General features: G+C 42.4%; 6 protein-coding genes and 1 long non-coding RNA gene across 25 annotated transcripts; 5 read left to right on the top strand and 2 right to left on the bottom strand.

The window, feature by feature from the left end:
• The first annotated feature begins 9,918 nt into the window (after window positions 1–9,918).
• On the top strand, window positions 9,919–29,786 carry NAXD (NAD(P)HX dehydratase). 4 transcript variants are annotated; one of them, XM_053384416.1, is made up of 11 exons: window positions 12,173–12,927; window positions 15,347–15,721; window positions 19,151–19,301; window positions 21,425–21,470; window positions 22,695–22,783; window positions 24,133–24,241; window positions 26,050–26,100; window positions 26,181–26,285; window positions 27,497–27,617; window positions 28,927–29,047; window positions 29,397–29,513. In XM_053384416.1, the coding sequence occupies exons 1-11, from the start codon at window positions 12,273–12,275 to the stop codon at window positions 29,407–29,409; spliced, it is 1,836 nt and encodes a 611-aa protein (XP_053240391.1). In that variant the 5' UTR covers window positions 12,173–12,272; the 3' UTR covers window positions 29,410–29,513. The 4 variants fall into 4 exon arrangements, with proteins under 4 accessions (XP_053240393.1, XP_053240392.1, XP_053240391.1 ...); XM_053384415.1 differs by having other exon boundaries at window positions 12,176–12,927; window positions 29,393–29,786; XM_053384418.1 differs by lacking the exons at window positions 12,173–12,927; window positions 15,347–15,721 and adding an exon at window positions 9,919–10,038 and having other exon boundaries at window positions 29,393–29,786.
• On the bottom strand, window positions 23,173–66,425 carry CARS2 (cysteinyl-tRNA synthetase 2, mitochondrial). 6 transcript variants are annotated; one of them, XM_053384422.1, is made up of 16 exons: window positions 65,624–66,425; window positions 64,317–64,367; window positions 63,716–63,833; window positions 60,928–60,999; window positions 60,591–60,696; window positions 59,409–59,492; window positions 58,301–58,430; window positions 56,056–56,189; window positions 51,474–51,538; window positions 48,414–48,480; window positions 47,917–48,055; window positions 44,131–44,254; window positions 40,112–40,210; window positions 38,800–39,060; window positions 35,958–36,044; window positions 23,173–23,762 (listed from the first exon to the last, which is right to left on the bottom strand). In XM_053384422.1, the coding sequence occupies exons 1-15, from the start codon at window positions 65,935–65,937 to the stop codon at window positions 36,000–36,002; spliced, it is 1,809 nt and encodes a 602-aa protein (XP_053240397.1). In that variant the 5' UTR covers window positions 65,938–66,425; the 3' UTR covers window positions 23,173–23,762; window positions 35,958–35,999. The 6 variants fall into 6 exon arrangements, 5 of the variants coding, with proteins under 5 accessions (XP_053240397.1, XP_053240398.1, XP_053240396.1 ...); XR_008329950.1 differs by lacking the exon at window positions 23,173–23,762 and adding an exon at window positions 30,317–34,929 and having other exon boundaries at window positions 35,958–36,381; window positions 65,624–66,422; XM_053384423.1 differs by lacking the exon at window positions 23,173–23,762 and adding an exon at window positions 30,317–34,929.
• A 4,466-nt stretch (window positions 66,426–70,891) lies between these two features.
• Window positions 70,892–78,696, top strand: ING1 (inhibitor of growth family member 1). Of its 7 annotated transcripts, none has more exons than XM_053384429.1 (2): window positions 70,892–71,742; window positions 76,816–78,696. In XM_053384429.1, exons 1-2 carry the CDS (start codon window positions 71,601–71,603, stop codon window positions 77,517–77,519), a joined length of 846 nt encoding a protein of 281 aa, XP_053240404.1. In that variant the 5' UTR covers window positions 70,892–71,600; the 3' UTR covers window positions 77,520–78,696. The 7 variants fall into 7 exon arrangements, with proteins under 7 accessions (XP_053240404.1, XP_053240405.1, XP_053240408.1 ...); XM_053384430.1 differs by lacking the exon at window positions 70,892–71,742 and adding an exon at window positions 73,714–73,879; XM_053384433.1 differs by lacking the exon at window positions 70,892–71,742 and adding an exon at window positions 73,958–74,074.
• Window positions 78,697–93,246: 14,550 nt separating this feature from the next.
• Window positions 93,247–118,798, bottom strand: ANKRD10 (ankyrin repeat domain 10). Its single transcript, XM_053384425.1, has 6 exons — window positions 118,448–118,798; window positions 112,917–113,069; window positions 111,692–111,783; window positions 99,316–99,551; window positions 97,964–98,059; window positions 93,247–94,905 (listed from the first exon to the last, which is right to left on the bottom strand). Exons 1-6 carry the CDS (start codon window positions 118,646–118,648, stop codon window positions 94,448–94,450), a joined length of 1,236 nt encoding a protein of 411 aa, XP_053240400.1. The 5' UTR covers window positions 118,649–118,798; the 3' UTR covers window positions 93,247–94,447.
• A 24,797-nt stretch (window positions 118,799–143,595) lies between these two features.
• On the top strand, window positions 143,596–229,037 carry ARHGEF7 (Rho guanine nucleotide exchange factor 7). Of its 3 annotated transcripts, XM_053384412.1 has the most exons (22): window positions 143,596–144,260; window positions 157,741–157,827; window positions 165,911–165,995; window positions 168,795–168,925; window positions 171,448–171,649; window positions 172,576–172,664; window positions 178,923–179,017; window positions 180,891–180,986; window positions 182,047–182,169; window positions 190,231–190,369; window positions 192,515–192,574; window positions 193,960–194,106; window positions 195,353–195,439; window positions 196,929–197,007; window positions 198,388–198,527; window positions 198,961–199,185; window positions 201,579–201,672; window positions 202,463–202,552; window positions 208,834–209,010; window positions 224,291–224,390; window positions 225,137–225,191; window positions 226,973–229,037. In XM_053384412.1, exons 1-22 carry the CDS (start codon window positions 144,096–144,098, stop codon window positions 227,093–227,095), a joined length of 2,589 nt encoding a protein of 862 aa, XP_053240387.1. In that variant the 5' UTR covers window positions 143,596–144,095; the 3' UTR covers window positions 227,096–229,037. The 3 variants fall into 3 exon arrangements, with proteins under 3 accessions (XP_053240387.1, XP_053240389.1, XP_053240388.1); XM_053384413.1 differs by lacking the exon at window positions 208,834–209,010 and having other exon boundaries at window positions 143,598–144,260; XM_053384414.1 differs by lacking the exons at window positions 208,834–209,010; window positions 224,291–224,390; window positions 225,137–225,191; window positions 226,973–229,037 and adding an exon at window positions 215,839–215,975.
• LOC128411879 (uncharacterized) lies at window positions 147,748–150,079 on the top strand. The gene is made up of 2 exons (XR_008329949.1): window positions 147,748–148,067; window positions 149,597–150,079. It is a non-coding gene; the product is annotated as an uncharacterized LOC128411879 (long non-coding RNA).
• A 452-nt stretch (window positions 229,038–229,489) lies between the features above and the next one.
• On the top strand, window positions 229,490–243,226 carry TEX29 (testis expressed 29). Of its 3 annotated transcripts, none has more exons than XM_053384408.1 (5): window positions 229,490–230,565; window positions 232,662–232,772; window positions 235,827–235,896; window positions 237,885–237,998; window positions 243,121–243,226. In XM_053384408.1, exons 1-4 carry the CDS (start codon window positions 230,379–230,381, stop codon window positions 237,979–237,981), a joined length of 465 nt encoding a protein of 154 aa, XP_053240383.1. In that variant the 5' UTR covers window positions 229,490–230,378; the 3' UTR covers window positions 237,982–237,998; window positions 243,121–243,226. The 3 variants fall into 3 exon arrangements, with proteins under 3 accessions (XP_053240383.1, XP_053240384.1, XP_053240386.1); XM_053384409.1 differs by having other exon boundaries at window positions 237,885–238,002; window positions 243,125–243,226; XM_053384411.1 differs by lacking the exon at window positions 243,121–243,226 and adding an exon at window positions 239,638–239,782 and having other exon boundaries at window positions 237,885–237,987.
• Window positions 243,227–288,358: the final 45,132 nt, after the last annotated feature.

Raw genomic sequence — 288,358 nt, 5'->3', positions numbered from 1 at the left:
TTTCCATTGTACTGATAAGGGATTGAGATGGAGGACTAGTAACTTGTCCAAAGCAAGTCTATGGATTTAAATCTGGGTTTTGAATCTAGGTGTTTTAGACTGAATAAAAGTTATCCACTAAATATTGTGGCTGGAGTGGAGTGAATGTGTTTGTGTAAATGCCGAAGCCCACCATTTAAAGGAAACTTGAGACGTTACAAAAACTGAGTGTATACAAAAAAATGGAATTTGTCCACTAATGGAAGAAAAGGACGGTGAGAATTTCCTTACACAACTCGGTGTAACTGACATCTTCAAGTCTACTTTCTTTTGAAATTGGGTAACTGCTGAGTCAAGCCCAGCATCCAACATGTTGATTACAGCTTTGTACAGCCACTTTGACCTGCAGGAGGTGAATCGTTCTGCCATTTATCCTATCCATTAATCAATTCTGGCATCCTCCAAGAAGAAGCATAATTAATCATACCTCCCTGGGCCCTCTGTTTTCACAAACAGCATTGATCTACTGCTCCTGGGTTCAATGGAGTTGGGAAAATGATACCTGTGATTCAAGATTTGTTTTCTTTCTCGACAAGACATCACATTCATGAAGTCTCTCTTTCATTATGCCTGTAATTATACTACCCATTTGTTTAAGATGATGGTTCTGTTTAATGATAATGATCCTCATAATTACCACTCCCTCTATTAGTGAAGTGGGTACTCAGTGTCAGGGAAGCCAAAGGAAAGGAGAATGGACAATGGGAGGGTGATATTGAAGCTATGCAGGAAAGCAGAAAAGGTCTGTAATGATATAATAAGTGGGAATCAAGGAAAATTAGCTAGCCTCAGTAAAAAAATAAGGGCAGGGTGAAGAGAAGCTGAGCAGAATGCAAGCAGAATTAAGTCAAAGTCAAAATTTATTTGTTATTGTAACCATCCTGGTCATGTCATCCAAAAATGAAATAAAAATATTCTATCTATGCATGCTGTGCTGAATATTCATAGATGCACTGTTAAAATACTGTGATAACCAGTTTCTATATTACAATGACAATCAGACTTTACAATCCACCGTACTGTCTTTGATGAACGTCCTTCTCAGTTTTGGGGCTGCAACCACGAATCCTGGTTCAGTGAATACGGGTGACTGTGGAACCAGAGCTACCTTGGTTCCAATGAAGCTCACTAGGTGAATTTGGGCCAGTCAATGTATTTCATTCTAACTGCCACTTCACAGGGCAAGATGACAAATAATGGAGACATTGTTGTTCCGCATAACAAGCACACGGTTGCAGAAGCTCAAGTAGCACACAGTGGCCATCTTGTGGCCACTGGAAGATGGACAGAAAGGTAGAAAGCCATGGGCAACTTCAAATAAACCAAGACGACTTCAATAACACTTAACCTAACACCGCTTGCAACAGATGGGAATTATCATTGCAACCAGTCACAGTGATTTTTTATTTACTTTCCCCAATATGATATAGCAAGACATACAATTATTGAAGTATAAAAATGGAGAAATACAAATAAGTGGGGGGAATGCAAATTGTATTGCAGGGGAAATAAATTCAGAAAGATTACACACGGACAACATTTGTGCCGAGTAGTCAAACAAGAAGGCAGTTTCATCAAATAATTATTACATCTTAAGTTTGCTTTTGTCAGCCTTCAGCACCCTGGCTGCGGGGATTGCATTCGATTTCACACTTGCAGCCTGCTATATTGTTAACATGTGTATAATTAATTCCCAAGTCTGTAAGACTATGCAATCTAATCACAGGTAGACTTGCCAGCTCTCCAGGTTTGGCCTGGAGATTTTAGATATGGCAGTGCGAAATGCAAAATCTCCTGGCCTCCAGCCACCCTTTGGTGCCATGGGCCTAGCCAGGGAGACAGGGGAAATGCAGAAGGTGAAAGACTAACTAGGTTCTGCATGATATTTGGGTCTGGCTGGCAGAGGGCAGGAGCAGCAGTGGTGACATCATCCATGTTGCCATTTGGGCTGCTTGTTGTTGTTGTTTAGTCGTTTAGTCGTGTCCGACTCTTCGTGACCCCATGGACCAGAGCACGCCAGGCACTCCTGTCTTCCACTGCCTCCCGCAATTTGGTCAAACTCATGCTGGTAGCTTCGAGAACACTGTCCAACCATCTCGTCCTCTGTCTTCCCCTTCTCCTTGTGCCCTCCATCTTTCCCGGCATCAGGGTCTTTTCCAGGGAGTCTTCACTTCTCATGAGGTGGCCTCAGCTTCACGATCTGTCCTTCCAGTGAGCATTCAGGGCTGATTTCCTTAAGAATGGAGAGGTTTGATCTTCTTGTAGTTCATGGGACTCCAACACCATAATTCAAAAGCTTCCAGTCTTCGGCAATCAGCCTTCTTTATGGTCCAGCTCTCGCTTCCATACATCACTACTGGGAAAACCATAGCTTTCACTATATGGACCTTTGTTGGCAAGGTCCTGTTTGTACCATGCAGCTTATGGAGGGTTCAGCCAGGTGATTAGCAAGTAAAAGAATAGGAGAAGAAGTTGACAGAATACGTGTTGAGGATAGATGGATGAGATACTTAAGGAGTGAATGGATGGAGTGGTTGACTGATGGGCTGCTTAAAGAGTGTGTGTGTGTGTGTGTGTGTGTGTGTTTTGAAGGGGAAAGTGTGTGAGAGTGATACACATAGCAGCAGGAGCAGTCCTGCCCCCTGCAATATGGGTATACAAATGATGAACTTTGGAATTGGGAGAGTAGTTTTTTAATGTTTGCAAACTTAAAAGAGAAAAACTGCCCGCTCATAAATGAAATTAAATAAGAACTGAGTTAGAAAGGTTATGAACTCAAGACTTTGGGTGCCCCCAGAGTTGGTTTTTTTTTATGGGAGGGATGCAATTGCACACAGGAGCTTCAAGTTTGCACACTTAAAGTGGATTGAGGCATTCTGTTGCCCTAGTACAACAAATCCACTTTAAAAAAAATACAATGAGCCTTTTGCAGTTTGGAAAGTGACAGGGAAAATGCACTGAAAAGTGTGGGATAAATGAATGATTAACCGGAATCAATCCATGTGTGAACTCCCCACAAGCAAATGAGGATGAATGCTCCTTGCCATTTAACCACCAGATAAACAAATCAGAATGCATAGTCTGACCATTGGGTAAGCTTTGTGCAAGCAGATCAGGATGAATGCTGAATAAACTGACCACCTGGAGGCACTGTTTGCTGCTACCTTTTGGTTTTTTTGGTTGACTCACTACTCCCTAGTCACAGCTGCTAACAATCCCAGCTACCTGAATTGTTTTCTATGGGGCAGCAATCACTTTGACATACAAAGTTTCATTTATGTAGTTAAACCAGTCTGTCCCTGTAAACTATTTCTTTAAGGACGATGGGCACCTACCAGCCCAAACTTTCTGATACTTGTAGAATTTAAGATACGAGGCAAAATGTGCAAGCACTTTCCCCCTTGATTGTTTTGTGAGAAACTAGCCTGGTCCCAGCTATTAGTGTTTTTAGCCAATTATGGAATCATATCCGCAGTTGATGTTTAGGAAAGCAGATCTAGCTGAATGAGACAAAAATACTCATTATCTAAAAGGACTGTAGATAAGGTACTTATTACTTATATGTCTTCAGACCATTTTCTTGGTTTTGTACCTTCGTGGCTTATTGGAGATAGTGTCACCATATCAGATTTGGTACTAATATAATGCCGAGGAGGACAGGAATTTACACGGGTGGGTATTGAAGTAATGTTGCCTTTGCTTATCAGAAGCCTCATTCCAAAACCCCTTTTTAATCATGTAAACTTTCTGAGGCTTTTTCTGGCAAACATGTCCATTCTTATATACAAGCAGAGACTCTTCTAAGAATCTGGCAAATAACACGGAATTTGCCATCTGTCGCATGGTTGCAGCCACTAGAGTTCCTAGATAGAGGTATTGTACTGCCAATAATTTTTCTAGAGATTTGCGATGTGTAAACAATACCTTAGGAAAGGAATTTTAATGGAACGAGTCAGCATCTTCCTTCTGTTGAGAAGTGGCACACACTGAGCTGGGTTCAGATCTCAACGAATAACGAGATGCAGCATTTTCCTACAAGTTGCATGCACACAGATTGCAGAAGAGCTGGTGAAGGATGGGATGGTCACAGTCAGACCTTCCATACCGAAGTACAGAGTGCCCCTGTTTGGTCATGTGAACAAGGCTCCCAGACTGAAATGACATATCCAGTAGGAATTTGGGTGTACCATATTTCTGTGCATCTCCAGCCTTTTGGATCTGCACTGTGCTGAGCACAAAATTATGCTGCCACTTTTTTCCAGCCACGATCCCTCAGACTTTAGCAATTGCATGAAACTCAGCATATGTAGGGACGCGGGTGGCGCTGTGGGTTAAACCACAGAGCCTAGGACTTGCCGATCAGAAGGTCGGCGGTTCGAATCTCCGCAACGGAGGTCTTTGCCTGCCAGTGTTCTGCTTATTACTCAGCAGTGGATAAACGCAGAATGTGGGATTTCCCAAACGCATACCTGTTTGTATGCGTACTTCAGTTAGATTCAGTGGAGCTCTCAGGAGTAGTTTTTACATTTGATGTCTCTCATATTTAAGGCCGAACCTTCTGTCATTTTGCTTGCTTCAATGTGACAACCTTGGCGCCTTATTTTTGCGGCATGTTTTTCTTTTTAGCAGATCACACAGGAATACAGATTCTATTGTCATCATTGGAATCTGAGCAGTTCAGACGACCTGTGTCGTCTTTTTTTCTTAAGCAATTTGTGTTTTAACCTACAGTGCTACTGGCTGCTGTATGCATTTATTTCTTCAGCTCCACAAGGTGGCAGCAATCATTTTTATAAAGATTAACTGCTTGGTAAACAGAAGCCGTGTGCAGTTTTGCTAAGGAAAATGCAATAATGTTACATTTGTATTGCTGTGGGAAGAGAGATGATCAGCTACTTCTGGGAATAACTCTCAATGTAGAAAACTTTGATTCATCCCTATTTACATCATCTCCCATAATTTTATTCTGCCTTGTTCCCATCCCTGCATCTTACATAATGCTATTCAACTATCCATCATTAAAATCAAATTTCAGCTGTTTTAGATAAATGCAAACTATATGTATATGTATTTTTGTGGCAGCATTTTATTTATTTCATCATAATTCTTTTTCATTATGGAAGTGTATACAGTGGTACCTTGGTACTCAAACAACTTGGAACCCAAACACTTCAAACCTGGAAGTAAGTGTTCTGGTTTGCAAACTTTTTTTCAGAAGCCAAATGGCATAAGCCTCTCTTCTGCCAATGAATTATTCTGTAAAAATGCTCCTCCACAGCTACTTCCTTTCCCCACTGCAGCTGAGCTGAGGGGGGGGGGAAGCTAGCAAAAAGCCTACAGGGTGACAAAATTACACCAATCCTGGTCCGTTTGCACTGGCTACCAGTTAGTTTCCAGGCCCAATTCAAAGTGCTCAGGACCGCAATACCTCAAGGACTGCCTCTTTCCATATGAACCTATGCAGACCCTGAGATGATTCTCTGAGGCCTTTCTTCGTATGCCTCCTCCTCAAAAGGCCTGGAGGGTGGCGACACAAAAGCAGGCCTTTTCTGCAGTGGCTCCCTATCTGTGGAATGCTCTCCCCAGGGAGGTTGGCCTGGCGCCTTCACTGTACACCATTAGAAGCCAGACAGAAACATTCCTCTTTATCCAGGCCTTTGGCTGACTAAAATCTAATGCGCTTTTAAAATGTGTCAGGGGAGTGTAATTGGGTTATTTCTGTTTTTGTTTTTATTATGTAGTTTGTGTTTTTATATTGTGATTTTATGTTGTAACCACCCTGAGACCTGCGGGTAGAGGATAGTATACTGATTTAATTAATAAGGATAGTATTTGGTCTGGGATGCATAGGACACCTTTCTCATGAAAGGTGGTTATCACCAGTGAGAGGGAATGTGGGTAAGCCCAGTTCTGGACCTTTTGTCAGATCAGGAGCAATGACATCTTCGGCTAGAGAGTGACAGGTCACTGGTGGATGCTCCAGTCCTGACAAGTGAATGAACTGCTAAGGCTTTCATGCACTTTTATTTGATGATGTTTCTATTTACACTAGCAATTCACCTCATGGCACTTCATTGCAGGTTTGTTTGCATTTCCGATTAAAAGCTTCAGGTTGCATTAACCTGCGAAGTGAGAAGCAAGCGCCACAAAGTTCAGTGGAGCTTACCCTCAGGAAGCTATGCCCTAGGACAGAAGGTGTCCTTCAAAATAGCTGAGCTTTTATGACAACAGAGGGGAGTCTTCCTTTGTTTTTCAAAAATTCTCTACACGGTTGCCTGCCCCTTGGGAAGCAAGGTCTCCTTGTGGGCAGACAATGGACTTGTAATTAGGGAATTTACCACTACACCACTAGTTAGTATAGCAGAAGCCATCCATTCTCTCTTTCTCTCTCTTATTCTGGTGGACCGCAACTGTGGGAAGGCACATTCTTCCTCCTTATGGAAGGGGCAGTTCTTCCTCCTTATAAGCTGCATCAACGTAAGACCACAGTGGTCATTGTTTCTTCCTTGGGCACCAGCAATTGTGGGCACAGTGTGTCAGGAACAATAGTATCTTGGTCCTGTCTCTTTCTCCCTTAGGTGAGCATAGAAGCACATGGAGGAGGAAACTATCTCCCTTCTTTCTGGTGGGTAGCATCAGTATGTACAGGCTGCTGTCGAAGGTACAGGATGCAGCTGCCTTGCTGAAACTATACAGATCTGGGTCTAGGTCAGTACCTGGATGAGATGCCACCAGAGAACCAAGCTGTACACTGCCTTGGGCGCCATTGTGGAAGAAATGCAGAATACAAGTCTAAGAACATGATAATGATGGGGGTGGGGGAGTGGTAACCACCAGCACCTCTCCCTGAAAGAGGTGTCAGTGTATGGGCAGATACTTATACACAGATCTGGGTCTAGATTTGATACTGGCTATGGATGCGGGTGGCGCTGTGGTCTAAACCACTGAGCCTAGGGCTTGCTGATCAGAAGGTCAGCGGTTTGAATCCCAGCGACAGGGTGAGCTCCCATTGCTCGGTCCCTGCTCCTGCCAACCTAGCAGTTTGCAAGCATGTCAAAGTGCAAGTAGATAAATAGGTACCGCTCCGGTGGGAAGGTAAACGGCGTTTCCGTGCGCTGCTCTGGTTCACCAGAAGTGGCTTAGTCATGCTGGCCACATGACCCGGAAGCTGTACGCCAGCTCCCTTGGCCAGTAAAGCAAGATGAGTGCCACAACCCCAGAGTCGTCCGCGACTGGCCCTAACGGTCAGGGGTCCCTTTACCTTTATCTTTATGGATCCCACAACTATTAGTAATCTTATCTTAGTAATATCAAGCACTACTATGCTGCTGCAATTGTGTACACATTCAGTGGAAAGTAAACCTCAATGAACACAGCAGATATTCCCTTCTCAATAAGGTTTGCACTTCACATCTACAATCTTAAACATGCTTAATTAAGGAGTAAGGTTCATTAAACTCAGTGAAACTTACTTCCAAAGAAACACTGGTAGGGTGCATTATTAAAGAGCAGTCCTAGCCACATCAATCCTGAAGCAAGCCCCAATGATTTCTGGCAGACATAGAAGCGGTTAGAGGAGTATACTAAATTTTGTACTTCTAACACCTACGCTGTTACTGCACTAGCTATGTCAGAACTCCCACAACCTAACCAGGCAAGATTCCTATTGAAACTATGCATATAGTAATTAAAAGCCTGGAGATGAAAGCCATGTATGTCACCTATTATCTTCATTAGCTCAAATCGCTGCTGCGGTTTTCTTAATCTAACATAAAATCCTTGTTTACCCATTTCATTGGCACTTTTGACATGTCGGAAGATACGCCTCCCTCTGCAGTTTCATGTGATGCATGAACAGGAGATGCTGGAAATTTGGTTGTATTAAAATTGGGAAGGGCTCCCTGCCAGCCAGTCTATTCAAGAGTGGGAGGTTTTGGAAGAACCTTGAAAGACACTGTGTAGAACAGGGGTCAGTAAACTTATTCAGCAGGGGGCCAGTCCACTGTCCCTCAGACCTTGTGGGGGGCCGGACTATATTTTGAAGGGGAAAAATGAACAAATTCCTATGCCTCACAAATAACGCAGAGATGCATTTTAAATAAAAGGACACATTCTACTTATGTAAAAACACGCTGATTCCCAGACCATCCGCGGGCTGGATTGAGAAGCGATTGGGCCGGATCCAGCCCCTGGGCCTTAGTTTGCCTACCCATGATGTAGAACCTAGAAGAAAGAGCAATGTTCACCATGCTATTACTCATCCCAGTTACTGCAATTTTATAAAATTGTGATATAATTTGCTTGCTAAAGAGAACAGTGTTAGATAATTCTGTACAGGTTATTTGGAAGGTATGCCTTCCTTTTGCATTGTTTGCTCATGCTGTAAGACAGTGTTTCCCAAACCTGTGTCTCCAGCTGTTTCTGGACTACAATTCCCATCATCCTTGTCTTGCGAGCTAAGGATGGTGGGAGTTGTAGTCCAAAAAAGACCTGCAAACCCAAGTTTGGGAAACACCGCTGTAAGAAGTGCCTGTCTTTCCTTTAGGAGAGTCATACCCGGTACACCTGTGCAGCAATGTCTCTAGAGCTGTTCCAGATGTGTTGCCTAAAGAGCAAGGCGTCACACCCTTCATCGCTGACATAGATAATCTGGGGATAAGAGGAGCATGTCCTACTTCTGTAACAGAGATAGCTCATCTAAAGTGCATGCTATTAGTTGCACGTCATATCTTCCTTTATATCCCGTATTAAATAATAGGTCTTCGTTCTTCACTTTGTTTTTCTCTTTCAGTATCAAGAGAATCCTCATGGGTTCAGAGATAGTCAGTGGTATGGAAAACAAGTCCAATGTCGAAAGGCTGAAGGAACTGGGTATTTTTAGCCTAGAGACTGAGTAGGGACGTGATTGTTGTTGTTGTTGTTTAGTCATTTAGTTTTGTCCGACTCTTCGTGACCCCATGGACCAGAGCACGCCAGGCACTCCTGTCTTCCACTGCCTCCCGCAGTTTGGTCATACTCATGCTGGTAGCTTCGAGAACACTATCCAACCATCTCGTCCTCTGTCGTCCCCTTCTTTCCCAACATCAGGGTCTTTTCCAGGGAGTCTTCTCTTCTCATGAGGTGGTCGAAGTATTGGAGCCTCAGCTTCAGGATCTGTCCTTCCAGTGAGCATCCAGGGCTGATTTCCTTAAGAATGGATAGGTTCGATCTTCTTGCAGTCCATGGGACTCTCAAGAGTCTCCTTCAGCACCATAATTCAAAAGCACCAATTCTTCAGCGATCAGCCACCTTTATGGTCCAGGGACGTGATAGCACTTATCAAATACCTGGAGGGTCTGCTGCCTGCCCCAAAGGGGCAGGATTAAATCTAGTGGGTTTATATTGCAGGAGGAGAGATTTTGGTTGAGCATTAGGTGTGTGTTTGTGAGCCTGGCTATTTATTTGCTAACGTTGCAGGCACTCGATCTGCTCCTTCTCAAATTACTTCTAGGACTGTAATTGAAAAACAGGTTCCTCTTGCGGCTGGGCTGAACTCCGCCTCGGAAATTTAAGATTACAATCCCAAACATAATTAATGGCGCAGGAAACGTCATTGAAATCAATGGGAGAGAGCAACTGCAAGAAAACACCACCCCTCAACCGGCGTGTTTGCGACTCAGTAAAAGAATATTTGAGTCTTTTTGAACAGGAGCAGCAGCAACGTAGCCACTGCTACAAGTGAGTCAGTCTCCAGGTAAAGAAAAAAGCACGCTCTATAGCAGCACTAGCCCCGCCTACTAACCTTTTGCGCGTTTGCGTGTCTACTGTCAATCAGCGGGCTGAGCCCGCTCAGATTGGCTTCCCACGAGGGGGCGTTCCCGAGGGTTTAGGAGGCGGGGCGAAAGTGGCCTAAGCGTCCCACTCGCTGCGGGTCGGACCCGGAAGCAGCTCGGATGCATCTTGTGTGCCGCTTGCGCGCGTGCTTGGCAGCAGCTGGTTCGAGCCCCGCTTGGCGGCTAGGTAAGAGGCGGGAGAGCAGAGTCCAAGCCGCTCGGGCGAGGCAGGGCCCCGCGGTGAGCTCGTGCAAATCCTTTCTCGGGGATGGTTTGGGGAAGGGACACCTGTGTGATCGCAGTACTGATCTCAGCAGCAGCGGTGCTCTGGCTGCAGTATGGAAAAGGTACCCAAAATCGCCTTTCGTGCGCCAGATTTGCTTATCTGCAGTTAGCCACAGGCCATATATGGAGAGGGGCCTTTTTGCAGGGGGGGGGGTTCAAAATCATTTTTAAATGGAATCTGTTAAGTTATTGTCTGCTTGTAGCTCGCCTCGCTTGCTTAAAAATAATTGCCACAGCTGAGGTAGTGCAAGCAGATTCGAAGATAAACGGATGAGTTTGGGTGCATGACATACTGGAATATATAAGCAAGATATGGTTTAGGGCTTGAGATTAAACGTATGGGTGTGCATATTTTTAAAACCTATTGCAGTCATCTCTCTATAGTCACCGAGAATTTAAAGAAACCCATCAGGTCAGAATGTAATGCTCACGCCCGCAGATTGAAGCCCTGGAGCACAGATTAAAAATCGACCAGTCTAGATTTTGTGAAGGGTGACTCGCCACCGAACAGTTGACAGAAAGGGCTGATTATACTAGGTGTGGACATCTCTTGACTTCTCCTCTACACGATTTATTGGTAGGTAGCTTAATCCATCAGGAGGTGATGTGAAAGCAATCATTCCGGTTACACCTGTGATGACCCATTTCACTGGTGCAAGTCATCACAAATTTCGAAGTAGTTCATAGTAGTTTGTATGGCGAAAAAATCCTCCAGGCGTGGGCTAGAATTGCTTATCTTTCTTGCTTTTTTAAAATATGGCGTTTTATCCTTTTCAACATAATAAAGAGGGCCATCATTTCTGTATTCTCGTCGTACCTTCTTGGCGCTAACCCAGTGCTTAAAAGGTTAGATAGCAGCAGCAGCAGCATTTCTTGCGACGTAACATCCAACGAAAACGCCCGTAACAAAAAATACATGCGTGTCTTTGTTGTGGTTTCACGGTGGGGAGGGGAAATGTACGAGTAGCATCTCTTGTGCCAGCTGATTCTCACGTTCGCTTTAGGAAAGGTGCTGGTGGGGAGCACGGCCGGATAAAACGGCCCGTCGCTTCGGATTCGTGGTAGTGTTCGTCGAAAACGACAGCAAGCTGTCAAGCAAAGCAAAGCAAAGCAAAGGGAAGGCGCTTTCTTTTCTTTTCTACTGCTTGGATTGGAGTCTATCCCTGTCTGCGCTTTTGGGGAGGGCGGGGGAGGCCGTCTAGCAATGTTAGTGCTGGCGTGTGCGCGCTCCTTCCAACCCGTTTCCCCGTATCTCTCCGCGGTCTTCCTGGCGCGTGAAGATAGGTCCCTCCTTCGCATTCCTGCCTGAAACCCCTTCGTCTCCACCATGCGTTTTTGTCTGAATGCAACATTCCTCATTTGGGGGGGGAGAAGGTACGCGACGCCTTTTCCTCGGGAGGAGACCGTTGCCTATTGTTCTCCCCTTCCTGCCCCACCACCACTGAAGTTGTGCGACAAACACCCTCGCTGCTTTGTGTGTGAACCTGGGCGACTGGTGCGCGCGCGCGCGCGTGTGTGTGGATGCGAGTGTGCGCGCACACGAAGGGGAGGGGGCAGCTGGAGCGCAATGCGCGCTGCTGACGCCGGGCCGGCTTGGGCCCGCCGGGGAGCGAGCGGAGGGGGGAAAGAGGCCGCGCCGGTGCTTCTCGGCAGCCGCCGCCGCCGCCGCCGCCGCTTCTTCTCCGAGCCCCGTGGCCTCAGGCCTCCGCGAGGCGATGGGCCTCCAAGCGCAGCCCCCTCCTCTGCCGCCACCGCCGCCACCGAGCTCCCGCCGCCTGAGGCGAGGGAGCGACAGCCGCAGACGAGGCTGAGGAAGGCCAGGCCCGTCAGGCCGGCGGCGGAGGCCCCGTTCGTTGCGTGTGGAAAGTTTCGGTTGGCGGACTATACGGAGAGAGCGCGGCGAGAGCGGGGCGCGTGAGGCGCCGCCGGCGAGAGAAGGGATGGGATCTCGGCCGCCGCAACCGCCGCCTCGCCGGGGCCGCTGAGAGGGGGAGCTGCGGGAGGAGGGGCTGCGGCGAGGCGGGCGGGCGGCTGAACCCCGCCGGCCGGCCTGCCTAGCTGCCTGCCATTGATCGCCCCTTCCCGTCCGAGCGCGGCCATCGCGGCCGCCCGGGTGGGCGGGCCGCCTCCGCCAGGATGATCACCAACACGCGCGGCTTCCTGTGGTCGGACCTGGAGACCCGGGCTCTGCTGGAGATCTGGGGGGAGGCGGACGTGCAGAGCGCCCTGGACGGCAACTTTCGCAACAGCCATGTGTACCGGGACGTGGCTTGCCGCCTGGCCGAGCTGGGCTTCGAGCGCACCCCGGAGCAGTGCCGCATCCGCATCAAGGGCCTCAAGCGCCAGTACTACCAGGCCCGGGAGGGGCTCAAGAAGAACGGGCACGCCAGGAAGATCTGCAAGTACTACGACGAGATGGACCGCATCCTCAGCGGGAGGGCCGGCGCGGCGGGCCTCGACGACAGGCCTCTGAGCCCCGCGGCCGGCGGGGAGCCCGGGTGCCGGCGGAGGCAGCATCTGCAGCAGCAGCACCCCGGCGCCCTGGCCGCCTCCGCCATCCTGGCCGCCTCCGCCGCGCCCCCTTCCGCCAGGCCCGGCGGCGGGGCTTTGCTTCGCGAGGTGGACGCGGAGGAGGAAGACGAGGACGAGCTGGACGAGGACGGCGGCGAGCTGCTGGAGTCGCCCCCGAGGGACAACTTCCACGAGGAGTCCGGGGAGTGCTCCTCCTACGCCGAGCACGCCATCAAAGTGGAGTGCCCGCCCTTCGCCATCCCGCTACCGCCGGCAGAAGGTGAGTGGAGAAAAAGGAAAGAAAGTCTAGGGAGGCACAAGTCTCAGTCTCTGTTATGGCACCTGCCACAAAGAAACAGCCCCGTTATGCCTGCTTTTCTGAACAATGTTGCGCGTTGGGGGGGCATCCATAGAACAATCGCACCCCCCTCACAGGCGGACAACGCACACGCCCTTTTTTTATTGCCCTGCTCCTCCCCAGTCTGTGCCGATGTCTCTCTCTAAAATATGAAGTGTTGAGGGAAAGCTGGTGTTCTCATGATGACTTCACCCTGAGAGCAGCAGCGCTGTGTATTTTGTTTGCCCTGCTCTTGTCTAAAAGGAAAGGCAATGCCCCACTCTCTACTTTCAATCACACACCCAAACAACTCTGGAGATTTCTCTGCCTAACCTTTCCTTTTGGAAAGGGTGAAAGTAGGCTTTGTGTCACCGGGGTCAAAGACCCAGTTTGGCAAAAGAAGAAGAAGAAAAGAGCCCAGATGTTTGCTTACACACACACACACACACACACACACAGAGAGAGAGAGAGAGAGAGAGAGAGAGAGAGAGAGAGAGAGGCTGGGAGGCTTAACCCAGGGCAAAAAAAAACCTGGCTAGTCCCCCACTCCACCCCCATAGCTGTGGCACTGCTGTGGCCCCTTAATGTTGTCAAATGGTCCTTCCTTTGGTATTGTCAGGTGACTTCTGATTTAAAATGAATCCCTGTTACTCCGTATTAGGAGTGGGCTATAAAATATAACCAGGGACGTGGGTGGCGCTGTGGGTAAAAGCCTCAGCACCTGGAGCTTGCCGATCAAAAGGTTGGCGGTTCAAATCCCCGCGGCGGGGTGCGCTCCCGCTGCTCGGTCCCAGCACCTGCCAACCTAGCAGTTCGAAAGCACCCCCAGGTGCAAGTAGATAAATAGGGACCGCTTACTGGCGGGAAGGTAAACGGCGTTTCCGTGTGTGGCTCTGGCTCGCCAGAGCAGCGATGTCACGCTGGCCACGTGACCCGGAAGTGTCCCCGGACAGCGCTGGCCCCCGGCCTCTTGAGTGAGATGGGCGCACAACCCTAGAGTCTGTCAAGACTGGCCCGTACGGGCAGGGGTACCTTTACCTTTACCTATAAAATATAACCAAGGAGCTTCTTTGTCCTGGATATACCACCTACATAAAAGGCATATCCAATAGCGACAAAAATACAGTGGCAGATCAAGACTTCCTTTTTGTGTATGGTGAAAGTCCAAAGTTCTGAAGACACTACACCCCCCCCCCCACGTTCCACTGTTGTGAGGGTGGGCACCTGCTGGGCCCAAAACCCACTAAAGGGTCTGCCATCTCAACAGCGCTGCAATTATCACTTTTGCATCCTCTTTTTTAGTTTAGAAGCACCAACTTGGGCCAAGCACACCAGTCCTTAGCTGGCATTGTCCATCCCCTCTTCCCTTCTGTGATTGGGGAGAATCTATGGTCATTTACATATGGTCATCTCTGTATTTAAACACAAACGGCCAGCTCATACACCTAATGCAAGAATACTGCATGCAGTGTAAATCAGATGTACAGTGCCCCAAATTTGAAATTCTTTTGCATGATGTTGATGATGATGATTTTAAAGCAGGAGGATTGTTAGGCTGGCAGACCTAAAGGTCACCATGCATCTTTATTTGACAATATATTCTATAGTATTTCTCTTGTAAATACACAACTTTTCATCTGGGTTAAAAACAAAAGCCCTCCACCCTCATATTTATTGTTCACATACACAACTCAGGCTAAATTTAAATTTCCACAAACAAATTGAAGTGATACCATGTAGGGAGGTCTGTACTTCCTTCGCATGTAGGTGTGTGTATTATTTTTAGAAAACAATTCTAAAACAGAAAAACTGGAATCTGTGCCTTTGTCTTTTTTCATGATTGAGTTTTATTTGAATTGGGCAGAGCTAATACACATGCATAAATCTGCATATATTCCACACAAAACTGGCTTCAAATTGGTGTCGTTAGGCTAATAGTCACACTTGAAACAAACTTTTTACACATAAATAACATCAAAGGGGAGAGGTTTACAGATGTGACCTTTTGCAATGCAGATCTGAAAGCAGGGCATTAAGGCTGCAGTCCTGTGCACACTTAATCTGGAAGTAAGTTCCACAGAATATAATGGGTCTCACTTCCAAGTAAACATGCATAGGCTTCTACTGTAAAAAGTTGAATTGAGCAATTATCTGCAATACACAAATACTTGTTTAAAAATTTTGGTTGTTCAAGTTCCATACATACATACATAAATGTTATAGAAACATATAAATTATGTCAATATGAAAACTACCTGATTACTGGAAATATTTTTGTAACTAAAGTGACATTCTTCACTATTTAATTTTCTCTTAAGTTTGGTCAAAACATGAAAAACTAACTTATCTGCTTTTGTTTTAGGTTTTAAACAAATTAATGCTCACACCAATGCACCACCCTTATTATCTCAGGCTAAAAGATCAAAAAAACGCCATGCAAACTTAACACTGGACAAAATGATGGAGAAGTTTCTGCAGCAAAGCATGGATACCGAAGAGAAATTTTACAAATATGAAGAGCAGAGGCTTAAAATCGAAGACAAACGGCGTGAAGCTGAGCACGCCAGAGAGCTCCAGATGTTGCAGATGTTGGGACAGATGTTAGCAGGGATTTCTTCCACAGTATCACAAAGGTCCCAGTATATACCTAGCAATCCTTCACAGAGATCAAATCACCGATCATACGGAGATAATTTTAACTTTAATTCTATGTCAACATCACTTTCGCCACCCATAGGTACTACATTCTATTGTATAAATGATTTTGGGACCCGGTAGCTAAGATTTTTGTGCACATTTGTGGTGAATTTTTCTAAAGCCAGTGAAATAGTACCAGGGGGGTTGGGGTGGCTGTTCATGGGTATATGTGAAAAATGAATCAAAACACTGGGCTTGGTTGATAAGTCTACATAGATAATGGTGTTTAAATAAATGTTATGCTCTTTTGCAGAGTTATCATGGAACAGATCATGATCACTGATGTAGTTTACATAGCCCTTTTTTAAAAATGTAGAGCAATCAGTTGTGAATTTAGTGGATTAAAAAGGGAATTTTGTTAATCTTTAAAATAAAATTCATATTGCTTGATCTTTAGTGTTTCATAGAAATTCTGGAAGTAATAGTTTTTGCACTTGAAACAACATCGGTAATTGCCAGGGATGGTTTAAAAGCATAATATATAAGTACTTATAGTAAATACTTTTAGAAGGTGGCTGGTTTTAGAGCAGTTTTTATATTTTTCGTATCCAAGTCTACTTCCATCTTACTAGGGAATAGAATTAGTCTTGGATATTCTACTTCTGGGCTGGCAATCGGCGTGAAATCGCATCCTGGTCAGCAAAATATTTTCATTAGTACTTGCACTTCATGGTCCTGAGGCTGTCTTCTGCAGTAGATTTTCCTACCACACTTGAATAGTATTAGGGTAGCCTTAGTTTTAATTTGCAAGGCAAGTGAGTTCAAATGTCAATATAGCTGTTGCCTTAAAAATGCAGCATGGGCACGTTTGACTTTGAAAGAGGCAACTTCCCAAAAATGAGATTGCCTTTCAACTTCTTTTACCCAAGTCAGAAGGGTCACTCCAAAATCCTTTGCAAGCACATTATCAGAAGCTCAACTGGAGTGCATACCACAGATCAGGAACTAGATAGACCTTTGGTCTAAATATGTTTAATATTCCCATCCAACTTCACATTGAAAGATGAGTAATAGTGCATGCTATTTTTTCTTGTCATCTTGGTATTCACAAGGAACACAGTTTGAAAACTGGCTGCAAGGAGTCTTCTAATGCTACCTGCTTGCAGACTGTTTTGGTGTTCTTCAGGACTAGAGGTAACCAAGATGCAGGAGAACTATGTATTTGTTAGATACCAACTTGTGTTTAAATGTAGGTTCTATTCACAAAATCATGCTGTTGGATTCTGGGACCTCAATCGCTAGTGGCTTAAGACCCTTTTGATGCATGGAGACTTACTTCCAAGTAGGCATACATAGCATTGTGTTCTAAGTAGATAATTTGGAGATCTTTGTCTCTACAATACTCCTACTAAATAAAATTATACTCCAATGTTTAACCCCTTTTATGAGCATAACAGGGTGTTAATAGGTAACTGATCTATTTAAAGTGATAGTGTTTGCTTATGCTTAATCATATTCTGGGTAAACTGGAGTTTCCTTTCAGGCTTTCAATACTTGACATTAATCTGCTTTCACTATCACTTTATATAATCTATTTTGTGAATTTTGGATGTTTTATCCAATTGTCTAAGAATATGCCATTTAAAAAACACAAGGAAAATGGCAAGAAAAGTTACAAATCTTTAGAAAATTGTGTGTGTGTGTGTGTGTGTGTGTATAGAGGGGGGGGAGGACACAGTACGTAAGTTGTACTGTGAAGGCAGTAGCAGCAATGCAGCTGTTTCCATTTCTTTCTCTGTGCTCATAATCTTTCGATGGCTCTCACTCTTTTGTCTACAAGTATGGATTTTTTGAATTTCATCATGATTTGTACTTTGGTCCGAATATTGTAGGATACTATTGTTTTTTTCATTCTTGGGATAGTGCAGAAATGTATAAATATATGTGGGGAGTTTCTGTCATTGATAGAAGCCCCAAAGGAAAGGAGGAGGGGTTTTAGCATTCAGCCTGGTTCTCTATTCACTGCAACTGTTTACCATGACTACAGACTTCCTTGTTTGGATGACCAGAATAAAACAGTTACACCTAGAGTGATCCAAGCTGGGGTCTCTAATGCAGTTGGAGATATGTTACAGATGTGTCAACATGTTGTGCAAATAACATCAGTGGAAGCGGAGTGCATTAATTAAAGAATTGTTTCCATTGTAAAGGATGAGATCAGAATATTGACCTGAAAGGACTTAATGTTTACTGGAAAAAAGTAAGTTTGATTGTGGAAGGGGTTGTATTGAGAATGAAGAGATTTTGCTGATTTTGCAACCACTTGGAGTTTTCTTGATTGATGCTGACTTTTTCAGATACGTTTTTCGCCCTGTGGATACTTTGAGCTCTTTGTTAGATTCATCTGACTGTGATAACTAAGCACATTATGAACGGGCAGTTTAAAAAGTAGACATCGCTTCAGCAGAAACACTAACGAAGAGCAGCAGTCTGATTGGTAGTTACTAATTATGTGATACAATTGTCAATTGGAAGCGTAATTGTCAAAGTAGGGGTTTTTTTAAGCTGCAGAAACATGGAAGGCTATTTTGTTGCTTATTTTGAACAAATTTTGGGTCTTTTAATACCCATTCATGTCTAGAAAACCAGCATTTTATTTAACTCCTAACCATTGACTCAGTATCTATTAACTATGTGATTTTTATTACAAAAACTGTGAGTGTTATCTAAGACCATTTAAATCTTTTTCTGATTTGCAATTTGAGATATAAGTGGCTTAGGCCCGAGTTCATAATTCTTGTCAGCACAAGTTCTTCTTGCTCAGTGCTGTTCTTCCGGGTGTAGGAGTTAATTACATCCTTGTATGAAAGCTGGCCTGCAACTAATAAAACTGGATGACTGGGAAATCTTGGAGATCATCACATGAAAGTTATTAGGGTTGGAGCTCAGGCACCACCACCTTCCTCTCACTTGTATTCCCACCCCTCACACGCACACACATTGTCCCTTTGACATTGCCAGTTGACCATACAAAAGAAATAAGCATCTGTATGATGGTTTGATACCATGGCTACTTTGGGTGTGCAGTGCAACACAGATGCAGAAAACCAAGTTGGCGCTAATACTGTTCTTACAGTTTTCTGATCAGATATCTGCACCAGGCATGCTGGCTTGCTCCTGCCACACGACATTACGCAAACAATGTAGCCAGTTGAATCAATTGAGCCTTTGTGTGCACAGCTCTACCTGTAAAATAGACCTGGCACTGGACCTGGAACCCAGATTTCACAGAGGTGTAGGTTGTGGTTTTGTTCATCATGTAAAGGCTAGCGGGGAGGGCTCTTTGGTACGTTCCTGCTCTCTTGTTGAGGAACACGGAAGTGTTACTAATTGAATAGGGCTGGTTAATTGAAGATGCAAGCAAGAATATTTAATACTCTAATATCTTGGAAATATTCATGTTATCAGTGAATACTATGAAAAGTTTGAATTTAAAGTAATTATTTAAATATCTTTATTTCTTTTTCAGTTATAGAAAGATCATTCTCAGTGCACAAAACACATTCTGTAAAGGAAATGGAGAATATATTTCAACTGGTGCGGAATGTTATTCCTCCTCTAACTGCCAAAAAGCATAAAGGCCAAGATGGACGAATAGGAATTATTGGAGGATGCCAAGAGTAAGTTAAAAGAAAATGCATAACATTCTTGCAAGCAAGTTTTCAAGTATTACTAGGTTGCAACACATTTTACTAGCCCACCTTGAGCATGCCTTTTTTTAAAAATTCTATTTGGCACCTTTAAAGGTAAAGGGACCATGACCATTAGGTCCAGTCACAGACAACTCTGGGGTTGTGGCGCTCATTTCACTTTATTGGCTGAGGGAGCCAGCGTACAGCTTCCGGGTCATGTGGCTAGCATGACTAAGCTGCTTCTGGCGAACCAGAGCAGCTCACGGAAACGCCGTTTACCTTCCCGCCGGAGCGGTACCTATTTATCTACTTGCACTTTGACGTGCTTTTGAACTGCTAGGTTGGCAGGAGCAGGGACCAAGCAACAGGAGCTCACCCCATCGCGGGGATTCGAACCGCCGACCTTCTGATCAGCAAGCCCTAGGCTCTGTGGTTTAACCCACAGCACCCCCGTGTCCCTTATTTGGCACCTTACCAACTTGCAAAAAATATATTTTAATCATTTTCTTACTTTTATTAGGCATGGTTTCCTGCCTGGTTGTCTAGAGGCAATTCTTACATTCCCACATTCTTTCTTGCACATTTAAATCAAACACCTGAAGATGTCTTAAAAGTCATTTTAATCCTTTTTTTTTTTTTTTTTACTTTGAGGCCAAATGTGTGCATATGTCATGTGACCATAGGTCTTAGGGAAATAAGGAAGGTGTACCATTTGACCTTGAGAGCTTAGCTCTTAACTGCATCTTCAGCCATAATTCACATTCCTTTTGAGATCCCATCATTGTACAAATGTTTGGCTTTCATGAGAAGTGTTATTTGTGCTGACTGTTAAGGAAATGAATTCGTTTGTGTGTGCGCGCATGTGTGGTACAATTCCGTGAGCGTAGAAAAAGGGCAGAATGTGTAGTTAGGTATAGAATTCAACTTTCCAGGAATCTCAGCTTCCACTAAAGAGAGTTAAGTGGCTTTCCCTTAGGCCTGGAAATAGACACTTGACATGTGTGAGCAGAATGAAAAGCCCAGAGGCCAGAAAGAACAACCAGATGAGATTCCTAATGCTAACCTAGCTGCTTCCCATTAGTCTAATCAGAATAAAATAGGGAAAATAGGAAAACAGAGAGTAGATTTTAAGAGACTGTGATTCAATTTTCAGAATTTATATAAGTAAAAAAACTAACTTTTTTCAATGCTGAATTTGGATGCAAAATAAACAAAACCCTGCATCTCCTTGATTTAAGGGTAGGGAAGTTGTAACCTCCGGCTCTTCGTCACGGCCTCTGGGTCTTCATTCCGCCTTGAAAAATAAATCCCTAATATTCTGCTATGGTGTAATACACTAGAATGTATGATGGTTGGATTTTCCCGTATCGTCAGTGCCAAAGATGCTTCCCAATTCTAATACAGCCCAGCATAACACAAGGATTTGAAATCTGGATACCTGTTTGTGTACTTTCATAGAATCACAGAATTGTAGAGTTGGAAGGAACCCTGAGAATAATCTAGTCCAACCCCCTGCAGTGCAGGATCCAGCATGAAGATGACAAATCTTCATAATGCTGAGAAGAAACTATTACTTTAACATTAGATTTTATATTTAATAATGCCTAATCTAAGAGCTTCTGCTTGGCCTAACCAAAAAAAAAAATACATGTCTGTCTTAATTTGAGCATCTGATATTCAGTGCCCAGAGTGGTTTCCTCCTGGTTACGTTCAGGTTCCACAGAAGCAGTTGTACACTGCAATGAGAGTCTGGTTATTTGTGAAAAGGCTGACTTAGAGTTGTTATCATAGAAGAAAGTCGGCTCATCACAGCTATGAAGTATGAGCCTTGGAAGCAAGCCAATGAAGAGACAAGATCTGTTACTTTGCAGCTACCACATTAACTGAACATAAACGCCCTTAGCTGTTAGTAGGCAAGAGTCTTCTCTGCTGGCGCTTGGTTGTGATAGTGTCATAACTCATATTTAAGACTTCAAAACATATGCATAATTAGCAGGTGGGGGGTAAATATGATGATTTTTAGTTAGTTGTCTTTATCCCAATTCAGCAACCAAACTTGTTAGCAAAATAAATATGCCTCCTAAAAAAATTCTTTTTTTTTTTTTTGCTAGGTATACAGGGGCACCGTATTTTGCTGCAATTTCAGCTCTCAAAGTGGTATGTACTCTCTTAACTTTTTGTTAAAGTAGGTAAGGAACATCACATGGCTAGTTCAGGGTTGATGGGAGTTGTAGTCCAGCAACACCTGGAGGTCCACATGTTCCTGACCCCGATTTGAAAGGCACTGGTAATTATCCAACAGTTAAAAAAAGGTAAAGGACCCCGGACAGTTAAGTCCAGTCGCAGACGACTCTGGGGTTGCGGCGCTCATCTCGCTTTACAGGCTGAGGGAGCCGGTGTTTGTCCGCAGACAGTTTTCCGGGTCATGTGGCCAGCATAACTAAGCTGCTTCTGGCGCAATGGAACACTGAAACCAGAGCAGCACACGGAAACGGTGTTTACCTTCCCTTCAGAGCGGTACCTATTTATCTACTTGTACTTTTTAGCGTGCTTTCAAACTGCTAGGTTGGCAGCTGGGATCGAGCAACGGGAGCTCACCCTGTCGCGGGGATTTGAACCACTGACCTTTCCTGATCGGCAAGCCCAAGAGGCTCGGTGGTTTAGACCACAGTGCCACCTGTGTCCCATTATCCAATCGTTAAGGGTACTTAAACCTGGTGAAAACAGCCTCTTATGTGTGTGGTTGAATCATAGGTTTCTGAGGGTTGTATCTCTGAACTTCAAGTGTACTTAAAATGCTTTGGAATCAGACCGACTCGAGTATGTGGATAGTAACTGATTATGCCCTTAGAAGACTGCTTTAATAAATACTAATTGTCATCTTAATAATAAAGTGTAGAAAGCCATCATACACAGCGTAGAATTTTGTCTGTAATGTATTTTGCTACTGTGATCTCAACAACGGAATTCCACTGGGGAGGAAGCTACCCATGCACATATCAACAAAATGTTTGACTGTTCAAAGTATTGGTAAAGCCAAGCTATCAATGTTTGAGAAAAGAGATATGAATGTGCTTTTCATCTAGATTTTTAATGTTGGAAACGGGCTTTGATATGTAGAGAGAGTACTTATATTGGATCCTAAACAAATTTGTTCCATTGATGTCCGTGAGACATGCTCAAGTATATGTCTTTAGGACTGGGGTAACTAGTATGAGAAATGGACCTAAAAATCACTTTGTTCTGTAAGTCACTAAGTAAGAATGTCACAGGGGAGACTCAAGATAGAAAGCATGGAACTGGCTTGTTTGGGTTTTAATGACTAGCTTTTGCATGATGTCGTATTAGTATCAATGGATAACTATATGTTAACTTTCATAGGGTGCAGACATATCCCATGTATTTTGTACCAAAGACGCAGCAACTGTAATAAAGTCTTACAGCCCAGAGCTGATAGTTCATCCTGTTCTGTAAGTATCCTTTCCGTTTTTTGTCTTTTGCTTTCCTCCTGTATTTTTCTCACTTGACTTAATGGATCATGTATTAGGGTAGCAGCTCAGAGCTAGGTTCCCAGGATCAGGTGAAGGGCGCCAATCCTTTTGTGACCCTACTGGCTTTGAACCTGGTCCTTTGTATCCTATACTCAAGCATTTCATGCTGTGATGTTCACATCCTGTCCAGAGAACGCTGTCTCTGGATCTGTCTTAATGGCTGGAATTTCAAATATTTTTTTAAAATGGTATATGGGACAATCCCGCATGTCTGCCACACTTGCCATGCTTTGACTCACAGTAGCCAGCTTCTGTTTTGCTGTAACTAAAACCAATCCAGATGCCAATACTTCTCTAAACTTCAAGACAACATTTTAATGACATTTTAATTGTATTCACATAATATGCAAATAGTGCCACCTTCTGCCTTCCAAAAGTGATGGTGCTGAAAGTCCCAATTGCAGCATTAACCTTTCTATCTACCCAGGCTGTGTCCAAACCATTAGTTTAGTCTCTTACTACAGTGTTGTTGTTTATAGAGACACAGAAGCGACTCTTCCACAGCAGCCAGTTGAATGATGCCCTTTGCTAAAACAAGCCTATGTGCATAGATAGGTATTACACCCAACTGTAAATCTTAAAAGTTTGGTTGCTACAACTGCTGTTTGAAATATACGATCAGGAATTTGAGATGGGGTGGGTGGGTGATAAAATCAAGTCATTGCCAGAAAATAAAATATGAAACAAGTCACATGGCATTTAGAGATTGGAACTTGAGGGGACAGGAAGTGTATGCTACCATGGGAATTCCTCCTTTCTTCTTCTTCTAAAACCAAAAAGGAAACATGGCAGCCAGCCATGTGGGAAGTTCATCTCCCTTTCCTGCTTTCGTTTGTCAGCTTTCCAGGCACATGGAAGTTCCTCGGGTTCCCCACATACATTCACATAATGCCATCTCCTGTAGAAAAGGAAAAATGATAATTTCTGTGAACCGCTGAGGGTTTTTGCCGAAATGATACATTACCTATATAAATGTATGGATATGGCATGCTTTTATTCCGGAGAAAAATGGTTTAGCAATCAATAATAATAATAATAATAATAATAATAATAATAATAATTATTTATGCCGCACCCATCTGGCTGGGCTTCCCCAGCCACTCTGGGCGGCTTCCAACCAAATACTTTGAGAAATTGGTTGTGGTCGTTTACAGAAGGCAGCTTGGGGAGCTGGCACCCAGTACACTTAAGCTGAAAATTGCACTTCCTTGCAAATGCAAGAAATCAGATTTTTGGAAACAGGCCAATCTGTGCTCTACTCTGTCTAGTGACAGCCCTGATGCTGTTCATGAAGTGGAAAAGTGGCTACCACGTCTACACTCGGTTGTTATCGGACCTGGATTGGGTAGAGATGATGTACTGCTTGAGAATGCCAAGGTAATACCTTGCACAGTAATGATTCTTTAATGTACCCTTTTCCATGAAACTAAATTTCTGTTTTGAATTCATCTCTGTTGGTGATATTCTTGATGTTGGAAATTGAGGGCGATTAGCAGGATTAGCAGCTAAAGTTGATGAGAGTTGCCTTTATGTGAAACTCTTACAGATAACTTAATGATCCCCAAGATTCGCAATGCTCCTGTGTTTCTTCGTGTGGGAGAGCTCCACCTCCCTTTGGAATAGACATAGAGGCACAGTTGAGCCATTGTAACAAAACAAAACACCAGTAAATGTGGTTTCAAGATGGATCATAATATCCAAGCCATCCTTTGCTTGCTGGTGTTTGATAGAGCTCAGCAACAAGGGCATCGGTTTTATTGCTTACCTAGTCCTGGCAGTGATAAAAGTGACCAACGGAAATAGGTCACGGTATTTCCCCCCACTTACACTAAAAGGTGAGCAAATGAAGAAGCATTTATCTAGAGAACTGTCTTGCTTGTACTTTTGAGTAGGACCAGTCTGCATTATAAAAAATTGAGAAATGGAAATGAAAGTGCAGAAGTCCCATAATATTGACATCATATGATTAGCACCACTTTATAGCCGCCGCCTTCTGGGTAAACTATCAGTATCTTCTGGCCATCTCACTTTTAAAATAGGAACAATTACATGTTTGTAAACCTCCCCAAATCCCTTAATGTATATATCACACACAGATGAACCACATGGCCCAGTGATGACCTCTGTTGTTCTTCTGATGCCCTGATCCCAAACTGCAGTTTCTATTAAATCTGTTTCCAGATTAGGGTGCACAATGTAAATCATGACATAACAGATTGTGCCTTAGTTATTGTGCCAGGTAGGTTGTGGGAGATGAGGGCTGGAGATGCTGTGTAGCACTAGAGACTGACCTCTCAGGTCAGTGGTCAGAAAACAAATATTCTATAAAGGCAGTGCTTCATTAATGCAGGGGTCCAATCAGGCCCACCAAGCCACTTAGCATGTGCTGCCAGCGCCTGGCATATTGGGTGGTGTCTTTTCCTTCTGCAGAGTCACTTCTCTAGTACACCACCATTGCTAAGAGGTATTAGCACTCAGGAAACAGGAAGGGGTGCTCCTTCCCGTGCCTCTTAACAGTAGTGGTGCACCAGAACGAGAGGCACCTTTCCCAGATAAGTGCTGTTCTTCCCATTGTTGTACGATGAGAAGTTCCTTCTGTCAGCCCAGCAATGCTATGGGGAATAAAGTCATTGTCTCCGTTCGTCGGTGATCTCTGAAGAACAGAGAGAATGCTATTCCTCCCACTCTTATCTGTTCTTCGGAATGAAATCTGAAAAGCAGAGAGAGATCTCCCCATCACATTGCATTTCTCAGAGAAGACGTTCCTTTCCTCACAGCTCAGCACTGTGATAAGGAGGAAAACTCTCCCTGCTATGTGAACGCTTGTGCTTGTGCAAACATGTCTTTGCATGTGCGAGCTTTGGCTGCATCTTCTGCTGGCCTGCAGCCCTCTGAGGTCTGGCCAACAGCAAATGTGGCCTATAGGTTGAAAAAGGTTGACCATCCATCCCTGCATTGGTGGTTTTAAAGATCCAGGAGTATGCGTTTTGGGTTTCAGCCACAATTAGAGTAACCCAGAAGAGAAACAATTTTGTAAGCATGGGGTTGTATTCAGCTAAGTCCTATTTGGAGTAGACAGCTGTTTTTTGACTTTTTACTTTGAAACTGTAAGAGTTAATTGAACAACGGGAAGCGGTTTCATTTTCAGTTCTTAAAAGTCTGCTCTTTTTTTAAAAAAACCACAGGGTATCATAGAAAAATCGAAGGTCAAAGGAATTCCTATCGTAATTGATGCTGTAAGTATTATGTTTTCATTAGCTTATTTGCATGATGTTGTTCTTGCCAGTAAATGTTTCTCTCTTGCTACCCGACGCAGGATGGTTTATGGCTAATTGCCCAGCAGCCATCTCTCATTCAGGGTTACCCTAGAGCGATTCTTACTCCGAATGCCATGGAGTTCAGCAGACTGTATGAAGCTATGGTGAGTTCATACTATGTTTTCAGTGATACTTAAGGAAAGCAAATTAAATCCAAGATCAAATTACATTTATAGCTCCTATGAACAGCACTGGGTTCAGTGGGGCCTCCTCCCTAATTATGATGTTCAAGGTTGCAGCCTTAACACTATTATCTATGTTTAAGTAAAACCTGCATGAGACAGCACCCGCCTGTAATAACTTGTTAGTGCAGAGGTGGGGAACCTTTTTTCTGGCAAGGGTCTTATTCCTTTGGGGGTAATCTGTGAGAGGTCACTTGCTGGGGGTCTCTGGGGCTGCTTGAGTGTTGGACAGGTACTGACCAAAGTAGACTCTTTCTATTACCTCTTTTCCACTCCCTTTCTCTCCACCCCACCCCTGCATATGCTGCTGTTGCTGCTAATTCAATTTATAAGATTATTTATAGATTAGCTTCAACCAGAGCCAGGGCCTTTTCAACACTGGCTCCAGCCTGGTGGAACGCTCTGCCTCATGAGACCAGGGCCCTGCAGGATCTGATTTCTTTCCGCAGGGCTTGTAAGACAGTTGTTCCGCCTGGCCTTTGGCTTGCAGCCAATTTGATTCCCTCCCCCTCTTTCTTTTTCCTTTCTCCTCCTGTGATGAGGCTGCATTTTAATATTTTACTGTTTCAATATTTTAATGTTGTATTTTGATCTTGTTTTTAAGTTGTATTCATTCAACTTGTTTTTATTATTGCTTGTAAGCCGCTCTGAGCCTGGCCTTGGCTGGGGAGGGCGGGGTATAAATCAAAATCATTATTATTATTAAGGCGGTGTACAGCATTGGAAACACATTACAAAACACCAATGATAAAAACATAATAAAAACATAGTGAAAAAGCATAGTGACAGACACAGCCTATAGTAGTAAAATAATCATAATAAATGACAATCCTCTATCACACACTTTCACAGGCCATAGATTATTTAATAGCCAAATCCCTGTGTAAAGTGGAATGTTTTTGCCTGGCGTCTAAAGACATGTAATGATGGTGCCAGGCGAGCCTTTCTGGAAAGAGCATTCCACAATCAGGGAGCCACCACAGATGACAGGAAATGAGACCACAGCTCTGAATTAATGGCTGGGTAGTTTTTTCTGATAAAATGTGTGCATAAAATGATGGTAACGTGCATTATTTTACATCACTGAAAGACGTATTTTGATTCTGTATGATTCCCCACCCCCTCTGTCTTAGCTTAGGGACCCTGTCGATAGCAATGATCATCATGGATGTCTGCTAAGGCTCAGCCAAGCCTTGGGGAATTTGACGATTGTTCAGAAAGGAGAACGTGATCTTATTTCAGATGGAGAAAAAGGTAAGTGAAAAATAAACACAGCAAACAGAATGATAAATAGAGTTGCTTGGTCCTATTATAGATAGATAATCCTGAAAAACAAAAACTAATGCTGACAAGCATATATTCCATATTGAACATTATAAGCAGGAGGATAATGTTTTATTAGATGGATAAAAATTGTTGACTAGTGAATTTATAGTGGAAGTGTCAGTATTAAATACGAATATTTTACTCAAATAATGGCAGCAAACATTATGATTTAAGATGTACACAGAAAATGTTAGCTACTGGGGCTGTGGGGCACATCAAATGTGTGATAAAATTACATGCTAATAAGAATGTTCATCTAACCACAAAGGAGATTCTTTTGTGTATTTATTTATTTTTCCTAAGTAATTAGTCCTGCAGAATTATACAGAAATTAGTGAGTAATTACAGAAGATAATTACATAACATGCAGCAGCAAACACACAGGGTGCTTTCATATGCAGCTGATGTAAGCTGTTGCCTACAAATCCTTATGGCAGAACAAATCAGTGGTTCCCACTGCATGTCCTTTTAAAAAGAGAGATTGTGTCGTTCCTCACTTACGCTCACAAAGCATGAGGCTTGCCCCTCTGCACAAAGTTCCTCATAGCCAATTGCAAAAAAGAGGCCAAGAACTGGCAAAATTCAGGAGTTGGGCTTTGACAACTAAATACAGTCATACCTTGGAAGTCAAACAGAATTGGTTCCGGAAATCTGTTTGACTTCCAAAATGTTCGGAAACCAAAGCATGGCTTCCGATTAGCTGCAGGAAGCTCCTGCAGCCAATCGGAAGCCATGCCAGATGTTCGGCTTCTGAAAATAGTTCGAAAACTACAACACTCACTTCTGGGTTTCGATCATTTGGCAGCCAAGGTGTTTGAGAACCAAGGTACGACTGTATACACTGTGCATTGTGCCTGTACGTTGCTTTGAGTCATTTCCATAAGTGACTAATAAATGCAAATAATAATAATCTAGAATATTCATATGTGTACACAAATACTGGGCCCTTCAGGGATATGGCAGAAATTCTGTTCTAGTCCTTGCAGCTAATAGATGGCACTGCAATCATGTAACGGATAAACCTTGCCACTTCTTAAATCAGGGGTGAGCCCTAGGAACCCTGCCCATTTGGTACTGCTCATTACATCTCCAGCCTCTCCCCTTTAAAATAAAGTTGGAAAACTGATGAATTAGTAAACAATCCTATACTGAAGAAGCTGGTGTTAAAATTTACGCCAGATCCAAACGCTGCCACTGGCTGAGCCAGCCTAAGCCTGGTATTTCCCCCCTTTTGTAGTGCTTGTATGCAGTCATGAAGGAAGCAGCAGAAGGTGTGGTGGACAAGGCGATCTCCTCTCAGGTTCTCTTGGAGTCCTAGCACACTGGGCCTTTCTTGCTGGACCAGAAAAAACAAACGGGTAAGGTGCTGGTCATACCTGAGCATTTTCAGCAGCCTAGTTCTTCACTGGAATTACACTGGTCGTGGGAGGGAAACTACTGGGGAGCAGCAAACACACAGGGTGCTTTCATATGCAGCTGATGTAATCAATTTATTTAATCAATAAAACATGCATTCGGGCAGCAGAAAAATTAATGAGAGATTCTTGTCTGTTAGGCAAGGCAGCATATTTAAATGCAAATCTCTCCCAAGAAATTGAAATATCTTTCCACGCTTAATACCTAGAGTGAATGAAGATTTCTGAAGCTCCTTGAAGAATTCAGTCCCATTCCAGTTTTAATGAAGATTATTGTTTCCTTTTTAGTCAGAACCCCTTCCTAGTGGCTGCATTTGGAGCATGTTCACTTACGAGGCAGTGCAACAACCAAGCCTTTCAGAAGTGCGGACGGTCTATGACAGCCTCTGACATGGTTTTAGAAATCGGAGCAGCCTTTAATAAACTCTTTGAAACCTAAGACCAAAGCAGCAGAGGAAGGAGTAATACACAACACGGACAGCAACGGAAATTACAGTAGGATATCCATGCGTAATGCACCCTTTTTCAAGTGCTGTTAGCGGTCTTGGTATACTAGGTAGCTTTTATTTTTTAAAATAGAAAAAAAATGTAGATATTTTTTAAAGAGTTTGGAATACATTTTTTTTGGCTGAACAAGCTGTAGTTGCAGATGTTATAATATAATAAAACTAAACTGAAAGTATTTCCTCTGTTCTATCTCACAGTTATTGAGCAATAACTAAGAGTGTGCTAGTAGCAAAAGATGCACTTAAGAGACAAATAAAAATAAGGGCATGGTCCAACCAAAGTTAAGCTGTGCATTTCTAAGGCCTGTTTAGTCCTAATGAATTCAGTGGGACTTCCTCCCTAGTAAGTGCATTTGAGATTGCAGCTGAAGTCTCCTTCGTTTCAGTGGAAGAAGTAGACATTTCTGTCTCCCACTGAAATCAATAGGATTTGAAAATACTTAACTTTGGCTGGATTGTGTTGTAATATTCTTCCACCAGCTTAACTTACTTCCTTGGTTTGCACCAACTTCATCACTGTTTTAGCTTGAGAACTACTGCAGGGTTTCAATTCTGCACAAGTCTGTGCTGCTTTTGAGACATGCCATCTTCAAGGAGGGACTGCATGAAATTCGCCTCGAGCCCTAGGTACAGGGGCACTGTTTTTCGTTCCTTGTTTTTTTGATGAGGAGGGAGGGGTGGGTATCACTAGTCTTTTTTTAATAAAAAAACAACAACCCAGCACAAAGAAGCTGTAGAACATGGCATGTGAAAAATAGAATTTATTTAGCTGAATGTATTGAAGTTTCATCTACTGAGCTGGGCTAGTTTAGATCATAAAATATTTGCAGAGAAACCAGATTAAACCTGTGATGGAACATTTTGGGGGGGGGGTCAAAAAGGGGAAGGCTTTAGGGAAACTACTAATCAAGGAGCAGCTCCTGCCATAAGACCTGCATGGGAATGGTTTTCAGTAGAAAGCACCCTTTGTGCTTTTGTTTTAACTTTTAAAAGCTGCAGTGGAACACTAACGTGTGGACACACTTAGAAGAATCACCAGCATGTAGTAATTGGACAATAAAAGGGGAAGGGCTGCCCTTTTAAAACTGCACAGCATTAATGAACTGGCAGTGCCCAGCAGACTACAGGGTAGAGACTAGGTTGTTCACAGTAGCGAGTTATCCCTACCATAATGTTGAGCTTCTTTGTAATATAGAGGGGGCACAAGTATTCCAGAGGATGTGTGTCAGCTGCTCTATGTGTATTCTGCTTAGTTATGCTGGTTTACTAGATGCAAACTCACGTTTTGGTAGGATCTATGCACGGAGCATTTCCACTCTAGAAATCCCACCCCGTAATGGTTTTAAGAAGGAAAGATTATGGCAGAATACCCTTTGTTTTTACTTGAATCGCTTGCCGCCTGATGGCATTGCATATTTACTCGGAAGTAAGCCCCACCAAATTCATTGGGACTTACTCCAAAGTAAGTATATGGAAATCTGCAGCCAGAGTTTATCTAGCTGTTTAACTAGCATTCCCATTTGTGTAGGGACAGACTGCTGTTAGGGTTTGCTACATTATATAGTAGTCAGTTGTTGCTTAGCATACACTGTCTACCTGCAACCAGGATATTGCTCTGTATAAATGCAACGTGCTTATAACTAACATTTGGATGCACTGTGACTACTACCTCAGAAAAATACATTTGTTTCCTTTTTTTGTTTTTTTAATATATATATATATTCAATTATTTAGTTCTAGCAAAGTTCAGAGCACCAATTCAAACTTTTTAAAGACTTTGTTCGGTCCCTACCGCTTCAGAACACAAGTTGGGGATAGCTTCTCACGTTTTCAAAACCAGGAAAAGTGTGTATGCTTTCCCTTTGCTTCCGATTATGTAGACCGTGGCTAGTACGATGTATTTTTTCTTTCTATTGAAATCGGCTCTAAGAAAAGGTTTAAGCAAAATGTATTATCAAGGCATGATTCACTTGTACTGGGCTGAATCCTACACTATAGAACCTAGCACTTGGAAGATCCCAATATGGCTCTGGCACCCTGTTCTCCTTGCCTTGCAATGCAAGGATGCAGGTTTCACAACGCCCATTTGCAATGCTGCTGGGTTAAAGACAAGGCAGGCGGAGGCAGACTATAAAGAAGGCAGGCAGCATTTTGTTCCAAGATTTTGGAGCCCTGGGTGGTTGCCTTGTTTGCTCAGCCCTAAGGTCACCACTCCTGGACTTTCTGGCACTAGTCATTTCCGCTTCACTGTGCCTTGGCTCATCCCCCACCCTCTCAAAAGCAAAGTAGCAAACAAGGGTCAATGAATGATTAATTAAAAACTTGGTCCGATAGTAACTGGCAGACCCAGAGTAGTTTGCTTTCATTGGGTGAAGGCAAAATGCCTGTGCTTGAGAATGTAAATAATGGTTGAATTGGTTCCTCACTGGAGTTACCTAGAAAAGCCTCCTTTGGCTTCATGAATCTGCTAGAGGTACTGATTCAGCTGCAAGGCAAACCTGCTTCTATTCAGATTTAAACATTACCCTGAGTCTTGAGGAACAGTAAAATTTCCAAATTAAATACATTAATTCAAATAGGCTCGTTTGTGTTAAATTATCCATCCTGATTTTCTTGTGCTTGCAAGATGGGGACAGGAGAGTTGAAACTAGACTGTACTACTGTACTACTTGCAAATGTCCCTGTCCTACAGGGCAGGTGTGGGGAACCTGTGGTGCTCTTGATGTTGCTGAACTGCAATTCCCATCATCCTTGGCCATGCTTGCTGGAAGCTGTAGTTCAGCCACCGTGGGCCACAGGTTTCACACCTCTGCTATAGGCAGTGGGTAGGAGTCAGCATGACCAAAGCTCTGAACCCTTTTGGGATCTTCCACATGTGCGCCCTGCACTCATGGGGCAAGTGACTCATATGCCCAATAGTTTAAATCACAGCACTGTCTTGGTGCAAGTGAGGGAGACATTAACCATTGGTGTTGTCAACTGAACTAACCTATATCCATTTTTCAGAACACACTATCAAATAGCTACCATCCTTTAGAACTGAGATACAAATGCTGAACGAAATAGGCCGCAGAATTTTCAAAGCTATTATTCGCAGGGAAGCCAAATAGGACCTAGGATTTTCAAACTGATCGGAACAGTCAATATCGAGTTGAATTGCTTGTTGTTTTTTTAAATTGTATTACAGAAGTTGCAAATAATGTTGTCCACTAGTGTATAAAGATTTTACAATTGAAGCAATCTGAAGATGTAGCAGTTGATTTCTTGATGAAATAAAAACGACAGCTTAAACAACTGCTACGTGTATTTATTCAACAGCTTTTTATAATGGAGCTGCAATGTGCCGACAAACTGGCTTCTCCATTTTGTTCAATTTGTATTCCTAACCTGGCAGATTTAAAGCAACAAGTGCCAATCTTTCCACTGACAAAGGGGACATGTGAGGGTTCTTGTTCAGTAATCTGGAATAATATTTTGTTGAACAGCTTATTATACTGCACATAGCACTGTCAGGTTGAAGGATGTAGATTTATTTCCATCTCTCCAGGAGGACAAAAATGAAGGCAACCAGCTGCAGATCCTTCTAAGTTGTAAGAGGACATTTCTCCAGTCAATGCCTTAAGCGTTCATGAAAGGTAGGGGTGATAAGGGCAAGTCCCTGTCTCCCTTACTGTATTACACATTCTTAGCTGCAGGTCCTATTTTCAGTTCCAAGGTTTTTTCTCTCTGATGCTGTTGAAATGAAATATGAATACCAGTAGCTTGCACACCTAACATTTTTTTGTGGCAGGAATCCGCCAATGCACACACCGTGAATATTATAACCTCCCAGCTCTGATAACGATCCCTTCCCTCCACAGATGAACATAAGGCAAACCTGCAACCACAGTGGTACCTCGGGTTACAGACGCTTCAGGTTACAGACTCGGCTAACCCAGAAATAGTACCTCAGGTTAAGAACTTTGCTTCAGGATGAGAACAGAAATCGTGCTCTGGCGGCACAGCGGGAGGCCCCATTACCTAAAGTGGTGCTTCAGGTTAAGAACAGTTTCAGGTTAAGAACGGACCTCTGGAACAAATTAAGTTCTTAACCTGAAGTACCACTGTATTGTTTACCAGGGATTTCTCTAACCTGATATCCTCCTCATGTTTTGGACTACAGTTATTTTCACTGGCCACAGCCAAAGGTTGGGGAGGACAAAACATCTAGAGGGGCACCATTGTTGAAAGGGTAACTTAGATCATTAGCACAAATCCTCAAAATTGTGCAGGTGCAGGACCCTGAGCCAGTCACTCTCAAGGAATGTTTGGGAAGGGGAGCTTATCTTTGTTAGACAGAACCAACACATTCCAAGCTAAAGCAGATGAAGTTTCAATTTTCTAGTCACAAGTTCCTAATCTACAAAGTGAGTGTGTCTGATCAGCCACAACAGACTGATTGGCTTGCAGGAAAAGAATAAAGCAACACAGGGATGTCTTGAACTCCCAGCTCTAAACTGGCAGCCTAAATCTTAGATCAAGTGTTTTGAAATGGCATTGGTATCAAAAAAGCAAAGGTTGCATTTCAGCTGGCACAAGAGCCTTTGTTAATAGTGCATTTTGAAATGCAAACTGCATTTCAGCTGCAGTTCGCTTAAGTCCAGCAGAGTTCAATGGAGTCTAATCTCAGGTCTGCGTGCCCAGGACTGCAATCTTAAATAATATGGTGACACTGAAGAAACATTACTATCATACTGCAGTTCTTCCAAACTCTCTGGACACAGTTTCAGTGATTTCATTTACATTTTAACTACTAGACTCTACAGAATGCTTTCTTCTTGGGGGGGGGGGATGTGTTAGGTCTTTTTCTCCACTTTTTATTAACATTTTTGCATTACTAGCTAAAATCCATACATCTCATATCATAAAATAAAAATATTTAATAGCCAAGCTTTGAATAATGCTTGTGGGGTGAGGAACAGAGAGAATTGCCTTAGATTATAATAGAGGCATGAAATAAACCAGACCCCAGTAGTTATTAATACATCATTTACATACAGGTATCAGTTTCGAAAATGCATTTCATATTGTTGGGGTTCACAACAGGCTAGTATAAAATGGCTGGTTTCCAAATTCCAAGGCCCTGCCTGGAGCTTATATTTGGAAGAAAAGTAGGAGACTTGTATAGTTTGTAAGTTACCTCAAGTAGAGAAGCAAGTTCCTTTTCTTTTATGTTCCAGCGCTGCTTTGCATTAACCCCCAGGCCCTGTTTCCCTTCTAATGTCCAAGTGTTCTTGTGCACCGATATTTAGAAACTCTTGATACACTCTTGCATGAAACCTGAAATTGCCTTCTAAAGATGGCACCAGTCCCTGCCATCTGTTTAAAGATTTACAGGTCAGCCAGCATAGTCCCTACAGTCTTGCTGAAATGCATGGAGGCCACACCTCATCTCAGTAGAGGGCATGCAAAAAAGCTTGTTTCTGAATCCACATCTCCGCTACCTTAAATGCCCTGGTCTTCATCAGTTCCTTCTCATCTGAACAACTGGTGCAACAAATAAAAGGCCATGCTGAATGTTTAAGAGAAACCCAGCAGAAAAGAGATATTTTACTGCAAGGTGTTCTGGATTAGTATTTTATATATTATTTACCAACAAAGAATGATGTGTTTCTGGCCTGAAATTAGATCCAAGTCTGTATCTGTAAATCTTCATTCGAACAAAGTCCAGCTCCAAAAAAAATCAGCGAAATGGAATTTTGTTAACCAACATTGCTAAAAAGAAGCCGTCTACTTCTGAACAATGCTTTGATGCAGTGAAAAATATCTGCCACTGATGTTTCAAGTAAAGGCTGGTTAGCAGGAGGCTGTAGATCAATAGGACACATGCTAACTCGACTGAGCTATATAAGCCAATGCTTTGACTTGGAATAAGGAACCCTTCCATGTTTCTGACCTTCTAGGTACTTCTGGAGATATGAATTCTGCAGAGATTGCTCTCTGCCTGATCCGTAATTCATAAACAGGTTTGTTTGGTGCCAGCTACTTTGAAACAAGACTGAATCTAGTCTGGAACACTGTCCACCAATGTGGAAGAAAGTGGATATATAGAAAAATTGTAGCATGGATTAGCATTTAACTGCAACATCAAACTGTAGTTCTTACAATAGAAAAGGGTTTATGTATGATTCAGCATCTTGCTAACAAAACACCCTCCGAACCCTGGAGTTTTTGATCTAAATCCTAGTGCCTTTAAGCTTTTAAGTTATTCTTGAAGGCTGTGCTGTTTTTGAGGCAAAGGCCTTCTATCTCCCTGTGCCAAGGGATACCAACTACTTATTGGTAAAATCGAATTTAAGCCAACTCACCTCTTGTGCCACTACAGCAGACAATGCTATTTTCACTTAATTCTATTTTCTAGATGTAGTTGAAGCAGTGTTTAAACTCTTGAGGTGCTGAAGTAGAGTCAAAGGATTCCATAAGTGAGAATACAGGAGAGCTGCTGTAATAAATGACAGATTTGCAATTGTTCCTCCCCTCCACACCACACCACACAAATCTTTTCAGAAAACAGGCGAAGCTTCTTGCTTTTAAATTTGAAGTAGACAGTTTTAAGAATTATTTCTGCCACCCAGTAATTCAAGGACGAGGATTCTCTCAGCCAGGGTAATTCAAAATCCATTATATCGCCATAGTATTAAGTCACTCAGTCTGTACTTCTTATTTTTATCAGCTCTTTTCCCGTTCTTTACTGGGCTCTCCAAGTTCCCATGTAGAAGTAGTACTTCTGTCCTGCATAAATACAAAAAAAGGAGTGTGTGTTAAACACTCACATTTCCTTTAACACAAACCACTTCTAGAACTCAAATATGAATTGGAAAAGCCTCTACTCAGTCCTTTTCATGCTGCGAAGTAATGCTGTATTGTTCAATAGGCCTGACTTCCAAAGTAGGCCCCACAGGACTGTAACTCTGGCTTCAAATGTGGGCATACTGGCTTGCTCTGGACCAGAGCATTCAAAACTGTGTTGCAACACATTAGTGTGTTGGCTGCAGTGTGCAGGTGTGTCGCACAAACGCTCCCCATGCTCCTCCCGGGACTGGAAAGGGGTTAGTTTAACCTCCGGCTTGTTAGTAGAACTGAATTACTGTGTCACAAAATGATGCAAAACTGAATTACTGTGTCGTGAAATGATGCACGTCTAAAAAGCGTGTCACCAACATGGTAAGTTTTGTTTTTTGTTTTTTTAAAAAAGATATTTATTATAGTTTTCAAATTTAATACAATAAAAAAGAATCAAAAAAGAAAAAATAACAAAAAATAGAAAAAATCAAAAAAGTTTAAAAACACATAAAATGCACAATACTTATTTTTCAATAACATATTTCCCTGACCTCCTCATACCTCCCCTTCTTGTATTCCAATTCAAATTTTTATATTTAAATACCTTTTTCAATTCATTATAGATCATTTCCCAGAAAGCCTTAATCTTAGGGCACGTCCACCAAAGGTGAAAGAATGTACCTTCATTTTCTTTGCATTTCCAACATTTATTATCAGGCAAATGGTAAATTTTTGCAAGCTTGACTGGGGTCATGTACCACCTCAACATGGTAAGTTTTGAAAGCTCTGCCCTAGACCAATGGGAGAGAACCTGTGGGCCTTCCAGATGTTCTAACCCCAACCACCATGGCAAATGGGTCGGGGTGATGGGAGCTGCAGTCCAGCAAACATCTGCAGAGCCACAGGTCCCCTCACCCTGCCCTAGGCTCATCGCCATCTTTTCACAGGCTCACTTCATCTGCGATAGTGGAATAGCAGTCACAATTCATGTTTCTAAGATGCTTCCCTGATGACGGCTGCAATCCTATGTACACTTTCCTGGGAGTAAGTCCCAGTGAACACAATGGGACTTACCCATGAGTAATAATATATAGGATTGTGCCATAAATCAGCAGAATGTTGACCTGCTAGCAGTTAGTAGTAGTAGTAGTACCCTGCCCATCTGACTGGGTTGCCCCAGTCACTCTGGGCAGCTTGCAACCTATATAAAAACATAACAAAACATTAAACCTTAAAAAGCTTCCCTATACAGGGCTGTTTTCAGATGTCTGTTAAAGGTTATAGAGTTACTCAGCTCCTTGACTTCTAATGGGAGGGCATTCCACAGGGAGGGTGCACCTAGCAAGAAGGCCCTCTGCCTGATTCCTTGTAGCTTCACTTCTCACAGTGAGGGAACCGCCAGAAGGCCCTCGTGCTGGATCTCAGTGTCCAGGCTGAACAATGGGGGTGGAGGCGCTCCTTCAGTTATACAGGGCCAGGTTATTTTATTGAAATGGCTTAAGCTTTTCTGAGGTGGTGGTGATAAGAGACACCTGCTGTCACAGCACCGACTAACAAGAATAAACCTAAACCAGCATTCGGTTTTTGGGTCCTCCTTTTCGGTTGTGAAACCAGGAAGACCTTCCTACAACAGTCCTCTTCCTGTTTTACGCCTGGTTTGTAGCCTCAGCACAGCATGAGGAAGTCCACACATAAGATTGGACCAAGTACACAAAGTTTTCAACGGGACTTTTGGCCCCCAGTCTGCTTTTGCTGGATTGCAACCCAGGTTGCTTTTGCCATCATCACAGCTCCCTCACAGAAGCCCAACTTCCTCATAATAAAAAGGGCTTCTCGGATCCAAATAGTATGCATAAGAACAGAGCACTTTTGCACATTTATTCGCTCTTCTAAAATCTACAAACCCCCACCCCCAAAATACCCCTTGCATGGCACACAGCTAGTACCTATGGGGCAAGTAAACTTTGTGGAGCACTTTTTCCCAAAGCCAGCACCACTCCTTTGCCTTCACAATGCAACTACAGGAGTGCTTGAATATTTTAAAATTTTCCCAAGGGCTCTTTAACACAAAAGGGGCTCTTCAACGCTCAACAGTTGTTTCCACTGAGAACTGCAAAGGCAACTACACAGGGCAGTAATAAGGGCTTGCTGGCTTCAGCCAAACGTGACGACCATTCAAGTTTAAATCTACTGTTGCTCCTACTGTATTTTAACCATTTAGGGTGCGAGGGGGAAAGCTGCCTGTTCCGGGGGGAGTGGGAAGGAGGGAGAAAAGATCACAATAAATCCCTATTCCTAAAACAACCCACAGAGGAGATATGCCACAAATGTTCAGCCAGGAGGATTTGGGCAGAGAAAGAGGCGAACCTTTATGTCGATGCCGTACATGGCTAGATCTCGACGCAGGCTGTCACACGCTTGCAAGAGGGGCGCTCGGTCCTTCAACTGTTGCTGCCTTTCGGTTTTCTTTTGCAGCCGGGCTTCTTTCGACAGAGGGGCGCCATCTGTGGACACGCCCCCCGCAGCCTCGGGTGCAGCAAGGGCAAAACTGCGCACTTTGGTTCGGAAGCTCACCAGTTCATCTATCACGCTGGAGAGCATGGCTGAATGTTCGTTTTCTGGAGCTACCTGTAAATCAAAAACCCGAATTCAATCCCAACATGCAACACACTTACACAGGAAGCCAGCTATGTGCGGCATGTCCAGAACGGCACCAGGAGTACCCAGACATGTAATTTAACTGCATACATTAAAAATAAGTTTTTAAGTAAGATGCAAAATGGGCTGTATTATGCCTGTTTTGATTGCCATTTCTAAACAAATAATATTACTCTCGATTAAGGGGTATATATATCTTGTTAAAAAGTAAAACAAAACAGTGAAGGCCCTCTTCAAATGTAGCAAAAAATACTACAAGGAAAGCACCTAGTGCAGAACTTGCATCTAAGCCAGGATGACAGGTGATTTGTACAGGTGTGTATTTCACCCTATAGACCAGGGGTTTCCCAACTTTGGTTTCCAGCTGTTCTCTGACTATAATTCCCATAATCCCTGACCACTGGTCCTGATAGGTAGTGATGATTTTATTTAAATGAATGTTTTTACTCCCCCCCCTCCAAAAAACAACAACACACATAACCAAGTAAAGCAATGTAAAACAAAGCACAATCACATTGCAGTAACTAAAACCAAATAGACACCAGGTGCTCGTCAACTACATCACAACTAAAATGAATACATTAAGAGATAGTCATCAGGACTTTCAGAAAAGGAAAATACATCCTATTTAGTGTTTCTCATTTTCAGCCTTATTGTTTTTAGTTTCTAAGCCAAAGACTAACATGGTGCTTTGGAATTGTATCAATCCAGATAGATTTCTGAGGATCAGGTAGGATGATAATTTTAATTTTGATTTTTTAAAAAAGAAGTCAAAAACAACAACAAACTTGACGCTAAATCACCTAGGGACAGCCCTGTGTTAGGGTGAGTAACATATAAAAATTTATATGCACATAAAGATGGAATCACCTGGAAACATGTTTTTTTCGAAGGACAAGGGACCAGGCACACAGTTTGTTGGAAGCCTGGTTTTGTGACCCTACAACACCTAACTGCAGCTCCTCGGAGTCCTCTTGAATTCGATGGGGCTTACTTTCAGGTAAGTGGGGTGGTTTCCTACCTGTCTTTCCTCAAGGGTGATCCCAGTTGTGTGAAGGAATTCCATGATGTAGGAGAGAATGGCTCCAAACACAACAGCACTCCTAGGCGATCCACTTTCCTGATTTCAAAACACACAAAAGAGCTGATGTAACGATAACATCTCTCCGCACACGGACAAAAGATGAAAGCGAACAATACTCTGCGGGAATCTATTTATCTGCTAGATTGCCTAAACCTCCTCCTTTCCAAGAGCGAAGACTTCTTAACCGCAGCAACTAGCCATAGAGCAGAAGAAGAATATTTTAGGAAAACAAAATGCCGCTGGTATGTAAGCACTTGTAAGGCCTAGGGGCAAAGTTCGGGACAACAAGGCATTTCCTTGAAGCCACTCTCCCTCCTGCAACTCTTGCTATAAGATTTTTTTAATGTACATTATCTAGGAAAAGCTCAGAAATAAATACCTTCCAAGGCTTCTTGGATAAACTGATAGGATAAGCTCAGGCAGTTGAGCATGAGACTCTCAATCTCAGGGTTGTGGGTTCAAGGTCCAAGTTAGGAGAAAAATTCCTGCATTGTAGCAGGTTGGACTAAATAATAATAATAATAATAATAATTTTTATTTATACCCCACCCTCCCCAGCCAAGGCCGGGCTCAGAGCGGCTTACAAGCAATAATAAAAACAAGTTGAATGATTACAACTTAAAAACAAAATTAAAATACAACATTAAAATAATGAAACATTAAAATATTAAAATGTAGCCTCATCGCAGAAGGAGAAAGGAAAAGAAAAAAGAAAGAGGGGGAGGGAATCAAATTGGCTCCAAGCCAAAGGCCAGGCAGAACAACTCTGTCTTACTGGCCCTGCGGAAAGAAATCAGATCCTGCAGGGCCCTGGTCTCATGAGGCAGAGCGTTCCACCAGGCCGGAGCCAGAGTTGAAAAGGCCCTGGCTCTGGTTGAAGCTAATCTAACTTCCTTAGGGCCTGGGACCACTAGGGTGTTGCTATTTATGGACCTTGAGGCTCTCTGTGGGGCATACTGGGACTCTGATAGCTCCTTCCAACTGTACAATTCTATGATTCCATCCAGTATTTTACATCTACATCTTTTGCCAAATTATGAGGTCATGGTTGTCACTAACAAAGAAAGCTACATTATCAGACTGTGTGCATGTGTGTATATTATAAATAGGGCTGACTGCGTTCCATTATTCTGCAATGGAGGCATGGGGAGCCCAGAGGGATAAATATGGGGGTGAGGGAAGCCAGTACATGGAAGAACCAAGGGAGAAAGCCCCTTGCAAGTGATCAGTGCAGAGATTTAGCAAGAGTGATCCCTTCTTTCTCTTGTCCGGCACACTGGCCGGCGAGAAAACAAGTGGGAAGACAGAAAAGAATTGTGCCCCCCATCACTGACCTTTTGCTCCTCTAACTGACTATCCTTAAGGGAACGTAGCTTTTGACCCGTCCCAAAAAATGTTTTCCACCACCATATTGTTGATTCTGCAGTTCTGTGCAACGGCACTAACACTGGGTTCAACATCTAGCTTTGCCAAACTCAGCTCTCCATTTAAGTGCTCCACACACATTTCTAGCTTTTACTTTTGAAAAGGCCATGCACAAAACAGTGTGAAAGCCATACCTCTTGAAACCACAGAAATTCAAGAGCATTTGAAGACTCCTATTTCGTTCAGCAGACAAACGGGGCTTTAGTCGTCCATCGTCTTGAGCAGTCAAAACACTAGTTTGCACACATTTGCACAATTTATGCAGGTTACAGAGGCCAGCTTTTCACATTGCGTAGCCTGGCTAACCATAGTGAAGGATTTTTGTATTTTCAATGCTTGTGTGGTGAGTGGGGGGGGATAAAATATCTGTAGAGAGTTTTACGATACAGCCTTGGTTACATAACAGATCTCAGGCAAGTCAAGATTTGGAGGGAAGCAACTTCGCCTTAGTGAAGATCATAATTCAAAGAAATCAATTTAACAGGGGGCAAAACATTAGGAAATAATAATAATGTCACAGATGATGGATTGCATGCAGATATTCACTGAGCTAGAATCTATACTGCCAAGATTCAATACTTTTTAAAAAAAACCAAAATACTGTGTTCTTTTGTTAACAGTTAACAGTGTGTGTGTTTGTGTGCTGTACGTAGATAAAACTTTGCTAATACAATCAGATGGCTCACTAAAGTGGCTTACAGAAAAGGCACTTTAAAAACAGTAAGCATGGAACTACAGTGGTACCTCGGGTTACATACTTAATTCGTTCTGGAGGTCCGTTCTTAACCTGAAACTGTTCTTAACCTGAAGCACCACTTTAGCTAATGGGGCCTCCTGCTGCCGCTGTGCCACCACTGCACAATTTCTGTTCTCATCCTGAAGCAAAGTTCTTAACCCGAGGTAGTATTTCTGGGTTAGCGGAGTCTGTAACCTGAAGCGGCTGTAACCCGAGGTACCACTGTAAAGAGTTCAGTGCTCCAGAAGTAGTGGCCATTTAGAACGTTACCCATTAGACTCAAAATGAGAAGGGTACCAAGCAAATAGAAAGCAGGAAGTTTCTCCCAAAACACACACACACTTCAACATTTTGCCTTGGGCAGAATATTCAACACTCCCTGAATATCTGGTGCCATTTAATAACTAACTCACCAATTCTAGACATTAATGGGCATGAAGATAGGCTTAAAAGTAGACCGACCAAAAAACATTCGCTCTTAATTTCTTCCACGATTAGGCCCCTAAGTGCTCTGCACAAGCAGGGGAGCACTTCTGCCTGTTCAAGTTTGCCTTCCCAACACAATACATAAATCCCCAATCTTCCTATGACCTCTGTGGCAATTACATGCCATTCTGGAGGAAAACTTTTTTTTTTTTTTTTTGTAAATATAATCCTAGCGCCATACTAACAGCGCCCACTGTACCTCATCATCTTGCCCCCATATATTAGCAATGTGTTGCTCTGTCTGTAAGCAAACCAACAGGGAAGAGCTGTCTATGGTGGCTTGGAGCCAGACTCCTCCTGGTTCTCCTGCAGCAAAGCCCACCACTAGTGACCAACAGGAGCAAGTCGTACCCCTGGGGGTGGGGACAACTCTGACTTCCAAGTTCAGGATCACTCTGCTCCACCTGGATGCTATGTCCTTCACGCTGCCACCAGTGCTATTTTTCTAGAAAAAGAGGTGCCGGGACTCACCGTGAATACCTGCCTTGTTCTCTTATAATGGAAATGGTGCCCACATGAGAGGTGCCAGAACTGAGTTCCGGCGAGTTCCAGGTGGAAGAAAGCCCTGGTGCCAGTCAGTTCACACCTGAAAATCTCTACCACTACAACGGTGCTGGAAGCTATTTTTCTTTTAAATTTGCAACAAGCCAACATTTGGGCAAGAAAAGGGGAAAGAACAGAATAAACTCAGGAAAACAACAGTTTCTATGAAAGATTACCTGGGTACTCCCCCGTCTCTCTCTCTCTCATATAAATACAGTCGTACCCTGGAAGTCAAAGGGAATCCATTCTGGAAGTCTATTCAACTTCCAAAACGTTCAAAAACCAAACCATGGCTTCCGATTGGCTGCAGGAAGTTCCTGCAGCCAATCGGAAGACACGGAAGCCCCATCAGACGTTTGGCTTCCAAAAATAGTTCACAAAGCAAAACAGGTTTGCAACGTTCAAGGGCCAAAACGTTCGGGAACTAAGCTGTTCGAAAACCAAGCTACAACTGTAAATACATAACTAAACGGTGTGATTAGTGAAGAAAAAAGGCTCGTGTAAAAGTTCAGCTGCCTAAGAATACCAAGTAGCAAGAAGGAAATAAAACTTTTGGTGCTCTGAAACACAGCAAAAGAGGTTTCTGATTCTAGAAATGCAGTTTGTATAAATGCCTGTCTTGGGATGTGGCTGAGAGTGGGGGAGAGAATCATTTGTCTTTATTTTTCCTTGCAAGTTTCACCTAGGAAAATGATAAAACCAACCTGTCAGTACAGAACTGTTTAGACAATGGTCGGTTTCTGATCTTCGTCTCTTAACAGGTTACCTTAGTGACGGCCTTCAGCTGCCTGTTGCCATGGTGAATGAGGTCCATAATTGCACCAATAGCCCTGGGGGTGTCAAAGTCATCGGCACACGCAGACTTCACCGCTGCTTTGGTGTTGGCTAGCCTTGGAGAAGGAAGGGAAAAAATTAAGACAACGTAAGTAGTGTTGTTTTTTAGAAAAACCCCAGACATAAACTGACCGGCTAGTTAAAATGCACTTTTGGCAGGATGTATCCCAGGTTAAGAAGTTTGACCAACAATTTCATCAGGAGGCGGCTAAGTTCCTGCTCCAACTTTTCCATGGGGAGCAAAAGTGCTTCACACAAGCTGGAACAAGTGCCATTTGGTAAATCACTATTAAAGGAGGACGGATACTTCTCTTAAAACAAAAGAGACAAATGAATGGGAGGTTACAAGACTTCCTGCTGCCTGTTACCTCTCTGCAGCCCATCTTCCAGGCACACTGTACCTGCTTTTAGGACAAATAAAGGTTCTGGAACTAGCAAAACTGACGGATATAATAAGGAGAAAATCCAAAACTATGGTTATGAAGCAATGGGAGTTCTTAAATGATTATTTACAAGACCAGGGCTCGACTACAAAAATCTGGTTGTGTTTAGAATAATCTTGTGCGTAATATAAAAAATACAAAGTGAGACATTAAGGAAATCCAAAGGGAAAATATGAAGAACAGAGGATCTGACGAACAGATTATTAAAAACACGTGAGGCAAACGGTGGAAGTCTTAAAAAAATATATACTTTATTTAAGGTAGATAAGGACAAGATGAAATTATACAATTGAATATAAATATAGATGGGAAACGGCTATGTGTCGTGAATGCTTATCTACTTTTAAAAAATTTCACCTATGATCTTTTTCTTTCACTTCTTTATTTTTTCTTTGTTCTTTTTTTCTTTTTTCTGATATCTTATCCTTCATTTCACTCCTTTATTGTGAATAGCATTTTACAAAGGTATAAATAACTGTAAATATGAACAGAGACAAAGTATTCTCTAATTTTTTTCCTTGGTTATATGTATTTTCTTTTTCTTTTGTATTTTCTTTGGTTGTAAATATGTATGTTTTCTAATTTGTACTTAATGAAAATTATTATTATTATTATTTTAAAAAAGGACAGATAAAGGTTCTGAAAACATTTCTGCAGCCATCACGCCTAGCGGAGGCCCTGAAATCTGCCATTTCTATCCCAAAGGTGTACATCAACAGGGAAGAAAAATCCAAATGGCTACAGCTGTCACCAACCAATGGCAGGGGCTTGTGGGGAATATTCTGCCACATAACTGATGCTCTATGAAAAGCCCCCTTGAACAAACTCCCTTCTGCTATTCATTGTTATGTTTTCACTGCATTCTTTGAGTGGAGAACGTTGGCATTAATATGTGGGCGTTCAGAGTTCTGAATGATCTTTGTGAATGTATAGTTTTTTACGTACACTAACATTCTAGTCATTTTAAGACAGCCATTTCTGGACTTCCGGTTTGCTGCGAGGGGAGAAGGCAGCCAGTGCCACTATCGCAGCAACCCGGCGGCTGCTTTTGGAAGTTTTGGGGTAGCTCGAAGGCAACAAGCACCCCAAAGAAAGTCCTGGGGACGGCCAGGACATTACGGGGTCCTGCAGTGACCAAAGCAAGCTCCTGATGGTCAAGCCACGGTTGCTGGGCTCTAATACACTCCAGCAGCAAACTGCCTCATTATTCCTGTCTTAGGAATTTGGCCGGCATGCATGTCTTTGGTATGGGGAAGCTAAAATCTGTAAGAGTTTTATCAACCACATTCTCAGGAAGAATTTGTAGAGAGTCTGGGAGAAATATAAAAATCTGCTAGAAAGGAAAACACACCTTTATGGTAATCACCCATCGGAGCAATTACAATTAAGAGAGTTAATATGGATAGACAATGGGAATTGCTGGACTTTGCAGAACCCAGACTGAAACCTATGGAGAAGTTAAGAAGCCATGTTACGGATTTGTTACACCACCACCAGATATATGATACGTTTAAAGTAGATTTTTTCTTAAAAAAGGGTTTTCAGACCAAAGCTCACAATTTGAAAAAGAATGGTTACAAAATAAGGATAAACATTTGTCTAAAATGTATAATTTCTTATTAGAAATGGAAAACAAATGACAAGCTAGTTACAGCATCAATGACGCACGGGGCAACAGATACAGGACACAATATAGACCTAAACCTCTGAGAGAAACTTTGGAAAAATGATCTGAAATTTCCTGCATGTTATTCTCCGAAAGAGAACTATTTAAAAATGATCCATAGATGGTACCTAACTCCCAGTAGGTTGGCTAAGAAGTATAAAGCAGAATCAGCTATGTGTTGGAAATGTAAAGAAGTAGAAGAAACCTTTTTCCATGTGTGGTGGACATGCAGAAAAGTGAAGTAATATTGGGGAAAGAATTGTAACAGGCATAGGTAAACTCGGCCCCTCCAGATGTTTTGGGACTACAACTCCCGTCATCCCTAGCTTACAGGACCTGTGGTCAGGGATGATGGGAACTGCAGTCTTAAAACATCTGGAGGGCCAAGTTTACCTATGCCTGAATTATAATGAGCTGAAAAAAATGTTTAAATTTACCTTCCCAAAAAAACCAGAGTCCTTTTTGTTGGGAATAACCCAGACACAAATTCCCAGGTCCCGGAAAAGTTTATTTATGTATGCAACAATAGCAGCCCGTGTTTTGTTGGCCCAGAAATGGAAAGTGAGTGAGGTCCCTTGTAAAAGAGGATTGGCAACTTAAGATTTTACAATATGCAGAACTTGCATATTGTAAGAGAGCAAGAAGAACGTATATTTAGAGAAGAGTGGAAAATATTTATTGAATATATGGAAAATAATTGTACACAGCTCAAAATGCTGGCGGCATTAAAATAAATGCAATGGAAGGAGAAGAAGGGAAGTCATTAGATGTTTCAAAGTTTGAATTTTTAAAAAATTTGATATGTAGAAAAATGAAAACACTCTCTCTCTCTCTCTCTATATATATATATATATATATATATAAAGACAGCCATACCTGCGGCTGTATCATTGGATCCCACCAAAACTGAGAATGAAGCTCAGTTGATACTCCTAATCTCCACAAACATGGCTACTGCAAGTGGCCAGAGTAGAAATGCAATTCCTAGCATCCAATTCATTAAAATTTGGAAGACATTAGCATTATTGAAGATAATATATGGTATTAAACTTGGGGAAGGAAGATCTATAAATCTGTTTCTTGAGGAATAGGAAAGATTTATGTGTTATTAGAAAAGAAATTACGAAGCGTCAGAAGCTGGTGTTCAGAGAATATGGCTCTTTTCACTAATACAACTGAATAGATTTTGATTCATGACCATATAATCAATCAATAGAAGAGATATGCGACAGCCTTGTGTTGTGCCTGGACTCTCTTTAAAACTATTGAAAGAAAAAAGTGAAGAGGGTATGCTAATTAATCAAAGCAAAGACAACTCAAGGAAGGCTAAACTACAAAATAGAAGGGGTCAAAATACACACACAGCCGGGAGGAAAAAACAATACTGTACTCTGGAAGCAAAAAAACCCTAACATGCCGGGAACAGGATGAGTTAAAACCTCTTTCTCTGATGTGCTTGTCATTTTTACTTGCAGGGATTATTTTCTCACTTTGTTTATAAGGAAAGCATATAAAGGCAGTTGTTGCGTGCCAGCTGAAGTAGTAACTTCTCAGGATTTTATCACATACCAGGCCAATAACACACAACACAACAGGCCTTCACACTCACCTCTCCCACAGTAGATCTTCTCTAACGGCTTCACACAAAAGTTGTCCTTTCATGTAGGCATGTGTACTGCTCACAAAAGAACAGATTGTCTGAAGAACGTTCTTTGCATCATTCATGCTGTCATCACTGTATTCAACAGCTAGGAAAATAAATTCAGCTTTATGTTGTCCCGTCAAAGCATCGGCATTATTATATAAACAGAGAACAATGGTTATGCTACTATTAAAAACTATTAATCTCACGTGGCTCAGGTGTGGGAATGGATTTAACGGCCCCCTCACTCTTCCTACCACCAGCCAACACAGGGCTACATCTGAAAACTGATTTGACGTTCAAGAGTACAGACAAAAAAAAAACCCTCACCCCCCAAAATCATAGCACTCTCTCAAAAAAAAAACCCCAACCCAAAAGATATGCCTTATAAATGTGCACACAAAGCATACACCTAATTATGACTTTACAGATAGTCCATCTCTACTCAAAGGAGTTTTCCTTACATGATCTGTATCCACTCCGTAAGCAAAACATCCTAAACTGATCAGGTGAGAACTTCTTCAGGAAATCCTAAAGACAAGTGAAAAAGAAATACAAATTAAGATCTAGCTCTTCTTATAACTAACAGTCATAAAGGACATCGCCAGTCGTGGAAAATAGTCTCCATGACAGAATCCGACATGCTGCAAAATCCCAGACTGCATGTAGTTGTCAGAGTGTTGGGCTAGGACTTAGAAGACCACAGCGTCTCAGGCTGACCTACCTTGCGGAGTTGTGAGGAAAGGTGTGATAGAAAGGAAATCATCATCATCATTCAGCCTTCAATACTCACATGAATTAAATTTTTGCGTACAGGGCTGGGATTGCACGTTTGGGACAGACCTTCCAGTTTACAACAGGAAGACCTTCGTTAACAAACACAATCCCAAGCCCTTCCACACACCTCAAAGCTCCTGACCCTCTGCTATTATATACCTCATAAAAAGGATTATATCAAGGCAGATAGCAATCCCTGCTTCAACGAGCACTGATTGTGGCACAATCTGACAAGGAATTTTGAGTTTTCATTTAAAGTGGGAAATCCCAAGCTTCTAGTTCTCACTGCTGCAGAAATGTCAGAATGCACAGAAACACAGGGCTGCAAATGGGCCCCATGTCCGGGGATGGAATTTAGGCACCTGCATGAACTACAGTCACTTCCTTCTGGCTATGTACCTCCTAGTTACTGCCTGCTAAACTTCCTCCTAGTACCCATTAGTATTTCACAAAATTAAAAATGTAACCCAAATTTTCCAAAAACACAAAGAGCAGGTTCAGAATAAAGTGAATTTTGTGTGTGTATCTAAACACATGACGTATATCTGCATCATTTTACAGTCTGAGTGAAATATCCGAGTTTGGCTTCCTAGATATAAGAAACGCAGATACTCTCTCTGCTCAATATTAGAAGCACTATTTTTATGTCCTGTCTTCTGAGCAGGACACGGAACAATATAATAAACTGTTAGCAACTTAAACTAAACTCAGGGTGAGAGTATCAGGAAGGAAGACTCAAAAGAACAAGCACAGCCTGACAGACACTATTCAACTTGAGTCCAGAAAGAGAGGGAAACGACGCCTGACTAGTCCTTTGGAATCTGTTCATTCCTAAATGTGAAGGGAGACAAAAGGAAAGCGGACAATACTGCAGATTTTCAGGGGGGATTTTTCCACACAAGAGTTTTCTCATGAATAAACAAGAGGAAGTCTGGGTCAGTGGACTGAAACGCACCTTAAGGAGTTTATTTTTTTCTTTAAGATGAGTGAAGAAAAATTACCCATCAATTACTGTGCCAACTAGCCCATCCAAAAGATTCCCCCAGTTACAATATACAACTGATTTGCGAAGGACGTGCAAAAAAATCCACAGGCAAACAAAATGTGGCCTTTGCGTTCCAAAGAATTTATCACGATGTCCTCTTCCCAACAACATGCAGGCATTTTTAAAGTTAGCATGGTGGACAAGATGCTAGCCTTGGGCCATGCTGGCTGAGGCTGAAGGAGCTGAAGTCTAACTACATCTGGAAAACTATGTATTTTCCCACCTCTGCTTTACACTTCCTACCGCTTGTTTACTCAAGACAGCAGGCCTGTTATGTTTAAGTGAAGCTTACTACCAGGTAAGCTTGCAGCCTTGGGCTGCTATCCTGAACACAGTTGGACTCACTGCATTGGATGGCGCTACACTGGACCTCAAAAATGTTGCGAGGACAAAATAAGGGAAAACGATGGCCTCCTCTGAGCAAGAGCTGGATAGAAATGTTGTTAGACTCAACTCCCACCAGGCCCAGAATCCCATGGTCCAGCAACTAGGGCCCAAGGATCCTCACCAATCCCTGTAACAAGTAACACTACATTTTAAAAAGCCTGTTAAACAGAACTTTTTGATGTGGTGTGAAGAACCATGGATACTGTAGAATAACCTCAAGGAGGTCCCCAAGGATTCCTTGGAGAATGAGTGCAATACAACTACAATAGATATACAGAGCCGTGTTCTCTTTGATACCTGTTTAATCCTCCGCCATCTCTGCTTAGACATAAATTCATGAATCAAAGGTAAAGGTAAAGGACCCCTGGACAGTTAAGTCCAGTCAAAGGCGACTATGGGGTTGTGGCACTCATCTTGCTTTTAGGCCGAGGGAGCTGGCGTTCGTCCATAGACACCTTTCCAGATCATGTGGCCAGCATGACTAAACCACTTCTGGCGCAATGGAACACCTGACGGAAACCAGAGCGCATGGAAACGCCGTTTACCTTCCCATGCTTTCGAACTGCAAGGTTGGCAGGAGCTGGGACAGAGCAACGGGAGCTCACTCCATCGCTGGGATTCGAACTGCCAACCTTCTGATCGGCAAGCTCAAGAGGCTCAGTGGTTTAGACCACAACGCCACCATTGTCCCTCTCATGAACCAATGAAGCTAAAGCAAGTGCAGAGTCAGAAGTAGAGCTGGGCGATGTCCAGAGCTGGTTTGAATTTCATATCATGATACTGTTTTCATAATTTTTGACTTGGTAATTGTGTGTGTGTGTGTGTGTGTGCGCGCGCGCGCGCTACGCAAAATTCACAATGCGGGGAAAACTGTGAAGGCAGCCAATGTCTCTACATAACTCCATCCTCATTTCAGACATCCTAATATCATAATGCTTAGCTGGTGATATATCATGATGATGAAAACCAGATATGGCCCAGCCCTAGTTAGAAGATGGGAATGCTCTTCTGTACTGAGCCTGCAATCCTAAATACACTTGCCTGGGACCAAGTCCTCTTGAACGCTATAGGACTTGTGCCCAAGTAGACATGCCCAGGGTGGCACAGGTAATCTCGAATATGAGCTGGGCCAGGCCTCAAGCATTCCTCCATCCCACCCTCTGATCTTAAGAGCTCCTTCTTCAAGTTTCTTCCTGTACAGGCCAAATCCACTGAGAGGAGCTTGATTTAAAAAAAACCCAAAAAACACATTCCCGGTGGTGGCAACTGTTCAGAGGATTCAAGTTAAATGGAAGTGTGTGCCAGTTTACAATACCTTAATGGTAATGTAGTTTTTCAGTGATTTTGACATTTTCTCACTCCCTTTAACATGCAGGTGTCCTGGAACGACAAAAGCAAGATGACTTTGCTTTATTTTCTGAGCAGAGTTTTTTTTAAAAAGACAAAAACAAGGTTAAATTATTTTTCAGAATAGCAGGAGCTAGAAAACAGTAGACCAGAGTCTATTTCACTCAGTTTGTTGTTCTATGTTAAGGTACAGAGAGGAACAAGAATTTTTAAAATATTAAAAACAGTGCTGCTATTTCTATAAAGTCATGTGCCTTGTAACTGCTTTAGGTTTAAATAGTTTGCATATTATTGTAGGGTTTTCCAGATATTGAAGCAACAGGGTGTAATATTCAACTAAGCAACCCTATTACCATTACTCAGTGCTAGGAGGAAAGGCCAATATTTTCTTTTTCGTTCCCTATTACAATAACTAAAATATTCTCAACACAACTAGCCCTTTAATTTGCAGCACCACAGATCAAAATCGCCCACCCCCAGGAAATTCTTCAACTAAAAAATTAAGGAACAATCCCAGGGCCCTATCCCAACAGAAACAAATGGGCTGAGACATATGGGCTTTGTTTCATTTGCTATACATGGAGCATTCATAAAACTGGGCCCAATTTTATGGAACCTCCTTCCAGCTGAGGTAACACAGTCCACCTACCCCTGACCCCAAAACCTATCAAAGACTTTTAATCCAGCAGGCATTGTAACTTAAGCTTGATTTAATAGTTTTAACCAATTTTCACCTGTTCGGTATTATATCTTCTGTATACCACGTAGGGACTATTGTAACCAAGTGTTATATACCGTATTTTTCGCTCCACAGGACGCACTTTTTCCCTCTTAAAATCTAAGGGGGAAAGTCTGTGCATCCTATGGAGTGAATGCAGGGGGGAGACAGGCAGGAAAAGCCCCCAAGAGCCGCACACAAGTTTCACGCGGCTCTTGCGGGCTTTTCCCCAGGAGGGAGAAGGGACTGACGCGGCCAGTCAGTCCCTTCTCCCTCCTCGTAGAAAAGCCCACAGGAGCTGCGCGCTCCTTAAAGGGTGCTCGGCTCCTGTGGGCTTTTGCAGGAGGTGGGGGAATTCCCATAGCTGCGCGCAGCCTCTCCAGCCGGGAGAGGCTGCGCAAGGCTAAAGAAGCCAAGGCAGCGAGTGCGATCCATCCTGCTCACTGCCTTGGTTTCTTTAGCCACGCTTCTTTAGCCACGCTGGAGAGGTTTAGCTCCCGGCTGGAGAAGTTGCGTGGCTATGGCAGAAGCCAAGACAGCCAGCGGGATGGATCCTGCTCGCTGTATTGGCTTCTTTGCTCTTTGGGGCTGGGGAATAATATTTTTTTTCTTGATTTCCCCCTCTAAAAACTAGGTGCGTCTTGTGATCCGGTGCGTCCTATAGAGCGAAAAATACGGTAAGCTGTTTAAACAAATCAATAATATTATATAAGCAAAGTGCCACTTTCAAGCCCAAGATGGCTTCCAAGGACCATTTTACCTCATTCTTTTCTGAGAAAAGGCAGAAACAGAAGGAAACCCTATCCATGGACAATACTTTGCAACAACCACACAGCATGACTCCACTGGGACCTGTATGTGGCAGGAAGTCGCGAATGACCACAGCACGTGTGCGGGCATCGTGTGTGACAATCTGCACACGGCTTTCACACAATTTCTACATAGAAGTGTGCTAGAAACATATACTGTGTGAAGTGATTCTTAGGTTTTGTTGTGCACCATTGTACTGTTAAATACACACACACACACACACACGAGAGAGAGAGAGGGGGGGGGAGAGAGTTGTGCATTTTCTCCACCAGCTCCTTCTACAAATATTTCAAGAGAGGCAAGCAATCTTGAATAGAGTCCCATTAATGAGCTTGCCCAAACTCTACAATCTGTTAAGGAACACTGACAAGTTATTTTCTGAAACTCAATAATAATTGCCTATGAATAATTCACATTAAGTTATGGGAAGAAGAAGAAGAAGAGGAAGAAATCAGTTAATGAATGCAACATGCTGGCTTTCACAATAGCGCCACTGAAAGGTAGAGATAAGTAAATTAATCAGATACAGGTAATCTGAACACCCAAATAGCACTCTACATCATTCGAAGCATGCACGTGTAAGAAAGTAATTTTTAAAAGCAACGTCTTAAACATAATGGAGTGAATATCTCTAGTAGAAAAATTCAGAATCTTTCAGCATTTTGATTTACAATATTAAGTAGGCTGTTGTATCCTAAATATATATGCAGTGGTACCTCTAGTTATGAACTTAATTCATTCCAGAGGTCTGTTCTTTACCTGAAACTGTTCTTAACTAGAGGCGTGCATTCGCTAATGGGGCCTCTTGCTGCCACTGCACCGCTGGCACACGATTTCTGTTCTCATCCTGGAGCCAAGTTCTCAACTCAAGGTAACTCTTCCAGGTTAGCGGAATTTGTAGCCTGACGCGTTTGTAACCTGAGGCATTTGTAACTTGAGGTACCACTGTATATATATTATAGGAACAGGGAAAACCATTAATCAGAAATAATCACTCAACTCTGCAAAAAGAGTAAAAATGGTCTGAACCAGGCTGCCTGCTTGTTGAAATTTCACCATTTGGGTATTTATTTGTTTCATACTGTTACAAGAAAAGGTAGCACTGAGATATTTAAAAGAAGCTAAATCTGCCCTCGCATCAACAGGCTTAAAATAAACCAATGCCTAAGACACATTCACAAATAAAGACACACATGAGGCAACTCTTTTTCAGAAGGGCTTGCCTTACTCTCGTCAATTCATGCGCACATTTTATGAGCACAACTATTCTCCTTACTTTTCCCACTCCATGAAGAGATGTGATGTGAAAATATCCCAGAATGCGCCTTCCTAACATTTGTGGTAGGACAAAGGCACCTTGGGCCCTGATCTGGTAACGTCCACATGAACAAGGACAGGGATATGTAATTCCCCTTACAGAAGACACCATGATCCCTCTCTCCCTTCCACTCCCCTCAGAGGGCCAAATCAAATGTCATGTGCCCCACCCGAAGGCTGCTGAAGAGGAGGAGAGCTTCACACAGGAGGGCACAACAGCCTCCATCTTGAAAACCACAAATAGAAAGAAGTCCACCTAAGAGGACTTGTCCTCTTTCTTCCCCCCACCACCCACAGCTTCCAAAAGGGCTATCCAGAGGGTTGGGGAACTTTCCTGAGCAATGTGGGGAAGAGCATAGGGGGGCAGCACTGAAAAGGTGACCCAAAATCAGGCAGAGGAACTTGTAGCTCCATTCATACAAGGTTCCTCTTCAAGATTTTGGGTAAGTTCCCACAACCACCAACAGCTCACCTCCTATCCCACACTGTTCGCTTGGGTCCCCCAACTCCAAAGAGGCATTAATGGGGCTATAGAGGGAGGTTCAAGGGTACCATTGAGAGGGTCTGTTGTTGCAGCTCCCCGATAGTGGAATCCTCTCCCCAGTGAAGTCCACATAGTGCCATCATTAACTTCTCTCTTCTTCCAGGCAGCTGGTGGCTGATGGTGATTTTGCTATTTCTTGATATTACTTTGCTGCTGAAGATCTGCTGCTGTTTTATTGGGTCTGTTCTATGGGTTATTGTATGCCTTTAATAATAATAATAATAATAATAATAATAATAATTATTATTATTATTATTATTATTATTATTATTATTATTATTATTATTTGTACCCCGCCCATCTGGCTGGGTTTCCCCAGCCACTCTGGGCGGCTTCCACAGAAACCAAAAATACACTAAAATCACACATTAAAAACTTCCCTGAACAGGGCTGCCTTAAGATGTCTTCTGAATGTCAGGTAGTTGTTTATCTCTTTGACATCTGATGGGAGGACGTTCCACAGGGCGGGCGCCACTACCGAGAAGGCCCTCTGCCTGGTTCCCTGTAGCTTTGCTTCTCACAATGAGGGAACCGCCAGAAGGCCCTCGGCGCTGGACCTCAGTGTCCGGGCAGAACGATGGGGGTGGAGACGCTCCTTCAGGTATACTGGGCCGAGGCCATTTAGGGCTTTAATATGTAACATACACAAATTGTTCTTCTGATTTGCTTTATGATCTTAAAATTTTGGAAGTTTGGACACTCCTTATGTTGCAACTAATAAATGGAATTAAAATCCTTATTCACAGATCACAGGATCCAAGTTCATATTTGTACTGAGCTCGGTCTGTGAGTCAATCCAATTGCACAGGCCACTTCTATGCTGCCACAGCTGATCCCTAGTAGGAAGATGGCTTGGAGAGGCTCCAAAATATTGCGCTGACTCATTCAGAAAAGCCCAACATAAACTTACACACATCCCATATTGCAGAGTAGTGCAATACACAAGTAACTTCTGTAGTCTCAATAAGCAAACTGTGTTTGTCAGGCACTGAGAGGTAACAGAAGAACAGATAAAGAGAATCAAAATTAAGTTACGACATGCGGTAATTATGTTCATTAAATGTTACCTTTAAAAACTTGATTTTGTCCGGATCGGCGTAACTGAATGAAATGGAATGCTAGGGACGTCAAAAGCAAAAAAGGGTTTATTTAAGCACTTACCAGAGTGTAGAAAATAATTTCCCCATTGTTCACACTGATGATAAACTTCACACTGAGCAATTTCATTTTCATGATGAGGAAATGCAAGATCGATTCCACCAGTGTGGATATCCAAATGTCCTCCAAACACTAGACTACAACAAAAGCAATCAATGAGTGGGAGTTGGGGGGGTGGGGAGGAGAAAAAAGACAGAGAAATACATTCCTGTTACAGTTCAGTAAAGGGAAGAATTGGGAGCCAGCTCTGGAATTTATTCAAACCACTGCATCAGCTTAAGTTTATCATACAAGGAATCATCTATATATAGGTTTTCTATTAGCCAAATGAAGTGTGTGTGTGTGTGTGATATTCTTTGATTTATTTTTTTCAGAAGCGCTGAAAAAAAGCACTGTATTTGTGTTCAATCCACAGGAGCAGATCAATAATGGCACTTTACCAATCTGTTCCGATCTCACTCCAAATAAGCAGAAAGATTTTTTAAAACATTACAAGGCAAAGCCAGTTTAAGTGGGGCGCCTTGCAAAGTGTGTTTTTCCAGGATTCTAAGATTGATTTCAATCGGCCGTGGTGTTTTTTGCAGAATAAGAGCAACAGAGGGACAGTCTGTGCAGTGAGTTTTTCCTCCTATGCAAGAAGTCCCATGCATCCCTGGGTATGCATCAGCAAATGTAATGTTTGAACAAGGCAACCACAGTTGCAACCAGCAGCAATTGTGCACAAGTGTTTCAATAAGGCAGAAGCAGATGCAACTGCAGCACAATAGTTCTGGATGTCGTCATTCATTATTGCCAAATTAACCAGCAAGCTGGGCTCCACTAACAAAGTGTTTGGAGTTCCATACAGTACGAGGTGCCTGTTCTCTTCTCCCTTGCACACATATAAAGGGATGGCATTAAATTGAGCCACTTACTTGAATGCTGCAGTACTTCCATTTACCTCTAGATGGAAGTGGCCTTACCCTTATTAAACACTGTAATCTCAGCCCCAAAGAGTTTAACTGAGACAGCAGAGGAACTGCAGCCTTAGTCCAGCTTTGTCAAAGACTACCTATCTCCATTGTCTCTCAAGACAGACCGAGGACAACAACACTGATCATTATTTTATATTGCTTATAGATATTTTATTGACTAAGCGGTTTACAATTTGTTCTCAGTAAAGAAAATATATTCAGCCAATTGCGTCTTAAAACTTTGCGTGTTGAGGACTACTTGTTCCGGTCCCTTGTTTTCCATGAACTACATTAGAAGCTGTTTTTGAAATGGCTTCTGAGTTGAAGTGCTTTGGGGGCCCCAATCCAGCTGAACTGAACAGACAGCATGAAGTGGAGAAGAGGGAAGCACTCCTAGGTCTACAAAGACTTGTCCTAGATCCCTAAGACATTTGCCTATCTGTCACCTAAAAATGATGTCACCTTGTGTGTTCCAAGTACAGATGCACAGACCGTAGGAGCTGCCATTTTGTTCGACATTCACCGCCATAAACTCCAGATAAGTCAAAGTAAGAAGAACCTGCTGGATCAGGCCAATGGCTCAGGATAGCTCAGTATCCTCCTCTCACAAGGGCTAACCAGATTGCTTGCAGGAAGCCTGAAGTCTGCCAGCTTCTCTCTGTTTCTACTCTGGCTTTGCAGACTGCCTAAAATAACATTGTACAGTCATACCTTGGGTTACAGATGCTTCAGGTTGCTTTTTTTGGGTTGCGGACCGTCGAAACCCAGAAGTACTGGAACGGGTTACTTCCGGGTTTCGGTGGTCATGCATGCGCAGAAGCGCTAAATCACGCTTTGCGCATAAGCGCCGAATCGCAATCCGTGCATGCGCAGATGCGGGTTGCGAACACTGCGGGTTGCGAACATGCATCCCGCACGGATCATGTTCTCAACCTGAACGTCCACTGTAAACCGCAGTTTAGGAATCACCGGCTTGGCTCCCCTGTAGGATCATTGCATCTCTCGTATTGGTGTGCTCTCCTGACTTGCCACGGTGCATCGAAGCAAGCGCAAGATGTGGGCTACAAAGGCATCAGATGTTACTGCCTTTAGTTTGCAGCCCTTCCACTCAGAAGAGCTGTCCTTAAAATGTGATTTCATTATTTGCTTTCTCCCTCAAACTCCAATTGCCATTAATTGTCACTTATTAAAAATTTAAACTGTTTTCAACAGAAGCCCTCCGTGATTCACATGTCAATCGCTTTCTAATGCATGCTCATAAAGAAACAAAGACGAAGAAGTCCAGACCGGCTGACCTTGATATCGTTGAACACTCAATATGCCAGCCAGGCCTTCCGTTCCCCCAGGGAGAAACCCAGCATGTCTCTTGAGGTTTGGCTGCCTTCCAAAGAGCGAAATCCTTCACGTTACGCTTATCACTGTCGGCTGCCAATAACAGGGGGTGACGCATTAACAAAGATGCTCGGAATGAGTTAAGTGTGTAAAAGAGATCTCTGCTATATTCCGTAAGTAATCTGGACAGCTTCATATGTCTCACTAGCGCGTCTCAAGACCTACCACTAGGCCTTAGGCCACTTTCAGTGCAATTTTAAAGGCCAAATATTTGGGGAGCGGGGTCACCTGAGGGGAGCATCACAAAATCACAGCAGGGGAATCAGAATCATAGAATTGTAGGAGTTGGAAGAGAACTCGAGGGTCGTCAAGTTCAACCCCCTGCAATGCAAGGAATCTCAACACATGGTCCTCCATCCAATCTGAAACCATACTGGACCCTGCTTAACTTTGCAAATGTGCTAGAAGTTTTATGGCTGCACCACTAAGAGGGCATCTCTGTGAGAGCTGTCAGTTTTTGTTTTCAATAAAAATGGACACACGTGGGTGCAGGGGTTGTCCAGAGCACCACAGTGATGTACTTATGGAAGCAGTTAGAAATAACCTGTATAAATTAAATTTAAAACTGGGGGGTCCCACAAAAGACCCTTTAGGAGCCAGATGCAGCCCATGTGCTACAGCTTAGTACCCCTGGCTTACACAGAACCAAGTTAAAACAGAGCTACTAGCCTTCTTTGAAGAAGAAGAAGAGTTTGGATTTGATATCCCGCCTTTCACTCCCTTTAAGGAGTCTCAAAGCAGCTAACATTCTCCTTTCCCTTCCTCCCCCACAACAAACACTCTGTGAGGTGAGTGGGGCTGAGAGACTTCAAAGAAGTGTAACTGGCCCAAGGTCACCCAGCAGCTGCATGTGGAGGAGCGGGGAAGCAAACCCGGTTCCCCAGATTACGAGACTACCGCTCTTAACCACTACACCACACTGGCTCTCAATGTATTATATACTTTTTGCATAGAATACATACAAAGCCTCCGTAATTCATGCAGAAGCCAACACAGCTTTTGTTAACTTACCTGGTTCCTCTTGGGTGTCAGGGTAAACCTGTGTTAGCTTTCCATATCTGTCTCCCCTAGAACGGACATCAAAATATACATTACCTGTCGGAAATAAACAGTTTGGTCTTATTACAAAGATGGAAGCGATTAGGCCTACTGATTTAAGGCAGGGGTAGCAAATGTAGAGGGATGCTGGTGGTGCTGTGGTCTAAACCACAGAGCCTAGGGCTTGCCGATCAGAAGGTCAGCGGTTCAAATCCCCGCGACAGGGTGGGCTCCTGTTGCTCAGTCCCTGCTCCTGCCAACCTAGCAGTTCAAAAGCACGTCAAAGTGCAAGTAGATAAATGGGTACCGCACTGGCAGGAAGGTAAATGGCGTTTCTTGTGTGCTGCTCTGGTTTGCCAGAAGCGGCTTAGTCATGCTGGCCACATGACCCAGAAGCTGTACACCGGCTCCCTCAGCCAATAAAGCGAGATGAGCACCGCAACCCCAGAGTCGGCCATGACTGGACCTAATGGTCAGAGGTCCCTTTACCTTTACCTAGCAAATGTAGTGCTCTACAGAAGTTGCTGGATCACAATTCTCATCATCCCTGAGGGTTGACTGTCCTGGCTGGAGCTGATGAGAGTTGGAGGATACCCTGTTGACTATCCTTGGATTAAGGGGAAACTCTATACCTGGGTTTCCCAAACTTGGGTTTCCAGCTGGTTTTGGACTACAATCCCCATCATCCCTGACCAATGATCCTGCTAGCTAGGGATGATGGGAGTTGTAGTCCAAAAGCAGCCGGAAACCCAAGTTCGGGAAACCCTGAGCTACACATTCCTCTCTATTCATGCACCCAGCACACCACCACACAGGGTACTGAACAGTGCCAGCAACCATGGGGAGATGGTACCCCTATGCTGATCACATAAACCAAGCAGGCTGCATGTGGAATCATCTGCCAAAGTGGACTGGCCCAAGGTCACTCAGTGAACTTCCTGGCTGAGTCGGGATTTGAACCCTGCTCTCACAGGTCCTCATCTGCCACTCTTAACTACTAGGCCACAATGGCTCAAAGTTAATAGTTACATTAACTCTGCATTTGCTATTTAACAGCTGTACAAGACGTATTCAAGGCAACGTGGGGGGGAAAAACAGACAAAAAAAAGTCTTCTACACTAATTAACATGCAATTGAATTGTTCAGAAGATTTACCTTTCGATGTTGCATAACCGTGCCCGCTAGCAATGATCTGCTGTATAAAAGAAATGATCTGAGGAATATTTTCAGTCACTCTCATATATATTGTAGGAGGTAGAACCTGAAAATTTAAAAGAAGTCATCAGCTTTGATTAATAAATGTGGACTATCAGGTTTAAGTGTTACCTGGTCAATAGAATAACAAAAAGAACACCAAGTTCACAGGAAGCATCAATGAAGTTGGGGAGACATAGGCAATTAGCTCAACAGACCAAGGAAGAGGTCCACCACTGTCCAGGCATCTTTTCCAACAAATAAAAGATGTCTTCCATATTAGAGGAAATATCTGTACCTTTAAAGCATCCATGTCTTGCTTGAAGTCCTCCTCATAAAAACGAGCAAGAGACTCTGGAGATATGCCCATCTGTAAGAAAGGAGCGCACAGCTAATTTTTTTTGATCTGTTAGTTAATAGCGAACTGAAGGAGAGAAAAGAAATCCAAGATAAAACCAATAAGGCACATTAACTGCTAGCCTGAGGAGCACAACAATCTTACATATCAAGGGAGAAGTGAACTGATCTTTTTTGGGAGGGGGGCATCCTTGATCTAAAGGTAGCTTCCATTTCAAACACAGAATTAAAAATACCCTCATTCATAGTCAAACAGAAATGACAGGTGACAGCTCTCCGGAGCCCTGACAACAACAAAAACCCCAAACGTTCAGGGAAATTCCTTGAAACACTTAATACTATTTCTCATTTCATTGAGATAAAAATAGATACAATTCAAAATGGGTCAAACTAGACTGGTAATGGAGCGATATGCCCCCCCCACAGCACACCCACTTGTTTTGATTACTGTTTGGGGCTGAGGTCTACAAAAGCAAGTGTTTATCATTTTGAAGGAATTCCCTTGGTTTTAGCTCCCTAGCATCACCAGAAAGTCAGCTCAGAGGGGGAATCACCACAAAACCAAATCGTATTGTCTATGTGACATCATTATGCTGCCCACAGGATCCCAGATTGTTTGGGACAGTCTTTCCCAGCCTGGTGCTCTCTATATGTTTCTAACCGCAACTCCCCATCAACTCCAGCCAGCACAAACACCAAGCTGGAGAAGGCTGATCTGGGATCATGCAGGAATCAGCCTGGGATTATTATTTTTTGCTTATGTTTTTAAAAGTATTTTTCAGTACTTTGGATCTTCCCCTTCAGAGCTGGTGGGAAAGAAGGAACTATGAGCGACAAGTAAAAATGTTAAGTACAGTACGGACGAAAGCTTGGCGGACCCCCGTATGGTATAAGAGGCACCATACGTCAACAACGCAAGTTACTACATTTAAATGTTCCAGAAATTCCCAGCATACAAAAACTGAGCTGCTCAATGCCAATATATTATGCCAAATGTTAGGACAGAAAATTGGGCAGATGGGGAAACAGAAAAAAATTACTGAATTGCAAGGATAGAACTGGTTTAACTGCATTTAGGTAGGTTAGCATTGATGGCACTGGGGTATCTGGGTAGAATTGTGACAGATAACTGGAAGAGAAGCTTTAAAATGTGATAATGATTTCCAGTCCTTGTTAAGTGGGAACCCTGGTTATTATTTATTAATTTAATTATTTATTAATATTATTTATTAATTTAACCATCTCTAGGTGGTTTACACAAAAGCTATAAAAAAATGACAATCACTACCACCAATAAAAGTTCCTAACGATGTGGTAAGAACACAAAACTGTATAGCACAAAGAAAAAACAAGCATTGTGCAAAACAAAATAAACATTAAGAAGTCCAGGAAAGTTTAGGTCCGGCATCCCCCAACTTGGCCGTCCAGCTGTTTTGGGACTACAACTCCCATCATCCCTAGCTAACAGGACCAGTGGTCAGGGATGATGGGAACTGTAGTCCCAAAACATCTGGAGGGCCAAGTTTGGACATGCCTGGTTTAGGTGAACATAATTTTAAAGAAGCATTCGAAGGTATTGCTGTTTCTGCCTCACAAATAACCCAAGGATGGGTGCTATCGCCAAGAAGGCTCACTTCTTAAGCATTGTCAACAAGTAACAACCAGGTGGTCACAGAACAACTGGCAGGCTCTCCTTTGAAGATCTTAAAAGATTGACTTGTTCTGTACCAGGGGAAGTAGTCTGCAGAATATTCTGGTTCCCAAAGTTTTAAATAACAACAACCAAACCCTTCTGAACATGGCTCAGCAGTTAATAGCCAGTGCACATCTTTCAACACTGATGTAACATGTGTATAGCTTGGTGTCCCACCAAGAACTATGGTAGCTGAATTTGGTGCTAGCTACAGATTCCAAACCAGGTACAAAGGCAGCCCCCCACAAATAGCACATTACAGTGGTCTAATTGTGAGGTTATCCATGCATAAACTACTGCAGCAAGGCTATCCCTCTCCAGGAATGGTTGCAAGAGTTAAAATTGGCAATGTGTGTTCTGAACCACTGATGTCACCTGATCCATCACTAGTGACAGTGATGGATCTCAGAGAAATCCCAAAATACACACTTCCTGCTTCAGAGGCATTCCTATCCAGCGCCTTCATTCCTTTATCACAGCTAACGCTGCCACAGCTGCATTACTTAACAGATGTTAAGGTAGGAGATGGAAATTTACTTCAAGAGGGACAGGCATGGGGACAGATCTCCTAACTGCAATTGAGAGAAGCCTCTCTCTTGTTTGGCTGAGGCCTAGCAGAACTTTTCACCTACAAAAAGACAAAGAGAGTTAGCAAATCTCCCAGATTTTGCTCCTGCCATGCAATACAGTCATACCTCGGGTTACAGACGCTTCAGGTTGTGTCTTTTCGGGTTACGGACCTGTGAAAACCCAGAAGTACCGGAACAGGTTACTTCCGGGTTTCGCGCACACGCAGAAGCACTAAATCACGCTTTGCGCATGCGCAGAAATGCCGAATCGCAACCCACACATGCGCAGACGCACCGCTGCAGGTTGCGAATGTGCATCTCGCACGGATAACGTTCGCAACCCAAGCATCCACTGTATCTGTTTCATTTCACAGCCTACCTAGACTGGCTATAATGCAAACAATACAATACAGCACATTTGTAAAATCTACTGGATTGTGAACCAAAAAAGGAAGCTGAACACTTACCTCACTGGCTCTTTTAATTATTTTATCATCTATATCTGTAATCCCCATCACCATGACGACTTCCTTTCCAAATATCTTTGTCAGTATTCTTCGAATTATATCAAATTTAACATAGGAGCTGAAAGAGAGGGGGAAAGGCACATGTATTATGGGCCTCAGCTAGATATGAAACAGGTTGGTTTTATGTTAAGTAGACATACTGAAGCTAGGATTTTATTTTATTTTTTGCTTCAGAAGCCTCAGCAGAAAGACAAACACCTTGTTAAAGCATGAGGCACAGTGACACATTATATTTTGGATCTCAGAAGTGATTTTTTCTCTGCACCAGGCTGACTCCACCCCCCCCCCCATCTTTTCTTCCAAGCCTCACTTGGGTGCATTTAACTACACTTCTTATTCTGCAGGATGCTGATATCTTGCACTTGGCTAACTCCTCAGGGTTACAATTCTAGTATTCCTGCTCTCTGCCGAAAAACAGCTAGATGCTAATGTACTCATAAGAAGCGTATCTACTACACAAAGCAAGAGTCTATACTGAAGCCGGCTGGTGCAGAACTAATTCCGACAAAAATAAATGAAATTTTAGCATGTGAAGGCTTACCAAGCATGACCAAGGTGTGCGTGGTCATAGACAGTAGGTCCACAGCTATACCTGTGAATAAAATTAAGATCTACTAAGAAAAACACCAGAAGGCGTTACATAATGATTAGTTTCAAAATTCACATCAGCCATTACACAGTTGAATAAGGAGGGTGAAGCACATGACCTCTGAACCCACTTTAGACACTGTAGCGAAAACTAATTCCGCCCCCCTGGAAAAAAACAAGTCTTTGTTAAGTAAACAATACAAGGTTCCTGGACTTGGTCCTTGCCCACGCTCCTTAACTGCTGCCTCCTCTGTCAAGTTTGCCTGAAGGTTTCTGTTATTCTGTTCCTGGCCTTGCCTTGTTTTAAGGGGGTATCTAACACCTCTATTTCCCCATTTTTAAACTCACACCTGTTGCATTCAGTGTCCCTGCTCTCCACCATGTCTCAGCCTTCCGCTTACTTGCACACCTTCTGAGAAATTGCTTCCCTACCTCTCTCAAAGTCTGTATCCATTATGCCATGGTGCAATTCTGGTTTCAACTTTAAAAGCACAGACCACGTATTGCTGTGAGCCAGATTACTGAGCAAAACTCCACAAATAAATCCTATGCACACCCAATTGTAAGTTCCATCCAACTTACTTCCACATAAAGCACCCAAGGATTGTGCCACAACTTTTGCTGGTTTTTAATATTTAGGTAAAGGTAAAGGGACCCCTGACCGTCAGGTCCAGTTGCGGACGACTCTGGGGTTGCAGTGCTCATCTCGCTTTACTGGCCGAGGGAGCCGGCGTACAACTTCCGGGTCATGTGGCCAGCATGACCAAGCCGCTTCTGGCAAACCAGAGCAGCACACGGAAACGCCATTTACCTTCCCGCCGGAGTGGTACCTATTTATCTACTTGCACTTTGTGCTTTTAAACTGCTAGGTTGGCAGGAGCAGGGACGGAGCAACAGGAGCCCACCCCGTCGCGGTGATTCGAACCGCCGACCTTCTGATCACCAAGCCCTAGGCTCTGTGGTTTAGACCACAGTGCCACATGCGTCCTAATATTTTAATATTTAGCTAGACCCAAATGTACTGCATTACTAATTACTAGTTCCCCTGGGAGCTTAGTTTCTAACAAACTACAACATCTCAAAAGGTGAGTTTTCCCTCTTCGCTGATGGGGGCGGGGGGCGGAGAGGAATCCATTCTATTTATCTATTTACCTATTTATTATTTACCTATCCATTTTACTGCTAGCTATGAAGGTGACCCGGCAAAGGGGGGGGGGTAAATTAAAAGGAATAGGAGCACAATTTTCAAAGTATTCTAACCAAGTCACCACATCCGCGTTTCGCAGGATGAGAGGCTCTTTCCTTCTGCTCAGGCTGTTGTACGCCTGGATGCCGCTGTCCCGGCCCGCGGGCTGGATCCACTTGGTCCCGCGCTCCGGACCACCGCTGCACCTTGCTCTCCGGGAAGCGACGCCCAGAAGATGCTTGCCTTCGGCAGCTGAAGCACCTTCGCCGGCTGATAGGCGGAGGCGGGCCAGTCTCCCATAACGCCTGAAACCCAGACGCTGCGAGCAGCAGGAGGAGGAGCCGCCGCCGCCGCCGGTGCGCCAAGGAACGAAGCAAGCGCGAAACATGCTCCTCGACGGCGGCACCCAAGCCTGGTTGGGGTGCTTTGGGTTTGGTTTCCCGGCTCCTCTTTACAAATCAGCTGCTTTGCGCCCAGGCCAGCAACGCCACGGGCTGCGGCGCCCGCATGGTCGGGCTGCAGAAATGCAATGAGGAGGCAGCGCGCCTCCTCCTTGGCGTAACGAGGGCGGCGCTGCGCGGGCGCCGGAACCGCTCGGAAGAGGAAAGGGAGACGCGCACAGCCTGCCGCGCCTGTAGCAACAGCCGGCGCCGCCTGTGCGGCTACAGCCAGAAAACCCAGCAGGAAAAGGAGGAGCCTTCTCTGCCTGAAGCTGGGAGGGGAAAGCGGAGGGAAGGAGGCGGCATTTGGGTTGCTCGCCGCGCTGGTAGAATAGCGCCTCGGCTGCAATAGCTTTCGCATTCCTTCCCTTCGTCTCTTCTTCCAAATCCCCTGCTCTCCCGGTTCCCACCGACCTTGGAAATAGCGCGGCCGTCCTTAGCAGATAAAAGTATAGCATCCGATGCAATGCGCGCGTGAAGTCCTTTCAAGGAGACTGAATTGCTGGGAAAGGGCGCCTGAGGCGCGTAGGCTTCCTTCCTCTCCCTCGCCCCGCGACATCCTTTTTTTTTGAAGTCGGTGGAACGGATCTGGTTAGCACCGTAAAATGTAAAACCCCCGGAGAGCTCCGAGCGCGGGCGACGGCGGCAGTTGGTTTTAGCACTAGCCTCGCTCCAGATCTACAAAGAGCAAGGTTTCCAATCTGAATGAGCATCGCACGGCAAAAGTTATTAAGAGGAACCAGGATCTTAATTTTTGGAATCGGATTTGTTTATTTTTTACAAAGTGCAAGGTATGGGGGAGGGGGGTAAATGTGAAAGAGTGTTATTTTTTATTTATTTTTTTAAACCATAAAATATAATTTTATTTATCGAAATGAAGCAAAACCTACAGTAATATGGGAAATAAGGCACTCGCTCTCAGTGGGAGACTGAATGGAGCAGCTGACAATCATGTGAGCCTCAGAAAGTGTGTTATTTGATGACTGCGGTACTTATTACTGTATTGCCTTGTAATTATAGGAGAAAAATTAGCCAGGATTCCTACAAATGCCTAAACATTTCCTGGTTATTAGTATTTTACATCAGTCCACTTGTTCCTTGGCAGAAGATCCACAGAAAAGGCTGATAGCTTTTATTGGGGTAGCCAATCCAGAATCTATTCTTGTCAATGGCTCATTTACATCATTTTGCAGCCCTTGGGCCTCTACAGCCGAGCATTTTTTAATTGAGTCATGTAGATGAGTATAAACATGTGTTCTGTGCTGGTTCTTTGTTGGTCCAATTAAGGCTGCAGTTCAAGACACATTTACTAGGGAGAAAGCTCCACAGAACGCAGTGTGACATATTTTGGGGTACAGAAATGGATCATGCTACAACAGCCAGAATGGCCTCTGAAAGTCCATTTGTCCTTGGTCTTGTCGATGACAAATTGGCAGTAGGTATTTGCCAAGTGGGGTCCCAACCAGTTGTTCTTGGTAACTCTTCCCCAAGATTGGATTTTACACTACTCCAGCCCCCAACACGCTATTGAAATCAGCATCTCCCAGCAACAATACAGTTTGGTTTTTTTAAAAGGGCACAATCCAGACGAAGGTAAGCATTTTTATCTTCGATTAAATTCAGTGGTAGTCCAAAATCACATGTACTTTTAAAAGTGCATTTAGTCATAACAAGTGTCTGCACAAGCTGAATTTGCCAGTATGCAATTGAATCTCTCATACACATACACCCCAAGTCAAGAAGCACCCACTGTTCGGCAACCAGACAAGGAAATGGGCCCACAGGTATCCTATCATTTTCTTCAGGATTCCTGAACGTAACCTGATAAATTTTCCTGCAGTCATGTCACCCCCCCCTACCCACACACCAAAAACTGACGTGACTGCAGGAAAATTTATCAAGTTACATTTGAGTTCAATGGGACATGCTCCCAGAAAAGTGTGTACAGATTTGCAGCCTTAGTCTGTGTCCAATGCTTTATCTTTGTATAACATGTTCTGTTTCATTGCATCCACAACTCTGTGTGCAAAAAAATAACGTTTACTGTAATGCATATAGCAGCTTAAGAGAACACAATTAAAAATATGATTTATGTTTTGTCTAAGTCAGCAGCATTATTTCTGTTAAACTGGAGTAAATGAGGCTAAATTAAGGGGCTAATCAACAGATCTAATTGCTAGTTAGGGAGGGGGGAGGCCACCCAAGTTGAGAAAAATCTTCCTGCCCCAAACTGTACTGTGCTGTCCTATAGACTCTGATTTATAGAAAGGGTACCAGGCTTTGCCATACAAATACTAACCCTGCAAACCTATACATCAAAGTAAACTCCACTGAGTTCAATGGAGCTTACTCACAGGTAAGTGTGTCTAGATCTGGAGCCATAGTTTCTCTTGAGTTCCAGAAGACTCTAAAGCACTGAGCATCGTTTTTAGGAAACCCGACTTCGTTTCGCTTTCTACCAGGCAGAACTAAAAGATGCAGGGGGGAGAGAAAGAGGAAAGGAAAAATAAACAAATTACAGGCTGCAGATTCCGGGAAGCGAAAGGCGGGAGAGGAAGGGGGGGAGTGTGTCTTTCATGACTTAACCAATGGGCTTCAATGATTTTTTAGGGGGCTGATGTGTGGGTGTTTCTTGCTTCTTACATGTACAGTAATAGCCATTGTTGCCTGGTGCAGAAAATGCAGAAAGGAAAAGTGAACCTTCCTGCTAGCCGGTGGAGACGTGGAAGACAACAAAGCACCGTGTCTTTTGGGAGAGCTCCTCCCCTTCTGCTACCAGCGAGATCCACCACTATTTGATCATGGCTTCAGCAGCGGCGGATCAGTGAAACTCTTATTAAACGAGCTTATTGGGGCAAACCCAGATCCCTGTTCTTGGCAACGGGTTGTGAAGGACATGGCATAGAATAAAAGAAGCTGCTTCCTTTGGAAATCTACCCCTGCTCCCGCATCGCGCTTTGGAGAGGGAAAAACCGAGCGGTTTGGAATGGATACAGATCCATGCTTTTAAGGGAAGGCATTTCTCCCACCACCCTCGCGGTTTTGGCGATGCTATTTCCAGAAGCTGAGCTAAGTAATGAGCAGCGAAGGTGGCTGCTGATGCATCTTCCTGACTCTCCTTTATGGTGGGCGAAGAGTTTGCTGCAGATCGTAATGGTCCCTGGTGATCAAAGGCAAAGTCTCCCGTTCCTCGCCTGCCGGATTAGTACTCTGCCCGCCACCCTAGTGGGCACTGCCGCCGCCACCCCGCTTGCGCAGAGTATGCAGGTATCCCCGTAGTGCCATTCATGAATACAGTATCGCACTTTCAAAAATGTTAGATCTGTTTTCTATACAGCATCCCAGGCTACAGCGTACATTATTTAAAACCCTAAGTTTATCCTGCCGACAACCCAGTGTTGTTGGTTTGTGGAAAGTGCTCACAAACCCCAGTTGTGAAAACATTTTGCCTTTTCCGCTCGAGATCTATAGCGGGCGAGAACAGCCGGCAGCAGGAACCAAGTATGGCATTTGCTACCACTTTCCAGCTGCAGAGGCCTTTTTTTATTCTACTGCCCGCTCCTGGCCACCTTTTCCCAGCGATCCCAATTCACCCATGTGCCCTAAATCGCAACGCCTCTTTCACACCAGCAGCACGCCTATTTAGGAATGCTTGCACCAGCTACTTCCATTCCCAGGCTACGGGGAGTGGGTGAGGAATACATCTGAATGAATTAACACCGGCAAATAACTGCCGGGCGCTAAGTAACCTCGTTCCCCACGCGTCCCCCTCCTTTTGTTTTCTGCAGCCGAGTGTGCCTTGGTTTTCAGATCAGGCAACCTTAAAAAGCAGTGGGGGGGTTACCCCTATGTCGGGACTGCAATGGCCACAACCCAGGCGCATGCGGCCTGCGGGGCTGGAGAGAAAAGAAAGAAAAGGCTGCTGGGAAATGTAGTTCCTTTTTACCTCCTCCCGCTTCGCACCCTCCATTTTCTCGTTCCATGGATGACGGTGTGCGCACGCGCCGCCACCTTCCTCGTCGCTCACTCTCTTCCGGCCCCCCCTCCTCCACCACCATAAACCCGCGACCTCCCATTGGGCGGCCGAAGCGGAGGGGTGGAGCGCGAGGCTGAGCCGCGATTGGCCAGAGGCGCTGCCTTTAACTTGGATTATAGTTCTCGATGCGGTCGCTCCGGTTGTTAGTTTTCAAGGAGGGAAAGGAGGAAAAAAAAGGTCGCCTCTGTTTTAAGCGGGGGAAGGGGGGGAGTCGTGCGAACTAAGGGGAAGGGTGCATGTGTGTAGAAAGCATCGTGCCTTTCACAGCCCACCCTCCCCACACAACACAACACAACACAACACGCCTCCCTCTCTCCTTGCGTTGTCAGAAACCGGGGCTCGCTCGCAGCAATCCTGGCCATCCTCGGGAGTTTCACGCGTGTTTCCAAGCACGTGTGCAAAAGCGCCAGGGTTAAAGTCCCCCCCGCCGCCGCCGCACGCTTAAGCGGAGGCGAACCCCGCTCGCAAACTCGCTCTCTTGCTTTGCAACAAATAATGAAGGCACGGAAGGCCTCCGCCGCTGCCCTAAGTTGCTGCCACCCTGCGATGCAGCCGGCGCGGTGGATCCTTCGGCACGCGTGTGCATTCCCGGAAGCCGCAAGCAAGCCCACAGTTCCAACTCTCCCGTCCCCTCCATGCGTGAGGCACGTCTGCATCGGTGGGGGAGGAAGAGTGTTTTGTCGAGTGCACACGACACCCAGGATCCGCGCATCTCAACAGCGAGCGAGCTGCCTGCTTCCTCCCGCCACCCGCGCCTCCCTCACTTCCTTCTCCGCCAGTAGCAAGGGAGGGAAATGCAACGATTATACAGACAGAGAAGCACATCGAGCGCCTCTGCTGTTTAGTGTCGCGGCGGGGGGGTTGGTGGTGGTGGTGTTCAAGGTAGATGGGAGTGGTGCGCATGCGCCCTAGGCGGCGGGGCTGAATGTTTCCCAAGTGTTTGAAACTGGTATTTGGGTTTTCCACGTTGGATCAAGTGCGGCGCGTAGAGGAGAGGCTGCATTCATACCCACCGGCGGAACAGGAGCAGCAGCTGCATTCGCCGAGAGGAGCTTCTCCCCCCCTTCTGCCTATCAGTAGGCAGAGCAGAACAGATCGTATTTGTCTTTTTTTTAAAGCTTCCTCTCCTTTCCCCTCCCGTCTCTTGTACACACACACACACACAAATCCCTCTCCGATTGTTCGTACCACCTCCTTGGTGAGTTACCGACAACGACAGCCATTCAATCAGCTGCTACGGCTGCTCTGAGGCTGTAGGGACTCTCGGGCTGTGTGTGTGTGTGCGCGCGCCTGCCTTGCCTTGCCTGCCTGCCTTTCTACTCTGGGAAGAAAAGGACTCAGATGTAGCTCTCTCTCTCTCTTTTTTTTTTTCTTTCCCCCCTTTTTGGAGTGGGTTCCTTTCTCCTTTTTTTGGCGAGATCCGAAGGAACAGGAGGCGGAAAAGAGAAGCGGCGAGGACGGAGACTCTGCCATTGGGGGGCTGCTGTGTTTGAAAGGAAAACTCTCGCCCATTTAGGGGTGAGAGGAGGAGGAGAGAGATATATAGATATATCTATACTCACAATTTTCGGCCGGATGAAAATGTTGAACCCTGCAAACGGAGAGCAGCTTCATTTAGCGAACTATGTGGAGGATTACCTGGACTCCATCGAATCTCTGCCCTTCGATCTGCAGAGAAATGTCTCCCTGATGAGGGAAATTGACGCTAAATATCAAGGTAAGTGCTTTTCTCCTTTATGTGTTCGTGTGCGGGAGAGTACGTAGAAGCTACATAGATGATGATATTATTTTGCCTTTTCTGCAGGGATGATCTCTCTCTCTCTCTCTCTCTCTCTCTCTCTCTCTTTTCACCACCACCCCCTCTCCCCGGTTTCATCCCGAAGCGGATGGCAAAGCTTTGAAAATCTTATTTATTTATTTTGTGAGAAGGCAAGCAGAAAGCAAAAGGAAAGAGGGGCGAAAAGATTCGAGGAGGAGAGGCAGGAGAAGGGGGCTGCTCTGCAGAGATAGATGGAGGGGTGGGTTGTATGTGTGTGTGTGTGTGTTTTTCCCCTTCCCTCCCCTTCCCTTCCTTGGGGCGGAACAAAAGGTCTTCTTTGGGGCTCCTGCTATTAAAGCAAAGACTTTGCTTTTTAGGTTTTTTGAAAAATTGCTGGACAAAAAAGGCGGCGGCAGCAGCAGTAAGGGCAGAGGAGGGGCTGGAGGATCAGGACGCATGGGGCACTGAGGCGGCTGTTTCTCTTTTCTGGGTTGAGAGAGTATGTTTTGTGGGGACAGCGGGACAACAGTGTGTGTGTAGGGGGGTATTGGAAGAAAGAGGGCAAAAAGAAGGGGGGCAGCGATCCCAGTTACAACATTGAGGAATTTCTAGCCTTCGCAATGGCTGTAGTAGGAGAGAGGGTGCTAGTAAGGGAGGGGAGGGAGGATTAGATAGAGAGTGGAAGGGGGGGTGGGCAGGGCTTGTTGCCTTCGCTTCTTCTTTTTTTCAATGGGCATTTGCTTTTAAAACAGTCCTCTCCTGTCAAGTATCTGTAAACCGGGGGGGGGGGGAGACTATGGAAAGGGAAAAAGATTATATAAATACTGTGTGGGTTGGGGATGTACTGCTTTGCTGAGTGACCCCCCCTCCTTCCCTCCCCCTCTCTCTCTTTTTCTTTTCCTCCCTGTGCTGAAACTCATACAGTATTTTCTAGCCCTTTTTTGGCGGTGAGGGGAGGGGAGGCTGTCTTCTCCCGCACTCAAGTCTGCAGCTGGGGAAATGGTGGGGATTTTTTTTAGTTATTGAGGGGGCTCGAAAGGTCCTTTGTCACTTGGTGCTGAGAGAGGTAAAAGGCGTGGGGGGGGGGGTTGGAAAGAGTGCTACTGCTGCCGGTGGTAGAGGTGACACAGGGGTGCCCGTTACACATTCAGCTCCCCCTTTTTTCTTCAGGGGCGAGGAAGGGGGGTTGGAAACCTGGCAGGCTGCTGCTGTGCTTATGAAGCGAGGGGGGGCGGGGAGAGAGAACGCAGCAAGTATCCATTCGAGACCTTTCGTGCGACGAGTTTTTAATGTGTCGTAAATAGGGAGAGAGGAGAAGCGCGAGATAAAGAAAGTGACGAAACATCAAAACTTGAGGGCTTGACTGCGTGGTTAGGGGATGAGGAAGAGCGGGAGGCGGGGGCTGTTGTTTTAAAGGACAAGGGCGGGCATTTCAACCAGCTACAAGCACTCCGTACTGCGCTAAAGGGAGGCACCTTCGCGCTTCAGCTCTAGAAAGAGTGAGAAGCGCCGTCACAGCGGCTTTTATACTCACCGTCATTACCCTGTTGTGCCCGCCCCGCCTCCATTTTTCCATTATTGGCCAGAACTTCCCTCATGAAACAGCCGTGGCCCCGCCCTGTTGCCCAGGGATTGGTCCCGCTGAATTCTCTACGAAGCCCCGCCTTCTAGTGGCGCTGACGAAAGCGAACGGTGGAAACCGGGTTGGGGAGGGGGAGAGGGAGCGAAGGAGAGAGAGAGAGAGAAGCAGTGGGAGGTTTGTTGTAATAGTTCGAACTGCCCCGTCCGTTTCTTAGCCTGTGATTGGCTCCTCTAGTTGCAGGAAGCGTCGGAAGCTAATGGTGACTGACAGGTGGATGTGGAAATATGAGGGTCGCAGTAAGCTCCGCCTTTAAATATCTGATTGGAACGTTGGCTTAAAGCGGGTGGAGATTCGCTTGGGGCTTTCCCTTTCGATTGGCGGAGATGCTCTTAAGACAGAGGGCGGGCTATTGGGTCCGAATCTTTACTCCGTATGGCTTGCTTCAGTCTGAGGCGGGCACTGCTTGGATTTGCCGGGTGGCGATTGGCCGGCCGAGCAGATTCTTCTGCTCGCGTACGTTCTGCTGAGGAAGCCGTAAAAAGGCGGCGGGGGGGGAGGAGAGAAACGGCTCTTAACACGGCCACTTCCCTTCTAAGAACAATGGACCCCGAAGACGCATCCCGTGGGGAGGGTGTGGCCTCGCTCCCGAAAAGGAGGAGGCAGGGCAAGGGCGGCAGGCGGTCTCTGGTTGGCTGAGGGCCCGGGTAGGTGAGTGTGATAAACAGGACCCTCTTCCAATGGCTCAGTGGGCGCGGAGACCCCTTTTTTTTGTGGTGAAGGGGCGGGGCTTGTAGTTACTTTTTTTTAACCCCTTCCGGCTCTTGGCCCTGTTGCTTTCCTCCTCCGGCATTTACCATTAGCAGTTTTCTTTTGTTTTATTTCTTCAGGTTTCTCTCCGTGTGCGCTTTGGCACCAGGAGGTAACCTAAACCGACACTCTTGTTGTAAAAAACAACTCTGCCCCCTTTTTTTGTTGCTTCGTTCCTTTCACACGTTACGTGTTTTGGTACACGCGAGACACCTGCTAAGCACACGTCTTTTAAAATGCGAAGCAACGGAAGTTGTTATATATTCCTTTTTTTTAACGACAAGCTTTTTAATTAACTTTTCAGATTTTGCTAATTCTTTTAAACAACATGCAGCACCAATCACTCATATCCATGACTTCCCACCCAACCATCCATGGTGTTCTTTTCTTACTATTTAAAGCTGCTATATTACTTATGTTTTACCCATTATAAACATGAATTCAAACTTATTAAACTACCAATTCTCATATATGTTATATATCTACTTCTACCCCACCCTTTTCCCTGACTGGAAAGTCTGTGCCCAAGACTTACCTGGGAGTAAGACCCAAGCTGATGTCAGTGAAGTTGAGCTGCACCTTGCAATTTGCCCAGAAAGAGGGCTTGTTTACTTAGTATGCACCATGTTTTTAAAATAAAGCTGCAGTCCTGTGCGTATTCAAACGTTTTAAATGTTGATTAAGCGTTTTGGGTAATTGACCTTTTTTAAAAAAAGGAAAAAGAGATCTCCAAGGCAGCTCACAAAGTACAAAACAAAACACCATAAGCAAAACAGAGGCAAGAACAGCTCATTTGTTAAGCTGCAGATAGAAGACAAGCAGAATAAAATCAGCATTCCCACAAACTTTGTCTTGTCAGCCCTCTGGAAAAGCACAGCTTTTGCTTGCTAGGCAGGGCAGGCCTGTACACAAAGAACCCAGTGTTAAGTTGGGTGTAAAGCAGGGGTTGGCAAAAAATTTAAGCCGCGGGCCGGTCCACTGTCCCTCAGACCTTGTGGGGGGCCAGAGAAGTGGTACCGGGGGGGGGGGAGCTGGAAGAAGAGGTGAGGGGGGCAAGTAGTCCTCCCCATGCCCCAGCCGCTGCGCTTACCTTCCCAGGGGCTGCCGCCACTGCTGCTTCTCATGGGTAGGCAAAGGGAGCTCGTCCGCTCTGCTCTCTGGCCCACAGGAGCACCAGGGTGGCGGTGGCAGGAAGATGAGCGGCGCGAAAGGGTTGGTTCCTGAGAGGGACTGCTTAAAATGGTGCTCAGCCAGCTCAGCCGAGCCCCCTTCCTCCTCTAGGCAGGGCAGGGAGAAGCCAGGAGGAGGGAGGGAGAAGGCGCCACCGTGGTGTGTGTTTGGGGGGGGGGAATGGCACAGCCCGAAGGAACAGAATCCCCACGCCAATCCACGGACAGTCCGCGGACCAGATCCTAAAGGCAATTGGGCCTGATCCGGCCCCTGGGCCTTAGTTTGCCTGGTGTAAAGTATGCAAGACCCAAACTCCATTCTGGAGTTAGGATAGAGATGATAAAGAAAACAGGAAGACACAATGAGAGATAAAGGAGGTGCTGTGGGTTTGGTGGAAGTCAATGTCTTGTTGTTGTTTTAGTGTTTATAATATTAACTTGTAAGGTATGGATTTGTTGTTGTTGTTGCTTTCTTTAGTTTTCGAATGTTGATTTTTGTGTGTTGTGTATTGTTATTTTTCGATAACTTTCGTGTTGTTGTTGTTGTGTGGAAAATACTAATTTTTTTTTTAAAAAAAAATTTAAACTCCATTCTGGAGCAAGTCTACCACTGGTTGAGCTAGCCCAACCCTAGCGGAGAGGAAAGAAGCCTTTAAACAGAGCTTGAGCTATGCCCCTTTTCCCCTGACTTAGTGCTGGGCTTCCAGTTCACAGTGAGCATGCTGAATGGGCTTAGGGTGCAGCCTAAATCCTCCCACCTGTCAGCCCAAGCAATGCCCCTTTTTGAGGACTTAATGCCAGCTTGACACCCACCTAATGGGCCCATTCTGAGCTAGGGAGATATGCAGGCCTATCTGGGCTGAGTAGGGCATGGGGCTGCACTAGGAATCTCCCTGCTCAGGCAGAGATGTGTTAGATCCTAGCCCTGCTCATCCCAGAACATCTTGCTATAAGACTACTGCCAAAGATAGTAAACATAGGGTGGAGCTAGCCTCCCTAGGAAAGGAATTCCATTATTTTGTTTTTACTGTAGCTATATGGGACATACAGTGGTACCTCAGGTTAAGTACTTAATTCGTTCCGGAGGTCCGTTCTTAACCTGAAACTGTTCTTAACCTGAAGCACCACTTTAGCTAATGGGGCCTCCTGCTGCTGCCGCGCCGCCGGAGCCCGATTTCTGTTCTTATCCTGAAGCAAAGTTCTTAACCTGAAGCACTATTTCTGGGTTAGCAGAGTGTGTAACCTGAAGCGTATGTAACCTGAAGCATATGTAACCTGAGGTACCACTGTATTTCAGTGCAACTCACCTCAGAGTACCCGTGTTTAGAATCCACACTTTAAAGTGTGGGAAGTTTTATGTGTGTCCCCCCCCCCCAAAAAAAAAAACCTTTTGATGACATATCTGTGACAAAGCTCAAGTGCTGTATTATGCATGAGGTTGGGAAATAATATAATCTTATCCTTTCTTCACAGAGATCCTAAAGGAGCTGGATGATTATTACGAAAAATTCAAACGGGAGACGGATGCAGTACAAAAGAGGAGGCTTTTGCACTTAATACAGAGAGCCCTGATCCGGAGTCAAGAACTGGGAGACGAGAAGATCCAGATTGTCAGCCAAATGGTAGAAGTTGTTGAGAACAGAACCAGGCAAGTTGACAGTCACGTAGAACTGTTTGAGACCTGCCAAGAGACCAATGACACGACTGGGAACAGTGGCAAAACTAACCAAGATAAGTCAAAGAACGAGACAATCACTCAGGCTGAGAAGCCCAACAACAAACGGTCCCGGCGGCAAAGAAATAATGAGAACCGAGAGAACGCTTCTAATAATCACGACCATGACGATATCACCTCAGGAACTCCTAAGGAGAAGAAAGCGAAAAAGTCCAATAAAAAGAAGCGGTCCAAGGCCAAAGCAGAGAGGGAGGCTTCTCCAGCCGACCTCCCCATTGATCCGAATGAGCCAACCTATTGTCTGTGTAATCAGGTCTCCTATGGAGAAATGATAGGCTGTGATAATGATGAGTGCCCAATAGAATGGTTTCACTTTTCGTGTGTGGGACTCAATCATAAACCAAAGGGCAAGTGGTACTGTCCCAAATGCAGAGGAGAAAATGAGAAAACTATGGACAAAGCGCTGGAGAAATCTAAAAAAGAAAGAGGCTACAACAGGTAGTTTCTAAATGAGAGGATAATAAAGCAGCGAAAACAAATATTTATTCTCTTTGTCTCACCTTTTGTGGAGGTGCCAGGATTGTAAAATGTATATTTTTTAAGGAGGTTGCGAATCAAAGCATTCTTGTAATAGGGATGGCGACTGAGGAAATGTTTGTTTTTTCCTTTGATACAGCTGTCAACAAGAAAACGGTTCTTTGGGCCCAAATATACAGTTAGATGATAAAGAGTTGGCACGTAAAGTCTGGGTTCATCTTTATTAAAAACATACTTCCACAAGTTGGTAAAACTGCCCATGAAAATGTAGATAGTAAACATTTATTGGATAGCATTCCTTTTTTTTTCCCTTTAAATGGGAATGCTGTTGCTCTTTCCAGAAAATTGTTCTATAGTCTGTTAAATAAACTAGCAGTGCATTGCAAACTTGCCCTAAACACATAAATCAAATCCATTATAAGAGTGTAGTATATTTATGCCCATTGATTTCACTGGGCTTAAGTGCACTTAACTCTTGAGTTGGATTATGGCTGTTTACTTGGAAATAAGTTCCGATTTTTTCCAGTCCTAGCTACTTCTAATAAAGTGGTTTAGGATTGCAGCCTTACACCCAATTTTAAACAACTTGCTGGGAATTGAGGACCATTTCTTTCAATGGGACTTGCTTCTAAGGAATGTGTTTAGGATCAGGGTGCTCATTTCTTCTGGTGACGATCAATGCAATAGCAAAGAAGAAGTTACAGCATGGGTCCTGTTACATGTCAGACTCTAGCAGCTCAATAACAAATGTTTAACTTACAAGTTACAAGCTTATTTTTTAAAAAAAGGTGCAAAAGGTTAAATTTTACACAACATATTTTATATACTGGCCAAATACCACAAGGGCCTTTTTAAAATGATTTAGTATATTTTGTATTTAACCAGGAAGTGGTTTAGTAATGAAACTTAACATAAATCAAAGCTTTATACTGTCACAGATAATAGTGTAGCAGTCTTTACTTTGTATAAGTTGTAAAAAATGTACATTTTTCAAGTGGAGTTGCACTTAACTGTATTATAATTGGAAATGCATCCACATGACATGGTGTAGCCAATATGCATTTCTCTCTGTATGTATGAAAATTGTACAGCTGTGATATTAAGGAATAAATTAAACAAGTTGGATAGGCTTGTTCACTTGCTTTCCGTTTTCCTCCTCATTTCTTGTGTTGTGTCTGCTCAATTGTGAGCCTCCAGGGGAGGGACTCTTATCTTTTTATTTACAGACAGGGCTTAGAACAGCCTTGTATGCAATAATAGTTATTATCATGAACATTTTTTAACAAGTCTGCTAAGAGGCTTGGGGAGGGGGCAATGCCTTCTACCAAGCAGGTTGGCAGAGGAGGGATGGATCACTTTTGCCAGCACATTAGCTTTCTGTGCTGGTTGCAAAAGATGGGGTTTGCCTTTCTTTTGCAGCCAACATGGAAACACAAAGTTAGCTGGCAAGAGGAGGAACAGAGCAATCAGTCCCCACCTCTTGGTTAGTCCACTATATTTCCATGGCAGCTGGAAAAGACAGAAGTTCACATCATCCATGACCAGCATGGAAACCAAAACAAGCTATCACAGAAAGAAGATCACTAGCCTTGGATGGAATTCAATATAAAACTCACCTAGGAAATTAATTCCAGGTACGTGATACGCAGGTTCGTAAAGATCCAAAGCAACATTCGTGCAAAAGGTGAGAGAGCTGGCACTGCACAAGCTAATCTTGTTGCACAAGTGATAGCGGTGTGACAATGCAAAGATGTTGTATATTAACACGGCACAATGCTTCAACCAGCCCAAGCAGCCTGTTGGATTTGACTGTTGCACCACATTAAGGACGGGGCTCCCACTAGTGGCGTGACTGTTGTGCTAGTGGTTGCCACAATTTGATGCCTTTCAGGGTCAATATATATTTCCACACCAATACTTTTCATTGTAGGAGTTGTGCACACACTCTGCTGCTGCTATTGCTGCATTTGTGCCTAACAACTACCACTTTGATTACCCATTCACAGCGCCTTTATCCATCTCTTCTCAATTCCTCCTGGCCCAATTGTATTGGCCAGAATGCAGTCCGTCCTTTTCCTCATCCAAAACAACCTGTACTTGCCAAAAAGTATTACTGCCACCACTATGTCAAGGCTCTATTACAGCCAGGGTGCGGAACTGAGGAAGATCAGTTTCTTTGTTTATTCTATGTATATTTAAAATTCGTTAAAAATATGCCTCTGTACCATTTATGGCTTCTTTTAATTCTGTTACAAGAGTCACGGGTTAAGGCGCCACTCACTGTAGCTTCAATCTGCAGCCAGTAGCTCAGTTTTGTATTTGCTGAAGTTAAACACTAGTTTCAGTAATGCCTGTTTTGAGACTTTGGGAGTAGAAACTGATACAAGATTTGTGCCTTCTAGATATGTGTTACTGTGATGGAGCTTGGAGTGATTTTCACCAGGGTTGTCGTGTACAGTGTCCACAAAGTCTTATCTCACAATGCTGTTTGGGTGTATAGAGTGCTAAAATAACATTACTGCTATGCAAATATCATCTAGGAAATTAAACTGATATATGAACTTCATAGTTACTTCACGCTGGTTTATATGCCAAGGGGTGCTCCCCAAAAATATGGCAGAGCTGAGCTGATACTTTTACATGACACTTCATACCTCTGGGAAATTAACAGACTGGAAAAGATCTGAGGGTCTGCTCATATATTTCCCACTTGAAACCTCAGAAGAGGTCCCTGTTGAGTTGAAAGATCTAGTAGCAGCGTAACAACAGCTGTGAAAAAGACACTTAAAATAGAAGTCTGCGGGATCTCCCAATAAAAAATTAAAATATATGCAGCTATCTTTCCTACTTTACATTGGGGAAGATAATACTGTTCTGATTTAAGCAACTCTCCTTGCCTAGAGATTGCTGTATATCTTCTCATCCACTTTCCCTAGTAGTTGTTTTTTTGTGGAACAAATGCAACAACCCCCCCAGCAGACAACATCAACTCAGTTGGGTTAACTTAAACTAGCAGCAGCCCCTGCCCCAAAGAAAACACAATGCAACCAATCAGTTGGTACCAGCCGTGTCCTGGGCCCCCTCTGATCTCTTGCTCTGCCAACAAAATCAAGATACCTACCCACACAATGCTGACGCAAAAGCTCAGCTCATATATTACCAAAAAAAGAAAAAGTTTATTGTTGGCCCCCCGCCCCCATGCCTCTTTCCTCCCCTGTCTCTCCACTTCTCTTGGGAAGTTACCTGCTAAAGCACAATGATCACTAGAGGAAACTAATGCCAAACTAGGCTTATCACACTTGTTCCAAAGATCGGGACATGGGCAGGCTATTTCTGAACAGATACACCTATGGCATTAAATGGCAATATTTCCTTAAAAATATAAAAATAAAGGGAAAGAGAATGTTGCCCACATTTCAAAATGATTTTGCAGTCACCTGGGCCACAGTCTTGTCCTTGGTGATCAACCTTCATAACGCTTGGAAGAATTCAATCTCTAGGCAAACTGCATGGCTCCATAAACAAAATCAGACAATCTGACTTGCAATCTGACTTCCATTGGGTAGCTTAGAAATTTGGTTCAAAGTTAATTTTAAAACTGTCATGCCTTTCTTTGAGAGTGTTAGGCATAGGCGCTCAGCAATTTATCAAACACTGTCATGCTTGAAGTTCTATTTCTCTTCTTAAGAGACGCCAAGTAATTGCCCACTGAAATGTCAAGCCAGCAGAAAACATCAATGATAAAAGGCAAGCAACTTAAAACTGCAGGAAAATGTTAAGGGGATATGAAAACTGTTGGTGATTAAACTGTTGGTGATGTGATATTATGGAAGGCACTTGAATTAGTAAATTGTTAGTAAACTGCTTGGGGCTGAACCCCCAGCCACCTGCAATTGGCCCCACATTAATTCCCTAGAGCTTCCCACCCCTACCCTATTTCATTACTAAACTCAATTTTCACTTTCCCAAACCAATTTCTAAAGCCACTTCAATTCTGCAGCAATACTGTGCACCCATTTTCACCCCACGCTGATATCTGTTGCTGCATCTTTAAGAAGAATAAAATCTTAAGAGTAAGCCTTTCAGTTAAGTTCAGCTGACAGGTGTTCGCAAAATATTGGAATAATGGTAAAGTTGTTGGGCTGCTTTTTTTTTTGGAAACATCTCCTCCCCCAAAAATGTAAGCTTTGGGGGATTTTTAAAAAGCATTTTTGAAAAAAATTGCCCTACATGCCATACATCCGGGTCTTCCCGGACATTTTTGCCAATTCGGCAAAAATCTGCCCAGACATTGTTTTTAACACAATTTCCAGGAAAACCCAGACATTAGGCAGCCCTAAATTATTACATTGAATAGGCAGCTTCATGTTGAAGACAGCATGTGGTACTAGGAGTGAAATACAATGTGTGATAGGGTATGGAACATGGGTTTGAGACAGAAATATCAAAGTTGGAAAAATATTTACTTCAAAATAAAAATAAAATACTATCCAAAATGTACAGATTACTGCTGGACTGGGAGGTTAAGGATGAAGAGGTCAAAGAAGTGATGATCAAATGGTCAAAGAACTTTGGTTATTCCATCCAGATGGATGATTGGGGGAAATTATGGCAAAAAAACTTAAAATTCATGGCTTGCTACACAATAAGGGGATTTTTAAAATGAAAATGCTATATTGATGGTACTTGACCCCCAGCAAATTGGCCAAAATATATAAAACAAACTCAAATGCATGCTGGAGGTGTAAGCAAATGGAAGGAACAATGTACCATATGTGGTGGGGTTGTAAAACCAAGCACTATTTTTTCAACACAGCTTCGAAATTTATGTTGTGCCCTCACTTCTTTGTGTTGACTTGCAACCATTGTGACTTTGTTGCTGCGTTTATCATCCATGCAAATTCTTTTGAGGCCAAGTGCATTGCTTTTTCTTCATTTTCCTCTGACGCCTATAATTTCAGTTATGATCGAGTATGATAATTATTATCGTAATTTACTTTTGTTGGCAGTGTGCAAGGAAAAATCAGGTTGGTCACTGCACAAGAAGTGCTATTTCTTGTGCCAAATGAGGCATCAAATATATTTTAATATCCACATGTTTCTCAACGTGTTAGCCTTAAATCAAGCATGCAGTTGCTCAAATTGTTGAAATACACCTTGAATAAAAATTGTACTGTCGTTAAAAAAAATTGGGCTAGGGTCTCTATAGCATGAGTAGGCAAACTAATCTCAATCTGGCCCATGGATGGTCCGGGAATCAGGGTGTTTTTACATGAGTAGAATGTGTCCTTTTATTTAAAATGCATCTCTTGGTTATTTGTGGGGCATAGGAATTCGTTCATTCCCCCCCCAAAAAAGTCCAGCCCCCCACTAGGTCTGAGGGACAGTGGACCGGCCCCCTGATGAAAAAGTTTGCTGACCCCTGCTCTATAGTAATGCATTTCTTCCAGAGGGACTATATTAGTGCAAAATGATCTCCCCACCCCACTGTACTGAGAGGTAGGACTGAAGATTTAATTTAGCAGATATTTTCTAAAATACTATTTACTGACTCATGTCCAATTTCATGGCATTTAGTAAATGTGCTTACATTGAGATTTAAATGATTTCCCCCAAACTGTTTGTTTTGAAAAACATGTACAGTGTTTTTAACCACATTTCTTTCTGGTTTTGTGATATACAGTGGTACCTCGGGTTACAGACGCTTCAGGTTACAGACTCCGCTAACCCAGAAATAGTACCTCGGGTTAAGAACTTTGCTTCAGGATGAGAACAGAAATCGTGTGTGGAACAGAAGGAAGCCCCATTAGCTAAAGTAGTACCTCAGGATAAGAACAGTTTCAGGTTAAGAACAGACCTCCAGAACGAATTAAGTTCTTAACCCAAGGTACCACTGTCACACTTAAATGGGAGTAACCTGCATTGAACTCAGTGCGTAGACAAGCAGAGGATTCTGACTACAGTAGTCTTTTTGTTCTACTTCCTGGCTAGAGGGACATTATTTTTTGCTCTTAGGTGTCCTAGCAACACCACCTACTCTTGCCATGCTTTGTGGGGCTTCCTCGGGCTACCAAATACACCCCCCAACCCAAAAAAGGGGCTGGTATGTGGAAGGGGCCAGTGGCACATTTAGCAAATGTCCAGAATTGCGTCCCCATTTCCACCATTTAATGGTAGACAATGATCTGTGCTCCAGCAAAGGCAAGCTGTCCACGTGTCCCTATTTTACAGGGACAGTACTGGATTTATACAAGCCGTCCTGGTTTCTGACTGATCCCAGAATGTCCCGCTTTTCCTTACGACATCCCTATTTTCATCAGAGAAACGTTGGAAGGTATGGAGTTATGCGACCCCCACCCCCGAGCCAAGGAGAGAAATAAACAACCTTTGGAAGACATCTGGAGAGAGCCCTGTATGGTGAAGTTTCTTTAATGTTTTGTTCTGTTTTTTATATATGTTGGAAGCTGCCCAGAGTGGTTCGGGCAACTCAGTCAGATGGGCAGGGTATAATAATAATAATAATAATAATAATAATTATTATTATTATTATTATTATTATTATTATTATTAATCATAGAAATGTTGGAGGGCATGCAAAGGGTTGCCTCGTTGATGCTGACATTTCCAAGTAAACCATAATATTTTCATAAGCTCATTTCCTATTATACAATAATTTCCCCCCTCACAGAACCTAAATGTGTCTTCCGAACGCAAGGGAATGGAGAACCTCCAGGATTTTCTAGTTGTACTTTAGACTCTTCCTAAGCCCCATTCTTGCCCAGACCGACATCCTTCCCTGACCTTGCTGCATGCACTTCTCAAATGCTTTCGTCCGGCAGGAATGTGTCCTTGGACAATCATATTTCATCAGCTGGAGAAAGGAGCATGTAGAAACCTAGGTTAACAGTCGCACAGGAACATAGGAAGCTGCCTTATACCAAGCAAGACCGTTGGTCCACCTATTTCAGTACTGTTTACACTGACTGGAAGCAGCACTCCAGGGTTTCAGGTTGTCTCTCCCAACCCCACCTCCAGATGCCAGGTTTTGAACTTGGGACCTCCTCTGCGTGGAAAACAGATGCTCCACCACTGAGCTGCACCCCTTTCCCACTTTTGCATCTTGCTCCAATCACCCACTCCAACCACCCAAGCAGCCCACCCCCCAAAAGCTTGTCCATGAGGGAATGAAGCCTGAAAATGCCACACACACACTGTGATTTTGACCCTGAGTCGTTCAAAGAGCGGAACAGACCATCTCCTGGCAAGGGGCAGATGGTCAGTGTTATGTATTGAAGTTTTCACCCTGGGCCAGCAGGGGGATACTGTAGATAGTTATGCAAATAAGGGATCGAAAGTGACGTTCAGTGATTGGATAGTTTTAGAAATTGTTACAGTTACGTTGTACTGGAGCTCTATATAAAACAGGCTGGCTGAACCCTTCAGTTCAGTTCTGTTCTGGCCTGTGAATAAACAAGAGCTGTTTGAAGAATCGCTGTGTCGTCTGATATGTTCACCCACAACTTAACAGTCAGGAGCATCTTCATGGAAAACTCAGAAGAACACAACAAACACGAAAGCTAGTAAATGCATTTATTGTCTCTCTTGAATGAGGAAAGCACCTAACTCCACCTATATACAAAAAAGTCCAGCGCCACCTAGTGACTGAACGATATAATGGCACTAGCCACAAGAACTCATTATATTAGCCTGTATGCCAGTGCATAGGGACCCCCTAAGGGGCCGCTTTGAGCAAACTTGGGTACCATTCAAGAGCAGCAAATTGCAGGTTATTTATTTTAGTTACCAAACCTGGCTGACCCACCCTTTAGTTCCAAACTGAGCAAAGTCTCCAGGGACTGAGGAGGCGCTAAGGGATGCCCACCAAGCCAAAAGTTCTGTTCATTATATGAAAACAGTGTCAAGAACAGAACCAGAGTGGGCCTTGAACCTCAGACTTGAAAGGCGGCAGGCATGGATTCACCTTATGCACCATTTCTGAGCTTTAACTGAAAAAGGAGGCACTGCAAGGCCAGAGGGAGCCAAGGAAATATTCCTGGTTCCCCTTCCAAATTCATTGGTAGATAGATGCTTCAAAAGCTCAGCTCTAGGAAACAGGCAGGAAATGTATTCCACACAGACCCTGTGCTCTCACAGCTTTTGCTCTCACAGACGTCAATTTCAAAACATTTCCTTCAACAAATTTCTCTTCTTTTCTGTTACGGTTCCCGCCAGGTTGCAAATATATTTATTGGAAGTGCAGACATCCCTCTTCTTTTTAATTAAAGCTCTCTTTTATACAGTGTGTTTTGTTTATAAAGTGTGTGATTCCCTTCTAACTTTTGCTCTGAGAAGTATATCTAATTAGGTAATTGGCATCGTGGATCTTCTTTCATCTAGCATCCAAGCAGGTTTTGTTTCCATCACCTCACTTTGACGAAAGGTTTTGTTCAGTTATCATTCAATCTATTTATGAAACCCTGGCTGTGATGACGTTGCTTGTATAGCCAAAACAGCACCACTCACACGTGTTTGAACTCACATGCATGTCCAGCACTCATGTGTCGTAATATACACACTAATGTTTAGATTCTTTTGCTAGAGTGTCCGTTATGAATATGTGTTTTACCCTTAACCTTATGCCCACAAGAAGTTCCCACACAAGAAGAATAAAGAAAGCTTGGTTTATTATACAAAATGAAAAGGGAGAAATATATAAATGCTGTTTCAGACAGCAAAATTACAATTTAAGCAGGCAGCAAAACCTATAACACATACACACCTAAAGAGTGGAAGAATCCCTATCTGTTCTCAAAAGCCTATAGAAGTGTGACAATTTTGTCGAACAATTTTGTCCCAGAACAAGTTGGACAGACAAACATAGTTTCTCTTATTTTGCACAGTTTGTTCTGCAATTTTTATTATTTTGTCAGATTTGTTCCTGATTTGTTAGTGATTTGTTAGTGATTTCCAGTTTTGTTAGTGATGGGGAGAGGTAATGAGTGATGCAGTGTACTGAAGCTCTGTTCTCCCACCCCTCTGCAAAACTTTCCCCACACTCTCCAGTACATTTCCTCAGCACTTTTCTTATTGCAACAAGTCCCGTCTTTTGGAGAAGCATGTTTGTATTCACAATTGTTTTCACTAGCAATTGCACTATAACTGTGCAACCCGAAATGGCTAGGATATGACTGAATTCCACACCAAAATCACAACAGTCTGGAAGGTCCTACATAGTTTGTAGTACATTGGTACAGGGATCGGCAAATCCAGGAAGACTTCCTGGATGCACTGCACCAGGGTATCCTGCTGGGAAATTCTCCTTGCCTCTCTTGACACCACTTTACTATAGAAGAAGAGTTTGGATTTGATATCCCATTTTATCAATACCCTAAGGAGTCTCAAAGCGGCTAACATTCTCCTTTCCCTTCCTCCTCTACAACAAACACTCTGTGAGGTGAGTGGGGCTGAGAGACTTCAAAGAAGTGTGACTGGCCCAAGATCACCCAGCAGCTGCATGTGGAGGAGCGGAGACACGAACCCGGTTCCCCAGATTACGAGACTACCGCTCTTAACCACTACACCACACTGGCTCATAGAGTATGTCTTTCCTGCCAGATGTTTTCACTTGTCCTCTGAGCATGCCATTCTGCAAGCTGGAAATGCTGTGGTATCTCCTCTACAGATTCCGTTGCTGGATCCAGGATGGGGCTGTGCAGGATGTAAATATGTGGCCTACTTGACCAAGCCCCCCCCCCGCACCATTTGAAGATAGCTTAGAAGCAGATTAAGAACAAATGCAAATATATATCTAATGAAATCACCATATTGCAATGGAACAAAAAGAACTGAGAGTTAAAAACCAGATAAATGCTAAAAAATAATTTGTAGTGGGGAAGTTGCAGAAAGCAGCACTGTTACCCTGGCTCTAAGACTATGGAGGATTGCTGTCACTAGAACAGCGGAAGCAGAAATATCCTGCTAAATATAAAATTGCTTAAGGCACATTTGTTCTGGTAATGGGGGAATACTTTAAAACAGTGGTTCTGAAAGGGTGTGGCAGGAAGATTCAAGGACAATCAAAGAAACATGTAAACATTTCAGTGAAATATTCTGAAAGTGTGGCTCAGAGAAAAAGATTTGAAAAACACTGCTAAAATATACTATAGTACTGGAATTAGGATGAAAACTGGATGGAGTATGGTTTCCCCTTTATTTCCACTAGGTGGGGGTGCAGAGTTAGGAACAACTTTTTTGCTTGCATGACTGCAGCAAAACAACCCTTGAAATTATGTCGGGAGTTATAATACTTTCTTCATTTCACAATCTTTTGCAACAGATTAAAAATGTTAAGGTTGCTTATGCAAACTTCTCACTAGAGTTTTCATTTTCTGGGCTTTGAATGATAGCATTTGAATACCTAGTTTGCAAACTCCATGAAGAGGCAACCTGGTGCAGCCACATTGACAGGCTATAGTTCTTGGCAACTGGAATATGTTCATCTGTGCTGAAGCTGGACCATGTGGCTACACTAGCTCACAGGTTAACTTCCTCTATGTGGAGGAATTTAAGCCATCAGAAACTCTGCATGCAAGAACAATAGCTCTGTAGGCTCCCATCTACAAATTGGTAAGCCTGATAAGAAAACAAAGAATGTAATAAAGGGAACATAGTGGCATGAATTAGACTGTCTTGATTAATATAATTGGGCCTCTCACCTTGAATGGCCCTTTATGGAAATGTCACGCCCCCCCCTTTGGCCTGTGAAACTGTCTAGGGGGGCAGAGGAACTTCCGTTGCAGTTTTGAAACTGGACAGAAGCAGAGTTTGGATAATTTTGAGCTCTAAATTTAGCTAGGGTGGAAGCAGCCTGCGTTCGTGTGGCATGTGTGCAGATCTAGACTGTTGCTTTGGGAAACTGATGCCATATTAGGAGTTTTGCTGTAGTTCTGATTTCATTAGGTTCCACTCTGTATTTGTAAATAAAGCTGATATTACACTGAATGTGCTCTCTCATTCTCCCCCTGCCCCCCCTCTCTTTCACACACACCCTATCTATCCAGGTAGTGACTACTCCAGCGCACTTCATCTTTCAGAGTAGTGAGGAGTAGCCGACTTTGGCAGAAGTCTCACTGGAGTGGAAAACTGATGCCAAGATAAAGTAAACAGAGCTAACAGCAATCAGACAATTTCACCAGGAGGAGATAGAAGCCATTATAAGAAAGAATGGTGAAATCAAATTAGTGATTTGCCAAGGAACTTAAAACAACCTTGAAGGAGTATTTGATCAGCAGCCACAAGGAGTGAAAGTTGATGTGAGAGCCCAGCTGCAGAGCATCCAGTCAAGATGGGTTGAGGAGATCTATTTAGTATTATTGTCATGTTTATATACTGCCCTTTATCTGAAGATGTCAGGGCGGTTCACAAGATGAAAATACAGGCCAAAACACAGCCATTAATGAGATGGCTAAGTACTTGATAGTTTGGATAGATAGATGATAGATGAGATGATGATAGATAGATAGATAGATAGATAGATAGATAATATGCAGCATAACAGCATTAACTTATAACAAATAACAATTATGAATAAGCACACACTTATTGTCTTTGTGAACACTCGGGTTGTGTACTGCCAGCTGAGAATTGAGAGACTTTAGGTCAAAGTAGCTGTGACATGGGAGATATGGCTAGGATCTCTGAATTCTTTTTTTAGAAACAGCCCAAGGAAAACACTCTGCTTCAGCTAAGGAAGTCTCAATCCAGTCAGTACACAGATGCAGGATTTCCTGGGAACCCTATGTACATCATCTTGCATTCCATGAAAGCTGATTTGATCACCAAATCCAACAGCTGCCACAATACCAAGGGAGCCCTTTTCTCTCTATGCTGGGAACCAAGGGACCCCATTTCTCTTTATGCTGTTTTCCCAATTAAAATGGCCTCCTCTTCAACAAGTTATTTTCACCAGCGTGGTGTAGTGGTTAAGAGTGGTAGACTCCTAATCTGGTGAACCGGGTTCGTGTCTCCGCTCCTCCACATGCAGCTGCTGGGTGACCTTGGGCTAGTCACACTTCTCTGAAGCCTCTCAGCCCCACTCACCTCACAGAGTGTTTGTTGTGGGGGAAGAAGGGAAAGGAGAATGTTAGCCGCTTTGAGACTCCTTTAGGTAGTGATAAAGCGGGACATCAAATCCAAACTGTTCTTCTTCATCATTTTCTGTGGTGAACATACAAGAACCATAGAGCAACCAGTATGTGTTCCTTCACAGATCAAACTGGTGGACAGGGAATTTTTAATTGGGGTTGACACTTACCTTTCTTTCTCTAGTATGATTTGTTAACACACAGCTGCCACTTTGATCCTTGGAAACAAACTGTGGGAGAGCCTACTGAAAACGGGCTGACGAGTTTCAGCCCATCAGCAATGACCACAGGTTGCCTGCCCCTGCTGTAATGTCAGAAGCGAGCCGGTAGTAAATCACACCATGCAAGTTGAAGTCAACTCTTTATTAGCAAAAACACCTTCTGTCCAGGAGTGTCAGGCCTAATGAGTACAGCAGCTCACCCCCAGGAGGTCTTGCTACATGGATCAGTTGCCAAGATGGAAAGTCCCTGCCTCCCCAAAGCCATCTTAAGGCCCCTCCTCTCCAGGGTTTTTCCCAAGCAATTGGAGACTGCAGACCAAGAGCTATGAAGTTTGGTGCTGGAGAGGGTGTGACCTGGTGGAATGAAAAGCACAAATGAAGGAGTGTGAGAAGGAAAACATTGGCAATGGCCAAACGCTTCAGAAGAAAATCACATGATTTGAAACAATCGGCCAAGTATTTGCTATAGGCCAGTCGTAGCAAAACAACAACAAACCAACCTATGGTCACATAAAGCATCCTCAATAAACACATGAGACATAACCGGCTGTGTTCTTAGATAAATAAGGTATACTATTCATTGTATCAAATGATGGACCTTATGTATGAACTGACTAGAGAATGATCTGATCCGCTGGGTCTTCTGCTTTGTTCGTTTGTTGAACTTTATGAGTTACTTCTGTTGAAATTTACAATTTGATACAATGAATAAAGTAAAAGTAAAGGGACCCCTGACCATTAGGTCCAGTCGTGGCCGACTCTGGGGTTGTGGCGCACATCTTGCTTTATTGGCCGAGGGAGCCGGTGTACAGCTTCCGGGTCATGTGGCCAGCATGACTAAGACGCTTCTGGAGAACCAGAGCAGCGCACGGAAACACCGTTTACCTTCCCGCTGGAGCGGTACCTATTTATCTACTTGCACTTTGACGTGCTTTTGAACTGCTAGGTTGGCAGGAGCTGGGACCGAGCAACGGGAGCTCACCCCGTCTGAGGGATTCAAACTGCCGACCTTCTGATCGGCAAGTCCTAGGCTCTGTGGTTTAACCCACAGCGCCACCCGTGTCCCTCTGGATACAATGAATGGTATCTTATTTATCTAAGAACACAGCCGGTTACGTCTTGTAGGCCAATCGTATACCTCTAATGTGCAAATATATATATATATTTCAGGGTCCCTTCTAACTCTACAATTCTTTTTAATCCAGGCCTTTCCAAACAAATATACAAGAAGCAACTAAAACAGACTTCCAAAAGCGCTTTGTTAGCCCAGAGCAAAGCAAAAATAACGTTTTGTGGTGACAAGCCAGCTCTCGGGTCCTCCCACCCATGCAGTGGCCATTCTATTCTATTAGCTCTTCAAGCTTTTAACACCAAGTAGTGTTGGGCTGAACTTACTTTTGACATTTCCACATGGAATACCAGCTTCAACTTCCAACTGGAAAGGGTTCAAGAGTTTCATTACAAAGACTTTAGGCTTACTGTCCTATGTGGGGAATGCGGCTGTGTATCTTGAAGTGACTATGTTTCTTGAAATGATTGTTGAATTTGCTGTTGTTGGCAGGTCATGATTAAGCTGAGCATCTCCTTTGGGTAATTAGACTCTAAAGAAGGCTCAGCTCTCTTGTATCCAGGGCAAATAAACCTAGATTTGCACCACCCATGAATTTAATCTTACATGTCTTGCTCACCACAGTTTTAAAGAAGTTTTCTAAATAATGGCATTGCCAGATGCTGTTTACAGATACAGGATAACATTAACCCTCGTATGAATGTTCTGCCTTGAGTTTTGCTACTTGGCCAATTTAACACAATTCCACTTAAGGAACTTCTTGTCCCTGTGGAATTGGAGAAGTGTCTGTGGGCTATGCTTTTTAAATATTGCAATTGGAGCCAGGAATCCAGAGGAAGGCTGATTCTTCTTTTTTAACAACTGTACCCAAAAGACTCTGGTCTCTTACTGTTCGAGTGATGAATGGTTCTTATGTTATTGAACAGGCAGCTGTTGATTTTTTCTTTCATCAAAATTAATTAGGAAGCAGGTGTGATTTTTTTCTGCTAGTGCCTCTGTGAATCTTAGATTACACTGTGTGTTAATTTTCATTGGTCGGCGATCATAATAAATGATCTATGTTATAGTGTGATGCTCTAGTACATTTTTCAAACTTTCCTCAATATGTTCACGCAGATGGGAGCAGGAAATTTTGGCACAAAGGTAGTTTCTTCTTCTGAAAATTGTGGGTTGATACCAGTCTAGAGATGTTCCATTGAAATTGACAGCACTTACTTCTAAATAAGCACACTTTAGTCTTAACAAAAGCACAACTCATGCCTGTTAGATGCAACACCTTATCACAGGGGTTGGGAATGTTCTTGGCTCCACAGGCCAGTTCCTTATTGGGATTGGCCTTGCGAGCCAAATCTGACAGGTAGTTGGGGCTTCCCAACTGTTAAAATCACATGGCACCATTATGTCACATGGGGGGGGGTGTCAAACTGTTTTGCAAGTCTCTTTGCCACTTCTCAGATGCAAGTCCCACCTGCCCATCCCATGGGCAACAAAAATGTGTTCTTAGGAGCCAGCCATACCCTCTAGTCTTCCATTCTATTTACTCCACCTATATGGTTTTCTGCTTCACCTCTAGTAGTTAACCAGGATTCCATGCTCATTGAACACACAGGGTCCCCATTGCAACTCCCCCCCTCCGGCTTGCTACTTCCCCTATTGTGCATGAATGGTGCTGTTTTGGTTATGTAAGGATCTACACTTGGATAAAGGAATTCACCTTTTAATATACAGAGTAAACTCAGTATGAAATGATCCCAATCAGCATTCTTTTAGTGATACACTAGATAGCTATTTACGTTGCTTGTTTCAAGAGTGATAGAGGACCAAAAAAGAGTAACAGAACACACTAATTTTTAAAAAAACCTATGCACTACACATGTGCAAACCATGTTGATGGCCAATTAGGACCTTTTAGCCCTGCTGCTGTCATTTCTTCCTGCAACAGCAAAGAGCTTGCATGTGGCTATCTGCAGAGAAATTCCAATGCACAAGCACCTCTTCATATGCAGGGGCTTCTGTGAATCAGTCAACTGTGAAACAATGTCCTAAATGTGTAGAGCCTGTATACTTAAACCCCAAAACGCTATCTGCCTCATCCTTTCAGTAGGAGGTCCCAACCCTATTAGGAATGTCCCCTAGCAACATCAGGCAAAATTCTAATATACTGTTCACTTAATGTCACTGCATATTGAAAAGCTCTGGCAGCCAAATGACAGACGTAAGACAGATACTGCTGCTGCACAAAAACACAAAACTAAAATGCAAGGTGGAGTTTGCTTGTTTATTTTAAATTCAGTTTGTAAAGGTCCCTTTAGAAACGAAAAGATACAAACACAAGTTAAGCACACAGTTTGCTTTTAGTTCAACACTTTCTTCATCCATCAATTTTACCCAAAATCACAAAAGTAATATTACAAAGCTTTCGCAGTGCACGTTTACATATTCTGCATATACATCTATTCACTCTTCAAACAATGCATTTCCATTGAATTTGGCTTAAAAAACAACAACACAGCCCCTACATCAGGCTGGAAATATATAACATTTTAAAGCAATGTGTTTTTCCTCTTAAAAAAAGGAAAAATATATTCATGTTATACGAGTAACAAAACATGAAGCTGAAATATATTGACCAGACAACATTTCAACGAGTAACAGTTTTTTGTTTTTTTTTTTTTAATAATTCACATACATAGTAAAAAGGTGCCATCATGCCATTCTGTGAGCTATGGTAAAATAGCATGCATATCTGCAGCAAAGCAAAAGGAAAAAGTGCCCCGTTTCTGCTTTCAGTTGTATACTAGGAATCAGTTTTGTGAACTTTATAATACAAAAAGCTAATCATTTTTTTCAAAAAAGCAGCAACCCAAATGTAACTATGAAACAAAACATATCAAGAACTATACAACCACTACTTACTGCATTTATAAGTAGTTCATTTATTAACTTATTAAAAGAAAAGCCACTCCTTTTGAGAAGCGAGGCAACAGGTTGCGTCAAATGCTTTTCCTGTCACCACCCACTCCTTGCATAGTCATAGCTGGCACTGATATTGCTTACCATAGTCTCAACAGATATATCTTAAATTAGAGAATTTGTACTTTCCTAATATCAAAAATGAGATTCTTGCCACAAAGTTTAGTTTTAAAAGAGCTTAATTAAAGAGAAAAACAAAAGTACAGTGTTTATAAGCGTAGGAAAAAAAGTACAAAACTAGAACTCGTCATAAAAAAGACCAAACATTCCATTGAAAAAGCACCTATTCGTATAACTAATGGATTCTGTGCATGCAAAACTAGAAGCATAAGGCTATCAAGTGTCAAATCCTCTTAAACAACGTGTAAAAACTGTTACTTGCTGCATCCTTCAGATTATACTGCCCCCCCCCAGGCAAATTACATTGCTTAGTAGTATTTTTCCAAAATATGTTCTGACGCCCACAAAAAATGTGGTATCGACAACTTTAGGAACCGTGATAGAGATACATTGTACCCAAGACAGTATTATCATATTTCTGTGCAACTTTAACAGAATTGGAATGTTCAACAACGCTGTTAAGTTCAGGAATACTTTCGGCAGTGTCCCCGAAACCATGGTAATGTCCATAGTGCAATGTATCTCCGAGATCATCCACCCATGATGGCCTGCTTGAAACAAGGCTACTTGGGCTTCCATTCAGATGCAAAGAGCCACACATTTCGGAAGAGCCGTTTACAACCTTTTCTGGTTCCTCAACACTATTGCCCACATTGACTGTATGTTTATTAGCAGAGGCTAGTGCATTAGGTGCTATCAATGTTAGGCATTCTTCGTGCCTGGCACTCATTCCATTGAGCTGAGCTGGGGAAGTGAAGTCCAAATGTCCATTGACGATATGTCCATTTGTCAATGCATTCAATATGGAGTTACTGCAATTCATATCTGCGTCAAGAAATAGACCCGTCACCACAAGTTGACTTGATCAAAATAAAAGCTCTCTCCCATTTTATTGCAGTTTTATTAAAAGATTTCCAAATTAAGGTCAAAACAAACCCAGTACAGCCTCATGCTTCAGGCAATTATTGTTTCCTAATACACCTTAGAAACAGAGGTGTCTGGTAAACATTTTATAAACAAAATTTCTGTACAAGGTGTAATTTAAATTTACATACTGCTGCTCCAGCTAAACTATGCTCAAAATGTTAATCGGTTAAGATCACAATCCTGCACATGCACTTCCTTGAAGATAAGCTCCACTGAAGATAATGGAATTTATTTTTAAGTTAAGATGCATAGGAGTTGTATGTAAGTACATTTCTAATAGTTATGAAAGGGATCATACAAAACTGCAAGCAATATTTTGGACAATCGGATAAAGAAAAGGTTAGATGTACTTCTTAACTAGAATATAAAACTCCCTACTATGAAATACAAACTAAACGTGTGAGTAGTCTGGAATTTCAAAGCATTAAAGGTTACGCCAATATTAATTAACTCTGCTTTATTAAATTTCAGATGAGCACACAGTAAAGCAGGCATATCAAAAGCCTTATGCAAATGCAAGAATGATTATGCAACATGTCTTAAGAGCAAAACTTATTTTATATGAATTTTATATTTAATATTGGGCACAGAATAAATCTATGTTCTTTCTTCCTTAGAGTAGAATTTCAAGAGTCGGTACAACCCAGCTGCAAAAACGCCATGAATGGCCACAGCAAAATGTATAAAGATCTGATGTTTTTTAAAATTTTCACAACAAGCCATGGTCTCTTTTCTCAATACTCGTTAGTGCAAAATAATAGTTTTCTGTAAACATTATCTCATTAGTTATATTTCTTTTTAAAAGAGAAAGTTTATATGTAATGGGACTAGAGGCAGTAGCAGGACATAAAAATATCAATTTGGCAAAAATAAATTATATCACCACGATAAAATATTCTCTTACATGTAAAAAAAGGCATTTCTGTGTCAGTATTTTACATGGATTCTAGGGATGATCTTTGGGCACATGCAGAAGGTCATGAAAAAAATGAAGGTGTTTTTGCCTCATAGCTCAATTTCAGCCCTGTTTTGGCAAAATGCCATATTCTAGCACTATTATTCCCCCCCAAAAAAATCATTAGGTGTATTAAAAAAATGGAAATATTATTTGGCATACCAGTATTTTATATCAGTATGTTTAAAAGAAGGCAGCATCTGTTAGCAGAATGGAGTAGAAATATTTTTTTGTGATTCCCCAGTTCTCTACAGCAGATGTGGGGGGACTGTATTAGATACCATGCAAAATCGTTGGGCACTATACAGTTGTGACTGTCAGCTTCCTCTCCTTCCCCTGCAGCCGCCCAAATTTGCTTTAGAGAGTTGGGGGACACTCAAACAGATTGTGGGATGGGGAGGACAGCAAGGAGAAATCTGTTCCAGCAACAATGAGCATCATCCATTAATTCTAATATAATGGAAACAACTCAAGTTGTTACGTAAGTTACTTAACAGCCTTACTCAACAAAAACCGCCTCATTAAAGTTTGTGTAAGATTCACGTAGGCGTGTTTCTAATGACAATGTAAACACTTACGTTGAATTTACTGGGACAACACAATGTGAAGAGTTACAATTAGTTTTCTATTTAAAAAGCAGTATCAAGGGTCATTAGATTCTGCCCCCTTCCATTTTATACAGCAATGACTATAACCCAATCCACTTTATGTTCCTATACACCAGAGATGAGAAATATTCTCTCCAGAACGAATGTGCACATTAACAGATGCAAAAGTGCATCAGCAAATCATTTAAAATATAGAACTACCACCAGTCTGAAGTTTTAACAGATCTGGGCTGATCCAGATTGTTGTGTAAAGCATGAAAAACATACTCTAAGAGAATAGTGTGCGCAATCATCTCCATTCATCTCAGTGGAAGCTGAAGCAGCTCTGCACATTGTATGCTCTTTGCATGCATTTGGCAGTTTTCTCCACTGAAGTGACTGAGGAAGCCCTTAAGAGAAGAGATGAATTTTCATGCATTTCCAGCAGCCCTTGAAATGGGAAGAGTGACTAATGACTGGGCTTCAACAAAGGAGTATGAATAGGATTTTCTTCATGGGTTGCAAATAGTAACTCAAGCCCCAAAGCGTCCATTAACTATCATTTTAGTTGAATACTAACAATAAAACCAAGACATAGATATCAGGTTGGATCCCTCAGTCCACTCTGGCAGCTTTAATAGCCCCCCCCCCCAAGGTTCCAAGGGACAGGGGACCCTGCTAAATGGGACAGGTTGTGCTTTGCCCCTCCAGGTAAAATCTGAAAACCAGATGGAGGCACTAGGTTTTGTGATTCCTCTCCCCTCTGCACCACATTCAGGAGGGCCCCCAATACTCAGTGGGACACTTTCAGGGTACTGTCATGAGCAAGACTCATTAGACATGCTTGCCTCTGGACCCATCCTGTTGCTTTAACGCACTCAGGCTACTTTCGAAGCAAAACTGGTAGCATTCGCCGAGCTAAATTTACAATCCTATACACTGATTAGATGATTATTAAGGCAGTGCAATCAGCTTTACCTTTTTTAATTACAATAAATAATTGCTGCATTAATCAAATGCTGAATATTCTTCCAAGAAGCAAGTAGGATCACCTCTGATCAAGGCACAAGGCATGCAGATCTCTAGACAGGAACAACCACGGGATCATCTATCTGGATCTGTCATCAACATCTTCCCTCATATCTTACATCTTCTACAAAACTGATAATCTTGCTATTTAAAAAAGTCTTATAAAGGTATTTTAGCAACGCAAATAAGTTTTAAGACTTTGGGACATGTGCAGTAAGATTAAGTTAGAGATAATATGCATACTGATTCTTGCAACGACAAGGAGTCTGCATTGCAGAAACTGTGTATATTTCAATCTCTTTGGGTCCAATAGAACCACTCTTCTGCATGGTATCTTCAACCATTTGAATGCTGTTGTGGTTAACAGGAAACTGTCCACTCCCACCTGATATAACAGGAAATTCTCTATCAACATGCATATTGTCAGCATCATCTTCAGTTCCTCCATTTATCACAGATATCAGACCACCAAAACTTTGACCTGTTTCGGAAAAAATGATTTAACTGGTGAATATTTCTTATTTAATTACAGTAACATTTTATAGGTGGAATTTAATGCTAGGCCTATTCAGACTAGCCCCTTCAAAAGTAACAAACACCCCATGGACTTCAGTAAGTCTACTGGACGAAACCGTATATTTAACCACTGTAAAGGTAAAGGGTAAAGGGACCCCTGACCATTAGGTCCTGTCGTGGCTGACTCTGGGGTTGCGGCGCTCATCTCACTTTATTGGCCGAGGGAGCCGGCATACAGCTTCCGGGTCATGTGGCCAGCATGACTAAGCTGCTTCTGGCGAACCAGAGCAGCGCACGGAAACGCCGTTTGCCTTCCCACCGGAGTGGTACCTATTATCTACTTGCACTTTGACATGCTTTCAAACTGCTAGGTTGGCAGGAGCAGGGACCGAGCAACAGGAGCTCACCCCGTCACGGGGATTCGAACCGCCAACCTTCTGATCGGCAAGTCCTAGACTCTGTGGTTTAACTCACAGCACCACCCGCGTCCCTTTAACAACTGTAGTTAGCATATTTAAGATAACTCACAGGGAAAAGTAAATTGGACAGGAACATTTTGAGACAGTTTCATTGGCATGGTTGAAAATAGTTCTAAGTTCATACAAGTTTCTTTACACAAGAGTGGACCACATGGCACAGGAGACCGTGGTCTACATTCTGCACAGCAACTGCATCATGGGACATGCACAGCATCTGGTTTTAGGTTTTTAAGAGAGGAGAAAACGATGTGGGAAAATAAGAGTTCTTCTGTAGACAGAGATTTGGGTTGTGACTGTTACTGCAACACTGGGGTTGCACTGGTAAAAGGGACTTGTTTCCTCTCCTTCCCCTATATGCCGACCTGCCCCCATCTGCTTGAGGGTTCCCCAACCAGATTTGAGGACAAATGGGGGGGAGGGGGCTGGAGGAAACAAGAAAGTTCCATTGTGCAAACAGAAATCTCTTGTGACTGTAGAGCTGCCACCTCCAAACTTTTTTTCGCCAAGAAGAGTTCTTGGAGTAGTTGAAAGAGAACGGAGTTTGGGGGGGGGCAAACCCTTCGGTACATGCACATATTGCGAGCTTCAGAAGTCTCCTGAATGAGCTCTGTGCAGGTGCTGAACCCACATGTGTGAGTGCACAGAGACCACAAAGAACCACCATGGTTTTCCATTAGGAATGAATTGGGCCTCTGCATTCAAACTACTTTCAAGCAAAAGGGACAGAAACCCAATGCCTCACCTTCAGTCCGAGCTTTCTTCATTCCAACACTGTTCATATCTTCAAAGGATCGTTTTCGACTTATGCCTTTACCGAGGAGACTGGGGCTAGTATTCTGATGGGCCCCGTTTAAAGTGCCATTGCTATAGAAATGGTTCAGCGGGCAGTTCTGGAGGTTCAAGAGCAACTGAGCACATTCCTGGAAGCCCTGGGTTTGTGCAAGATCTGCTGCTGTCTGGCCACTGGCATTTCTCAAGCTGCACAATACAAATATATTGAATTATACCCCATAATAAACATAACCTGGTGGTTGCTGCTGATTCTACTAAGGTGATGAAAATTTTGCAAATTCCCATTAAGGGTTTTAAATTATCAAATGTTATATTATGTAACTAATCCCTTAGCACATATCTGTATTCTAAACAAAGTTTGGGAAGCAGTACAATTAAGTATCATGTGACACAAAAAGTAAAAGCTTCCTATTTAAATGTCTGAAAAGGCTAAAATTTCTTGCCTATGGTCTGAAGTATCTGAACTCTTACACAAACTTCAGACTCTTAATTCAACTCATCTTATACTAATTTATTTGATAAAATGAATTATCTGGACAAAATACTCGAGAAAACTGTTATAGAATAGTTGTCCATGGCATTCTAGAATCTAACACCACAAAAATACATCGCCGTTCTTCCTAATCATAAAAACTAGGTATGCACGTGCAATAAATTCTTTACATATATATCCACATATAGTGCTTTATTTTGCTATTGTGTTTTTTATTAAGCTCACTGCTTATTTCAAAATTTGTGACATCATAAGTAGTAATGTATTATTCACTATTTTAGCCCATGATCATGGGTACAGAAAAGATTTATTAGTCTCTGAACTTCTAAAACTGAAAGATGGTAAGACAGATGCAGTTTAAGTTGAGGAATTCATGATTTGCCTTGACAATAAAAAATATTGACATAGTTTCTGTCTCTCTCACACATACTCTAAAGGACAATAAAGTAGTAATGAACAAAATAGCACAAAAGAATAGCAAGGAAATATTCCCTAGGAAGTCCAGGAAGAGCCAAATACTTGTAATGATGCGTGAGCTTCTTTTTTAGCTGTGTAGCTAATTATCTGTGAATAGGTAGATGGACCAATGAAGGAAGATTTCAGTGAAAGAATGTAGTTTATTTGCTAGATGAAGTTAATTAATTCAGCATACAGCATGTATTTCAACACTGAACCATCTAGTGTGCGACCAAACAAAAAAAGGTTTTTTAACAAATGGGGCAAGCTATCTGAACATAGATGAGGGTTGGCATAGGGTTCAACAGAATCCACTTTCCTCACTCCACTTGCTCTCTCCAGTCCTGAGTTCCAATGGGACTACTTGGACACACCTCCCCTAAAAGCACTTGGCAGCTCCACTCCTTCCTGGGCCTGAAAGTCACTTGGGCCGCTGGGAGGAGGAAAGAGGGCTCAGAATCCAAATCACTTATTACAAACAAAACTGTGAATGAAGGAGCTGTGTTGGATTATCGTCATCACATTACGGATAACCAGGAGGCAGCAAACTGCCAAAATGGCAACAAGACATAGCCAATATAGGTCCAGGAATGTGTGATTCCACAGCAGAACAAGATACTCCATTTGCCATGGGTCTGACTTTCTACTTCAGTCCCCAAGCCTCCATGCCTCTTTTAAAACTGTATTGAAAACTCCAAATATGAAGCAAATAAATGGTGGGAAGATAGAATCGATAAAGTGGAAACTCATAGTTTTTAAGAGTGAAGATTATTAAGAATATTAAATCTCAAGGATTCAACCTTAGGGAATTTCCCTGCAAAAAAAGAACAAGAGGAGTGTACAATTTTGTGAAGGACATTTTATAAAGCAAAATGTCACCCATTCAGAGTGGCAAATAAAAGCTAACCCAGGGCCCAGACTAGCACATGCTAAAGCTTGGAATAACAGGAGCAAGGGAAAAAGAAGAGAAGAAATTGCGTAGGTTTTTCAAAAGAAGGCTGTTCCATTTTTCTATTCACCAAAGCCACTAAATTTAAAGGGGAGGTATGTGTGAGATCTAATTAAGACTTTCTCAAAGCTTCCTTTTCTTATAAACACCTAGAGACTTTCATATTTTCTGTTAAGGAAGTAGCATCTGATGAAAGCAATAAGCTTAAAAGTAGTATCTGGGAATTCTGAGAAAGGCAGTTGCAAGGATCAGCAAGAAGATCTTCAAGAACAGAATGGCACAGAAGTTTATTTGCCCCAATCCCAAGAATTAAGGCAGCTTTTATTATTTCAAACCTACCCAAAGAAAATATGAGTATGAACATAAGGGAATACTGCATGTTAAAAGAGTGATTGATTTGATCTATAATCTTGGCTCTCTAACAAAAAAGCAAGAAGAGAAGAAGAGTTTGGATCTCAAATGCACTCACACTGTATTGTGAACTTGATCACTGGTATACAGATTAACCTGCTAGTGCAAAAAATTTAGATCATTAACTTGTAGCAGGCCTTGAGACCTACTCGAATACATAACTTTGTGTTACGAAGAAAAGGTCAAGGTCAAAGGAGTCTTCCTGTTCATTTTTGAAAAATGGTCCTGCAAAATGATTCCCTTTTTGCTATCATTCTCATTCAATCTTATGATACACCTGGTTGGCTTCCCTCAATGTTTTTTTTACGTGAAACAAATCGTAACTGGTAGTAACACATAACCCTGGAACTAATTTGAGCTTTAAACCGGAAAGGAAAAGATACTTAAGCAAGAGCACAAAGGTTTTATTCATCAAGAATAATTCGTGAAATAGAATCAAAGTCAGAAAAAACAGAAATCAAGCCCTATTGAAATGTTGCACCTAGATGGCCCTTCTACCCCTCATGAAATAGTGCAAGCCTGCGAAGACAATATACAAAGATCAACATGTCATATTATAAACCAGAAGTTAGACTTGTCCTGCTGATATTAACTTCTGTTGCTGCTGATGCAATAAGAGATGGTTATATGCTTTAAAAAAACAAAACAAAACCAGACCTATAATCTTGGATGGTGGGAGTAGAAGCTCTCTAATCTAGGGTGGCATAGGACATATTCAAGAGTTTACCGAGATAAAAACAGGAATACTAAAGTTCAGAGGTGGGGGGGGGGGGCGGCAAGAACTGTGTCCTTCCAAATGCAAAAGGTCAGTTTGAACAAAATTAGTAATCCAAATGCTTTTGTCGTGAGGTATCTGAATGTACATATAATTATACATGATTAAACTTCATCTGAGTTAAATTCTTTATCTTCTGACCTTTAACAGTGATGTACATGTATACCTTTGTTTGTAGTACTAAGGGTAACATTCATAGTAGATTTCTCCCCCTTTGTCTCATCCATTTTCCTCTTGGGCAATGTGCTGTTCCAGAATCTTCATTACTACTGATTAGTCTTGACAAGGAGTCTTCTCATCTGTGGATCTCACTCTTCTTGTTTTGAGTTTCCATTTAGCTATGTCACCATGACATCCATTCTAGGGCCATGATTCATTTGAGACTGTTGTAATATTATAAACCAACTATTAAAGGATGGCAGTGATGCAGCATACAATCTTTAAGTATAAATATATTGCAATCTTGCCATTAAGATTCATGGGCATATCAGACTCCAACTGATCAGTCATCAAGTAGATATTCCTTGACTACAATAGGAATTTCAATCTAATCCTAAATGCAAAGTTAACTTTCACTGCAGGAATCTCAAGTGCCAGGATATTGCTCTCTGTCAGATATATATACCTACTGCCTCTTTTCAATAATGTGACCTAAGGAAAAGGGTAGTCCATCCTATACATGTGGTCAGATAAGCGATTTTTCAAGATAATTCCAATAGGATGAACTGATTTAACGGGGGGAAATACAGAGAGCAAACACTTAAGAGCATCAACCTAATTTTTTTTAATCACCTTGCTAATTACAATCATTGAGGCATGATTCAAATTTCCAAAAAGTATCCCTAGGAGGTTTATAAACATACAAATGCGATAGGGGGTCTACTGAGTTAATTTTCTGAGTTGACAAAAGAAAACTTGCCCCTATTCTTTTCTTCCTTGCAATTTTGCAGCTGACTTACTGGGTGGAGGGGAGGGAAAGGGGAATTGAATACCACTCGCATCCTGAATGTATCATCCACTTATAATGTCACATACTTTGAACAAAACATAGGCCTACTTAAAACTCTAAGAAAGGGGGGGAGGATTAAAAAGGTTTTTTAAATTTAAAAAACCCCTAAACTGGGGTGATTGCCACTTTATCTGTAGCTTAAAATGTTTCGTCATTAATGCCATGAGACAATCTTAAGAAAATAAAACCTCAATTCTTAATGTAATATGCCCATTTAAAAATAATCAAACTTAATATATTGTTAGTTTACAATTTTTTTTATAAAACTGTAATTAGGGTAAGCAAAAGCATGCAAATCTATATATGCTATATCTGAATTCCTAGATTAGCATTAAAACCAATCACCGCAACAAATACCTCAACAGTATGCCTTGTGTGCAGAAAGGAAGCGATACTGAACATTCAATGCCACAACTGTAAGGTTTTCGGAGAAGCACCTGTGGCAGTTTCAGCAGTTTCTATATGGAATGCTCCCCCTTTCTAGGATTACTTGAAAAAATCAAGTCAATTCGAATTACGTAGCTGTAAAACATTGACATGTGTAGTTTTTATAGTTTCAGAATCTCCTCTTTGATTTAAAAAAAAAACGGGCAATGGTGCATAAAACAGGAAACTTACATCATAAGGGATCACATATTTGCAGGCAACATTAAGATTAAAAGTTATATTAACATACATAAAGTGCAGTAGCACATAATTATTATTAAGCCATCATCATGTGACCACCTTAACAATGAGACAGAGCGCCTGACTCAAGCACGGACTCTCAAGCACGGATTTTCATCCTGAAGCCCATTGTAATTCTGTCAGTTCTCTGAAATGTAAACATGATATGTACTAGAAACAAATTGTCAATTCATGGCTTCCGTTACTTTAAATTTTGGTAAATTGCATGTAAAGAGAATTACCAACTATGCCTACACGAAAAAGTAGCTAATACATGGGATTAAAGAATAAAACTCTTGCTACAGCACTGCAGAAGTGAACAAGTTTTTTTTTCCATAGGCTCCTCAGACCCCAGCCTAAGACCATTAAAGCATTAAATAAATAATAATAATAATAATAAGATAAAGAAGCTAAACTGAAAGTTTTAACCCTTTGGCATCCAAAAATAGAAAGTACAACAGAATGATCTTGAAACTGTGGTGAACAAATAACAAGAGACCAATTGGGGAAAACTTCACTTAAAGAGTTACTGCAGAAATGTACTGTAAACATACATAATTATGGTGCCATGTTTTCATTTCACATTAAATAACTTATCTATATTTTTTCAGCATGAGGATTATTGTATTTCTTCTTTGCTTCCGTACTTTGCTTTACAAAGATCTTCAAGTTCTGATATCGAATACGCAGATATGGCTAACTGCTCACCACTATGTTCTCCCTACTTCCTTCTTCTAACATATCTTAGTCTAAGAGCCTTCAGAAGTTTCCTTCACTGTTGCCATAAAGCTGAAATAAGACTGCAGACAGAAATTTAAACTGTGTTTTCTTAAGAAAGGCATTTCCCCCCCTCAGTCAGAAACGGAGCACAAAGCTGGGTAAAGTAACATTGACTAGTCCCAATAAATGTATTTCCCTCCAATTCCAATATTCCTGAACTTGTTCTCTCCAAAGTTGTATATGCAGCATTTTTAACTACTCCTGTACAAAAGGGGAAAGAGATTCCTAATTCTTTTCGTCTGCCACTCTCCTATAATATAAGTGAAATCACGGAGCTGACAAGAATTGACATGCTCAGGTTCCCCACAAAATAAAGATGATGGGCTTTTGGCCCACTAGTATGTTACCCTGAATCAGCTATAATTTACTATTTTTGTAAGTTTACACTTTCTGTGTAACCTAAGTGTTATTATATTATATGCTTAGGATTGAAGAATAAGCAAAAAACCCCCAACAACTACAAGGTTCCCCTTTCTTGTGGGATTTTACAAGTACTTACAGTACTTCAATATGATGAAGAAACATCCAAGGAGTGTATTAAATGAGAAAAAACAATAGTTTTTTCAGGTGGCAATATCAAACATAGCCAAAACACAAGCACTGTTAAATCTTGACAAAGTGACTACAGAAACAATTCAGCAAGATGCTGTTCAATTCAGTCCCCTTAATTAGGAATTATTTTGAAGCATTCTGGATTTGTAAAATGTCATTTACAAATAGACTGAAAGGAAAATACAGAAGATGACCCTGAATGTTGCATTTACTCTTTATAAAAGCTACTGTGCATTTTGGATCTGAGAGCTATCCTTCTCTTACCAGATAGCAAGCTTTAAATAACCAGTTAGGTAAAGGTACCCCTGACGACTCTGGGGTTGCGGCGCTCATCTCGGTTTACTGGCCAAGGGAGCCGGCGTACAGTTTCTGGGTCATGTGGCCAGCATGACTAAGCCGCTTCTGGTGAACCAGAGCAGTGCACGGAAACGCCGTTTGCCTTCCTGCTGGAGCGGTACCTATTTATCTACGTGCATTTTTTGGCATGCTTTCGAACTGCTAGGTTGGCAGGAGCAGGGACCGGGCAACGGGAGCTCACCCCCGTCGCGGGGATTTGAACTGCCAACCTTCTGATCGGCAAGCCCTAGGCTCTGTAGTAGCTAAAATGCAATTTCTAAAAAAACCCAATATCCAGGCAAAAATTTAACAGGTTGCCTTTTACAGTGCACTGGAATGTGTACGTTGAATAAATATTAATAAGACACTGCCTTTCTGAATGAAATGTGGTCTATGGAACTGGATGTTAAGTAACAACACTGCTCATGTCTACTTTTACAAACCAAACAAGAGGAAAAATTACAAACATTTCTCATCTTCCTACCAAAATATATTACAACCTGCAGGTATAGTGTATTTATGCTTTGCATGTAGAGACAGAAGACAATCTTGAGACTTCATAAAATCATATGTAAAGTGAAGATATAATTGGGAAAATAAAGAATGGCTTGGATTCCACGGGAGCCTCATGAAATATATATTGTGAATGCTTACAGAACCAGCCTCTGGTAAGCAGAATGATGGAAACTGGCTGCATATGCTTCTCTTCCCTACAAACCAATACAAAAGCTGATACATTGAGGAAGACAATCGAAATCATGGATTCTATGGGTGAACACAGAAGAATGGTGGGATGCACCAGCTAGGGAACCCCCAAGTGAAGAAGGCTCAAGCCCAGGGATTGGTGGTGGGAGGATGATGAGTGGTCAGAGGGAGAAGACTGGGAGGTGGTGGTGTCAGAAGCTGAAAAGCTAACAGGGTTCAGTGAACAGGGAAAGTTTGTTGCAGAGAGAAGTTCAGAATCAGAATCAGGAGAGAAGAGCCAGAGATGAGTTGGGCTGGTGAAGAAGCCAGAGTGCCTCTCCCTCCTGCTGTGCAAGCCCTTCCCTCGATCTCCCAAGACCAGGAATGGTATGAAGGAGGAGAAAAGACAGGTGCGCCCGGAGAATCTCAGATTGCTTGGGATGGACCTGGTAGAGGAGCCTTAGGCAGTTTGGGAAGGTGGAGACACAACTGCTTCACCTACTGAGAAGAGCTGTGCTCATTAGGCATGTCTCCTCTGAGCAGACCTTGTTTCTGGCTTATTCTTGACAGCTGATGTAATTTAAGTCCTGCCACATCCATCAAAAAGGGGAAACGTCACCTTTGTTCTAATTACTTTGCTAACACTAGGCACACTGTTCAGTTTATAAATGTAGATTAAAAGATTGGGGACCCTGAATCTATTTATGGTCCTAAATCTTCACTTGTAATGGAAGAAATAGTGCACATTTCTGCCTTCTATTTAATAGCTCTATAGAAATGAAACTTGTTAGTCAGCTTCATAGCAAAAGAACTGTAATGAGCCAGCAGTATTTTGCAGACCACAGTGATTCCTATTTGGTCTTGGACTCAATCTTGTGGTTGGCAAAGCCCACTCCAGCTAGTTGTGAACACATGAACTTTTCAATGAAAGATACTACATTCATGACTCTAGAATTCTGTGTAGAAGGAAATCTTAAATCCAATTTGTATTGTTATAATTACGTAGCTGCAGGTTTTATATTTAGATGCAAGCTGGTTGCTTTCCGTGAGTACGGGTGGTGCTTTGGCATTAGGTAGAAATTGTGGGTTGGGGTACTCTCCCCTTGGATTCCTGTTCTGCGAGACCCCTTTGGATTCTCCGGTGAGACTATGGCAACCTGTTGTCATATATACGCACACAGGTTAGGGTGTTTCTTCTTCCTCCCTGGGATACCCAAGAGTTGAGCCAATTCATCCTGTCTCAACTCTACCATCTTTGTGCTAAAACCTAAAAGCTGTTAACAAAGCGCTGCTCACAAAGGAAAACTTGTGATTCCAATAGTCCTTCGTCAGAAATTTATAATGCAGCTCAACTGAACTGTTGCAGCTCTGAAGTAGTCTACATAGATGAAGCAATCCTTCAATTACCTTGAAGTACTTGAAGATGTGGTGAACAGAAGATATATTGTAGTTATAATTAAAAGAATTTATACACCGTCTTTCATTTCTAGAAGAAATACAAGATGTAAGAACCTTGACAGAAACTGCAGGAAAGTGATGAGAGATCTTCTCCTGTTTAATGCTACATACACTCAGTTACCTACAGACACATACTTCAGCTATGTTATAAAAATGTAGATTTAAAAAAATATATTTTTATTGACTTTCACTGATGTTACACTAGAAAGGCAAAAGAAAACATGGCACCAAAATTGTACATGCGCTGGTACAAGATTAAATATGTAAAATGCACAAATATTTGTCATTATGAAGTTCTCAAATCAAGTCACTTTATGTATCCACATTAAAAAGTTACACCTCAAACCTTTTATTTATATGAGGACATTAGGACCACCTGCGTCCCTTCTTCTCGTGTCCATGAACACTGAACCAAAGTTAAAGGAGCAACCATGTTTATATCTGTTGGGTATACAGTGCACAGAATATGCTCCAGCTAAAATGAGAAGGTAAAATCCAACAAAACACATCAAAATATTTTCCACTGGGGTACATTTAACATTGCTGTCTATTAAATATACACAACTCAAGGGATCCAACTTCAGCATTTGGGAAAGCAACACTTTCTTATTTTAATCCCCTTATTTCAGAATTGTTAGGTTTTTTTGGTTTTTTAAAAAATTGGAATTGATTAAAAGTTTCAGGCTAAGAGCCTCCCATTCCCAATTAAACTGGCAAAAATGTTATTAGTAAAACATAAAAATGCTAAAGCAAGCAAAATAGTCATGCTTCAAAACAGTATTTCAATTATGAAATGTCACTGTAATGTGAATTTAACATTACAAGATTTTTCACCATGAAAAAGACAATGAAGCCTTGGGTGTGTGTTCATTTCAGGCCTAATAATAATAATAATAATTTATTATTTGTACCCCGCCCATCTGGCTGGGTTTCCCCAGTCACTCTGGGCGGCTTCCACAGAGACCAAAAATACACTAAAATGTCACACATTAAAAACTTCCCTGAACAGGGCTGCCTTAAGATGTCTTCTGAATGTCAGGTAGTTGTTTATCACTTTGACATCTGATGGGAGGGCGTGAATGTGCATTACTGTATTGTATTTTTAATCCATGTTTCCAAAATGACAGATTTATATATCTGCCTATGCAAACAAAGTTATATGAAGATACTAGAAATGCATTTTGCCCAATCTTTTTTTAAAATGTCAGTATTTTAGGTATGGTTAAAACTAAGCTCCACAGAAAACCAAGGTCGAATTCAGTGGAGGAATTCTACTGATATATCATAATACAATTTACACATTGCAAAAGCCATTTTGAATAGCATTACTGAATATTTGTGATCAGAACAAAGTTAGGCAAGACAAAAAAGTATGGAGTGTGTTATTTTTTTAAACTCACTTATTATCTTGTGCAATGTGACCACCTCTTAAACTTCAGTTTTCAAAGCGGATACCTATATTGCCAATTACCTTGCAGTAACTAATGAGAACATCTTTATTTTCAACATCTAGATCTGAAAACTAGAACTGAGAACTGAAACCCTCATATCGTTCTAGTAGTGCTCACGAGTTTTTTCAACCACCCGCCTATGTATAGCTCCTTATATGCCCAACACGAATCTTGCTTACGTAATGCCTGGCATGTTTATGATTCTATACAAATGGTTTGCATTACTACTGCACAACAAAAGCGAATTGAAATGTTTGCAGGTAGATCAGTAAATTTATTATTATGACAGTAGGCATCAAATTAATGTTTAATTAAAAAAATGGCTGCTTTGCATATTTGGAAGTTTTAGTACTTTCAGATATCACATTATTGAAACAATTTAATTCCATATGTTTCCATGCTTGCCAAACACAAAGCTGGTTGTTACCAAACACCATTGTTCTAAAGAACTGCTCCCTGAGATGAGCAGGTGTGTAAATATATAACCCAGCATGTAGGAAACTCAAGGTGCTTTGTACTAAGGGGTCAGCAATGGTCAAAACCCAGACAGAATGAATGTATATTCTGTGACAAAAGGGGATAGAAAATTGGAGCCTGGAATGATTTTTAAAAATTAATCTACTGAGTAACCTTACAGTAATTGAGTCTCATGTCTTATCTGTTGAGGTTCTTTTAGACCCCCAAGGATTTATCATGTTCTAAAACTAAAACAGCACAGAAAGGAAGAAGGGTAACTAAGCTTGTGTTAGAAATCTACTTTTTAAATAAATCATTTGGTAAGAACAGACAATTTGCTCATACTCAAAAGTTACTTGCATGTTGCCATTTATCACAAATCACTGATGATTTGATAACTGGGGACCGAGTGTTGAAATTCCTGCATTGCAGAGGGTTGGACTAAATGACCCTTGGGGTCCCTTCCACCTCTACAATTCTATGATTCTATGGAGTGAAGATTGTGGGCCTAATGGAGAAACCATTAAAAGCCAGAGAAAAGCTAAATGTATTAAGTTGGCACGAACAATGAGTGCTAGTAAGTGCTCTGCTTGCTATGTAATGTCTGAAAGTACAGCAAATATAAATATTTAACAGCAACTATATTCTGAAACACAGTCCTTACAAAATACAGTAATTTTACTTTATATAGGTTTTATTTTATTTTCCCCAAGCATTACTTCAAACAACTTATCTTGCACAGTAAGTTCTATATCTTCCTGCTATCTCCATTTTTTTATTGTCAGGTTTTCTATTTAAGATAAATTTTTGTCCTCCATTTGAGATGTGGCTCTATTTAGGCATCCGCATTTGAAAACTTCAGTAGAATATTTCATGTTTTAAAAAGGGTATAGACGGGGGGGGGGGGAGACTTACCAAGTTTCAGGTAAGACCAAAGATTTTGGACAGGTCTAAAGATTTTATTAGAATAATTCAATGGAAGACCTATGAGATATATACACTTTTTGAGCAAGACCATTATGTTGAATAACTTATAAAATGTGTAAGAGGATTTAAGGTATCTCTCTATTGAGTTTCAGTATTAGCCGATTTAATAAATGGAAACCAAAGGGTTAAACAAGAACCAAACTCTTATTGTACTAAAAGGAAAGTTTATACTTCAGATTAAGATACAAAGTACTATTTAAATACTAAAACTAGCTGTAAGAGAAAAAGCTAACATCATTTATATTATAAGCCATACAGCTTATACTCAACAGTTCTAGTGAACAGTGCATCCAATTTGTCCATGCGGTATGTTGCCATTGTTTGTGAGATTTTCTGAATGTTTTGAAGAACACAGTACCTTTAAAGAAAAAGTTAAAAGTGCAAGAACAGAACTTACTATGAAACACTACCAATCCTACTAATGTGCATACCTAAAATTCTATTCTAACAAATAACTAATTGGTCTGTCATATTTTAAATATAGCTATAGGCTCTTATATACTTAATAGCTTATTCTACAAAGTGCAATTAATAGTGTTAACTTAAAAATGCACTCTTTCATGGATGACAGACATTGATTTCACTTTTGGCTGCAATGCTATGCACACTTGCATGGGAGTAAAAGGCCACTGAATACAGTGGAACTTACATCTGAGTAAATGTGTATAGGATTGCACTGTAAAATGTGTAAAGTTACAAGACATGTTAAAGGTACAATACTTAGCATAATTCAACATGTCTAATTGAAATCATCTCCATTAGTTGCCTGTTGTTCTGCGTTTCTCAGTTAATATCTGAGTTTACTGCTCTATGTTAGTTAACTAGACACACAACTACTCAAAATATCTCCAAACCTTACTTACTCTATTTGAGCTCCGTGAGCCACAAGGGCACTTATGGACTCCATACTACCAGACCGGGCTGCTTTGTGAATAGGAGTTTCACCACCATAATCCTGGGGGAAAATATATAGCAGATTAATACAAAATATGTATAGGTTAAGCTAAGAATTCTTGGACTGAAGAGAAAAAATGGGTAATGACAGATTAGCAAAGCGACTTGGACTAACTATAGGACAGATGTGCAAATATTTGACCAGAGGCAGGTAGAATATGAGTCATGTAGACCTCCAAAGATTATTAGCTACATATCATCAACCCCCAGCTGATACGGCCTATGATGACTATTTTTTTAATACCTGAAAAGCAGTATATATATTTAAACAATACGTAAATAAAACTACTGCTTCAAAGAGCTCCAGGTGTCTTGAAGCATCAACTTCCTACCACTTATTTTGGACAAGCTAAAATTTCCACCTCTCTCTGTCTTGACAGCACCAGTTTGCATGTCAAATGAAGAGGATAGATAAAAGACACTTTAATTCACTGGGGTCACCTGTACCTCAAAAGTGAGGAAGCTGGAGCACCTCCAAGCTACAAACCTGATCCTTTAGAGCAGTGATGGTCAAACTTGGCCCTCCAGCTGTTTCGGGACAACAATTCCCATCATCCCTGACCACTGGTCCTGTCAGCTAGGGATGATGGGAGTTGTAGTCCCCAAGCAGCTAGAGGGCAAAGTTTGGCCATCACTGCTTTAGAGGAAGTGAAACCCCATCCAAAACAAGTTGAAGATCATGAGAATATTGCCCATTCACAATATCTTTATTTTGTCTAGACTGAGTCTCTATTTCAGCCCTCATCCAGTCCATAACCACGGACTGTAGTAGTTTACAACAACACTGTGTCACATGGATATGATGTAAAAGGATGTGTATAGCTTGGTGTCATCTGCAGATTGATGACACCTCAGCCCATGCCAGATAACATGTCCTAACCATTTGATGCCAGTATTGAATGGCGCGGGAGATGACAACCATGGGCTGGTGCAGTAATGATCCCCAGCATCACGTTCTGAAATAGGTCATTCAAGCAGGAGCAAATCCACAGAGACAGCTTATCCAGGATACCGAAATACCTCTCTTAAGGATATGTTCAAACAACGTGAGTCACAAACCTGAAAAATCTTATGAGTGTACAGTAGTTTGACAATTACAGCATAAGATTAGAGGGGGAAAACCCAAATCAATACCTGTTTGTTTATGTTGGCTCCTGATTGAATTAACCAGATGAGGCACTGAGGATGTCCTCCGAAAGCAGCAATATGGGCTGGTGTTTGGGCATGACGTGTTGTACAGGCATTAACAGTAGCTCCCGCTCTCACTAACTGCATTAAACAGTCCAGCTTTAGAAAGAAACAAAGAACAGAAAAAGCACATGTTTAATTATACACATCACTGTATTAACCTGGTGTCATATAAACAGCTCATTGTATTAACCTGGTATCACATAAACAGTTAAAAGAATCTGTGGCCAATTCCGGTTCACCATAAAGCTTCTCAGATATAAAAATAAGCCATGGTTTGTCATTACAAGAACATAACATAAAATATATACCGTAAGTTGCTATAAGTTTGCATGTGAAATCAGACTATTTTACGTATTTATGAAATTTACAGAGGAATTCTATACATGTTTACTCAAAAGCAATATTACTCCCAGGAAAGAGTTGAAAAGGTTGCCACCAAGCAGGGACTCAGTAAAAACAGTAGCCACAGAATACTCATTTCCAAACTAGATAAAAGGTCACCAAGAGAAGGCAATATTTGAATGAGCATTTTTTAAAGCCGAAAGAATGCAAATATATATGTAGGCAGATATATATGAAAGGAAATGAGAAATTACCAAATATTGTTTGTGTGTTTGATTATGGTTTGTATGTTAGTTTTAATGCTGTTGAAATTCCCCTAGGGCCAGGGGTGGGAAGCTAGATCTGGCTGGTAGAACAGAACCTTATTCCTCATAACCCTTGTGGGCCAAACTTGACACGGGTTTTTTGGGGGGGAGGGGGGAACAACACCTGTCAATCATTGAACGGCACATCATCAGGTGATGGCAGCACTTCAAAGAGCTGAGCAGAGCTATCTGGAGCTGACTTCTGCAGAAAAATTGAACTTGAACTGAGCACCTACCAACTGGCAGTGCTCAGTTCCAGCTCCACTTGGCTGTACTATTGAATTCATCATGTGGAAGTTAGCAGTGCTGCAGATTCCAGGAAGCTAGAAGTGAGCATCTGCCAGCTGGTATGTGCTTAGGTGAGAGACTCAATAGCACAGCTGATTCCAGCTGGGTTGCTCTCACTGCCAATAAGCTGGCTACACTTTGGCAAGGGAGGCTTGCTGTCACTGCCAATCAGGAACACACTTTAAGTCTCCCAGTTGTGCACTGGGAGCCACATCTGCACCTACCCCTCATCCAACATCACATATAACATCAGGTGTGTTCTAGGGTAATAAAAGACATTCTAAACAATAATTTGAGCCTGCCAATTCTTCAAAGTACATCAGTTCCGTTTCTACCATTTTCCACGCTTCTGCTTTGTTAGTGCCATCTTTGCTTTTTCCCTCCACACTGCAGAAACTGAAGCAATGCAAAAAGAGCCAAACACGAACCATTATGGACAGACATTTGATTTCTCCTTTTAATCAAGAGTAATTTGATTGCCATTATACTTAAGATACTTTCTAAATGAAGTGTATGTTAACACTAATATATATCAAACCTGCCCTTCATCATAATGGATCCCAGGGCATGTTGATTTCTAACTAATGCTACCAGAGCCTGGAGTGTGTGTGTGATCCACTACAACTCCACAAACCTTTTATAGGACTGTATGCTCTTTCGAAAAGGGTGGGCAGAAACATGGGGGGGGGGGTTTCTGTTCTTTGTACATAAGCAACCAAGACCAGTTATTCAATGATTAAATACATAAAACTTTTCAGAAAAAGTAGACCAATGGTTATTGGAAAGGTTCATAGTTTCCTTTAAAATGTACATTTAAAAAACCTGCACATGTGCAGCAGATAAAAGTTTTAATAACTACAGCTTATGAGCAAATTGCAAAGACTTCTAGCCTCTGGTTTAAAATATTGTTAATACATTTAGAAGTAGAATCTGCAACAGAATGCTACTGCATATTATAACCTTCTGAAAGCCTGCAGCTGACACAGCAATTGGGCCTGCATTGGGCTCAATGCTATAATGCAGGGGTCAGCAAACTTTTTCTGCAGGAGGCCGGACCACTGTCCCTCAGACCTTGTGGGAGGCCGGACTATATTTTTTGGGGGGGGGGGGAAACAACAGCAACACCCCCCAACCCAACCCTCCCTTCTCCACAGCACCGGACGAGCTCCAGTGGCTGCTTACCTGTGCCTTGCGAACGACAGGGGCTGGGGGTGGCGGAGGGATGAGTGGTGGGATGATGAGCGGCGCAAAAGGGCTGGCTCTGTAGAGGGGCTGCTTAAAATGGCGCTCAGCCATCTGCAGCTCAACAAAGCCCAGCCCCCTTCCTTCTCTAGGCAGGGCGGGGAGAAGCCAGGTGGATGGAGGGAGGAGGCACCACCGCGGTGTGTGTGAGGGGGTGGGAATGGCGCAGCCCGAATAATCAGAATCCCCACGTCCGCAGGCCAGATCCAGAAGGTAATTGGGCTGGATCTGGCCCCTGGGCCTTAGTTTGCTGACCCATGCCATAATGTGATGGTAGTGGGGGCTGGCTTCAGATCCAGCAGATCCCCCTGTAGGGCTCAACCCCCCCCCCACGGTCCATTGTCAGTCTTTTTGTAGGCTGTCTAAACATTCCACTGGTGGCACTTTTACCTGCCTTTGTGTTCTGCAGGCAGAAATGGGAACTCCATGCCACTAGAATGATGGCAGTGTCACTTCACAGGCAGAGGCCAGAAGGCCTGGCTGAGGGACTCCTCTACCCAATCCAACCCATCCCTGCCTAGTGCAGAAGGGGTTTCAGTTGCACTGTTATTATAATAAGCCCTATTAAAATCTATTTTTATCCACCCTACTTTGGGGGAAAGTAATTTAGTAAACACATACTTTGCTTTGGTATGCAAACTGATAATTGTTGCCAGTTAGTGCTGTTAACATGTTTCCAAATAAGATCACAAAGAAATGTCTTACACAGGGAGTAATTAGGCTAAAAGCACAACATACTGTTTATTTCCTCTTATTTATTTATTTGCTACTACTTCATATACCATCCTTTTCCGAGGATGATAGGGCAGTTTACAATACAAAAACACAAAAGTATGTTACATAGCAACAAACAAAAACGCGCTCTCTCTCCCCCCCCCACATTGAAAGAACATACATACATTAATTCAACAAAGGCCTAGGAGAAGACAAATGTTTTTGCCTGGCGCCTAATAATATCCTAGGGTTTCATCTTCTTGGCAAACACTAGAAGATGACAAAATGAGAGATGAGGAAAAAGAAACATTACAAGAGTGGGAGAAAGGAAACAGAAGCTGCAATAATTTAGGAGCAGAAACTTGGCATGCTGGGTCAGTTTATAAAGTTGTTTGTACTTGCTTACACTCACAAAGGAATTTTATTTTTAACCATTGACTATTCTTCGGGTTGCATCCAACTAAATTCTACTAAGAGTAGTAGGCCCACAGAAAATAGTTATGTGTTTTGATAGGGCTCTACAGAAAAATGTATCAGAACCATAGAAAACGCTGATACTAAGAAAACCAGTGTATAACATGAAAGAATCCTGATTACGTTAATCTTCATCCACTATCAGAGGATCATTTCGCAGTAAGATTTATTGTTGCCAAACATAGGCAGAGTCAGAACACTCCCTTTCTTTTAGGACTGAACAACTTTGATGCCATAACAAATACATCAGTGTCAGAGCAAACTGCGTAGGTGTTCAAGAACTTGAACATCACAAACAGGTGGCTGACAGAGTTTTTAATAACAAGTGGCAAACCAAAGTGGAAAGGTGAGATTAGGTTTTTACAATGAACTCAAGAGCACCTCTACCCAATCCCATGTGTAGCACAAAGGATTACCAATGGAAAGCAGGCAGAAGTGGAATCTAGCAGTGGGTGTAGTTCTGTTCTCTCTAAGATAAGAGAGGAAGGAGGTCAACTGTGATTCAGAATTTCTGTAGCCAGATGTGGACGATGGCAACGCTCCTTTAATAGTTGTGTAGAACTTGCTGAGATCTCTTCCACAGAATTATCCCAAGATGGAGGCCTTCTCCTCTTCTCAATTTGATTCAACAGGGGAGGATTTTGTAATCCAACATTTGATGGAAAGGGGCAGAATATGGAAAGAAGGTTGCCACTATAGCTCTGTTGTACCAGGGCAAACACCACAGCTCTGCATAGCAACCAAAGACCATGCACAAATAAATACTGGACAAGTATGACATATGGGTGGGAACTACCTGCAGCCCTTCACTTCCATCAGCTTCAGCCAGCAAGGCTAAGGGTTAGAAATGATGGGAACTGTAGCACAGCAGCATCAAGGGAAGACTTGCGACAATAAAAGCAGGAAGTTGTGTATCTAAGCTCAATAATCAAAGAACCACAAATACTTTTATGCGTTCCTGGCTTGCTTACATTATCGGGTTCAAGAAGGGAGGAAAGTGGCTGAAGCAACCAAATGTGAGCGTTTACTAACCATCCTGAACAGGAATACTCCCGATCCATAGCAGGTTCTCACTAGTAACTTGCAACGCTGATGGCAATGCCTGCTTCACCCAGGGGGGGGAAACACCTCTGTCCCCTTGACAGCAAGATATGTAGCAATGGGCTTAAGAGTGTTGTTCTTAGGCGTTCCCTTAGGTACAGAGAGTTCATGCCTTACTACATCTCTCAGTGCTTCCTATTCTCTTTCAAAATGTGGGGATTTTTTGGGGAGGGAGAGTTATTGGGTTGTTGTTTTTATTGTGATTATATGTAATGTATGTTGTGGTTTTATATTTTAATTTTGTTCTGTGAACCGCCCACCTCCGGGTATAGGGCGGTATATATATACATTCAATAAATAATAATAAGTATTCGAAGTCACAGCCGAGCCTCCTGCACTGCAGGGGCGGGGTTGGACTAGATGACCGTGTTGTGGGGTTTCTCTTCCAACTCCACGATCCGACGATCCCCACGGAAGGTTAAAAATATACGGCTGGAGAGCCACAGATTCGCAAAGTGTCGGCTGAGGCAAAAGGCCGGGTAGAAACGATTCACATTCCCGAGGCTGCCGCCTACGAGGTCGCTCAAAGAGCTAATGCTGCTCGCCTCCGGGATTTGCTAATTCATCGCTCTCGGCTCGTTATTGTTTAAAAATATAAAAGGGGGGGAAACCCACACAGGCCGGCTAACGGCGCCGCCTCGCCTGCGCTGACAGACCGCGAGCAAGTGCCGCGCGCCACTCCCCCCTCCCCAAGGCACCTTCTTATCCCTCTCCAATACCACCCCGAGAGGAAGTAAACGGCGTGGGAGGGTTTTTGGTTTTAATTTTTTTAATTATTATTCTTATTCTAACAAAGACACGAGCGCGCGCGGAATGGCGGCAACCGCGAACAAGGCGCGAACAAGGCGGGAGAAGCGCTCTAAGATGGCGCCGGCGCGCGCCCACCGGCCGTTGCTCCTCGCCAGCAGCTCGAGGCATAGAACTCCAGCCCCGCGCGCGCGACGGCCTGGCGCCGCCTGAGGAAACGGTCCCCCTGTCTCTGGCCTCTCTCTCTCTCCCCCGCCATACCTTTCCGAACTGCGCGGCCCAGTGGATGGGCATCCACCCGTAGAAGGAGTCCTCGGCTGCCAGGTTCTCTCGGGGAGCGCTCTGCAAGAGGCAGCACAAAGCCGGCAGGTCCCCGTCGCGGCAGGCGCGGTGCAGAGGGAAGCGCAGGGTCAGCAGCTCCTCGCTGGAGAAACCCGCCTCCGGGCCGGATCCCAGCGACATGGCGGCGGCGGTGCTCGAGCCACGGGAGAACCGAAGGCGCCCGGCGAAAGAAGGCGGGTGGTGGCGAGGTAGAAGCCGCCGTGCAAACAGCCTCGCCGACTGCCGCCGCTGCTGTGTGGAAGCCGTGAACACAAAGGAAGCGAGGCGGGCCTGAAGGGGCTCCGCCCCCTACGAGAGGCGGGCGCTTTGGCCAGGCCCCGACGGCGCGGCGCTAGTGGGCCTTCTGCGCGCTGAGGGGAGGAATCCTCGAGAGGTGTCAGGAAAAGCGCTGCGTCCGATTCGTCTGATTCGCTCCTTCCATCTCCTCGCCCTGTCGTCCTCCATTTGAGTTTACCAGAGGGGAACCACCGTTGAGTTTAGCTGGGCTCACTTCTGAGTATTATTATTTTATTTTACTATTTATACATCTTGCTGGGTTTCCCTAAACGCCATTAGGGATTGTACTGTTAACATGGGGAAGTGGCAGGGAGCATTCTCTGTGCCATAGGAAGGCACCTTAGAGAATTATAGCATACTTTTCCAACATTTCTCTGATGAAAATAGGGACGTACTGTTCCATAATAATAATAATACCCCCCCATCTGACTGGGTTGCCCCAGCCAGTCTGGGCGGCTTCCAGCATATATAAAAACGTAAAAAACCTCCCTATACAGAGCTCCCTTCAGATGGCTTCTAAAGGTTGTATAGTTACTGATCTCCTTGGCTCAGGGCCCCCCAAACTCCATGTCCTCCAACATTTCTCTGATGAAAATAGGGACATCCTAAGGAAAAGCGGAACATTCCGGTATCAAATCAGAAACTGAGATGGCTGCTGTAAATCTGGGACTGTTCCTGGAAAATAGGGACCCTTGGAGGGTTTCTGCGAAGCGTTGGAAGGGACCACAAGGGGGTAATTAGTCAAACCCCCTTCAATGCAGGAATCTCTTTTTTTTAAAAAAGTAATATTTATTAAAGTTTTAAAGGTTACAGAAAGAAAAAGTAAAAAACACCATATTAAACAAAAACAATACAACACATCACAATAAGGAAAAAAAAGGATGAGAAAAAGAAAAAAGACAAAATTAAAATCCATTAAAAAACAAAAAAAAATACAGCAAATCTTCCCATAACTTATCTTTCATTAGCTTATTTCCTTGACCTCCTCACACCTCCCTTTTTTGTATTCTAGTTCAATTATCTGTTTCAGCAAATCCTTTCCATCTTTTCAAATTTTTGTCCTGTAATTTGTCTTAATATAATGTAACTTTACTTTCCCTCCTTTCACCAATTAACAGTCAGTTTTTTCCTAATCCTTTATAACATTTCTGCTAAAACCACATAACATCATTCCAACATTCTTCTAACATTCATTAATTTTACAATGTTTCTGTAAATAGTCTTTAAATTTCTTCCAATCTTCCTCCACCGACTCGTCTCCCTGGTCTCGGATTCTGCCAGTCATTTCCGCCAGTTCCATGTAGTCCATCACCTACATCTGCCATTCTTCCCGGGTGGGTCAATGCAGGAATCTCTACTAGATCATACATGGCAGATGGCCATCCAACCTCTCCTTAAAAACCTCCAAGTCCACCACCTCCCGAGGGAGACTGTTCCACTGTCAAACAGCTCTTTACCATCAGAAATATCTTCCTGATGTTTAGTTGGAGTCTCCTGTCTTGGTATAGACTCTACACTGACTGGCAGCAGTTCTTCAGCCCTCCTTGAAGATGGGCAGGGTTGAACCTGGAACCTTTCATATGTGTGCAGCATGTACAGAGCCTGTACCTGGCTCTTCGTGTGTTTAGATTGCTGCTTAGGAATTCCAGGAGTCACGCTGCTGATCTATTGGGGCAGAAGAGTGAAGGAGGCTGTTAACAATAATAAATTTATTGTGGCATAAGCTTTCCTGGACTAGAATCTGCATCATCAGAACCCTCTGCACGTCTACTTGAAAGTAAGTCCACACTGAACACATCAGGATTTATATCTGAGTATACATGCAAATGGTTGGCTGCACAGCATTTATACATACCAGTCCAATGCATGCCTACAAACTTCATTGGTTCTTTCTCCCAGGTAAGTGCATCTATAAAGTTAACAAGGCAGAAAATCATGTATGTTTTCTCAGAAGTATGTCACAGTTAACTAGGACATACTCCCTCGTAAATTTGCTTAAGATTGAAGACTTGATCGATTCATTGCCTTGCTTCTAAATGATGAAACTGGAGAAGGTAGACAGTTGTTCTTAAACAACAACTTGCAGTTGCAGAGTCAAAGGATACCACATTATTAAGAAAGCAAAAGTTACATTTAATTGGAATGGGAAACAGCTGGTGCAGTATTGTAAACAATCAAATCATTATTTTCTCAACCCCACCCCTTCCCCCAGTCTGCAATATGAGGATATTAATAGCGACCTTGTAGAACTGCTGGAAGGATTACTGAAATAAAGTACTGTACATGAAGCACTTTGAACACAGGCTGACCCATCTTCAGAACACTCGGAAAATCCCCACTGGAGAAAGCCATTTTGATCTGTGACAAAGCTTAGGTGATTAACTACTAATCAATTAACTAGGTATTTAAACACTAAATAATTGACTACCAGTACAGTCCTAAGTATGATTATTCAGCAGTAAGTTCTATTGAATCCTTTGGGTTTTAGGAATAAATATGTATAACTGCAATCTTAGACTTCTCAGTTTGCCTATGCATATTTATTTCTGAGTAAACATAGAATTTAACTTTTGAGTTATCATACCTAAGACTGAGAAATCTCATCCTAGGTTTGTGAGCTGCTAGATAAAGTTTTTCCACATTCTTAAAGAGTAAAGGCACTTCTCGGATATTGTAAGAACTTATTGTAGTTTTTCATGTTTTTGACTAAGCACTGAAAACAGATTATGGGAACCATCAAAAATACTTTTGGAGGACGTGCTTCATACTTGCAAGCCTGGAATGCTTCCAGATGAGGCTTCTAATGCACAATTGCTATGCCTCCTTAATGCAATTTTATTAGATTTCCATTGTAACTGTTTCCATTGTAACTGTTTCCATTGTTTCCATTCTATTTCCATTGTAACTGTTATCGTCCTATGTTTTCATATAACTGAGACTCTTGATTTCAGGGTTTGGGGTTCGAGCCCCACATTGGGCAAAATAATTCCTTCATTGCAGGGGGTTGGATTAGAGATGATCCTCATGGTCCCTTCCAACTCGACAGTTCTATGAGTCTATGCTTCCTCTATATTTTTTCTTACCGTTCAAAATCTGTTAAGGAGGTAAATATTGCCAGCTCTTTACAGATAATGGTGAGACAATGGAAGGGGTTGTCCTTGGATAAGGTAATTACATGTTAGGTATGTTCCTTCTTTCTCTACTGCTTGCTATGCTTTTCTGGTTTTGGAGCCATTTCATGTCATGCACCACAAATCCTTTCTCTTGATCAACCAATTAATTGTTTCCTGGAATGAGATTTCCTCAACCCACACATTTCAATTTAAGCTATTTAATTAGTTGATCACACTGTAAACAGCAGTGCTTGCTTCCAAGTACAGACATGTAAATTTTGTCTGTAATCCTGTAAAGTTACAATCCTCTAGCCATCTACTTGCTTTCTTAGAAAATCTGTGTAGGTTCCACCTATAATCCTGGAAGGTAGGCATCTGTCAGCCCTGTGCTGTAGACACTATGTTAAAAAAAAAAGTGGTACTCAACACTAGTCCTAGTCGGATAAACCCATCAAACTTAACTGACATGAGTAACTTATGTTTATTCATTTCAGTAGGTCTACTTTGAGTAAAATTTGGTTGAATACAACCCAGAATTGTGTTGTAGTAGATAGTACAGCTAACAAGCAGAGGAAATTGTGTTGCTCTAGATCCAGTTGTGGAATTGGCTACATTAGAAATCTGGCACCCTCAGGTAAAATCTACAGGAATTAGAGCCCGGTTGTGTAACCATGCTTACTTGAAAGTAAGATGAGCTGCAATCATCTTGACCTGTAGTGTAGGTACTCTATAGACACAAATCCAGGTGCATGCACACACAAAAATGGTGCTAAAATGGTTCTGAGAAGCACATGCTTCAAAATGTCGGAAGTATGGTTGAGGGGTGGGGAAGAGGACAACACTGCTCACACAGCTATGCCATGCCCACCATAGGTATGTAATATAGTGGGTGCACACACCAAACAGTGTAATATGAGTCCAGAAGCATGGATAATGGCTGCTTGCCATTCTGCTTTTAGCTTACAGCAGAAGAACAATGGTAGCACTATGAACTCTCTATCTGGAAGCATCCAGGCAGATTTCCAACTGTTTCCAAAATCCTGTCCTTAGGAATGATTCACATGGACAGCAGAAGGGACTATATCTACTTCTTAGTGTTTCTATTCCCCTTTCTGCTATCACATCATAGGTTGAAAAAATAAATTGCAGCCATTATTTTCTGCTATTGCCCCGTATCCATGCATGTTATGTCTTTGTTCTCCCGTTGGTGACTCTTGTCGTTTCCTTTACCCCCTCAAAATATTTGCAGAATAGGTGGAGTAGGAGTAAAGCAAGTGTTCACATAAGGAGGCTATTCATAAAGTACAGCAACCCTACCTTGGCCTCATTTCTGTAAATGTTATGAGCTCACAGGATGAGAGCCCTAATCATAACAGAATGGCTAGAATCAAAAGAGCTACTTTAGGTTCATTGAAAGAGCTGGGGTATGCTAGTGAGATTTCGGAAAACCTTTCTCCCCTTAGAACAGCAGAGCCCCATGCCAAATCACAAGCTGCTTTTGAAAGATTTTTCATTTATGAATGCAGCTTATTTCTATGGAACATGGAGGGCTGCTGTTCAATAAATGCAGGGCTAATGCTGTCTTATGTATTTTTAAAATTGCACATAGAGTATAAAAAAATCTAATGTTCTAATTTGAGTTGCTGCTTAGCCCAAAACCCTCCAACTGAACAATTAAATTGGTACTTAATATTAAAAATTGTTCAGCTCATTCTGGGATTTTACAATGTATCTTGTTTTTATGTGTGCACAAGTCTTAAAGTCTGCATCTGCTTGGGGGAAAGCCAAGATTCTCATGGTTTCACCAGCTGGGTCCTTCCATCAAAACACTCCAGATAAAATTGGTTCAGCTGGCAAGCTTGTAGAAGTTACTGTTCCTCTATAATGGAAAAGTTTCAAGTGACTGATAGTCCTAGTGCTAAGATTACACTGACCTCAAAGACTGCAATTTTCCATTGGGAAATTCCAAAAGCTGGATTGGCTTAAATGTTTAGTCTTGCTTATAAATTAACACTTGTTTAAATGAGAGAGAGAGAGAGGAGGAGGAGGAGGAGAAAAAGAAGAAGAAAAACTAGCCCCAACCCTTTGTACAGCACAACAGCAAGGGATCCTGGGGTCAGTGCTGAGTCTGGTTTGGAACACGTGAAAAGTGCTTGTACGTGACTCAGCCATTAAGCAACTTCAGCAAGTTCATAAACTAAAACATGGTGAGTTAGGAGTTCCAGGTGTTGGCAGAATCCTGGGCTTTTCTAGTGTAGAAATATAGCAAATAACAGTTTATCAGCCTTTGTCCCAGTCACACATTATTCAGAATTGGAATAGCATGTATTGTGTTAGTCCATATACTATAGCAGAATAAAACAACTTAGAAGACAAACGATTTACTTATGCAGCAATATAGGCATATTTCATGTGTGCACATTGGTGTCTGTAGTGCTACACACCATAAAATGTGAAGAGAAGATACTAATTTCCAAGCAAATGGGAATCTCTTACATGCCTTTAATCTTTCGCCATTCAGTTTCATCTGATGTCCATTGAGCTCTAGAGTTAAAAGAGAGAAAGAAAACTTTTTATTTATCCACTTTTTGCACACCATGAATATTTATTATTATTATTAATTTCGTAAAATATATGCACTGATTGTACAAAAACCTCAAAGTGGTTTACAAAAATTGTAATTGTATATGCCTCCATTGTGTCTCCTCTTTCCTGCCTTTTTTTCTAAACGAAAAGCCCCAAATATTGTAACTTTTCCTTATAGGGAAGTGGCTCCATCCCCTTGATTAGCCTTTTCCCAACCCTTTCTAGCTATACAATATTATTTTTGAAGTGAAGTGACTAGAACATTTAGTTTAAAGAAAATATTCAACATCCTCAGATGTTTTTCTTCTTCTTAGAAGGGCTTGATTTTTGTCTACCCATCTCTGGATCTTCCAGAGATGTGCATGCAGACCGGCCCAACTGGTTATGACCAGTCATTTCACTTACAAGCTGGGCCTGAAGGGTTGTAGCTTTTTGTCCAGTTGATAGCTGGAGAAGCAGGAAGGTGTGGGGAAATTATTAGAGGTCTTTGAGGAAAGGTTGACTGGCATGTAGCATTTGCAGCTTTTTAGCTTAGGAAGAAGAAAAGGCAAACAAGGGGAAGTGATATGATATAGAACAGGCTTCCTCAGCCTCGGCCCTCCAGATGTTTTTGGCCTACAACTCCCATGATCCCTAGCTAGCAGGACCAGTGGTCAGGGATGATGGGAATTGTAGTCTCAAAAACATATGGAGGGCCAAGGTTGAGGAAGCTTGATATAGAATTATATGTATGGTGTGTAGAAAATGGATAGGCCTCTCACATAATACTATTACCTGAGGTAACTCAATGAAGCTGAATGGTGGGAGGTTCAAGGCAAACATCTTCATACAGCACATTGTTAAAACTTGGAATTTGCTACTGCAAGATGTGGTGGTGGCTACCATTAAAAGTAGTTTTAAAATGGGATTAGACAGATTCACACAGAATGTGGTGATCAATCGCTACCAGTGGGCTTATACTACCTCCAGCATCAGAGGGTCATATGCCCTTGAATACCAGCTTCTGGGCACGGCAGGGAGGATGAGTGGAAGAGTACTGTTGTGCTCACATTTGACTTGTGGGCTTCCTGGAAGCAACTGGTTGGCCACTGCGAACAGAGTACTGGACTGGATGAGCCTTTGACCTGATGAGCCTTTGACCTGATCCAGCACAGCTTCCTAGAAGCAACTGGTTGGCCACTGGGAACAGAGTACTGGACTGGATGAGCCTTTGACCTGATCCAGCACAGCTCTTAAGGCTCATGCCAGAATTCTGTTGGGCGAATAATAAAATAGTGTTGACCAGTGGAGCATCTAAGTAATTTTAGACCCTAGACTTAATGGTCATGTGGCAGGGGTGGGTGGGTTAGCCAGTCATGTTTATGAACTCAGCCTCAAGGTCCAGCCTTAGCTGAATCACTGCTGCTGAGCAGATACAACTTGGTATTGGCAGGCAGTGGGTAGACCCATTGCTGGCTGTATGTGGGCATAGTATTAAGCACACTTTTCATAGGTGGCAATGTGGGACAGGGTTTATTACGAGTAGGTGTTCAAATGTTAATCTGTAGTATTATTAATCCCCTTTCAATTCAGGAGAAATCTGAATGTTGGTCTGCTTACAGTCTTTGACCTCAAGAATTCTGCAGGGTGCTGGAAACCTAAACTCAGTCATGGAGTCAAGGACACTGACCAGGTTCTTATTCTTCAGTGTTAAATGCATATACAGTGGTACCTCAGGTTAAGTACTTAATTCGTTCTGGAGGTCTGTTCTTAACCTGAAACTGTTCTTAACCTGAAGCACCACTTTAGCTAATGGGGCCTTCTGCTGCCACCGCGCCACCGGAGCACAATTTCTGTTCTCATCCTGAAGCAAAGTTCTTAACCCGAGGTACTATTTCTGGGTTAGCGGAGTCTGTAACCTGAAGCGTATGTAACAATAGCATTTCTTTTTGTAATTCAGTATTGTAGTTTGCCCTTTCATTACAGAATGGAACTATTCACTAGACGTGACTTTAAAAGTTTTAATGCTTGTATTATGTTTGTTTATTGTAGAATAGTTATCCAATTTATTCTGCCTCTGCACTCTCCTTTTGCCAATTGACTTCACTTCTGGCTCTCTTTCTGAATATAACTGTGAGCCTTGAAGTCTAATTTAGTAAGTTTTATTGCAGTACTGCTTAGGGGGGAGCTAGGAAAAGGATCTTATTGTGTTGTTAGAATAATTAATATGTCTACTGCTTCACAGTGTTTCCCAAACATCCCTTTTCATTTTCCCTGCCTTTCTGGACCTCTTGAACTGATTTCTTCTTGCTACTTGCTGTTAGTGTTTCCTTGAGGCCCAGCAAAGGATATAGCTGGGTTAAAAAGGTCTCATTGTCGTGCCAAAATAAATATTTGGAATACTGAAGCACAGTGGTTTCTTGTCTTTTTGTTAACGATTCAGGGCATTGTAACGTATTTTGTCTGCTGAAAAGTGCATTGCAATGATTAATCTGATGTGATAATTAAGTTGATTCCTTTGTAGCTTATGAAACCAGGGAGCTCTGAATGACTCAGTCCTCTGCCACATCTGGAAAAAGCATTATATATTGCAAATGGTGCTTGGAACGAAAAGCTGCTGTGTATCTGCCCTTTTTAACAGGGACACACTCTTTTTCAGAGTTCTAGTCAGGCCCTCCTCCAGTATTTTGTCCCTCTCCCTAATTTTCCAACCTGTGTGGAAAATTATGCTTCCCCAAATGAAACTCAGCTTTCTGGGGTTGTTGAAATACCAGAGGGTGTTTGTTTGGTCCTCAAGTTTATCCATTGTTGCTGTTATTTTGTATTCCTGCAATCCTTGGGGTTCCTTGAACTTGCTGATAATTTTGGTTTGTCATTGACTCTTCTTTTGGCTACATAGCTGTCTGCACTCAAGATCTGAGTTCACTATTAGAGGGGGTGATTCTGTTAATAATCCTTCTCTTATGTCACTTCAGCTGTTGTCTTGTGGGTCAGCTAGTCAGTCCTTTGTGATTCATCTTACCCTTGCATACTGCTGTGTGCCATGAATGAGATAGCTTATAAACAGAGTGCCTGCATTGGACCAATTTTTCTACTTGCTTTTGAATGTTAAGCCATCTTCATGTGTTAGTCAGGCAAAGGTCATGAGTTTTCCTCAGCAAGTAAAATTAAATTTATAATTGGAAAATACTCTTAGATTTGAGACAGAATCCCCCCTCCCAAATAAGCCATGTTGCTCACAGAGACTGGCAGACACACACCACCTCTCCTTTGCCTGGCATTTTGACTAATGTTTTGAATAACCAGTAAGTGGGTGTGATACTTCTGGACAGATGGTCAGAGGGTACAGGAAGCCAAGATACCATCTATAGACATGATGTGTATCTTAGAGCATATATCTAGATTTGAACATTAAATGTCTAGAAAGGAGCCAAGCGGTTTCTTGGTACCTGGCTGGATTTATCAAGTTCATGTACATAAAGCTGTGTACACAATATACATTTAAAACACATTTGAAGCACATGATTTCATTCACATTATTCTGGACACTCTAGTTTCTTCAGAGATGGCACAAGACATTTGGGCAACTGAGGCGAACCACATAAAGGGGTGAATGAAGATCTACATCAGAAACAAGGGAGGGAATTAAGAATAATGTCAGCATCTGCTGCCCCTGCTGATTCTGCTACCTGAGGCATTCACCTCATCTTGCCTCATGGGTGGGCTAGCCCTTAGTTTACTCATTTACAATTCCCAACAAGCCTTAACAAACTACAATGCCCATAATACTTTGAGGGAAAGAATGCGCTTTAAAGGTACAGCATGTACACAGCTTAAGACAAGGAACTGGAACTATTCACCCATTGTTCACCTGAACAATTTTTTCCCATGAAAAAGGAGCCTTGAAGTTACCTATCAGTAGTTAGCACCTTGATGGCATACTGAGCAGCAGGGCCAGATTTAGGTTTGATGAGGCCCTAAGCTACTGAAGGTAATGGAGCCCTTTATATGTCCAGCTGTCCTTTGTCAACAACAAATTGTCACTGGTTTTTGTGTTGAATATATGCTATATGGTAATTTATGGACCTAATAGGTATCTAAAGCCATTTGCACATAACAAAATACCGTATGTATTTTATCAAAGTAATTGTTGAACTGAAAAACAATTAAGAAGTCTATTAATAGTGGAAAAAAATTTTGAGGGCCCAAGAGAGTGATGCCCTAAGCTATAGCTTCTTTAGCTTATACGTAAATCCGGCACTGCTGAGCAGGCACATAGGTATCCAACCCTCTGTGATAAACGTCATAGCCAAAGGCTGGCTGATCACAGAAAGGATCTCATTAAAATATTCCCAAAACTGGTAAGGAAACCCAGGGAGAAGATAATAGGTATCTTAACAATTTTATTTTTAACAGAAAGGGGGGCTAAATATTGAGAGTAAATCAGTAATACTGTATTTCAGAAGTGTTACAGTAATCTAAGGACCAACTAACACTTCAGTGTGGCAGGCATGCTTTGGGGGTATACACCAATGTTCTTTGTGGGAAACACACAAACTGTGAAGGGAGACATGTCTTCTTTTTTAAGAAGCATGTGCTGGACACCAAGTATACTGAGAAACCATGACTGTCTGTGGTGCCTGTCATACTTTATGTGTTCCCCACAGGTAAGCGTGTGTACTGCTGTACTGAATTGGCTCCAAGAGGAAGGATAATTCCACCTTCCACACCGTGATCAAAAGGCTCCTATTGGAAATAGTTCCGCAGCACTAGATACTGGATTAACCATTTTTTCTAAATACATTGCATATGCAAGCAACTGTGGCAAATTTTAAAAGCGTTTTGACAAGTATAGGCAAATAATAGAAAAGCATGTCATATGAGTGAGAGGGGACTGAAGTTCCAGACTATGATTCAGCATGGGCAGGCTTGTACAGTTTGTGACCCTCCAACTCAAACAAGCCAACGCAACAAGCCAATATCTTGACGTACGATAATGAAGCAATGCTGCTGCAAAGTCCTAGCTTGAAAAGTAAACATGATGGGAATGTTGGGACTGCCCATGGGAAACAGAGGGACAGTCAATTCACAGTGCGAAGCACCGGAATTAGCTCAGAGTGTAATATGAGCTCTTCCGTTTGTTCCTGTCCAGGAAGTGCAGGAAGTGTTTGTCACTACACTGCTGGAGTTTGAAGAGAGCAGTCATGTTTTTTGTAACGCTGCAAAGACAGAAATAAAAGCATGTAAATATGTTTCTGTCTATCTCTTTCCCCTGCCAGGGGGGGCAGGAAAGAGGGGGGGTGTTCTTCCTACGTTTAAGAAGAATCGCCTATCGAGACCTAGCCTGCGCTTGCTGGGGAATGCAGCCAGGGAGGTCAACAGGGAATCAAGCCGGGTGCCTGGGATTGTTGCCAGTTTCTGCTGATATGGGCTTGAATTTCCGACATCTGGTAGCACGGAGCCGATGGCATCGATCCATGAAAGCAGCAAATGAGGTTGATGGATCGTATTCATCCTCTGCAAGGAGATAAAGGAGTTTGTGGTAGCGTGCGGATGGAGGCTACAACGAACAGCTGAACACCGAAGCAGACGTTTTTGCTAGTAAGCAATGAGCAACGGAACCCCAAGGTATGCTGATTTATGGGCTAAAAGAGTGAACGCAGATTGATTCTTCTCTGGTTCACAAAAGCTGTTTTTTGGATAGAAAAACAGCACTGAGAGACAGCCACATTCTTCGTGTTCCTGGGACTGATAACGGTTTGCTGCTCAAACCTGGAATGTCCAGTTGCTAAGCAACGAGACTTCAGTTTTTTTCAGCTACTTCGGAGATAGTTAGCTTGAAAAGAAAGTGGAAAGTTACTAGCCAACACGGCTGACAGTGTTAGAGGCTAGAAAAACAGCATTTGTTTGTCTGCTATCTCACTGCTCTTTGAGGGACTTTCAAAGCAGCCTGCGTTTAGCTGCCAGGTGCAAAGAGTAAACAGCCAGCTATTGGATTTTAGAGGCTCGAGAGTGAGAGCTCAAACTTGGATTCAAAATGGATACCACGAAGGGGGGAGGCTTACCTTACCCACCTCCACTGACTAATGAGAATTATGCCTCATGGTCTGTAAAGATGAAGGCTCTGCTTCAGAATCAGAGGATTTTTGGGGTGATTGATAACCCCATCCCTCCTGCACCAACACCAAGTTGGAATTCACAGAATGTGAGAGCCAGGACGGCCATAATTCTGTGTGTCTCAGATGATCAACTCGTGCATATTCAGGATTTGGAATACGTGCGTGAGATTTGGCAAACGCTGCGTAGAATACACCAAAGAGATGCTGGTTCTTCAGCGTTGCTGCATTTTGAAAAGCTGACCAATCTTAGGCTAGCGCCTGATGGAGATGTACAAGCGCATCTGACAGAGATGAAATTCTTACGCCAGCAGATGGCGCAACGCAATTTTCCTCTACAGGAAGAGATATTCTGCTTCATGATTATTAACAGCCTTAATCAGACTTATAAAACGGTTGCAAGTCAGCTGGGTTCTCTACCTGCCAGAGATCTTACGGCGGAGAGAATTTGTGCCGTGATTCTCAATGAGAGAGACCGCCTTGCTGCAATAGATGTCAAAGACAGGGGGAGAGAAGCTCGAAGTTCTGACACCCCCACTGCTAGTGCAAGTGAAGAACAGGCTGTTGCTTTGAACGTTGTCCGTTGTTTCAATTGTGGACAGACTGGGCATCTTCAGCAGAATTGTAAGAAGCCACGTCAACAGAAAGGAGCTAAGGGGAGCTCTGCAAAGCCTGAGGCGTCAGGCAAAAGTCGTACCAAGTCCCAGGTGAAACCTGCAATGGCTTTGATGTCACTAAAAGCCACACCAGAAGTGGAAAACGCTTTTGTTTTGGACACTGGTTGCACGCAACACATGACGTCACGCCAAGGACTGTTTTCAACGTTTAAGAAGCAAAGCTTCGCTGTGAAACAGGCCAATGGCCAGGAGCTGGAAGCGACCGGGTTTGGAACTGTGTATCTTGAAAGTCTGAACTTGACTATTAACAATGTGTATTTGGTTCCTGATTTAAAGTTCAATCTGCTGAGTGTTTCGCAGATCACAAAGAAAGGACTGACTTTGTCCTATGATAGAGAAAGCTGCAAAATCTTCAAAGATGGAGAGCTGTATCTTTCTGCCAAAGAAAAAGATGGACTGTATTTGTTGACTTTTGATCAAAGTGATTGCATAACTTGTAATGCATCTGAATCTAACATTATTTCTCTTGCAGGTATGGCGAAGGACGTCCAGAAGGCGACCAAAGTTAACAGTGCATTTCAGCGAGTGTATGCTGATGTGATTGGTCCTCTAGCACCATCTAGAGGCAATGCAAGATATTATCTTGTGTGTGTGGATTATTTCACTCATTATGTGCGGATATATATATTGCAGAAACCACAAGAAGCCTTAGAAAGGTTTAAAGAGTTTTGTGACAAGGTTAAGACTGTTCATGATGCTAACATTGATTGTCTTTTCACAGATGAAAAGCCAGTTTTTCTTTTACAGGATTTTCAGGATAAGAAAGGGATAAGGCACAAGACTGCTGTTTCTGCAGGAGCATGGAACAAAAGTGTCTGTGTGCAAGTGAACAAAGAATTGCAAAATGGGATGAAGGCGCAATTGCTGAGTTCACATTTGCCACATGAGTATTGGGCAGAATCGCTATTGTGTTTTTGTTACTCGTGGTTGAGAAAGGTTTCAAAAGGTTTAGGGTGTTCTCCTTTTGAAAAGCTATTTCACAGAAAACCTTCTGTAGCCCATTTTAAGGTTTTTGGGTCTCATGTTGTGACTGAAGCTCCAGGTGGAGAAAAGAATGCCAGAGGCATTTTTGTGGGTTATGAAAAGGGTCTCTACAGAGTAATTTTGTCTGAATCTGGTCAGGTGATTCTCACAAAATTTCTAGAGAGTGCTCCTGAACAGGAGAGAGTAATTGTTCACACATTTCCCACTGAGGACAATTCAGATGATGATGATGATTTTACTGATTGCAGTGGTACTGAGAGTGACAGTGATAGCTCAAGGAGCTCAGTTGACACAGTCATTGAGAGGAAATCTCACACAATGGCTAGACCTTCACAGGTGGAGGATGAACCACTGTTTACTATTGGAACTGGTTCTCCAAAGAGTCCTGAGACTGAACCAGTGAACAGAGAGGATCAGCACATCATATGCAGGTCCGAGAGAGTTACAAAGGGTGTACCACCCAAGAGGTATTCAAAAGAGTTTGCTAACTCAGCTGTTGCATGTGTTACTATTGTTAACAACTCAAGACAGGTTGAAGCTGTGTCTAAGTCAGAGACAAAGACACGACAGGGAGTTGCTAAACGTAACACTACATTCCCTAGCCAAGGTAATGCAGATGCACTCATTCCTTGGAAGTCAGACAACCAGAGAGGCACACTGGGGAAACCAGTGGCGGGTAGTTCCAAGGGTGGAACTGAAACAACAGGGGAGTGTTATATGTATAACAACTGTTTGTTTTCTTCTCTGGATCAAGCTATGTTCGCAGCGCACATTGATTCATATGGGGGAGTATGTTACGATAATGAAGCAATGCTGCTGCAAAGTCCTAGCTTTAAAAGTAAACATGATGGGAATGTTGGGACTGCCCGTGGGAAACAGAGGGACAGTCAATTCACAGTGCGAGGCACCGGAATTAGCTCAGAGTGTAATATGAGCTCTTCCGTTTGTTCCTGTCCAGGAAGTGCAGGAAGTGTTTGTCACGACACTGCTGGAGTTTGAAGAGAGCAGTCATGTTTTTTGTAACGCTGCAAAGACAGAAATAAAAGCATGTAAATATGTTTCTGTCTATCTCTTTCCCCTGCCAGGGGGGGCAGGAAAGAGGGGGTGTGTTCTTCCCACGTTTAAGAAGAATCGCCTATCGAGACCTAACCTGCGCTTGCTGGGGAATGCAGCCAGGGAGGTCAACAGGGAATCAAGCCGGGTGCCTGGGATTGTTGCCAGTTTCTGCTGATATGGGCTTGAATTTCCGACACTTCTCCCTGCTTTTTTCCAAGCCAGACAGGCGGCTATAATAGAGGCTTATTGTGTTCCTATCAAGCACATTTAGCTGATGGCTGCATTTAGCTTGGTGAACAACAAGTTGCAGGCAGGGCTGTTGTGTGTCCTCTGCTTTGATAGCCGTAAATATAATCTGTGGCTCAAGTCAGGTGCAACATTATTCACATCTTCTCTTTCTCCTCTGGCTCTTCCTTGTTCTAGTTGCCCAGCTCAAATTGGTGTGGGTATTCTTCCTCTTCATTCAGGAACCCATTGTTGCCAACCTTATTTTTTGTCTGCTCTCATTTTTAAATAAACTGTTAGACATATGACTCAGATTCAGTGTAGCCATTATGCTCCCCTTTTTTGTATACTACTGTCATCATTTTTAGTTGACAGTTTAAGCCATGGAGCTTTTCTGAGATACTGTGTACAGTCCTGTGCTACATTGCTTATATAAAAAACTATTTGAAATAAAAGCAAGCTAAAACTATAACAGATTGCAGAGCTAAAAGACAAGCAGCCTTACTCATTGCCATATTCACTCTGAAGTGTTGTTTATATAATGCTTTTTATTTATTTTTTTACTTTGCCCTTCTCTTTAGCTCAAAAGCCTTCCAGAACAGTTAAAACACAAGCGATGAAAATTAGAGTTGCTGCCTTGAGCAGGCTTACAATTTTAAAAGTTGTAACGGAAAAAGGAGAAATTGTGAAAGGAGGGAAACAAGGGAATGCACACACCAATTCTTAATAGTTTGTCGGATTTTCAGGTTCTTATAATGACCAGGAATGGAAACAGTTCAGGGAGAGGAGGAGCTTGAGGGAGCTATATTTTTCCTCCCCATCTCTCCCTCAGCTGTTGCCCAGTGACCACTGAGAGAGGGACTCCATGGAAAAGCACAACCCTGCTTCAGACCTCTGTCTTTGTCTCTCTGTGCTATAAATTGATGGAATGGCTTCTACTAGGTGATAGTTGAAGAAGTCCAGATGGAGCTGGTCTCACAACCAACCTGATGGAAATACCATGCTTCCCAACTCTCCTTCTGCTGTACTGAAGACTGTGGGCTGAGAGGCTTTGGCTTAGGTTCTCCTGTGCTGACAGATATGCCACCTCCATGGAGGATATCTGGACACACTATATACACAGGTGAAACATGCAATTGGTGGAAGGTTGTGTGTAAAGCCCACCATAACAAAGCCTTGTAACTTGCATGGAGGGAAAGATAAAGAATGTGTTTATTGAATAAAAATCAAATATCTTGCATATACCTTCTCTCTCTCTCTGTGCAGGGGTAGCCACCAAGGTTCCCTAACTACTAGATGGCCGGTCTAGAAAGAGGAAGACTGAGAAGTAAGGAATGAGGCTGTTGCATCAGATGCATTATGCTGCTCCAGGTGACCTTCTGTTCCGTTATGGCCCGGCATGCTCTGGGGCTGTTTGGGGTGATAACATGATCAGGAGGTGTCTGCCATGGCATGCTTGATGAGGTGCATGGTAGCCATCAGTGCATTAGGAATGTGCTCACAGCGGCCTGGGCACTGACATGCAGTAGACATCCCTGGCTTGAAATTTTCAGAGCAGCTAACCCTCATAATGATGATATTGCCTTTAGCATAACCAGTTGCAACATACCTGGTGTCAGGGAGGCTTCTCCTCCATTCTCCTGATGTCTACGCCCCCAGGCACATGTGCTTGGCCAGCATGCCATGGACTCACCAACCCACCCACTCACCTTAACCCATGGCCAGCTTCCTCTGTTCCCTTCCCAGCTGCTGCATACACACCCTTAGCCCCTTGATAAGTTCCTGGATGATGATGCCAATCAGATTTGTGGTCCTGGTGTGGTTCTGGCTTCTCTTTATTAGAACGTTGGGAGCATCCTGCCCCAGACTTTTTCAGTCAGTATCTCAGTATGGGCTATGTATAACATATCCCCCCCCCCCAGGTTTTTGAACCAATGTCCCTGGGAGCATTCATTCATGTGTCCCTACCAGCTTAAGGCTGCCACCCTAAACAAAATTATTAGAGAGTAAGTCCCACTGAACCCAGTGAGAATTACTTTTGTGTAAGCGTGATTAGGATTGCACTGGACACCATATACATAATTCTTATGAATGCTTATTCACATGTGAGAGCAGTTTTGGTCTATTATGATTTTCCTTCTACACTGCGGATAGCTCAGTTGGTAGAACACGAGACTCTTAATCTCAGGGTTGGGGGTTTGAGCCCCACATTGGGCAAAAGATTCCTGCATTGCAGGGTGTTGTACTAGATGACCCTTGTGGTCCCTTCCAATGCTACAATTCTATGTGAGAACAGTTTTTGCCTGTTTTAATTTTTCTGTGTAATTTCATTTCAGGGCTTAATATCAAGCTGAAATATTGCTCCCTATCTAGTTTTGGCTTATTCCCCCAACCCCTCAGTTTTGTTCCCTCCTGCCCTTTTCTAGTAATCAGGTATATATGCTTGAAAGCCTAAACAACAGGGAAGAACCTTGAAAGAAAAATGAAGAGGTTATTGCTTAATTATCAGCATTGTATATCAAGTAATGTCTGATCATTCAGCAAGGCAAAGAAGTGCCAACCTCTCTGTTCCCAGTAAATAATGTAGGCCCACAGTTTTGTTGACAAGCACATCCTGGAGTATTTTGGGAGTATGACAGACTGCCTGAGGGAGGGGGATTGGGTTAATTTCCGTTGAGTACATCCTGTGCAAATGGAATGGCTTCAATTAAGAGTGTACATTACAGAAAATACTCTTCAGTTTACAACTGCTGAGAATTCTAAGTATGCTAATTGTGTGTGTGTGTGTGTGTGTGTGTGTGTGTGTGTTTTAAATCAAGAGAATATGGTCTTCAGTCCATTTTGTCCAGATGTTTTAAATCCTTTACAGATGCTGGCAGTGTTACTGGGCTTCTGTATCCCTATAATTTAATGGATCCTGAGGACAGTATGGAGAGTAATAGTACTAAGGTTAGAATACAAAATCACATGCAAGAGCACACTTCTATAGAACAGTCGTAAAAAGTGCTGAAGGCCACAGAACTGTGATAGCAATGGTGAAAGGAGGGAAACAAAGTAACACCCATTCTTAAAAGTTTGCCAGTTTTATACTATATATTATATTGTATATATTAATGAGAATATGTTTACAATAAAGTAGGCAAAATATCATTGTCGTTGCAAAGTGTATATTTCAGAGAGGCTTGCAAAGAACCATGTAGCACAAAAATAATTATTATTGTATTGAAGAATGCTCAGCTGACAGCAGACAGGCTTCTGGATAAGGTCCTGTTCCTCAGATGTAACCTCCAAAAACATTCCCCATGAGGAATTAGCAAACATTCTTACTACCAATGCAATTATTTGCTAAGGGGGAGGTATCAATTTGTCAACAAAAAACTCAAAAATGTTTCAAGACCCTGATTACTTTTTCTACAACTGGGAGAACTTCAGAAAAGAAGTTATTAAACAAAAAACAAACAAAATTATAATTAATTTATTCTACATTAGAAAAAAGGGAGTTTAATGGTAAAAAGCAATTCCAAGCAATTATTTCCAGGGGGATAATACCACTGCAACCACCCAAAATTATAGGCATGTGCGGGTCCTACAGACTTAATGCTTTTTATAGTGTCCTCTGCAGGTGACTGTCACCCAAAATACACACCAGATAATGTGACTTCAAATAGCATTTAACCCATTTACTGTTGCATAATTTAACTGGAAATCATTATAGTTATGAGAGTAATCCATGGAACACTTAACCAATGGTGCATCCAGAACTTTATTCTGATGGGTATAAGGATTTCAAGTTCTTAGTTGCCGATGAAATCTATTCACCAAAATATAACCAGGTAGATTATGATAAATTGCTGTTATGTAAGGAAGCTTGATGCATTTATAGTTTGAATTCTGTTAATTTCATTGGGCTAAATGCTAATTTGGACCTGAGTCTTCATGTGGAGAAGTCATACATATTGAGCTTTCAAAGTATGAAATTCAAACAGACCATATGCATTTCACCTAGCCAGTTTATAAAATGTCTGCCACTCTCCAGCGTTGCTCATGGACACTGTAAATATGTGCACATTCTCTTCAGCTAAATGTGCACATTTGCTGATGTTTGTCCACGTTCACCCACAGACCTATTGGTAGACCAGTACTTGAATATACGTTTAACACAGAATGAAATGATGCAGTGTAGGAGGAACACAGAAAGGAGCTGCAATGGGGAATTTCGCAAGCAGTTTCTGAGCTCTTGGCGCAGTACTGCACCTAAGATTTCAGATTAAAACTGCAGAGTGGAAAGAAAGGAGGACCTTTTTCTGCCTCTGGTGTAGTGGTTAAGAGCGGTACACTCGTAATCTGGGGAACTGGGTTCGTGTCCACATGCAGCTGCTGGGTGACCTTGGGCTAGTCACACTTCTCTGAAGTCTCTCAGCCCCACTCACCTTCACAGTTTGTTGTGGGGGAGAAAGGGAAAGGAGGGTGTTAGCCGCTTTGAGACTCCTTCGGGTAGTGATAAAGTGGGATATCAAATCCAAACTCTTCTTCTTCTTCCCCACTTCTAGCTACTCTCTGAAGACTGGGGAGGAGACACCCTCTTAAGAATTTTAGGGGGGTGGGCATGGGAAGGACTAGACCATGTGAAAAATGAACAAAATATTTTAGCTGCAGTTCATTCATTTTCAGCTTTGTATTCTTGTTATAAAAAAGTGTGCCTAGACATTCTGTTGTTGTGCCCATAACCTAGGTTTAAGGGGCCATTTAGCTCCTAGCTTTCATATCTCAGGTTCTAACACTGGCTAGTTCATTATGGCACTTTATAGATCTATTTTTGCTCATCCTTTAGCATGGACAGATTTCGTACGTTTCTGTTATGCTTCCTCAGTGAATGGCCTCATCAATCATACCAGTAAGAACATAAAACTGGACATTGGAGAGCAGTGATGAGGGGAAGGAAACAGGAATAGCAATCCATCACATCTAAGACTTGGCACATCACAAGGAGACAAAAGGAAGAGCCATTCCACTCTCACCAACCCATTTTTTCATTGTTCCTGAAAGGAACAATGGGCACACTTGAGCTCCCAGCACACCACCTGCTGGCAACCTTGCAATTACCTAGTCTTTGGAAAACTGAAGTGAAGGACGTCAGCACATGCAGCAAAGTCACTGCATATTCCTATAAAAGGTAAAGGGACCCCTGACCATTAGGTCCAGTCGTGGCCTACTCTGGGGTTGCGGCGCTCATCTCGCTTATTGGCTGAGGGAGCCGGCGTACAGCTTCCGGGTCACGTGGCCAGCATGACTAAGCCGCTTCTAGAGAACCAGAGCAGTGCACAGAAACGCCGTTTACCTTCCCGCCGGAGCGGTGCCTATTTATCTACTTGTACTTTGAGGTGCTTTCAAACTGCTAGGTTGGCAGGAGCAGGGACTGAGCAACGGGAGCTCACCCCGTCACGGGGATTTGAACCACCGACCTTCTGATCAGCAAGTCCTAGGCTCTGTGGTTTAACCCACAGCGCCACCCGCATCCCTTGCATATTCCTATATCTTAGCACAAAAGCAGTCCCGAATCCTTGGTATTGCACGAGCAAGATGAACAGGTCTTGGGTATGGCCTTGAGAGGCAGATCAAGTGGATCCCATATGAATCTTGACTGTGGATTGGTGGGGGATGATCAGAGTCTTGGTATGTCTTTGCTTATGAGTGGAAGGAAATAAGATTTTGGGGCATCCCTTGTGCTTACCTACCTGGAAGTATCAGGTGTGCCTCAGTCAACATGGTTAGAATTCTGTTGGGAGATAAGTGCTGCCATTATTCAGCAGCAGTGTCTGCCAAGCGGTTGATTTAAGTGCCTGCTCAATCAGTGTACAAAGTGCTTGAACTGGAGACATATATATGCATCAGTTTATTACCTTGTGACGAAGCTGAATCACATACGATACAGAAGATGCATGAATTCAGACAAACGTAAAGAGAATGCATAAACTTCACAAGAAGTGTTCCCGATTAGAATATAAGTCTCAATACTTGAAGGTGATGTGCTTGATCACAAGCATACTTGTGCACAGGCTGCTTAATTTAATTAAGTTACGGAGTATTGCTGACTCTTTACTGTGATATTGTACACAGGTACACTCAAGCTAAGTAGCAATTAGGCATCTGTGTGTAATTATGTTGGGCAATGAAGTGAAAGCCTCAATGGCAGATCTAGACTGTCACTCACTGGGCCCAGTTTCATAATTGTGCAAACAGGGACACAATAATATGCATGCATAGTGTGGGAAATGGATGCAAAGAAAATATTGTCCTTCTTTAATTAAAGTAGAAAATAAATAAAAGGCAACATAGTAAACATAAATACAGTGGTACCTCGGGTTACAGACGCTTCAGGTTACAGACTCCGCTAACCCAGAAATAGTACCTCAGGTTAAGAACTTTACTTCAGGATGAGAACAGAAATTGCAGTGCGGTGGCAGCAGGAGGCCCCATTAGTTAAAGTGGTACCTCAGGTTAAGAACAGTTTCAGGTTAAGAATGGACCTCCAGAACGAATTAAGTTCTTAACCCGAGGTACCACTGTAAATGTTAACAGAGCACAAGTTCCTGGGAAGGGTAACTGTCTTAGTCTGTTTTAGCAAAACCAACAGTGTTTTGGAACATGTTAAAAACTAACAAATTTGAGTATGGCATAAACATTTATGGACTACAGTCCACACGGGGAGTGTAAACTTGAACAGCAAGCATGCAGTATATACATCTGAAGGGCGGGGGAATTTAGAAGAATTTAGAGAGAAATCTAATGCAAAAAGATGATTTCCTGAAAGCAAAATGGTTACAGTGACTAGTTAATAAGGCAGCACCAGCGTCTGAAAGGCCTAGTCGCAGATATCGTATTCAGTGTATTTTGTATTTTTCCTCCCACATCCCTCTCTGGTAAAACAGGTGCTGAACTCAAGTTGGTGAGTGAAATTCAAAAAGGGAATTGTTTTATAAATTATATTTATAGATAGAAAATTATATTGCAGTCTGTCAATGCTGAAGGAGATATCACACATTATATTTTGCATTTTTTTTCACTTTAAAAATGGTGCCTAGGTTGAGCTGGACTTCAGTCATCGTGTATGGGCTTTTATCAGTGCTTGGCGAAAGAATGTTGCTAAAATTAATGTTCCTAGGCAAGCTAATCAGGGGAACTAGGCTTTGTGCAATATAATCTGCTAGATACCGGTACATGACATTTTATTCTTTCAGTACCTATAAGCAGAACCCACTCCACCAGCTCAGCTGGAATAAACCGGAATTTGGCTCCTTTCATCCCTGAACTTTTCTCCTCCTATATGGTCAGTATAAGAACTGCTATGTGTAATTAGGAAGCGCCATCTGAGTTTGCTTATTTTCCTCTTCCCCATCCTTGTTGTTCTTGTTGTGTCTACTGCATTTGTAAACCTGCAGGCAGGGATTCTCTCTCTCTCTCCCCCCCCCATCTTTATATAGCACTTAGTAAATTGTATGTACTTTATAGATAATGATAATAATGATGCACTACAGCAGACTTATTTCAGGCAACAGCACAACTAATTTAACTTCAGTAGGCTGGTAATCCCTATTTCCAAAGATTAACCAGCATTTCAAAGTCAAACGGTGTCAGCAAAGGAACAGAAGATACAGACAGAATCTTTTATATCAATGCCTCAGTGGTTATGGGCCACAAGTAGTTCAAATAGTTAAAATTGGTGCAACTATGCTGTAACAGAATATGTGCCACTTCATCCAAGGCAATTTCCAGCAACATAGCATTGCACATTATATAAAAATATGAACACAGAAAAAACAAATGCACAAAGCCAATTCCCTGCTTCTTTTAAAAAAAAAGATTAACAAACCCTGCATAAAACTATTATCTCTTTGCCCCGGGGTTACTCCTTATCATATGCATCTCTCTACTTTTTCACATTCTTTCTCAGGATCATGTTATATGCCATGTTTTTCTGTGCCTATTAAAACCATTTGACAGGTACACATAAAAATCAGAGTACGCACACACAAAAAGTAACAATACCATCCATGTCTGAAAGACATGACACAAAAGGAAAAAAGGAGGGGGAAAACAAGCTCAGGCACCAGTTCTTAAATTAACGTAATTTGTTGCAGTGGACATCTTGAATGAACAGTTGAAGGAGAAGAGTGCCTCTATTAAAGATTTCAGTATTAGATACACCAGTTTTTAATGGGGGGGGGGACCTTGTCACCTTTTAACAAGCTTTTGGTATTAAGCAGGTTTGGCAATCTTTGGTCTTCCCTTCATCCCTGGCCATTGACCATGCTTTCAGGGGCTGATGGGAGTTGTAGTCCAGCAACATCTGGAGTCAGTCGTTCCCCACATCTGGCACAAAGATAGGTGAAGGGTCCTGCGTTGCCATAGCTTCACATTTCCCCCACTTCTTGCCAAACTTGTGTCTTGCTAAAAGCATTGCTGGCAGAATGCCAAAATGCAACAGAAAAAGGGTGGTGGGCAAAGAATATAGCTTCTCATAACAGCATACAAAAGAACTTGTGATAAGTGTATGGTACAATCTAATTTATCCAACAGCTATGACTAATCAGCAGGTGAAGCAAATAGAAATGCGGTCATCTTGGGTTACATTGCCACAGAAGCTAAATGCAAAGAAAAAACATATTCTGGTTTCAAAATAGCTAATCAAGGTCTTTACTAGAAGGGTTTCCCCCCTGAACTCCACCACACATATAAAAGGAGTGCCTCATTTGAATAAAGGGAAATGTCCACATTTTTATTAATTTTAACCAGCCATTTGCTTTTCTAATGTATTTTTTAGCCTTGAACAATATGATCCAAATGCTGTTAGGTGAGAGAGATTATTTGTGGCAGATTTAAGAATCCGTGACCCATATTAAAAATGTGCAGTGAGGATTTTTTAGTCTCTCCCGCTTTTTTTTGAGCCATCGCATCCTATTTTCAATAACTTCTATTCCTAGATCTGTGACCCAGATAAATATTCCTTTTGGCTGTTAAGAGTCTGCATTCCCTTGTCACCAAGAAAAGAAAAAATCCCTCCCTTTTAATTCATTGCACCATAAAACCGTTAACGTAGTCCTGCTATTTTGATTTGATGATCTCATCCTTTGGTGTGAACAAACCGACCCTCCGCCGGGGGGCGCGCAACGCTGCGACTCTTCATTCAAACGCCCGAAAGGGCAGCGCGTTGCTCTTCTAATTCGGTATTTTACAGACATCCGAAGCTGTTCCTGGAGAAGTGCAAAGCCCCGCCCCTCCATCAGTGTCAGAACGGCATCTCCCCCCAACCCAGCCCGGAAGCTGCCCGGCTTAAGTCTCCTCACCTGCCCTCCCTGTCGTTGCGCACCTTGGCACGCATTTGTAGCGCGCGCGCGTAAAAGAAGGCTTGGCAGCTGCAGTAGCATCTTATCCTCCCCCGGTTGCTGCCTTGTCCTCTTCTTTGTCAAGTGATTCAGTTTTTTAAAGCCTAATCTGAGAGATCCTGTTGCAACCGTTTTGGACTACACATTTAAAGGAGGAGCTCTGGTAATAACCACTTTCCTGGGAGTAAGTCCCATTCAACTAAGCAGCGCTTACTTCTGAGTAGGCATGCATAGGATTTTCAACTGGATTTAAAAAAAAAAAAGCAGCCCTTCGCATACAGGAGACGGTATTTCTCACAGGGAGTTTAGAATTATGATCCAGATATTGCTCTTCAGAATAATTATGTACGCCTGCAATCTATTGTGTGCGTGGTACGCATAGGGGCACAAAAGCCAAAAAGACAGGGATCGCATGTCTCAGAGCACTGGCGTGCAATCATGCGCGCGTGTGAATGCTTTTCTTACCCGTGCAGGTTTCACGCTGGATAGAACGCCTACATTTGCAACAGGGACAGGCTTTGGAGCGCCATCTAAAAAAATAATAAATCTGCAAGCGGTTTGCCTATAGAATTTCTAACGGGAAGCGGAGCGCGTGTCTGCGCGCGCGCGCCACCCATGTGCCTTTCATGCAAAACGCCCAGGCGCGGAGGGGTGCTGAATTTGTGCAAGGTCTGTTTGCCGAGAGGGGGCCCGTCTCTTCTTCTCCCCCTCCTCCCGCTTCAATGATGTCATGGAGAGGCAGCAGGCGAAGGAGGGAGGGGGGGAGGCAGAGAGGAAAAAGGAGGAGACACTGCAGGTTCATGTGTATATAATGAAAAGGCATTTGACAATCTGCCAAACCGCACGGGAGGGAGAAACTGGACCTACTGGATTTCGTAAAGCGAATCGTCATCATCTGCAACTACATGGGGAAGGAGGAGGGGGGAGCAGTGGCGGCGGCGGCAGAAGCAGCGATTCCAGACTCGGCAGCCTCCATGTGAAACCACAAGCAAAAATAAAGCGGGGAAGAAGGGGGAGGGTGGGGTGGTTGGGGGAAAATTAAGGGAGGAGGAGATCACTGATATTTTAAAAAAAAATATATCCATCAGATCCAGTCCTCCTTCGTCGCAATTGCTTTCTCGCGCTGGCTCTTCGCTGGGATTAAAAACCGCCTCTTGGCAAGAGCAGCAGCCATGAATTCAGCTGAGCAAACCGTTACATGGCTGATTACTCTGGGGGTGCTGGAATCGCCCAAAAAGAGCATCTCGGATCCGGAGGGATTTTTGCAGGCGTCCCTGAAAGACGGGGTGGTGCTGTGCAGGCTGCTGGATCGCCTGCTGCCGGGGACCATCGATAAAGTAAGTGGCATTTATGTCCCTATATTTCCCCTTTAAGCCTCCTCTTCTCCCTCCACCGCCCTCCTTCCCTCCCCCCCCCATCACACGGGTAAGGCAAGCGGATTTTATACTTGGGTTTCACCACCAGAGTGCTCGCACAGCGCATGCAGCACACCATGCTGCCCTCGGATCTGATAACCCACGAGTGCAGCAGACAAATAAAAATGCCCGGGCTGGGTGCTGAATAATGCAGCGGCCCTGGCTGCTTTTCCGATCCTCTTTGGCACAGAGCGCAACAGTCACCCAGGTAGCCAGAGGCTCCGCCGCCCTTGCCAGATAAGAGAGGCGCGCATGGGCGCAACCCGAAGAGGCTCCTTCCATCCCAGTCGATCTGTACATGCAAGGAAGTGAGCCGATCGCATCTAAGCGCTTTTCCTTTGTCCAAGGAGTCTCCCCACCCTCCCAAACGCAGGAAACGTGCGGCCTTTTCCTGGGGAATGCAGTTGCCTTCCTTCAGCCGACGGCGCGGACATCCCATCTAGCAAGCAAAAGGCGCCATTGTCAAAGAGGAAGGGGGTGGGAAATGGGTGGGGAGTGGGGTAAATATAGGAGCAGAGTTTGGAGCAGGGCTAAACTGCTGTACTTTTCGATTTCCTCTTAAAGGGGCAGGAATCGTCGAACGTTTGCAGATCTTGCCTGAACGAAAATTAAGGGTAAAAGGTTTCAAATCGCCCTGCAAGACCCACAGTGATTTAGCATGGGAAGAATAAAACGTTTTCCAAAAAAAATCAGATAATGTATAAGAGACAATTAGTTTTCCTTTTTATTTATTTAAGACATTAGCAATCTAAACTAAAAGCGTGCCTCTCCTTTTTTTCCCAAGCACTGTTATTCATTGTTCTTACTGAGAAGTAATATTACTATAGCAGCTGTGGTCTGATAGGCATGCAGACAGAAGGTTACAGCTGAAATTAACAATCCGCTCTGGAATTTAATGGATTGGTGCAGTTTATAATTTTGCATGGATGCTAAGGATCTGCGGAGGCCTTCACAGATCCAAAGGCCCATTTTGGGCCTGTTGGATGGGAGAATGGGTGTGACAGAAAGGACATACTCTCAGGCTACAGTCTTGCAATGGAACATAAAAATTTCACAAAATATGACTCATTAGAGAGATAGAAAGAAGATAGACAATCTTGCATGAAGTCCTGCATTAGACTTACAGTTCTAGCATGGGTGAGGTGCAGATCACATAATTCAAACTACTATAGCACTACTGTTGCTATTACTTAAAAATTCCCCTTATACTAAGAGATATCTCTGCTTGCTCACATTGCAGTATGCTGACCTAGTTTTCAAAGGAGCACTGGTGATTTATTGTAAGTGTTATTTTGAAGTCTTAAGTTTAGTGTCTTACAGCTTGACCCTCGGTAGATGAAACAGCATTTTAGCTGAAAACGAAGCACCTTAAAAATTTCTAAAAATAGAATATGGTACTTGTCTTTTTCAAACATTGATTCAAAGCCAGAGAAAGCCCCCCCCCTGGGTATTTTGCAGGCAAAAAAAAGACCGGCTGTTTTATTTCAGTGTCTATAAACAATGTATTCAGATTGGCTTATTGTATTTTCTTATCTCTGGGTATAGTTTTGACTGTAGACATTTCGAAACTTGGGAAAATCGGTGCCTGTTTGCTGATCCCACTCCACCCTTGTAAATTAATGTGAACTTTGACCTACATATTGGCTAAGTTTCGTGTTCATACTAGTTGTCTAGTTTATGTGTGGGTAGAGGGAGAAAGGGAAAGTTCAGCTTTTTCGCTGGTTACAGATGCATCATCATAATGCACGGACCTGCGTGAACGCAATAAGAAAAACAATATTGCTCTGGCTGTAGTATTTTTGCCTTAAGTTTTGGCACTATTCTACTTAGGTTTGTGCATTCGGAATATGATTTGTACAGTGGTGGCCTCTAGAGGGTGTAGTGGTTGTTAGCGCTGGAGCTGCGACTCTCAGCTGCATTTGCAGAGCATGTGGAATTTGAATTCCCACCTTCCTTTCTTCTAACCTTGGAGAAATTGGCAGCACAGGGCTTGCTACTGGGTAATCCAAAACTATCGCTTTAAGCAAATCTTGTCCAGGGGGCAGTGTGACTTAGACCAGGTTGGCAGAATCACCTTTGATTGATATATATATATATTAGAACCTTGCAAGATCCATCAAGTGGAGTCCAGGTGCAAAAGACGTAAACTTACAATGAAATAATTCTGAGCCCAAAAAATGGCTGAGTACTGGAACTGCCCTCGCACACACAAAAAACCCACTCCTTATTGCCCCTTCTCCCTGAGCAGTCTTAGCAGTATAATTTGGGGGTGACAAGTACTTTTGTGGTTGTCCTGTTTTTCTTTTTTAAAAAGGAAGCCAGCTTTCCTTGCTCATCTGCTTCAAATTACCCAGAGATCTACCAGCAGATTCCAGTCTCCCTTTCACACACTTCTAGGCTTAAAACACAGCAATGTTGTTTTCTCCATGCTGCGTATCAAGTTGCATTTGCACATTGCTGCGAATTGCCCATTGCTGCGAACATTGGGGCGGAGACAGGGGTGTCTTCAGCCGGTGCACATGAACCTGTTTGATTTCTCCAGCCTTGCAACCTATTCAGGAAGCTGTCGTCTGCGCATGTATAGTGGCTGTTACGCGTACACACCTCATCTTAACAACAAGGTGAATGAGGCTGTTATGTACTGAGTTGAATAGGATCCAAAAGGCAGCAGTCTGATTGGTCCTAGAACAATAGGACTCAGAATGCAGCAGTCTGATTCGTCCTAGAACAATGCAGCAGTATGATTGGTCCGCAGGAGCCACCCAATCCAACTCCAGGTGGAAGTGAATCCGCAACCTGATTGGCCCATGGGAGAATCCTGGAATTAGCCAATCACGTGCGGCCCATTGTGTAAATAATGTATATAAAGCAGATATTTTGGGGGAACTTTCATTCCTCACTACTATGAGCTGAATAAAGAGCATGAAATCCACACTTGACTCCGAGTATATTTCAGAGGCTTAAGTTTTCCTTTCGGATTGACAGAAAACGCATCAAACAACAAGGCCTCTCAAGGAATTACAGGATAGCTCTGCACTGAGGGGCAACGTCCTGTGTGTGCATGGATTCAAAAGCCAACCGTGGTTTAACCCCAGCATCACCATTCCTTTTAAATTTGCAGGGCGAAGGGATGCGGAGAGGAGTCCTTGGGGCAGGGTGTGGAATGTGCTGTTTGCTTGCATTTGCAGCCAAGGGAGAAGGGATTGTGGAAGGGGTCGTGGGGACATCCTGGGGAGAGTGCATCTTAGATGACAGGGCTGTTTGGGTTGGCAAGATAGCTGGTGGGGAAGAAGAAGCAGCTGTTTTGGCATGTGGGAGGATTTTGGAGGGCAAGCAGTGGCACACGAGAAGAAAGCTTAGACTGTATGTGTGTGTGGCCGGAGGGCGGGGGGAGAGAAGGAATTGGGAGTTGCAGGGAGGTGCTAGAAACCAGATGAATTGGACGTTAGCTACTATCTGCTGCTGCCCTGAAACAGTGTGAATGGAAAATTTGCAGTGTGGACACTACTGTATAGGGAATTGTTGATGGGAGCTTAAGCAACCGTTGGTTTGATTGGAGGCAATGGAGAATCTTGCAATTCCCAGAGAGCATTGTACTGCCTTGTGCTTTGAGAAACATGGCTTAAGGCTGAACTGCCAATGTAAACCCTCATAGCAGTTTGTTTGAGTATGGCGCCTAGATCTCTGAATCACTGCCACCGCATCCCCCCTACTGCTTGAATGTATATGGTAGGAAATCTTAACAAATCAGGAAAAAGTATCTTTCCAATTGTGGCCAGAACAAAGATGGCTCACCAGGGATGGAGTTCAAACTAGAAGGAGATACAAGCTGCTTGCGGGATTTAAGTCAGCAAAGAGGGCTGCTCAGCTGGCTCATTTGCCTTGGCCAGTCAACAAGCCTAAGCGCAACAAGTTTTCTCAGGATTGCAGCCAGAGGATTTGGAGTGGGCTTTGTTGTAGTGCGTTTGTAGTTCTTTTTGTAAACAATATGCATGCCACCGAAAAGCTGACTTAACATTAGCTGCATTTGGACAATCCACTCCCAGCCTAATAAGCTGAGAAACGAATGAGTGTTTTGCCTTCGCACACACAACCCCCTCGATTGATCCATAATTGAACCAGGAAGGGAATTAACCATAGTTTACCATTTCATCCAGACTGGGAGACTAGAGTTACCAGCACGTCATGATGTTAAACTTGTTTCAGATCATGGTTGAATGTTTTGGCTTGTTGTAAACTTGGGAACCATATGTTGCATTTATACACCCATTTACTGTGTACTCACTGAGTTTCAGTGTTGGGTGAACTGAGTTCAGTTTCCATGTCCGCACAACATTATCCAAAATGCATATGTATCCTGTACTTTGCTGTGATATACCAGTGTTTGATGTGTTGTTTCTCCAACCAGTGGTGCCACTTCACACCAATTGGAGTCCTTAAGTGGACCTTAATTTGTCTCTATCCAAGGTATGAACACCTTTGCATAGGGTAAGACATCCCTGTCATCAACAGCCCCTGATGTTTTTACACACTGAAATTAATTGAAGCTGTGCAGAAGTGAACAGCTAGCGGGGAAAGAGCTGTGAAATGCACTGAGAAAAAAACAACTTTACTGTGCTCTGAGATGGTAATGTGGACCAACCCATGGTTTCCTGATTTGAATGAAATGGTAAACTATGGTTTTTCTCAGGCTTTCTTTCATTCACTACTTGATACTTGCCTATGAGAGCTCATGCTACAATAAACAAATTTAGATGTAATTTACACATTCAGGTACCATGACAAGGTCTGCATTCTTTGGATGTATGATTTCTGCTAGCACAGAGACACGTAACAGAAAGTTGCATTATTGTCCTTTGCAATATGATGAGTGATGCCGCACCATTGAAAAGCAGCTTTCATTGAGATGGCCCTTCTAGGTGTGTATCTGTATGCACGGTGCAGAGAACCTGGCATAGAAAGAGACCTGAGTCTTTGACGTCAAAATATCAAGTACCATCCAAACTGGGTTGCTGAAATTCCACTATGCCCAGAGTGCATGGCAACTGGTGAAAGTAGCCATTCTTTTATCATTTGGACCACCAAAAACAAAAAGGCTAGGTTGTGCTCAAGTAAGGAGCGAATAGAATTAGGAGTGTGCTGATAGAGACCTTGCTGAAATGTCGCCACACACACAGAACCCACCCCAAAACAGTTGCTAATGAGCTTTCACACAAGTTGTGACTGCAGATGCATAACACGTTATTTTTACTTAACAGAATTTCTGCAATAAGAGCAAAGTTGGATTTAAATGGATGAAAAGAGTACAAACTGGCATTTTCATGTGATATGGATGATGGAAAAGGACTTGCGCACACAAGAATGGTTGATGAAAATCTCGGAATATGCAGAGATGGCAAAATTGATGGCACTGATGAAAGACACAAGTTGAGAATCTTTTAAAGAAGACTGGAAACCCTTTCTAGTTTATATAAAGTTATTTCCCATATGCGAAGACCACAGTGGGGTTTGTGGTGTAAGAAAACTGCAGAATATATGAAGAAACATGTTAGAGAGAGGATGAATTTAGATAAGAGGGAACCTTAAAACACAGTTGTATGTGTTTTGGGTTATAAACATTGATGTTGGGTGTGAGCAGGAAGTCACTAGCTTTGTTGAATTGGAATATAATTGTTGAGTAACAAATGTAACTGTATGGAAAAAAAGAATAAAATATTGTTATAAAAAAAGAAAGAAAGAAACTTGCACACATGAGCAGCTGTGATTCCATAATAAACTTCCATCTGGAAGCCCCTTTTGATGACAGCTGACCAGCTCATTAATTACTATGATGTAAATACCCAGCAAGCTAGCCTTACACAGGAATGTTTCAGCACTAATGGAGGTAGTAATTAGAACCTGATGAGAAATAGTGCTTTCATGTGAAGTATACAGAAAAAAGTAACATTTAATATGAACAACATGCAACATTTTCCGTATGTTAATTTTTTACAATGCTGCATTGTGCATAACGAGTTTTATGTGGGTTTCTTTTGAAGAAGACATTTATTTGGAATCGGGGGCGGGGGGTAACATCACAGTCCCGTGATGTTAACTCAAAACTAAGACTCATTGGGCATAATGGGGCTTCCTCCCAAGGTAACTGGTTTGCAGCCAAAGGCAATAATTACTTCCGGGTGCACAATTCTTAGGATCGTTCTGGGAATGACTGCTTACATTTATATTGAGAATGTAAGAAGACCTTATGCAGGGTCAGAACCAGAGGAGCCATCTAGTCCTGCATTTCCTTCTCATATTGGCCCACCAGATGTGAGAAGCTCATGAACAGAGCGATACTCTCTGCAGCAACTAGTATTCAGAGGCATATAGCCTCTGATACTAAGGGTAGTGCATCATAACTATCATGACTAGTAACTACTTAGTTTTATTTCACCACCACACTATTAAAAAACAACAGCTCATAGGCATGGTCCGACAAGGAAGATCCTGGTTCAACTCTTGCATTGCATGTGCAGAACATGGCATGTAGGGATCACACTTTAATTATCAACCACATTTCTCTGTGTTTATGTTACCATTGACATAATGTGCCATCCATATGCTGTGATACCATATTATGCATTTTCTTAACTGTCCCCTCCACACACTTTAGTTGTTGCTGAGAAACAGGGCATGAGAAGCAGGGCATGTGATAAGGGTCCGCACATGTTATAGGAAGAGAGGCATTGAACTCTTGCCTGTGCATATCAGTTTTAGAAGCATCCCTGTTTCAGTTTTCACATGGAGGCTCATCCTTTTTCAACCTATGTGTTTGTCTTTGTCCTCTTGCCTCTCTTCTCCTTTTAAAAACTTGTACAAAAAGAAAATGCCAGTGGTGCAGGTCCGGGCACGATCCAGTTGTAGGTTATGATGAACTACCAGGAGGTGCAAGAGCTTACAGATACCTTGCACTCCAGATATTTTATTGTGCACTAGGGTCCCATCTTCCCGATGACCTGTTCATTGAGCATTAATACATTTTTGCTTGCACAAAGTTTACATGGAGGTTAGATTATACCCGGTCTTTATTGAGCATTCATTATTTGTTTGTAGGGCCGCTATATAACAAGGAGCATTCGTCTTGGTTTGCTTGTGGGATATTGATATCTATTTCTATTAGTCTTTATTTTTCATCCCACACTTTTCAAAGCATTTCCCTATCACTTTCCAAACTATGGAAAGGTGTATAAAAATGTATGTTTATTGTGCTGGGGCAACAGAGCCGTATATTCCACTCTTTAACTATGTAAAACCTAAAATTCTGATATGCACTTGAATCCCACTTGCAAAGCAGTCACAATCTGGAGGCACATTTATTTATTTTGGGGGAGATTTGATTTGCATTTGAACTGGTTTTTTTTTTTAATGCAAGACATATAAAGGCAAAAGGTGGAATATAAGTTTTAAAACAAACAAATTGTGCATTTTTACTTTTAATTTCCCCCTTACATTTATACCCCATATTTCTTCCATCATAAACTGCAAGGTGGCATAGAAGGTTCTCTCTAGGCATGGATGAGACCCAGACATATTTAGCCACAGTAGGTTGTGGTTTAATGTGTCTTCGGGCTGTCACCGTCTAAAGGTGGCATAGAAGGTTCTCTCTAGGCATGGATGAGACCCAGACGTATTTAGCCACAGTAGGTTGTGGTTTAATGTGTCTTCAGGCTGTCACCGTCTAAAGTTGTCCTCTCTGATGGGAGAGCATTCAAGCTGTTGCAGACCTCATCACTGCCACTACTTCATCGCTTGCATAAACTGGCTCTGGATGTGAGGACATCTCATGTGCTTGCCTTTTCAACTTTGGAGATGGAACCTGGTGTTTTATAGATGTTGGAGAGGAACCATAAATGGGACAAGAATCAGACGAAAGTGCTTTGGGGGAAGGGAGGAGTGGGGGACCAGCGTGTTAAGAAATATGGATGCTTTTTTCTGAGGAGATAATTGTGAACTGATAATGAGGCACAGACTATGGGACCAGGTTGCCTTGAACTGTTGAGCTAAGCACCAAGGCATCGCAAGCAGAGGGCTTCATGGTGTAAGCTGCAGCTCTTTTCCATCCCTGGCAATCCTAAAGACACCAGTGTGCAATTGTGACAGTTTTTCAGAGGCATTTTAGGTCTTTACACTGGGGCCCGAGGCATGGCCTGCATATTTACACACATATGGTCTCCTTCCCTGACAATACTCACTATGTGCAGCCTCCTGTGGAGATTTATATATGCCCCTGACAAAAATAATCTGTACAGGACAGCTGTGTTTGGTCTGTTTGAGGAATAACACTGCACATTAACTATTCATTTAGAATGTTAATTCTCTGAAAACTGGCTGTGCAAACATTCCCTGAATGTGCATCAAATTAATTTTGACACCAGCTGTCCTGGTGGCTCAGGGAGTGGGGAACTGACATTTGCTCCTGAAGGTCTAGAGCTCCACTACAGAGCTGATGGCTCCAGATTCCACGTGCTAATTGACTTCTACTGTAGACCGCTTGGGAATCTCTTGTGTTGGCACAGCACTACATCTGGAGTCTCAGCCAGTGGAGGAGGCTACAGCAAATCTGTGCAACTCGTGACTCACCAAGCCCATGAGCAATGTATTGCAAAAGGCTCACCGACACTCCCTTTTTATGTTAGACCCAGATAATGGCAAAAAGGGGTTAACCCATCACGTGATGGGGTGCCACGGCCAGTGGGCTGCACTTACGTTAGTGTGTGGCACGTTGCTCCAGCCTGGATTGGGTTTAAGACATGGAAAACTCAGTTTCAGCTCTCCAGACAGTTGTGAAGTTTGGTGGGTGGTCTTGGGCAAGTCGCCGTCTCTCAGTCTCACCAAGGCTTGAGCTTGCTTAATGGCAGACAGCAGTGTGGGGCTGGGCCCCACATCTGACCTCTGCCCAGCTGAGCCACTGCAGCAGAGTGGGCTGCACAATGGGAGTGGGGTGGCAGCCAGGTCAGCGTGGTGCAAGTGCGCCAGCGGAGCCAATCTAGTCTCCTGCTGGTTCTTGCTCCGAGTTATTTGGCAGGAAGTTGGGTTACGAATAATTCATGCACGCTAATACAAAGTTCCTTTTTGTGTGTATAGGGGTTGTTAAGTTGGATCCCAGTAATACTGTTTATTGTGTGGTATGAAACAGCTGTAGACTGTGACTTATAGAACCTTCTCCAGACTCCAAGACTCAGGACAGTGTTTGGATGACTATGTTTATATGGCAATGACCCAGCAATGACTCAGCATGAGTGTGGATTCTTTTTATAGCAGGACATTTAGTGACTGGTTCTGTGAACGCATCAATATATGATGAGGCTGTTGCTTACTACATGCAATTAATTTGGATAGGAGAAAACTTAACTATGAAGCGAACAGTCAAAGGACGGGTAAGCACACCCAAAAATGATAAACGATGATGATTTTGTGCCACAGCTAATGTGTTATGTGAGGTAGCACTCAAAATCAAGCTGTTGAAGCAGAAACTGCCCAGTTTTGAGGCTTTTGCCCACAACTGTGGAACAAAAGGTTTTAATACTACTACTACTAATAATAATAATAATAATATAGTCAAGGAGATCTTTGGCCTACTATATTGGAGTTTGCTTTAAATGACTGAGTCACTTGTAAATTGACCCCACCGATCTCTGTGGGAGTATTCACAAGTAAGTGTGATAAGCTGTTCTTGCCATTATGAAGTTAATTTTGAATCCATGCACTATGAAGTCTTTCAGACAGTTAACAGATATAGAGCTCTGCCCTGCAATGAAGCCTCACCTCTTAGCTTGAGTGTCTTGCCAAGTGATACAGAACATGGTGCCACACATTAGGCAAAAATATGTAATAAAATGTCAAAGGATTGTATGGACTCTCTTCTAACGGATCAATTTTACCTCAGAAACATGTAGGGTAGTTCTCTTTGACCTCTTTTCATGATGAATGCTGGCTATTTGTTTCTGTTCTTTTGTACCTATGTTTTAAATAACCAATAGAAAGACTTCTCGCAGCTGAAGTGTTACAGGCTCCCATGTTTCCTCCTGCATTATAAAGGTTGCTTATGTAACGCTTAATTTATCACACAGGTTTTAGTTCCAACTCATTTATTTTAAGGCAGCTTGAAGAACAATTTGGCAGTCTTCAGAAATGTTTCCAAAGTAGAAGTAAGAAAACTATTTTTGGATTTTCAGTTGTTTCCCTTGAACTCTGGGATAGTTGGTTTTATATTCATTCACTTGGAGCCAACTCTGTGAGCGTCACAAGCCAAACTGCGAATTCCCCCACAAAAGCTTGAGATTTTGTGCAGTTACACAGAGCAGGCCATTTTGTGCTAGCAGAGCCTGCTAGCTACTACCTACCTGAGTACGCATTGCCACTGCTTTAGGGCACGTAAAACTGCCTGTGAGGGAGTCCTCATAGCTCCATTAAAAATAAAATAGGGAAGGGGTTTGGGGGACAAACACAAGTGTGCTCCCACCTTACTTCTCCTGTTTCTGCCAGAAGAAAGTAGTTTGACTGTATGCATGTACATACATTCAGATTCTTATTTTCCACATTCATTGGAAATTTGATTTTCAGACCACGTGTATTCAGTAGTTTCCTGGAGAGCCCATCTGTGTGCTTTGTAGTGAAAATGTTTAGTAGCCTAAGTTGAAACATACCAAAAATACTAACATTGAATGCATTTAGCCATAGGGATATACATACATTAAGGGCATACCCACATTACAAACCTAAGTTGTTTTAACTAGGGGTCAGCAAACTTTTTCAGCAGGGAGTCGGTCCACTGTCCCTCAGGCCTTGTGGGGGGCCATTAAAAAAATGAATTAATTCCTATGCCCCACAAATAACCCAGAGATGCATTTTAAATAAAAGGACACATTCTACTCATGTAAAAACACGCTGATTCCCGGACCGTCCGTGGGCCAGATTTAGAAGGCAATAGCTCCGGATCCGGCCCCCGGGCCTTAGTTTGCCTACCCATGGTTTTAACAGTCATTCCTTTACCCCCAGGAAACCCTGGGTCCTGTGAGGGGCTGGGGGCTAACAATTTATGCAAAAGCATTCTTGGTGTCTTCAGCAAACTATAACCCCCACTATATCATGGGGAGAAGCCACGGAAATTACAGCGGCATGAAACTGGTGCATGCTTATAGTAGGTGCATAGATAAGTAGTTCTGCATGCTCGAGTCCCTTCCAACTTTACAATTCTATGATTCTGTGACTCTAGTAGTTCTGCATGCTCGAGTCCCTTCCAACTTTACAATTCTATGATTCTGTGACTCTACTCTGGGCTCTCTGTATGAGAGTTGAAGTTGTATTTTCTGTGGTTTAGGGGACTATGCCTGTGTCTGTTACTAGACCCCTGGGCTGGCAGGAAGAAGTTGAAATGGGTTGATTCAATGAGGCTGTCTCCATGTAGTACTGTATTTTTCTGTGCATAAGACTAGGTTTCCCCCCCTAAAAAATAATGCCAAAAATTAGGGGGCAGCTTATACTCTGGGCCATCTCCCCCCCCCATTTTCTTAAATCTGAGCCCCCCAAAATAGGGGCGCCTTATACATGGGAGCGTCTTATAGATGGAAAAATACGGTACTTTGTTTTGTTGTTGATGTTTATTATGTGTTTTATTATTTAAGGATTGTTAGCTGTCTTGAACACATTTGGAAAGGTGGAGTACAAATGTCTTAAATAGCAATACAGTACAGTTAATAGCAATAGACTTCTGTACCATTCACCTGGCCTCCTGCATCTGCACTGACAACGTATGGAAACCAATGTACAGTGGTAGCTCAGGTTACAAACGCTTCAGGTTACAAACACTTCAGGTTACAAACTTCGCTAACCCGGAAGTAGTACCTCGGGTTGCGAACTTTGCCCCAGAATGAGAACGTAAATTGTGCGGCGATGGCAGTGGGAGGCCCCATTAGTGAAAGCACGCCTCAGGTTAAGAACGGTTTCAGGTTAAGAACGGACCTCCGGAACGAATTAAATTTGTAACCCGAGGTACCACTGTATGTGGCATCAATGCAGTGAAATCACTGCTTTAAGGAAGGGCCCGTTTCTCTGGTTCAGCTTCTAGTGCTGCGAAATAGTTTGCTTGCAGAAACTCTGTAAATGTGACATCAGCAGATTTCCCCACTTTCACTGTGTTTTGCACCATTATGCAAATTCAGCAGGTTCCTTATGAGAGAAACAAGTGGAAAGAACATGGAACATGCAGGAACATGGCAAGAAGCCATCTTAAGGTGGCTTCATCGCTTCATTTAGCAGCTTGCATGATTGGAGTTAAAAGTTAAGTAGGTTCCTCACCCCCCCCTACTGACTGTACAATGGAGCTTGGCTTGATTTCTCGAGTCTCCTGTAACCTATTTGTTCTGCAAGCACCGGTGCTGTGCTTTGTAGCACACCATGAAGTGAATGCCATGCTGTGGAATGCAGATGGTCCTGCTGTGTGCGACAGCAGACTCGGGGCTTGCCCACACTGGGGCAAAATGTGGACCCCTATCCCGGTGCCTCCTCCTTTAAATGTGGGGCATTTTGATCCTGGCCTTTTCTGATTTTCCAAGCATCAAAGCCCTCTGCATTTCAATGTGGAAAGGTCCAGGGTAAAACTTGAGATGGGGAGGACATTGTGTGGATGCTCCTACATTAATGGGGAGATTGGCCCCCTGGGAAGACACATGTTGGAACAATGTGGACAGGCCATTGCAGAACGTTGCTGATGGGGAAAGCCTATGAAAGAACGTCAGTCAGCCTGATTATATATTATTTTCCTGAAGGTGGCTACCATTTATTTCCGGCAGGCTCCCTGTGCCTTGGAAATAGCCCAAATCCAACAGGTGGATCTTTATTAACTTGTGACCGAAGGACAAGAGCTGAGCCCATTAGCAAAACTGCCCGCCAGAGAGAGCCCTTCCAGAAAGGCAAGATCCTGGCAACTCCGTTCTGCATACATTGCTGCTGCTGCACTGGTGGGGTGCCATCTATATTGTCTACTGTATTTGCATAGCTAATAAGACACCACCTCTCTAGCCCTGCCCCTGCAGAGGGGGTGGCGCGGGCGGGAGGGAGGGAAGAAAGAGAAGGGGGAAACCATCCCGGAGTGGGGGAACGAGGGACTTCCCTCGTCCCCCGTTCACACGCCATTTCCTGTCGGCGTGTTTACTTCCGGGCAAATCAAATCCAAAAGCTGCTTCCCAAGTGAAGCCTGGAGGGGAGAAAGTGCGGTGGGCGGGCGGGTGGAAGCGAGAGCCCGGAGCCCACGGAGGGCGAGCTAGACCCGGGTGGGTGCTCCGCAGCCCCTGCTTCTCTCCATGGTTTCAACCCGCCACCGCGAAACTGACTTGAGCCGCTTCTCCTTCTCTTCCTCTTGCAGGTTTATCCGGAGCCGCGCACCGAGAACGAGTGCCTGAGCAATATCCGCGAGTTCCTCCGCGCCTGCGGCGCCACTCTCCGCCTGGAGGTGAGGTGGGGGAGAATTGTGCATATTGCAAACACACACACACACGAAGACGTGTGTGTTTGCAATATGTGTGTGTTTGCTTGCTTGCATGCATGTGTGTGTATATGCACACACACACACACACGTGTATATATGAGCATGTAATATGGGGTGAGGGCGGAGGGGGCTAAGGAGGTTAGAGGGCCGTGCTAAGGAATGAATTAAAAGTTAAGGGAGCAACTGTGCCGGACTGTTGGCAGCAAACAAACGCCTACCTGTTCCATCCTCTCTCTCTCTGCACACAGGCGTTTCTTTCTTCTCCTCCAGCGTAATGCCACGGTGGTGGTTCTTCTTACCCACGCACCTATTTAGCACACTCGTGTCTGTGTAGCCACACTGTCTTTTTTTTTTTTGCATGCCTCCCCTTTTATATTGCCTCGCGAACGCTATATATCATTTTGTACGGGTAGCCAGATATTGAACAAGCTTTCCCACCTCCTGTTAACTCTAATTGAAGGCCAGACCAGACGAAACACAGGAGGATTGTGAGTCCTCTCTCCTGGCATTTTTACTTAAAAGCAGCCATGGAGAAGCCTGGATTTTATTGGAGTCATGGTGCAAGGGGAGTGAGGCCTTTACATTTCTCCACTTTCACTGTTTAATACCTCTTTGCAGCTGCTATTAGCTCTGAAGTAGAAGACATCTCTGTTTTCTGCTGGGAGGTTATTAACTGCTTGTGAGAGTTCTGTATTAGGGTTTTTTTTGGGGTGGGGCAGTTAACTTCCACTCCCCCAATGTTGGTGCTTTGATCATAGTCAAAGGCCAAGCGCGTGCACACACACACACACACACACACACACACACGTTGATTCAGTTCCACACCTCTTGTCTCTTGTCTCATCTGGCCCCAAATCTAGCCTTGTTTTTCAAAGAGATCTATTGTTTTCTACTGTGTTTGTCTTCACGCTGATTTCATTTGGATTCTTCCAAATTTTATATATATATGAGAGAATCATCGCTTTAAAATAGCCTGATTAATATCATTATGTAATGCAAACATATTAAAATATACACTCTCTAGTTTCATAAAACTGAAGCCATGCCCTCCCATCAAATGCTGTATATTGAAGGTTTTTTTGTTTTGTAGGGGATGAACCATAGATCATCTCAGAATCAGATTTTTAATGCCACATCTGCACGATATATTGAAAGCGCTATTATGCAACTAGGCGTCAGCCAAATAATCTTTGGAAACTGTGTTTAAGTGTACAGTGAGTTGTTAGGAGACCCCTATTTCCACCCCAGAGCTACGATACTCAGAGTAGTTTAACTGGTTGTCCCTTTTCCCTGGGAACTCTGGGAATTGTAGCTGAGTGAAGGGAATAGGAGCTTCATAGCAACTCTCAACTCTCTTAACAAACTACAGTTCTCAGGAATCTTTGGGGAAGCTATGACTGTTCAATGTAGTATTATACTACTTTAAAATGAAGGTGCTAGCTGATGTGTTCACGCTTCCTCAGAGGTGGTGGATTTCTGCACAGCATGACAAAAACAAAATCCTAACACTGGAGGCAGAAAGAGGGTTTTCTTGCGTATCTCTGGGCTATGGAGCAAGGAGAAACAGCTTGTTCTGGTTCTACCTGCTCAAACACTTTGAACAATGAGAAATTTACCCTACTTGTGGAAGGAACATCATGGGTGATCATGTCCAACCATTTCAGGAATCCTACCCAAAGCTGTTGCTGTCAAAGGCATTCATCCTCTCTACTTAAAGAAGTCCCTGGATATATAGCTGGAAGTGACACTAAAACATCAAGTCAACCCTCCTTCCTCAAGGACAGCACCTAAACAAATCTTTTTCAACTGTGGTCTAATTTGACATTTAAGACCTCTGTTGATAGAGGATGCACAGCAAGGTTCCATCTTTTTATGTCTCGTATACAGTAGACAAATAATATAACTAATCTCAACGCATTTGAATACTTCTGTTAGATTCTGAGGCTGGGGAGTGATGGCTATTCCAGGCCTTTCTTTCCTTTAATTTTTTGTTTGTTTGTTGATGACCCTCGGGATCCCTTCCAACTCTGTGATTCTATGATTCCAGCCCTTTTCCATAGTGAGATAACTAGAGGAAATGTGTAGGTGATAATCAAATGTAAATGCTCTGTAAAAAGTAGACTTCTTCAGTTCTGACTGCTAGGTGACACTTTCTCAGATTTCTCTACGGAACTAGTTGGTTTCTACATTTTTTCCTCATTCATTCAGACCCTTGGTTGCCTTGGTTTTTGTTGGTTTTGGTTTGCTTATGACTTCTTTGTTATAAGGAGTACAGTTTAGAACGGGACAAGTATCTTCTGAGTCTTCTTGTTACATCCAAGCATGGTGTTTTCTTCCTTTTGGCAGTGCCGCTACATTGCTGAGTCAGAGTCAATTAGTTAATGATGAACTCCCCCTCTACATTCTTTCTACACAGCTATTTAAATTAGATCCCCCCCCAAGCTTGCTAACTTTCCCTTGGGTTAGTGAATCTAACTTTAAAGGGCCTTGTAGATTTAACACTTGATAACTTTAATACCTAGCAAATTTATTGCCTTTCCTTTTAATGAGTAATTGATTAGAACATAGAGACCTGGATTTTGGTCACATGATCAATCACACACTTACCTTGCTTCATTTTTGTCTGTGAACCCTGTGTGGGACTACAGTTATGGCAGACTTGTTGAAACAAGCTTGTGAACTACAGTAGAAATGTGAGACAATTGAACTTCTGGCTTTGTTTACCCAAGGTAAAGCCCCACCCATGTTTCTTACCTTTCGGAGGGGAAAGGCAGAAAGAATAAGAGTTTTGTAAAATGACTTCGCTTTTTTTAGGTGGAGTGCAGGGGGTGGAATTCACAGGGCCACCTGAGGAACAGTTGTGATTGACTACCTTGAGTTGAAACTTCTTGATTATTGGTCATAAACAATATGCAATTTACTATATTAAGTGGTCAGTGCTCTTTGAATTCATTTGTCAAGTTGTCTGTCTTCTTGCCTGCAGTTGCCTTTCTGTTAAGACATGGAACTTAAAAATTGTTAGTTGGAAACGTATTTTAAAAATTGAATGGGCATTACGTATAATAACAGGAACAAAGTCTGCCAAAATTGTGAGAAAGTTCAAGACTATATGACTCACTTGGGGGGGCGAGTTGAGGGGAGACTTCTGTAATTTCATGGTTTGGGGAAAACTGGAAATATTTTGAACCCAGGCACGAGTCATTTTAAAGTTGTGAACAAGATAACAACTAGATAGTTTAAGAGAATGCTGGATAGGAAAAAACCTCAGCTTTACCCTATTGCATCATATATTGTACTTGAACTGCAGGTTTTTTGGGGGGGCATTTTCCGTTCTAGATAATATTGTTGACCTCTTCAGCACATTTCAGATATCTCTGGCCTTACTGTTCTGCCTTGGGAAAAGCATAGGAATATATCTACACTGCAAACCTGTAAATCTCATGTTTACTGTAGGAAATTACGGGAATGGTTGGTTGGCAAACGTGCTTAGAATTATCTGTTGTAGAACTATAGTTCCCTGGAAACATAGAATACTGTAACTACAGTCATACCTCGAGTTAAAGTTGCTTCAGGTTGAGCGTTTTTGGTTTGCACTCCGCGGCGACCCTGAAGTAACGGAACATGTTACTTCCGGGTTTCGCCGCTCGCGCATGTGCAGATGCTCAAAATGACGTCACGTGCATGCGCAGAAGCAGCGAATCGTGACCCGCGCACGCGCAGAAACGGGTTGCGTTCACTTCAGGATGCGAACGGGGCTCTGGAACGGATCCCGTTTGCATCCAGAGGTACCACTGTATCAATATCAGTGTTAGCTGTTGGTCTAAACTACTGAGCTTCTTGGGCTTGCCAATCAGAAGGTTGGTGGTTTGAATCCCTGCAACGGGGTGAGCTCATTGCTTGGTCCCAGCTCCTGCCAACCTAGCAGTTTGAAAGTACACAAAAAAATGCAAGTAGATAAATAGGTACCAGTCTGGCAGGAAGGTAAACAACGTTTCCGTGCGCTGCTCTGGTTTCAGTGTTCCGCTGTGCCATAAGTGGCTTAGTCATGCTGGCCACATGACCCGGAAAAACTGTCTGTGGACAAACACCGACCTGTAAAGTGAGATGAGCACCGCAACCCCAGAGTTGTCTGCGACTAGACTTAACTGTCAGGGGTCCTTTACCTTTGCCTTTAATTCTCATTTAGGGGTAGGTGTATCTTTGGGCTGTGCTAGGTAAAGGTAAAGGGACCCCTGACCATTAGGTTCAGTTGTGACCGACTCTGGGGTTGTGGCGCTCATCTCACTTTATTGGCCGAGGGAGCCGGCATACAGCTTCTGGGTCATGTGGCCAGCATGACTAAGCCGCTTCTGGCAAACCAGAGCAGCACACGGAAACGCCGTTTACCTTCCCGCTGGAGCGGTACCTATTTATCTACTTGCACTTTGACGTGCTTTCGAACTGCTAGGTTGGCAGGAGCAGGGACCGAGCAACGGGAGCTCACCCCATTGTGGGGATTCGAACCGCCAACCTTCCGATTGGCAAGTCCTAGGCTCTGTGGTTTAACCCACAGCGCCACCCGCGTCTCTTGGGCTGTGCTACTGGGCTGTAAATGGGAAATCACAAAATTAAATGTTCTTCCATAGTAATGCATAAATAAAATTCCTCTCCTTAGAGAAATAGATTTCAAGGGAGAGGGTTCTAGCATAGTCTTATTTCTTACACCTGCTTTTCTATATGCAGAGGTTATTGATTTCTTTTGCATGGAGGACCTTTTAGTCCTCTGTAGTCACTAGTGATACAATCCAGGCAGAGGCTTACGGTTTTGTGTAGACTCTCAGGCCCTCATGATGTTGCTGTGTTTTCCAAATAAACATGCATAGGATTAGGCTGCCACTGGGTTATAGCTTTCTGTCCCATTTATACTTTTATATGTGCTTATGCAGTTCTAGGCCAGGAGAAGTTGAATTCTTGACAGGAGAAGGGGAGCAGAGGAAGAAGAGAAGACAGCAAAAGTATTGAGCTCTCATTTTGGTAGAGACTTGAAAGCATTCCTTTACTAAAGAAGAGACGGTTGGGCAATATGTGTGTAACCATTCACTGCACAGGTTTCTGGAAGGAAAGAAGTTTGCTTGAGGGTCAAAACTCTTATTCTTATTTCTGTAGATGAAAAAAAATGGTGTGTTACAGAGTTTTCTGCATCTAGGCGGATCAGAAATATTTGGCTTGGTTTCTTGAGAACATGGTTTATTACCTTGAAAAACAATAGTACTTTAAATACCAGATAATGGTGAGAAGAGAATCAGAGCCATTTAGGCTGATTTTCTGTAGCCTGCAAGTTGCTGGCTTGCGTTTTACAGCTGTCACAAATTCAAATGGCGCCAAGTACATGATCAGCAGAGTATGTGGTACTGATAACTGATCAGTATCTCAGAGCATCAACATGTGCCAGCGATTGCCATAAATAAAAAAGTGCTTGGGTGAACTAGTCTTCAGTACAATTGCATTTTACAAACATTTAACCTGCACGATTCGAACCATATGCAGTTGAAGGCCGGTTGACTGAAATTTTGCAAGTTAAATGCAAGGAAGATAGAACGCTTTAAAGCTATTTCTGCACTGAGTTTTGCCTGCATGAAAATAACTTTTAGCTCTCTGCTTTGCTGGGGTGGGGGGCAAGGTACACACAGATTTGGCGCACTGGTGCAAGATCTCACAGGGCTGTCCAGTTCCTGCGAGGTCTCATGCAAGCATCCCTACCCTTCCAGGGTTGGCGTGCTGAGTGAGCCTTGCCTGGCAAGCAAGGGAGACAGCTTAAAAGCTCTTTCTGCACAGGGAAAACCCAGCGGAACAATAAGTTTATAAACATTCTTACTGGCTAGCTTGCTGCTTCTTCAAATCCCTCTCTGCAGACTCAGAAAGGCAAACACCCACAGAAAGAATGCATGGTTCTGATTGGCTTAGGGTGGGCTGATTGACAGGTTGGGGAAACTGAGTCTGCCCCCCTCAGCTCATTACAGGCAGCGACCATTTTATGCAAATCAGGCTCATGCTCATTGCTGCCAATATGGAAGTGGTCTGAAAAAGGGGCGGGGTAGGCTTATGTAAGCTTCCCTTACATGCATGGGGGGGGGGTCAGGAATGGAACGCCCGGCCAAAAGGATTGCCACCTGTATAAGCCATAGCTTGGTTTTCACCCCCCTCAATGGCTGCTTACAAAAAATGGGGAGGGAAATGAGCAAAAGCATCCACTGCCCTACGGAAGCCATTTCTGTGGGATAGAGAGTTGCAGGAGACTGGGTGGGACCTGCTGGTAGTGATTGTTCTGACTGGCTAACCAGAGGAGATGGGCAGAAGCATCTAGGAAGCCTCTCAGTTGGTATTTCCAGCACTGACCATAGGTGGCTTTCCAGAGTCTCTGGTGGAAAGCTCCCTTCCCAAGCTCTGTTTCCTTTGATGCTTTGAAGTGAGCTGTCTAGGGCTGAACCTTGACCATGTCATCACGAATCAGCAGCTCTCCCCCCCCCCAGCTATTTTTGTTTTCATCTTCATGCTACGGAGCATACCATCATGAAATTTGGCATCCCCACATAATTTCTGAGGTGCAAAGAAATGTTGAGTGTTCAAAAACAAGTTGACTCCCCCCCCCTTGGTACATTGTTGGCGATTCTTACTATTCTGTTTAAATAGAATTCCCAGATGACATGAAATCACTTCCATGAAACCATTACAGATGCATATATACTCTACTCTCTGCAATCCCCTGTCCTTCATCCTCTTGTTTGGCTTCCTGTTGAGTAACGCCGCCTAGGTGCGTGTGTTATTCCGATGATGAGCTGGCTGTTGGAATGGCCAATCAACTAACTCCCACCGTCCCAGATAGCCTCAGACTGGCAGGAAACATAAGCCTCTTCACATCCTGTTTTTCCTTGACTTCTTTGAACATAACACGTTTAGCAGTCTACTTTTGTTGAGAGAGAATTAACAATGGTGAGCCCAAATCCTTCTCTTGTGTGCTGTTTATATAGATTCTCTTGCTTCCTAACCCATTTTTATTTTGTGACTGCTGTTTTGAAAAATAGTCCTGGTATATCTCTGGCAGCATTTTTCTTCTGGTTGATACTTATCTCTTCAGGGTGGACGGGGTGAGGGGTAGGGAGTGGCATTTTCTTTTTCCTGCTGGAAACAACTTTTATGCCTTTACAGTGGTACCTCGGTTTATAGTCGCTTCAGGTTACAGATTCCGCTAACCCAGAAATAGTACTTCAGGTTAAGAAATTTGCTTCAGGATGCGAACAGAAATTGTGTGGCGGCGACAGCAGGAGGCCCCATTAGCTAAAGTGGTACCTCAGGTTAAGAACAGTTTCAGGTTAAGAACGGACCTCCGGAACGAATTAAGTTCTTAACCTGAGGTATCACTGTTCTCCTTTCTGGGAGACTTAGCAGGATTGGCTAATACATCCTGTAGGGTAAGGTCGTTCCCCCCCCCATTCCCCCCCTAAATCTAACGCCTGAAGAGGGCTATTGTGTTTGCTGAAACAGATTGGCATAGCTGCCCCTCTGTACTGCAGTTGACTCATCAGCCTGTGTAAAAGAGACAACATCTGGAGAACCTTTGCGTGGCCTATGAAAGATGGGCATAAAATAGGCCAGGTAGGGGTGTTTTTGGAAATGGATTCCATAAGGAGGTTGTTCAAGGGAGAAGACTTGGTTCTGTGGCCTTGCAGTTCTGTGTGAAAGGGTACAAACAGCCAATTCCCTTTGGCATGTCTATGGGTGACACATGTGGCAGGAGATGTTCACTCAGGTAGGCAGAGTGCATAATGCCCGGGGCTTTAAAAGCCATTGTTGACACTTTGAATTGGGCCTGGAAGCTAATATGGTAGGTGGTCCTTGCAACCGAAACAGAAGTTGTACGCTCTTTGCAACTCACGTTTGTGTGTATAAAAAATAAGCAACGGATCAAAACTTGGCTGAGATCTTTTAGAACAATTTCGTTTTGAACTTGCAGTGGCTTTCTTTCTGGCATGACTTAATATGTATTTATATTTCTTCTTTTTTTTTAAAGACGTTTGATGCAAATGATCTCTATCAGGGACAGAACTTCAGCAAGGTGCTTAGCTCCTTGGTTGCTCTAAATAAAGTAACAGCAGGTAAGTAGAATCCATTTCCCCCTACTTCATTTTCTCGCTGTTCTGTATTTTGTTTGTTTGTTTTGCTCTGGACTGAAAGTTTCTATGTTTCAGGTTTTTTTTAAAAAAAGAATTCACCGCATTTACCATTCAGCAGCAGGATTTTTATTTCATTTCATTTCATTTCTTGCTCCGCTCTTGCTATACTCTGGCTCACAACTCCCCCAGTTGTCCTTGAGCTGAATATGCTTCCTTAACTAAATAAACAAACTATAGCTGAATAGCTCTGTTGATGATAGCGCCCAAGTCATTAGCTTGGAATTTGCTTGGTTTTCAGTGTTACCTGCACAAGCGCCCCATTTCCGTACTTTGATACTATTTGGAATATATTTGGCGCGGGTGGCGCTGTGGGTTAAACCACAGAGCCTAGGACTTCCTGATCAGAAGGTCAGCGGTTCGAATCCCCGCGACAGGGTGAGCTCCCGTTGCTCGGTCCCTGCTCCTTCCCACCTAGCAGTTTGAAGGCACGTCAAAGTGCAAGTAGATAAATAGGTACCGCTCCGGTAGGAAGGTAAATGGCGTTTCCGTGCGCTGCTCTGGTTTGCCAGAAGTGGCTTAGTCATGCTTGCTACATGACCAGGAAGCTGTACGCCGGCTCCCTCGGCCAAAAAAGCAAGATGAGCGCTGCAACCCCAGAGTCGGTCACGACTGGACCAAATGGTCAGGGGTCCCTTTACCTTTACCTTACAGAACACCTCTATTTTCTAAGTAGTAATATATACCTACTGTGTCTGTTTTGGTGTTCATCCCATGCTCCCTTTTTTCCATTTTAAGAGGATAGATGGACAATTGTCCCATTTTCAGATTTTTCTAGTAATACTGTGGTGTGTACCAGAGAGTTTGTTGTTTTGATTATAGGATCACCTCTAATGATTTTGATACCCCATGAGTATGGGGCATAAATGTCACTGTCTCTTAAAGCACTCATGTGTGTGCATGCACAAGCATACACCTAACAGTTCATAATATTAGTATTTGTGTTAATGCCTTTTTTATTGCATAAAGCCCATGTGAGGTCCGGAGGGTGGCAACACAAGAACGGGCTTCCTCTGATGTGTTTGCGCACATCATTGAAGTTCGATAACAGTAGAGCTGAGGAATAATCTAGCAGAAGTCCCTTTTGAAAGCAAACTAATTGAATGTTTATTTTACAATATACCATATATTATGGATATAGGTTTTGTGGTAGGCTATTCTGGTTCCTAGTAGTTGGTGTCATAGTCTAGGATGGTTGTAGGATTTCTTCCAGAGAGAGACGGAGCTGCAAATGGACTTGGGGGGCTAGTAGATTATAAAGATGCATTTAAGTGCTCAATTGTATGAGCCTCATTGAATTCAGTGGCACTAACATTCCCATATGATGTGCCTATTATAATAGAACAACAACAACAACAACTTATTATTTATACCCCGCCCATCTGGATGAGTTTCCCCAGCCACTCTGGGCAGCTCCCAATCGAGTGTTAAAGAGGGCTGCCTTCAGATGTCTTTTAAAAATAGGATAACTGCTTATTTCCTTGACATCTGATGGGAGGGTGTTCCACAGGGCAGGCGCCACTACCAAGAAGGCCCTCTGTCTGGTTCCCTGTAACTTCGCTTCTCGCAATGAGGGAACCGCCAGAAGGCCCTCGGCGCTGGATCTCAGTGTCCGGGCTGAACGATGGGGGTGGAGATGTTGTGCCTCCCTGAATATAGGAAGAGTGGGCTCTATACATTTTAATAAGTTTAGACCCCTGAAAATGTTTCATGATTTGTTTATTTTGCTACTGTTGTTGGGGTACGGTGCCTTCCTTTCCCAAATAAGACAGTGAGGACTTTACCTACCGGCCTCTTGCTCCCACCCCATGTCTCCTGGATTTCTTGCCTGATCCACCAGGAGACACATACATGGAAGTGGTACATCATCTTCATCATTTCAATAGTAATGATATCACTTTTGGGATCAGGGACAGGCAGTCTAAATTGGACGTGCATTCAGATGTGCCTCCTGGTGTGGATATGGAAGTATGTCCTCTTGCATTCATTTGGATTTTGGGGAATGAGGGGTGTGATTAAAGGTAAAGGTAAAGGTACCCCTGCCCATACGGGCCAGTCTTGACAGACTCTAGGGTTGTGCGCCCATCTCACTCTATAGGCCGGGGGCCAGCGCTGTCCGGAGACACTTCCGGGTCACGTGGCCAGCGTGACAAAGCTGCATCTGGCGAGCCAGCGCAGCACACAGAAACGCCGTTTACCTTCCCGCCAGTAAGCGGTCCCTATTTATCTACTTGCGCCCGGGGGTGCTTTCGAACTGCTAGGTTGGCAGGCGCTGGGACCGAGCAGCGGGAGCGCACCCCGCCACGGGGATTCGAACCGCCGACCTTTCGATCGGCAAGCCCTAGGCGCTGAGGCTTTTACCCACAGCGCCACCCGCGTCCCTTGAGGGGTGTGATTATTATTTGCTTTTGAAGTGAATTTTGCCTGCATACCTGTTGGCTGCATCTGCCCAGAGATCCTTTCCAGGCCCATCTCTTCCCTTTTTGGTACTCAGTACATTCCTATGAAGACAACTCGCTTTACAGATCCGAGGGATGATAAAATATAGTTCCATTGTTTTGCATAGAAGTAGGTTAATTCAAGTAATTGGCATCTTACACGTACATTTCTGGGAATTCTACACTTCTGTTTTAGGAAATCAAATATAAATGCTTATCCCCAGCACAAATTTTATATATGTGTGCCTTACTGAAATGCTAATGTTTCATGGTTATCTCTTTTCAGATATTGGGCTAGGAAGTGATTCTGTGTGCGCAAGGCCATCATCTCATCGAATAAAATCTTTTGATTCCCTGGGATCCCAATCTTTACATAGCAGAACCTCAAAACTTTTTCAGGGCCAGTATCGAAGTCTGGTAAGTGTTGACCTATTTCTATTCTCTCTTTTTCTTTTCTTTTCACTCTCCTTAATTAGTGCTGCAAAGTGAGAAGCTTGACTCAGATTCACAGATACTTGATCGTTGCCTTCTCACCTATCTGTAGCATAAGCCTTTGAGACTTTAAATATGTTTTGTGACGTTTTGAGGAATCTGCTTTCAGATTCTTAAGATTCATGGGTTGAGATCAACAATTCAGAGCAGTCAAGTGTTGCTTAAACCCACTAGTGCATCAGTGAGGTTTACGTGTGCTTAACTATTGGCTTGTGGCCAAAGAGTCCTAGAAATGGTGTATTTGTAAACAGAGCTCATATCCATCTAGTTCCTTCATGTTTGTTATCAGATGCTGCCCAGAGTGACTGGGGCAACCCAGTCAAATGGGCAGCATGTTGTTGTTTTTGTTGTTGTGCTATTTTATTGTTGTTATTATTCTGTGCACTATCTTAAGTCATAATGCATGGAAGAAAAGACCTCTTTACTTGGTGGGGAGGGTGTGTGTGCAAGAATTACATTTGTGTTTCATTTTCCGCTTAGGTTTTAACCAATTAAATTCCAGCGTTGCGTCGAACATTGGTCCTACTTAGAAACCAATGTATTTAAGTTAGCCATACTCATTCACTTTAATGGTTCTGCTCTGAGTGAGGCTAGTGCTAGTTACTGCCCTTGGCAAACAAGTTGGCCAATGTCAAATGAATTCGTTCAGTTCCAGTTCTCACGAGAAAATGTGTGATGAGAAAATAAGGCACATGATAATGCAGTTTAGAGCAAAATAATAGGTCTAAAAATTTTACGGCTAAGGGGTATGAATCCTACTTTAAAAGCATACTACCTAAGTACTAAATAAATCCCAAAGGCTTCTTTCATTTGTTCTTTTTAATTATACAATCATACCCATACATAGGTGAAGAAGCAACCTATGCTTTTGGTCTGAACCTGGTAACCTGATTCTTTGTTTAGAGAGGGGGTGGTTCTGTTCTGTTTCATACTTGGCTAAGTCTTCTGGATAATGGTTCAAGTTCTGTTCTGCTTCAGGAAAAAGTAAGGGTTTATTCTAGTTTGTTTATTTATTACACTTATATCCCGTATTTTCTTGAAGGAGGACACAGTGGCATGCTTGTTTCCCGCCCTCTCCAATTTATCTTCATAAAAACCCTGTGAGGTAGATTAGGTCATCAGGCAGTGACTGGCCCATGGTTACCCAGTGAGTGGTTGAATTCGAACCCTGTTTCTTGGTTCAGATTTTGTTTGAATCTGTGTTTTTTTCAGTTTTTGAAGCGTGAGTAAAATCTGTGAGAGTAAATCATATTAGTTCATATAAAAGTTCCTCTGCTTGTCATCTCAGAGTTTTTCTGTTGAAAGGCAACTAACCAATGATATGCACCAGGTGCAGAGAACCAGTGGTTTTCTAGATGCTGTCGGACTCCCAGATCCTATCAGCCCCAACCTGCATGGTTGTTGGTCAAGGGAATGATGGGAATTGCTGTCCAGCAACATTGCAGTGCCTCACCCCTGATATAAATTAAATGAACAAAATGAGGCCCACATTTATGACCAGTCCTTTCCATTTGATGCTCACTTTCTTCCTACTGTGTGAACTTTTATAGAACTATGTAGAAATAGCCTCTGCGTTTGATTTGAAGGTTAGCTTGGTATGGTCAAGGTATTCCGTGCATTTCCAGAAATGGCAAATCTGCCGAACAATGACTGTTCACACTGTTTGCAAAGGGTGAGGTTGGTGTCAAGCTGATGGAGGAATTGGCGTCCATGTTCTAGAATTGAGTAAGTGGCCATGCCACTTCTTTTGAGGCTTTCTTGTACTCTTTACTCCTGAAGTTTCTAAGCAGCTGAAAGTACTGCATACTTTCCACTAGTCAAGGCAGCCGTAAATCCTAAAATCAGTGGCTGGCTTTATTCCAGTCTGTTTTGAATGACTCCACCCATGGATGTGAAAGAGTGCTTGTATCCTTTCATACACTTCGTTTTGCATCAGTCGGCGATGTCAGCTTATACTGATTCACACATACAGGCTGGGACATTAAACGAAAGAGCTCTTAGGGCACTCCTAGGAAAGTGATTGCAGGCATCTGTTTTGACTTAACTTTTCCATCAATACACAGTTGCAGGTTCAATTTGGAAAATGTTGCAGCAAATGTGGGTGGGTGGGTGAATTTTCAATTCATGCCAAGTTTCACAGTATAAGCTTGGGAAAGTATCATGGGCTTCATAATATTCTAGGACCTTTGCCTGCCTGTCTTGTGTGCCTGGGGACCATGACTGTTTACTACATGTTCCTAGACTCCCAAATGTTATAGAAATGGAATGGTTAACCCATTGTACAACCACGGAGACCTTTCTTGTTCTTCAGCCTGTGAAAAAGCTGTCTTGTTATCCTGCACTGGGGATTTGCAGATGCCGTTTCATATATCTCACTCATTTAAATTCTGTTAAAATTTTGAAAAAATACCTAAAACTTTTGTTTTCGCTTGTCTTGTCACTTCTAGGATATGACAGATAACAGCAACCACCAGCTGGTGGTAAGAGCAAAGTTTAATTTTCAACAAACCAATGAAGATGAACTTTCTTTTACAAAAGGAGATATTATTCACGTTACGAGAGTGGAAGAAGGAGGCTGGTGGGAAGGAACTCACAATGGCAAGACAGGCTGGTTTCCCAGCAATTACGTACGAGAAGTAAAATCAAATGGTGGGTTTCAAGAGTCTGCTTATAAACTGCCCAAACTTACTTTCTTTGTGGATTTCTATATAACATATATATTTGTGATGATGCATGCTAATGTGTGAAATTCTTTAATCTACCTTTTGTGCATCAGGGCAGGGCACTGAATGAGAGATTTTATTCTGAAAACTCCAGTACATGTATTGACAATATGGTTAGGTGCATTGCATACAGATACACAGATTTCCTTTCAAGTTTAGCAGCCTCAGTAAGATCCCCACACATGTGATGGTGACTGCTAAACAGGTGTATGCTCTGACACTTGTTTACAAGTTACTAGCTTTCACATTTGGATTCCCAGCCCTAGTGAAGATGGTTCACTGACCAGTGACAGGGAATGTAAAGCCCCAGGTCTTATCTTTCATTTAAAAAAATACACCTGTTCGTTTCTATAATGTGTTCCAGAGTCTCCAGGCTAAGATTTATAACAAATGACCCAGATTCAGTGTTTTTCCTTTTTGTCACACAGCAATTTAACTCCATAAGTTTTCAGTTAACTACAGTTTCCTGTAGTGTCCAAATTGGGAAACAATGGTTACCAGGTTTGGAACAAGGCAGACTTTTAAGAAATCTTCAAATTGTGGTTTAAGATCCTGGCTTGTTCTAAAAGTGTAACAAGGAACTGTTATTAATTGAAGACTTCTTAGCTTACCGCAGTGTGCTGATGGAATGGACTCTGTGAACATGAAACACTCAGGCAAAAGGACTCATTCATATCTTTGTTTACTAAGCCGAGACGGATCCATATGAATGAGCTGTGTGCTTGTAAATAAATAGCTGAAGTAAATGGTCCTTAACCTTGCTGCAAAAAGATTTAAGAAGAGCATTTTGTTTGACCTCTAGTGTCTGAGCTGTGAAATTGCATCCTACTTCTAATATATTCCCTATTTCAGAAAAACCTGTCTCCCCAAAATCAGGAAGCCTGAAGAGTCCACCAAAGGGATTTGATACATCTGCAATTAGCAAAAGCTATTATAATGTGGTGAGTAATCTTTATCTGAATTTCTTGTGCACTACTTATCCACAGAATCTTGCTTAAGGCTAGAGCACCGAAGTTGATGATATCATGGTTTGGTGTGGTTTTTTTTGCAAATGATATTCATCTGCAGGATCTGGGCACCTTAAACCATTATTTGCTAAGCTGCACAGAGCCCACTAGCCATGTATTGTGGCAAACTAGGATGCTTGACAACAACTCCTGCCCGTTTTTGTATTCCAACATAGGCAACAAACCAGAAAGCTGCCCAGTTCCCAGTATGCAACTATATGTGGCTTGGAGGCTCACAGGTTTACAGTCTTGACTTAAAGAATTGGAACCCAAATGCTTAAGTGAAAGGCTGATGCTTAAAAATCGGCCAGTATTTGGAAGAGCTGGCACATTATATGCCTTCTGGCAAAATATGCACATTTTGGCCTATATGATTCTAGTGATACAAAACAGTACAAGATGAGTAAGGATGAGCCCGTGATCAAGTCTGAGTAGTTTCCAAGGACGTTATCCAAATAAGTGATTTTGTTAGTGCAAGATCTTCCTGTCTGCAAAATGGAATCTGTCCTCCCTACATGCTTCCTGCACCCACCCCGAATCTGCTTCAGAGGGTTGGGGAGAAACCCCATAACAGATTTAGGGGAGTGCAGGGGGAGAGGAGAAGACAAGACACACATGAATGTCTTTGCACTAACAGGACTACTTTGTTGAAGAGCGCCCCAAATACTGTGGAACCTCTACTTACCACCATAATCCGTTCCGGTGGCCCGTGCTTTAGGCGAAACGGGTCGCTGGTAGAAGCGCCGTTGTGCACATGTGCAGACGGTGGCAGCCGCTTCTGTGCATGTGCAAATTGCGGCAAGCCCGGTATTTACTTCCGGGTTTGCTGCGGTCGCGACTTGGTTCAGGCCCAAGTAGAGGCGGTCGTAAGTAGAGGTTCTACTGTACCCAGCTCAGTTTTAGAATCCCTGAAGACTGTCTTTGTGCAAAAATGAAAAGGTGTTTCCAAAAGTAGTGGGTACTGCACGATTTGTGTTTATGCAGTGTGAATGATTGTGGTAGGGAGATCAGTTGAGAGCTGATGTAGGACAGAAGTGGTGTGATGTGTATGTATTAGTGGTGTGAGTGTTGCATCTTTTGCGAGTCAGAATGTGCCTTGGCAAGAGGGTGGTTGAAGAGGGAAGGGATGGTGCTCTTATTCAGGTGGTTATGGGTAGGAGAGAGTATGGGGAGTGAAGGGCGAGAGGTCAGAGGGTTGCAGACCATACCTCCCTCTCTCTCATCTTACAGATACTTGTTGGCCAGGCTACTCCATCCTGACACTTGATATGTTTCTTTTGTTATGTGCATTGTATTTGCTATCTTTTTTGTAAACTATTTAGTCTTGATTTGGTATTAAGCAGTATGTAAAAAATAAAATCAAAGTCAAGAGGCTGTGCTGCTGAGCTCTCTTGTTTTTGCAAATTCTTTGGTGCTGAGGAAGTCCTAGGAGATGTTTGGGGCTAGTCTTTGTGCAAGAAACCTGCTGCTGTGTGCACAAAATTTTGAACTGCAGCAAAAGAGAAAGAGGTGGGAAATTAAACTTGGAATAGTACATGGCTTTGGTGCAGATTCCAAACAGGCATTTTCATAGTATTTCTAGTAATGGGGGGTTGTGTTGTCTGAAAAGAGTGAGTGAGGGCTAGATCATACATTGCTATTCCTGTTCTCATTCCTTATGATCTTCGTAGGAAAAGGAAGGAAGGTTTTTGATGTGTGCCTTAATAGCACCTGAATCAGGTGTTTAAAGGAGCTTTTCCAGTTCCACATAATGGCCGTGTCATACATTGGGAAGGGAGTGCACCATCCTCATGTGATTGTGGAAGAGCCCTGTTCCACCAGAGAGATAATGCTATGGATACATTCCATTAGAATGTCTGATCAGTCATGTAGAGGCCTAGTCTGTGCAGTTTTTTCCTCTTACGCGGAATACTTTTATTTCCTATTTTATTGATGTCACAGAAGGAAGAAGGCAAGGTCTCTTCTGCACCTTGCAGGAATGGTGCTCCGTCACCCAGACTGGAACTTAGACTTACAACTGTATGTTCAAATCTTATGACAAGACGCCATCTTTGGCCCATTGACTTCTTCCTATGGAACGATGATGTTGGTTCCCCTACATCAGTTTGTAAGGAGCCTATTTATGGCCTTCCTCCAGATGTTATTGGACTTCAGCTCCCATTTCCAGCAGTCAGCATGGCCAGTGTTCAAAGATGATGGAAGTTGTAGAACAACAATATCTGGAGCCCCTGTGTCCCCTACCATTGCCCTCCTCAAAGGAGGTTATTCCAAATGAATTAAGAAAGGGAACAATTGAGTCGATTGGGATAGTAAATGTTTTTGTTTTTTTTAAAGAATGTTTGAAAAGTGAATATGTAATATGCAAATTTTAGAGAACTTCACTGATGAAATGTAACTTGCACTCTTGATGAGGGCACAAAATCTAAACATTGCTGAAAAATATTAAAAGGGTGCTTGTCACAGCTGGAATGTTAGTATTTGAGAATGCTGAGTAAATCTGTCACTTGTCTCTCACTCGGTAGTTGACATGTGAATCTGTGAAGAGTATTTCTTGGGGAAAGTTTTCATAATGACTCCCAGGGTCCAAAAACATTCCTCAGAAAATTCAGAAAAGTTGCTGTGAAGTTATTAAACTCAGCCCACATTTTTCATGGCTTTTTTTGTGTGTATTTTTTTAAAAGGAATGTTCACACATGTTATGAGTTGCATGTAAACGGACTTGATGAAGATTTCGTAAAATAGATTAGGAGACAGGCCCCTGTAATTTTGTGGACTTTTAGCAATCTCTTGTATAGTGTTGAATTTGGTATTATCTGTTATTATTTTGTGACTATTTGAAATTTGTCTATTTAGAGATACACACCATTATTTGTGCATTACATATTTTTGACTTTTTATTCTGCATATACTCAGTTCTTCTGTTTCTAGGATGGGCGGGGGGAAAGTATATGCTATTACATGCAAAAAATATATTAAAAATGCAAGGATCTATTTTGCTCCAAAAAGTTTGTGGGTACTTAGGCAGCTTCTCTTTATGATTGTGTATCTTTTTTCCCCATTTTTTTTAGTGTAGTGGAAGAAAAAACATTGTAAAGTGTCCCTTAGTTTCCTTTCACCTGATATCAAAACAGTCATTTAAGCAGTTTTGTTATTTATTCTTTTGAATAAAAGAATAGTCAAAGTTAGGGATGATAACTGGACATCGTGTGAGTGAACTGTTAGACATACTTGATATTTTTCTCCCCTCTTGTGACTGAGGGAATAGCTCACACTGAATGAATCCAGCTCTTTATGCTTTTCATTTGTGTGCAGACTGCTAAAGGTTACAATGTCTGTGAAAGCAGTCCACAGTTGGTACCTAGTTCCATCAGATGGTGATGGAGCTTTTGGAACAGGGTCTTTGAAATCTCATGGGTTCTTGCAGCAGCCAGAATGTGCAGAAAGCAGGAAAGAGGAGAAAGGTGATTATTAGAGCAGACAAGCATGGTGACAAGATTAGAAACCGTGAGGTGCAGCTATGCTGAATGTGAAGTATTACTATGTTTGATGCTTTATAACATCCAAAAATATTGTAAATGTGAATTGTCTGCCTGGGAGGCAGGTAAGTGAACTTGAAGCCCATCCAAGAACAGTGAGACAGAAAGAAATTATGAGAATTGAGAACTTTCTGCATAAAAATCAGTATGAATCTTGAAAGTCAAAATAGGCTTTTTAAAAAAATGGTACTTCATGAATGCAGGTAATGTAAAGGAGAATTTATTTAAACTTCGGGAACATGCTTATTTGTGGGAATTTAATTTACACTTAGCCGAAATGCAGCTCTGCTAGCTGCTGGTAATTAAGAAACTGTGTTACACAGCATGTTTTAATTTAGATACGGTTTATTTTCTCAGATTAGCAAATATACTGTGTGCATTTTAAAATTAAAAACAGTTAATTTAAAAACATTTAAGAGTGATACTATTAAGTGTCTCTTAATAGGATCACTCTTAATTCAAAGACTAATACAGTTAATTAATGTTTTTTCAGAGTTTAGATCATGAGAATACACCTTGATGACTCCTGCGTAAAAATGATGCAAAAAAATGCCAGTGTAATACTTGAAAGCCTTATAAAATGTTTCTTCTAGATGCTTATTTAATACCCCCTTCCCCACATACGAGGCAACTTTTGCTGATTGTTGGTTTTGTAACGCAGCAGGCAACAGGTTACCATGCATCGCCTGGCTTTGCATGCGATAGTGTTGTGGTCTGCTGATGTTTCAACATTGTCTTTCCTTTCTAAGATATAATTTATTAATCTTTCTGCTTCTTGTGTGCAAGCCAGTACTTTCTGACTGACTAATTAATAGCTTATGTGTTCTTTGTGACATCTGTCCTTCGTAGCGCTTCTTGCAAAATGGAGACATTTTAATCTTCGGGGCAGGAGTCAAGTTACCAACAAAAGAATGAACTCAGAAATTGTCTCCCCCCCACCCTCCGCGCTCTCTCTTCAGCTGAATAGGCCTATTCAAAGGAATAAAACTGAGTTCAGCAACACTAATGAAAGAAGCAGTGAATTCTCCGTTTCAAATAGTTCAGCATGCCACTTGTTTCATCAGGTTTTCATATAGACATCTGGCATGAATAATGGTTTTATGCCCATACCAACTATAAACTGCTGTATTGAATAATGTAGTTAGGCTAACGACATCCTAAGATCATGGGGGTCCTAGGAGATGCATTGCATTATATTGGCCTTCCCAAAGTAATAAAAAATTGGGGGTTTAAAAGGGAAAGTAGTGGTAAAAACGGATAGCTTATTCTTGCAGATTGCAGTGCTCTTACCAACTATTGAAAACTACTACATTTCCCTACTCCTAGGGCAGTTCTGTTGTACACCTAGCAGTGTTAGAAACTCATATATAAGCTAGGTGCTAAACGGCTCCTTAAAATGTCTGGTTGCCATTTTTGGGTAAGACATCTCCAAAGTCTTATTTTTCAAATGATGGACTGACTGTGATTGATTCTCAGTTAAACATCTGGCTAGGTCAGGCGACAGCCTTGAACTGGGTTAAGAGCTTTGAAAACTTAAAGAAGAAAAGTCACTTGATCCAGGGACAGTCCTCATATACAGTGGTTCCTTGGGTTAAGTATTTAATTCGTTCTGGAGGTCCGTACTTAACCTGAAACTATTGTTAACCTGAAGCACCACTTTAGCTAATGGGGCCTCCTGCTGCCACCACACGATTTCTGTTCTCATCCTGAAGCAAAATTCTTAACCCGAGGTAATATTTCTGGGTTAGTGGAGTCTGTAACCTGAAGCGTATGTAACCAGGAGCGTATGTAACCTGAGGTACCACTGTATATATATTGGCCTATTCAGACCTCTTTTTCTGAATGGTGACTGCTCCCACTCAGGCTGCGCAGAAAAAGCATTTGGGTTCCAGAAATTCATTGTGCAGATAAAATATAATTGATTGTGGTATTAGTGTGCGTAAACAGCCCAGATCCAATGATCCTCAGGCATGCACCTCCAGATGGTATAGATGTCAGGAGGTATCCTGGTGCCTGGGCATCTTCACTTGGTCGCAAAATGCACCTGGCTAATTTCAAACACTGACATCTAGCTGCGCCTGCACTCGTGTGTGTGTGTGTGTGTGTGTGTGTGTGTGTGTGTAATATTAGACAAAGGTGTGAGAAAGAAATTCAGGGTTGCAGTACAATGAGATTTGGAGTTTCCGATATCACTCCTGTGTGCCGCTGTTTGTAGATTGTGGCAAAAACCACACCCAAGGCAGGAAGGAGAGCTGCAGAGCAGAGTACCATCTCACACTTTTTAATTTCTAGCACACATTTGTCGAGAAATATTAGCCATCGCTGCCTTAAATAATCAAGGTGCTATAAGGAAGATATGCCAGACATATTGCCCTTTGCAGGCAGGATTTTTTTCCAGCCCTAACCTGGAGATGCTGAGGATTAACCCTGCAAAGTGCTGGTTCTACTACAGCCCTTTCCTACCATTTTGACCCTTTAAAAATGTGCTTTTTTTTTTTACTACGCTAATTGCTTACACCTTTAATCAAGTGCACACTTCTTCCTCTCCTATTTACAGTCAAACTATAGAAAACAATATTGGTGTCTTGACATTTTGGTTTCCTCCTCTCTGTAGCTTTAACACGACAGTCACAGGCTTTTAAAAAATGTATTATAGGTGCTACAAAACATTCTAGAGACAGAGAACGAATATGCTAAGGAACTACAGACCATGCTTTCTAACTACCTGCGACCCTTACAAGCTAGTGAAAAGTAAGTACATCTTGCCGTTGAAAAACCTTGTTTGAGCCAGCATGCATCTTAAGGGCCTTCCATTATGGGCAGTGTAAGTTGCTTAAAACCTGCTCTGCGAGCCCATGGTGAAGGGCAGGCAATAAATTCAAAAAGCATTCATAATAGTAGTAGAATCCTAGAATTGTGTTGGAAGGGACTCTTGAGGGTCATCTAGTCCAACCGCCTGCAATGCAGGAATTTCAACTCTCAGGGGTCATAGTAGTACTCTGTGACACTGTAACAGAGATGCACACAATATTATATCTGTTGTTTGGAGGCTAGTATGGGGGGGCACTGTAGAATTTATATTGATCCTGATCTTTCCTTTTGGCAGTGTATTGAATTAACATTCTGTGACATCACAACCAATGGTTCCAAGGGCTTATGGGTGAAAGGGTACCTGATTTTTAATTTGTTAGAGATGTATATTGTAGGAATTAGACTTTAGTTTTCATTTACAGAGAATTTTGTGTATGTGGGTTGTTTGACCCTTTAATTCTCTTTTCGCTCCTGTTAGAAACTACGAAAGATGCTCTCTTTTAAAGTTTAAAGAATGTATAACTTTTGCCTGGTGTACTTGCAGTTACAGTGTAAAAATATTTATACAGTGCAGGTTGATTTGAATTTTTTTAGTTGCTAAAGCACCTTATGTTGATTAAACTGTTACAGACGCACAAACATTTACAGACTGACTGATAGTCTGAGGCAGACAGCAGCACAACACAACATAACCTGCTGCTTTAACTGTTGAGAATTGCAATAAATAACAAGATGAAAGATAAAAAAAAATTTTATTAAAAGATGATCCAAAAAGAACTCCCTTAAGAGAATTAAGTCTTTTTGTCTTAAGTCTTTAAAAGAATCTTTCCAAAAAAATTTTTTTTAAAAATAATTCCAGTAGCACCTTAAAGACCAACTAAGTATAAGCTTTCTAGGTATGAGCTTTCGTGTGTATACACACTTCTTCAGATACTCTGAAGCAGAGGTCGCTACAGCCTTATAACTGTTGATGACTGTTAATGATGGCAGTTGGTTCCGCAGGGAAGGGCAAGAGATTTTTAAAAGGGAAGATGACCAAAATTAGCTTTAGCATGTATAATGGGACATGAATCCAATATCTCTATTCAGACCAGGTCTCTCCATAGTTTTTTAGTTTGGTAATGAGTTGTAACTCAGCAACTTCTCTTTCAAGTGTATTTCTAAAATTCTTTTGCAATAAGACAGCTACTTCATAATAAATAACAAGATGAAAGATTTTAAAAAATTATTAAAAGATGATCCAAAAAGAACTCCCTTAAGAGAATCAAGTTGTTGAGAATCGCGAGACTGTTAATAACCGAACCAACTGAAATAACTGCCGCAGAGTGTATGACATCACAGGATTCTATAGCGGCTGTCAAACATTACTCTGTTCTGGCAAGCTCCCTATGTAAGTTAGCCCCAGAGAAGACCCCCCCCACTCCCCATTCCTTACCTCACACATCTTTTATGAATTGCAGAGGATAGTATCATAGAATCATATAGTTGGGTCATCTGGTCCACCCCCTGCAATGCAGGAATATGCAGTGAATCTGGCTATGGGGGAAGCTGTCAATCAGAGCGTATGGAAAGCATCTTCCGGGATGTATATAGTGGGAAAGAGCTTTGGCCTGTCTCCCCACCTCTCTAGCTTCCTGAGCCCCCAAGTGGGAAATTGGGGGTGGGTCTGTGATGCCAGGGGTGCATGTGAAAGGAAAGTGATTTTGTGCCTCCTATAGTGGAAGCCAGTCTCGGCCATATAAGCAACACCAGAAATGATGTGGACTGTTTTACGTACAAGTGCTTAATTTTCTTATTTTCTTTTTGGCTCCAGGTTAAACTCTACAGATACTTCATATTTAATGGGAAATCTAGAAGAAATCAGTTCTTTTCAGCAAATGCTTGTACAGTCTTTAGAAGAATGCACCAAGTATGTACTATCCAATCTAGCAGACCTGTTTATGTTTAACTGTTTAGAATGACACCTGGCATCTATAGACATTTGTAGCACACACGTGGATGTAAATGTGTAAATCTTGCAGTTCAGTTGCAAAGTATGAACAGAGAACAGGAGTGACTTCTCCAAAAAATAGTAATATGAAAGTACTGTGCAAAAAGAACAACCACCACCAGTAGTTTTATGCAATGTGATAAAGGATATTAAAGCAGGTGATTTTTATTCTTTATTTTTTAAAAATACGCTTTCCAGCAGTGAACATTCTTGAAGTAAATAATTTCAAAACATTAAAGTTGGTGCAGCTGTAACAATTTTGACTCTTCAGTTAGGATCATGGGAGTCGGCTGTTGGGTTATTGTATCCCTGCTTCTAGGGGATGTGGGTGGCGTTAAACCACAGAGCCTAGGGCTTGCCGATCAGAAGGTTGGCGGTACAAATCCCCGCGATGGGGTGAGCTCCTGTTGCTCGGTCCCTACTCCTGCCAACCTAGCAGTTCAAAAGCACGGCAAAGTGCAAGTAGATAAATAGGTACCACTCCGGCGGGAAGGTAAACGGTGTTTCCATGCACTGCTCTGGTTCGCCAGAAGCGGCTTAGTCATGCTGGCCACATGACCCGGAAGCTGTTCGCTGGCTCCCTCGGCCAATAAAGCAAGATGAGCTCCACAACCCCAGAGTCGTCCGCAACTGGACCTAATGGTCAAGGGTCCCTTTACCTTTTATCCCTGCTCTAGCTTTATTCTCTTCATCACTGAGTTATCTCTCCTCCATGTTTGTCATGCTTATGGGCATTCAGCACAAAAGCCAGGACATTGATTGATAAAAAATAGAAGGCATCACATCCCAAGTAACAGCAACGCATAATGAGCTATCAAATATATAACAGTTTTGCAACAGTTTCCCCAACACTAGACTCCCAAAGCTACACTTGGTCTTTGAGGTTACTAAAACAAATGTCCTTGGTGCATTTGGAATGCATTGTGCATATTAAGCTTCAGAACATTAAAAAAATTACAGTTACATTGCTTTCTTTCAGGTTGCCTGAAACTCAGCAACGGGTTGGTGGTTGCTTCCTAAATCTGATGCCACAAATGAAAAATTTATACCTTGCGTACTGTGCCAACCACCCGTCAGCAGTAACCGTCCTCACAGAACACAGGTATGTGCATCAAGAACAAGAAAACCTTGTAAATTTAACTTGGTTTTTCTTTCCACTTTTTAATGGTGTTTTGCAAACAAATTGAGGTGTTTTATCAGGCACAGGACGGAAGATGAAGTGGCACCAGATGTGAGCGTCTGTTTTGAAATCAGCTTTTTTTAGTGGAGGATTTGAAAATAAGCATTGCTGGTGTTCAGCATGTAGATTGATTTCAATATAACTTGGGGCTCATTCACACTTCCAGTTAGAATCATTGGGTTGGAAGGGACCACAAGGATCATCCAGTCCAACCCCCTGCAACGCAGGGTTCAAACCCACAACCCTGAGATTAAGAATCTCATACTTTGCCAACTGAGCTAAGTGTGTGTCACTTGTCCTGTAGCTTGTAGGCATGAGTCAAAGCAGTTTAGCCTTTGCCCCACCACTTCCCCCCAGAAAACATGGTCTTTATTGCTATATTGGAACAAACATCAGTCCAGAGAAAACCCAATTGATATTTACCCGTATTTAGTGGTAAACGGCAGGTTTTCTTCGAGGAAAGAGGCAGAAGTGTGGTTGAGTCCTTACTCCTGAGGAAGTGTGCACAGGTTTGCAACCTTACAAGTCCTGTAGTGCTATCCATATTTAGTTCAGTGCCTTAAATAAATCAAATACTTTTTATTCAGGCACACGACAAAGGCTTTCTTATTCCGGCAGGCATTTTAAGGTGGCGTTTGTGTTACTGTCCAGTTTCACAATGAATTTTTATTGTTTTAATCTCTTGTGTGGTTTACTTTTATATACATCACTTAGAAACGCTGAGGATTCAGCAGTCCATAAAATGCCTTAAATAATTTTGTTCATTGGATGTGTGAGATAATAGTTACAGAGGTAGTTCAGGCATATGATACCTTGGTTCTAAGTTGGGGATAAGCAACCTGAGACCATTGAAATTATGTTGGGCTTCAGCTTCAGCTAGTGTTGCCGGTGGCCAGGGATGATGGGAGTTGTAGTTCGCCAACATCTGGAGGGCCACTTAGGTTTCCCACCCCTGCCCTACATGAACTAGACTAGGTAGTTTCCAACACTTGCACGTTCCCTCCTTTTCCTCCACTTAAGCACTTTGAACAGTGCATTGTTAATCTAGGGAACTCACTGCTCCAAGATAATGATGGTGGCCACTCAACTTGTATGGCTTTTAAAGGGGATTAGATGAATTCCTGGATGATAGAGCTATCGCTGGCTGTTGGCTACGACAACTATATATGGAACCTCCATGTCTAGGGGCAGTATCCCCTTGAATGCCAGCTGCTAGGGAAACAGCAGCAGGCGAGAGGTATTGCATTCAAGATCTGGTTGGCCATTTTGGGAAGCAGAATGCAGACTAGATGCAACTATGGTCCGATCAATCAGAGTTGTTCCTTTTCTTAGGCAATTTATTTTAAAAATTGAGAAAATTTCTAAAGTACCATATTAAAAGTTGGAGTATCTGAACAGGACTAGGGTTTTCTGCTTCAATTACATTTGCTTAATGCATTAAAACTGAAATTAAACCATTGTGCTTTTGGAATGGTGTGATCAAATGGCTTAATGTTGGGTGGGATGTTACAATAAGTAAAAGTAATTTTGCACAGCCTGTGGAAAAACATGATTCTTTCGGAGGATTCCAGGCTAACGCTATGGTAGCAATCTTTATAATATTTTCCGGTGTGTTTAATTCTGTGGCTGGGAGCACAGTGTTGACACTTCCTAATATATATTTTTTTACTTCGTTTTCAAAAGACGCACAGTGGTTGAGTGTATTGAGGCTTTGGCTACATTCCTAAGGTTCAGGGGTTCAAGTTCCACTCAGTGTGGTTATCAAGGGCTGTGTCAGGCCTGCTGTGGGATTGATTGAATTAGATTGTGCTTTGAGTATAATAGACAGTAGAAACTAGCTTGCCACAGAAGTGCTCTCATTTAAAACAAATATATTTTAATATACAATTTGAGGTCTACCTCACTAGCCTTGGTCAGATGAATAGGGTTTCCCTTTTCTGATACCCGATGTTTTGAAATGATTATCTACGGACCAATAGGGCCATTAATTGATTCAGCTTATAACTATAATATTTTAGGCTTGGAAGGAATGTGGACATTTCCGTCCATCGTCAGCCCTCACTGCTTATTCAGAAACCTGTATTTAGCCACATATCAAAGTAACCTGACTATTTCTCACTTTGGGAGTTCTTAACACCCTCTAGCAGGATTGCCGCTTGGCTTAAAGCAATCTTAGGTCTTTACTTTAAAATGTTTTTGTTTTAGTACCTTGCCTTTCCATAAAATGAGCAAGCCAATTCAAATGTATGAATTTAGTTGGTTGAGTTTAATTATATACAAATAAAACAAAACATTTGAAGAAGTTCAGACAAGGGAAACAACAGGGTTCCCTTGTTGTTTAGATTATGCAGGCAACATATTAAGAGGAGGCCTTCTGTTCCTCTAGGGAGGAGAAGAAATGCTGCTTCTATGCTGATGCCTGCCATGCACAATGTTTGTAAATTATTGTACATAAAAATATTTATAGTTGTGGTGCAAATGTAACCTTAGATGAGGTAAAGTGATCAGAATCAGGCTGTAGGATCATATGTCCTTTCCCCAGAGCGTCTCATTTTTGTTTTAGACCAGGGATGGGGAGCCTGTGGCCCTCCAGATGTTGTTGGACGCCATTTCCCATTGGCCCCAGCCGACAAGGCCAGTGGTCAAGAATGATGGGAGTTGTAGTGCAGCAGCATCTGGAGGGCTTACAAGTTCCTCATCCCTATTTTGGACATTTCCCTGCCTTCCCTCTTTTGCACTTCACCATGAATTTGACCCAAGGAAATATCACTAAGAGCGGATCTGCTTTAGCGTTAACTGTGATTAATGTCATAACCCTTAACCACTATGGAGAAAAGGATTGTCGGAGAATTTGCATATGAGGTGGAGAGCTGCAGCTTACTCTGCCCCCTTAACCATAGTTAAAGGTTACATCTCCATCAGTCTTAGGGACGCGGGTGGCGCTGTGGGTTAAACCACAGAGCCTAGGACTTGCCAATCAGAAGATTGGCGGTTCGAATCCCCATGACGGGGTGAGCTCCCGTTGCTCAGTCCCTGCTCCTGCCAACCTAGCAGTTCGGAAGCACATCAAAGTGCAAGTAGATAAATAGTTACCAGTCCAGCGGGAAGGTAAATGGCGTTTCCATGCGCTGCTCTGGTTCGCGAGAAGTGGCTTAGTTATGCTGGCCACATGACCTGGAAGCTGTACACCGGCTCCTTTGGCCAATAAAGTGAGATGAGCGCCACAACCCCAGAGTTGGTCACAACTGGACCTGATGGTCAGGGGTCCCTTTACCTTTACCTTTACCATCAGTCTTACTAATGCAGCCTCAGTTAAATCTTTACCAAAGGCAGAAAAGTTTTAAAACAAAGGTAAGAATACTTTCTGTGGAGGCAAATGGAAGCAATCTTTTTCCAGCATTAACCCAAATGAGGGAGCAGATTATAAAAAAAAACTACAACCAAGCACAACACTCAAGACTTCTGCATGCTTCAGGCAAAAAATTGCATCTGTAGAATTGGAGCAAGGCTTAAAGCCACTTTTTCTTTTAAAGTACAGTTTAACAGAGTGTTAGAAGATCCTGTAGCTGGAACCTGATTCGAAATTACTTTGTTGCATTTTTTTAACAAAAACAGATTTCGAAATGTGAAGCTTAAATAGCATTTATGGAAGATAATGGGAGCATGGAATACAGATAAGCATCTGAGTCAGAGAACCTTTTGTCCCTCCTCCACTTTGCTTCAGAAAAAGGGCTGCTAACATAGAGGGTGATGTCATACTTGAAGCAACAGCCCAAGAATAAGGCATTCTATCTAGAAATGCTGCACTAGAGACAGTAAAAAGCTTAGAGTCATTAAGTGAGCCAAGGGTTTAGTGGAGGGTTTTCAGCATGCATTGTCTATGTGACATATTTAGACCTTTCAGCAGTGAGAGTTCATGTTCCGTCTACTATAGACAGGAATTGGAAGTGTAAGTTGCAGTTTTAAATGTTTCTTTTTCCATTTGTTTGTTCATTTAATGCTAAGAGTTTTCCTATTGTTCACATGGTTGTAGGTGCTTTGAGGTTTTTAAAGATACTCTTGCTAGTTGTTTTTTTTTAGCGATTTTACATGTTAAAAATGTTGTTGGTTTGGATCCTTTTTAGAGGCAAATTGCAAATTCTATTTTAATACCTTACTAACCTAGGAGACTTCACAAAGCACGGATGATAAAAACAGTCTGTTCTCAGGACTATCTTTATAGGAGAGGTTTCAAAAATTCCTTGATACCCAAATTTTGTAAATGTATGCCAGCTTTGTAATAATATTTATGCTTATTTATTTTACATACCTAGTCTGTTTTGGATAGATTTAAGATTTTAATAATAGGCCTATTTGTTTCTTGGCTAAACTACTATCTCTTGCATATCTCATTTTGTTTCTTCCCTGTGTACTTCTTTAGCTAAATATGGAGTGGATTCATTGTGAAATATTCAGCAGCATTTAAACAAAAGTGCATATTATAAAAACTTAGTGTCTTTGTTAAAACAGCTGTGATCTTGAACTAACCACACTGATTTGCAGATGTAATGGTTGTTGAAGGAAATAAATTAACTATGCATAGTCTTTAAATAGTTCATTAATGGCAGTTTTTTTAAAAAAAGAAAAGTTCTTTCTTGATCAGAACACTATTTAAAAGATTCTATTTTTAAGTGCTTGGCTAGTTGATTCTATTTCATGTAGTGAGTTGTAGCTAAAGCAGGGCTGTGTTATGTTTGAATATACACGGACTCTTGAATATCAAAACTGTTGCTGGTCTGTGTACTTCACATATTGTATATTACGCATGTACATACAGCCTTCTGTCAAGCACATGTCCATGAACATATTTGGTGGTGTTGTGGTCTTAGGGATTTGGTTTAAACACAAAATGAGGAAGCTTGATATTACTCCTGAAATCAAAACTATATTTTCCTGAAGTGTTGCGGTAGCAGGAAGGTGTTGCAGCTAGCCTTGGACTTTCTTGGCAATGAGAATGTTCAGTGGGAAGAACCCATTTGACTCTTTAGTGTATGGATGGGGAAAGATCAGTTCTGACTTACAGAATCATAGAATTGTCAAGTTGGGAGGGACTCCAAAGGTCATCTAGCCCAGCCCCCTGAAATGCAGGAATCCTACAGCTCTTACTAACAAAAAAAATCTTCCTGATGTTTAGTTGGGTTCTTCTTTCTTGTAAGAAAGTTTTGTAAGAAATTGGTTTGAGTTGTACCCTCCAGAGCAGGAGAAAACAAGCATGCTCCCTCTTCCATGTGACAGCCCTTAAGATGTTTGAAGATGGCTATCATATCTCCTCTCAGTCTCTTCTTTTCCAGGCTAAACATACTCAGCTCCCTCAACCGTTCCTCATAAGGCTTGGTTTCCAGACCCTTGATCATCTTGGTCGCCCTCCTCTGCACACATTTCAACATGTCAACATCCTTCTTAAATTGTGGAGTCCAGAACTGGACACAGTACTCCAGGTGTGGTCTGACCAAGGCAGAATAGAGTGGTACTATGACTTCCCTTGATCTGGACACCATACTTCGGTTGATGTAGCCTAGAGTAGCATTAGCTTTTTTTTGCTGCTGCATCACACTGTTGACTCATGTTAAGCTTGTGTTCTATTAAGACCCCTAGATCTTGCAAGGAATCATAAGAGAACCCAGCAGAGGAAAGTTTTGGGAATTCCACTTGTTGAATTGTTATTTAGAGCATGACAATAGTTAAATGCAACATTGCAGATGTGTAGGTAGACTAGGCTTCCTTTTAGAGGAATGTTGCGACTTAGCTGAAAAGGGTGTGTATGTGTTGATGGTGGGTGTGCCAACATACAATGCTTTCTTGACATTCTCTCAGTTGTGCTAAAGTGGATTAAATTGCTGTGGGAGATTTGAGGCTATACAAATGCAACTGCGATGGCGGTTCTTAAAAATGTACTTTTTATTTGTGTTTCTTCTGGAAAACGTTCAGTAATCTATTATTTAACTTTGTGTTCCGTGTATTTATATATTTAAATTATCCTTAACCCTTCTACATTAACATGTTGTCCTAAATATACCTTAACTTTAAACAATAACAATAAAACAACAAATTAAACAAAACAATAGCATAAAATACAATAAATAAATAAATAAATAAATAAAAAAACAGTAGATGAAAAAACAGCATTAAAGGAACCAGATCTTGAAAATACCTACCGTATTTTTCGCACCATAGGACGCACTTTTTCCCCTCCAAAAATGAAGGGAAAATGTGTGTGCGTCCTATGGTGCGAATGCAGGCTTTCGCTGAAGCCTGGAGAGTGAGAGGGGTCGGTGCGCACCGACCCCTCACGCTCTCCAGGCTTCGCACACCTCTCTGCAAGCAGCGGGAGCCCAGCGCTGGGCTCCCGTGCTTGCGGAGAGTTGCCTGCATGCTCAGGCCTGCGCGCGCTGAGCTCAGGGCGCCCAGGCTTCGCGCACCTCTCCGCAAACAGCGGGAGCGGTCCCGCTGCTTGCGGAGAGTTGCCAGCATGCCGAAGCCTGCGCGCGCTGAGCTCAGCGCGCCCAGGCTTCGCGGATCTCTCCGCAAGCAGCGGGAGCGCTCCCGCTGCTTGCGGAGACTTGCCTGCATGCCGAAGCCTGCGCGCGCTGAGATCAGCGCGCCCAGGCTTCGCGGATCTCTCCGCAAGCAGCGGGAGCGGTCCCGCTGCTTGCGGAGACTTGCCTGCATGCCGAAGCCTGCGCGCGCTGAGATCAGCGCGCCCAGGCTTCGCGGACCTCTCCGCAAACAGCGGGAGCGGTCCCGCTGCTTGCGGAGAGTTGCCAGCATGCCGAAGCCTGCGCGCGCTGAGACCAGCGCGCCCAGGCTTCGCGGACCTCTCCGCAAACAGCGGGAGCGGTCCCGCTGCTTGCGGAGACTTGCCTGCATGCCGAAGCCTGCGCGCGCTGAGCTCAGCGCGCCCAGGCTTCGCGGATCTCTCCGCAAGCAGCGGGAGCGGTCCCGCTGCTTGCGGAGACTTGCCTGCATGCCGAAGCCTGCGCGCGCTGAGCTCAGCGCGCCCAGGCTTCGCGGACCTCTCCGCAAACAGCGGGAGCGGTCCCGCTGCTTGCGGAGACTTGCCTGCATGCCGAAGCCTGCGCGCGCTGAGCTCAGCGCGCCCAGGCTTCGCGGATCTCTCCGCAAGCAGCGGGAGCGGTCCCGCTGCTTGCGGAGACTTGCCTGCATGCCGAAGCCTGCGCGCGCTGAGCTCAGCGCGCCCAGGCTTCGCGGACCTCTCCGCAAGCAGTGGGAGCGCTCCCACGGCTTGCAGAGAGCTGCCTGTTTGGGGGCTGGGGTCGGGGGAAGCTTCCCCCGCCCCAGCCCCGCGCCTGGGGGGAAAATAATTTTCCCCCTTTATTTCCCCCCCAAAAAACTGGGTGCGCCCTATGGTCCGGTGCGCCCTATGGTGCGAAAAATACGGTATAATTAGACTAAAGCAACTTTCAATGTCTGCTTAAAGGCCAGTATGTTCATTTCACAGTGTGGCTTGTTATTATTTTGGTAGTGTGATTTTCCCCTGATGCTTTGGCCCTGTGCAGATTTGCTTGGGTTTAAACTCCATTGAACAACATAGTGCTTAATTCCAAGTACATGAGCACAGGGTTGAACTGTTAATCTTCTTGGACGCTAGCTCTCGTCATCAGTATGAATAATATGTTTAACATCACCTGAAATACTTGATTATTTATAGTGCTGGGAGTACTAATTTTAGCTCTAAATTGATGCATTCTTTTCAATTGGGATTCAGAGAGAATTAAAGCTAAGCTTGAAGAACTGCTTTTCCATCAAAAAAATACGGATAAGATTAGGCTTGTTCATCTTTTATTTTATGAGGAAGCTTAGCCCTTTCTCAGAAAATGAAAAGCAGGCTATTGCCGAAGAAGTGAAATGATTTATTTCTCTCTGGTTTGGCTGATTGTACTTCTTTGCTTTTGTTTTAACTTTAACTTCTCTTTTTATGAACAGTGAAGAGCTGGGAGAATTCATGGAGATGAAAGGAGCCAACAGCCCTGGGATTCTTGTATTGACCACAGGCCTGAGCAAACCTTTTATGCGCCTGGATAAATATCCCACATTGCTCAAAGAGCTTGAAAGACACATGGAGGTATATCTCAGCAGCATTAACATTCCATCTTAATGATGATTTGACAATGATGACCTTAAAGGAATGATGAGTCCTAAAGGACATTACTATGCTCTCGTTCTTCTGATGTAAAGGAAGTCATAGTAGTCTGGAAGGATCATCTCCATTAGAGTTCTGGGGTTGTGTTTTCAAAGACAAAAATAAGATGCCCTGATCCTAAAACTGTGGCTTGCTCTGGCCTATAGTATGAGTGTATTGCCACATTTTATATGGCACTCCACCTGTTGCTTTTTTATTACTCCAGTCTCCCAAGAGGCACTTGTGGAAGTCTCAGACAGGGTGGATATTTAACAGCAGTGCTGTAATGGTAAATCTCGAAGTGCAAGAGGTCATAATGATGACCCTTCATGGAAAGTCCAAAATGCAAGGAGCTGTTCTGATCATACCTGAACAACCGCATCAATGCGTAGCATAAAAGCCAATGCTTCAGGATTGGCTATAGCAGCCTTAGACTAGTCAGCTGACCTCATTCTCTGATTCCCTCTATTCTAATTTGTCACAAACAGTACTGAAACCTGAAAGTCTTGATATCAGCCCACTCATTTGCTGGTGCAACAGATGATGTCATTGCGCATGCTCTGAAAAAGTCCCAGAGCTGCACTTCCCTGTGTCTCCCCACTGTTACACAACTGCCTTGTTTGTGCTTCTCATATATGAATCTTGGCTGTCAAGCCTCGTTGGAGGCCTTTTCTGACATTCCTTTGGAGTTTTGCGAGCAGTTGCTTGGACAGCCCAGTGGACTCGAGAGGACTGTGCATCCTCATTGCATATGTGTTTTTCTTGGCACTCTTAGCTTACCATGAAACCTACATTGGCATAATTGTTTAATTTTAACATTTGGGAACTGCACCCCCCACCCCCGGTTCTTTGGCTATTTAACTGCTGTTCAACAGTGTGTACAAATTCACAGTAATCCGACTTGTAGGCTTGGTCCTCATAACCAAACCTAGTTTAACATATTTCGTTTGACAACATCGTATAGAGTTGGGCTGAAAGGTTAGTTTCAATGTTAAATTACGATAAGACATAGAATTTTTAGTTGCAAGGGTCAAACATATTTTGATTAGCTTTAGGGCTGGAACAAAATTCCTTTTCCTCTTTACATCCAGTAGCAGCCAATGGAACTGTTCTGCTCTCCCATCTTCTGAATATGTCAGATCACACCTGCTTGCCAAGAGGGAGAGGAGCAAGGCATCGAGAGCTTCGTATGGTGTAGGCACAGTAAGGACACAGTGTCTGGAGCATTGGGCTGGTTCTGCCACAGCGCCTGCACCACACTGAACTCCAGCTGCCTTGCCTTTTCCCTTTTTGGTAAGTGACCCAGCATGTTCAGAAGGCAGAGCATGGCAGCCCCACCAGCTACTACTGTTACATCTCCAGTAGTAAATCAACTTATTTTTAAATTGTGCGCCACTGAAATCTTGCTCAAATTGTATTTATGATAAAGGTAAAAGACCCCTGGACAGTTAAGTCCAGTCAAAGGTGACTATTGGGTACGGTGCTCATCTCACTTTCAGGCCGAGGGAGCTGGCGTTTGTCCACAGACAGCTTTCCGGGTCATGTGGCCAGCATGACTAAACCGCTTCTGGCGCAACAGGACATCGTGACGAGTGCCCGAGCGCACGGAAACACCATTTACCTTTCCTCCGCAGTGATACCTATTTATCTACTTACACTGGTGTGCTATCGAACTGCTAGGTTGGCAGCTGGGACAGAGCAATGGGAGCTCACCCCGTCGTGCAGTTTTGATCTGCCAACCTTCTGACTAGCAAGCCCAAGAGGCTCAGTGGTTTAGACCACAGTGCCACCTGTGTCTCCTAGGTATTTATATAGAAGTGAGTGAAGGATACAGATTTATGGCTAGTCCATCAGGCGAAGTATCACCAGGCCAGTGGGAGGGAATAAGCTTATTTAAAATAAAATTTGTTCTCTAGATCTGGCATGGCCTGATCTAGAGGTTTGCTGCATTTAAAGCAGCGTAGGTGTGAGAAATGGATCTTAACATTTGATTTATATATAATACCAGAAGAATGTGTAAACCTTGTATAGAATGTAAAGTAAATTTTGTTCCTTTCATATTACATATATCTTTTAATATTCTTTTAGGATTATCATCCAGACCGGCCTGACATTCAGAAATCCATGACAGCTTTCAAAAATCTTTCTGTAAGTTACGTAGGTGATAGATGGCAACATACTAGTCTAAACATCATACAAAATAGCGTATCAAAGTCACGAGAGCACTTGGGGTGGGTATCATGAGGGAACAGTATTTAAAGATGAATCACTATGGAAGAATTTTTAAAAAGATGGTTCCACTGGAAACTCTGGTCTGGGTTCAAGGGACAGACAGTTTATAGGATAAAAGAAGAGTCACATGGTACTACATGAAAGACCATGACTCAAACTTTTGCATATAGAAATCTGTCTGAGTGAATTCAAGTACTATAAATCCATGTAAGGATAAAAGCACCCATGTTGTGGTTGGTCCACATAGCCAGCTTCCTGTTTGATTATGTGGTGTTAGGCTGCCTACACATCATTCTTCCCATGGATCTCTGGTCAACAGAATTTAAATGTGAACCTGGTCATTCAGAATGCAGAACTAGCAGGTGCTTTTCCTGTTTAAATTAGATATACTCCTCCTGTGCAAATGCTTAATGTAGCAAAGTAGTTCAAGCCAGGCAAATTTGAGAAAGCGTTCTGCAGTTGAGGTTCACAGAGGGGGAAAAGAAGCAAACCCCAGTGTGATGGAACTCTTTTAAATAGTTATTTGTGCTTGAAGTTTCTTGAGCAGCTTCCTTTGTTTAGGATGTTTCACACGTTTCACACACCCTTATATGGCGATAAATGTCCTATATAATGTAATCCTTGGGTGATAATTGATTGTGTTCTCTATTTTATTGAGCACAGTGAATGAAAGGATATATATATTCCTTTGTAAAATATTTCAGTTGTTAAAAGAGGACAAAAAGAATTGGTAAGAAGTCAAACCAAGTGTTGGAATATATTGTGTAGAAGCAGCTTAAAAACAAAACACTTCAAACTTCAGACTAGGACAGCTAAGTCATTATAACTGATTATACTTTAATAATATTTTTTCAAGTGCCTATAGGAGCTATATGTTATACATGAAACAGTTAAGTAGGGACAACCCCTGCCCATAGCTTGCAATCTTAATGACACCTTGAGGAAAGGTAAAAGGTGGACATTAAGGGATTTTTTAAAAAAAAGTCAAGGGAAAACAAAACTTTGGTAACCAGCTGTCCCACTGCTGTTGAGGTGCCTCAAGTTTCTATTTTGGCTTCAAGTATAGAATAGCCTTTAAAGCAGCAATGATGCAACGCATAGGCGTCTTAAGTAAAAAAAAAGGGTAGTTGGGATTTGGTGGTCTGGAGAGTTCAAGATGCAGTTCCGTCTGTGAGTGTGTCTCCTCTTCTACAGCCAAATCAAATGAAAAGATCCAGGAATGGTACTGAGTAACTGTTGTTTCTGGGCTATTTCAGTTGTGCTTTCATCCTGGCTCATAGTCTTTTCTCCTGGTCCAATAGGCACAGTGTCAAGAAGTACGGAAAAGAAAGGAGCTTGAACTCCAGATACTCACAGAAGCTATCCGCTGCTGGGAAGGAGAGGACATTAAAACACTTGGAAATGTTATTTACATGTCACAAGTCATGATTCAGTGTGCTGGAAGTGAGGTAATGCAGCTCTGTTTAAAAGAAATCCCGAAGTGGTTGCCGCCCCCCTGTCGTGTTCGCGGGCCCCTATCCACCCCCCCAACCAGTCCTCCAAACTCAGGAAGAACCTGGCAGGGAGAGGGAGAGAGGTGTTGCAAGTCACAAGCCAAACGGTAGAAAGCTGCCACCACCTCCTTTCCTGGGTCAATCCTCGAATGGGGTCCAAGGAGGAGAACCCCCCTTCGATATTTACCGGGTTGCCCAGACCTGTGTCACTGTACTGTGACGCAGACAGAAATCCAACAGATAGATGCACCAAGGGTCAGGCACCAGTTTAGCTACCCCGGCAAAAGGCACAAAATACAAAAGGCAAAAGTCCTTTTCCAAATTTATTGAAAAAGCCGCTTGGAAAGTAAAAGCTTGCACATTTCTTGGAAGGTTACAAACAAATAAAAACATTGTACAGTACAATATAGCTAACTAAAACATACTCACAAAGCCTCACTAGTTCAAAGCATAGCAAGAACTCTCAAAGTCCGTTCTTCTGGTCAAACGCCCTCAGGTGAACACCAGGGCAAGATAGTCTGCAATTTGCATCTCAGTTCCCCAAACTTTTATCCTTGAGAATCCCACGTGGAGAAGGGGTTTAGGGACCAATGATTTCTTTAGGTTAATTACCAATGGCTATATGATGGGACTATATCTCCTGATTGTCAGGAGGCCAGCACAGCTGAACTTTGTTTATGCTCAAAGGACCTTGAGAGCAAAAGACTGCTTCTTTGTTCCCATACTTTTCTGACATGTACCAGGCTCTTGAGCTGTAAATTACCTGATAGCCTTTTCACACCCATTCCAGTCCAAGCCCCGAGCTGCCAGAATTTACAAATCAGATAACATCTCCTTCCTGCCCAAATCAGGATGCAATTTGATTCACACTTCTAAAGACATGGAGGTTTGCAGTTAAAGAACCTAGACATCCATTCCCAGAAATCCACAGTTTTAACTCCTCCACAATGCCTCACTCTTGCATGAACCAAAGTTCAACATACTAAGATTTCCCAACTTCACTACACCCCCAGATAATCTTGTTTTTAAAAAATGCCTGACATGCCTTAATGTTACTTAAATAACAACACATACCAGTGTTTGCGATCACAATATGCCATATGAAATTTTCCTTTGTCACTTAATTGTAACTTTGTATTTTAATGATTTGCCTTCTCTCTCTCTCTCTCTCTCTCTCTCTCTCTCTCTCTCTCTCTCTAAGGAAAAGAATGAAAGATACCTTCTTCTCTTTCCTAACATATTGCTCATGTTGTCCGCCAGTCCTAGAATGAGTGGGTTTATCTATCAGGTAAAACAACTTTTAGTATAACTTTTTCTGCATACTATATTTATGTAATCTTTAGCTTTTGGAACATTTGTATCATATCCTCTGACTGATCCTATAAGGCAGAAGTGGGCAAGATTATGTCTGAAGGCCAAAATGACCCTCTAGGCCTCCCTCCATGACCTTCGGACTCTCCCTCCTCCATATCATGCCCCCTTCACCACGCCTTCTTGGCACCCTCAAGTACTTTTGTGTGGCTCAGATGTGGCCTTGAATTGCGATAATGCCTCTTGCTTCGCTGGAGATAGGTATGTTTGTGGAAATGGCTGACGTTTGTGTGACTGGAATGAAGTCTACCATACAGCAGCAAGAGTCACTTATTTGATTGTTAAATTTCTATACTGCCCTTCATCTGAAGTTCACAGGGCGGTTTGCAATATAAAAACACCAAAAAGTGCCATAATAGCAAACAAAAACAACACATCCCCACAGTTTAAAATGCTATAAGGTAAAGGTAAAGGGACCCCTGACTATTAGGTCCAGTCATGACCGACTCTGGGGTTGCGGCGCTCATCTTGCTTTATTGGCCGAGGGAGCCGGCGTACAGCTTCTGGGTCATGTGACCAGCATGACTAAGCCGCTTCTGGCGAACCAGAGCAGCGCACAGAAATGCCGTTTCACTTCCCGCCAGAGCGGTACCTATTTATCTACTTGCACTTTGACGTGCTTTTGAACTGCTAGGTTGGCAGGAGCAGGGACAGAGCAACGGGAGTTCACCCCGTCGCGGGGATTCGAACCACCAACCTTCTGATTGGCAAGTCCTAGGCTCTGTGGTTTAACCCACAGCACCAGCCGCATAAAATGCTGTTAGCCAAAGGCCTGGGAGAAGAGGAATGCTTTTGCCTGGCATCTCTAGATAGGTAACGAAGATGCAGGGCAAGCCTTCCTGGGCAGACCATTCCACAAGCAGGGATCCACTGCAGAAAAGCCCCGTTCTCGTGTTGCTGTCCTCTCGTGGAGGAGGCGCACTTCCTTTTTCTGCTTCCACCTCCAACCACCATGAACATACAACCTCTGCAATGTTTCTCACAAGAGAATGATTTGGTCCTCAACGACTGGAAAAGGTTCCTCAGCCTGCTGCTACTGTGGTAGAGGAGCAAGTAAGAAGCATAAAGGCGGCACTGTGGATATTGAACATAAAGCACTCTCCAAGAGCAAGCTGTGTCCCAATCTTTGCTTAACCACCCCCTGGCTCAAAAACAATTCATATATTTGTTTTCATTCACTGAATGTATTTTAGGATTTATCAATGTAAATAAGCTCACAAAAGTTGCTGATCTGCTGGGGGCTGGCAGAGAAGAGACAGAGAACTCCCTTCTTTTTGTTTGGCAGAACACCTGCTTCCCTGCATGCAGTTCCTTGTCACCCATGGCTCCTAGGCTAGTGCTTAAATACAAGGCTGCCATGTTTTTGGATTTTGTTTAAAGAATGGTTTGATATATCTGTTTTTTAGGGGAAATTGCCGCTAACAGGCATGACCATTGCAAAGCTAGAAGACAGTGAAAATCACAGAAATGCATTTGAAATATCAGGTAATGTCCTTGTGCTTCCCTGTCTGGTTCTGTTTGTATCATTTTCTGTGGCAAAAGCCAGCTTGAAAAAATAAGACAAGACAGTTTTAAGTGACCTCTCTGGTCATACTGTTTATAATTTATTCATTTTTAAAATAGCATGTGGGTTTTTGTTTTCTTTTAAGAACTCAAGACAGGCTTTGCCAATAAAAAAATCAGCAGTATATCAGTAAAATAACAATATGGTCTCGATGCCTGGAATTGTAATCCACTCGATCACTGGGCCAGCAATCACTTCAAGCCTTCAGCCTGCACATGCGAGGGGGAAAGTGGGTAGAGGAATAGGAGTATACATGTCAGCCCTGCTCCAATGCCTCCTTCTCCTCCACCCTGATCTTCAGAAGTTTTCTGCAGTGCCCATTTGTGTTTCCCTTTCCCTCTTTATATTTTTGCCGTCACCTGTCCAGCTGAACACCTGAAGAGGGCTTTAGTGGAAGGGGATTTTAGTGCCTTCACTGCACTCCCCCCAAAGCTCTTGCAAACTGATTGGCTGTTCCAAAAACAGGGCAACAGCAGCTAAAAAGGTCCTTCCCAAAGTCACAGTAAGTCCAGGGTGGGGGGTGGGGCATTTGGAGCAAGGCTTCCTCAGTTGATCCCAGAGAGATTCACTAGAGGAACAGATATTCTGATGCACAGGGCCAGAGTCAGTGGGTGAGGAACACATGGCCCACCATATAATGCTGAACTACAACTCCCATCATCCCTAATCTTTTGCCATGTTGGCTGGGACTGATGGAAGTTGGAGCCCAATAACATCTGGAGGGCCATAGGCTCCCCACCCCTGATTTAGAGTTCCAGAGGTCGAAATCAGCACCTTGATTTGTGCCTGGAAATTATACAGCACAGGTATATTGAGACTTAGCACCAGCTAAAACCTGAGCAAGCCATATTCTCTGCTAAGCAGAGTTAGCTGACTGTAGCACTCCAAACAAGAGTGCTGGTTCTTGAAGATGTAGTGGTGATTCTCTGTGAGGTGGCCATCGTTGTGCAGGGGTAGTAGTGGTTCATAGAGAGTAAAGCCCTAAACATCATTTGTATTTGTATTTGTAACCTGCAAACCTCCCATATATTCTGTAACCAAGTATTACTCATCCTTAAAGGGACAAGAGAAATCTTAAGGAATGCTTGTTTAACTGGAAGCATTCTTCTTTTCTCATTCCCAAATTGTGGTAAGGTGATGATGTGGAGGAGACACCAGATTCAGGAGAAGTGTGCTGATCCTTAAGAAGCAGAATATGTTCATTTGTTTGAAACAGGAAAGTGTTTTGCCGTGTTGGCTGTAGCTAATGAGAGAATTCAACACAACTGCTCTTTCCTTCTGTATTTTCTGTTGGGTTCCAGGAAGTATGATTGAACGGATATTGGTATCTTGTAACAACCAACAAGATTTGCATGAATGGGTAGATCATCTGCAGAAGCAAACCAAAGTGACTACTCTTGGGATGCCTGCTATTAAACCTCATTCAGTGCCATCTCACACGGTAAGAGGCCTTTAGTACCATTGGGTTTAAAATAGGTCATTTTTTTCTGTGTTCCTGGAGACAATCGAATGCATCCTGATAATTGTAGTCAGTGTTGGAGCTGTGTTAAAGTAGGGTATTAATGAAATATTGTGATTTGTTTGGGGGGAAAGAAGCACTTTGTGTTCGGGCACAAAGATAAACCAAACTCTGATTTGTTTTGTTTGCAGCAGGTAGAAGCATTCACATTCAACCATAGCTCATTTTAAACTATGGTTTAATGTGATGTGCTAACCATACCATAGTGTTAATAGATTGGTAAGTTCCAACAAACCTGTTTTTAAGTCTTACTGCAGCAAATTTAATAACAAAAGCTTACTGGTATAGGGTTATACGTGGCATTCCCTTTTGATTGTTCTTTCTTTGCTTGTGTGATGTTTGTTCATTTTGGCAGCTTCCTTCTCATCCTGTAACACCATCCAGCAAGCATGCAGACAGCAAGCAAATGCCCCTGACTCCAGTATACCACACTCTTCCACATCCTTCACATCATGGGACGCCTCATACCACTATAAACTGGGGACCCCTGGAGCCTCCCAAAACTCCTAAGCCGTGGAGTTTGAGCTGCTTGCGGCCTGCACCTCCATTACGGCCTTCAGCAGCACTCTGTTACAAAGAGGTGAGCATGTGCAACCCAGTGAGAAGTCTAAATTCTTTCCAGGTCAGAATTCTGTACGGATAACATAAAGGATTCCAGCTGAGATTCAGTTTGCATTGAGTCAGTCACAATTAACCAAGGCTGTGCTTTCTAGGCAGTGAGTGGGAATATCTGATTTGACTTTGGGACACCATACACTTTTTCTCTTCAGCCACATTTCTAACTGGAAGAAAGGATGGGGGAAAATATTTAATAGAAAGAGTAATGTTCTTGAAATGATGATGGATCAGACACTAGGGAAAATGTGTCCTGTGTGTTGGCATATATAAAGCAAATCCTCCTTCAGCTGCGCTTTCACTGTCTCCAGGCCACTTGCAGTTTTCCTCAGCCAAAATTTAGTATTGTAAAAATAGAAATCGAGACAGCAGGGTTCCTGTTTGCTCTGTTTCTGAATTTGCACAGGCCTTCTGTTTTCACCAGTAGTTTTTGCCCAGCAAATGTCTCTTGTAGTTTAATAGTTTAAACGGGTTTTATTAATAGCAGCTCCTAAAATTGACACACACTCATATCTTTAGAACAGCAAGATTATATAGGGGTTCAAAATCTTTTTGTCTTGGTGCTTTCCTCCTCCAGTGCAGCTTGCAGGAAGATTACAATGGAGATTACTTTCAGTGCAAACCATTAGTGTTATGTGCAAACAAGGAATCTTGATTTAGAACAAACAATGGATAGTTGCTCAACAAGCCAGCTTCATATGAAGCTTGGAAACTGAAAGTAAAATTGACATATCCATCATACAGGAGCGGACTGGGGAGTACATGAGCCCAACACTTCACTTGGGCATATCCACATAGTGATAAGCCATGGTTCAGTGTTAGAGGCAAAGCAGCCCAATGGCTTATAACAGCAAACCATGGTGACCAGATATTGGGCTCGTACACGTTCTCCTCTTCTTGGATATTCAGATTCCTTCTCTCCCTTTCTGATATGATGAAACCATAGTTTTCTGTTACATTGGAGCCAGGTAAAATTTGATCAAACTGGGAAGTGAGGGAGGAGGAATTGGGTATGCATGAGCAAAAGGGCAAGGAGAGACCCAGTGTGCAAACACATTTGACTCAGGCCATTCAGTAGATTTCTGTCATGTTTTTCCACCATTTCCTTGTCCACTTTTTAAACAGACATCTAGTTTACAGACAGACTAGACAGTTTACAGACAGACCACTTCCTTGTCCACTTTTTTAACAGATGTCTAGTTTACAGACAGACTAGTTACAGACAGACGGAATCTTGGAATTCCTGTAAATTAGCTTGTTTGCTCAGCAGAACTGAAGTGCTCTGTGTCTGTTGGTCTCCTCTTTTCAGCACCCTAATTTAATGCACAGGGTTATATCATCCTATTAGCACAATAACTTCCACCTGTGCATTGGAACTTCTTCTCCCTCTCCTCACCTGTGCATCCCTACCTGCTTTAGGGCTTCTGGAGCAGATTTGGGGGTCACACAGGGAGAGGAGGGGGAGAGGAAGTACCTTGGTGGGGGCGGGATGATTTCACTGGATACAGCTGAAAATTTATTATTTGTCAACTGTTGGAAGCCAAGTAAATGTGCCAAGTTGAACTCTCGAGGCTACATCCACAATAGAAGGCCGTGGCTGGATCTAGACACATCAAAGAAGCATTTCAGTTTAAAGCGTTGTAAATTTAAACAGGGAAAACAGGTAGAGAAAAATAGGACTATAAATCGCCATCTGGTGGCACAATGTTATATCGCACATACAACACATATACAGTCATACCTCGGCTCCCGAACACCTTGGGAGTTAAAAGTTCTGGCTCCTGAACTATCGAAAACTGGAAATGATTGTTCCAGTTTTCAAATGTTCTTTTGGAAGCCAAATGTCCGACTGGGATTCTGCGGCTTCTGATTGGCTGCAGGAGCTTCCTGCAGCCAATCAGAAGCCATGCTTTGGTTTCCAAACATTTCAGAAGTCAAACGGACTTCCAGAATGGATTCCGTTTGACTTCCGAGGTATGATTGTAAATCGCTTTTCTTTACCAGTCTAGCTGAGTCCCATGTGTCAGAAGACCAAAACCGGCTTATCATTTCTCCATCAGATTCTTATGATTCTTATGTTGTGATTTTAAATTGTAGTTATTTATGCAAACTTGATTTTTGTTAGCTATGTTTTGCACTAATATAAAAGTTGAATATAAACATTAATCAATAAAGAAAAAAAATATTGTTATGTATTTCTAGGCAACAACCCAGAATGGGGAGAAATGGTTCACATGAATGAGAGTTTGTAATAATGAATTGCTATTCTATTGGTGTGTTTTGATACCTTGACACATGTAGGTTTTCACTGTGTTTGTGTGTATCTATGTGTTTCCCCCCTTTTTCTTTTAACTCCAGGATCTCAGCAAAAGTCCCAAAACCATGAAAAAACTACTGCCCAAGCGAAAACCTGAACGGAAACCATCAGAAGAAGAGTTTTCGCTGAGAAAAAGTAAGTGTGTTTTACTGTGTGGGCGAGTGAAAGCTTTTCATTCCTTCTGCTTAGTCCAAAAATTACTGTTGTTAAACATCTGGGAATCAGAATCTTTGCTGATTTACTGCAAACCACTTGGATCTACCATTAGATACCAATACCTTCTGCTCAACCTTGGCTCAAAATCTATATCATTCAGCTTAAATGTACAAGGTCAGTGGTTATATGGCTTCCTCTTACTTCCTTTCATAAATGCAGGTATAATGAGCTGTACACATCTAAGTCACATTCAGAGCTAGGCCCATTAAAATCAGCAGACTTGAATTAGTCCTGACTAACTTAAAAGTCCATTGATTTCTGCGGATCTAATCTTGAGCATGACTCATTTGGATACAGCTTAATGTTCTGAACGCCAAGGCAGCAGTCACCATTCCACAGTTAGTTGTTGCTAACAGGACTTGCCCTGTGATAGGCAAGCTTTTTTACATTATCTCAGCAAGAAATTAACATTTTACATATTTTGTTGTGTTGAATGATACCATGCTAGCGAAGCGGTAGGAACTAGCAGCACCATACTAGCAACAATAGTCACTATACGAAGTCACCTAGGAGAATCACCTGGGGGTATACAGGATTAGTGGAGATAGGTGATCATCCAGCAGGTCAAGACCCAGGAAGACAGGATGCCATGGCCATGTTGACATAAGACAGTTGATGCTTTCAAAGGTATGTGTATGGGATTGGTGTGCCAGCTGTTGCATCTGTTAATATTGTCTTGAATTGACGAACACCTTTTTATTTTCTGCAGGCACTGCTGCATTAGAGGAAGATGCTCAGATTCTAAAAGTCATTGAAGCTTACTGCACAAGTGCCAAAACGCGCCAAACATTAAATTCAAGTAAGTTTTAGAAAAAACATAAATAACATTACAACTGTCCTACTTATTCAGTAAGCAATACCTTTAGTGGTGACTCCAGCTCTTCTTCTTCTTCTTCTTTTGGCTGACAAGTGGCATGTCAAGTGATTATCAGATAAATGTGCTAAGAATAGCACAGGTAAAAATATTTGCAACAATGTAAATACAGCTTGTTCTGCATAGCGGCACAAGTTTGGCAGGTGCCATTTTGTGGTCGTTTGCACCCCACACTCGGGACAATTCGAAGATTCAGCCATCGGATAAGCACTGTAAGGGTCAGGCCTGTGAACAGAGCAGTGACTGCCATGTTTTCATACTGGATTTCTCGAATTAATGCATACTAACATTTTCGTTTTGGATATTTGTGCCAACACTTGTAGTCCATGCACCCATTTGTTTTAGACTTACCCAACTGAAGTCACTGGAAATGCCACAGGGCTATTCTAGAATAAGAGGACTGTAAACTACCATTCTAAACCAGTATTTTCTAAATGTTTGATTGCTAAGGTGTGGTTCGAATTGGAGGCACACTTCAAGAGATGCTCAGAAAGATAAATGTTCATTTTCTCGGTCAGCTCTTAGAATAGGGAACAGAGATCCTTCTTTCAGCTTTGCAGAGGCAACCCATTTAATAGCCTTCTGCCATTTCCGTTGTCTAATCAGCCAAGTTTCAGAGATAGTGCCTTTCCGCTCCAACGTGGGTTGTGATAGGCATTTCCTGTACATCCTTACTTCCTCTGTTTGGGATGATGTCACTCCCCACATAATGGAGAAAGAAGATATATAAGTTGTCTAAGGACTGTCTTCTCTGAGAGGTATAAAGTAGTGCATGCAAGGCACACATCACAATCTCTCGTGCTACAGTTTGGAAATTGCTGCCATAAGCATTTCAGCCCTACTCTAACCTTTCCACTTCTGGAATAATATCCTTACAAACTTGGTAGATTGTCATGGTTTTGTATGTTAGCACAGATGATGCTGAAGCCCATCCTAAATGTTCATTTATTGATGCAGCAAGTCTTAAAAAAATATTAATTGTGCATAAAACTTGTGTCTAAGAACAGGTGATCTTCAATACCCTAAGTCAAAAATTTTCTTTTTAAGAATGGTTAAGTGTTGATTGTAGGGCATCATATTCAGTGAGATGCGCATTTTTTCAAAGGCATGTAAGAGACATTTAGTTTTACTTTTTTTAAAAAAGGTAATGGGGCATAAACAACTAATAGCAGTTTAAATTTTTTTTTGTTACAGATATCAATAATTCCCCTTTATTCCAGAAAAAAATATATGTATTTTTGTAAATACCTGTATGTTGAGCAAAGCTGCTGTTTTCAATTACTCAGATATATATCCAACTTACACTGTGTCTTGAGGACCCAGGTTATTTAATCTTAAACAAGGCTGCAATGGTGGAGATCCTCTATTGTAAGTAAAGCATTGCACCTATCAGGAGAATCTGCCAGCATGTATCACATCTACATAAGGGAATAAAATACTCTTTGGTTTATTCCAGTTTGCACAGTTTTGCCATTAGTCTATAAAACTAGTTTACAATCTATATTTCCATGCTCCAAATTCGTCAAATAGTTTGCTATTGGCAGAAATCAATGTAGACATTGGTTTGGGTTTTGTCTATTAAAATTTCTTAAGCCTTACATTTAATCAGGTTTTCAGCAACATGTATTGTTGAGAATATCTTAATGCCGGTGCCAGTCTTACTAGACTGGGAGCTAAGACTCTCGTGCTGCTTGCTGCTTTGCATCATTAATCAGAGGTCATACATGTCCACCAATAATTGAAATTTGACCTGTTTAATTCTTAGGAATTTATTGTAGGACTACTTTTTAGTCTTTTCATATTTATATTTTCTGGCTAGAACCTTTATGGAAAGGTTCGTAATGTTTGTAAGCCACGGTATCAAATCGTTGGTGCTGTGTTATGTCTTTGTGCTGTTACGTTTAGGCTGTTTTAATCAATTCTTTTCTAAAATCAGACTTTATTCTAGTCCTACAATTGCTTTGAAGTGGCAGCTATTACGTTTCTATGGGCGATTGCACTAGGGTGGGATCAGATAAATTGCTGATGTTTTGAATGGCACAACTGTGCTCAGTTGGTGTTTGTCATTATTTTTATAAGAAAAAAAACACAAAGTGAAAAGAAGTGTTTTGTGAAGCATACTTTTTTTTAGTTTATGCAACAGTGTGCTTACAGAAGCTCACAGCTGGTACAAAACGTATTTTGCTTTTTTGCCGTTTCCCCCTTTCTATGTATATTTTGTAAATATACATAGTGCAATAAATTTCATTGCATACATCAAAAAATCTGCAGCTTTTATTTGCATTTATCTGCAATGAAAATAAAGGTAATAGCTATTAGATGCACGGCTTCTTTTTTTCAAGGCTGCTGATATTGTTAAAATTATATTTGTTTTTGTTTTTTAAAATTACCTGCCCATGTGTAATTTAACAGGAATTGGCAAAAGGAACAGGATTTGGCCTTGTGCTTTAGGAATGAGGCCAAGTATAGATGTAATGCTTCTCAGTCTCTTGCGTGTGGTTTAGGAGACTGGGAAACGTGTGTTCCTGCATCAGACTCGAGAGGACATGCAATAGCTAAATAGGCCCCTTTAGCACAACACCATTTCTTTGTCTCCAGTCTGTCCTCACCTCTGTGTTCACATCCTGACTGTTCCTCATAGTGCAGGTCTGCAATTCCGTTAGTAGCACCGTCCACCTCTCATTTTGGAGGTGCTGCTTCTGGAAATGCACTTTAACTATGTCCAGGGGCTAGGGGAACCCCATTGCCCTGGAAATCTGTGGCATCAGAGGGTAGGTGTGGTGTAGTGTGTGAGGTGAGGGTAGGTGTGGTGTAGGTGTGGTGTAGGTGTGGCATCAGAGCCAGTGTGGTGTAGTGGTTAAGAGCGGTAGACTCGTAATCTGGTGAACTGGGTTCGCGTCTCCGCTCCTCCACATGCAGCTGCTGGGTGACCTTGGGCCAGTCACACTTCTCTGAAGTCTCTCAGCCCCACTCACCTCACAGAGTGTTTGTTGTGGGGGAGGAAGGGAAAGGAGAATGTTAGCCGCTTTGAGACTCCTTCGGGTAGTGATAAAGCGGGATATCAAATCCAAACTCCTCCTCCTCCTCCTAGGGCAGAAGCCTTTTCTCTCCAGTGGAAAAGCACAGCCCATGTTTCGTGAAAGGTTTTTGGGAGATGGGCATGAAAAGGAAAATGGCTGGCCACCAGGGTTTCTGCCTCCGCCCCTCTTCTCATTCTAGTTAAACCATGTCTTCAACTCTGTGTGCTCTATGCTGCTTTCAGGGCAACAAAAGCATTTTTTTAAGGGCCTTTCCACACAATCAATCTGTTGTGCAGCAAATGTGTATTTGCTTCTTCTTTTGAGTATAGTTCACACATCTTCTGGAAGGAGGTATATTACTTTTGAGGGGAGACTGCAGAGAAGCAGTCCTTTCCTGCGGAGATCTATTGCAATTGCCAAATGGAATTTGGTTGCATAGGCATCACAGGTCCCAGAATTTATTTTATTACATTTAGGGATTATTATCATGCTCGTCACTAACGTTCCTACTGAATATTATTCTCTTCTAGTTAGTGCCTGCATCATTCTTTAATCCCTTAAGAGAGAGAGAGATTGAAAACATCTACAGTGGTACCTCAGGTTACATACGCTTCAGGTTACATACGCTTCAGGTTACAGACTCCGCTAACCCAGAAATAGTGCTTCAGGTTAAGAACTTTGCTTCAGGATGAGAACAGAAATCGTGCTTCGGCGGCGCGGCAGCAGCAGGAAGCCCCATTAGCTAAAGTGGTACCTCAGGTTAAGAACAGTTTCAGGTTAAGAACGGACCTCTGGAACGAATTAAGTACTTAACCTGAGGTACCACTGTATTCAGTTTTCATACTTCTTTGCTGGGGATGTTCAGCATAGGAGTGCTTATCTAGCATATTTGTGTTTTAAAAAGTTTCCTCATCTTCCTCTCCCAGCAAAAAAGACAACGGCCACCCACTCACACCCACTCCACCGCACAGTTCTTGATGCTGGAGCACCAGCTATTAGTGTCACTAATATTCAGCTTCTCTCTTCCATGTGGCAAGGCTATCTGCCTCCTTTATTATATAGAATCATAGAATTGTAGTGTTGGAAAGGGACCCCAAGGGCCATCTAGTCCAACCCCTTGCAGTGCAGGAATCTCAATGAAATCATACATGACAAATGGCCACCCAGCCTTTGCAGATGTGGACAAAATATTGAATATTCATTGAATAGCGACTTGGAGAAACATTGCCCACAGCCTAAAATGCCACCGATAAGGGCATGACTCCATTCACTGATCATGTGAAAAGGTCCTTAAGTATTGTTGAAAACAAGTGGGAAGAATAGCAGGTGGAGCCCAGCTTCCCTTTTAAGCCCTGGGTTAGTTTGCTTTTAATGTCTGTATGAATGGCCTGCGATCACTTGCCCTAGTAGGGAAATCCATGTATGCCACAATGTGCACACGGTGCTTCTGTGTGTACAGTTTTGTTCCCTCCATTGAAGCAAATGGAAAATCTGTGGGAGCGACAGATTTGGGGGCCCCTCTTCACATGTCCAGTCTGCATCATGGTTGCTGCTGAAATGGCTGCAGTTGTACAAAACGTTGCTCAAGCAAGCAGCTGGGTGTGGCTGTACATAATTATTCCCAGAGGGTACCAAACCCAGAGATTGCACATGTGAATTGGGCCTTAGCTCCTACATGGGTTTTCTTTCCCTGGATCATACTGATCCAATACTAGCTGTGTTAGGTGTCTGTACAGTTAGTGAGCCTTCTGTTTCTCCCATCTTGAGAATCCAGTTTTGCATCACTTTAAGATTCTCCTTTATTTTTCAAGCTAAATCTTTTTGGGCCAAGTTTTTCCTTCCACGGGCATGGTTTGGAATAGTTCCTGTGGAGAAATGGCATTTCTCACATAGTCTCCCAGAAAAGTCTTTGTGTGGGATGGTAGAGTGCTGACAGCTCCTTGTTACTAATTTCAAACCCCACACCCCCCAAAGTAGTTCTCCATGGGAAGACTAGGGCTGGGCGATGTCAGCTTTTCAACATCATGATGTATCACCAGCCAAACATCACAATATAGTGATACATCATGATGTTGAAAAGTGGAGGGAGGAACAAACTGCATTGGCCCTGGTTCTGCGAGGGAGTGGTGGTGCCTCAGCTCCCTCAGCCTTGTGGGGTTGGGGTCGATGCAGCTCGTTCCTTCTTCCAAGGCGCTGGTGGCAGCAGAGTCAGGCACAGGCAAGCCTCACCCGTGATATACCACCAGGTGAAGATGCCATCGCACTCTGGTCCTCAAACCGGTCCTGGGTGATGTATCAGTACATCGCTCAGGCCTAACCAAGGCCCTCTCATGAAGGACAATATTGCTGAAATCCACTTATAAGGGGGAAGTGATTTAGAGGTAGTGAATAATAAAGTGGGCACATAGACCTAGATAAGTGACAGCTGAACTCGACTTAAATCCTGAATACTTTAAACATTTTTTTTTTAAATTTCCTAATTTGGTTTACATTTAGATTGGCTTTATAGCACTTTTCAGAAGACATTTCTTCTGGAAATGCAAAACAGCAGAGCCGTAAGAAATCTTTTCATTAAAAAAAACCAATAGAGACTGCTCTTTTGATACATTAGTCTGTGCTTCCACTTATTTTCATTTTTAAATACCCAATTTTAACCAGAGTAATTGGTCCTAAAAGCATTAAAATGAATATGCAAGCAGAAGCACCTTCTAAATGTGATTGTGGGTTGGACCCAGACTTTGATGCAATCTTGTACACCTTTACCTGGGAGTAAGTCCTGTAAGCTTACTTCTGGGAAGACACACATAGGATTGTGCTGCCACTCATGCTTGGAGTAGGTCCATTGAAATCACTGGAACTTACTCTTAAGTCCCATGGATTTAAATGGGTGTCCTGTAGGAAAGTCTCAAGTCTGTATCCAAGCCAACCAAAACAAATTCAGATTCTTATTGTGACAAATGTCTTTTCTTTTTTTAAAAAAATGTAATTTGTACATAAAACCCAGCCAAAATAAGGACAGCAAGATTTGGTGCCTTTTTAACAATATTTTCTCTTTTCCTTTTCTTCCCGTCACCTTTTGCTTTTGTTTTCATGTGTTTTGGTTGTGGCTTATCCTGTATGTTCTCCTCCTCATCCCACCTTTGCCTGTCTACATCCACCATTTCATTTCACCCCATACATCCTTAGCATGGCAAGGCACTGACCTGATGCATAATCACGTCTTGGCTGATGATGACCAATCAAGTCTAGACTCCTTGGGTCGTCGCAGTAGCCTTTCTCGTTTGGAGCCTTCCGACCTCTCTGAAGACTCTGACTATGACAGTATATGGACAGCCCATAGTTACAGAATGGGGTCTACATCTCGTAAGAGCTGTTGCTCATATATCTCTCACCAGAACTAATGCACTTCTGAGCTTTTCTTAACAAATGCTTGTTGTATCACAGCCTGCTTTTCTTAGATGTTTTCTTGCAGTTCCTTGTCTCTTTTAATGTGATATTTTAACAACCTTTGGGGTGGGGGAAAACCAATTTCTGATACTTCAGTCACACCTTGTTGGGATACACTTAATAGGATCTCTTTTTTATATAAAGATTGGGAGCATTGATATGTAGCTATGAATGGTCTAGTTTTTGTTTGGTTTTTAAGTTTTGGTGTAGCCATAACACTTACTTCCTTACCCCCTTCCCAGCCCCATTTTTACAGCACATGGCTCGTATTCTGTGAAGCAACACTTGTGCCATCTGTATGGAAATCCTTTTAGCCTTACAGTGTTTAGGTTGGTGTGTATTAACAATAAAGCAGGGGAAACCAAACACAACAACTGCATAAATGTACAAGGAAAATCCCAGAGAGGTGTATATGCAGTTAACTCTGTGTATTCGTTTTCGAAGAGCAAGCCAAGTGTGTTACTATCCTGCCTACAGTTCTTAAAAAGCTGGGAGAACCACATATACGTTTAAAAAGTTGAGCAAGCACGGGATGGTTCACAATTGTAAAATACTGTTCTGATAACTATTGGCAAGATGAAGTTCACTGCCACTTTATGCCTACAAGTCAAAGAGTTCTACAGCTAGCTCCACACATCCATCAGGGATTGGATGTGTTTCCTTTAACAGCAGACCCTTCCTTCCCCTATCTTCACAGCAGACCATGTTTGATACTTAAGGGAATTTCAAATCAGTTTTCAGCACAGCTGCCTGGTGTGACAAAAAGAATGTCACTGCGCTGAAGGATTCGTAAGCTCCTGTGTCTAAAAAAGGTCTCTGGCCTGTGGCTGATAAGTTATAAGGCAATGATAACCAATACATGTGCAACAGTAAATCATTGCTTTCTGCAGTAGGAAGGAATTCCTAAATTTTATTTGACAATAAAGACACTTGCTAAGATCCCTTTTAAAAAATGTCCAGTTTTTGGAAGTGCCATGTCTCTCCCTGTTGACTTTTTGAAGTTCATTCAGCTCTCCAGATCTTGCTTATGTCTGCAATTGCATGTAACTACAGTAGTACCTCGGAAGTTGAACGCCCTGCGACTCAAATGTTTTGGCTCCTGAACGCAGCAAATCTGGAAGTGAGTGTTCCGGTTTGTGAATGTTCTTTGGAACCCAAACGTCCGACGCAGCTTCCGATTGGGTGCAGGAGCTTCCTGCACCCAATCGGAAGCCATGCCTTGGTTTCTGAACATTTTGGAAGTCAAACGTACTTCTGGAACGGATTCTGTTTGACTTCCGAGGTATGACTGTATAAGTTTATTAATTTCTTTCATAAGCACACTTTTCATTTGGATTAATAGTACCCAGGGCTTTTTTTCAGCCAGAACTCATCAGAAATCAGTCTCTGTACTTCTCAGGTGGGGGCCATTGCTGTTATAAGAGAGGTGCTCATTCGTGAGTTCCGACACCTCTTTTTCTAGAAAAATAGCACTGATAGTACCATTGAATACTTTGAGATACCTTTTTGTATTATAGGAGCCCAATATACTTTTTGGGGAGCTGTGTTTTACAGATAAAATTATTAGGAAATGTAATCTAAAATAAAACAACAAAGAATCAGAATTGCTATTAGAAACTGGCAACTTCTTTCCCCCTAGGATGCTGAAACTACTGTACCCACTGTCCTAACATCATTGTTTGAATAAATTAAGCCAAGCATAATGTTCTATTGCTGCTTTCTAGAAACTTAATCATAAATGCTTATGACTCCTCAGATGACAACACACATCTATGCAGGTAATCTTTAGTTTCCACTGCTTAATGACTGAACAGGATACAAAGGGCCTAAGGAACAAACAAACTGACCCAGTAGGTGTAAAATTACTTGCACTTAACTTTAAGCAATTTATGAATAAATGTCCCAAAACTGAAGCACTCAAGAGAGGATTGTTAGCAATGAAATAGCATGGACCTGTTTCAGCTGCACCTAATTCAACTGCTGGGACGCGGGTGGCACTGTGGGTTAAACCACGGAGCCTAGGACTTGCTGATCAGAAGGTCGGCGGTTTGAATCCCCGCGACAGGGTGAGCTCGGTCCCTGCTCCTGCCAACCTAGCAGTTCGAAAGCACGTCAAAGTGCAAGTAGATAAATAGGTTCCCCTCCGGCGGGAAGGTAAATGGTGTTTCCGTGCGCTGCTCTGGTTCGTCAGAAGAGGCTTAGTCATGCTGGCCACATGACCTGGAAGCTATATGCCGGCTCCCTCGGCCAATAAAGTGAGATGAGCGCCGCTACCCCAGAGTCGGTCACGACTGGACCTAATGGTCAAGGGTCCCTTTACCTTTACCTTAATTCAACTGCCAGCCGATGGTCCAGTTTTGGCTGGAGAGAGAGAGAGAGAGAGAGAGAGAGAGAGAGAGGTTTGCTTCAGGTCAAATGGCGTGGAAGGCAAGACACTGCCTGCAGTCTGGCCCCACTTAACCAGTAAGCTACCTGCTGCAGCAGCCTTGACTTAATACCAGCATTTCATTGTAGTGCTCTACCTTTGCACATCCCTAAGGCTGCAGAGAGTAACACGAGGAACCGTTTGCAGCATAGCAGTGACCCAGAGGGATAAGCCAGGAGACCAGTCTACAGATTGCTGTTGTTTTATGGGTTTTGAGTCACTTTCTAGCTTCTGTTGCGCCCCTGTGGTAGCAACAGGAGGCCTATGCTGCAGTTCCAGCGGTTTATAGGAGTCGGCTCAAGTTTTGAGTAGGGAAATAGCAGGGGTGGGTTTTCTTAGCACACTACATTCAGAACATCTTCCTTTTCAAAATGTGCCCCCTGCTGGAATGTTTTCCTTCCTTGGGGAAAAGTATATAGGGTACTCATGCACATATACCGCAAGTGCAGAAGCAGCTGGAAGGAGGCAGCTTGAGTCAAAATTGCAAGGCCTCTGTTGCCCTTCATCAAAACAAAAAAGGGAAACCAGGAAACTGTTCAAACATGTCTGCTGCATAAAGCCTAATTTGACCCTGAGAATTCTCAAAGCTCAGTTTAAAAGCAAAACAAAACAGACAACATTGAAGGCATAAATTTAAGCAATCGTGTTCTGGCTTTTAGACAATAGATGTTTCTTACAGTGGCTGAAAGCTTTTTAATTGATTCTGTTGCTCTCAAGATAATGTATTATGGATATGGTATACCATGGTTTCCTTGGAACTCCCCCCCCTTCTCAGAATTATGTTTAACTAATTTTGAATATCCAAAGCTCTGAAAAAATTGCCACCATTAATTATTACAAGAGCTGTGAACCATCAGAACAATGGAGTCTTTTTACGGTAATTTTCTTTGGTTTAACCATGCCATTAAAAGGTCCTTATCAGTGTTCTCACTGTGGCAGACTGCTGGCTTTTGTGAATGGAACAGAAGTGTTAATGCAACCAGCATTAAAATATAATTATAATAATAATAATCCAGTGTTAAAATAGTGGTATTCAGCCCAAAGTTTTAGTGTTTTATTTTTGTGAAACTTAAATGATATTAATAATGGTACCTAATGTTATACAATCTGTAAGATAAGTGTGTACAGTTAGTATTGAAATGAAGGCGTACAGAATTTGAATTAGAATGTTAGGTGTGAGCCATTGTCAGTCCCTTTCACACAGCTTAAATGATACTGCCATTCAATAAGTATTTGCTATAAGGTGACAGTAAGCTATTATTAATTGTGTGTTTTGCATAAATCATGCCAAAACACAATAAAATGTGTATATAGTGATGTTTTAAAAAAGAACAAATATATATATTGTTCATTTCATTTGTGAATGGGAGACTTTTGAAGACAATTATAATAGATGTATATCTGAATGTGCATTGTATTGTACAGTTTGCATTTTCTTGTTTGTGGTGGCATATAACAACTTCGTGTTTTCTTTTTCTTTTTTTTTTAAAAGGTTTCTGTTATGTACAGTTGAAATAAATTTTGCATTTACTAGCCTATGCCTTTAATATTAAAATTATTATGCTCTGAAAAGGGCAGCTTTTTATAATTTCTTTTTAAAAATATTCCTTTTGGATGTAGTCGAGCAAAATGGAAGCCAAGCACTAAACTAAAAGTGTTTCATTCAGGGCCTGGGTGTGTGTATATATAACACCTTTTGTGCTCTGATGAATTATTTCACACAGATTTTGCTTTATATAGGGTTTTAGCTTTCTAAAAACAAAAACAACCACCCTGTAAAGTTCTAAATTTCCAGTTAGTTGCTATTTATATAGAACATGGCTCTGGTACTACTGTAGTTGCGTTTCATTGTGGGCGACCTCAGATTGTGGGTGTTCATCTGCATCAAATGTGTCTTTCTAGATTAGATGGGAAAGGGATGTGCACCCAAAACATCAGCTGTGTATGCAGATTTTATTTGCTGGATCAGGGTACACATGATTCAATACATTTAATATGGTAGTGTTACTCCTCTGGTGTTTGGCAGGGAGCATGCTTAAATGACTTTAAAAAAAATAGTGAGAAATGTCTCAGATGTTTTCAGGGTATATGTTTACATATTTGGATTTCTGTTGTGTAGGCTGATCAATAGTATAAATACAGCAGATCCAGTGGGGCATCCCAAGTGAGTGAGGGACCTTTCTGATGTGGCGGTGCTCTGGCACCCATGAGAAGTGACTAGATTTGGATGGAGCATATATCCATCAACTGGCTCTTGAGAGCCACAGAATTTTCACCGAGGTACCTGGATTTTCAAAGAGTAAATGTTTGTGATGTTGTTGTTCTTAAACATTGTCATTGTGTGAACTAAGTAAAATACTGGAAAAGGTCCTGCTATGTAAATATTTGTATTGTTACTGCTATGTTGGCAATTCATCTGAACTAATCACGACTGCTTTTTTCCTTACTGAGCATCCATATCAGTTAGGGATATATGAGCAGGTCTCTTTCTGAAGTAAGTATTGCTGTGTCATTCCTTAAAACTCCAAAAAAAAAAAAAGGGAAACAATGTGCACTTTCCTCTGACTTCCTTTGTCAAAATACAGGAGCTAATGCTGTAACTTTGTAACATTGGAGTTTGGTGTCTCTTAAGACTGCAATCTTGTATATACTTACTTAGGAATTAAGTCTCATTGGATGGCAAAATTTTCTTCTGAGTAAACATGCATAGGATCAGGCTGTAAGGCTGTTTTAACAGATTTTTATTTCAGTAGTTCCCTGAAATATTTTATTGACTTGGTTAGCATGCAATGCTAAGCCATGGTTTATTAAATCACATTTTTCTATTGTCCAAACAATAGAATCTTAACCTTGGTTTGTTAACCACCCTAACCTTGGTTTGTTAATCATGAACAAGCCATGCTCATGAGGCTTGGTTTATTATTGGTTTATAAGCCTTGGTTGATATTAACCATGGTTTAGCATTACGTGTGAACTCAGACTTTGAGGTTTTTTATGTTCATCACTTGTTCTTGGTAATAAAGAATATTGGTCATTGTCTGTGACGTAAAATGATTTATGACATGCTTGTTTAGCTACATAAATTTTCAGTGCATTTCCATATGCAAATATTGACAGTATAAAACTGAAGGATAATAGGATGTGTGGTAAGGCGGGAGCAACAGCTAAAGGAATAAAATGCAGAAAAGTGTTATGTAAACACCTAATGTTGAAAACAGAGATAAAGAAATTTTATTTAGAAGTGAACATGAAGCTTAATTGTAACAGTAATCCATGGTAATGGCCTTAAAATAAAACACAATTAAATATTTTCCCTTTATTAGTTTGAATATTGCAAAGCATAAACAACTGACTTCATAAATACAAGGTCTCAAATCCGAAGTTATTCTTTTGTTAATGTAAACATCAGTGATTTTCTGCAGCCCCTCACATCGTGATCCACGCTACTTCCAAGAGTCCCCCATCTGCCAATAGCATTTATTGGGTTGGGCAGGTAGGGGTCTGTAGTGGGAGAAGGGGAATTCCTGCTCCATGAACTGTGTTCCTATCAGGGAAGGAAAACTAAGATCCAAGCCAATGAAATGTGCTGTTAATGGTTGACTTAACTAATTAATATTTTGCCAGGTGACACTTGCCAGTCAATTTTCACTCTGAAATGCAACACTTGTAGGTTTTTGGCTAAAGGTATTCAGAAGCAGACTTTCAATATGAGCGGTACTGTTTTGATATTGTTTTAGTTCCAAAAGTATACCCAAATGCTTCATCAGCTTTGTATTGTGCTAGGGAAATCCAATTAACTTAAGTAAACACAGTTAAAACACTTCAGATGTTTTCCAGTTAAGCTGTCAGGCTGTGATCCAGAATGAATGGTAGGATTAGATTTTTTTTCCTACTCAGTGCTGCAAGAATCTACAGCTTGTTGAGTTTCGTGAAAAAAATTGAGCAGGGGCTTTTTTAAGCATATAATTCATAATTACCTTTTAAATATATGCCCTCTCGTCCTTCTGTTTTTAAAAAGTGAATACAGGTGATCTGCTATATAAAAATATATTATCCTTTCCTCATCTTGTGGTCTCTTCATTTCTTGAGACCATTTTCATGAAAAGACAAGATAGAAACCTGTACAAGGTGTGTTTCTTTACAACTGTAAATAATGTGTTACATAGCTTACTGGAATAAGTGAACAATTGTTAGCTTGTCTACCTTGTTTATTGATTTGGTTTAAGCTCCTATGTGTAGTCCAAAATGTTTTGTTTTATAATCACTTCTCTCATCCTTGTATTTTAAAAGGTTTTATTGTTGATGTGTCATTTACTCAGATCAGGACACAACAGTCTTCTATCTCAACCATGAGTTCAAACTGAATGAGCAGAATTGTCAAACTAAACTGAAAATTATTTTTTTTACTCTGGGTGAGTTTATATAATCATTTATGACAGGAGGTATATGTTTCACCATGGTTAAATATAGTTCGTCTTCAGTGGTGGAGGGATTTCCGGAGCACATTACTCATCCCACTTGCTCTGAAGGTGGCTCCATTCAAGTCCTTCTTGGCCCTTCTGATAGGGGGAGACTTCCAAGTTCTTTCTCTCTCTGTTCTGAGTAAACAAGGTTGGTGCACTAGCATTGCTGTGGGGCCAAACAGACTGCTGGCACTCCTTTTTTTATTGTCTCCTTCCCCCCTTGAGTTTTAGAGTCTGATCAGGAAGGGAGCCAACACCCAGCTTCACCTTTAGAAGGTACTTAGAAGAAGAAGAAAAAGTGAGGAGCAAAGGTCATGCTGATAATGTTTCAACAACCACCAGTCTAGGAACAGGATGCTTTATTGGCTACCCATAAATAGGTGGTTAGCCCCTGGGGTACTAGTAACCAGCAGGAATGGGGACACCACCAACATAGGATGGATAAGACCTACACCCTCTCCTGTCCAGCATAGTGGGTGTGGGTGTTCACCCAGTGGGTGTGCACGTTGGTGGTCAGATATACTAGTACTGGCCTCCATGAGAATAGAGAGAAAGCAGAAAGCCAAATGCCCTGACCCCACAAATTACCTGCCCATCCTGCCACCCACCTTCACCCTAAGGCATAGGGCTGGGAAGGAGAAACATGAAAACCAGGCTCTTAAAATGTAGACAAATTTCAGCATTTACTAGGTGAAAACTCCTCAGCATGTTTGGAACAGGAATTTCCACCCATCATTCATACACTTTATTTTTATTATTCTTATTATTATGGGGGGAATATTAAGTTTCTAAGACTGGTTTTCAGAAGGTGTGTCGGTTGTGTTTGGACACCCCCTAACCTAACATGCTCACTTAGATTGCTTGCTCCTCCCTTCCCATTTTTGGATTACGGGTGTCCCTTACAAGCCTCACAGCAAGAATATTTGACCACTAAACAATTTGAGAACAAGTTCATGAACACTATTGGAAGGAACAGCCAACTCCAGTTACAGTTCTCTTCCAACCAGTGTAGAGGAGCAACAGGAGGATGCTCTCCATACAATCCCGGGCCATTTGTCCTTGTGGAACAAGGATTCATTCAATACTTTCATCAAGTCTTGAAAAATAATGTTATTGTTGTATTAGTTGTCCTTGGGTGTTAATCTTATAATTGTCAAGAGATTAGAGAGCCACCTTAACTTTACAAAGCTTGTCAAATGCCACATATTCCAATGGGGGAAGCCAGTCAAAATGGCAATTTATTGACCTTCACAGAATCTCATGGATGTGTATACATTCCCATTCACTACCATCACTGCAGATTCCCAAGTTCCATAAACAGGAATGAACTCTTTCCATACAAGACCCTCCCAGTTAGCCTCTCATCGGCTCTTGGTTTTTGCCCATACTCATAATGTTTCTGATTCCCAACTATTCACGTTTAGCCAAATGGCCACCAGTATTGTAACACCTTGGCAGTGTAGGTGAGTTTCAAATATTTTGTAAAATAATCTTATTGTGTGCAAAAAGTTGGAGCTTGTCAGAGGCAAGGGAAACTTCCTTCAGAAAATGGAGTCTCCAGATGAAAAAAACAACATACACTTTAGCAAAAGAAATGCAAGCCGATGATAAGGAAAGCAAAACAATAATTTGAAGAGCACATCACTAAAAACATTAAGACCACCACCTCCAATAATAATAATAATAATAATAAAATAATAAATCCTTAGATATATTAGAAGCAAGAAAGGGGCTAGCACGATCATATATGTGCTAAATGAGGAAAAGCAAATAGCAGAGAGGCTAACTGAATTATTTGAATCTGTCTTCATTGTGGAAGATGAAGGCAAGATCCCTGTTCCTAAACTAACTTTCTCAGAAAGGGAGACTGGGGCAATTAGTGGTGCCAGGAGATTACATTCTATGCCTAATGACAAATTAAAAATGAACAAATCAGTGGGTCCAGATGGAATCCACCCAGAGTTCTTGAACTCAAATGTAAAAACTTTAAATTAAAATTTGTAACTTGTCCCTAACTGGAAAGTGCCAATGTAACAGCAGTTTTTAGATCCTATGGGAATCTGGGGAATTATAGGCCAGTTAGCATTTGTTCTGATGGTAGAAAGCATTCTTAAAGATATAATTGCCACACATGTAGAAGAACAAATCTTGCTGAAGAAGAACCAGCATGGCTTCCACAAGGGTAAGTTCTGTCTAACCAATTTTCAGAGTTGAGCGTCAGTAAGCATATGGATGGGGTAATCCAGTACACATTGTGTAGTTGGACTATCAAAATGTTAATAAAATTCCTAAAGACTCCTGTAAGGTTAGCAGTCACAGGATAAACAGACAGATCCTCTGATTAAAGGATAACTGATTAAAGAACAGGAAATGGAGAGTAGGGATAAATTGATGCTCACAATGGAGGGGTGTAAAAAGTGAGACCTCCCAATGGTTAGTGTTGGGACCTGTGCTTTTTAACTTGTTCGTAGATGACCTGGAGTTAGGGGTGAGCAGTGAGATGGCGAAGTTTGCTGATGACACCAAATTGTTCAGGGTGGTAAGTACAAAAAGCGATTGCAGGCTGCTCCAAAAGGATTTCTCCAAACTGAATGAAATGGCATATGCAATCCGATGTAGGCAAGTGTAAATTGATGCACATTGGGGTAAAAAAATTCTAACTTCATATATATGTTAAGTGGAATGTGAGTTAAGCGGTTATTGTGCATAACAACTGACCATTGTGCACATTCACCAGGCATCATGGAGAATGTGCACATAATTCTTTCATGAGGAGGAGATGGTACACATTTCTCAGTCAATATATCTAACCTCCAATAGGCCTTGGGAAATGTGCATATTTTGATAGAATTTTGTACGTTCCTCAGGCAGGTTTTGGATTATGCCTGACTGCTGTTTTCCTGACCTGAATCAGAGGTACTTTACACTCTTTCTCTCCCAGCTCTTTTCCCATGATGATTGACCTCATGCTGCTATTAAGCTTTTTCCTAAGTTTAATAGACATACTTGAGGGCAATTTCCATCATAATCATGGCTGGTTTAAACTTTCCCTCTCCTTGCAGCCCCCCTTGAGCTGCTCAGCTGACTGGTGAGCAGCTGAGAGGTGAAAAGGGGGCTGGACAACAGAAAAAAATTGATATTTTCCTGCCCCCCTGTCTTTCTGCTACTTGCCTGATCAGTATGATGTGGGCCATATAAGTACTGACAGTGGTCTAGAAGCAGCTGACTGCACTTGTAAACAAGAAACAGGGGGGAAATGTGCATGTTTCTTAGATTATATGCATACTGACCAGAGAATGTGCATGTTGGTAGGACAATGTACAAGATTCAGCTGAGATATGCACATACCCCAAGGTCTGTTGAGTATGCATATTAGCCAGAGAACATACAAAATTCAGTCAATATATGAACTTTCTCAAAGGCCTGTTGAAGATTATGTATACTGACTGGGCAAAGTACACAATTCCTTCTTCATGTAAGGATCCATGTACTTATTCTCCTTGAAGCCTGGGGAATGTTCTTGTCTTTCCTATCTGTTCTTTGCTTCATTATCATTAGTACTGGAATTGACAGAAACACACCTTATACCGAGCCAGACAATTGGCCCGTTTAGCTGAGTAATGCATATGGATCGACAAGGTGCTTTGTAAGTGGAAGCATTGCCATTACAAGGGTCTCTTGTCGCTACCTCTTGCAGCAGTGCTGTCATCTCCCCTCAAAGTTTGTCATATTTAAAGGCAAGCCAGAATGCCTGGAAGTAGACACTTGTCCTCCTAGATGGAAGGATGTATTCAACGCTGCATGAATGGAGTTCCACTTCTCATCTCCCCTCCCTCTGCATCTCCAAAATCTCCCATCCCTATGTAGCATATTATGCAGGTGCGCAGGGGAGCGGAGGAGGAAGTTTCATTGCACATGCAGAAGCCTGGCGAGTGGAACAGCAGTGTTGGCTACATCCCTGAGGATGTAAACATGTTCTTGACACCAGTCTAGAGAACTTTGGCTGATGCTACTTTGGTGTATTTGTGTGGAGGTTGTCAAGCTCTGATTTCAACCCTTTCACATGTCTGTCTCCCAGTAAATTCACCCACGTTGCCATGTCATGAAGTGTGCTGTTCTAATGGTTTGACTGGGACTTCCTATTGATGTGCAGGCATCTTTTGTGATTATTTACTTTGACATATCTTCAGATGAACTTCTTCAAATGGTTTATACCTTTCAGTGTTCCATAGTTTGGTTTTAAATCTACAGATCAGAAAGTTTTATCTTTAATCATGGTTAATCCTTTATTCTTTTCTCACTCTCTTTTCACCAGCTATTTTCTTGATTTTATGCATTATTTATCTAAAGTATATCAATCAGCAAAGCAAGCCCCTCTGAATTTGTTATTGGAGTGCCAGTTGAGATGTGAATAAAATAATGATTGCCATGTGTGTGTGTCCTGTGTTCTGTATTTCCTAAGTAATGAGATTGTTAGTGCAAACTGCAATAGTTTTTAACCTTGATACGATATTAGTTTTATTTTTACCACAGTTTTAAAGACCATTGAACATGTCATTTTGCAAAGCACATCTATAGGTATTTGTAAATCAAACCAAAAGATTTATAGTATCTTACTTAAAGACAAGGAGTTTGCAAATTGGGCTTGAGTCCCACTGAAATCAAGGGGTGGGCTTCGTTGATCTTGCTGTTTTTAATTGCAAGCAAACTCAAATTATGCAAGAATGTAAAAATTATAACATTATGCAACACATTTTGTGTGTGTGTGCAAATGTTGCTTAATTTATATATGTTCCAATTTTATACTTGTCATGGTGCAGAATTTGGATTACCCAGTTATAAAAATTAAGTTATTTTGGTCCCAGGTACATGCATGCAGGTCATACAGGATTACCTCTAGAATTGCAACCTGGAAAAATCTCCTATTTATTTATTTACTTGATTTTTAATTTCAAGGAACAAAACACCCCCATATAAGGAATAGAGCTTCTCTTACAGAGATGAAAGAAAAAGAGCAGCTGGTGGTTGTAATTTTAGACATATTCATGCCTTACTTTGGTAACACAGCACTGTGAAGTATATTTACAAATCCAATTAAATTTAAGTTAAACAAGAACATTCACTTATTTTATAAATGCTGAAGAGCCTGCAGAAGTAAATCACATGCTTTTTTAATGCAGGAAGCCAGAAGCCATGATGTGGAAATATTGGGGAGCGGGAGGCAAAACAGGAAAGTCTCTCAACTTCCTTACTTGCAAAATACTAATTGTATATTGGCTTATGATTATTGTAGAATGCACACTTGAAAATCAACATTGGGGAAACCTTTAAAACAGCACTTTCAGTGGCTCTATCATAAGGTTACCAGATTTTTTTCAATGAATCTGGGGACACTTTTCAACTTCAGTAGGAATGATAGGATTTTGTCAGTGAAAATCACTCCCTTTTAAAGCTGCTGTTTGCTTTGGGATGAAATCCTTTATTAACACAAATGAATATATCCTTCCAATGCAAATAGCTTCAAATGAGCAAGTTCCATGAGGACTACTGCAAGGGAGGAAAGGGTTAAATGTCCCCTCCAGTCTCCCCCAGCAGCTGCTATTTGTATTTGTAAATTTTTTTTTAAGTGCAGAATTTTATAACATGGGCTTGATTTCTTGATGTTGCTGGATATTGTTTTTCAAAACTCTTCTTCAATTATTAACAGTCTACCTGTTTGTTGCAAAAGTTTATCTTTAGTTTGCTTCTGTTTTAATGTAATTCTAAACATGTATGTGTTCCTGCTGGTTGTTTACACATTTCTGTATATTCTGTATGATGCAAATTTGCAGCATAGATGGCTTTCTTATATTGGCTTCTGGGAAACAGAAGAACTTAAGTTCTGTTGGGTTAATCAAAGCATTTGTATTAACAGAAGAAAATCAACACAACATGGGCTCATTTACAAGTCACTACCACTTGCTCACTACTTCCTGGCTTGTAAATACAAGTTAGGAACATTCACGTCAATGGGCATAAATTAATTTCAATATTGAAAAGTTGTGGTCATTTTGTGAAATGAGCTGTAGGTCAATCAGTAGATTTCCATCCCAAGCCTTTGCTAATTGAATTGTCTGTGGGATCTCTAGATAAACCTTTCGGATTTATGTAATTAAAATGTTTTGAAATGATTGGTGGGTTTTTTTGTGGTTTTTCTAGACCAAAAGTGTGGAAGTGTCTTTGTTTTCCCCTTCTCGTATACAGAGCTTTGATGTGCCTTCATTTCAGCCCATTCCGTCACTACAAAACCATGCTTTTTCTTGCCATGCAACTGCATGTTTTTTAAGAAGATACAAGTCTTGGATGGTTTTAATATCCTAAACATTTAACAAAGTTGTTTTGAGACACAAGGACTGTGATTCTAAGTGTGCATTAATATTGGGAAATAAGTGGGAAATAAGTGATAGCAGGTCAAGGTGAAGGTTGTGTTTAGATTGTTATTTAGTATGTAAATAAATTAGAGCTGAGAAGCGGATCTGGCCTATTGTGTAGTCTTGTTTGCTAGAATCTGTTCATGACATTCTGTGATAGTTGCCTTACCATGTATCAAAAAACATTTAGTAACTTAAGCGTTTTTGATGCAATCCATAAGGCTTACATTCCTTCCACTTCCCTTTCCTTCTCCGTTTATTGTAACATCCATGAAATCAAAGCATTACTTGTTGAAATAAGTTGTGCTTCAGATCTCATCTCATACATTCTAAAATGATAGTTACCTAATTTCCAAGGGACTGAACTGATAGTTTGGATTTAGGTTTTTAATTTATGTCAGGGAGCTACTGATAAAAATGTTTGGAAATAAATAGCCATTCCTTACCACACACAAAGGGATAACAGTGTTTCCATGTCATCAATTTCAGTGTCATTATTGCAATAGCATCCTTTATTTCAGTACAGTAACAAGAAATTACTTGATTTACACTGTACTTAAAAAGTTAATGATGTGTCATCGTTGTGTGCAAAGAATAGCACAATTCATTCAGTGTTGCCTCTTTTTACAACATGGTGGTTTTTTATGGTGTTTATTCTTTTAAAATTAGTTGCAGTGATGTGTCAACGATATTTCTTGTGCCTAATTGTTCTGGGTAATGATGAAGTACTCCTTGTTTAAAAGAACATCTATTTTTATGTTACCTTGCCTTGTCCTTTGATTTTACTTCTTAAAGTTCCTGAGTTCGAGCAAGTTAGACGGAAAACACTTGTTTTGTATCTTCTTTTTCCTACGTTTGCAGCATAAAAGATCTGGTTTTGATCCTATTTTCAGAACAACTCCTGTGTGTAAGTGGCTTATTAAGATTTCTGTACCATAGGTTTTCGGTTTAACTAGTGACCATTTGCCAAATGGGAACTTGCCACCTGGTAAACTGGTATCATCCTGTCAGGTTGTAAGGAGGCTTTGACTACACATTTGGTACAGATAAGTGATAAACAATTCTCAATATAGGCTTTGTGGTGGTGTGTTTCTTTAGCTGTTGTGGCAGAAATATTTTCCTCTACACCTCTTGTATGGTTGTTCCTTTGTATCTACTCCTTATTTGTGTTTAGTTCTGAGAATATTGTCAAGAATGTGTTTCCCCCCTTGATCCTAAATTTTATAGTGACAAATAAGAGAAGAAGCAGTCTCGATATTATGTGACTCAGGTCAAATAGATTTTGAGAGTGAAGGCTAATACTTTGAATTATGCTTAGCAATAGTGTGGAGCATCATTACAATTTTTCTTCTAATGACCAACCAGTTTTAGAGCCAGGCTACTCCATTGAAGCAGTTGCAATTCCTAAATATTTTTTCATAAATGCCTCTTTTATTAGGTGTATTATATAATCAGGCGATCACAACCACCCAAGATATTTTCATATGGCGTGCTTTTGCAGTATCTACAGAAATTTCAATTATATTAGTGAAAATTCATTATTGCCTGATTAAGTTACTGGCGAAAGATCATTATAGCCTGATTATGTTACTAGGCTCTCTATATAGAGTTTTCTTAGATTTAACTAGGCAGTGCTAATCTAATCTGCTCATAGCTGGAAAAACATAAGTGGCAAATTTGTTGGTCAGTCTCACATAAAGTAGTGTGAATACACCTATGGTAGTAATTGGCATATGCCCCCCTTCCAAAAAAGAGAACTAGACATGATATGTCCCCATGTCCAATATTTCAAATAGCAGCTATGTAATAACAATCCTGCAGTTTTTAGAAACTTATTCTTTCATATGCTTTTAATAGTGCCTGGATGTTTATCTTTTAATTCTATTATTTTGCATTAGGCTCCCGTAAAGAATCTGCTCCCCAAGTACTGCTTCCAGAGGAGGAGAAAATTATTGTAGAAGAAACAAAAAGTAATGGTCAGACTGTGATAGAAGAAAAGTAAGATTTTTAAAAATTTCTTTTAGCAAAATGATGGCTTTTAAGCAGTCTGCGTTCTTGAGCATAGGAAGTTTTTGTGTGATAACTTGAGCTGCATATAAACGTGTTTCTTATATACTCACTGGCTTTATATTTAAGCAGATGAATATCCTACTGGAGTTCATTGCTGACTTGCGTATAAATGTGCACTGCCGTTCCTCTCTAGCCCATTAAGACTAATATCAACAATCTTCGGTTCTCTAACTTTTCTCTTTGCATCTTTCTCCCTTCATCCTTGTACCAGCTGGGAATTGATCAGTTTTGTGGGTAAGGTGGCATTCTTGAGTGCTCCGGGATTTCTGCTCTTATTGATACATGGAATCACTACTAGGTGCCTTTTTTTTGTACCGGTTGACGTTATTGTTTCCGTTTTAAAATGTGCAGTTAAGAGTTGCTTCATCTCAAAGCCCATTAAAACAAAGAGGATTTGCAGATGAACAGCATCTGCTATAGCAGATTGCTCCCTAACCAAGCAAAGTGATTTTATGCTGCCTAGTTGTATAACCTCTATTCCAAGAAAGGCTAAATTAAGAATATGCCAGAAAAGACCAAGAGATACTGCGGAGGAATATGTTGGCCATTTTTGTTTCACCTTAAAATTGTATGGCTTCTCATTTAAATGTGTATTGATAGTTCTTGATGTGATTTTTATATTTACTTTAACGTAATATATTTACAAAGTATTCTATCTTAATTTTCTGTTTTAGAAGTCTTGTTGACACAGTATATGCATTAAAGGATGAAGTTCAGGAATTAAGACAGGTTGGTAAAAGATATATATCCCACCCTTTATCAAGACAGACTAGGAGGGGGCAGTATGCTGTGGTTTAGGCCATTTAAGATTTCAAAGAGTTAGCAATAGAATCAGTAAGCCCCAGGAGCAATGCTGTTTCATAGCATCAATGCTGGAGTGGAGGTTGAAGGAGGAGCATTAACTTTCTGCTCCTGCACCATGGGCTATATGGCAAATGTCTGAAGAGTGTGCTCTGCCTCCTTTAGATCTGTCTGTCAGGTGTCAAGGTGGGCCAACAATCTACATATATCCTTACTTTGCTGATTACTGCTATCACTGTTACTAATGTGGGGTCAGCATTACTCCATGCAGCTCCCTGCTTCTTCACTGCTGGTTCTTCCTTGTGGCATATAGGCACTAGGCCTTTGCACTTTGCTCTCCTATGACCTGACGACAATGTAATACCTAGTGAACTAATTGTGAAAAGCCGAGTCATACTGTGGAAATGCATAAGCCCTATCGAGAAACAGTGAACGTGAAGCTGTGTCGCAACTCCCCTTACCCCCATCATCAGCTATAAACACATGGCCTTCTCTTTGCTTTTGATGCTTACTAACTGTTGCGGCATTTAAGCAGATGTATCATTGTAAACAGTTCGTGAAAATGAAAGCCATATAATACAAGCCCCAAAAAGCTATTCCCAAGTAATGCAGATGCGGAAATGTATGCTGGACATATGTCTAGAACGTTGGCTAGTCTCCGCCCTTTTGCTCTCAGTGTTCCAAGTTTCCAAAGTGAAATATATCCCTAAATATCAGGATTTCTTGGTCAGAGACTAAAAGGAATAAAATGAACCTTTCAGTAGTGTTAAGTAATCATGCTGTCAGCTCAAGGATTTCTGCTTTCCCTGTCTCCTTACCCCCTATTCTGTGCACAGCCCATGCCCTTCCTAGATCAGCTCTGAAGCATTTGGGGAACAGATTTAGGGGGCGCACAGGGGTAGTAGAGGTGGGAAAGTCTCGTTGTGCAAGTGGAAATTCTTGTGATGACAGGACAGATAACTTCCTCCTACATTTCAGCATTACCTTGTACAAGATTATTATTTTTGGAGATATGTTAAGTTTCGAGTACTGCCATGATTTTAATGTTTTGTGGAGTCCCCCCCGTTACAGTAAAGGTAAAGGGACCCCTGACCATTAGGTCCAGTCGTGACTGACTCTGGGGTTGCGGGACTCATCTCGCTTTATTGGCCGAGGGAGCCGGCGTACAGCTTCCGGGTCATGTGGCCAGCATGACTAAGCCGCTTCTGGAGAACCAGAGCAGCGCATAGAAACACCGTTTACCTTCCTGCCAGAGTGGTACCTATTTATCTACTTGCACTTTGACGTGCTTTCGAACTGCTAGGTTGGCAGGCACAGGGACCGAGCAACAAGAGCTCACCCCGTTGCGGGGATTCAAACCGCCAACCTTCTGATCAGCAAGTCCTAGGCTCTGTGGCTTAACCCACAGTGCCACCCGATAAATAGTTATACTTTATGACTATTTACTTAACATTGTTCATGTACTTAAAATGGAGCCCCTTCTAATATGATACCTTTTCTTCCATTTGTGGCTTGGGCCTACTGATGTAGAAATGTTTTATTACCTCATGAGGCAAAATATCTCTGGTCCTTGGATAATATTACAGAGCAACAGACTAGTGCTCCATGAGATCCTCATGTCTTCTCCTTATACAAACATCTTGATGAGAAACTAATCTTCCAGCTGTTCAGACCAAGTTACCATGATATGTTTCTCTTTTGTTTGTTAGGATAACAAAAAGATGAAGAAGTCTCTGGAAGAAGAACAAAGAGCTCGCAAGGAGTTGGAAAAACTTGTCCGGAAAGTTCTAAAGAGTATGAATGATCCATCTTGGGATGAAACCAATTTATAACAAACTTACTGTTGTTCTTTTCTTTTTCTTTCTATTGAAAGACCAGTTGTCAAATCAAGCTGGGAAGTCTTCTGACATTTAGTCAGTGTTGCATAACAAGCACTACAAAGTAGGACTTAACTGGATCAAATTATTTTTATTTCTTACAATGTATAATAATAATAATGATAATAATAATAATCCATTCACTTAAGCTGTCTATACTTAAGTGTAGCTAGCATGGACCCTGAACTGAACTAGAATTAACTTGTGTGCATTTAAATTACCTCATTTTTGCAGCAAGTGCAACAGCTGGCTAAGCAGTCCATGACGCCACCCCACCCACCCCAAAAAACACTTTGTAAATATTATCTGTAATTTTGAATGCATATGTGATCAATGTATCAGGACTGATATAGTGTTATAGTTTCTTCCTGTAATGATTGCAGCAGACAGACATGGCAGTGCCTGATGCTCTTCTAAAATTTACTGAAAATTCTGCTCCAAGTTGGATTGTTTTAAATTGTTCTAGACATAGTAGATGTTAGTTGCAATTTTTTTTTGTAATTTCCCTACCTATTTCCCAGTATTCACCAGCCTGTTTTAATAACTTAAATTTATTTATGTCTGTTTAAAGCTTCAGACACAATTTTAACACGCTTTTTAAAAACACCAAGCTGTCAATGCAGTGACAATTGACACCATTTTGTATTCAAGTTAGCATCTTAAAGATCCAAGACAGACAGTTACGTTTCTTTTGGCATGCCAATATGCAGAATTACTAGTTAAAGGTGGATGTACTTGCTCTTGTGTTTTTTTAATGGCTAGTTATTAGATGATTTGTGTAGTATGTTTTTTTTTATGGTTGTGCATATACTTTTAACATACAGCTGGCTAGTATTTTAATTGAACACTCAAGCACTGCTGTCAAAACAAAAAGTCCCAATCAAGTGTGTGTAGGGTTTTTTGTTTTTGTTTTGGGATGGAAAAAATGTATTATTTATTTTTATCATGATCGTAGCAAGTTTAGGTTAATGTATGCATGTAAAGCATTTGCAAAACTCAAACCTCAGAACTGACATTTGATCTTCCACTACTGTGCAGAAATCATCCCCTCCATCCTTTAAGATCAAATGAAATTATAGTCCACATAACCTCCATTCCCTTTATACAAGTAATAAATAAAAAAGAAAGGAATGAGGGGGAAAACCCAGTGCTTTATGAAAATAAGTCTCTTTAGTTTTCTCTGTTCGTATAAAATGGCTGTTACGGTGAAACACGGCACTGTGACATTTTGGGTTGCAGCCTGGGACTCTGCAATGTGTTGGTAAACTGCTATGACGTGCAGTTTTGGCAGTATATACTTTTAAATTACCATTGTGATCATGTACCATGTCAGTGCGTCAGACTGAAGGTTGCGTAACATTTCTTGAAGACAAAGGAACTAAGGGATTTGGCTCCTGAAGTCAGTGAATCAGTTCAAATCCTGGTGGTGTTAAATATCAGTCTTACTGCTGAGTCTAGGCAGGATCCTGCAGCAGAACGCACCCTTGTTCTGAGCTCTTCCCCTGCCTTATTGTGTAGTAAAACTTTTGCCTGACTCTTAATAGCATCACATATGTTACTTTACTTGCCCCTCAGCTGGTGATTTGGAGTAGGGGGGAACACTTGTGATGAGATCAGAAGTCAAGATTGCTTTTACTGCATGTTACAGGAGGAGCGAACCCAACATAGGGGAGGCATCTAAGGAGGTAGCTCTTGTGTTTCTTGTAATGTCACCCCTAAAAGATGACACATGTCTCTGATACTGTATGCTGTATGGTTGATTCTTCCATCACATAGGCAATCCACATTCCCCACCCACGAAGCAATAAGACTCAGCTGTTTATTGTTTCTCGCTGTCAGCAACCAGAAATGGGCAGCTATACTTCCGTTGAAAATAAATGTTTATTGTGATGATAAAGGGCTTATGTGGCTGCTTATTTTATGAACTGGCTTCATACACACGTAATTTTAGGAGTGGGAGTAAATTTCATGGGGCTAAATATCTAAATACTTAAGTGGTGTTGTGAATTTGGAAATAGGAACTAATCCCAATCCTGGGACTAACCCTGTTTGGCATTGCATTACCGCACAGTATATGTTAGTGCAAACGTGCAGGAGCTTAAAGGACAGTCCCTTGCCTTGAGGAGCTTACAACTGAAACTTTCAACAGGTTTTGCCAGGCTTACCTTTTGACACTTTTGAGATATGGTGCATTATTTTTATTTATGATTCCCCCCCCCATATCTGTTTGCAAGGAAAAGTAACTTGCAAGGAATTGAAATATAAAAATGCCCCCCAAATAAAAATAAACGGACATACACACAAAAACCATGTACGTCTCCCCCCCATTAAAAGGGGAGCATCAAAATGGTATCAGTTTTTGAGAACAAATATGTATTTGCCTGGCATCGGAAAGCTGAGTTTTCTTCGGGAGATTATTCCGCAATCTAGGGAATGGGGAAAACATTAATGAATAGCCCTGTTCTCTCATTGCAACCCTCTGCACGTCTGGAATTTCCCGGCTTTTCAGCCACAAAAGGAACTGGTACATAATCATTTTTTGGGTGGCTAGATCCCCAACCCCAAGTCGAGACAGATTTCTACATTCATATAAAGGGAGCTAGCTCATCAATTTCTAGCGTCTGTAATCTTCACCAGTACCAGCACTGAATGTGCTTCCCTCCACCTGGCACTTTTAGCCTTAGGCTTCAGAGTCTGCTCAATTCCTGTTAACTTAGCAGTACACCCTGTATGGACAATATGGTACAGCCTCCTCAGCTAGAAGCAAGAGAACTTCTCCAAGCCATGGGCAGTTTTGCAGGAGTCCGGAGAGAGCTACAAACCTCATCTCCTCCTTTCTTTGCTCAGGCTTTGTGTTGCATTTTTTACTTCCATACCCGTATCCTCTCAACTTTCAGTACCCTAGGCAACCAGTTTAATGACAACACACAGTCAACTGTGATGTCACAACTTGCAGCATCCTTTAGTTGTTCCCCATGACAGCGGGGAGATCATTTGGCAGACTTGGTGGAGAGAAAGAATCAGAGAGGGGTCAAGGCAGGTTTCCACACTAGCTAGATCAGCCACCTGCTAAATGTATGGAAATAGTAGCACTTAACCAATATCTTGAGTATTTTTTTCCTGAAAGAACTTACGAATCAAAGCTGTTGGCAAATCCACAAGAATGTAACCGGGGTTTTTTTTGTTTACATGACTGCATTAAATATTTTTTTACGGATCAGTGTAATTAAGCCCATTAATGAAAGACCTGGAAGAACTTGGGCAGAATCCAAGGCTTATTTTCTTAATGTATTGCCTAACATTGTGGTCTCCTCCTGGCTTGTGTGTTCAGTCGCCTCTGAAGTTGAACAGGGCAATACACTCTCCACCCTTGCCTCATCGGCTGGAAAAACGAAATACCAATTTCCTCCGTTACGGGTTTGCAGGTAAGAAGTTAGCAAACTATTGCTTTGCTGCCATGAACTGATTAAAGTACCCTATAATAAAATGACATTTTGCAAGAGGCGGTCAAGTTAACTTTGCAGTATATTCATGTTCACTGTTGGGATACAGAACAAATTTAAGTTACACAGGAAGTGTTCTGGAAACCTTGGTTTTTCTGTGTGTTTTAATAGTACAGAGTTGTATTTAACCTGTTGCTCATAATAAAACAATCTTTACTACACTAACACAAGCTGCTTCCCTAGCTTTGTGTTTGAAAGCTATTCAGCTATGCCTCGCTGCTGGAAGTCCTTAATGGAATAAGTAAAATCTATGTTTTCAAGCAGATCAAGCAAATGGGAGGTGGAGGGCATTGTGCTAAAAACAAGCATATTTTACAACATTTGTGGACTAATTTTGCTGTTGGCTGTGCTGTCCCTGGCTGAAACAATGATGATTCAATTATTTCAGGAAAAGTTTTCAATCGTTCTTTCCAATTGAGGCCACCACCATAAGACTTCTGGCAAAAGTTGTGCAGGTGTTATATTATCTGCTGGGGAGCTCCCTCTGGTGGCAACCACATATAAATCTGTTAAAAATGGGAAGAGTGCATGCAAGTGGACACATACAAGAGCAAAGGGGCTGTTGAAACTGGCATCTTTGAACATATTTTTTTAAATAAAAAATTACATATATATATATATATATATATATATGTGCATAGATAAATTGATAAATCGTCTGAAACTGGTATGGCATTCAGATCACGATACCAGTTTCAGACAATTTGAGCTGGTGCTAAAACACACCAGCTCAAATTGCCTGCAGATGGACTCCATCTGCCTGCTTGCTTGCACCTTTAAGGAAACCTCCTGTCCCACAGCTGAGCAATTGAACAAAGTCCCGATGCTCCTCTAGCTCTTGTGTGCTGGAGTGTTATGGGGGCTTTGTAGGGTTAGGCAGGGAGGAAGAAGCAGCCGTGATACATACCAGAGTCAGACATAATATATCATATCGCGGTATTTAGCTGCTGAAATTTCATAACGTTGAAAACCAGATATTCCCCAGCCCTAAAGGGGCTAGGAAACCAAGTCTGATGAGGAATGTTTGAAGGAGTATCTTTATCCTGGAAAAGAGGCAATATGGTAGCCATCGTCAAATATGTGAAGGTCTCTCACCTAGAGGGGATGGGGAAGAGCCACAATAGCTCAGTGGTTGAGCATTTGCTTCTCATGCAAAAGATCTTTGGTCCAATTCCTGGCATGTTCAGGTAGGACAGGGAATGACCCTTGCCCAAGACCCCAGAGAGCAGCTACCACTCATTGTCAACAAAACTGAGCTTGGTGGGTCAGTGATCTGGCTGCCTGTCTAAAGCTCAGCTTCCTGTGTTCCAAAATATGGTCCTGCAAATATGCACAGGATGCTGGCAGAGTAATGGTCCCACAAGCACTGCCTTCTGTGGGGCATACTAGGTAGCAATGAAAGTGTGCCAGAGTTTCTATCCTGAACAGCCAGTCCAGAAGGACACTGTGGTTCATGGTATCCATATCTGTTGAGAGACTGCTGAGTTACAGTCTCCATTGTCTACTTGGCAAAGGTCAGTAAGTAGAACCACGAAGGAAGTGTCAGTGGGAAACATGGGTCAGGAGATGCAGGAGTACAGAAAAAGAAACTTCCGACTTGAAGAACTATTGAGAGGAAGGGGTATGGCTGGAATCTAGTCTTTTGGGGCTTCATCCTGTCCCTCAGCTCAAGTGACTCATTTCCCATTTACTTTGACCTGCTGCGTTAACTTCAGCATGGAAATCTGTGTGCAGAAGTGTCTTACAATATCTGTCTGCTGTTTGCATTCCACTTGACACAGAAATTTTGTGAGAAGTTTGGTTTCCCTGTCCCAAATCAGTCATATGGGAGCATGACAGATCCACATATGTGCAAAAAGTCTTTGGATATAAGGTTTTAGGATTAAGGCTATTGAATGCAGCTCGTAATCTATTTAAAACAAACAGAACAGCAGTGCAAAACTCTTATTTGAATAGATCTATTTAAAAATCATGCTTGCAATTCACTTTGGGCCTTTGGGTGTTTCTCTTTTTTGAAGTATGTGAATTCCCCTTTTATGAAATATGCCGTGAAAATGTATCAAGAATTGAGTGTTCAGAGTTGGGGTGCTGTTTCCACAAACAAACGTGCTATAAGAAAGCTGTACCACGTAAGTAACTATAATTTTGTAGCCCAAACTCAAGCCCAGTTGCCAACCTTTAGAGCAAATTCCCCTTTCTTCAAGTAAGAGCATTATTATTATTATTATTATTATTATTATTATTATTATTATTATCCCTCTGTGGCTGCTTCTAGAAAGCAGATTTCCTGGGACAGCCACAAATTAACTTGGCAATTACTGCACAAAACAAGGAGATGTGATACAGCATGATCACAAATGTTTGACAGGAGGGTTCTGGAGAGTAGGAAAGAAGAAACTTTTCATTTCCCCTTTCTTCCCTCTTAAAGCCTCATTGTATTTAGCACAAGGAGAAGAGCTTTTCTTAAAACTCATGGTGTGTACTTCTCCTACACCCAAGTCCTTATTTCAAGACTCCTATAAGATCCCATTGCTTAAGCAAGGCAACTCCTATCGCCCCACCCCGTTTTTCCTTCCCCCTCTCCAATGGACACTATCAACACCCCATGGCTCCTGAAGGCTAATGAGCATGCTCAGTCCTAGTTTCTCTCTCTCTGGCAGGAGAGCTCTTTTCTTTCATTTAGTAATGAATATACTATGTATATGTATATGTATGGATAGTAGTATTGCATCCACCAGCTTGACTGTACTGTGGATGGTTTTGTATCACAACCAAACTGACAGACATGGCACCATGAAGTTTGCTACTGGAGGAAAGACAAAATGTCCCAGTTGTTCCTTCCAGTCTTTAACAGGAGACTTGTAGTGTTTTCAAGGTTTACAGCAGGGGTCAGCAAACTGCGGTCCATGGGCCGGATGAGGCCCGCCAGGGTTCTAAATCCGGCCTGCCCGGCCATTTAAGAACCCACCGCGAAGCCAAGACTCCCGGCGATGGCGACGGGAGGAAGAGACCGGTGACTCTGCTAATCAAACACCGAGCCTGGTTTACCTCAGCATGGCATGGGGACGTCTCTGCCAATCAAATGCCGCACTGCACCAGGCACAGCGTTTGATTCGCAGAGACGTCCCCGCGCTGAGGTAAACCAGGCTCGGTGTTTGATTGGCAGAGCCACCACCGCTCAGTCTCTTCCACCGCCGCTGCCGCCCTGGTGCTCCTGTGGCTGCTGCCGCTCTGTGTCCCCATGAGGTGGGCGGCAGCGGCGTTCCTAGAGGAGGACAGCTGGCCCGGGCTAGGGCTCGGCGGGGCTGCTGCTGCGCTTCAATGGCACTCAACATGACGGAGGACGATGAGGCCAGTGGTGAAGTGGCCCAGGTGGTGGCTTTCACCTCAGGAGGATGAAGGGGTGGAAACGTCTGCACGGGGTGGCAGATGCAGGTGAGGCACCAGCTTGTCCTTGTCTCTGTCTCCATGCTCCTTGAAAGAGGTGCACCGGGCAGTGTGTGCCGCTCTTGGCCAGCTCCTGCAGGCTCCCAGCTTCCGAGGCACCCAGCTCCTGCAAGCGTGCCAGCCCACTCTCCAAAACTTCCCGTCCGGCCCCCAACAGTGTCTGAGGGACAGTGAATTGGCCCCCTGTTTAAAAAAAGTTTGAGGACCCCTGGTTTACAGGGACTTGGAAAATTATAAAAAGAGACGAAGTGGGGGGGGGGAAGGAATCCTCATCATCCAAATATTTCCACTCCTGTGTTAAAGAACTCAGTAGCCAGCCAATCTCATGCCTAAGTGCTTTAGGGCTATATAATGGAGTAGGCAGAAAAGTTTCTGGAGACTGGGAAAGGGAACTTTGATTTTGCACAGAAATGGTGACGTTGCATTTTTATTTTTTTTAATTGCATTTCATTTTCAGTGTTCTCTTTGCACTGGAATTCAATTATGAACTTCCTTGGGAGCCAACTTTCTGAAATATAGGATAGAACAAAATGCAGTGAAAACAAATACCTAGGAGAATACCAAATAATCCTATGGACAGTTGCAACATGGGACTCTGAGGCACAGAGCCAGTTCAGAGGCAGTGTGGATTGCCTCCAACCTGGCTGGGCCCATCTGAACTCAGATGAATAAACTTGCTGAGAGTCTGATGGGATTCAGGGATTCCATTAGTTGTGGGTCTGCACTAGGTCAGAGGTGGCGAGTGCTGCTTCTGACTTGGCGGGGCCTTGGCAGGGTCTGAGCCACCTGCTTCATTTGTTGGCTGCTTAAAATGGGCCTTGGCCACAGCAGCTCCCCAACTCAGCTGGCCCTCATTGCTGGTTGGATGACCACATCATCAAACAGAGGACCCAGATCTGCATAAAATTTACATAGGCCAATCTATATCATAGCTGTCAATGTTTTCCTTTTTTAAAAGGGAAATTCCCTTATTCCAAATAGGATTCCTCGCAAGAAAAGTTGACAGCTATGATCTATATGTGCAAATTCAGATTTATAAATAATTACTATAAATTAAATAGAAGTAGAATGCATCTCATGATAGTGAGGAAAACCTGACCAGATAGCCAAGTGTGGTTGTCCAGGTGTTGTGGTTCTTTGTCTTTTAACTGCAATTTTTTAAACTATTTTGACCCCTCAACGTTTCAGAGAGCTGACTCCTTAAAATACAGAATAAATGGCTGGCCATGGACTTCAGCATTCATGACTGCAGTCCTTTCATCGTTTAGGCAAACCCGAACAGGCTGTGTATGAAGCTCTCCTTAACTGAAATGTTGCCTAAATATACAGTTGTGTATGTGTGCATGTTTTTTTGGGGGGGAATATCCTGGTTAATGTGGCCCCTTTAAAAAATAAATAAATGAGAGAACCATCTCTCCTCTTAAAGTGAAGACTGTGCCACACAGGAAAAGTCTGACGATGTCAACTGTACCTTTTCAGTTCAGAAGATGGTTTCAATCGCTTTGAAGGGAAGTTTATCTATAGGATTAGGCAGAACAGGATGACTCTCAGAGGCCTGTTTTAATCAGTGGCACAGACCACAAAGGTAAGGTAGGCACCTGCTGTGCTTGTAGTGACCACGTAACTCTCCATTGAATGCTTGTAGCAAAGCTGTCCTTTATAAAGAAGATAAATAAATTCAAAATTAACACTTCACCCTGTCAGAAATTTGAAGAAAGTTGCATTTTTATTTTTAGAATACATGAAAGCGTTTATTTGCTTAATAGTGATCGTCATGGTGGCCTTCTGTATATTTGTGCTGCATAGGTAAGTTGACGCTTTATACAAACTTGATTAGCTAAATATTGGCCTCCCATCAGTTACTTAAAATATTCCAGGATTTAGCCCCAAGAAAACGTTGTTAATGTTATAGTTTAGAAAAGGAGAGGAGGATTTTATTTTTTTCTTCATATTGATTCATGAAAGAAGGTATGAGATCCACAAAAAGGAGGAGATTGAGAGATGTGTGGCTGAGGGCTATAGGTTTTGGACTGACTGACTGAATAAATGAATGGGATAGTTCCATCTAAAGCCTATAAAATGCTTTTATTTTCTTTGAAAGAAAGTTTAGATCATTTGTAATATCTTAAACTGGTTGCATCTGGAAGAGGGGGCTTTCTTGTTTGGTGGTCTATGTGGAAGAGTGGGAAATAATAATAATAATAATAATAATAATAATAATAATAATAATAATAATAATAATAATTTTATTATTTGCACCCTGTCCATCTGACTGGGTTGTCCCAGCCACTCTTGGCAGCTTCCAACATACATGAAAACCTAATAAAATGGTAGACATTAAAAAATTTCCCTATAGAGGGAATACATCACACCAAGATATACCAGTAGAATTCTAAATTTAGATTCCTAAATTAATCACCATGCTGCACTGGGACAAGCAAGGCAATTTTCTTTGGTTTTATGTGCGTGTTTTCATCAAGAGGGTATTAAGAGCTTAACTACAGGTAAGATCAGGGTCCCATTCCATCAAGAAGCACCTGTAAGTAAGGTTTCCCCTGGAATGGTTTCTCAGATGGCAAAATGTGGGTAACCTGTGGCCTTCTGAATGATGTGAACTACAGATCCCAACACACCCACATAGGCCATGTGGACTAGGGCTGATGGGAATTGTAGTCCGAAACCGCTGGAGGGCAAAACATTGGAACACCCCTGACATAAAAGCGCATGAACCCAATATTATCTTGGGACTGCACACTGCAGGGCGAGATCAGTGATAGAGAATGAGTTTTAAAATTTTAATCTTTGGGGAAACTTGGCCTGTATCAGTGGCGGACTTTGGGCTCTCAAATTTTGGTGGTGCCCTGGGCGATGCTAAATTTTGGCACACACATTCCGCCTCATTCACTCTGTTCTACAGCATTGTTGTGGCACCCTCTGCTGCGCAATGCCCAGTATGGTCACACAGGTCTACTGTAAAACTGCCTCTTCTAGTATTACTGATCTTCAAGCTGAGGAGCTGCTAATGAGCTTTTGAGAAAATCCAGGAATTCCTGAAACTGTTTGAAAACCACTGGTTTAACATAAAGTCCGCCTCAATCCAACAGTGCAGTGTGGAATTTGTACTATTATTATTGTTATCATGGTGGATAAAAATGATTTAAAAAACCAGATTTTTTAAATTTAAAACAGATTTTTAAAATTTAAATTTAATTTTTAAAATAAAATGCTTTTGGAGGAAAAATCTTTCTAAAGATAGTTTCTATTGGATTAAGTTACATTATAATCCAAAGGCTATTCATCAGGAAATAAGTACCAGTATTTGTTTTTTAAGTTTTTCATATGTGCCTAAAACTTAGTCTAAATTTTTCTTTTTATTGTTTAACCAAATCAGTTAACAAATACGGATACATATGCTATAATGTTACTGTTTTAGTTAAATTGTTTAAATTGTTATTAAGGAAATGATTATTTTTCTCCTTCCAGTAAAGTACAGCAGAAAAGTTGTCCAAATATAAACAGTTAACTGATTAAACCTCACAATACTTTCATAATTATCTGTCCATCTTAACCAAATCAGTAATTTTTTATATAACTGTAAAATCTACTCTGAAAATTTATTATTCCAAAAATGAAACCTTCATCTGGTTGTAAATTATAGATTATACCAGCAAGAATAAATCTTTCTGTAAAAATATGATTTAAATCAATTCTTACTGACATGATTTAAATCAATTTTATTCAAATCAAATCCACCCTGGTTATTATTAACAGCAAATAACAAAATTTCAAAACAGTTGTTGCGCAGGCAAAAAGAGAAAGTCATCTTTAGAGGATGAAGTGAAAAGTTCATCAGATGAAAGTGACAGTTCTGCAGAGTCTGATGAAGATTAGCTCCAGGTATATGAAAAGCAAGTGGTTTTTGTGTGTGTGTTGCCCTGTGGAAGCAATTGCGTGTCGAGGTCCCCAAGTCACCCCCCAATAACTCACACATCACACATCAATTTTTGTTTAAGGTTTTTGGCATGATTTTGGCCACAACTTTATTTAAATACACACATGTGAGTGGTTGCTTAGACATTGGCTACGACTATCTGTCCTTGCCCCTGGGACAGAACTGACTTCCGGATTCCAGCGGAAGCCTGTCAGGGAAACAATTCTGGGGAGAAATGAAGCTGGGCATCAGTCCCTCACTTCTCACCCGCATGCTCCTGGGGGCTTGCACGGCCCAAGTCCGATGCCAGGGATTAGGACGAAAAGGATGGCAAGCCGCAAGCCCCTGGATTCCTTTAACGGAATTCCCTTTCAGCACCACCATTGGAGGGGTAGGCACTTACCCCTCCACCAACCAATTTTAACCAATGCCTAACCGCCAACCTTACAAGTTGTGACGATTTGCTACGCAGTAGGCAAAAACCAAATGGCACCAGCCAATCAGCCAGATGGACAAAATTCCTACCAGGCCCCTGCCCCAATGGCAGACGACCCCATGACAGGCATAGCAAGGTCAAGCAAACAACCTCCCCAATTCATGATCCGGTGCAAGCAGCCAAGAGGACGCCCAAAGCTGGGCGTCCAGCATTTAAAACCTCTGTCCCCTCCTCCAAATTGGCAACAGGCAAATCTCCCCAGCGACCCAATTTAACCAGTCCCTGCCTGGGTCTCTCTAAACATCCGCCCAGCAACAAATGGGGTGGCCTGTATCCCCCACTGCAACACGCGCTCTCTGCTAAGGAGAACATGTTTTACTGAATGCTTTCTCATTATCTGATTCAGTAGTGATCATCAGGGCAGTCCAAGATGGTATTCAGATATGTACATAGAAGCAAAAGTGTACTTAAGATCCCAGATCAGATTCCATCCCTGTTAGGGATGGGGGCGAAATCTGATTCACATTCACATTTAAAACTGAATGAATCAAATCTGCACTTTTCGAAACGGTAAGAAAACTGAAATGCAGCCATATTTTGAAATTCACACTTTTGTTTTTCAAATTTTGCAATGCAGTTCTCAAACCAACCAATTTTTTTTAAGGCATGCATTAGAAGAAACTGTGCATGAATAAAAAGGAACATATTAGTAAACATAACATTCAGAAATGCCTAATATTAGGAGAAATGGCTAGCAAAAATGTGTCCATTAGTCAGAATCACAGACAAAAATGTGTTAGGAGAAATTTGCACCAAATTTTTAAAGACATTTCATGAGGTTGTTTTTTTTAAAAAAATGCAGAGAACTGAATTGAAGATTGGAAAAAAGAAACAGAGAGAAGCAAAACTGACTGTTGTTTTGATTATGTTTTAATGGATGCTTATTGCTGACTTTATTCTTAAATGCTGTATACTACCTTGATATATTTTTATGAACGTGTGGATTATCAATCAATCAATCAATCAATCAATCAATTATCTTTCCAGCAGATAGCACTCAAAGTACTGATTGAGACAGGAAGGGTTAGTACTGGAAGTGGGCATGTCAGAAAAAGAATTGCTCGCTCTCTCTCTTTCTGGATTTGATTGATTCTAAAGCAAGTCATTTTGTTCTGTTTAGCTCTCACTGAATTGTAGAATGGCAAGACAGAAGTGGACACCAAACTTGGATTTAATTTGGCCGTGATGACTTCATTGCTTACTAAGAGCCTGCCCAGCACTGACTCCTGAAACAATAGGGTCTTATTAAACAAATACCAACTGTGCCCTTTTAAAATCTTACTGTGCTTGCTTTAGAATAGCTGCAACATGCCTATTAAAAAGAAAAGAAAAAAAAGAAAAAAATCCTAGGAGGCAGTTATGGAGTTGTGTTGGAAGGGGAGGTGTGCGCATGGTGCGCGCACACACAAAATAAAATTTTGTAAAAAAAAAAAAAGCTTGGTTCAAAATCTTTCCCAAAGGGTGTGTACACATGATGTTTTATTCTAGAATCAATGGGGACTTGTTTTTTCCACTTAACATACTGCAGGGGCAGCAGTCAGGGATTATGGTAGTGGTAGTCCAGAAACATCTGGAAACCCATGGGTGAGAAAAGCTGCTGTAGACAGTACTGAGGTGGATGGAGCAATGGCCCTATGTTCATATATCTGCTCATCTCTTAGCACACTGGTGTTTCTTGACACACTACAGTAGATTCCCCCGCACATATAAAACACATTCAATGTACATGGCTTCCCCCAAAGTATCCTGGTAACTGTGGTTTGTGAAGGATCCTGGGAATTGTATATCTGTGAGGGTAAACACTACAGTTCCCATGATTCCTTGGGGGAAGTCCTGCCCTTTAAATGTATGGTGTAGATCTGTCGCCCCAACCCCCACAGTTTGAGAATCACTGCATCACACGTTTCATTATTCCAGTACGTATGGTGAAATCATAGCTGGGAAGAGAAACCTGGCTGCTATTATGTTCAAGTATATCCTTTTCAAGCAAAATGCTTCCCAGTTCATCATAAATGTTACCAAAGGTCCCTTTTGTCCACCTCCTTGAATAGCTTCTTTTCTTCCCCGCTATCCTTGTTGCTTGGAATTAAATTCAAAGTGTTGCTTTATCAAGCCCATTTGTTGTTATAGTCACTAGTTGATTGCAAATGTACATCCATTCTCCCACCCCACCCCCAGCCTTTTAAAAAGGGCTGATCACTATGGTAACCATATTACAGAAATGATCTTTTCGCCTGGTCTCCTCAAAACGCCCTTCAGAAAAAAGGTCATTTGGCATTAACATTTTCTGACGAAAACTTGAAATGTTGGCGGCATTGAGACTATTCAAGGCTCCTTGCCATGGTCTTATTTTGCTCCCTCCTTCCCACCCACCCCTCTTAACCATTCCATTATCTATATTTCAGAACAATATCAAAACAATGCCAAATATTGATGCCCCACATAAATTTGAGGTTGCAGCAGTTTGAACATGTTTTGAAATATGAAGATTCTATTAAAAGACTGCCCTAGGAGAGAAATTAATGGCAGTATTCTCTCCCTCCCATCTCCTCTTTCTCAAGGACGGGGGAAATGTACTTTAAGTATACACTTTTGCTCCATGAATGTCAGTGTGCAATGGATTCAATGGATGAGGAGGACCATTGATTCTGAATCATCAAATCGCTGTTTGTCTCGGAGAACTAAAATAGCAACGCCAAAGGTTAACGTTCTAGGGAGGGAAGTGCTGAAGGGGTTAGGCTAGCAAAAGCGGGGACGGACCCAGTTCTGATTATAATAACAGAGTCGTAGGTTAGCAATACAGAAAATTATTCCCCTTCTTTCTCATGCCATTTGTATTCAGCTTGATTGGACATGATGTCTTGGTGGTACTGACACGGTCTGTCCAGGATACTAATATTTGTATCCCAGAGGGCAAAATCTTCAATGGATTTTTTTTCGAGTACTTCTCTCGCATTTTGATAATGGGTAGACCAGTTAAAAGTTTGCCCCCCCCCCAAAAAAAAATTAGGGAGGAAAGGGGTGAGTGTTAATTCACATTGATAGGTATGTGCCATTGGTAGAAGGTTTGTGCCAATGCCATCCTAACTTCATTCCTCCTCTTTGCCCAGAGTGCTGCAAAGGACTAAGAGGATGTTCGTTTAATTGGAAAGCCTACTGAGATCTAAGGCAGCTGAGGCAAAAGAAGCACTCTTTCTTTGCTCAATGGCACTGGCTGAAGGATGTATATAAGGTGGCCTTATTAAAGTGACAAGGCAATTTAATTCTTTTGTGCACAATGATTCTACTTCATTGATTTACAATGGGAAGGATATAATTTTGCTAGTGTTGGCAAAAAGCTCAAATGTCAGGCTTTTCAAATTGCCATACTTGCCTTGTTCGGGATGAATAATGAATAAGTCACCTTTTGTCTCCTGTTAAATATTCTTGAATAAATACAAAGAGCACGGGAGACATAAATGATCGCCCGATTTTTTTATGTTTAAAATAAAGATCAACATTGTGATAAATGGTTGAGAATGTTCCAGGTGAAGTAATATGACTCTGCTGATAATTATGTTATCAATTATAGAACCGTCCAGGTGTAGAATGTGTGGCAGGAAGACAGACCTGCAAAACCCAGCATGCCAAACATCTCTGAAGGGGAGAAAACCAATTTACAAAGCTTATAGAGACCGGGGAAATCTTGAACATGAACATTCTGAAATTGCTTTGATACGTGCATTCATCTGCAACTCTGGCCAGTGTAAATTGTTCTGCACCAGATTTTGCAAAGCACGCAGCAATTGCAGTTCACTTCAGTTGGGCCTGAATACTGTGCTTTCAAAGAGGAAAAACCAGACATCCTGACTAAGAGAAAAATAATGACTTCACCACACTCAGTAGTAATCTGCAAATTCTGCAAGCCCCAAGAAAGCACCCTACTGTATTCATATTTGTACAGTTTGCTTATTCCATGTCCCAGCAGAGCTTAACAGGGTAACAATAGGGGAGGTGAATCTATTCAAATGGATAGCATCCTGCAATTTGCATTTTCCTTTTCATTTGAAAAATACCATCCCATGTTAATACATGGAGATTTATGTGGAAGAGGCCTTTTACACTACCATCCCATAACTTCCTGATCAGCTGCAACATCTAGCTAAATCCTGCTGTTTTTCACTATATTAGTCAAGTCACTCACCTCCTGTCATCCTAGAATGTGGAAGTGGTCAAGTTAAAAGATGATTAAAGGGTTAACGTTTGGTGTAGTTTGACTATAGGGGAGCTTCTATTTCCTTGTCCTGTAGTTTAAGACTAGCCAGGGCAACAATAATGAATTTCATTTAAAAAATGGTTACTCAGCCGTCGACTCGGCTGAATTTTGGTCTTAATGTTCAATATTTTAAATATATTCACTTGGTCCAGTAAAACCTATCATCAGAATATGAATTGTACAGGAATTAGACCCTGTGGCATGCTGTTCTCATCCAATAATTTCGATTAGGTTAATTTCTACCTTAATGCTGAGGGTGTTTTTTCCCCTTTGTGTGGACAGAACTTAGATTAAATTTTATGGAAAAAGTAGTATTTTCTTTCTTTCTTTCTTTCTTCCTTCAAATAGGTAGCTTTAAGAAGGTTTGATGAAAGCTCAACACAGAATGACTGTATTGATCCATGCACTTTCATTCAACCAGAGCATTTGAATAAGAATTTCACAGAAATTCATACTTTGCTGGCCTAGACAGAATCATGTAATTATCTCTGTAAGAAAGTTTATGCAGAAATCTGGACAATCGAACAGCAGGAGGTGGAGCGGGTATGGCATGTGTAAATAAATACAAAGTTGGGAGGCATTGCTAACATGACTGGGGGATTTAAAAATAACACTGCGTGAACCAGATGCAGGCTGGGCATCAAAGGTTGGCATCATAGGGCTCAAGCCTTCAACCTAGCAGAGGGTATCACAGCTGATCCCCCCAACATATCCTTCCTCTTCCTCACTGTTGCTCCCTGTTCAATGGCACTCTCTCAATTTAGGAGCAATGCAGAGAGAAGGTCTCCACTTGCCTTGTCCTTTGAGCAGAGGTACAAATTGTTGAGGATGGCGCTGTGGGTTAAACCACAGAGCCTAGGACTTGCCAATCAGAAGGTCGGCGGTTTGAATCCCCGTGACGGGGTGAGCTCCCGTTGCTTGGTCCTGCTCCTGCCAACCTAGCAGTTCGAAAGCACGTCAAAATGCAAGCAGATAAATAGGTACCACTCCGGCGGGAAGGTAAACGGCATTTCCATGTGCTGCTCTGGTTCGCCAGAAGCGGCTTAGTCATGCTGGCCCCATGACCCGGAAGCTGTACGCCAGCTCCCTCGGCCAATAAAGCAAGATGAGCGCCACAACCCCAGAGTCGGTCACGACTGGACCTAATGGTCAGGGGTCCCTTTACCTTTACCTTTACAAATTGTTGCAAGAGGGTGTGGTCAAAAGAACGAGGAGGAATGGAGGTGTTCTGCTTAGGGTCCAACCACAGACCCACCCAAGATCTGGAGTCAACACTAATTGTGTGACTTCACCAGGTGGAGAAATACAGAACTGAATTCAACAGCTCAAGTAACTGATCATTATTGTAAGGACAACGATATAAGAATTTTAGCGAATGCATCCAGGACAGACTGAAGAGATCACAGAATTGTCAACAGACCAACTGGGGGTTGTGCCTGCTGTCTCTGTTCTTGGCCTATGCATATTGTAGCTGCTATCTGCGCATCTGGAAACCCTGCAAAAGGCAGTGTTGCCCATTGCATGGAACCTACATCCGTAAACTTGCATGTGCAAATGTTTGCTGAGTGTGTGGAAGGCTGAGCCGGGGGTAGGCACCAGTACATCCTCCTGCATGGAAAAAAAAAGTATAATGTGATGATTATACAAAGAGGGTAGATTACATAGTTGGATTAATTGGGCAATGCATTTTTAGTAAGGACAGGAGAATGTTGGGACCTTTGTACAAGACACTGGTGAGGTTACATCTGGAATAGTATTGTCCATTGTTAGTAACCAAGTTCAATAGGAAAGAATTAAAGCTGGTCTAGATGCCTGCCAGAGAACGAGAGACTGAGAGAGCACAATGAAGAAGATAAAAGAACTAAATAATATTAGCTGGTTTAGATAATTTCATCCAAATTCATTTTGTGACAAGAGATTAAAGGGAGCTTGTCCTTTTTAGCTTGGAAACAAGGAGGCTAAGAGAAGATATGATGCTATTCAGTAAATATATTAGCAACGGATAATAGGAAAGCCACCTAATTAGGTCAAAGAATGTTGTGTGTACAAGCTCTGGTGACTGCAACATGGAATTTAGAGTTGAAATCCAAAGAACGTTTCCAATGGTTGGCGATACAACATTCTAGAATAGTCTCCCTGGAATAAACATTGGTTGAACAAGTTCGAAAGAGAACTGGATACATTCGCAATGCAAAATCCAGCATGCAACTGCAGTTCACTTTGGTTGGCACATTGATTGGTTGTCTGGAGGAAGGAGCAGGGGATAGATGGCCCTTCCATGTTTGCCCTTTGTTTCCCACCTTGTTAAACAAGATGTTGCACACACTCTGCCTAAGTTTTCCTACTTTCCCCTGATCCAGCAGTGCTGTGTCTACATCCTTGCTTGTTTCACTGACAGTCACACAGTTGGTATGATGCCTTCCTCCTCCTAGGAAGCATACTTCATTAAGCTGCTGAGCAGATTGGCTGCCATTTTCTGACACCAGCTCACTCTCTCATATCATAGAATCAAGTCTGATAGCTAAAGATGTGGTCAGATTCCCTGAAATTGTGAACCCTACTTAGTACCTAAAGATGGGTTCACTCATCATGAAGAGCCTTCTAAGTGTACTTGATACTGTTGTGTACTTGATGCTGAGCGTACTTTAAAAACAAGAAAACACCTTCTGACCTTTCTGTTTGACACAGGAAGACTGGGGCTGGAGAAGGTATGTCCACATTTCACAGCCAGTGCATCCAGTCTCACCACTTGAGGTGAAGCAGGAAGTAGCACCCCACATGGCTGTTCTGCCTGCTCCACCATCGTCATCACCAGCAGGAGAAGTGGTTCTTGCATTAGCCATGGAGTGACTGGTGGAGCATCTATGGGGGTGTCCCCTCAGGGGCCTCTGCTGCTTCTAGGCAGCTGCTTCACCCTGCCCCATGAGTGGGCCAGGACCGCCACACTGTTTACACACTCTGCTCACATGCATTTTTTTCAACGCATGAAAAGGGCGAGAGCATTGCAGCATCAACCGGTGTGACACCACAGTGATAGTACAGAGTGAGACAGTACTGGAATATGAACTAATTTCCAGCATCTGATTTTAGTCCAGGCTTCTCAACCTGCACAAACCAGGTAGTGCTGTTTTACCATACAGTCATACCTCATGTTACGTTTGCTTCAGGCTGTGCATTTTCAGGTTGCGTCCCGCGGCGATCTGGAAGTACCGGAAAAGGTTACTTCCGGGTTTCACGTATGTGCAGACGCGCAAAATGACGTCACAGGCATGCGCAGAAGCGGCAAATCACGACCTGCGCATGCACAGATGCGGGTTGCGTTCCTTTCAGGTTGCGAACGGGGCTCCGGAACAGATCCCGTTTGCAACCAGAGGTACCACTGTATTGCCTTATAGGTCCTCCCCATTGAATTTTTATCCAGTGGGGCCATGAAGAAATTGGGGAAAAAATTCCCTCCCTCTCAATAATTAAAACAAAACTAAAACAACCTTCTTTGACAGACTGAGTGAGCAAACTGGGGGTGGGCCTATTTAAATAGCACTCTTCTCTCTGGTCTGCTTGGGGGTCCCACCGAATTGACTGCCATGGGGAACCCACAGCCCCCACCTGTGCTGATGTCACCATACGGGCTCCTCCATCAGCAGCATAGTCGTGCCTAGGTGGGACAATCTTGCTCCCCTCCCCGCTTCCTTCCGTGCTGTGCGTCAGGGACCCCAACCAACTTGCATAAATCATGGCCAAAGAAAATAGTGTTCTGCTATTCTAGAGAGGATCAAGATGAATAGAAGATGAAGACATAGTCCCACCTTGGTTAACTCCTGCATTTTAATATATACATTACAATGGTGCATAATGAAAGAATGCAAACTTAATGCATTGCTCCATTTGCTGATGCTACGAAGCTGCAGTTTAGTATTCAGTTCCATGGCACAGGAGCAAGGCTATCAGCCTTTGCTTCCTTGGATGCGAAATATTGCATCTTTCATCAAGGTAATGTATCTTTTCAAAAAACTGTCAGAATCATTCAGATTGAATGAATGAAGAAATCAATAGTAAAATTATATTAAAGAAAAACACTGCTTTGCTCACCATTAAAGGTTTCAAGTTCAATAACAGTGGACTTAAAAAGAAGAAGAAGCCCTTCTTAATATTTTGATACATAATGCGCTTAATGCACTATACTGAGGAGAACGCAAAGGGTGCCACCAGTTAATTTATGTTGCTTTCAATCCCCTCTTACCTGCTTCCAGTTCTGATTCTCTCTTGCATACTTTCTCTCTTTCTTTTGGAAAAGAGAAGTCACTTTTTCTTAGCATGAAAAACGGTGCCACACCTTGAATATTGTTTGTATAAAGGCAAAACTTTAATTCTTCTGCAACACCATTTTTTATTTTTATATAAAAATACGTTGCAAACAAACAAGTGGGCTTAATAAAGCCATTGCTTTGCATTTCTTGTTCATGAAGACTAGCATAGCCTCAGTTCCACAAAAATGTTGTGTGCGTGTGTGAAAAGGGAGATAGTCGGAACACATCCATTGCTTTCAATGGGTGTACTAATACCTCGGTTTAAGAACAGCCCTGTTTACGAACTATTCAGTTTGTGAATTCCGCAAAACCGGAAGTAGTGTCCCGGTTTGTGAACTTTACCTCGGTCTAAGAATGGAATCCGAATGGTGGAAGGGCAGGCCTCATTAGGGAAAGCGTGCCTCGGTTTAAGAATGGTTTCGGTTTAAGAACAGACTTCCGGAACGGATTAAGTTCGTAAACCGAGGTACCATTGTACTAGATGTCACCCTGTAGATTTACTTTTTGCAGAGCAAGCGGTTGCATCAAGATCATCTTTTACATAGCGACCGGAGCACGAAGAATTAAGTGAGAACGAAACCTAAGAACATAGTAAGAGTGTGCTGGATCTGACCAGTCCTCAGCAAAGCCCCACTATGTTCCCGGCTCATGAGGAGACCCACCCTGGAGCCCAAAGGGGACATCGTCCAAGGGCTCTGGAGGGGGTTTCCTCGTGAGCCAGAGGCACAGCAGGGCTTTGCTGAGGCTCTTCAGCCTCCCAGCTATCAGGTGACCCGTGGGAAAGCCTCACCTCAGCTGAGCAAGGCCCCAGCTGTTCCAGCTCACATGAGCCAGACAGGTGCAGTGGGGGCTCGTTAAGCTGCTTGGCTGAGGTGTGGAAGGCTCCCGTTGCCTCAGCTCAGCAGCCTCAGCAAGCCTCTGGCTGGAGAGGAGAAGAGGATTTCTTTGGGCTCCCTGGTGGGTCTTCTGGAGGAAATGTATCTTTTTTCTGGGAAAAAAGCACTGGGTATAACTCACTGAAGGCTGAAAGAAAACTTGAGGTATGTCACTGTATTATTAAACAACCAAGCAACTATAAAACAAAATGCAGTTGAATGCCAGGGTTGTACTTAAAATAAGACAAAGGCAAAGGGGCTGTTCTTACCACAAAGCGAAGTGAAGCAGTTGTTTTGAGAGGCTTCCAGTATCCATCTTGACAGGTGGGAGGAGGAAAAAAAGAAAGGTATCATTTTGACTTCTTGTTTCCAAGGTGGGAAATGTCTCAGTATGTCAGCATTAGATGTCAAGTTCCCTATTCTGTAATGTTATCAACAAGGATAGATTTAAATGATATCTCTCTCTTTCATCTCTGGGTTCCACAGAACAGGGCTTGGCTTGCAAAAGAAATCTCTGGCTATGATAACAAAGCTGGGATAGCTGCAGAAAACGCAGATCTTGTGGGCCCTTTGAGGTGTTTAATGTAGGCATGCTTGGTTCTAAATAAGGAACCGTTCCATCACTGCCGTTCTAGCAATGGCCAAAGTTTACTACTTTCTGAGTACTCCATTCTCCACTATTCCACATTTGTGAATAAACTGACCTTCCCAGAATACCTGATGAGAAACCTTGTATTTTCCTAGGCCTCAAAGTTTGTAAGCAGTTCCCAATAACCAGGAAATGTGCTTTGATCGGCGCATGCTTTTGACTCTGTAGTTCCCTTCTCCCAGCCCACTAGATATTTCCACTTATTTCACATTTATAAATTATTCAGAATCAGAGGAATTTGGGTTTCCCTCCCCCCTCCCTAGAGCCCACCTTGTTAAGAAATTCTTGAGTGGTATAACTAGTAAATAGCATTCATTTCCAAAAATGAAATGAAAACCCCAAACTGGAAAACCAGAATTAACAATGCATGCTTAAGATGACCACATACAGTGGTACCTCGGGTTACAGACGCTTCAGGTTACAGCTAACTCAGAAATCGTACCTCGGGTTAAGAACTTTGCTTCAGGATGAGAACAGAAATCGCGCAGCAGTGGCACAGTGGCAGCAGGAGGCCTCATTAGCTAAAGTGGTACCTCAGGTTAAGAACAGTTTCAGGTTAAGAACGGACCTCCGGAACGAATTAAGTTCTTAACCTGAGGTACCACTGTATTAGAGTTGTCAAATGATTAAATAGTTTTTAGTTTTAAGCGTTTGTTTTTTCACTGATTATGATGTCCGCATGTAGTACATTTAAGTAGATTTGCAGAGCATCCCTGCTAATTAAATGTGTCCTTTGGGTATCCTGTGGTATCGTACAATTTAATAAACAAAAGCTCTCATTGTTAGAAGGAAAGGCCACCTTTAATATTTTATTTTTTGTTTCATATTATTACCAATAACACACCGGAAACAAAATAACCTGAAAAACAGAAGATACGTGCTCTTAACTCCCAGCTCCAACCCCTCTGACTAATCGACCGGTTTGACTGACTCATGCAGTGCTATCACGCAAGCAGCCCAAACACACCATTCTGCCCTCAGCTCTGCATCTCAGGCTGCTTCTTCTCATTTTCCATGGCTTTTTTTCAAGCTTTCTATTTGCTTCTGTGCATCCCTGGCGACATTGTTAGCCAGCTGGCATGGATCTTCACCCTTCTCTCCTCTACAGAGATTAGATTGAGCAGAGACTGTTCAGTGAGTTCTGAATTGGCTGCACTCCTTTTTGGAGAGTGTGCTTATTAATGGCACGCAGACTTCTTCACTATCTGTGCCATGCTGTAAAAAGATGATGCTTCAGGCTGGGGTGCAGTTGGGGGAGCAGAACTGCAGCAGACAATATATTAATTGCTGAGAAAAGCAGGGAGTACTTTTTTAAACCAAGGAGTAGTAGTTATCTCCACCTCAATAAAACATTCACCTGATCACTGCCTGGTAGAGAGGGTGCCCTTTGGCTGGGAAAGACCCACAAAAAAGTAGTACTCCAATACACAAATGGGAGAGATACTCATACTCCAAGTGACTTGGAGTCACCCCATAGAGAATTATTATTGTTTTAGTACTCTAGATTCCTTACCTGCCTTTTACCATGAGGTCCCATGCCACTGGAAGTATGTGAGAATGTTACCTCAGGATCGAAGAGCAAGTTGCACGGGAATTCCATATTAGGAATTGTAGTGGAAATGTTGGAAGATGAATGGTTAATCTGAAAACGTGTACGTGGCCTTGCACAATTAACTCTTCATATCACCATATGAAGTGACGCGGGTGGTGCTGTGGGTTAAACCACAGAGCCTAGGACTTGCTGATCAGAAGGTTGGCGGTTCGAATCCCCGCAACGGGGTGAGCTCCTGTTGCTTGGTCCCTGCTCCTGCCAACCTAGCAGTTCGAAGGCACGTCAAAGTGCAAGTAGATAAATAGGTACTGCTCCGGCGGGAAGGCAAATGGCGTTTCCGTGCGCTGCTCTGGTTCGCCAAAAGTGGCTTAGTCATGCTGGCTACATGACCCGGAAGCTGTACGCCGGCTCCCTCGGCCAATAAAGCGAGATGAGTGCCGCAACCCCAGAGTCGTCCGATACTGGACCTAATGGTCAGGGGTCCCTTTACCTTTACCTATCACCATATGAAAGCAGGGCTTCATGGCTCTCCTAAAGCCCAGCAGTAGTGATTCTAATGCTGACTTGATTGCTCACAGCTGTGCTCCTGGTGCAGAGATAACACAGCTGTAGATTAAATACTTTGTTTGCCTGCTGGCCTAGGTCATGAGACCCCCATGCCTGGTGAAGGTAGCTTAACAATCAAGCCAGGGGAAGGTAGCTTAAAAACCTTAGGGCTTGAGTGGGGGAGCTTTGATGCAGGAATAAAGTAACTAGGTGCTGCATAGGGTGGCCAGAATGAGGTCTACTCTGCTGCTACATCCTTGGGCTCCCAGCAACTGAAAGGAGGGATTGTCATTTGCCTGGTATGTTAGTCTACTTTATTCCTGTGTGTGATAAGCCTTCTGTGAAATAAATTTCAGACTTCCTTCATTACCTGTGTTTTGCAAAAAAAAAGTGCCTCAAATTACTGCGAGGAGAATAGTAAGTTTGGGAAAGAGATTTGCATTGATCAGTAAAGAAAAACTAATGAAAATCCCTTTATTATAATGCTCACCTGAATGCATCACTGATATGTTGAGAGATTATGGATCACTGTAAGTTTTTGAAAAGGCTGTGAGCTATATAAAGGTAATGGACTGCTGGATGGTTAAGTCCAGTCAAATTTGACTATAGGGTGTGGCACTTATCTCTGCTTTCTGGCCAAGGGAGCTGGTGTTTGTCTGCAGACAGTTTTCCGGGTCCTGTGGCCAGCATGACTAAACTGCTTCTGGCGCAATGGAACACTGTGACAAGTGCCAGAGTGCACAGAAATGCTATTTACCTTCCCACCACAGCCGTACCTATTTATCAACTCGTGCTGGTATGCTTTCGAATTACTAGGTTGGCAGGACAACTCTGGCTGGTAAAACAAAAGATTCTATCTTTGGGGTGCGCTAGTTATTTGAGCTTTCTGTGCTTGTTGATTCCCTACCTATGGTTGGCTAGACGCGTGCAACTACCTACTGCCACACAGATTCCAGCATTTGCACATTGCAGCAAATGCCATTTTTCAAGTGTGTGGAGATATGAGGAACAACATATGGCCATATGGCTCTGCTATCATGTGCACAAATAGCTGGTGATAGAAAATGAGCCAACAGGCTTAGGAATATGCAGTTAACAGAAGAACAAAAGAAGAACTTGATGGCTTAGGCCAATGGTCCACCTAGTCTAGTATTCTGTTCTCACAGTGGCCACCCAGATGCTTGTGGGAACCCCAAGCACAAGGGCAATCTCCCCTCCTGTGGTTTAGAAGCATTTAGAAGCATTACTTCCTCTGAAGTTACTTCACATAATCGTAATTCAGAGCATTGTCTGAAGGTATAGAATGCCTGAAGCTAACCAGGTCTGGCCCTGAGCAGCATGTAAATGAGAGACCACCTGGGAACTACCTGAGTTGCTGTGAAGGCTTTGAAAGACTAGCAGGATGCAAACATAACATGCAAATAAGATGCTGCTTTGTGACCTAGCGATGGTGCTTTTTGGCTTTTAGTTGAAGTCTAATAAATGCAGTTTTAGAAAAGCAGCGTTTCACATCTGAAGCCACATTGTCGATTAAAAGGTAAACAATATTTCTTGTTGGTTGAGTACTGAGGTGAGGGGTAGCTCACAGACTTCTTATGATCTGGGGTCCTAAATTTAGTAATTTTCATATTATTACAGCAAAGATTAATGAAGGGGGGGAGATATTTGCATAGGAGGGTATCTGAAAGGGATCTCAGATGCCAAGCCTTATGGCAGCCCTGGTGTGATGTTCACTTAAGCTGTGTTGTCGGTACCTCTTCTTACTTAGGGTCTCCATCCAAGCTTCCAAGGGCTGTTCGATTTCTTTATTTTATTTTTTTTAGTAGTCAAATTACCGTTTACTGATGAAGAAAAGAACATCAATTCAGATTAAGTGTAAGGCACCAGAAGTTAAGGATTTGGGGACAAGCTATTTCATACTTGGATTTTTAAAGGCAAAAGGAAACCATGATAGATCTGAGCCTGCTGAAAGTCTGTTTTGTAATTGATTGTTTTATTGGATGCTAAATCATTCACTCATGCCCACTTCCAGAATGCCTCTTTTAGGGGAGGTGTCTAACTCAGAGTTCAAGTGCAAGTTTAAGTCAAAGAAGAAGCAAAGATCTCTTACATTAGAATTCATCCATTTAGAATGATGATGTATGATTGTCTTGATACTGGTTATTCCTCTTGTGTTGTGGTACATTGGTATATCCTTATCAGGTAGGCGTTAAGCCTTCAATATTGCCATCTGTGGCAGAAATAAGTTTACTGCTGAATTCAGTGGGGCATTCTTGCTTGGAAAGGTGTATAGCAGCCTTCCTCAATTAGATGCCCTGTCGGTGTTTTGGAATACAACTCCAGTCAACCACAGGTAGTGGTTAGGGATGATGAGAGGTGTGGTTCTGAGAGGACATCAAGTTAGGGAAGGCTGATACAGAGGACTGAAGCCTAGGAGGTCTGATTGAATCAAACTTGTGCACTGTGGTGAAGCCAATTCTAGATGCGGTGCAGAAGGCAGCAAAAACAATGTTGTATAAAAACGGAGTGAGACCATTTTTTAATATTTATAAGTTGCAGAATTATTTTGGTTTACATATTCTTAGATGTGTGGAGATTTCCTAATGGAACAAATCATCCACTGATCGGTTGCTTCAGTCAAGTTGAGAATCCAGAAGATGAGGGGGAAGAGGAGGAGGAGAAGGAGGAAGATGGAAACTACTCTGAGTGGGGAGGAAATGCCCAAGAATGTATAGATACTGATATAAGTGAATTGCCCAACATGTAAAGATGTTTCTATATAAGTTAGATAAAAGACTTTACCACTGAAGCCAACCTTCATAACCAGTGATCTGATAGTTAATCTTATTTTTAAAGACGCACATCACAAACATCTCACACAGTGTTCTCAAGCGACACAGAATGGTTGAGTCAGAAGAAATTGCTAAGCTGTTGCTCTGTGTTTTTCTTTTCCAAATGTTTAACTTTAAACCAGGCAGGAAGGAGGGGGAAATTGTTAAATTTGTTAAAAGAATACTCTTTTTAAAAGGAAACCCTGTGCGCCAAGTTCTTTTTAAATCCTAGTTTTACAGCTGAGCTAAAAACAACAACCAACACCCTTATAATAGGGGGAGCAATCCCACCCCCAAAAAACCCTGTCAGACCTTTAACTACAGTAGCATGAACAGCCTTGCTATAATTCCTGGTTGAACTTTGTCATTGGATGTGTGATTTTGGAGTGTGCCGGGGTGACATTCAGCCTCTACATTCATTTTTATGATAATTCAGAGTAAATTGTGGTGCAATAAACTCTTCAAGCCTGTCTTTCTTGTGAAAGCCATGAATCAATCAGCTGCAAGCTCTTTTTTGGGGGCCTTTTCAATGTATAGTGATCATTTAGATTTGACATGCATTGTGAGACCTTAGCTTGGCTCCTCTCTATGGTCTGTCATTAATTCCAGCCTTTGCTATTCTGAAGTACAGTGAAGGATGACTGAGAAATCATTGCCCCTCTTCAGCTCTGTTATTGCACAAAATAGCAGCGCAATAATTTTTTGTCAATGTTTTACTCTAAAAGCTTTCTACGTCAGTCTTGAAAGGGAAGCAATAAAGCCCTTTCAGTGGCATGAATAAAAATCCTTTGAGGTTTAGGCATAGGGTTTCTTTTCTTCAGCTGGTAATCAAATTGGAGCTAAAATGAAATTGAGTTTTCTTATGAAAATAGCCTTTGTTGCTGGGAAGGCTGGTAATTCATAAACAATAACCTGCTCTTTTGTGTGGATAATAATATATTCATGTTCTTTCAATAGGGTAAAAGCCAGACCTAGTGCATTATGGTACAGTAAAAAAAAAAAAAAATAGCAGAAGGAGCTTTGCTGGAATAATCTTCAAGACGAAATGTACTGTTCGGTGACTCGAAGCTTTCAGCTCCCATCTGAAATTGTACTTTGCTCTTATTTATAAGCTCGGTTTCTCTCCCCCCCCTTTTTTTTCAGTTGTTGATTTGTTGCTGCCATACAATATTTGGTTAATTGTGGATAGTCTCAAGCTGTGCTCATCACTGCTCCTGCAAAGGCTGCTGCCAGCTGCGGGGAACAGAGCCTGCTGCAAGAGGATGTACATTATGCAAGGGAGCAGCCTCTCAGCACTGATTATCACTGAAGAGTTCCCTGCTCTCCATCACTGTGTACATACAGTACGGGCGACTGGACCGCAAGACACCCGGAGGTAGGCTGAAATCCCCTTTGCTTTTAAGTGTGAGTCAAGAAATAGATGAGGGAAAAGAAACTGGGGAAAGTTCTACCGGTGAACTTGGAAGTGGTGTTGAAGGAACAACTAAGGAAAGAGAGTGTGTGCTTGACTACTTTACCAGAATGGAAGGTGTATTATTTTTGAGATGGAGTAGAGTCTTTTTTTTCTTTTTTGGTAAGGACATGTATGCTAAGACTGCACTGGAAACTGTGTGAAGTGCTTTTGGTTTGGTTTTGTCTTATAGAGAGATGTCGGCTATATGGTTCTAGCACACAATTTGGAGAATCTTTAATGTGCATTATCTGACACATGGCAATAGACACACCAGTATTGCTTTATGGATACATTTGTTTGTCCCGTGCCATACATGTTCTGGTACTTTTAGACAGAGACTTTTTGGGTATATGAAGAAGATGCTCTATTGTCCAAAGTGGATGTTGTTCTCTGCCTTAACTTGGAGGCTGGGGAAGGAGAAGTTCTGTGTGAATGAATGTGTGTGTGTGTGTGTGTGTGTGTGTGTGTATGCTTACATTTATTTTGACTTTGGATATTGTTTAGTATCTGTCATGTTCATGAATTCTCATATAAAAACTATTTTAAAAATTCAGCCACAGGTCTCAAGTTTGTGAGACATTTATTAATATTTGCAGATGCTACGTTCAACCTTCAGCAAACCATGCATTCTTTCAACATCTGGAATCCCTACTATATTAAAGATGTCAGTAATTTTGTTAGTCTACAGATGTTGGTTGGAAGAAAGCAGTGGGCAGTATATCTTTCAATTGCTTGCAGATATATAGATTAAGATCAGTGTTAGAAGAATGTGTCAGAAAAGGGTTACTGCATGCAGACTGAAACTCTGTTAGAAGACAGCGAGATGATGTACCGATGGATTAATGACACCCCCCTCGCAGTTTTTACAATGAGAGATTGCACTGTTCACAACAGCAGGTCCAGAAACTCCAATCTTATGCTATGAAGTAGAGACCGGATGCACAAACTCTTTTTGGGTTTTACCTTGGTAAACTCTTGAGTTGGGTTTACAATAAGGTAAAGGAAACGCTTACCTTTGCATTGTAGAATTCAGACAAGAGCTTGAAATGTACACATCACTGTAGCAGAGAAACCCAATGCTGTGTTGGAAGAAATAGAGAAGGGGGGGGGGATATGCCTCACATTAAATGATTTGCCATTACTTGATTATTTATGCAGTTCAGTGATGAAATTGCACACTTAAGTCACATAACTTTTATGAGCACAGTGGTAACTGACAGTCATGGTAATATGTGTTATTATCCAATTAGTAAAACCAGCATGTCGGGTGGGGGGGGAGGGGTGAAGGTTGTGTGATTTAAACATACCTTTCTTTCTGGCTCTCACGCGTATGAAACAGGGTGCAAACATTTGTGGTTGTCACTATTTTGTTCACCTGGAGTGGAAGTAAAATAATACATTTTCTTGAAACTGTTATTTATTGAAGTGGAATGCCCTTCCAAGTTAAGTATGCAAGCTACTTCATCTTTGGACGAATCCCTTGCGCCTCAGCCCATCACACATGTACTTGTTTGTTTGTTTAAGGCATTTATATACTGCTTAATCCTTAGAATTTCTAAGCGGTGTTGTATACAACAAGATCCATCCCACATATTAGGCAGAATGAGGTGAGAAACTGAGGTGGTAGAATTCAGATTGCAAGGTGGAGAATGGGGAGGCTGCATTCTGTAGTACTCTCACACAGAATGAAAATTTCCCTGTATTTAGAAAACTATAAAAGTTTAGAAGAGTGACTTAGTCCAGAATTCTACCATCTCATCCCACTGCCTTGTTCTGAATAAGGTGTAGAACAGCTTGAAGACTGGAAAAGGTGGTAAAGTCGTCAGGTGTAGCCCTTGGATGGTAAAAATGGGTTGTACTGTTTCAGGCTCCAGGGGATGTTAATTTGACTGGAATTCTCCACATTGTAAAATGCTTCCTGAAAGTAGACATATGGTCTTAAATTATATAGCGAGTTAATAAAGGTGGCATAAAAATATTTGAAATAATTACTTCAAATAAGCCTAGAAGAACAGGCAGAAGCCAAGGTTAGTATCCTCCCAGATTACGTTTTGTGATGGGCAGCATTCAAAACCAGTTTTCCCTACCTGCAGTCGGAAAAAATGGGTCAGTCCATCCCACCCCCTCATTTTTCTGTCTATGTAGGACTAGCCCCAAGCTAACTGACTTCAGTTGAATCTGCTTCCCAGCAGTTGCCTGCATGTGCTTTATAGTTGCTTGGTTGCTGAGTAATAGTGTAATATACTTCAACTTTTCTTTCCGCTTTCAATGAGATGTACATCCAAATGTGTTCTACTTTAGAACTGTGGTGTACATGTTTTAGAAATAGATAAAAATGCTGATCATTGGACTTTGCAGGACGATGAAGTTTTATTTCAAACATATTTTTGAATATATATATATATATATATATATATATGTATATATATATATATATATATATATATATGTATATATATGTTAAGGAAGGTTATACATATAAGAAATGGATAAAGCTAGTGGGTATATCTCATTGGATCAATATCTGTTGCAACTCTTATGGAAGATACAGGGAAATGTTGATATGAAAATTTAGCATGCTTAGTGGTGGTATTTTGGTATAAAGTGATAACTGTCTATGTAGGTTTATGGTATAACATGAATCCCACCACTTTGCCTTTTCATTTTGCGTTGGGATAGTCATGTACTTACTTATGTATCATGATTGCTTTGTAAATCTGTTGATCCCAGAAACACCTCAGGAAGGAACCACTGGAGGAAATGAGAGGAAAACAAAACAAAAAACTCCCAAAGGTCATAATTCAGTAAAAACAAAACAAAGCATGCACACTTCAGAAATGGTACTTCAGAATTTCCCCCATCTCAGCAGGATGCAATTACATCCAGCTTTCTCAGAGTTGTGCCCCATAACATCACATGATCTGAAGTTGGAAGTTCAGCTAGTGCAGTATCACCCAACATTTTGCCCAGTCTTAGATATTAAAATGGCACCTTTAAGGAATTGCTTTGGAAATGGCACCTAACACCAATACATCATATTTTATATAAATTTAGGTACTTTACATTGTTGCCCTAAACCAGGGGTGGACAGACTTCAGACATTTTGCTTTTTATTAAGAACCTCAAGATCTACCAACCAGAACAAGGTACTAAGGGCATGCATTTCACGTTAAAGAACAGGATACCTCTGAGCCCAGAAATTTATTCTAAGTTGCAAAACAAAACTGAACTCACATTTCCTCCAACCACTACTGGATACTTCAAGCTTTCTTCACTTCAACAGCCTAATTTAGGTGGGGCAGTAAGGTTGTTGTTGCTATTGCTAAACAACTGGGAGATAGAAACCCTTTGCTGATCTCATGCAAATCGCTCAGAGATCCACCACTAGATCTTGATCAGCCTCCTGCCTGCTCCTTCCATAAACTACCAACATTAATCTGAGATACGGAGGCGCAAGAAAGACCCTCTATTTATAATGTATAATGACAGTGTTAACTTTACAGTTAGGACATGCAAATGAAATGTTGCAATGGATACGTCAATGTTCCTAGATCACCTCATAATGACCCAGACATTCTTCCCCAGGTCTCTTTCCTGAGATTGTGAACTCCTGTCCTCTGATTTCTGAATCAATTTTGTGCTTTGGAAAAAAATGTATTAAAGAAGGCAAATGGATTGGAGCACTCGGAAATAAATTAAAGTACAAGACACCTGGAGCCTTGGTAGTGGAACAAGGCTGACAGCTGAGCCAGAGTTGGATTCACATCTGTACAATCTTTTGAGTGCTTACTTGGGAACTTTCCATTGCCCTTTTTGGGGGGGGGGAGCATTTAGGCTGGCATAATGCATCTTTGCTATCTGAAGGGAAGGACAAGACGGAGTCCCTCACCAATCAACGTAGAGAGGCCAAGTGGGCCTTTTCGGTAGTCACATCCACCTGTGGAATGCCCTCCCAGCAGATGCCAAACAGATAAATAGTTACAGTGGTACCTCGGGTTAAGTACTTAATTCGTTCCGGAGGTCCGTTCTTAACCTGAAACTGTTCTTAACCTGAAGCACCAATTTAGCTAATGGGGCCCAGAGCATGATTTCTGTTCTCATCCTGAAGCAAAGTTCTTAACCCGAAGTAATATTTTTGGGTTAGTAACCTGTAACCTGAAGCGTATGTAACCTGAAGCGTATGTAACCCAGGTACCACTGTATGTGGTTTTTAAAAGACATCTGAAAGCAGCCCTATACGGGGTACGGGGTGTGTTGTGTTTTTACTATTATTATTATTATTATTTGCTTGGAGCTTTCCAGTGTGGCTGGGGCAACCCAGTCAGATGGGGGCATAATAATATTAAAAAACTGCAAGCTGAATCTGACTTCAAGACTAGCCACTGGAAAGCAGCTTTCACTGAGGCAGAGGGGCAGCCGGCTAGTTTAGGGGTACAAGACGGGCCTCACTGCACACAGAGCTCTTTCCTCACCAACTAATTTCTGCTCACTCACTGCTCCACCTGGCAGCTCCTCACAGCCCACTGAAACAAATGTTGTGATGCAGCAGCAGCCTCAGGGTGCATCGCATGAGCTGCGCAACACATGCACAATACCCTCTGGAGTGCATGGCCTGGCCATTATTCTGTTAGTTCTGTTAGCTCACTTAATTAGTCAGGGCCCTTTCCCAAGAATGCTACCTGTGTTTGGTTGAGAGAAGGAAGTGGGTGACATGGTCCAGGGCAGCCATTACTGCCCAGTATCTGCCAGTTTAGGCAATCAGGTTATACTCTTAATGGTAGGGCTATCCCTGAGTGGGGCTTACTCCCTAGTATGATTAGGCTTACTCCTTAGTATGATTAAGATTACAGCCTTAAGTTGTGCGTGTGGATAGGGGTCACTCCTTCATGCGTGAGAGAACCAGTGGAGCTCTCTTTATAATATACCTGCTGTCTCCCTTAGTGTCAGGTACCTCACTGTTTATTATTCATCTGGTAGGACCGAAGGCCTTCAAATTCACCACAACTTTTGCTGGTTTAAGTGTTTTTATGAACACACTTCTTGATAACTGCAGTTGTTTTTCAAAGGAATACCCTCCCATCCATAATAACCCAATGCAATTATGTGAAACCAAGTTACAGTGGTACCTCTGGTTATGTACTTAATTCGTTCTGGAGGTCTAACTGTTCTTAACTTGAAGCACCACTTTTAGCTAATGGGGCCTCCTGCTGCTACCGCGCCGCTGGAACACGATTTCTGTTCTCATCCTGAAGCAAAATTCTTAACCCGAGGTAATATTTCTGGGTTAGCGGAGTCTGTAACCTGAAGCGTATGTAACCTGAAGTGTATGTAACCTGAGGTACCACTGTACTTAAGTAATAACACAAACAAGAACTGCCCAAATATTTTTTTGGGCAAGTCTACTGCTGATAGATAACTTATGTTAATATAGGTCAATCATTTTAGCTGATATCAACAAATGTTGTGGATGTTTAATTGGGACATAACCATGCCCCTTCCTGCAGTTCAAGTCCTAGATGCATTTATGTGGAAGTGGTTCATCTGATGTCTGTGAGGTTAGCATCCCAGGTATATAAGCTGTGTCAGGAAAAGAAAACCACCTGATGGGAACTTGTAAAAGATACAGGATCATCAAGCTTATTACAATGGATTTATTATCAAGAAAGCATGCATGTGATAACAGAGGAAGATATACAGTGACTTTTTTTGAATAATAATAATAATAATAATAAAGTGATAATAATGAAGTGATAGTGAAGTCATATCTTGATAAAAGTGCCATGGATGCCAGCACCAAATGGCTGCCATGGGCAACAAAAAAGAGAGGTGCTTGGACTCTGTACCAGTGAGCACTGTCAAAAAAAGCACTAAATATGTGTAAGAAAATTAGAAGAAGATTTTTGCTGGGTCAGACCAAAGGTCCATCGAACCTACCATTGTGTTCTCACATTGGTCATTACCCTGTTCTGAAGGGAGGGTTTTTCAAAAGAACGAAATATATCAATAAATGTGTTGGATAGCATATAATTTAGGGATGGCTAACATGCATTTTCAGATCCACTCTAGTCTTTTCAGAGGTAGCTACTGTGGTGCTGTCCCCTCCCCTAAGAAGTTGATGGATTACAGTTCACACCATCCCCACCTATTGGTCATGCTGAGACTAATTGGCATTGGAATCCAACACCTGACTATGCCTTCTTCTGGATCAGGGATGGAGAACCTTCAGGTATTGTTGGACTCCAAATCTGATCAACCCCAGTCAGCACAGTCAGTGACCAAGAGATGATGGGAATTCTAGTCTTGTCAACACCTGGAGAACCTCAGCTTCCCCATCTCTGCTGCAGATCTGCTCTAATGCCTAGCAGTACATTTTTGCTGCACAATCTGACACACATTTACATCCTCATAGATGGCTAGGTTCAACAACAAAGTTGCTGTTGGCCAGTGGCAGTTGGAATTCGAATATTCACAGTATTCACTCAATGATGACCGTTTCCCTTATAGTACCAGAAAGACAAAATGTGTGGGAGAAAGCACAACTTTGGGCCAGAAAAGGCAACAAACTCTAAAGTTCTGGAAAAAAATAGTTTAACTGTAAAAAAACCTATTATTATTTTTTGCAAACATTTTTGTGTCTCGCAAATTTCTAGCAGAACAGTTTGTTCTCAGAAGGTGCACAGTGCCTGGGCCTGCAAGTGAAATGAACAAAATTTAGGTACTGTAATCTAAAAATATTTAACATTATGCAAACCTCTGCATATGATCCAAAATGGTCAAATACCAGCACATTGTTCAAAGTATTCAAATAATCATATAGTAAAAAAAAGCTGGGACTATAGGCTTCTTGCCTTGGCTGTCCTTTCATTTGAACAGACTGTCCACTGTCTCTCCATTTTTTACAGACAGACATTTTACAGAATACTTTAGACATTTGCAATGAACATAGGGACACCTTTCTGTTGGTATTCTTAAATGTTCCTAGGCAAATTCTTATCAGCATATGAGCTTCAAAAACAAGCACTCTTAAAGAGCCAAGCAGAGAATGACATTTGTGAGTAGTCCTTTTGACACTCCATTACAAAATGAGTGTACAAATGATTTTGATATGCTTTGGAAGTTTCGGTCACCCTTGTCACTAATTTCTTAATGGCACAATGGACCCTTGAGTAACACATCATATTTTTATTTTCAATGTTTTGAGTAGCGTTCAGATTTTTTTTGCATGTTTTTATTTTACAGTGGCTATATATACTGCTTATCTTTGGTAGAAATAGTAAGATTAATGGTAATACAGTTTCTTCTGCTTGGGGAAAATGTTGATGATGCTCTGCTAGCTTTTCCTCTTCATGAATAAAGGAGGAATGAATGAGGAGGAAATGAAATGTACTGGGGTGACCTAAGGTTAAGATGAACATGTAAGCAGAATGAGCTTTGAATTACATTTGTTTACTGCTTCTGTGATACCTGTGTAAGCACCACTTAAACATTTTATCCCTGATCTCAGTGGTTTTGTGGTCATCATGGCTGACCTTATCATCTAGAAAACAAAACTGCATTTAGTGCAAATAAACATATCTGAATATTATGCTGTAAAAAAAAAGTATTTTTGGATACAACACAGAAATACCTTAATAATTTTACATTCTCCTTTGAAACTACCTGACAGAAATATTGACAAAATAATGTCATGAACTTCAGTATTCATCACAGTTGGCTGTAATCCAACATACATAGTTCTTTCCTGATTTTTGCATCATGTTACTTTAAACTTGCTTGAACGTTTTATGTACATTTATATACATATTTTAACATCATGCTGAAAAGCTAAAAATGGAAATATTTAGCATTGCTGTATTAGAGAGTCCATATCGCTCTGGCTTTGATTCTTTAGTTCTGGGACGGATGGACGGACTAGGAATTGATATGACTGAGCTCCTGTGAACATACAGAGTGCCTTGTGACACACCCTGCTCCTTCTTTTCCTTTTCAGGAAATGCTGCATGGGAATGAAAACCTAAGTTGCCTTAGGATAGTAGGTGGCTGCCTTAGGCCAATGGTCTGACTCAGTATATTTATTAAAGTACTATCCATTCTGAATGGTAGCAGTTATCTGAGGTTCCAGGCAGGAGACTTCCCCAGCCCTAACGTGGAGGTAGCAGTGGCTGAAACTGGGGCCTTATGAATGCTCTACCATTAATGACCAGGGATGGTAGGAGATGTAGTTTAGCAACATCCAGATCAGAGTTTCTCAAACTTGGGTGTGTGTCCAGCTGTTTTTGCACTACAGTTCCCACCATCCCTGACCACTGGTCCTGCTAGCTAGGGATGATGGGAGTTGTAGTCCAAAAACACCTGGAGACCCAAGTTAGGGAAACCCTGATCTAGAGGGCCACTAGGTTTACACTGCTGCATAATGCACCTATGGTGAGTCAGCTCATTAGTGCCTGATTGGCTGTGACTCTCCAGGCTCTGAGCTTTTTCTCAGCCTCGCAGCTTAGATTCTTTTAAGTGGGGGTACTGGAGACTGGACCTCGGCCTTCTGGATGCAAGGCAGGTGTTCCTTCACTGCTTTCCTTCAAAAGCTCTGTGAGATCCAGTCACACTACCCAAGTCCTCTTAACTGAAGATTCAGGGACTGAACCTGCATGCAAAGCATGAGCTATGACCCTTTCCCCAAACAAGGAAGGCACACTCCACCCACCTATTATCCAACTCCTCAAGAAGGTGATGTAGATTCATGTATGGAGGTGTGTGTCTGGGCTGGAGTTCCTATATGTACAATGTGGCAAGCAGATTGGGATGGCTTGATACAATAAAAGGGTCTTTTCAAGCTGTGGCTCTATTCATGAGATGCTCTCCCCAGTGAGCTTGGGTGCCTGGCACCTTTGCTGACATCTTTTTTGGTACCAGGTAAAAACTTACTCCCACCCTTCTTCCCTTTGGACTATGACGACGACGTGCTCCTGTTAATATCCTTGCCATAGGATAAGAATGTTTCATCCAGAAGGCTCCTCTTGGAGCTATCCATGGTCCTGCTCTTGTCTGCCCTTTGCTTTGCCATGGCACTGCCTGCTTCCCCTGTGAGCTTCAAGCTGTCATGGAACTGGAGGGCATGCCACGCTGAGACAGTCCTCCTGAAAGGCTGGTTGGAATTCTAAAAATAAAATTAAAAGCAAACATAATACTATATAGTCATATAGGTGTCTAGCAATTTATAATTGCATAATGTGGTAGTAAAAACGTAAGGAAAGCTATCATAGGTGAGTCATGAATGCTTTGCTCAAGCTGGTATGAATTCAAGTCCAGATATTGCCCAAGGAACTGAAATTAATCTTTTGACTAGTTTTTCTTTCTTTCTGCCATCTTGTTACATTGAATAACCAGGTAAAGGGAATACATTTCTGTTCTTTTGCTCAATGGGGAAATCCATTACAAAGGCTATTGAATATCGCCCTTCTTGCACCCTGACTGGGGAGACAGAGCTTGCTTCCCTGTGTCGCTTCCCTGCAGCATATTCAGTCTCCTTGGGCAGGGAAGACGGATGGATGTTTACCCCAGGAATGGTGCAGTGGTAGCTCCTGCACTGCTTTCCAGATGTTGTTGGACTCCATCTTCCATCAACCCCAGACAGCATGACCAATGGTCAGGAATGTGTGTGTGTGTCACACATGCTCATGCTTGTACTTATGCTACATTCCTTGCACATTTGCTGTATGTGTGACTAGCAGGTGACACCAGGTCCTGCCTCCCACTGTGTTGTAAAGCACACCTGAAACATCTGTATGCGCCATGGCAGGAAACTGTTTCAGAGTTACTCCACCTGCTTTCCTAACCTTGTGTCAGTGTGTGTTTGTGAAATACTCCATTACCTAATTCCCCTTTTATTATTTTATGGCAGCTTTGAGTATATACAGTCGTACCTTCGCTTATGTATCCCTCCGGTTACGTAAACTTCGGGATACATAAGCTGCAAACCCGGAAGGATATTTGAAGCACTCTACTGCTGTGCATGCATGTGTGTGCGCACACAACCAGTCTCTCCGGTTGCAAAAACCTTGGGATCCAGCTGGACCTCTGGAATGGATCCCGTCCGCAACTGGAGGTACCAGTGTGTGTGTGTGTGTGTGTGTGTGTTAAAGTTGCTTAAATTTACTCTTGTTAGTGGCTTTGAGTCTGACTAAGGAAAGGCACGCTTTGCAATCTTCAAATAATAAGTGGATAAGAGTACTTATGGGCACTAACAGAGCAATCCAAACTTCTCATCTAGAGCAGGTTTGGATCGGGTGGCAACGATATACCTAGGGATTGGCAGAACCAGCTCCTGCCATGGATGCAGGCCTGCAGGGGGCGAAAAACCATGCTGTGACTTGGGGCCATTGGGCTGCCAGATCCTGAACGGCATGTTCTGTGGCCACCAACCACTGCTTCCAATTCCACAAGTAACTTTGCACCCAGCTCTTTTGCAGAAGCAGGGCGTGCTACTATGTTGGAATCTGCCTGTTAACACATCATTGCTCACCCATTAGCACCTTGTGCCTTATGAGACATTGCATCGGACTTTGTTCTGAAATGACACACACACAAGAAGCTCAGAACTTGGTTTTAATGCCCTGCAAGATGACAGGGAAAATTATGTAGAACTTCAACACTCCAGAGCGGCTAAAATTGATTGTGTGAAACCTGTCAGGAGATCGCCCTGGTGCCTCTCACTCCTTTGGGTACTAGGGAACCTGAATGTACCGGTACTTTGATTTCTTCACTTATAAATGTAGAGTAGTAAATTGGATTATGCTGGATTTTGTTGACAGGGAGGATTATGTTACATGAACGGAAGGCTAATCAATCAACTGGGAAGCTGATCAGCCTCAGATCACCTTTAGAGATGTTGGGAAATTCAAATGCTTGTCACACATTCATTTGTAAAAATAATAATTTCTCAATACTGTCTTTTTCTAGATGATCAGATAGGTGTGTCCCTTTGTAAAGTAGTGGTAGTTGATTGTTGTAGATGTCAGCATGCAATGCCGGTTCAGTGTACAGTATTGTACAGTGTTTAAGGTGTAATAAAATGGTATAAAACAACATGGGACCTAAAAAGCCATCTGATAGTGCATTTAGAAAGCTAACATTTTCCTAAACGTAAATATATAAATAATGAAAATAGATTGGCCTTTATTTATTTTATCCTGCATCCCCATACTATACCATAGTAGATCATGTAACCCCCCCCAAATAAACATGAATGGGGGGGAGTTTTTTTAAAAAGCCTACTCAAGTTGTAACAAATATGATGGGTTAGTTATAACGTAAGTTTTAGTCAGGGTTAGTAATCCAGGGTTACGTTAATACATTTAGCCCATGTATTATAGTGGTAACTGATTTATGCTCATAGTGTATATTGATTTACTGTCTAATTGATTTATATACTTTATTATTTACACCATTAAATTACATGCCACATTTAATCAATGAAACAAAAGCATTCACAACTAAATTGACAGTCATTAATGTCATTTTCACAGTAATTTTTAGACAAATAATGTGGCTGTTGTGGAAAAGGGTTTTGCAGGATGTGAAACACAAGAGCAGACAAGTACAACATCCCTAGAGTGGACATAAAAGGGGATGTCTGGACCAGCCAGTCGGAACTTCCTGTTTCTCCTAGGCTGGGACAGACTTCCACTGCATGTGACTAGAGGTGGGCATGACCTCACCTGCCCAGGTAACAAAAGAGCAGGACTGGTCAGCCATCTCTCTCTCTCTCTCTCTCTCTCTCTCTCTCTCTCTCTCTCTCTGACTACATTTGTCGTAGAAGCAACATCTGCTTAGCCTAAGATGCTCTCTTGTCTTCCAGCCAAGAGAGGACAAAGGGACTGTCTCTTTATGGGATAGATTCCAGGTATATTACTTTTGTAACTTAAATCTGCCTTCTGGGATTCATTTGTGAACAGATTGTGACTGGGTAAACTCTTTTTATACTTTTATAGAAGACTGTTGTGTCTATCTTTTTATGAGGGACTAAAGGGGAAATTGCCAACCAAACGTATTTTAGAGGCTTTAGCGAGCCTGAACAAACACATCCGCTGTGCAAGTTTAAAAAGGGGAATGTTACTCTGCTAAATTGTAGAACTTGTTAACACAAGTTGGAAAGGATATAATCAAACAATATATCCTCTCCTGTATCCCTGAACATTCCCACAGGTTTGTTGTGTGTTTTTTTGGAGTGGGGATGCCAATACAGCTCCTTGCCAGGGGTCCAAGGGACCCTAGATATGCCTCTGTGGGGCAGAGGTGTCCAGCCATTTAGCCCTACTGAGCTCTGTCAGCCTCCACTACAACATAGTTTAAACCACTTTTCTGAAAGTAGTTGCAATTGTCATTCAACTAGATGTAAAGTAAACAACAAGTTTAGGCCAATTCATAGTGGGTAAGACTATCAATGGCTATGTTCTGCCTCTGCTGTTTATTGAACTGGAAATCACAAACAGAGAGAGGGCTGCTTTGCTTAGGTCCTCCTTTCTGGCATCCCATAGGCATTTGGTTGGCCAGTGTGAGAACAGGATGATGGACTAGATGAGCCATTGGCCTGGTCCACCAGGCTTTTCTTATGCCCAAGTAGTAAACAACTAGTTAAACTATTGCCCAACGCTGGAACCGAGTCAGCGCTTGCTATTCTTCTCCTATCCAAGGTCCTATCAAATATTTGCAAACTGCCAACATATCCTTCTGCCCACCCCAACCTTGAATGGCTGTCCCCCATACTAATAATTCCTTTGATGACAGCAGAGACTGATTATTAACCCACAATGGAAGTGCCACTTACAATTCAAGCGATGGCTTCACTTTGAACAAGCAGTGCCAACTTGGATGAATCATTATCATGTAAATTCTGTTTCATTTGTACTTCTAAAACACTCATGACTTTAACTTCGTTCTGCACTTGTTTTATGTTCCAGAATTGGATTGTTTGAATTGGTGGGTCATCTTTGGCTGACGGGGAACGGTTTAAGATGGGTGGAGATATGCTTAGTTAGGGAATAGCCTGGTTGAGTAGAAAAGTCTTCACCAGGCACTGAAAAGACCACAGAGGTCGGAACCAGGTGAGCCTTCTTGGAAAAGGCTGTTGCATAACTAGCTACTGAAAAGACCATCTACTTGGTGGTTGCCCAGCAAATGTGCTTATTAAAATCACATATACAGCTTCCTCTCACTCTCCTCCTCCTTCTGCTACCAGGGGCATAGAGTGTGGTGGTGGGGCTGTTGGGATGACTGCCCTGCTGCCCTCCCCAAGACCTTGCAAGGAAGGGTGCTATGAGAGGGTGGCCATAAGCCCTTCGATCCCAGACTTGCCAGTAAAGGTGTGTTGCATCCTTTTTGTGCTGCTCCTGCTGGATCCCAGCCTTGCAAGGCCGCTCATGGGGGTGACCATGTAGGGAGTGGGGCCGCAGCCATGCGCATTTCGATCCCAGCCTCATCTTTGAGAGGTGAATGACTGTTGAGCCCTTCTTGCAGCGCCTTCCCCGGATCCGAGGCTTTCAAGACCACTCGGGGAGAGTGGCGTGGGGATGCAGCAGCTGTGTGACCTGTTGTCCTGGTCATGACAGTTCCCAACTCTTACAGGAGTGCCTGATACTTATGCACATGTTTTGCAAGCAAGGCTCTTCAAGCTGAGAGCTTGTATATATTTCTCGTTGGCTGAACTTGACCAGAGATGTTGGCCAGGATCCAGAGAACTACTTTAGGCTAAAGCAAGGTCTCATTTGTGCCCAGAGAATCTTTCACTTTTCTTTAGTTTTTGGCTTATTTGCCACATCACTGCCTCTCCCACCCACCCCCTCTTTTTCCCTACTCCTCCCCATTCAGTTTCAAAAGATGTTTGCTATGTGACTAGAGGCTACCGAATCTCAAGTCTGAGCTCCAGAGGGCATCTGGTGCTCAAAGTCATAGGTTCTTTGAATTATAGTGATTCACTCTTGTGAAATGTATTGTGCACATTGCTGCCATTTGATCAAAGAGGAAACATTACTTTTGGAGCTTTCTTGAGTCATGCCAGCACGAAGAGCTTTCTTTCCCTGTAGCAAATTAAAACCATACTTCATATTCTTCTTACCATTTCATGTAGGGTTGTCAACATGCTGTCTTTCATGAGTTTGACTGCTGAAAAATTGTGTTTCAGGTGACAGGTACTGGGGGTCTGAAAATTTGGTAGATTTCAGATTTTACTGTGCTTTACACCCACTACCTGCAAAGTTCTAATTACCTCTGTCCTGACCTGCACAGTTCCCTAAATTAAGGCTGGCAAATAGTCATGTTTCTGCTTGCCTGTGGTGACTTGATAGTTTTCTCCAGGCAACCAGATAGAGAAGCTCTACAAACATGGCTTCTATTTTCCCCCCAAAAAGAGTAAGTGAATGACTAACGCAGAGAGTCTAAGATGACCTAATTCATTTGGGGGAGTTATTTCGCATTATCAGCTAAATGCTGACCACAAGTGGTGGCAATTCACATACCTGAATGCACCCCTGCATGAACCAGCAGACACAAGCAGCAATGATGATTGAGCATAGAAAACTAGCATTTAAAATAAATGATTTTGATAGAATCCTTTTCCCTTGATTTCTCATTTTCTATCTAGGAAATTTTTGTTTGTTTGTTTGTTTAAGGAAGATTTAATTGCATGAGTTACCCAGCACTTATGTGGTACACAGACCACAGACACAGGTATTCCATCTCAGGGAGAATTAGTCCGACTTGCATTTGCAAGCTCATTCTCTTAATATTATTCTGCAGAATTAGCCCCTTCCATGTAATACCAGCACCCTTGTCGTCTTCAAATGCCCTTTAGGTGGAATAGAATGGAATACCTAAGGCAGAATGAAACACCAGAATGAAACAGTGCTTCACAGAGGGCATTTGCATTTTTACAATAACGACTTGCCGCTTGGTACAGAGAAGTGAAATAGCGTTAAGAGTTTCCATTTTCTACGTGTGCAGGCAGGTGCTCATTATGTACCTCTCTCCCTTGCTTTTTACTGAATGGCTATGTTAATCGACGTTGACTGTTAGGAAGGTTGAAACAGTACAGAAGCTTTCAACGCAAAATGACCACAATTGAGCCAGAAGAACCATTAATATTTGGTTCCATTCATATTTTCATTGCTATTGCAACCTCCTCTTGACCCCCTGCTTTTAGGATTTCCACAAGAGTTTCTCTCTCTCTCCCTCCCCCAAGATTGAGTGATGGGCTGAAAATGAGCATTGGTGGTCCCCCCTCCCCACCCAGGAGGCTGCCCACATGTAATGTCAGTTCATTGCAAATCTTTGACAGGCTTTGGGATAGAATTTCCCTGAAAGGGTCTTAAAGGATGTTGTTGTTATGGTGAAATGCAGACTGACTTTCTTGTTCCTCCAATGCTCATACTTTAAGTGCTCCAGCTTGGGAGAAAAAGCAGGCATTTTATTAGGGCCCTCTAGACAAACGTGGTGCGTTTTCTTAACCTTACCATTATGAAATATACTTCTGCTGCCTTTTTTCAGTGCACAAAGAGCTTTAGAATTCTTATCTCGTTTTTCTTCCCAGCACTCTGTGAGAAGGAGCTGAGAGATGATAACCTTTCCCTTTGTATTAGCACAAAACATCTATACATTACGACTTTCCTGTTCCAGCTCCACGTTCTCACCTTGCTTCAAAGCAGGGGGAAGAACACACACGTATGAATAGAGAACACGAAACGAGGGCCATTTCCTCAGGTCACATTTTAATGACACTGGCGCACTCAGATAAGACACCTTCATTTCTCAGTATATAATATTCTCCCAACACATTGAATGCAGCAAACCTGGAGGGTACATAAATGTACTGAGAGAACAGTTATTTACTCCTAATGTCGTCTTTCCAGCCTAATTCTGACCCTAGTTGTGACTGTGGTCCTATTCGGTGCTTTTTTCCAGCCTGAACTCTCCAGAATTCGATTCTGGCACCTCTCAGGTAGGTGCCATTGCCATTATAAGAGAATGAGGGAAGTGTTTATGGTAAGTTCCGGTGCCTCTTTTTCTCCCTTAAGTCCCATTTCTTTCAAAGGGACCATGTCCTCTGTGTATGAGTGGTCTCACACTATATTTGCATATAAAGGAGGTTCCAACGATTCCCCTCACACATTCAGTGGTATGAAGGGGTAGTGGAAACAGGCCATCTTCTGGCCATCCACTTCACATGCTGAAAACATGCCCATAGCAGCTCTGCACATTTGACATTAGTAAGAAAAGGGACATAATATGCACATTCTGCTGTAGGTCTGTGGACTCCTCCACCTAATTGGGAAAGTCTAGCAAATGAGCATTCATGACCAGATGAAGAAGACCTACATGTGTGTCCACAGCTCCTTTCTGTATGTTAATACATGGCCAACAGACATATTAGTATGGGAGGGGAGTGGCTAGTGGGTGCATTCCCATCCCCTGATCATAAAATCTTTAGGAGGTTAATTGGAAACCACCTGTAGCATTCATCTCTTGCAAGAGGGCCAGGACTATAACTGGAAATGTTGTTCTGATAGGACATGGTGGCCAGGCGAGTCACCGAATAACAGCCAGCATATAAACACAGGTACTTTTGAACTGTTAAAAGTGATTTGTTTCTATTACTTACTAGTGAGCAATTGGGTAAAACATTGTTTGCACTTTCCCTGATTTCTCTACAATGGAAAAGTCTAGACTCTAGCCACTGCAGCTCTGAAGGTGACTGTTTTCTCTTTAAGACTTGAGAAGCAGCCCTTATGCAGAACTTGGACTGACTTTTTGTTCTCTGAAACAAAAAGCTTGTGCACATAATGAAAACCCTACATATATATTCCTTGTTGTCTGGCTGTTCTAGACAAATAAGATGGTCTTGGGTTTTTTTATAAATAAGGGGTGGGGAACCTGTGGCCCTTCAGATATTGTTGGAATCCTGAATTAAAGGTCTGTGAAAGGCCTGGTGGGCCATCAAAGGGTTGCAGGTAAAGTGTCAAGTTTCTGGGACTAGATGGTGGAGGAAATGCTGCTTGATTCCCTGGAGAGAAGTGATTTTTCAGTCCAAGTGAAAAGGAAGCTTTAAAACAAAGGCACAACTTTCATAAGGGGAATGGTTTGAGAGCTGCTACTGTAGGAGCTGATGCAACTCACAAAAATCATTACTGAATTCAGATGGAACTTTGGCAGTCCTGGTAAGAATGCAAAGACCAAGTGGAAATCAATCCTCGTTGTGTTCAAGTTCTGCACGAGACTGCCTCTGCCTTAGCTGCATTTGCATTGTGTACAAGATAATTTGAGCATTATCTGTTTTTGTGCCTGCGGCACTATTTGTTTAAGGGCTTGAAAATATTTGCACCGGTCTTTGTAAGTAATCCATATTGCGAGTAGAGCTGAGAATTAGCTACTTTCTCATTCTGTCAAACAAAGACTGGTGGGTGAAGGCCCGTCCATACAAAAAAGCTTGCATTCTGGGGTACCTAAGGTCTCTTCAATACTGCTTGGAGTCCTTTCACTCCCCCCACCTCTGCATTTCTTTGTGCTTTTAGAAGATACGTCCAAAGTCAACTTAAGTTGCTAGCTGTGGCTGGTTGGCTGGAACTGGGAGCTGCCCTTGGAAGGGGTACTTGGGATTCTCCATAGAGTTACGGAGCACACACCATCTTGAGTTCCTTGTGCAAAGGGCTGGTTACAAGTGTGACGACATAGCTTGCTTGTCAGACATTGATCTCTGTCTGTCCAGGTTTCATAGAGTTGTAGAACTGGAAGGTATCCTGAGGGTCATCTGGTCCAACTCTCTGCAATGTAGGAATCTCAGCTAAAGCATCCATGACAGATGGCCATCCAACCTCTGCTTAAAAACATCCAAGGAAGGAGAGTCCACAACCTCCTGAAGGAGACCATTCCACTGCCAAACAGCTCTTACTGACAGAAAGTTTTTCCTATCGGAATCTCCTTTCTTGCAACTTTAAGCATTGGTTTCAGAGCAGGAGAAAACTGCAGGAGAAAAATTAAGAACGGCACTATTACTTCCCTTGATCTGGAGATTATACATCTGTTGATTTAAAGGTATGTGCATGCTCTCCAGTTTTTGATCTGCCTTCCCTCAGTTAACAGGCCTAATCTTGGATAGTCTTTCTCAAATCAAGCTAGTCCGCTAAAATGCAGCAACCAGCCGGTTTTGCATATCTGAGGCCCCACTTACCTGGGGGTGAGTCCCATTGATATCAATGGCACGTATTTCTCAATAGACTTTTATGGAATTGTGCTGCTAACTCATCTCCCCAAACTTCAGCATCGGTTAATAAACCCTGCAGATTAGCTGAATGAGGAAGAAAATCAAAACAGCTTCTGTTCTGTTATTATCACTACTGTATTGTTATTGTTGGAAATAAAAAGCACAAAATTACAGGGCAATCTCCATTGACTGTCTCTGTATCAAAACGCAAGGCAGATTGTGTGTCGCATAAACAATTATTTACTTGAAAAGAGAGACTCCCTCTTGTGTATGAATGTATGAATTACTCTGCCTGCAGAGAAAGGAAGAGCAGCAGTGTTATTTCTGTCTTAGAGATTTGAGGGCTACTGATTAAAAATATGCTGCGTTCTTATTTGCGTTATGAACATCAAGCAGTGCTAAGGTTTCTGAAAAGTCAATTTTATGGATTTTTAAACTGTACTTAACCTCTGTGAATCAGCCTCTCTGATCCCAGAAACTGAACTTATGAACTTGATTTTGTCTTTTCTCTGCCTCTGACCATTTTTTGATGGATGACATGCAATTCCATTTTCTAAAGCAGGGTTCAATTTTACAGCCTCCCTTTTCTCTGGGCTCACAATTCAGGGTGTTAAATCAGTATGAAGGCAGAGTAGCTTCTCTGAGGTCAAAACATCTATAAGTTACTTATACAGGTGTCAATAAGAAAATTAGCAGGTTCAGCGTTAACACTGCATTTCTTTTCTTATGCACCACTGTCTGAGCACCTTGTTAAACCCTTTGTGTAGAGTTCAATTGACTCTCTTTCTTTTGCTTCTTCCTGTGCATTGATTTTGAACATGTTATGTTAAATCCTCCTGTGTCATATTTTTGATGGTATGTACCTTGAGGCTGGGACACGGGTGGCGCTGTGGGTTAAACCACAGAGCCTAGGACTTGCCTATCAGAAGGTTGGCGGTTCAAATCCCCGTGACGGGGTGAGCTCCTGTTGCTTGGTCCCTGCTCCTGCCAACCTAGCAGTTCGAAAGCATGTCAAAGTGCAAGTAGATAAATAGGTACCGCTCCGGCGGGAAGGTAAACAGCGTTTCCGTGCGCTGCTCTGGTTCGCCAGAAGTGGCTTAGTCATGCTGGCCACATGACCCGGAAGCTGTACGCCGGCTCCCTCAGACAGTAAAGCGAGATGAGCACCACAACCCCAGAGTCGGTCATGACTGGACCTAATGGTCAGGGGTCCCTTGACCTTTACCTTGAGGCTTGTCCTCCATAAGGTGCCATTGGGCATTGCTGGTGCTACATAAATAGTCATTATAAATAATCAATCATTATAAATATTAAGTCACTACTAGGAATCGGCACCAAAACGTTGCAGCACATCCTACAACCTCAGTATGAGCTGTTGTCTGGCAATGCTAACTACCAGCAAGGGTTGACTGGCCTCTTTGATTTTCTGAGTGAGACCCAGCTGCTCAACCCTGCTCCTTTGCATCAGAGGACCTCTGTGGGACATTTTGGTGGGCATCCTTTTTATTGTGAGAAGTTTTTTTGGAAGCCTCTCTATTTATATCCCCCTAAAGCTGGTTATAAACAGTGCTTTTTTTTGCTTTAAAAAAATGTTTAGGGGCACTCTCATTTTCCTACACACATTGAAATACTGCCCCTCAATGTGGCCAAACTTAGATTCACAAAATATTTAGGGGTATGCGTACTCCTGCGTCCCCCCAGAAAAAAGCAGTGGTTATAAATAGTCTAAAAAAAAACAAGTGTTCAAATCTGGAGTTCAGGGCTTGGGCAGAGAGTTTTGGCAGTGAGGAGGGAAAAATAAGATTGTTTCCTTTTCTGTTTCAGAAACTCCCCACCCCTTTTCCCTGGTGTTATGCAGGATGTGCTGGAGAGAGTTTTGGGGAACAAGGAGAACGAAGTTGTCCTCTTTTGTTTTCCTCCTCTAGAAATCTCCCCACACGGTACAGAGAAAAGAGTTTTTAAGAATCTCATGTCATGTACATGCACACACCTAGGCCCAGCCCAGTGATGAGGCAAGGTGAGGCGCCTGCTTCGAGCGGCAGAAGCCCAAGGAACGGCACCCCACTTGCTTCTACTGCCCACTCTGCTGTCTCTGCTGCCAGTGGGAAAGCTACCCTGGCACCAGTTTCCGGTAAGATCCTGCGAGATTTTGGTGAGATCTTGCCAGAAACCAGTGCTGCTGCTGGCTCCTCGTGGGTGCTGCTGTGCAACACAAGTAAGAGAGGGAGCAGCGCTGGTGGCGGGGCGGCAGGGGCGGGGCAGTGGCATGTTCCTGTCTCGCCTCAGGTGGTGAAATGAGATGTGTTGCCCCTGCGTGCATGCGTGCATGGAAACACACACAATCTAACCCTCCCTCCAGGACTCTATAAACCCACTCCATTTCTTCACCTTACAAGTTATGCTTCCAGGCCAGCACAGTGGTACCTTGGGTTAAGAACTTAATTCGTTCCGGAGGTCTGTTCTTAAGCTGAAACTGTTCTTAACCTGAGGTACCACTTTAGGTAATGGGGCCTCCTGCTGCCGCCGCAGTGCGATTTCTATTCTTGTCCTGAAGCAAAGTTCTTAACCTGAGGTACTATTTCTGGGTTAGTGGAGTATGTAACCTGAAGCATCTGTAACCCAAGGTACCACTGTATTTATTGTGAGGTTGATGTTCCACATACATGTCTCTCTTCCCCCTGCAGGGTTCATACAACATTCTTGCCATCAAAATGCCAGCCGATATTTCCCCCGTCCCCACCCAATTCACTTTAGATTTTCCTCTTCCAAAGGAAATTCAGTATGTTAGGAAACAAACCTGTATTGCCAGTGTACTCTTTGCGATATCTGAGTGACTCAATTTTAACATTAGCCCCATCTGGAAGTACCTACTGCTGGCATTCTGTGGCTCGGCTTCCTTCAATGTTTTCTTGGAAGTCACTTGGCATAGGTTTTTTTTGTTGGCTATATTTGGATGTTATAAACATTTTTTTTATTTTAAAAAGCAATAAATTCCTACAGAGTTCCCTTACACTCCTTTTATTTTTGGGTGGCACCAGACCACTCACATTTGGCATTAGAGGGAGTGAATAGGGACTCATGTGTGTCCCTATGGCGCTGTCTCTCCCCAGCCCCTAACCGGAGTGCTTCTGATCAGAGCTCCAGCTATTATGAAACAAGAACCTCATAGCATAGCACTCCTTAGGGCAGGTGTGGGAAAATTCTGGTCCACCAACTGTTTCAAACTATAACTCCCATCAGCTCCGGCTGTTATGCTTGCTGGGGCTGAACAAAACCCATTGCGCCAGCCGGGTGGGCGCAGGGCACAGAGGGTTAATGGGGCCGCACTGTGCCACCTGCCTGCCTGCCCGTGCAGGTGAGAGCCCAGCTGGCTGCCCTTGGCAGGTGCATCTCCCCTACACTGTATGGGCAGCCATTCAGTGAGGAGCTGAGGGGTGTGGCAGTACGGTCAGGGCCCAGAGGCACCACTCCCAGTGGCAGACAGGGCAGGGATTTCTGCATGGGTGTGCCTGGCTCACACCCCCTCAAAATCATGTGCCCAGGGCTACGGCTCCCCTGGCCCTCCCCACACTACACCCCTGGGCTGATGGGCATTGTAGCTCAGCAACAGCTTGGAGGGCAAAAAGTTCTACACACCTGGCTTAGCGCTCATAAGAAGAGACATTTTTTTTCTTTTTCATCCTCCTCAAACCACTTCCTGCTGTTCAGAAGGTATCAATATCAGGACTGTCAGTGCTGACCCTGTTCCTTTAAATGACAACAACAAATAATTTGAGAAGGGGGGTGGAGAGAAGTATAGCAGGATACGTTAGGAGCTCAAGCAGCCCGGAATCATCTCTTTGTTTTCATATTTCCTTCTTCAGCCAACACTTCAAACATACTATGACTCAACTGCCCTTAATTAAAGACTGACTTGCAATACCCACATCTGCAAGAATTCCAATTCATTTAAACCTTTTCACCTCCTTTTTCTGGAGCAAATGGGAGATCTGTCCATAGCGAAGGGATGGCAAGATGCATGATTTTAGTGTGGATGTGATAGGCAGGGTGTCTCACACCAAGCAAAAAGTAGCATTCAGTGTGAATATGGATTCCCCCACTCTAGAATATGAGTTGCTCTAGACTTTTATAATTGATATGTCCTAAACATTACAAAAAGTGCTGGAAGCTCTCGGGTCTTGAAAGACTGCAACCATTTTTGTTTTGTTTTTATTATTATTATTATTATTTCAGTTTATTAGCTTGCACAATTTGTGTTCCTAAGAGGCTCCCACAAGGATGTAGAAACCCCTTTCTTATTTTTGGGTGGCCCTGTTTCACTTCCAAACTTGTAATCACTCAAACATGCAAGTTCATTATTAAAGAGGATCGCGATAACAAATTGTATACGTCGAATTTACAAGTGCCACCATTCAGTGCTATGTACATACAATTCAACCTTTTACTCCTGATTTATTAATCTAGAGTAATTGCCAGTAATTATCTGGAATTAATCACTAATTGTTTCCCCCATCTATCAATAATCATGACCTGAAAGGAGTGGAGAGATAAACCCAACTTTTAATTATAGAGGTGTGTGACTTGAGCATCAGGCAGATGTATTCACTGGGGGCAACACGATTTGGTGCATACTATCGATTGCTAAACATCTCTGTGCTCTTGGCTATGTTTTTGTTCAGATTTGTTTGCCTTCATCTCATCTTTCCTCACTGCATCATTTCTGACCTTAGCGTAGCCTTGCAGCAGCCTAGCCTCAGCTCTGACTCTTGTTCTGCTTCAATATCTCTAATTTTGCCCCTTCCTTTCCATGCCATATGTACCATCATCCGTCCTCCTTCCTGGAACTCTTTATAACACCAGAGATTCAACTGTAGAGACAGATAGGCTTATTCTTCCTCTTCCTATTCTTCCCCTGTGCAGTGAGCCTCCTTGCCTAGCATCTGTTGTTGACATCCATCTGTCGCAAGAGACAATGGAGTGCGCCTCCAGGGGTGAAGTCAAATAGCTGTGTTAGCAGCACTGAAGTGACCTAGGTGCAAGCCCTAGGCCAGGCTTCCTCAACCTCGGCCCTCCAGATGCTTTTGGCCTACAACTCCCATGATCCCTAGCTAGCAGGACAAGCAGTCAGGGATGCTGGGAATTATAGTCTCAAATCTGGACGGCTGAGGTTGAGGAAGCCTGCCCTAGATAGTGTGTGCAGAGGTTCTGGGCTGCCCAGACAATAAGAACCCCCTCTTGACTTCATTGATGTGGTCCAAAGGAAAGCAGGACAGTACATTTGGCACCAGGAGTTGCTGGAAGGGAGTGTACAAATGCCACCCAACTCCACTCCGGATTGGTGTAGGGTTTACTCCTTAGCCTTTTCTTCTTCTGAAAATATCCTGCAAGGCAGAGGAGGTTTAGGATCAGAGTTTTCTTTCTCCTAGATTGGCTACCTTCCCAGGTTGAGGAGCCCCATCTATCCTTTACTTCCCTCTACAGCACGCATCTCCAAATTGAGACCTCCAGCTGTTTTGAGACTACAACTCCCATCATCCCTAGCTAACAGGGCCAGTGGTCAGGGATGATGGGAATTGTAGTCTCAAAAACAGCTGGAGGGCCGAGTTTGGGGGTGCCTGCTCTACAGCATGTGCAGAAACCACCTTCTTGAGCATTGGACTCACTAGTATCTAGGGCTCAACTAATCTGGTTAATTCTTCAACTCATCGCTTTGGGTTAAGTGATGCTTACTGTATATTGTGCTTTTAAAAAAATCTTTGGGCACTTTCCAACAGCTCATTTCTTTCCAATGGGTTAATTGATGTGAGTTTAATAGAGAATGTGCATAAAAATGGTCTGTCATGATCATTCATGGACATCATAAATAGAGAACTGTGCACATTGTCTGTTTCATATGCATAGACCTCACATCATGTTGGACAATGTATTACACACATTGACCAGCTAATGCCCATAGTCTCCAAATGGAGAATATGAATTTGTGCAACAGGCAATGTGCAAAATATGGTACCACTGGTGATCAGAAGGTCTGCATAGTCCCTGACCATTGTCCATTCTCATTTGTACACATTATCCACTTTTGGATAAATGTGCACAACGGCTGGTCTGTATGCACATTCTCCATTTCACCAAAATCAGCTAGAAGCTGTGAAGAAGTTTTCCTTAAGTTTGTTGCAGAACTCTACTTTAAATGAAGGCGACGCTTTCCCTGCATGCAAATATTCATTTTCTAAATGGCATATCTTGAAAACCTGCCTATTTAATTTCCTGACAAATGGTTCAGTAATATTGTGAGGAATCCGAGTGAATAGTATTTGCGGATGGAAACAAAACATCCACATTAGGCACTAATCAGCATTTAATAAGGGAAATGCAAAAGGCTGGCTCATACGTTGAGTTCGTATAAAGATTTCATTGATTGGAAATTTGTGAAGGTCGCTGCCATCTAGTGATGAGATTTTGAAGATGTTTGTAGAAAGCTCAGCTGTACCAACGCAATACTGTAGGCTCCCCCCCCCCTTTCCCCCAAGTTATTAATTAGATGAAGTGGGGGAAAGTTGTATTTTGCATTTTGAGATGGGTACCTAATACATCAAAAAATATAGATCTGGTAATATTGTAAAGGAATTTATTTGCAGGTGCAAACATTTAAGGTAAAAGGAAAACAGAGATTCTGGAGGGCTAGTCTAGCAGTTTGGGCGCGGGTGGTGCTGTGGGTAAAAGCCTCAGCGCCTAGGGCTTGCCGATCGAAAGGTCGGCGGTTCGAATCCCCACGGCGGGGTGCGCTCCCGTTGCTCGCTCCCAGCGCCTGCCAACCTAGCAGTTTGAAAGCACCCCTGGGTGCAAGTAGATAAATAGGGACCGCTTACTAGCGGGAAGGTAAACGGCGTTTCCGTGTGCGGCTCTGGCTCGCCAGAGCAGCGATGTCATGCTGGCCACGTGACCCGGAAGTGTCTGCGGACAGCGCTGGCCCCCGGCCTCTTGAGTGAGATGGGCGCACAACCCTAGAGTCTGTCAAGACTGGCCCGTACTGGCAGGGGTACCTTTACCTTTACCTTAGTCTAGCAGTGGCAATCGCTATCTCAATCAGCTCAAGATATGTGGAGCATTTAAATTTGCCACAGTGCTCCATGATGATGCTACACTGGGGACATTCTGGAAAATTAAACTGGCATCTCCCAGACCCAGATGCCCAGCACTGATTGGAATGTGTGTGTTTTTAAGTGGTAGACCCTGCCAGGGAGTTGGACTCCAAGGAGCTGCCAGAGGATAGCTGTAGCAAACTGACTAGTTTGCAATCATTTCGCCCACTTTGGGAGTAAGTATTTCACGATGGATGTGCTATTGTCTCAGGGAAAACAAATCTATGATATTTTGTTCTGAGAAAACATTGATCTCAGCAGTGTATTTGAATACCACCACACCACAAATGCTACCTTTCCCCACTCACTGAGGGCTGCCATTATAGTGTACAGAAGTAGAATATTTACAGAAAAGCAGACACTTTTAAAGAATGGGCAGACGGTTTCTCAAGCTGCTTATTTTATTTGAGATCTGCAATATTGAAATATGTTCCAAAGAAAGTGCAATGATTGAAGCAGGCTTGTTAATAATATAATGTTGCCATTCTATGGGAGCTTATTTATAAACCTGAAATACAAGAGAAAATTCTTTTATACATGAATTCTTTTCTTTCTTTTAATAATGTTTGATAAAACTCAGGTATGCTTTATTTGAAAGCAGACCTGAAATGTAGAAGGTGCCCCTTGCTGGGGAGGGGGGGAGGGGGGGAAGGTTGGAAACTGAGAGCAATCATATCATATATGCAAATCGAATCAGAAATAAGCTCCACTGAGTTCAGTAGAGATTATTGCCAAATAGAGATTGAAGGACCTGACAATTTTAATTTTCACTTTTCCAACCTTAAATTCAATTCTTGACATTTCTGCAGCAATTTACATTAAAAAACCCCTCTCCTTGAAAATTCATTAGCATTTCAGTGAAAATTTCTCTGAATAAACACATTCTGGATGCCGTTTTGACTGATGTGCACATTTTACAAGCAATTTCCTCTACTGTAATGCATTTTTGTATGTTATTTTTGCTAATATATTAATGCTTATCTACACTTCTCCCTAATATATGCATTTGTGTGGACATTCTTTGGTTAGACAACTGGCTTGCAAAATTCAGATGAGTGTGAATTTTGAAAGCTGGGACTCAGCTATATAGCTGCAAATAAAACATTTACAATGTGTTGTAAAGTGCAATATACAAATGTGACACTAGATGGTGACAGCGAGCTATGCAAAATTTAATGTATTTTTCAAAACGTTTTTTAAAAAAGCATTTTCACAGCATTATTTTTTTATATGTGTGAAGATTTGACTCTGGTTGTGTTTTGGTTTTCATATTGTTTTGGGAAATATGACTGTTAGATTTGCATTTAAATGCTAACCAAATTGAATTCTCCTTCATCCCTATTGCTAAGTAAAGGTATCAATGAATTGGCAAATTGCCAGAGTGAGACTCACTCCTGCGGGCGACCTCACAAATTCGATACCAATAAACAAGGGAGTGCGCCAAGGATGCATATTGGCTCCCTGCCTATTCAACCTATTCATCAGTGACATGCGAGCACCCCTAGTTAACTCATCTCCAAGTATACACGCGCCTAGACTAGCGGATTACCGCTGTCCACTCCTCTTATATGCGGACGACGCGGTAATTCTATCTTATACACGTGTTGGACTAACCAGAGCTCTGAAGATCTTTGCCACGTATTGTCAACTCAATCAATTAACCATCAACCATGCTAAGTCCAAGATTCTGATTTTCTCCAGAAGCCGGAGATTATACAAATGGAAGCTTGGTGGAGCAAAAATAGAGCAAGTCCTAAAATTTCAATACCTAGGAGTTATTTTTCAATACAATTTGGGGTGGAAAGCTCAAATTCAACACCTACTTAACAAGGCCAAAACCTTGTCATATGCGCTCCTCCGATTCTTCTTTTCAGACGGAGCTTTGCATGTTCCCTCGGCCCTAAAGGTGTTCAAGGCAAAAGTGGTTGCCGTGCTTGCTTATGCTGCCCCGCTCTGGGCCGTGATGACAGATCTTGCTCCCCTTGAGACTCTGCAAAGCCAATTCCTACGTCGGCTCCTAATGCTCCCCCTGTGCGTAAGCAACGCAGCCATGCGACTAGAATTGAAGATCGCATCCTTAGAAACTTGTCTGTGGAAGCAAGTCTTCAATTACTGGTTATCATTGTGGCATAGATTACCAAACCATTACCTTGTCCAATGCTTATGGCGAGATGAATTCTCTAGCCTTTGGACTAGTAGAATTCATGCCAAACTCCTGAGTTATGGAATCTCTCCCTCAGATTCCCTAAAACTAGACCAAATCACTGCTCAAAGACTGATCCGCCAAAGACTGGATGACATCGACTTACAGCGAAATTATATGCTGGGGGGAGGTGTTTGCTCGCCCCAGAACATTGGTATCACTTTAACTTACTGCGTTCCATCATACCTCTCCTCCCTTTCGACTGTTGCCCATAGACTGGCCTTCACCAAAGCGAGGTTTAACGTTTTTCCCTCCAATGTCCTGAGACATAGATTCTCAAAGGGCCAAGCCCCCGCCGTGTGCGAATGTGATAAGGTGACGCCGGAGTCACTCCAGCACATTATGTTCTTTTGCCCCTTGTTCAATGCGCCACGGGCAAATTTGTTGGGATCAATCATTCAGAAACTAGAGGGTACCCCACCAAAATTCCACCTTGCCCAAATCTTGCAGGACAAGGATACCCACACGACCCTGAAGGTGGCTAGATTCCTGGTCGCTGTCCTTTCCCAAAAGCGACGACAAGGAGCACTACAAGCTAATTAAGGCGTAGTATGCCTTTCCATCTTATAGTATTTTATTGTTATAGTGGTGTTTTAGCGACTGTTTTTTGTTTTTGTTTTTTCCCCCCTACGGCATAAGCTGTCACTTATGTGTTGTTTTTACCTGTATGGGCCTATGGCCGTAATAAATGATATCTATCTAATTGGCAAATCAAAAATGAAACCAAGTTAGTTGGGCTGTTCATGGGATCATATATCCTCAAATGAATGGGCCAATTTCACACAGTTTTGGTTGAATCACTGGGCATTATCCAGTGTTGGCAGTACAGTTGTACTTTGGTTTTTGAACAGCTTAGTTCTCGAACGTTTTGGCTACCAAACGCCGCAAACCCAGAAGTGATTGTTCCGGTTTGCGAACTGTTTTTGGAAGCTGAACGTCCGACGTGGCTTCCGATTGCAGGAGCTGCCTGCAGCCAATCAGAAGTTGCGCTTTGGAAGTCAAACAGACTTCCGGAATGGATTCCGTTCGACTTCCGAAGTATGACTGTACAGAGTAGATTCATTAAACAGATAGATTTATGTCCTTTAATTTCAATGGGTTTACTCTGAGTATGACTTAGTTATTTATCCGTAGCAGGCTGAGGAATCTATGGGCCTCTAAATGTTGCCGAACTCCAGCCCCCATAATCTCTGACCATAGCCCATGCTTGCTTGGGCTAATAAGAGCTGTGGCTCAGCAGCACCCAGAGAGCCAAGGGTTGTCCATCTCTGCTCTACAGCTTTTTTCTTCCCTAGCACAAGAGACTACAGTGGTACCTTTGGATGCGAACGGGATCTGTTCCGGAGCCCCGTTTGCATTCTGAGTAGAACATAACACATGACTGAGCGTCATTTTGAGCGTCTGCGCATGCATGAGCGGCGAAACCCGGAAGTAACATGCTCTGTTACATCCAGGTCCCCGCGGAGTGCAACACGAAAACACTTAACCTGAAGCTACTTCAACCAGAGGTATGACTGTATTTCTGTGTACTGGTAGGGGACAGAGGGCGCTATTGGTTTCTACCAGATGAATTCACTGTGTGTTTGCGCCACCTGCAGCATTGCACCCCTGAGTTGTGTTAATTTGCAAGCATTTCCAATTTCAAAAGAGCCTAATAATCACAATGCTAGATACATCAGAAGTGGATAAACACAGCCAGCTCAGTCAGTAGAGCACGAGGCTCTTAATCTCAGGGTCATGGGTTTGAGCAAAAGATTTCTGCATTGCGGGGAGGGTAAACTAAATGACCCTCGTGGTTCCTTCCAACTCTGCAATTTTAGGATTCTAAATGATTTTAAAACATTTTTGAGTGCATTACTATCTTTATAAAACATTTGATTTTGTTGTTGTTGTTGCACATGATAAAGAGACACACAGGAAACTTCTCAATAGAGAAAAGCAAGGTGCATATTATCTGGGCATATTTGGGTATTCAAAGAAAACCAAGTGATTCATAGGTAACATATGTAGGCAAGTGGGATATCGGAACCTGTGATTCCTAATATAAATGTGTCTGTTTTTTAAAAAAGCAAATGTTATTTTAAACTTTTTATCCCAATTCATTGTATATCAGTTCCCAAGAAGACTTTGTTATCTTGCATGACCACCACATATGATAAATGGTACCCTCACTTTCTTTACACTTCCAGCAATTATTGGAGCTTGTTCTATACATTTTGGATAACTTAGTAGGAGTTAGATACCACCGGTACCTCATTTTCATATAATTTTCTTTCAGCGTACAACATGCAGTGAATTTCAAATCTGTTCTCCATAGCCTCTCCCAATCTGCCATTTGTATGTTATGTCCTAAGTCCTTTGCTCAGTTCATCCTAACCGATTTAACCTGTACATCCTAAGTATGCTATTCTAGGAGCAAGTTGTACATTTTTGACAGAGTTTTAATATTGTTTTCTAGAAGTTCTTTTTGGAATCTTGATATGTCATAACTAAAACCTCTCTTTTTGCTTACCTTGAAGATATCATTCAATTGAAAATACTACAGCCAATCTGTTACTAGTTCCCTTATCTCTTCAAAATCTTTTAATTTTAACTGATTTTCCACTTTGGTTAGCAGTTCTCTGCTAAATGTCGGCCAATTATTTCTCATGTTCACTTTTCTCAAAGATATTGCTTCCAAAGGGGAAAGCCACCAGGGCGTTTTTTGCTCAAATAAATTTTCCCCCATACCCTGAAAATTATTTTTCTTATTATATGATTCTGAAATGCTTTATGGACCTTTGCTTTTTCATACCATAGGCATGCATGCCATCCAAATCTATTATCATGTCCTTCGAAATCTAGGATGTGTTCCACAAGTTATTTTTACCCTCATTGGTCCAAATGTGACATACTTGCAGCTTAGAGCTGCAAAAATCAAGCAAATAAGAGATGTGATTTGGTGATATCTTTTTGTTGTTGGCAACTGATATAGATTTGCCACATTAAAGAGCTGATAAATATTGATTACTCAAAATGGCTCTGGTCAGTTTCTTCAGTTCGAGCTGAGCTGAAATTTCTCAAAAGACATATATTCTCAGAAAACTTCTGAGACTTTTATTTGCCTCACCGTCACCCCTTAAAAATTTTTTTCTCTGTATCCTCACCATTTCTTTTGTGATGGCTAGTTTCTCATCTCCACAATTTTCTGGAATAAAGTAAGTTCAGGGCTTTGTGAAGGATGCAGAATGGCGTCAGTGGTGCCAATCCAAAATGGTAGCCAGGCTGCCACTAGAGTGTCAGGGGGAAATATCATTTTTTAGGAGAAAGAAAGAAAGACGTTTTGCTATTGCTGATGCAAGTGGTAAGCTCCACCTCTGAGAAATATTTAGATAATTTATTCTCTCCCTGGAGAAATTCAGTGAAATGGTCCCCACTTTTTCCTTTACAAAACAAGGTGAATAATTTCAAGAGACCATTTGTGCACAAGTTCTAGATTCAGTAGTAGAATAGTGACATTGAGGCCTCACCAGACAATGCTGTTGGCCCAGGGTATATATATTTTAATAGGACTGTAGGGTATGTTATTGCAAGTGAAATTAGAAACTCTTCGTTTAATCCCTGAGAATATTTACGGTGGTGACGGCAGTGGGAAACAAAGCAGCAAGATCCCATTGGGTTAATGTGAAACAATCTGCTTCCATACCGTGACATACTTTCATGCCTGGAGGATTGTGTGAATTGGCCGCTGCTCAGTTTCAGATGTCTGTTTTGCAGTACACACAGGCCACACATTAATGGCAGAGTGCCTTATTGTCTAATTAAATGATTAAGTGTTTACACATGGCATCCAATCTGTTAAGCAACAGACACTGGAACACCACACACTGAAAACACAAGAGGGGAACTTGCCATATAAAAAGGGGAGCGGGGAGACAGCAAAAAGAGAGAGAAGATGACCCCTGACACACACCCTCACCATGTTGCCAAACTGGAATAACAGAGGAAGCGCCTACATAAGCATATGACTGTTTCCTGTGAAATGTGCAAGGAAAAAAAGATGGCTTGATGTAGACCAAATTCTAGATCATCAGTGGTGGCAGGTGTCCATTGTGATTGGTAGGGTGTGAGGCAGGCAAAAGAGGAGATTGAGAGCACATATGGTAGCCATCTTGAAATATTTTAAGGGCTGTCATGTGGAAGAAGGTAGGACCGAAGCCAATGGATTCAAGGTACAAGAAAGGAGAGTGCAAGTAAACATTAGGAAGAACATTCTGACAGTAAGAGCTGTTCAGCAGTGGAACAGACTCTCTCAGAAGGTGGTGGACTCTCCTTCTTTGGATATTTTTAAGCAGAGGTTGGATGGCTACCTGTCTTGGAAGCTGTGGTTGAGATTCCTACATTGTAGGAATGCTTTCCAACTCTACAATTCTATGATTCTACAAGTAGTTCAAACAACCCAGGACACAAGGAACAAAATAGCAACAGGGGACTAAATTCCCCTTCCCTGATCCCTGAGTGAGGGACATGAGACAGGATAGCAAGTCTATGCTTACCTGTGAAATCAAGCTTGTGAGATAGGCTACAATCTTAACCCTACTTACCCAGGAGTAAGCCCCACTAAATTACAAACTAGGGATGCGTATTAAATTTAGACAAATCTCAAATCCTGACTTGGTTCAGGCTTAACTGAGATGACGTGAGATCTCCCTAAAGAGCTCTGAGCCAATGCAGGAACCTCCGAAGTGAGGTTCAAGGCACTTGGGTGCTTGTTGACATTGGAGTGGGGGGCGGGGGACGGGACGGGACTGTTGAATGGTTTATTTAAATGTAAAGGTTCATCATTGTTGCACCCGATGTGTATGTCTTTAAGGGGCCAGAGCAAGGGCCAGAGCAAGAATAACGAGACCCAGCTTTACAGCTGTGAAACGTAGCAGGTGCTGCTGAGTTGTATTTGATTAAGGTGTGTCAGCATTTGGGTGTAGTATATAAGGAGCAGCACCTAGCTCTCCCATTACCCTGGGGGATGGGTTGGTGGTTGGGTCTGGTTTGGTTGTTAATGTATTTAGTGTAAAAGGAGTTTTTGTTTTTCTTATTAAAACCTTGCTTAAGTTATTTTTGAGTCCTTTATTTTTTTAATGCATGGTCTCCCCAGCAAGCTCTCTGCAGCGTTACTAAACTGCAAACAGCCAACATCTTTGGTTATGGGCCCAGCTGCTGAGTGGATGACTGCATATTTTTGGACTCTGAGAAAGGTTTGAAAACTCCTTCTCCTGTTAGCGTAGTTCTGTGGGTCTGGAAGAGTTCCAGAATGGTTGACCGGGTTCCTGAAGCTGAGAAGGCTCTGGTCTTCCCACAGCTAACAGATGAGAACTATATTTTATGGTCTTTTCGGGTGGAGGCGCTTTTGACCTCTAGAGAAGTATGGACCTATGTAACTGATGACCCTCCTGACCCTGTGACTAATGCTTGGTCGAAAGGAGATGCAAAAGCCAGGGCGATAATTAATTTGGCAGTCAGTGACCAGCAAGTAGTCTATATAAGAAATAAGAAAACTGCCAAAGAAATGTGGGACAGTCTTGCAGCAGTGCATGTTAGAAAAGAGTCAGCATCTGCATTGACGTTTTTCAAGCAGTTGTACCAGACGAAGTTGCAGCCTGGTGGTGATTTGGCAGCACACTTGAGACGTCTGGAGGCAATACGCGGCGAATTAATTCGAAGGGACATGGAGATACCTGATATTCAGTATGTTTTTATCATTCTTTGTTCCCTTAACGAGGACTTTGATGGCATAGCTAGCCA

Source organism: Podarcis raffonei, chromosome 4 (genome assembly GCF_027172205.1).
Source record: "Podarcis raffonei isolate rPodRaf1 chromosome 4, rPodRaf1.pri, whole genome shotgun sequence".
Classification (NCBI taxonomy): Eukaryota; Metazoa; Chordata; class Lepidosauria; order Squamata; family Lacertidae; genus Podarcis; species Podarcis raffonei.
This window is presented reverse-complemented; position numbering and strand designations above follow the sequence as displayed.

Coding starts and splice junctions, on each gene's coding strand:
- NAXD (XM_053384415.1), top strand. CDS start 12,273: ATGATCACCAACACGCGCGGCTTCCTGTGGTCGGACCTGGAGACCCGG. Junction 19,302..21,424: donor ATTATTGGAGGATGCCAAGA/GTAAGTTAAAAG, acceptor TTTTTTTGCTAG/GTATACAGGGGCACCGTATT. Junction 29,048..29,392: donor GGACCAGAAAAAACAAACGG/GTAAGGTGCTGG, acceptor TTTCCTTTTTAG/TCAGAACCCCTTCCTAGTGG.
- CARS2 (XM_053384420.1), bottom strand. CDS start 65,937: ATGTTTCGCGCTTGCTTCGTTCCTTGGCGCACCGGCGGCGGCGGCGGC. Junction 56,190..58,300: donor GAGTGTTCAACGATATCAAG/GTCAGCCGGTCT, acceptor CTTTTGTTGTAG/TCTAGTGTTTGGAGGACATT. Junction 48,481..51,473: donor AAAACTACATTACCATTAAG/GTATTGTAAACT, acceptor ACTTGTCTTTAG/GATTTCCTGAAGAAGTTCTC.
- ING1 (XM_053384429.1), top strand. CDS start 71,601: ATGAAAATGTTGAACCCTGCAAACGGAGAGCAGCTTCATTTAGCGAAC. Junction 71,743..76,815: donor AATTGACGCTAAATATCAAG/GTAAGTGCTTTT, acceptor CTTTCTTCACAG/AGATCCTAAAGGAGCTGGAT.
- ANKRD10 (XM_053384425.1), bottom strand. CDS start 118,648: ATGTCGCTGGGATCCGGCCCGGAGGCGGGTTTCTCCAGCGAGGAGCTG. Junction 98,060..99,315: donor GAAGAAAGCTCGGACTGAAG/GTGAGGCATTGG, acceptor TTTCCGAAACAG/GTCAAAGTTTTGGTGGTCTG. Junction 94,906..97,963: donor AGAATTTCCTGTTATATCAG/GTGGGAGTGGAC, acceptor TTCTTGACGCAG/ATATGAATTGCAGTAACTCC.
- ARHGEF7 (XM_053384412.1), top strand. CDS start 144,096: ATGAATTCAGCTGAGCAAACCGTTACATGGCTGATTACTCTGGGGGTG. Junction 195,440..196,928: donor TGAGTGGGTTTATCTATCAG/GTAAAACAACTT, acceptor TCTGTTTTTTAG/GGGAAATTGCCGCTAACAGG. Junction 198,528..198,960: donor ATTCAGTGCCATCTCACACG/GTAAGAGGCCTT, acceptor TCATTTTGGCAG/CTTCCTTCTCATCCTGTAAC.
- TEX29 (XM_053384408.1), top strand. CDS start 230,379: ATGAAAGACCTGGAAGAACTTGGGCAGAATCCAAGGCTTATTTTCTTA. Junction 230,566..232,661: donor CCTCCGTTACGGGTTTGCAG/GTAAGAAGTTAG, acceptor TCTTTTTTGAAG/TATGTGAATTCCCCTTTTAT. Junction 235,897..237,884: donor TGTATATTTGTGCTGCATAG/GTAAGTTGACGC, acceptor ATTTCAAAACAG/TTGTTGCGCAGGCAAAAAGA.